Raw genomic sequence first — 280033 nt, 5'->3', positions numbered from 1 at the left:
TTAGTCCAGCCAAAAAATCATAGACACGTATTTGGTCAATGTGTTTGCGATAGGCAGCATGATCGATCAGAGAGAGAGGGTGATAGTCGAGTAATGATCCAATTGCTCGCCACATGCTCTTGAGGGCAGCATAGTATTTGGAGACAGAGAGCTCCTGTTGGGTAGTGACATTAGCCTTCTTTCTAATCTCATAGACTTGTGCATCATTCCCCGTGAGACCATAAGTCTCTTTGGCACCATTCCAGATAGTATGTGCAGTGTCCAGTAGAAGAAAATTGTCTGAGATATCCCCTTGCATAGAATGGATCAAGTAGGACATCACCATCGCATCATTCGATAACCACTTGTTGAGCTGAGAACCCTCTTCCACTGGTTTAGTTATTGTCCCAAGAAGGTGGCCAGTGAGGCCACGGCCAGCTACTGTCAAATAGGTAGACCAAGACCACTTCAGGTAGTTAGAGCCATCAAGTTTGATTGGGGCAGCATGGGGAAGAAAATCAGTCTGGGGCTGGCCATCAATGCCAGAAGAGGCCGAAGAAGAATCTGAACCATCATTGCAAGAGTAACCAATCTTCAATGAAGCAAAAAACAGCCAAAAAATATCCAAAAAATTCTGGAATTGACCCCAATAGAAAAGGGCTGCATTGGAGCAAAAATCTCGAGATATGTAGGCCGAATGATGTCAAATGAAGGCAAAGAGAGTGCCAATCGATGCAAAGCAGAACCAGAATTTCAACCCCAAAATCGATTAATGTCGTGGTTTTGAAAAAACCCGAGAACAGAGATCGATAAGGGGCTGGGGTCTTCAACCAATCTGATGAAGTGAATAGGGGCTGAGAACAATATCAAATAAAGATCCCACAATAGAAGATGCAGCCGAAACAGATGTAGAGGCCTGATCTCTAAAAAAATAGGAATCTTCAAATAGCAGACGGTGCTTTAGCTCCACTCGATCCAAAAAAGAGGCATAAAAAAGGAGGTATATTGGGGCAGCAGCTAGATCATTACGATCACCTCAGTAGTGCTGCCCTAATGGGAGAAGAAGAACCAAAAGAAAGGAAGAAAGAAGAAGGGAAGAAGCTCGATGGAGGGAAGGAGAAAAAAATCGAAGGGGGGGAGGTGGGTTTTGAAAACCTAGATCATAGTGTATTTGGCTCCTATTCAGGGGGAGCGTAGACCAGTCAGTCAAATCCCTGTTGATAAGGTATATACCCAGGAGCGCACATGACAAGTTGAGACTACCACCACCACCATACCACCTCCACAATCGTCTGCACTTGATCAAGATCCAGACCCTACTACATCATCTGGTAAGGATCCTTCCCTTGACTTACCTATCGCTGTTCATAAAGGCATTAGGTCATGCACCCAACACCCCATCTCCAATGTTGTTTCCTATGATGCTTTATCTCCTTCCTATCGTGCATTTGTTTATTCTCTTTCCTCTGTTTCTATTCCTCAGAAATGGCAGGAGGCGATTGCAAATCCAAAGTGGAAAGCAGCCTTGATGGAAGAAATGACGGCCTTACTTAAAAATGAGACATGGGAGCTAGTTGTTCTTCCTTCGGGTAAGAAACCAGTCGGGTGCAAATGGGTATTTGTTATCAAGCAGAAGCCAGATGGAACAGTGGATAGATATAAAGCCAGGCTTGTGGCCAGAGGCTTCACTCAGACTAATGGGATCGACTACCAGGAGACATTTGCCCCTGTTGCGAAGTTGAACACTGTCCGGGTCTTACTGTCTTGTGCTATCAACTTTGGCTGGGATGTACAGCAGTCGGATGTAAAAAATGCATTTCTTCATGGGGAGTTGGAAGAGGAGGTTTATATGGATGTTTCTCCGAATTTTTTCCTCTGACAAGACCCATGGGAAAGTTTGTAGGCTCAAAAGGGCACTTTATGGGTTGAAGCAATCTCCACGGGCATGGTTTGGTAGGTTTCATAAAGCCATGGTCTCTTGTGGATACAAATAGAGTCATGTTGATCACACTCTGTTCATCAAGCGAAAGGGAGAAAAGGTCACTCTTCTCATAGTTTTTGTTGATGACATAGTTGTGGACGTAATGATACTATGAAGTTTCTCACCAAGGCTTTCTTGGGACGGGAATTTGACATAAAAGATCTAGGACAGCTAAGATATTTTCTTGGGATTGAAGTTGCCCGTTCTCCAAAAGGCATCTTTCTCTCCCAGAGAAAGTATGTTCTAGATTTACTATCAGAGACTGGTTTGCTTGGTTGTCATCCTTGTGACACTCCCTTGGAAGCTACTACCCGTCTGCAAGAGAAGGATGGTGAACTCGTTGATAAGGGCGATATCAATGATTGGTGGGCAAGTTGATTTATCTCTCCCACACCGCACCGTATATTGCCATTGTTGTGAGTCTTGTGAGCCGCCATGCATGATCCTTATTTCACTCACATGGTCGTTGTTCTTCGTATTCTCCATTACTTGAAGTCAGCTCCAGGAAAGGGGATTCTTTTGTCTCCTCATGACCATCTTCGCATTGAGGCTTACAAAGATGCTGACTGGGGTGGTAACCCTGACAGAAAATCTACCTCCGGCTATTGTACTTTTGTTGGAGGAAATCTAGTCACATGGCGGAGTAAAAAGCAAAATGTTGTGGCAAGATCTAGTGCTGAAGCTGAATTTCGTGCTATGACCTAAGGCATATGTGAGTTACTGTGGCTTCAGAGTTTACTCCTTGATATCCGTGGTTCTGTTCATCTTCCAATGATGTTGTATTATGACAACAAAGCAGCAATTAGCATTGCCCACAATCCAGTGCAGCATGACCATACCAAACATATGGAGATTGACAGACAGTTCATCAAGGAGAAGTTAGAGAGTGGGCAGATTTGTATTCCTTTTGTGAAGTCTGGAGATCAATTGGCTGATGTCTTCACCAAAGGGTTGAGTGGGAAGTTGTTTTATCCTAGTCTAGTCAAGTTGGGCATGTGTGATATCTATGCCCCAACTTGAGGGGGAGTGTTGAGATGTGTTACCCGATATTACAAGGGTATTTTTGGTTTTTCATTTATGCTTTATTTATGTACTTTTGAACAAGGGTAGGATTGTAATTTGGGCTGTGATACTGTTTACGTGAACAGTATCGTGAACAGTGTCATGAATAGTATCGTGAACAGTATTTCCCTTTGTAATCTCTTTTATTATTATTATTATAAATAGATAGCTTGACTGATCTCATTGATCATTTAAGTCATTCACGAAATTCCTATTTTGTTAACAGTTTTATTTCATAAAGGGGAAGTCTAATAAGTAATGACACCTTGTAGGTGTACTTAGAGCTTGACACCTTTTTTTAATTGTTTATTGTCTTATTCTAAAAAGTTGTTTATTGTCTTATTCTAAAAAGTGACATTGTCATACACATATTTCAAGTAGGGTGCGTCAGCAGGTTACAAACAGACTTTGTAACCGGACTATTTTACCCTTCATATGGTGATATGGCATTACAATAGAGTCTCCATTAATGTAAATTCACAAAATAGTTAAACATTCCCCCTTTTTCTCTCCAAAGATCATCCTCTTACTCCTGATTCAGTCGTCGGCGTTCAAATCTTTGGTTGTCAACCACGGTTGTGTTTCACTCATGATCGGCTGGTGCTGGTGGAATGATGGGGTGATGCAAGGACACCATTCCTAGCGTTGAGCGATTCGTCGACACACCTACAAGATGGATTGCCCCATCCTCAACTACCTCATTATCTCTGGAGTCCTTGCTACCGTTGAACACCGGGCTGCTGCTCCTACATTTTCTCTACCACATAAGTGGCCTGATTATGACACATGGACACTTTAGCGCTACCAATCTAATCTGATCTAGTTTTTCAAATAAGGAAGAAAAAAAAAAAAAGGGTGAGGATCGAAGGAACACTGAACTGGAGGCAATTATTGAATTTGGGGGGTTTTTTTTTGGGGGTAAGGATTGAATTTGGGGTTGATTCAGCTGATTCTATAAAAGGGTTTTCGTCGCTGAGTGTGTGTGGAATTTCATCACCCGAGTCCCTGCTCCTATATCTTCCTCTTATTTTATTTTCAACAAACATCCCTTAAAGAATGAATACCAATGGCTGCAATAGAGCGACAAATATACTAGAAAGTACTAGAAAGGTCTTATACTACGCCATTGCAGAAGTTGCAGAAAAGCATCTTAGAATATAAGAATGCAATGAGATCAATTCCCTCTCTCTTCTCCAAACTCATAATCCCACTCGTCGCTTCTCATCAATGAGACTTGAGAACCACAATATTAGTTACAGAAACTGATGCTAGATTCGGTGGACAGGGAGGAAAGCCTTTCTGTGATTTTCTTCTTCAATATCTTTGTTCTCTCTGGTTTAAGTGATTGTATAGCTCACGGCACCCATGGGAACCAAACCTCCACCATATGAACCCAATTCTTTTAGATATGGGAACCAAAGAGGAGGGTGGAAGGGAGTTACCGGAGTCGGAGACGAATAAGAAAGGGAGCAGAGAAAAAAGTGAAGGGTGGGCAAAATTAAAAAAAATACCCCATTTTTAAAAGTAACAAAGTGATGTGGGGTGGGCAAATAAGTACGGTCACAACAGATTGTTGTAACCGGGTTGGTTACAAACAGCTTTACCCTTTCAAGTATATGTATGAAATGACAATATTTATTTCAACCAACAAAAAAAAAAAACAGAAATGACATATGGAATATTTATTTATCTTTGTTGAAAAATTGTATGAAATACTATAAGGGCAAAAAAATAAGGTCTTCGAGGGGTGTCAATAAGAAGTTTTTATAAAGGACCTAAACTTCCCATGAAAAAATATTGGGGTCCCACAAAAATTGGGAACCCATATAGATACATTGCCATATGGAATAGTAATTGCTCTTCCATCTATCAGAAACTAATGTCAGAGCTCTCTGTAAACTGACTTCTTAGGGTCATATATTAATGTGACTGAAACTTCCCTCTAAATTGTTACCAAAAAAAATGAAATTTCCCTCTAAATAATATGGAAGCTATCATTTAATTCTTGTAGCTGAAAGAACTACAAGAAATCATGTCCTGTCGCTGGGTATTCTCTGTTCTTCTCTTCTTCCCTCTTTTCTTTATTTCTAAGCTTAACAGAGTTTTTGCAAAGAAACAAAATCTTCCACCATCTCCACCAAAGCTTCCAATCATCGGAACTTTCACCAGTTAGGCCCACTTCCACACCGATCTCTTAGAGATCTCTCTCAGAAATATGGAAACCTCATGCACTTACACTTGGGAAATGTCCCATTTCTGGTTGTTTCCTCTCCTAAGATCGCTAAAGAGATCACATTAACTCAAGATCTTGTGTTTGCAAATAGACTCTTTGTGACCATGGCTAAGGGGACTTGTTTTGGTGGCACTAACTAGGGGTTTGCACCCTATGGAGAGTGCTGGCCGGAGACAGGTCAGGAAGATCTGTGTGCATGAGCTCTTGAGCATCACAAAGGTTCAGTCATTCAAATCTGTGAGGGAAGAAGAAGTTGCCATCATGATCCTTGGAGTGATGTTTTAACCAAAAATGTTAAGAAAAGAAGAGGGGAGGGGGTGGAGTTGGTGACTCTCTTGGTATTCATGAAAACACATTTTTAGTAGAACTTTGGATTTAGATCATTTATACCTTATGTTGATCCCAAGTTGACACTGAGAGGGGGGGGGGTGAATCAGTGTTCATAAAAAATAATCCCTAAATTCCAACCCTGTGTTGACATCGATGCAGAAGACTTCAAGCAAACCTGATTGATCGGGGCAATCCCATAATTATCAATTCCACAACAAACATGCATGTCCACCTCGCAACCACTGTGTGGCTAGATCTACCATACAGTGCACCCCACTCTGCAGATCAAACACACTCCAATATATGCAATGGAAAATAAAGTAGACAAGACACCAAATTCACGTGGTTCGGCCAAACTGCCTACATCCACGGAGCAATACCCTACCTAGGGTTTCGTATATTGCTCAATACGCTACTCAAAATTTTGACTGCAACAACAGCCCAGGAACTACAATCCCTGCTTCGATTTGTGCAACAACACAAACGAGGGCAACAACTCCATCTCCAATCAAGCCTCAACTAGAATGGTATTACAATCCATCAATTGAGAGTACAAGAATGCAAAACCCCCCAATACAAGACCCAACATTAGGGCTTTCACACAGTCTAGGGTTCCAACAGAGCAAACAATCTAGAACATAAAAAAAATAGGGTTTTACAGAATTAGATTACCTCTTACAAAGTAATCCCAACGACCATGAAGCCTCTGATGCATAGAAATCGTGTCTGTGTACGCTCCACTGCTCAAACCATCTTCAATACAGAGTCATCGAGCATAAAATAGTGATATCATCAATTTTCTGTGCTCAAATGATGCTCCAACTCCTTCCAATGGCTTCCTCTCGAAAAAATATCCAGTTTCGAAAAAAATTTCGTCCCATTTGGACATCGAATGGCCAAGATACGGCCTTCCAAAGTTGAATGCTCCAAAAATTGGTAACCAGTGGCAAATCTGTAAATAAAGAGATTCTTCGTGACAAACTGTGCACAAAAGGAAAAACGCATCAGAGATTTTCCCACTCTCTTCCTTCATAAGAAATGGGGGTGATGTCATGCCAACATCACACTTCACTAGACCTTAGTTATTTCCTTTATTTCCTCTTTTTTTTCTTTTTCTTTTAATGAACCAAATCTGATGCAAGATACTGATCCGACGCTCGCGGAGATTCTGGAGTTTTAAAAAAACAATGGAGAACGTCTGTCTACAGTATAGCACTTAAAAATAAGCCAAATTTTTTTGGCTAAGTATATAAACTTTTGCCTATTCCAGATTTGCTCCGTTTTTGCGCATCGACACGAAAATATCTGTAACTTTCTCGTACAACACTCAAAAGATGCGAGATCAATTGCGTTTGAACTGCGACTTGACGAAATTAATTTCTCATGATGACTACTTCACCTAGAATTTCTATTAAGCCTTCCAAAAATGACCTTAAAGTCACTGCCATTGCATGAACCTGTGAAATCACAACTTTAATAGTATGAAACCTTCACCTGGTGCTTCTCCCCTTTGTCAAACACTATATAAGGACTTAATATGCTGTTAAATGATGTTCTTCAAGTGTGGGTAGCCTTGTAATCCTGCCAAATGGCCAAAATACCCTTATAGCTGTGTAGGTGACTGTTTGACCATTTCAGCTCTTCCAAACCACCAATAGCTACTGCCACAACACCACTATGACCAAATATGTTGCCAAAAATGACAACAACATTCCACACACTCCAATGGACTAACACCTTTGTAAGTACCGCGGTCCTCCGGGACGAAGGTTTCCTTAGCCCTTCTTGTTGGTGTATTGGCGACATATGGTTTTGGGAGATACACGTGTGTATATGGATGTGGGTATGCATTAAAATATGTTAACATAATGAGAAGTCGCCACCTAGGGTTAGGGCCTAGGACCCATTAAGTGTAGCCCTACCCGTGGTGAGCGGAATCGGGCTACGTGACTTCATATGGTCCGACCAAAGGTTCGGGTAAGGGGTCAGGTTACGAGTGTGGGAAGGTGTTAGGCACCCACCTCGCCCGGCCGAAGCCGGTCTCTCTGTGTTAGATGCTACATAAGGACGAATGTTGTTTCTCTCTTATTACGGGGATGGGGGATAGTATGAACTACATTCAGATGCTATGAATTGAACTAAAGTATAATAAACTACATTATATATGTGAAAAATGAGGACTAAAACGGTAAAATATGAAAGGACTACATTGGATCAACAAAAATGCAATGATTATACCTGTATGGTTGTATGCCCCTGGCTCAGGGGAGATGGACAAATGGACCGACGCTGCTTCTTTCTTGGCAGAGTAACGGCTCTTTCGAGTGATTTGGAAAAGAGTAAACAGACAGAATAACGTCTATACCAAGGGAGTTTCGATGGTTATCCGTGCACAGACGGGATACCAAAGCTAAGGAGCCAAAGCGCTCTATACTCAGAGGGACAATCGAAGGATCTATCCACCTCAAGAAAACTTCAAATACTCACACACTCATGAGAGAAGGAGGAGAAATGAGGGTGAAAAGGGAGACAAAAATACTAGGAATCACTTGGGGAGGGTCTCTCTACCCAAAGTTCCTTGGGAAATGTGGGAGGGGACCCTCCTATTTATAGGGAGGGACATTTTCTCTCTCCTGGCCGAAAAGTCCTCCACGACGCCGTGGGGGGCTTTTCCACGGCGCCGTGGGTGACGTCAGCAGGCTGATGTCACACCCCCTCATGGCGCCGTGGAAATCCGGTACACATCCCCACAGTGCCGTGGGAAGAGTCCACGGCGCCGTGGGCGCGCAGTGCCATTTTTCCTTGTTTTTGGGCCTAAAATGGGCCATTTTGTGCTCAGCATGGTTCTTGGTCCTATGGGCCAGGTATCTTTGGGTCTGAAAAGAGGGGGGGGGGTGCGTCGTCCATCGTCCATGTCCCGTTGTCATCATCGCCAATTAGGGGGTGACAAAAATCAGTGTCTATAATTTGCCCCTCTTTGGCCGAGGCCTGTGCCAACAGCCGAAGGGTAAAGACAAAAGACCAACTAATTTTGTCACCAAGAGCATGTACTGCTGACGCTTTGCTCAAAGGCGGCAGAGTTGCTAAAAACAGGCGGTTAATCGCGATGAAATCTTTCAATAATCCTCAAAAGAAAAACTCGGAAGAACCAAATCTTTGTCGCTCAAACAAATTTTGAGGGTGATAAAGCGCCGCTCGACCAAAGACCTAGGTAAGGCACCACTCGGCCTACCAGATCGAATATGAGGGACTCCACTGGGATAGAATTTTGAGGGTGATAAGGTACCACTCAACCGAAGATCTAAATAAGGCACCACTCGGTCCGAAGATCCAATTTGAGGGTGATAAGGCACCACTCGACCAAAAGTCAGACTTGGATGGTTATAAGATTCCACTCGACCGAAACCATCAAGTCCGGAGGGTGATAAGGCACCACTAAGATAAGGCACCACTCGCCCGAAGATCCAATTTGAGGGTGATAAGGCACCACTCGACCAAAAGTCAAACTTGGATGGTTATAAGGTTCCACTCGACCAAACCATCAAGTCCGGAGGGTGATAAGGCACCACTCGATCAAGATCTAGATAAGACACCACTCAGCCCGAAGATCCAATTTGAGGGTGTTAAGGCACCACTAGACCAAAAGTTAAACTTGGATGGTTATAAGGTTCCACTCGACCGAAACCATCAAGTCTGGAGGGTGATAAGGCACCACTAGACCGAAAATCTAGATAAGGCACCACTCGGCCCGAAGATCCAATTTGAGGGTGATAAGGCACCACTCGACCAAAAGTCAAACTTGGATGGTTATAAGGTTCCACTCGACCGAAACCATCAAGTCTGGAGGGTGATAAGGCACCACTCGACCGAAAGTTAGTATTGAGGGATTTCACTGGGGATATTTTATATATATATATATATATATATTCTTTTTTTTATTATTATTTATTTATTTATTTATTTATTTATTTATTTATTTATTTATTTTTTGGGTCCACGGCGCCGTGTCGGGGTCCGCCCGGCCCCGTGTATGGGCGGCTCCGTGGGCCGCTGTTCCACGGGACCGTGGAGAATTCCACGGCGCCATGGGCGCGATAGAGAATTTATAAATAGAGGGTTCCCTCCGTCATTCCTTCACTCCCATTTCTCCAAGCTCACTGCTTTTTATTTTTGACTTCAAACCCTGTTTATTTGCTCACACCATGTCTTTCCGCCGACGAGGACGCCAGTCTCACCGGGAGCCACTACTCGGTGCCACTGATCGCGATGCACGGGCTGCATGGTATCTTTCAGGGGTCACCCTGGCCGACACGGCCCGCCATGGTTGTCGCTCCATATGGGGCCAGGTCAGTATTCTTACTCTTTCCCTTTCAATTTATGCATTTATTTATATTAGCTTCATACTTCATCGCATAGATTAGAGGTAATGCCCCTAGATTCTGCCCCAAGCTCCTAATGGTACGCAAATGTAGGTAATGCCCCCAGATATCATCTTAGGCACCTAGCAGCACACAAATTTAAGCGAGGCCATCAGACAAATATCCTAAGTGTCTTTTGGCACACAAATCTAGGTAATGCCTCTAGATACCCTCCTAGGTACCCGGTGGCATGCAAATCAAAGCGAGGCCATCAGACACTGCCCTAAGTATCCTTTGGCACGCGAATCTAGGTAATGTCTCTGATACCCTCCTAGGCACCCAGTGGCACACAAATCAAAGCGAGGCCATCAGACACTACTCTAAGTGTCCTTTGGCACGTGAATCTAGGTAACGCCTCTAGATACCCTCTTAGGCACCTAGTGGCACACAAATCCAAACGAGGCCATCAGACACCACCTTAGGTGTCATTTGGCACGCAAATCTAGGTAACGCCTCTAGATACCCTCCTAGGCATCCAGTGGCATGCAAATCAAAGCGAGGCCATCAGACACCACCTTAAGTGTCCTTTGGCACGCAAATCTAGGTAACACCTCTAGATACCCTCCTAGGCATCCAGTGGCACGCAAATCAAAGCGAGGCCGTCAGACACCACCTTAAGTGTCCTTTGGCACGCAAATCTAGGTAATGCCTCTAGATACCCTCCTAGGCACCTAGTGGCACGCAAATCAAAGCGAGGCCATCAGATACTACCCTAAGTGTCCTTTGGCACGTGAATCTAGGTAACGCCTCTAGATACCCTCTTAGGCACCTAGTGGCATGCAAATCAAAGCAAGGCAATCAGACACCACCTTAAGTGGCCTTTGGCACGCAAATCAAGGTAATGCCTCTAGATACCCTCTTGGGCACCTAGTGGCACACAAATCAAAGTGAGGCCATCAGATACTACCCTAAGTGTCCTTTGGTGCGTAAATCTAGGTGACGCCCTCTTTTACATCCTCTCCCCCTTTCTCTCTTTTTTTTTTTGTTTAATTGTTGCCCTCACTATCTCGGCTAACCATTTGCCTTATTTTTCTTTGCAGGGCAGCTCCCTTCCTTCGCCCAAGAAATATTATGGGTTGGAGGCAGTTTCAGAGTGGTACCGCACACTTTGCCCAGCGGTACAGTCGCGGGTTGTTCGGACCGGGTTGGGGCACATTGCCTCGTCCCTGGCTCGCGAGTTGGACAGTCCGACTGTGAGAGCTCTGATGGAGAGGTGGTGGCCGAGCACCCATACATTTCACCTTCCCTTTGGTGAGGCGACGGTCACCCCTTTAGATTTCTACATGATCACGGGACTCCCCTTTGGTGGATTACCCGTGACACTGACTCCGGAGGAGAGGATTATAGCCTTGGCAGAGCCATCAGAGCGCCTGGAGTACTACAGGCAGCAGTTGGGGATTGTTGTTACAGGGAGAGAGATCCCCGCGTCGGTCCTGAGGGGTAGCTGGGATGAGAGGGTTGTTACAGACCACGCCGCGCCGTCCTTCGGATCGCAGGGCTCGATGCTTCCTCCTATTCTTGCCAGCGGAGGTGATCTTCAGCGATATGACGGGTACGGTGACACCAACGCCGCATATAATCGCTTCTTTGAGCATTTTGACGTGGCCGCGGGCTACGATTGGGGGGGCTCGGCGTACGCCTACTTCCTGGATATGTTAGATTATCTAGTTGTGGGGTCACCGAACCTGATCGGATGCTGCTATGTCTTATGGGTGAGTTCTCTCAACTTTGCCTTTTTCTCTTTCCTCTCTTTTTTTTGTTTTTATTTTATTCTTACTTTTTTTTTTGAGCTCATTTATGATTGCCTATTGCAGACGTGGAGCTATGAGATCCTTCGGTTTCGGGTCCCTACTTTCAGACCTGGGGATGACCCCGGAACCACCTTTCCTCGGACTACGCAATGGCGTAAGTCCCACTTGCTCAGGAGCGGTCGCCATAAGGACCTTGGGTCCATTCGCGGCCTCCTGAACGAGCTGCAGCCGACCGAGGTAAATTTAAAGTGATTGTTGATCTTATTTTCTCTTTTCTCCTCTTTCTTTTTATTTTTGCATTGATCTGGTGTCTCTCTTGACATGCTTCTCTCCGTCCTTATTTGGGGGAGGTGATTTTAGAGCCGGATATGTTTGACAGGGCCTCAGCTCTCTCCACTCGCAGGGTCCTTTTTGAGGGCCCATGGGGGTTTGCTTTTTACTTGGGAGAGCGAGTGTCCTTGCAGTGGTCTGAGGCTCGCTTGGTGCCCTGCCCTCCTCCTACTCGGGTCCATCAGCCAGCCTTGATGGATCGGGATGAGATCAGGCACTGGAGGGTTGGTGAGCCCACGATTGGGTTGGTGCTAGCCGGGACGGACTACACCGACTTCCTTCTCCGAGAGACAGTTTGCGTCCCCCTCACCCGCGAGGGTCCTCAGGTAAGATTTCCTCCATTTTCCCCTCTTCTTCTCAGATTGTTAATCCATCTTTTATTCTGATGTGTTTCTTCTCTTGACAGTTTCCAGGTCGCCCCATGATTCCAGGGGTCTATGGTGGTGGGAGTTCTTCTCGCGCCTCCCGAGTAGGGGAGGTGGAGTCAGGTGTTGGGCCTTCTGGAGAGGTTCCAGCCCTGCGGATTGCTGGTCCAGACGACCACATCCCAGGGTACCGTTCGTGGTTCATTCGCCACCACGAGCCTGGGATGGTTGAGGTCATCTTACCACCCCCTCGGGCTGCAGATACGGACCTAGGCCTCCCTCTTCCTTATGACGGGGTAAGCACATCCGACTTTACTAACTTCATCCATTATTTTTCAAACTTTTGACATCTTGGGTGGTTATCATGTTTAGGTGGATGCGAGCCGATACGCCGATATGAGGCGCATGATGGCGAGCATGGATGAGATGATCATCTCGCGTGTGGACGCGGGCCATAGTATGGTAATGCTTCGTCTCTTCCCCCCCCCTTTCTTCTTTCTTTTTTTTCTCTTTTTTTTTTATTTCAATTTTTTATTATTGTTATTTCTTGCTTATCTTTTGATTTTCCTCTCTCTCTCTTCCTCTCTCCTTTTTTAGAGGGTTGAGCTCGACCATTGTCGGAGAGAGATTAAGAGACTCAGGCTTACAAATGACCAGCTGCAGTTCAACCTTACGCGGGCTGAGGTCGAGAGGGATGCCTTGATAGCGTCCCAAAGCGGAGAGGGGGGAGGCTTGGATGTTGACGATTACTCCCCTGAGTCATGACCGCTCCTCTTTTTATTATTTTTTATTTGGAAATATTGTTACACTTATGTACATTTATTTTCCTTCCCTACTCTTTTTTTGTTTATACACTTTGGTATGGATACTGGTGCAATTTTTATGTACACGTTTCTTCTTCTTCTTTTTTTTTTGTACACAAACGAATTGTTTATGAATTCATTGGATATTTCTTTCTTTGAAATGCACATGAGACTCCATCCCTTTCCTTAGAAGCACAAATTACATTGGTAAATGGTTCCATTACATGAGCAAGGACAGAGAAATTGAGAAAAGACAGACAAACAAGTAAAGATAGGAACATCCAATTGATATCACTTATTTGTAACATTTTTCGGATAATAGCATCACCACTTCTTGTGTCACGTCTCTGGGGTTCTAAAATTTTCCATCTTAGGTTGTTCCTGCCTCGGAGATACTAAGGAAGTGATATAAAAATTGATGTGAGTTAAACCCATGAATCTCACATAATTGTTCCCTGATGTTTTCGATTTTTCTCTCTCGGCCTTCATCCAAGGGCAGTTCCACTGGATTTCTTGGACATCTCTCTCCTCCAAATATTTTTTCCAGTCTTGGACCTTGTGGAATTCCGACTTTTCCCTTTGTATTTGATAATGCATGGGCCGGAGGTGAGGACACGGAATTGGTGTGACCAGTTTTAGTTTTTCCATCAACCATATTTGGAATACCGCCGGAGATCCATGAAAGAAATCTGTACCGTATTTCTGAGACTGACTCATGGTATCAAACCCTTTGAATTTTCTGCTAAAACGGTAGGAGCGATGTCGCATCCTTCTTCAATTTGCCTCACCACTTCCGCAATTATTGGGGACATGCCTTTTCCTGGAGATGCTAACAAGTACCTCCCAATCATACAGAATAAGTATGCCCACCTTTTGCGTCGGATCTGTCTTTCTTCTTCAAATCCATTGTTGTTGAAGATCTTCACAACTTTCAACGCATCCACCTTGTCATAATTGAGAACTTGCTTTAACTCCTTCTTATTCATGGCAAAGAAATCTCCCAAATTTTTGAAGAGCTGTTCTTTCTTCATAGTTAGGAGGAACGACTTTTCTCGAGGGGGTGACATCATGCAAGCCCGGAATTCTTCAATGGTCGGAGCCAGCCAGACTTTTTCGAAGTGAAACGCATGCAATTGGGGGTTCCAGCACTTTGACACTTCCCTTAGTAAATCATGATGGAGCTCGAAACAACCGATCCTTCCCAATACTATCAGATGGTGATCCTCTAGGAGTGTAGGCTCGTCCACATTCATCCGGAGAGTCCACTGACGCAACTGCTCGTCGAGTCCTTCTTTCTTTGGTCCTCTCATGCTACCTGTATCAAGGATTGGGTTAGCATTTTGCGACACAGAATGAATAAATCCTTTGTTAATAACCAGCTCTAGATGACTTTTACTCCTAAGCTAGGTCAAGGATGGAAGGCCAAATGGCGAGATTTACCCATATGTGCAAGGGACGCCGGCTGGCAGAATTTATGGGAGGAAACCAATACAATGCCTTCTTTTTTTTTTTTCTTTTTGAGACCGTACCCGAATACATCAAGTTGCCTACGTATCCCTTCGGAGGAATCAGGTCTAACGTAGTTCAAATTGCTTCACATATCTCAGACAAAATACTTCTTTAGTTGGTCCATATTGACCAGACCCCGAAGATCTTCTCCGTCAAGATTAGAGAGTTGGACCACCTGTCCTGGCAATATGGTCTTGACTTTGTAGGGTCCACTCCAATTGGGTCGGAATTTTCCTCTTGGGTCATGGATTGGAGCTCGCTGCTCTCTAAGGACCAAATCTCCTTCCTCAATGCTCCGAGTGCGGACACCTTTATTGAATGCCCTAGCCATTCTTTGCTGATATTTCTTGAGATTATCCATGGCCTTCGTCCTTTTCTCATCCAGGAGATTGAGCTCTTCGTACCTAGCCCTTACCCATTCTCTTCTGGCAATTGACTATCGAGTAAGACCCGAAGAGAAGGGACCTGAATTTCTACCGGTAATACGGCTTCCATCCCATATACCAGGGAATATGGGGTAGCTCCGGTAGAGGTTCGGATAGATGTCCGATATGCCCATAAAGCTAGTGGAAGTTTCTCTGCCCAGTCATTGTGTGTATTTGCCATCTTTTGCAATATGACCTTCATATTCTTGTTGGCTGCTTCTACTGCTCCATTAGTCTGTGGTCGGTAAGTAGTAGACTTATGCCTCTTAATGCCAAATTGGTTGCAGAGTTCTTCCACTTTTCCCCTGAAATGCAGGCCTTGATCTGAAATCACCTGTTGCGGCACCCCATATCTGCAGATGAGATTCTCTTTTATGAACTTTGCCACCTTGGCAGAAGTTAGGACTGCATAAGATTGAGCCTCTACCCATTTTGTGAAATAGTCGATGGCGACTAACACGAATTGATGTCCATTTGAAGCCTTTGGAGTTATTTTTCCAACCACATCAATTCCCCAGGTAGAAAATGGCCAAGGGGCATTTAATGAGTGCAACTCTGTCGGAGGAATATGAATGATGTTGGCAAATATCTGGCATTTATGACATCGCCTTACGAAGGTAGCACATTCAGCTTCCATAGTGGCCCAATAGTATCCCATCCTGAGAATTTTCTTGGCTAGCATCCTTGCATTCATGTGTGGTCCACATATTCCTTAATGGATTTCTTCCATAATGATTTGAGCCTGATCCTCATCCACACATAATAGTTGGATACCATCATAAGACCTCTTATACAACAAGTTTCCTTGGAGGATGAACTGAGTGGCATATTTTCGTAAATGCCTCTTCTCTCTTTCTGAAAACTCTTCCGGATATCTCCTTTCCTTGATGTAGTCGACCACTGGAGCATACCAAGGTCTTCCATCCTCGGTGAGCGTGTTGACTGGTTCTCCATATGCTGGGCAAGTCCTTCTTTCTATTAGGAAGGGCTGGATCTTATCTCGAGTATCACATTCTACCATAGACGCCAAAGTGGCTAGAGCATCGGTGAACCGATTGCTATCCCTGGGCAGATACTCAAAAGAAACTTCCTTGAAGCATTGCGTCAGTTGTTCCAGATAGACTTGGTAGGGCTTCAACTTCTCATCCTTAGTCTTCCACTTTCCTTGTGTTTGACAGATCACTACAGAGGAATCCCCGTAAACTTTAATTTTGTCAACTCCTACAGACAGAGCCATTTCCAACCCAATAGTACAAGCTTCATACTTTGCTATGTTATTGGTACAACTAAATTCCAATCTGAAGGCCATCGGCAAGTAAAAGTCTTCTGGGGTTATCAATAACACCCCTGCGCCAAATCCTTTTTGATTGGCGGCTCCATCAAAGTACAGTTGCCACCCCCTAGTTGGTCCGGCTTCTACGGAGTACAAATCTTCATCTGGGAAGAGGTCCTCTGTTGCTCGGGGATCATGCTCTGAGGGAAATGCTGCTAGATGGTCAGAGATTGCTCGCCCTTTCATAGACTTTTGACTGACATAAGTTATGTCGAATTCTGATAATAGCAACAACCACCTAGCCATCCTTCCTGTCAATGCTGGTTTCTCAATGAGGTACTTAATTGGATCCATACGAGAGATCAACCTGACGGGATGTGACACCATGTAGTGCCTCAGGCGCTTAGTTACCCAAACCAGAGATGTACATGTCTTTTCTACTGGGGTGTATCGAAGTTTCATACTCGATGAATTTCCTGCTCACATAGTAGATTGCATGCTCTTCTCCATCCGCCTTGCCAACTTGGGCCATCATTGATCCGACCGCTGTTTCTCCTACTGACAAATATAGGAGTAAAGGTTCACCGAACACTGGAGGGACAAGTATAGGAGGAGAAAGTAGATACTCTTTGATTTTCATTAAGGCATCTTGACATTTCTCGTTCCATTCTTTCGGCTCTTTCTTCCTTAGGAGTTTGAAGATAGGTTCACAAGTGGATGTCAACCGAGATATGAATCGCTGATGTCTCGATGCGGCCCAAAACCCTCGTACCTCTCTTTCTCGTCCGGGTGGTGGCATTTCCATGATGGCTTTTATCTTGTCGTGGTCCACTTCTATCCCTCTTTCGCGACAAGAAATCCCAGAACTTTCTGCTTTGGCCCCAAACACACACTTCGAGGGTTCACCTCGCTTGTATTCTTTGATTCTTTCAAAGAACTTTCTCGAGAGCTGCAACATGGCCTTGTCGGTCAATAGATTTGACTATCATATCATCGACATATACCTCTACTTCTTTGTGTATCATGTCGTGGAGGATAGCCGTGGCGCTCTTTGATATGTTGCCCCAGATTTTTCAACCCAAAAGGCATTACTTTGTAACAAAACGTGCCCCAGGGTGTGGTGAAAGCGCTTTTCTCCCGTCCTCCGGCACATACTAATTTGGTTATATCCTGAGAAACCATCCATGAAGGACAGAGAGAGCATGGCCTGCAGTGTTGTCTACCAAAATGTCAATGTGGGGTAACGGAAAATCATCCTTCGGGCTGACCCTGTTTAGGTCACGAAAATCCACACACATTCGACCTTCCCATCTTTCTTAGGACTGGGACAATATTGGACAACCATTGAGGGTACTGAGTTACTTGAAGAAATCCCGCATTCCATTGCTTGATTACTTCTTCCCGATCTTCTCACTCCATTCCGGCCGCATCCTTCTTAACTCTCGCTTGATCGGCGAGCCTCCTGGATATGTGGGTAATTCATGTTGCACAATCTTTGGATCGATGCCGGGCATATCCTTGTAGGACCAGGCGAAGACTTCCTCAAATTCCTTGAGGAGAGAGATCATTTGGGATGTTTCGTTATTGTTGAGAGAAGCACCAATTTTGATTATTCGAGGGCATTGATCGGTCCCTATATTTACGGGGTGGGTATCCTCTCGGACGGGTTGAGCTCTTCTTTGCTCCAATTGTTCTAACAGATTACGATGTTCTAAGACATTATCATCATCAGAAGAATAGGAAGAAGAAGAAGAAACATACTCAGAATCAGTAATTTCATTCATGATAAGGGGAAAAGTACAGACAGACCCAATGGACTGGACATTTCCACCGGACTCAGATACAGACTTAGACATGACTATACTAGAGCTGGTTACAACTTCAGATTCATTAATATGGAAATCTTCCATCATTCTGGCCTAATTCGCTATGGATCCTTGGAGAGGTTGTATGAGAAGATGTGGTGCCGGTCCTTCTTCTTCTTCTTCAATGATGACTGCTACTTCGAACAGTTTGCCGATCCCTTGATCCCCTGTGACTTCCTTCTTGCTGGCTTGATCCAATTCCATGGCTATCCAGTCTACTTCGTTCTTAAAGAATATTTCAAGTCCTGGTAGACGTTCGCCCTGTTCTTGATTGAACCATGGTTCTGGATTTCCACAGTAAGGGAAGTCTTCTCCCTCTTTCATGAAGTACCCGTTCAGAGTCTTGAAATATGGCTCACCATTTGCCGTACTATTCTTCTGTCCTGTGGTTTTCTTCCTTGGGTTCTTTGGGTTAAACCCTAATCCACAACGGTTGGCATTGGCTGGTATCTCCGGGAACGCCGGTACCCCCTGTTGGTTTTTACCCAATCCCAATCCAGGGAAATATTTCATCTTTCTCATAATCTTTACAGAGGCCTCGCTCCACATTGTCAGGATTTTCCCTAGACTCTGGTCTTCCTCACTTGCAGAGGTAGTACAAATGTGGCCGATTTCAAACCCACCCAGCTGCACTTCTTGCGAGGATGAACCGCCTACTTCAATGTTGGCCAAAGTGTGTACCATTTCTGGGTCTCCAAAGATGGTAATCACTTTCTGATCATATATGAACTTCAGCTTTTGATGAAGACTTGATGCTAGGGCTCTCGCTGAATGTAACCATGGTCTTCCAAGCAACATATTGAAGGATGCTTGAATGTCGATGACTTGGAAGTCTATGGTAAAGCAGGCTGGTCCAATCTTGACATTGGTGGTAAGAATCCCAATCACCTCCCTTCTGGAATTGTCGTATGCCCTGATGGTTTGACTGGATGACTTCATTTTGTCTAGAGATAAACCCATGCATCTGGCTGCTTTGAGGGGAATCACATTGAGGGCGGACCCATTGTCTATCAGAACCTGGGGGACCTGATTCTTGTTACATTCCACCGTAATGTAAAGTGCCCGGTTGTGATTCTTTCCTCCTGGGGGTAAATCTTCTTCTGAGAAAAAGAGTGACTGAATGGCATAAGTGGCCCCCACTATGTGAGATAACTCTTCAGGCCCCATTTCTATGGGCACTTGAACCTTGGTAAGAGCTTTCAGAATAGCTTCTCGGTGGGTTGGTGATGCCATTAATAAACCCCAGATTGAGATGTTGGCTTGGGCTTTCTTCAATTGGTCTAGTACTCGGTTTTCTGGCTCAACAACTGCTGTGGACTGGCTAGACCGATATTTTTCCACTATCAACTCTTTATTCTTGAAGTTTCGGCCACTCCTGGTTTCCGCCACCTCTGACTCTCTTTCTTTAATGACCAACCGGACTGGGCAAAAGTCCCCATCTTCTTCGTCACTATCAGTGATGATAAGAGGACCCTTGGGAAAAATTCGGGTTTTACCTCCTTCATCAGACAAGGCCACGATAGACTTCCGGGCTTGATTTAGGATTCCCGATAGGGTTTCTCGCCAAAGAACTCTGACTAGTATGGGGTTCTTCCGTATCAATTGGCCAATGGCATGAAAGGCTTCCGAAGCCGCTTGGTACATCTTCCTTGCTTCCGCCAATGACTTATAGAAGCTGTGATCCTTCTTTTCTCCTTGAGAAACTAAAATTTCGGACCTCTTTTCTGGGGTTGAAATAACTGGGTGGATATTCCCTGTTGGGTCATTTACCGCTTCTCCCTCATTGACATGACACATATAGAAATCATCATGTGCTCTTGCCCATGCGCGGTATTCTCTGTCACCCTGATACGGAGATGGGGGAGGAGTCCCACATAGGTCTTGTGTCAAGGCCAAAGTTAACTTTACAGAGTTTTCCAAATGGCGAATTGCTTGAGGGAGTGTCCACTGTTCTTTAACAGATTCCAGCTGTCGAAGCTCCTCCTGGTACTTATCATCCAAGACCACCGTCCTCATGAGTGTTTCCTGGATTTTATCTATATCCCGGTGGATCTTGTTCACCCGGAATGATAATTCCCATGGTGCGGGTCCGCAAATGTTCTCATACTTCTCCAGACGTGTCCTTGGTTGCCAAGGTTCCTCATCCTCCGTTTCTTCTTCCCCTTCGGACACTTCATCATTGGATTCCTCTGATGCAGATTCTTGCTCACTTTCATCTTCTTCAGATGATTGTTCTTCTTCCAACGGTTCTTCCCCTTCATCATCGATGTCCATAGGAAAGATACCTCTGGTGGGGTCATTCTGAAATTCCCCGAGGCTGATATCATTGATCCATGCGTCCCAGGTTTCACTTCTTCGGGGTGGATCTGGATAGGAGAATGAATCTGAATACAAGACCAGGTCTTCTGGAGGAGTTCCGAACAGATCACAGGCCAAAGCATTGACTAACCAAGTCATATTTTTCAGCTCATGGAGGGTTCGAGCGAGTTCATCGCTCTCATTTGGCATCACCAAGCTCTCACAATGTGCTGCGAAGTTACTACACACCAGATCTGGAAATAGAGAAGTAGCCTTATACAGGATCTCTTGAGTATGGGTGGAAACGTCGAGTATATCTGCGACCTGATAGAAGGCGCTCATGTTCCAACGCTCAAAATCTTCTCTGGACACCGTCCAATCGCCTCTGGGAACCTCTGGAGATGATATCTCCTCATCATCTCTGCTTTCATACTCATCTGATGATACAGGTTGAATAAGGCCGGTAGGGTCATTATTATCATCGCTTCCGATGTTATTTACCCAATCCATCTCTTCTACTCCTTCGTCCTCCATCGTCGGACTTTGCTCGGCATACTCTATCCATCCCTCGTGGATATCTTGGTCGTCTTCCTCATCTGAGCTGTTGTCAATATCTCCCCTTATATGGGCAAGAGAGACTTCTTTGGTCAGAGCTTGTCCAATAGCTAATGCTGAGACTGCTTTAAGGAGCTGAGGTGTGACTCTGGTGATTTCAGTCCCTTCTTCTTCTTCAGGAACCAGGTGAGATATTTCGGATGAGGAGAAACCATACTTGCACAATGGTGTCATTATCTCGAGACCCTCTAATCCATACTCCAAGAAATCCAACTTCCGAAGCCGGTTGATGGATGCTATACCTCTACCTTGGCCACATGGTTGCCCGCCTGTTTGGATATTCCCATCACAGTTGGTTCGGGCGCAATAAACGCAAATCTGCATCCTTTCTGCCCGTGCTTGCCGTGACTGCTTGTCTCTTCCTGAATACCACGAGATGGGCTGGATCAATGTGGTAGGATCTTGGAATGGTGTCTCTTCCGCAAGATGTTCACCGATCCGTAGACGACTCTGGGGAATAGGTCCCTTTCACCAATGGTTGTGAGATTTTCCAAGCAGGTATCTGGTATTCTACCCATGTGGCACCTTCTGACTTTGGATGATAGAAAGGGGAATCGGGCCGATCCACTTCCTGAGACACCTCTTGTCGAATCTGTGGTTCTTTTTCCTCCTTGAGTTTCTTGGTCAACATTGCTATATAGACGTGTGCCTTCATTAGCTTCCTCTTCCCGACTGGATGAATCAAGGTAGTAGGATCTGCTTGCTCGGCACCCTCTTGAAGCATATTTACTCCATGGTTAGGTAGAGGATTTGTGGTGACATTTGGCGGCTGCTTCTTCTGAAGTTCAATTTTACCCTCGTCAATCAAGTCCTGGATCGCATGCTTAAGAGCTAGGCATTTATCCGTATGATGGCCTTGTTGGTCGTGGTAATGACAGTACAAATTGGGTTTATACCAGGTAGGTGGATTGTTCAAATCCACAGGCTTAGGAGGGACGGAATTGATCATTCCCTGTTTCTTGAGCTTGGTGAATAACAACAAGGGCATCATTCCTTCAAAGTTGAAATTCCTCCTGGGTGCTTCAGATTCAGTTTGGATCACGAGAGGGGTGGATCATGTGGCTACCACCTGGACTTCTGCCGCCTGGCTGTTTGTCCCTACAGCATTTCCTCCTTTGGCCCTTGGGCTTTTCCTTGCCGAATAGCTTCCTGATGCTTCACGGGTCATACCCTGATTCTGCCTTTCTTTAAAGATCTTATCTTCAATCTTCTTCCCGATTGTCATAAGAGCATCAAATGTTTTGATGTGCTGGTAGTATATCTTCTCACGGTACTCCCCATACAGATTTTCTAACAATATCTCGACCTGCTCCTCCTCAGTAGGGCAATTCAACATTTTCGCGGCCTTCTCCCTGAACCGCATGATGTAGTTTGAGAACTCTTCACTTGGTTCTTACCTCAAGGTTTCCAATTCTCTTCGAGTAATATCCATCTCAATGTTGTATGAATATTGCTTAGTGAAGGCTTTAACCACAGAGGCCCATGACTGGGTTTGGGTGTGATCAAGCTGGGTTAACCACCTCAAAGCAGATCCGGCCAAAGAATATAAGAACACCTGTCCCATTTGGTTTTCAGAAAGTCCCCATGATCTGGCAATGGTGGCAAAAATCTTGAGATGAGCCCTAGGATCTCCCGATCCGTCGAACTTATCCAATTTCCATTTGAAATCTTCTGGGATTTTCCCTTCGGGAAAGAACACCAGGTCTTCTTCATCTTTTTCTTTGACTTTGCCCTTGACAACCACTTCCAACTCGGCTACTTTTTCTCTCATTTTCTTCTCCCTTTCAGTCTCAAGAGGGTCCATAGGGTGGCTATCTTCCCCTTCTTCTACTGGTATGATGATTGGAGTCTTGAGGGTTGCGGGGTTAATTTTCCAGACTTCTTGCTCTGCTGGTCCAGCTATGGATCCGCCCCTAGATAGTTCATTGACTGACTGAACTAGTTGTGCCATGAGTTGCCGCATTTCGGCCATGTCTACTTGCAACCTATCCACTCGATCTTCGACGTGACTTTCAGACAAGTGATCCTCCGGAGGATTCATGTTACTCACAAGTGATATCTCAGAAGATGAACTAGAAGACTGAGAAGGAATTAGGGATCTTGAGGAGAATGGTGGGTTGGCTCGAGTCAACCTTCCGTCGCGTCGGACCCAGATGGATAAGGACGGAATCGTGCTTCTACGAAAGAGAGAAGAATACCTAGTTTAGATCCTAAGAAGGCTAAAGAAGAATTTTATTTTATTTATCTATATTTTTTTTTTTTTTTTTTTTTTATGATCTTTTTTTGGTATTTTATAACATTTGTTTCATTTTATTATTTTATTCGACTCAAGTAATCGGAGTGGTCATCAGAGTTTCAGCAGACTCCTTCTGAGACCAGACTTTGAATGCCGTCATTGCCCAAGCATTTTCGAACACAACAACAAAAAACAAACAAAAGAAAGATCCTAGTTACCGGGTCATTGATGATTATGTCTGGAGTCAAGATGAGATGCCTTCTTTTTTTTTTTTTTCTCGAGGGACATGTAAGGTTCCATTATATGGAAGTGGACTTCCATTTTTCTTTGAGGGACCATCGTGGGACTATGGAATTCCTTATCTTTGGTGGTATCTCATATCAAGACCAGGTTAATCGTCAAATGACCCTAAACTCTGTCTTTCTTACAGCTAACAAAGGTTAGTTTGTGTCGTACCCTAATCATATGTGGTCTATTTTCCTACATGATGCATGTAATGGGTAGGCTTTCATAGGACAGAACAAGGCCACCCTTGACAGAACCGATATACCTATCGCTTGTGGTCGCGAATTGTAGGCACGTGGTTCTTTTGATATACCTGGAGAATAGGTCACACAAACTCAGAGTAATCGAGCTAGTGCCTTTTTTGAGTGGCAGAGCACTCCACAGCACACTAGTGAACACCCTCGCTGGTGATTCTAAACTCGTACAATAAATATCAAGGGTTGTAGCCACCGAATTACCCATGACTACTCATGGGGTCCAACGACTAACTACGGGGGTAAAAGGAATTTCCATGCAGTGTATGTGTGCAAGAAAGTGGTACAGGAAGCGGCTATCATCCGATCTCAGAGTACTTAGCATGACGTGCCTCACCTCCCCGGGGGTAAAGGCACGACAGGGAGTACCCTCGCCGTTTGATTTCACTTCGAGCACTATGCATGATGCGGTTAGTACATACAAGGGTTAGCCAGACAAATATATTATGGTATTTGTTCATTTATTTTTTTTGTATTTTGTTTTGTATATTTTTTGTATTTTTTTATTATCATTATTTTTTTATTTTTTTTATAAAAGTTTAGAGAGAACATTCTGTCATTTATTGATAGCACCTATTTAGAGAGTTTGACCTCGGGTGGACATTTGCCCACCATTTCCCCAGTGAAGTCGCCACTGTAAGTACCGCGGTCCTCCAGGACGAAGGTTTCCTCAGCCCTTCTTGTTGGTGTATTGGCGACATATGGTTTTGGGAGATACATGTGTGTGTGTATGGATGTGGGTAACATTGTCAATGTATGATAAATAGGGGATTGGGATCATGCATTAAAATATGTTAACATAATGAGAAGTCGCCACCTAGGGTTAGGGCCTAGGACCCATTAAGTGTAGCCCTACCCGTGGTGAGCGGAATCGGGCTACGTGACTTCATATGGTCCGACCAAAGGTTCGGGTAAGGGGTCAGGTTACGAGTATGGGAAGGTGTTAGGCACCCACCTCGCCCGGCCGAAGCCGGTCTCTCTGTGTTAGATGCTACATAAGGACGAATGTTGTTTCTCTCTTATTACGGGGATGGGGGATAGTATGAACTACATTCAGATGCTATGAATTGAACTAAAGTATAATAAACTACATTATATATGTGAAAAATGCGGACTAAAACGGTAAAATATGAAAGGACTACATTGGATCAACAAAAATGCAATGATTATACCTGTATGGTTGTATGCCCCTGGCTCAGGGGAGATGGACAAATGGACCGACGCTGCTTCTTTCTTGTCAGAGTAACGACTCTTTCGAGTGATTTGGAAAAGAGTAAACAGACAGAATAACGTCTATACCAAGGGAGTTTCGATGGTTATCCATGCACAGACGGGATACCAAAGCTAAGGAGCCAAAACGCTCTATACTCAGAGGGACAATCGAAGGATCTATCCACCTCAAGAAAACTTCAAATACTCACACACTCATGAGAGAAGGAGGAGAAATGAGGGTGAAAAGGGAGACAAAAATACTAGGAATCACTTGGGGAGGGTCTCTCTACCCAAAGTTCCTTGGGAAATGTGGGAGGGGACCCTCCTATTTATAGGGAGGGATATTTTCTCTCTCCTGGCCGAAAATTCCTCCACGGCGCCGTGGGGGGCTTTTCCACCGTGCCGTGGGGACGTCAGCAGGCTGATGTCACACCCCCTCATGGCGCCATGGAAATCCGGTACACCTCCCCACAGTGCCTTGGGAAGGTACCCACGGTGCCGTGGGAAGGCGTCCACGGCGTCGTGGGCGCGCAGTGCCATTTTTCCTTGTTTTTGGGCCTAAAATGGGCCATTTTGTGCTCAGCATGGTTCTTGGTCCTATGGGCCAGGTATCTTTGGGTCTGAAAAGAGGGGGGGTGCGTCGTCCATCGTCCATGTCCCGTTGTCATCATCGTCAATTAGGGGGTGACAAAAATCAGTGTCTACAACCTTATTAAGTGAGATCTTCTTATTGACACCCCTTAAGGTGTAAAATAATTTACAACCTTACTGTTTTTCCCGAGTTCGATTCCTCTGCAGGTACCAACAGGTGAACGTACATGTGAGAGCCAACCACCTGTCTTATTTTTTCCATTTACAAGGGGAGGAGGGGTTTTTATGGAAACAAAATTAAAATATGATTGGTTTTGAGATGTATGCTCACCTATTGGTACGTGCAGATGATCCATTCTCATTTTTTCCAATAAAGAGTAAAGGGAAATTTATGAAACACCCTCTAAAAATGGAACGATACTCAGATCACCCCCTTTAATTTGAAAATACTCAGATCACCCCCTGCATTAGAGCCCTATACTCAAATTAGACCCTATCGTTAGTTAACTGATGAAGTAAGGTAGTTAAATTTTTTGAAAACCCTAAACTACCCTTGAGAAGAGTATAATTACTATTTTACCCTTAGATCTAAAAACCCAACATGTACTCTTTTTTTTTTCTTAATTAAAATAAGGAATCGGAGAGGGAATATTCCCTCCCCTTCTTCCCCAAATTGCTAAACCGAATGGAGTTAGGGTTTTAACAACCACCACCGTCGGAATTGATGACTGTTATTGAGGGAGGAGAAACAAGGTTCGCCGTTCACGCTGGCCAGGGAGTTGCAGATGCTCCTTGTAGTGAGGATGAATTTGTGCAAGTAATGAAAGAGCAAGTAGCCTTATGCTCCTTCGGTGGTCCAAAGCAATTGGATTATCATTAAGCTGATCCATTTTTTGGCCAGATATAGAACAAGGAACGGATCAGATGCTGGGTCACGTCTATGTTTTCTGTGCAGAAGCAAATCCCCTTGTAGTCCTCAAGGAGTTGATGAAACAGAGGTTCTTCAAAACTGCACTGAAATCGACGAAAAAGAAGAAGGAACAAAGTGCAAGTAGAATGGGGAGTCGCCGGCCGCTATTAAACCGCAACAGAGAAGAAGAATAGAGAGTGGAGAGTGGAGAGTGGAGGGTGGAGAGTCTTGGCAGAGAAGAAGAAGGGGCGGCAGACACAGCAGTTAGGGTAGGGGTGAAGCCGTAAAGGGTGAGGGTTTGGACCTGCAATCACCCCCTGGCCACCCGGTGGCCTCCACCGTGAACAGAGACGGAGATGGCGTTGACCAATGGGGCAGGGGTATCACCGTCGGGCGTCGGCTAGGCATCGAAGAAACATAAGATGAGAAGAATAGGAAAGGGTAGTATTGTAAATTTAATTCTAATGATTTAGTACAAGGGTAGAATAGTCCTTTTACACCAATAACTAACAACAGACTAACACCGTTAGTGTAGAGGGGGTGATCTTAGTATTTTCAAATATGAGGGGGTGATCTGAGTATCGGCCCATTTTTAGGGGGTGTTTTGTAAATTTCCCAAGAATAAATATTGTCATTTCGCACGAGTACTCCCAAATATGTGCATGATAATGATAATGACATAATGATATGTCACTTTTTTAAAAATCCTTTTACACCCTAATTTAAAGAACTTTTGAGAATAATACAAGAGACAATTAAAAGAAGGCGTCAAGTTCTAAATACACCTATAGAGATGTCATTCAAACACTCCCTAATTAAATACCCTTATATATATATATGAAACTGTTGAATGATGCCTCCATATGTAGATTTATTTAGAACATGTTTTTCACAAGAAGCTACAAAATTAAAGGGTGGATCCTTAAATGCCAAATAAAGTTATAGATTTTCCTACAGTTGCTGCCATACATCATATTATTACAAAGCAATCTAACAACATTCTTAGTGGAAAATGATCATGTTCTAGTAAAAGGAAAAACCGAGAACTATTCATATTATAAGAACTCAAAAAATTTTTAAGAATTGCTACAGCCACATCCACAGAGAACAAGGATTGCACAACATTGACATTCCTTGATCCATTAGCTCATTCACATTATTATACAGATGAGACAAGACAACACTGGATGGAAATCATGAATCTTAAAATTAGGAAGAGAAGGTATCCAAGGATCATTCCATATGTCAATTGTCTTAAGAGAGGGGTAACTTTAGCAAGACTATTCCATGTGAACGAGCCCCATTTAATCATAGAAGAAGAGTGAAACAAATCAGTAGAAGGTAAATATTTCTGAAATCTTAACCTACAATAGATTAGGCAGGGTAAGGATGCGTCAAGCCAATTTTAGAAGAAAGGCATAATTATGAATGGATAAAAGTCTAACGCTAAGGCCACACAAGGATCTTGGCATGTACAAAGCTCTCTATAGTTGTTGTGTTGTTGCTAAGGTAGAGATCAACTACATATATAGCTTTAGAGGCCTTCTAACCCATGATCAGAAGGCAATCTTACAAAATCTTTGAATATATTTAGTTTTCAAACCAGGAGACGTTATATATGGATCCCCCAAAAAAACTAGGTTTGTGTGTGTGTGTGTATGCTTATTAAGGGTATGTATGAAAACGTTTCTGTTCTAAATTACTGTTTCTGAGTCAGAAACATATTTTTTTTGTATTTCTCTTATTTTGGAGTACTTCTGTATCAACAAATACTGTATGGTAAAATTGGGAAAAAAAAGTATTTTTGCATATTAACATAAGTATATCATCTATTCGTATTTTGCATATTAACAGAAATATATCATTTATTCTGCAGTGGTGGTGGTGGTGATTAGTGAATATCGAGTCCGTCATCGTGCATGTTTTTGCTTTAAGTTTGTGTTTCTATTTTTTTGAAGCTTCTTTTAATTGTTTCTCAAAACGGTTCCAAATGTGTTTTTTAATCCAATTCATTCTAAAAAAAAATACAAAAACAAACGGGCCGGATGTCACATACAAGTTCTATTCCAAATGTGTTTCAAAAAAGCACAAAAAACACCAAAAGTATTTTTTTAAGAACGTTGCCATATAAAAGTGAGCAACTCGACCATAATAGAAAACATCTCACAACCTTAGCAGAACTCATTTCCTTTTTTGCTCAGGAAGCTATATATCATAATCCTTGTTGGTTTTCCTGTTTCCCCCCCTGAAGTTATGGATAATCATGACATCACTTGTGAGTTATGACTTTGTGATCGAACTCTGTGAGTGACTTGCCAGATCAATCACAAAGATTATATCTGTATATGGTAACGCCTACTGTAACGGAGGATTTCAACTCTCGTTGTTGCCACAACATTTATTACTGGTCACCTTAGAATTTTCCAGAAATAGGATAATTTTCAGCCATTAATGGTAAGATTTAAACATTCAGAGTTAACTGGCTATTCAAAATTTCAAGTTACAATCCAGGGGGCAATGAAAGAAATTACAAACTTTGGAATGTTTTCTATTAAATGGAATGAATTTTAGGAAATGAAGTTTATCTTTATTAGGAGGAAATCACAAATATATAGACCAGCATACAACCCATGCTGTTAGGATAAGGATTACAAAGTAAGTAAAGGAAAAAATAAGGAAAGAAATCAAAAGATATCAATATACTTGAGTATGGAAACTATCATTTAATTCTTCAAAAAATGGAAATTTTATAAATTTTATAAAGGTAATGTACAGCCAAGATACAAGAATACCCTTACAATGGTATAAGAGAAGAACTCTGCAATTGCTATGGGTTAGATCACTACAAGGAATCATTTTACATCCCCTGAATCAAATGGATCTGCAAACTCTGCAACTGCAATGGGTTAGATCACTGCTAGGAATCATTTTGCATCCTTGGTTATTCTTTCTTCTTCTCTTCTTCCCTCTTTTCTTTATTTTTAAGTTTAGTAGAGTTTCTGCAAAGAAAACAAATCTGCCACCATCTCCACCCAAGCTTCCATTTCTTGGAAACTTTCACCAGTTAGGGTCACTCCCCCATCACTCTTTTAGATCTTTCTCTGAAAAATATGGACCCCTCATGCTCTTTCAACTGGGCCATGTCCCAACTCTTGTTGTTTCCTCCTCTGAGATAGCTAAAGAGGTCACAGCAACCCAAGATGTGGTGTTTGCAAATAGGCCTTTTCTACCTCTCTTTAAGGAGATTTACTTTGGAGGCACTGACTTGGCCTTTTCACCCTTTGGTGACTACTGGAAGCAGATGAGAAAAATTTGTGTTCATGATCTTTTAAGTCTCACAAGGGTTCAATCATACAAGTACATAAGAGAAGAAGTGGTCTCCATTATGTTGAAGAAAATATTTTGTGCATGTGAAGAGGGAACTACTATTAATATAACAGATCTACTACTTGCTGTGTCCAACAACTTGATTTGCAGGGTTACTTTGGGTAGGAATTTCCAAGGAGGAGAAAATGAGAAGAACAACAAGCTTTGGCGTTTGACAAGGGAGGTTTCTGCCTTATTTGGTGAGTTTAGTGTGAAAGATTTCTTTCCATTATTGGGATGGATGGATACATTGAATGGGTTCAATGGGCGGTTGAAGAGGATTTCCAAAGAGATGGGTGTGTTTCTTGATCAAGTTGTTGAAGACCATCTCACTAAGACAAGTGATAGTAGTCTTGATACTCAAAAAGATTTCGTGGATCTCTTGCTCCGTGCCCAGAAGGACCCAACGCTTAGCATTCCCCTCACTCGAGCTGATATTAAAGCAATTATTGTGGTATCTCACTCTCTCTCTGGTGTTTGTGTGTGTGTGCATGTGTATGTGCGTGTTGGCCTAAGTCCAGGGAGAGGTCACTTTTTCAATTCTCCTTCCTCCCATCGGATGGATAAACATCCTGTTTTTTTTTATTTTTTTATTTTTTTTTTTATGATAAAAGTGTAATCACACAAACCACACACCAATCCCAAAAGGTTAACTGACTTGATAAACATCCTGTTATTCTCCCCTCCCCCCACCCCTGGCCATCCTTCCTTGAGTTGGGACGGCCAACCCCAAGTGGCCTATATAGCTAGGCCTTTGATAGGATCTGACCCACCCCCTACCCCCACCAAAACAAAAAAAAAAAAAAAAAAAATCATTGGTTGGACCTTCGTTTAGTGTTTTGAAAACATGCATGCATGACAAGTTAGGGTGAGGCTTGAGGTCATGGCAAGCAAGGTTTTAAAAACTAGAATCCAATAGGGGTTGTCTACCATTGATTTTGATCCAAATCGGATCAGAATCAATTGAAACCCTAAAAATGAAATCAGGAAGAAAGAGCAATCAATTTTGACAAAATCTTTAATTTTTTAGGGATTGACCTCCATTGACTCTGATTGAAATTGGATCGGAATTGATCGGGATCGATTGATGCCTTAAAAATGGAATCAAAAAGAAAAAGCAATCATTTTGATAAAATCTTTGATTTTTTAAGTTTTTGTGCAAAAGTATGGTTGATCTAGTTACAAGAGGCAAGTTTCATTGATTTATCTCTCACACTCACACACACACATCCCTCGATCCCCCTCCTCCCCAACACAACTATAATTACTCAAAACTCTAATTATCCTGTTATTTTTAGGACATGATAGTTGGTGGAACTGATACAACTGCTTCCACAATGGAATGGGCAATGGCAGAGCTAGTGAGGAACCCTAATGTGATGGAAAAAGCTCAGAAAGAGGTAAGAACAGCTGTGGGGAAGAAATCCAAGGTTGCTGAAGATGATATCTCTCAGCTAGACTACTTAAACTTTATTGTTAAAGAGACTCTGAGATTACACCCAGCTGCCCCCCTATTGGTTCCTAGGGAATCTAGTAAAGCTACCTACATCAAAGGTTACTATATACCTCCTAAAACAAGAGTTTTTATCAATGCATGGGCAATTCAAAGGGACCCCAAACAATGGGATGATCCAGAGAAGTTTATTCCAGAGAGATTTATTAACAGCCCAGTTGATTTTCAAGGCCAACACTTTCAATTCCTTCCTTTTGGTGCTGGGCGAAGGGGTTGCCCAGGGATGCCTTTTGCAGTGGCATCTTTTAAGTTTGTTCTTGCAAACCTCCTTTACTGGTTTGATTGGAAGTTACCTGGGAATGCAAAAGTGGAGGAAATGGACATGGTTGAAGCTAATGGGACAGCATTATACAAGAAAACTCCTATTGATCTTCTCCCAAAATCTTATTTCTGAAGATCAGACGATCCTTGCTTTTGTTCCCATTTTATGGATATTGTTGTATAGGAAATAAAGTTATGTACTCCAAATAATGCGTGGGCAGCAATCTTTGCTACAGTTGCTTGTCACCCTCCGTCCCTCACTCTATTTTGATTTAAAATGAAAATGGTGATGAGTGCCACCTCCCTTGTTGGGTGGATGCATTCCTAGGAATGTAAACGGATCGAATTCGGTCGGATAGTGACATTATCATATTCGTATCCGATTATATTCGGACAGATTCGGATAATATCTTATCGATTTTTGGACAGATTCGGATAATTTTCTAATAGTGATTTTTTTAATACTGGTTCTCCTAAATGGATATGAATACGGATCGAATACGATTTTTCGACTATCCGTTGACGTATTTACTGTTTTTATGATGAGGGTTAGGGTTGAGACTTGAGAGTTCAGTAACTACCCTTTCTTCTACTCTTCTTAGTCTTTTATTCTCTTACGTTTTTTACTTTTATTTTTTAATAAATATGTAATTCCATGTATCACATTGCATAAAATAATATATATAAACCAATAGCAAATCTAGAAAAAGAATCACATTATCTTAACTTATAAATTTATAAAAATAAGATAACAATATCCAATAAGGTAACTTAAAATCATAGACAAACACAGAGTTATATTTCAGATATTTTATTACCGTCGAACTGCTAAACGAATCGGATAATAATCGATCGGATAAGGGGATTATCATATTTGTATCCGATTAGTTTCGGACGGATTCGGATTCTCCTAAACGGATACGAACGCGGATCGAATATGAATTTACGAATATCCATTTACATCCCTATGCATTCCTTTATTTGTTCAATTTTCTCTTACCTTATAATGCTATTTCTCCCATTGAAAAGTTAGAGATTGTATAAATCTTAAAATAAATTTGTTGCTATTATGTTACCTGCCAATGGCACCAAAGGGGAGGTACCCATTTCAATGATATGTATGCTAGAATTCTTCCCCCCTCCTCCAAATGGAGGGAAAAAAAAGACAGAAAAAAAACAAACATTAAGGGAGTTCCACAACAAAATCAACGGCCTATCTCTATAGTCGAATCAAACTAGAAAGGATATCTGAAGAGGATATAAAGGCCTGAGCCAATCCAGAAAAGCCAAACACCTGACCTGCCCTAAAGAACCTAATCAATTGAGAGGACTGGTCAAAACACCACACCCCTACAAACCTTTACTATTACATCTTTAACAAAAGATAAAGGGGTAAATTACACATCACCCCTAGTTTTCAAACAAAACTCAGATCACCCCTGGGTTTTGAAAAAACTCAAATCACCCCCTGATTTAGGCTCCAATATGACAAATTAGTCCATACCAGTAGTTTTATACTGTTAAGTGATGATGTTAGCCAGTTAAATAAATTTAAATCTCTAAACTACCTTTGACCAATTTTGAAGATGAAGGAAGGGTAGTATTGTAAATTTTAATTTTAATGTTTTAGTATAAGGGTAAAATAGTCTTTTCACACCAATAACTAAAAGCAATAACACCGTTACTATAGAGGGGTTGATTTGAGTTTTTTCAAAAATCAGGGGGTAATCTAAGTTTCGTTTGAAAATCAGGGGGTGATGTATAATGTACCCAAAAAACAAAACAACCCTAAACAAAGAGTCACTTCTATTCCCAGTAACCCTTGCCGTCTCTAGTGGGTGAAAACTTGACAGAACAAATTTGATTTTCTTCCCACTTTGATTTTTGGGAGAAAACACCTAAACCCCATGGCGATTCTTTGAAGCAATAGAAGGACTCGCTCAATCCAAATGTCCTATTTCATATGAAAGATTGACCTTAGAGGAATCCTCAAGCACGAGCTCTCTTGGCAAGGTTGGAGTGGAGTGCCAGCTCCCTGTTGGATGGACGCTTTCCTTTATTTGTTTAATTTTCTCTTACCTCATAAAGCTATTTCTCCCATTATTGATGAGAGATTGTACAAGTCTTATCAATTTTGTTGCTACTATGAATTATCCATTCTAATGCTATATATGCTAAACTCATTCCAATCTTGAGTTTTATTTCTAACGCATGACTTTTCTTCTCTTATAACCCAGACCGAGAGAGAGAGAGAGAGGGGGCAGATCATTTTCTGTTTGGCTTCTTAAACGTCCATAAAGTGTGATTTGGCTTCGTAAACGCCCATAAAGTATGATTCTTTTTGCAACAATTGTGATTAGTGAACACATCAACCAATTAAGGACAATAAATTGGTCCTTAATTGACCTGGTGGGGGTTTTCATCTCCCCCTCCCTCTATTTCCCTTCTATTGTATGTTGAGTCTATCGGAACTTTGTTCTTTCATCAATAAATTTTTTATTATAAAAAAGTAATAAAAACACATCAACCAATTAAGGACAAGTCTAATTAGTAGTAGGGTCTACGCTAAGAGCACTTTAGGGTGTGTCTACTTTTGGAGAGCACTTTTGTGAGATGATAGTGATTTTGATAATTGTTGTTTTTGGATCGCAATAAAGGTCTTTGGTGAAGCCCAAACTAAGCTCTTAGGAAGTCTAGAGAGTCTGGGCTATATTTTTGTGGCTTCACCAGTATAAGGGCTTGTTTCGACGTAAAGTAGTTGGTAAAACAAATTTTACACCATTCACCCAATAAAATAAAAAACAAATTTTACAGTAAAATTAGATTTTCGGTTGTTTGTTTTGTAATTTGAAAATTTTACTAAAACCTATGTATTTATCAGAAATCACCTGGATAAATTTTACGCTAGAAATGGTTGTAAAATAGACCACAAAATAATTCGTGATCTCGGCTATGAAATTGAATGTACTTCCCGATTGCCTCTCTCCCATCAACTTCCATTTCTTGACTCTCTCTTTCGTTCTTCATGTCGCTCGATTGATTAATTCGTCAACCCTAGATTTGATCATCTATTGTTAGAAATCATTGAATCGAACCATTAATTCTCTTTGGTCTATAACTAACAAGGGAGAGAGCGATGATGGTATATGTCCAAAAAAGTTTTAGAATGGCTCAGTTGCCATGATTTCCGTGATGAGAATCAGATAACTCACAATGTGGAACATCCCGATGTAATTAGGATTTCTGGAGCTACGTTTAGTGAGCATGCTTTGCTGCTAATTTGTGTTTTGGTTTTTCACCAAAAAAAAGTTATTGTGTTTTGGTTACAACAACACCAGGATGGATGGGTGCTCGAATGTTTTAATAGTCTTTTATCTATTTACTCTATTTTTAAGTTGATGGTGGTAAATATAGTTCAAAAGGTCATATATATATAGTTTTTTGGTAAAAAGAGCTTTATTGATCTGAGTATGAAGGACTCATGACATCTAAATTACAAATATGGATAAGCCATGGGGAGGAAACATGCCAACTTGACTCACACTCAACAGTCGAGGCCTTCCTGGCCAAGGTATCAGCTACATGGTTGATACACCTTGGATTAAAACCAAAAGAACAACTCTTCAAAAGGCCATATATACAGTTTATGTAACCAGTAGAGTAGCTACTAAGGTTAGGACTACAAAAATGACGAACATTGTAGTAGACGATGTAGTTAGGTTCATTTGCGAGTAAATTGTGTTTTTCTTTTTGCTCTCATCAAAAGAAAAAAAAAAAAGGGGGGGAAGGCTCTCTGGGGCATACATTTTGCCTTCTCAAATGTATTATTATATTATATTTTTAAAGTGACAGAAAGAATGATTAAAAAATTAAATGTGAGAGGATGTAGAGTACCCTGCTTGCTTAGAGAATCCTCTCCAAAAAGAAAAAAAGAAAAGAACAGGTAGTTTAATAATTTCAATCCAAAATCCTTCCCTGGTGACATAAATATCCTTTAGATCTCATGCCAGCCAACCAGTTCCAAAACAAACGCACTACCAAGCCACTAGAGGGCTGGAGTACCAACGGAACCTGACTTAGGTCTGATTTGGTATGATTTCTATTTCAATTTAGGGAAGCAGTTTTCTGCACGGGAGTGTGGCCTATGCCAGCACTCCCATGTGTCTATCTCTCTCCTTTTTAAAACAAGGGGCCAGAGATGTCTTTTCACATGGGAAGGAGAGAGATAGACTAATGGGAGTGCTGGCGTAGGCCACACTCCCACACAAAAATCTTTTTCCCTTCAATTTAATAGGAAGGATTTCTATTTCGAATATTGTTTGATTTGTTTTTTGCACCTTATATAATAGAAATCAAATGGAGTAGAAATACTAAAATAGATGAGGAGCTCTTTCAGAATTTCTATTTCATTTGATTTCACTCTTGCTCTTTAATGAGCATATGGTTAATTTGATGGCCAAAGTAGTAATTTCATGTTAAAAATAAAATATCAGCCTTTGTTTTTTTTATGGTCTCATCACCACCATGCCACCAATTAAGGGCTTTAAAATAAAACCGAAATTGAACCGTTTAAATCGAATTGTGATATTGTTTAATAAGTGGTTCGGTTATGGTTTTAAAATGGAGATCGTTTAATTAAACTGCACCGTTTGACTGAAAATAGATTATTTAAGACTCTTAGATGTACATAACTGTGCCAAAATCAAAAGAAACCGTTTATCGAAATTGAATCAAACTGTAAAACCGTTTAATAAATGGATCAATTATAGTTTCAAAATTGAGACCTTTTAATTTAACGATTTAATCGAAATCAAACCGTATAACACCCTTAGCAACCACCAAGTACCACCCCACCACCACCACCACCACCACCACCACCACCACCACCACCGCCTTCCCTGGCCTGTCCTGTCCCGTCCCGTCCTCACCAGCACCACCTTTGCAAAGAAATATAGAGAATCTAATAATAGAAATTAAACTACCAAGTGAACTTTTTTTCCTCAAATATTTCATATTGATAAACAAATTATTTGTTGACTATCAATCCGAAATTTAGAAACCATTTCATAAACACCAGCGTCTGAAACCGAGAAAGGCTATGAATGCAGGCGGTTATAGTTCGACTATAGCCGATCAGATGTGTATTATACAAAATGATCTTAACCGTCAGGGAGGCATCCAAATACTCCCGATGGTAATACTATACACACGTTAATTAACACACATCGAATCACTACTCCGATTGTAAATCAGGGCTCATAAATTCATGCCAGCCCTTGACTTTTCCGGCTCTCGATTTCCTCAACCTTTTGACAACCTTTCTCGCAAAGGACTGCCAAAGTTAACAAAGTAATAAATAATGTAACGGTCCCCAAGAATTTACCGTGATATGCGGTAGGGACCACGTGCTTTCATTAAATTGATTTCTCCCTCACATGGCCTACGCTTATCTAAGCCGTACATTTTGTGGGTTCATCATACTACTTCAAAAGTTCAAGATCTATGATGGTGTATCCTGATGTCTGATCTACTGTACCAGATTTTCTTTCCGTAAATAGATTCCAATCCAGTGGGATTCCTCTGAACTGACAATAGGAGCGACTACAGTATTACCGGAGCCAAATAAAGACTACGTTACGGACGGTTAGGAATCTAAACTGTAGTTTTGAAGCCACCTGATTGGTGGATACACGTCCGTTTTGTTGCTTACGTGGATGAACTCCTAGGATGACACGTGGCGATCAGTTGGATTAAATCTTTCTGATTTCAGTAAAGGGAATCTTTATTTTCAAATTTTAAATTTCGGAGATATTCGAGTGATTGATGGTGATGGGAACAGCGAAGCATCAAGCATGAATAGAAGGCACATAAAAACTATATAAAGCCGAGACTCCGAATGACTCTCTTCTTCGCTTTCTTTACGCTCTGCTATTTGTGTGGTTCTCTGTATGAAAATGAAAAATGGCTATCTGAAGAACAGAAACGAAACCCTAGAAAATGATGAAGAGGTACGCTTGAAGCTTATCAAATTACTACCAAAAATGTTCATGTTTCTTTTACATTTGCTATGTTTTTGATTCGTTCATCCATATATGAAAGTTTAAATTCATTTGTGCTTCAAGATTTGATGTTCTTTCCTTTTTAAATTCCATTTGGTTTGAATATTGTTTTCCTGGAGAGTTTTCTGTTCTGAGTCGAAATTATTACGCAGTCAGGTATCAATTAAATGCATTTGGAAACGTTGACAATGCTTAAGGCCGAGGCAGTTAATTTGGATCCTCACAGAGAATTCAAGAATATATGAGTAATTTTGGTTTTCAAACGTTTTCGTTGGCTCTTAATTGAGAAAGGTTCACAGAGTCTGTTGGAGTGACTATAACGGAGGCAATGTGTTCTGGTTGCTTCGCTTTCTATGGTGGAGTTTAGTGGAAAGGTTAAATAATTGGAATATTTGAGTTTTAAAAGGATGAGTTGAAGTACATGCAATGGGAACAACGGAAGATGCGGAAACACGAGATGATCAGCAAGTATCTCAATCTGCTGCCTTGCAGCGACTTTCTGAGGAGGCGTTTAGAGCGGCTGGCCAAGTAAATAAGAATATTTATGTGGGCAGTTCGAACATTCCACCACCGGTGCCACCGGTGTCAGGGCATCGTCGTTGTCAAAGTGAAGTAGTAACTAAACGCACTAACAGTTTTCAGAGATGGAAGGCTCAGATGCAGAAGGCTTGGCGATGGGGTGACGATACCACTGAGAAGATTTCTCGTTCCAATTTTAACCCTGAGGTCCTGGCAAGCCAAAAGCGTCAGTGGTATAAGCTCCACACAAAAACTCTGGTATACTGAATTTGGCTCCTCAAAACTATATTTTCCTTTTAATTGCTTATCTGGATCATGAGGCTTTTGGATTTATCACTTTATTTTCTCTTCAATGTTTCACCAAGCAATAGTGCGTTTGTGTTGTTTTCAATAAATGTGTCATTTTCCACTTCAACTGCATCGTAGTGGGAACTGAAACATGATCTGGCAGAGTAACTCTTTTTGCCCTTGCTCTATCTCCTATCTGACGCAGCATACATTCAGATTTTGGGCTTTAGCAATCTCACAGGTTGCTCACTGCCATTCAAGAACATAGCATAGGGGATTCTTGGCATCAGTAATCCCATAATATAGGGGAATGAAAAATATTAATTATTTATCTGATTTAATGATTGAGCTCTAAGGCACATCAACCTCACTGATCCTGTGAGGTTAGCATTTTTGTTGGACTTCTGTTGTTCAAATATAATTTTATGGGCTCTTTAGAATCAAGGACTGTTAAATATTTCAAGATTGATCCATTTAGGGGGGTGAGGGGACTGAGAATACTGTATTAGTTTTCTCACCATTATGGAAAATAAGGGAAGAACAACTAAGCTGTCTTCAAAATCTGAAAATATGTGTTTAATTGTACAGTCTGTCTTTAGGTGGCTTGTCTACTTTAGGAAAAGGTTTAGAGGACCTATTTGATTCACATGGAGAGCTGCTATGGCCATTCCACTTATTGGATAGATAGGTACCCTCTAGAATGTTCGTACCTCATGTTCTACTGGGTGTGCCAGATTCTTTCTTCCCTATTCGGGTGTGTTTTCAGCAGTCAACTTTGGTAAATAGAAAGCCAGGAAACAGTTGCAATGCTAACGCTAGAAAGGTCTAAAAGTATTTCTCTGAAATCAAACCTCTTCGGCCAATTGGTCATGAATAGCATGGACAGTAGCACTTGACAAATTGTGGAACTCCCATTCCTAGAAGGCTTAGATTTCCAAGATCCAGCCTTCACAATTAAGCTACCAATTTTGGCATTCGAGGGGTGGGGGGGGGGGGAGTGGTTGCATTGAGGACTAATTAGGGTTTTGGAACTTGGATGAAAGATTAGGTTTAAGGTTTTAGGGCTGGAATTTTGTGGGGAAAAATAAGATAAAGCTAATGATGAATTCTTTTAACTATGCTGTTGGTTTTTGGATCCAGATGTCCTGATTGTATGATGCTTTCCAGGTCCTCCAGGCGTGATGCTTAGACATATGTTGGTGTGTTTCATTGTTGAATACTGGAGTCTAATCTCTCCTCTACTTTACTATTTTTTTTCTTCTGAAAAGTTCTTTTCGTCTACGTCAGTATTTTCAGCCACTTGTCTACATACTCAGGAATCTCCTTCAAAATTTTCATACTTAGCCTATTTCTTCATCAACCAGCACCAGATTCTTTATATATTTGATGTATATCAAAGTCATATCTAAATTTTTTATGTCCAGCATCATTGCCTGTCCTTTCCCATTTCCCCTTCTTAATTTTAAAAGTTTTTGTTCACCTGATGGCTGATGTGTCAAAGCTTCCTTTACGTCCACATTACTATTCTCCTCAATCTCATTGATAGATGTTATAAGGAGAAACAGGATTAGCATAGCCTGTATTCAAGAGACTAGATGGAAGGGTAAAAAAAGCTAAGGAGTTGGATGGCTTTAAACTTTGGTATACGGGGGATAAAAGTAATAGAAGTGGTTAAAGATTTAAGGAATGATGTTGTGGATGTTAAACGATTCGGAGATAGGATTATGCCCATCAAGCTTGTGTTGGAGGACGAGGTTGTCAGTATAATTAGCGCTTACGCACCTCAAGTAGGATTGGATGGAGTAGGTTACAATTTTGGGAACACATGGATGTATTAGTGCGAGGTTTTAGTCAAGAAGAAAAATTTATTATAGAGGTGATCTAAAAGGACAGATCTCAGTTTAGATTTTGCTGTGGTTATGATTCATCCATTGTAAACAATTACTTTGAAAAGAGAGAGGAGCATTTAGTTACCTTCAAAGCGGACATCATAGTAGCCAAATAGATTTCTTCCTAACTAAAAGGTCCGATAGATTGTTATGTAAGGACTGTAAGGTTACACCGGGGGAGAGCCTAACCACACAACATAGATTAGTGGTCATGGTTATGTGTCTCACTAAGTAGAATCGTTAGAAAGGTGAACTTATTTGCTCTAGGATAAGGTGGTGGAGCTTAAAAGGAGATTACTTTGAAATCATTTACTGATAAAGTGGTCAAACATGGAAAGTGGGACTTCGAGGGAGACACTAATACGATGTGGAACGAGTTGACTATTTGTATTAAGAATGTTGTTAAAGATGCCCTAGGTGAATCAAAAAGAAAACAGCATTCCTCTTGGGAGACTTGGTGGTGGCATGATGAGGTTCAAGCAGCCATTAAGATTAAGAAAGTTAGTCTAAAAAAACATGGCAAATGACAATGGATGTAGAGGATCTACAAAAGTATAAATTTGCTAGAAATGAAGTTAAAAAGATTGTGGGAAAAGCAAGGGCGAAGAAATAGTAAGATCTTTATAACAATCCAAGCACGAAGGAAGGGGAAAAAGCTATCTTTAAGCAGGATTAAAGTAGGCAAGGCACACGGCCCAAGATGAGGTCCCAATGGAAGCGTGGAAGAGTTTAGGAATCTGTGGTTTATCTTGGCTAATCAAGCTGTTTAATATGATTATGAGCACAAGGAAAATGCCAAATGAAAGGAGGAGAAGCATTGTGGTTTCGATTTGCAAAAATAAAGACGATATTCAGAGCTACAATAACTATAGAGGCACAAAACTAATGACTCATACTATGAAATTATGGGAAAGGGTTATTGAAACCCACATGATACAAGAAACTCCTATTACGGAGAACCAATTTGGTTTCATGCCACGAAGATCCACGACAACAGCTATTTACTTACTTAGGAGACTCGTGGAAAGATTTAGAGATTGCAAGAAGGATCTTCATATGGTCTTTATTGACCTAGAAAAACTTGTGACAAAGTCCCTAGAGTTAATCTGACAAGTACTATAGAAGAGAAGTGTTTCAAGTAAATATGTGGACATAATTAAATTTATGTATGATGGTGTGGTGAATAGTGTAAGAATTGTTGGAGGTCAAGGTAGTGATTTCCCAATTACAATTGGGTTACATCAAGGATCAGCTTTAGGTCCTTATTTGTTTGCGCTTATCATAGATGATTTATCCAGAGACATTCAAGATGATGTTCTTCGGTGTATGGTTTTTGCTGATGATATTGTTATGGTGGATGAAAAACAGAGATTAACTCCAAGTTGGAGTTATGTAGATCAACTTTGGAATTAAAAGGTTTTAAGATAAGTAGAATGAAAACGGAGTATATGGTGTGTAACTTTAGTTACACTAGGACGGATAATGAGGGGGTGAAAATTGATGAGACGAAGATTAAAGTAATTATTTTTGGTATCGGGGCTCAATCATAAATAAAGAAGGTGATATAGATGATGATGTTTCGCAGAGAATTAAAATAGGATGGCTGAAGTGGAGAGGTGCGTCCGGAGTGTTGTGTGATCTACGTATTCCTTTAAAACTTGAAGTAAATTTTATAGCGACAGTCGTGTAGAATGTTGGGCAGTTAAGAAGCATCATATGGATAAATTTGGTGTAGCGGAGATGAGGATCTTGAGATGGATGAGTGGCAAAACTAGGTAGGATAAAGTAAGGAATGATCATATTAGAGCTGATTTGGGAGTAGCTTTGATAAATGATAAGCTATGAGAAAGTCGTTTGAGGTGGTATGGCCATGTTTAATGGAGGTCTTTGGATGCTCCAGTATGGAGGAGTGATTTTATTCAGATTGAATGAACTAAAAGGGCTAGGGGCAGACCTAAAATGACCTTAGGAGAAGTGGTGAGGAAAGACATGCATAGCTTGTGCCTTGTATCGAGTATGACCTCAAATAAAGCTGATTGGAGGGCAAGGATACATATAGCTGACCCCATTTAGTTGGGATAAGACCGAGTTATTGTTATAATATTTGTTCATGTTAAAATAATGTATGTTTTTAGGCCCTACCTGATAGGGGTAGTTTTGACCTTTTTCCCCCTTTCCCCCTCCTAGCCGATTCCTAGTTAGTATTACTAATTAGAATCAGCTAGGATGGTTCTCCTAGTTCAAGTCTGATTAGATGTAACTCTTTAATATAAATAAAAGGGCTTGGTGATCTCTGGAATCACTCAAGCATTCAGATCTCAAGGCTGTTCACATGGTATATCAGAGCCTGTTCTGATCTAATAAACAGCTTTCTCAGTTTTTTTGGTTTTTTTTCTTTCCCTCCCCTCCACGGTTTCTAGCTCTCTCTTCTCTATCACTCTCGGCTCTTCTCTCTCATTTAGGGCAACAACTATGAGGTGAACCTGCTAAGGATTTAGATGCTGTCCTGCATACCACCTCATTAAAGATGCAGATCATTGGTGTGCCCTAATTCTGCCGGCAGAACTTCTCCAACCTTGAAGATCGAGTTCTTAATACAATTGAAGATCGATTCTTCCTTTTTTTGGAGTTTTTTTCCTGCTATACTTGGTGCACACCTTCTTTGTTTGAAGACTGCAGGAGTGGATTTCAATCAATTAAAATCCAGCCCTGCAATTTCTCCAAACCCAGGTTTTCTTAATTTTTTTCAAATTAGGGTTTCTAATTGGCTCATCCAACAGTGCTGCTTTTTGGAGGATATATTCCCCACTACCAGAGGAGTACTCGACCTGTTTTTCAGCCTATTCTGATGGCTGAAAGTGCTGCAATTTCAAAACCCATCATCTACCTTCGATTCAGGTATTTCCCAGTTAGGGTTTTCTTAATCTTCTTCTGAAGCTGCTGGTTTTTTTGAGGGACTGCTTCCTTACTATCTCAGAGGGATTCCATCATACTTGTGGCCTCTTTTCCTCAGTTCTAGTCACTTCTTCATCATCTACAGCTCTTGCGATTTGGATTTTCTTCATAGTCCTAATTGGAGTCTACTTTATTATTGGGTTCCTTGTTTTTGAGAACAATCTGATCTTCTTAAGGAGGTGACTCGATTCTGTTTGGAGATCTTATTGCTGATTGGTTTGAGATAACCTTCTTCATCTCAATTGCATATCAAGCACCATGCCTGATTCTGATGTATCTACTGGTTCGGATGATCAAGTCACTTCTGGACCTGATGCACAAACTCGACAAGAGTATCTTCCCTTTGCTGCCTCCATCAAACTTGATGGAATTAACTATCTCATGTGGTCCAGATCAACCTATCTCATCATTGCTGGCTGTGGTCTCACTGGACACATTACTGGTACTTCAGTAAAGCCTTCCACTGCAGGTCCTCTACAGGCTTGATGGATCCTCTAATGACTCTCAGGTCATGGCTTCTCTTCTTAATTCTATGCAACAAGATCTTGCCAATGGCTATTTACTTCTAGAGACTGCTGCCCAGATATAGATGGCTGCCAAAGAAACTTATGGACAGGTTGGTAACGATGCTCAGGTTTATGAATTACGAAAAAAAATTCATGAAACCACTCAGACGGACCTCTCCATTTCCAAGTATTATGCTCTCCTACGAAGTCTATGGCAACACCTGGATCATTACACTGATTACCAGCCCACTAATCCTACTGATATTGCTGCCTATCGCAAGCATGATGACAAAATCAGAGTATATGACTTCCTCGTTGGCTTAAATGTGGAATATGATCAGATTCGGGTCCAGGTACTCAGCAGAATCCCTTTTCCTACTTTGGAACAGTCCTATGCCTTACTGAAGAAAACAGGCGAACTGCTATGTTACACACTCCCACCAGTGATCGATCAGCTCTAAAAACTGCTGCCACTGCTGTTCCTACAACTGATGGGTTTTTTACTACTAGTGACTCTTCTAAAGGAACCGTGAAGTATGAGCATTATAATAGGCCATATCATACCAAGGCCACTTGTTGGAAACTCCATGGTAAACCGGCTGACTTTGAAGCGAAACGTGCTGCCCGGAAGTCGAAAAACAAAGCCAATCATACTGAGGTTGTCACTACTACTCCTACTACTGACACTGGTCTATTCAAGGAAGAACTTCAAGTATTCCGTTGTATGTTACAGGCTTCCGCTGCTTCTACTACATCGACTCTTGCCAGTTCTTCCACCATTCCAGGTTCAAATTTTGCCCATTCAGGTATTTCATTTGCTGGTCATTGTGCATCGGTAGTCTCTTCTCCTTGGATCATAGACTCCGATGCCATTGATCACATGACTGGACACTCCAGTTTATTTCATCGTTATTCTCCTGCCTCTGGGAAAGACAAAGTTCGAGTCGCTGATGGTTCCCTCTCTTCTGTCTCTGGGAAAGGATCTATCAGTTGCTCTCCTTCTCTAACCTTATCCTTTGTTTTACATATACCTAATTTTACCACTAATCTTTTATCCATTAGTAGTCTTACCCGTGACCTAAATTGCAAAGTAACATTTTTTCCTTTACATTGTGTTTTTCAGGATCTGGCAACGGGGGGGACGATTGGATGTGGTAAGCTGCATGGTGGATTATATTTGCTTCATGATGGGAGTCCTCCTCCAACATCACTTCCATCTCCCATTCATCAAAATTCACTAGTCTCTTCTGAACTTCGATAGTGGCATAACCGATTGGGTCATCCCCCTTTAGGAACTTTATCCTTTTTATTTCCAGCATTAGTTAAACAATGTAATAAGGAAGAATTTTTCTGTGAACCTTGTGTTTTGGCTAAACAACATCGTTCCACTTACTCTATTTCTAATAAACGTAGTTCTTCTCCTTTTAACATTGTTCATACTGATGTGTGGGGTCTTAGTCGAAAGCAATTTCTTTCTGGACATCGTTGGTTTGCTTCTTTCATTGACTGTCATTCTAGGAGTACATGGATATATTTAATGCATAACAAAAGTGATGTTTTCTCTTGCGTTCAGAATTTTCACAAGTTGGTTCAGACCCAATACAATGCTACACTCCAAATATTAAGGAGTGACAATGGCAAAGAATATATGGATGGTCGGTTCCAACACTACCTTGCTGCCCATGGGATACTCCATCAAACCAGTTGGGTCGATACCCCCCCAAAATGGTGTAGCGAAAGAAAAACCGCCACCTCCTAGAGGTGGCTCAGGCTCTCATGTTTGCCGTATTGTTCCTCCCCAATATTGGGGCGATGCTGTCCTTATCTTGCTGCCTATCTTATTAATAGGATGCCCACCTGAGTCCTTGACTCCCGCACCCCTGTGGACATTTTACAGGGTTCTTCAGCCTTTGTGGTTCCCCCTAAAATCTTTGGTTGTGTCTGTTATGCTACGGATACTCGTTCCCCAAGCAAACTTGACCATCGTGGCCTTCGTTGCATTTTCTTGGGATATTCTCCATCCCAAAAGGGTTATAAATGTTACCATCCCCCTACCCGTCGTACCCTCATAAGTATGGATGTTGTTTTTCATGAAGCTCTCTCCTATTATCCGACGACTCATCTTCACGGGGAGATTTCCAATGAAGATGTATTAATTGAGCTTCCTGCTTAACTTCCTGTACATAACCAGCCTAACCCCACCCCTCCTGCTCGTCCCACATCTTCTAACGAAGACAACGAGGATCTTACACAGGGGGAGAACTTGGATACTGGTAATGATAAAAATCCTATTTAGGGGGAGCTAACTCCAGTTCAACAAACTATTGGAGAATTTCAGAAGAGAATTAATGAATCCAATCTCAAAACTTACCAGAGAGGATGTCCCAAACAAAGGCAGCCTCAATCCATTGTAGCACCAGTTCCCATCCAGTTGCCGACTCTGGAACCAGATCATTCTCCTATTCCAGGTAATATCTCTTCTCTTGAACTTCCTATTGCTCATCGCAAAGGTATTCGGGCTTGCACTCGACATCCTATTTCTCATGTTGTCTCTTATGAATCTCTTTCTCCATCTTTTCATGCATTTGTTTCTTCTCTTTCTTCTGTTCGTATTCCCCAGAATTGGCAGGAGGCTCTTACAGATGGAAAGTGGAAGGCAACAATGATGGAAGAAATGAAAGCCTTACAAAAAAATGATACATGGGAGCTTGTGGTTCTTCCTCCAGGAAAAAAACTAGTTGGATGTAAATGGGTGTTTGTGGTGAAACAGAAGGTAGATGGCACTGTGGATCGATATAAAGCACAATTGGTGGCAAAGGGATTTACTCAGACTTATGGGATCGACTACCTGGAGACCTTTGCACCTGTTGCCAAACTTAACACTATTAGAGTGCTACTATCCTGTGCTATAAATCTAGGATGGGAATTGCAGCAACTAGATGTGAAGAATGCCTTCCTCCATGGAGTGCTTGAAGAGGAAGTATATATGAATATTCCACCTGGTTTCTTATGTGATAAGACCAGGGGCAAGGTATGTAAATTGAAGCGTGCTTTATACGGGTTGAAGCAGTCACCCCGTGCATGGTTTGGAAGGTTCCATAAAGCTATGGTTTCTGTAGGATATAAACAGAGTAATGCTGACCACACTCTGTTTATCAAAAGGAATGGTGAAAAAATAACCATTCTCATAGTCTATGTGGATGACATTGTTGTAACCGGAAACAAGGTACTAAAACTCGGGTCTCGGTGCCAACTCGACTCTTGGAAAAACCGAGACGAGTCGAGATCTCGCCGAGTTGGTGCATTTTTTTTTTTTTCAACTCAAAGCCTCAACTTTGGGTCAACCCAAGATCTGGACCCGAGATCCGAGATCTCGCCGAGATATGTCGAGTTTTGTCCAATTAGGTAAGGTATTTAAGTGGTAGGTGGGTTAAAATAATGGGTTGAAACCGAGATCCAACCGAGATATTGCACTTTTGAGACTCGCAGGCAATCTCGTCTCGAGATTTCGAAAATCCGAGAAACTCGGCGAGATCTCAAACCTTGACCGGAAATGATAATGATGAGATCAGCAAATTGAAGACTTTCCTTGGCCGTGAATTTGAAATAAAAGATATGGGGAAGTTAAAGTATTTTCTAGGGATAGAAGTTGCTCGATCCTCTAAAGACATATTTCTCTCTCAAAGAAAATATATCCTAGATTTATTGTCTGAGACTGGGATGTTAGGGTGTCAACCTTCTGATACACCTCTGGAAGCTACTACACGGCTCAAGGAAAAGGAAGATGAACCGGTTGACAAAGGCCGTTATCAGAGGCTAGTGGGAAAACTTATTTACCTATCTCATACACGGCCAGATTTAGCCATTGCCGTGAGTATGATAAGCCAGTTCATGCATGATCCTTGTTCCTCTCACATGGATGGTGTTCTTCGAATCCTCCGGTACTTGAAGTCAGCCCCGGGAAAAGGAATTCTCTTGTCTCCTCATGACCATCTTCGAGTTGAAGCTTATACTGATGACTATTGGGCTGGATCCTCTGATAGAAAGTCCATCTCCGGCTATTGCTCATTTGTTGGTGGGAATCTTGTCACATGGCGTAGTAAAAAGCAGAACGTAGTGGCAAGGTCTAGTGTTGAAGCCAAATTTCATGCCATGGCTCAAGGTATTTGCGAATTGTTGTGGCTTAAAGGTTTATTGCAAGATCTTGGTGCTCCTGTCCGTCTTCCCATGATGTTATATTGTGACAAGAAGGTTGCCATTAGCATTGCTCACAATCCCGTTCAACATGATCGTACCAAACATGTGGAGGTCGATAGACACTTTAGCATAGAAAAACTGGAAGAAGGGCTAGTCTGTGTTCCTTTTGTGAAGTCTGCTGACCAATTAGCCGATGTGTTCACTAAGGGGTTAAGTGGGAAAGTCTTTCATCCTATTTTAGTCAAGTTGGGCATGTTTGATATTTATGCTTCAACTTGAGGGGGGGTGTTAAAATAATGTATGTTTTTAGGCCCTACCCGATAGGGGTAGTTTTGACCTTTTTCCCCCTTTCCCCCTCCTAGCCGATTCCTAGTTAGTATTACTAATTAGAATCAGCTAGGGTGGTTCTCCTAGTTCAAGTCTGATTAGATTAGTTGTGTTTTTATTCATAGTTCAAGTCTGATTAGATGTAACTCTTTAATATAAATAAAAGGGCTTGGTGATCTCTGGAATCGCTCAAGCATTCAGATCTCAAGGCTGTTTACAGTTCAATATTTTTAAAAAACTGAACTAGAGATTGGGGCACAGGGCACTACATGGGCATGGAAGTGGTTTGTGATTCCTCTTTTGGTTGAAACAGAATTCTTGATTTCATTGTGTTCAGGGAAACGTCAAGAGATCACCCAGGTGAGTGATATCTTGAAATTGCTCCTAGCAGAAAATGCCCTTCCAGGATGATGCTGGCAATTCTGTCTGTTAGACAGGTCAAGTAGGCGGGTTGGTTCCTCTGTCGTAGCCAGGGAGCTCTTGGAGAGGAGACCTTAGGATAAATTGCTAAAACAAACGGTAGGGGAGGATCGACCCATTCAGTATAATTCCGAAGAAAGACTGTTGGCAGCAGGTGGAGACATTTCTTTGGACGTATGATTGGGCCCTGCAGTGGTAGAACCTGGTGTACCAGGCGTACTCCTTCACATTTCTTCTCTTATGATTTTTGCTACTTTGGGCATTTATTTGCGAAAACTTCTGGAATTAAAATTGCTCAAATAAGCCTCGCTGACTGGTACCTGAGCAATTCTTCCTGTTGCTTTTACAGAACTTCCTGCATCATCAAACCGTTCTAAGTCTGGATTGGCCAGTTGTCAAGTTTCAGCTTCAAATTCAATCTTTTACCCTCCCATATATGTTCATGTACCCCTCTTTGTATTCCTGGATTTTTTTGTCTTGCTACCTAGCCAACTTGGATTGGCTGAAACTTGGCACGTGGGTAGGAGACATTGGGGTCAACATGTCCACAAAATTGGGCGGGCCCCCATTGGAGCTGCCACATGGCAGACATTTTATGTCAGGTGCGATTTCTTAAATCACTTAAATGGAGATGCCACATGATAGACCCTTTTGTTTATTTCAATGATTTTGCCAAAATTTTGTAAATCTATAATGACTTATTTTTCTTTTAAACAGAATCACTGAAATATTTCCAACCTCCATTCCTACAAAATTGGACCAAAATGAAACAGTTCAGTTTATTGTAGAAGACTTTGTCAGAATCTGCTTCCATGTTGAGTGGGATGTTTGAGTTGGAGCTGATTGGATCGATTTGATGGTTTAAGGTAACATGAGAAGAGGGGGGGGGGGGGGAGTGCTTTAGAGTATGAAGATTAAACATACACCAGTCCAATTGTTTAATGGGTCAGGTTGGATGAATTTTCTTCATCAACTGGCGTTGGATGAGCTTATCCAGTTTTATGTGTACACATTCTGGTTTGCCTACTTATGATCCTTGGTCAACTTGTCCGGCAGATGTTTTGTTCTCAGTTATTTGTTAGATATTTTAGATCCTGCTCTCTTATCAGAGAAGAGTGATTAGGAGGAAGGAGGTGATAGAAGTATTCTATATTATTCCTCCACATGGAAAGATCAGATATTGGTGCTCTAAAGAACAGATTTGATTATGGGCTCTAAGGAAGAGTAGATCTATATTTTTGCAAATTGAAAGGTCAGAATAACCTAATGATATAACATGCCTCAATATGCTATCAAAAGGTGGAAGCTTTGAATCTGTGAATTTTTCATAGTGACTTCTATATGTTGCACACTTTTTCCAGTTGTTTGGTGTCTTTACTGATAGTAAGTCAATAATATTACCCAAAATTGGTTTTTCTTCCATAAATTATTATTTTTTTTAAAGAGAGATTGAACTGTTGTTGTTAGAAAGTATTATTACTTACCGATCCTCACTTTTTGGTACTAATGTTGAGCAACTCACATGAGGCTGTTGTTGTTGTAGGATCATAAAAGATACAAGGAGCCCACGTCACTTTTTGAACACTTTCTTGTAGTGGGTCTTCATTCAGATGCTAATCTTGAGGCTGTTGAGGATGCATTTGCCAAAAGGAAGATATGGGAATCAGAGATGGGTAAATCTGAAATAATGGATCTCAAAATGATACAATGTCGCGCCCCTTCAATTCCAACATTTGACCCTCAGGTTGATTATGCTGATGATATCAACTCTAATTTGCTGTATTTTGGTAGAATAGTCAACATCATACCTATTTTCTTGTCCTACATTAAAAAAGTGCAAAGACTGAAATTTTTGGGGGTTCATTTATTTGCATTTTTGGTATGCTTGTGAGTTGTGCAGGTTCTCGGACTCCTCCTTTCTGGTTTTTCATGCTAGTGCTCCCGCTTTGGAAAAAAAATTGATGATACTAGTGATTTTGTATCCTTCTTGGTGTTTAGCATTAGGAAATCCAATTGTTTGCTGGCTTTGAAAGATTGTCCTTCAAGTCTCTCAGTGAAAATGACAAATAGCTGCCTTATTTTTAATTCAAAATCTCAAATTTAACATCTATCAAGGGAAAGCTCAGATTACCCTCATCCAGTATGGTATAATGGATTAGGGTCTAACAAGAAATCTAAAATGTTTGTAATGGGTTTACATGAGTTAAAAAAATTATTAGTTTTTTTGAAAAAAAAAAACTATTCCAAGTAATTTAATAAATTTTATTAGTGACAATGGTGGTGATCATCAATACTTTCCCTCAATAATGTTAAGTTGGAGTTTTTAAATTTAAAAGGCTGTAACTCTGGTGCAAGTGCTGCTATCTCTTACTCGGTTAAATTAAAATTCTTGCAACAGCTTTTAAATTTCTGCACATGCTTCTTAAATCTTTGTAGCTTTTCATGGTTGTGTCATGTCTATGGGTTGCATTCCATGTTTGTTATTGATTGTACTGAAAACTGACTTCATACCTGCAGATTCTTTTTCAATATCCTCGTGGAAGGAAGTTAGCTGTGCAACCGAAGGATTTACTTGCCTTTTGTTTTCCTGGAGGTGTCAAGGTATGGTGATATGGATTCCCTTCATGTCATGCTTTTCATGTTTTAACAAGCTAGTTCCTTCTGAAGGAATTGAGAGAGAGGCAGAATCGTTGAGAGTTATTGCTCACCCCTTGGATCACATATGTAATTGTTAACAAAACAGAAATTTAGGAATGGTTTGAATGATCAATGTGATCACCAAGCAATATATTTATAACTCCAAAGTAGATGACAGAATTACAATTAAACCCCCATGTAGCCGACTCTACTGGCTATGGGAAAACACCCAAAAATACCCAAAATATCCTCTCGGTTTACATAATTCAACACTCCCCCTCAAGTTGGTGCATAGATATCACACATGCCCAACTTGACTAAACTATGATGAAACAATTTTCCACTCAGTCCTTTAGTGAAGATATCAACAAGTTGATCACTGGACTTCAAAAAAAGGATACAAATCTGCCCACTCTCTAACTTCTCCTTAATGAAGTGTTTGTCAATCTCCACATGCTTGGTACGGTCATGCTGCACTGGATTGTGGGCAATGCTGATCGTTGTTTTGTTGTCACAGTACAACATCATTGGACGATGAACAGAAGCACTAATATCTTGGAGTAAACTCTAAAGCCACAATAACTCACATATGCCGTGGGCCATAGCATGGAATTCTACTTCAGCGCTGGATCTTACAACAACATTTTGTTTTTTACTACGCCATGTGACAAGATTACCTCCTACAAATGTACAATACCCTGAGGTTGATTTCCTGTCAGGGTTACCACCCTAGTCAGCACTCAACATCAGTGTAAGCCTCAACGGAGATGATCATGCGGAGATAGGAGAATCCCTTTTCCTGGAGCTGATTTCAACTAATGAAGAATACGAAGAACATCAGTCATATGAGTGGAGTAGGGATCATGCATGAACTGACTGACCAAACTTACTGTAAATTGCAATGTCCGGTCTGGTGTGGGAGAGATAAATAAATTTTCCCACCAACCCTTGGTATTGACCCTTATTAAACGGATCACCATCCTTCTCTTGCAGACAAGTAGTAGCTTCCAAAGGAGTGTCGCAAGGATGACATCCTAACAAACTAGTCCCTGAGAATAGGTTTAGAACATACTTCCTTTGGGAGAGAAAAATGCCTCTGGAAGAATGGGCAACTTCAATCCCAAGGAAGTACCTAAGCTGTCCTAGATCTTTTATTTCAAATTCTTGTCCCAAGAAAGTCTTCAAGTGAGAAACTTCATCTGCATCATTACTAGTCACAACTATGTCATCGACATAGACTATAAAAAGAGTGATGTTATCTCTATTTCGCTTGATGAACAAGGTGTGATCAGCATTACTCTGTTTGTATCCTATAGAGATCATTGCTTTATGGAACCTGCCAAACCAAGCCCGAGGAGATTGCTTCAGCCCATATAATGCTCACTTCAGCCTGCAAACCTTCTGATGAGTTTTGTCACCAGAAAAAACCTGGAGGAATCTCCATATAAACTTCCTCTTCTAGCTCTCTATGGAGAAAGGCATTTTTCAAGTCCAATTGCTGTAAATCCCAGCCTAGATTGACAACATATGACAGTAAAACCCAAACAATATTCAACTTTGCAACTGGGGCAAAAGTCTCCGTATAATCGATCCCATAGGTCTGAGTAAAACCCTTAGCCATAAGTCTGACCTTGTACCCATCTACTGTCCCATCCACCTTTTGCTTGACAATAAACACCCATTTACAACCGACTGGTTTCTTGCCTGGAGGAAGAACCACTAGTTCTCACGTCTCATTTTTGAACAAGGCCTTCATCTCTTCCATCATAGTTGCTTTCCACTTTGGATCTGCAATTGCCTCCTGCTACTTTTGTGGAATAGAAACAGAGGAAAGAGAAGATACAAATGCACGATAGGAAGAAGGTAAGGAATCATAGGAAACAACATTGGATATGGGATGTTGGGTACAAGACCTAATGCCTTTATGAACAACAATAGGTAATTCAAGAGAAGGATCCTTATTAGATGGTGGAGCAGGCTCTAGATCAAGTTCTGACGATTGGAGAAGAGGTACAATAGTGTTGGTAGTATCAACGTGCTCCTTGTGCTTTTGGGTATAGACTTTATCAACATGGATCTAACTTACAGGTTTACGCTCCCCTTGAATAGGGACCAAACTAGATGTTGGAGTGGGGGCTGGAGGAGATGGCTCCCCCTGAATAGGAACCGGTAGTATAGCAAGCACATCTTCAAACCCTGGATCATGCTCCCCCTGAAGAGGTGGCTGAGAGTAATAGGCCAGGGATTCATGGAAGACAATATCCATAGTAACCAGACTGCGCCGAGTAGGAGGATGATAGCACTTGTATCCTTTTTGGGCAGCTGAATAGCCCAAAAAAATACATCGAATGGTAGGAGGGTCAAACTTGCCATGAGGATGATGGTTGCGAGCATAACAAAAACAGCCAAATATTTTTGGTGGCACGACAAAAGAAGAAGGACCCTGGAGGATGTCAATAGGAGCATGGCCAGCAAGAACACGGGTAGGCATGCAGTTGATGAGGTAGGCAGCGGTAAGGACAGCATCACTCCAGTATTGAGAAGGGACCTGCCGGGCAAACATAATAGCCCAAGCAACCTCTAAAAGATGTCGATTCTTCTGTTCAACCACTCCATTCTGGGCAGGAGTGTCAACACAGTTGGTCTGATAAATAATCCCATGTTCAGCCAAATATGCTTGGAATTGACCCTCCATGTACTCTCTACCATTGTCACTTCGCAGAATTTTTAGGGTAGCATACTAGCATTGAACTGGGTCTGAACCATATGATTAAAGAGCTGAAAACAGTGAAAAACCTCACTCTTGTGTTGCATCATGTACACCCATGTAGTACGAGTATAACAGTCGATAAACGAGACAAACCATCTATGACCAGAAATAGAAGCACGACGGGCAGGTCCCCACACATCAGTATGAACTAAAGCAAAAGGGGCTGGAAGCAGCTTGCAAGGCAGATCGCTCAACAGTAAAAGAAGTCAACATAGCAGCCCGACGAGTCTCCTCGGTATGAACCGAAGCAAAGGACTGCTCTAGTGTAGGAAAAGGAGACCGACTAAGAACTTGCACTAGAATAGGATCATACTCTACATTCAGACCTGCCAAGAAGTCATACACATGGATTTTGTCGACGTGTTTGCGATTGGCAGCAATAGCAGAAGCAGTAAAGGGCTGAAAATTGGAGTAATGATTCAATTGCTGCCATAAACTTTTGAGAGCAGTATAGTACCGAGATACGGACAGCTCCTTCTGAGTGGTGCCATGAACCTTCTTGCGAATCTCATACACCTGAGCATCATTCCCTACCTGCCCGTAAGTTTCCTTGGCAGCACTCCAGATTTGATGGGCTGTTTCTAGAAGCAAATAATTGCTAGAGAGGTCCGGTTGCATGGAGTGAAGCAAATAGGACATGACCATAGCATCATGAGACAGCCACCTGTCTTGGAGAGAACTAGGGTCTGCTGGCATGGTGTTAGTCCCAAGAATATGGCTAGTAAGTCTTCGACCAGCAATGGTCAAATATGTAGACCGATACCACGTGAGATAATTAGTGCCATCGAGCTTAATAGGAGCAGCAAGGGGAAGAAAATCTGTCCTGGTCTGTCCATCAATCCCAGAAGTAGCAGAAGAAGTGGAGCCTGTCATGCTTGCATCCAACTAAACACTTGAAGCAGTAATGAATGATGCAGCCAGCACAAAGAGAAAAAAAATCGTGGAATCGATAGAATGGAGAAATCGATCCAAAAAATTGAAGAAACCTGATGGTGGCCAAAAACTCAGAATCAGAGGCTGAAATCAAGGTCGAGTAGCCCCCTTGATGGTAGTACTCCGCTGAAAAAAGCAGCAACAGCAAGCAGCCCTAACCCAAAAATCGATAAATGTCAGGGTTTTATAAAACCCTGGAAGAGAGATCGATTGGGGCTAGGGATCTTCAAAAAAACTGTAGAGGTGGATAGATGCTGTCCTTGGTTGTAGATGAAGCTCCAACAAGGGAAGATCAACCGAAAAAAGGAGTAGAGGCTGGATCTTCAAAAAAAATTGGAGAACCTCCAATACCACAGAGAAGGGGGCAGCACCTATCGGGTAGAAGCAAAAGGTTAGGTCAAGGAAAAAAGGAGGTAGGTTTGAGGACAGCAACTAGATCATATGATCACCCCATTATTGCTGCCCTAAGGTGAAGGAGGGGAACCAAGAAGAAGAGAGAAGATTGTGGGAATGAGAGTGGGATGAAAAAACGATGGGAGGGAGGTGCGTTTTGAAACCCTAGATCAGAGAAAAATTGGCTCTGATGCCATGTTAACAAAACAGAAATTTAGGAATGGCTTGAATGATTAATGTGATCACCAAGCAATATATTTATAACTTCAAAGTAGATGACAAATTTATAATTAAACCCCTATATAGCCGACTATGCTGGCTATGGGAAAAACACCAAAAAATACCCAAAATACCCTCTCGGGTTACATAATTCAACAATAATAAAAAATTACAGCCTAGAATCCTAGATACAAAAGGAAATTGAATTAGACAAGAAATAGGAAACTATTCTATCTAGCATGGAACATGAACTTGCCGAGATCACGGTAATATCTTGTTTTTTTGCACAACCGAGACGAGATTAGAGGCAAAATAGAAGGAATGCATTGTCTCGGCCGAGATCTCGGTTCGACCGATATTGAACCAAACCTTTACATAAAATGGACTTAATTAAACTCAACCGATCCCAGTCGAGATCTTGACTGTTCTCGGTCGTCTCGCTGGTTTCGGCAGGGAAGCTCTAAAAAACACAAAAAACTTAGTTTTGATCCCATTTCGACGGAAAAATCGCCGGATTGTGCGGAGATACTTTAGCAAACATCGAACTTGCAAGATCTTATCCAAAGAACATGCTGATGGTAGTTCGACAGCCTGGTGGCAGTAGTAGTGGACCGATCTCATTAACACCGCCTCTTCTATACCCTAAGATAGAGTACCTTCAGTTTGTTGATGACTCCACTTTTATGTATTGTGTGGAAGAGTACGTGCGATTCTTCAGCAGCACTATGACATGGGAAGCCTATGTGTCACAGACAGAGGCTAATTTGCTTCTGCAGAGTCAATCGAGATCTCGAGGTTTTGATCCTACAGGACACTCGTTTGCATGATAGAATTGGAAATTTGGAATGATGTATTAGTATTTAGTATTGAAATGATCATAGTTGTTAAGGCGCTAGGCGATCCGAGGCATTTGAGATCCTCCCTAAGAGCTTAGGCGGTGCCTAGGCCGCCTAAATCACTTTCCAATATTATTTTTTTAATATATCAGTTTTTTGTGTGAAACAATCAAAACACACATTTGGTTTATATGTTCTTGAAATTAGTCATTTTCAAGTATACCTAGTCTCACATTTGGTTTATGTTGTAATATGGGTTCAAGGGTAGAGTTGTCCTAAGGGTGTTTTTGTCCATGTACCCATTCCAGAATGTTCTTCTTTACATTATAAATAAAGATGGCTGTAGTCACTCTGACTCAAGCGAGTATTCACGGAATTCAACATGGCATCAGAGCCAAAAATACTCCGGGAATATGGGAATTAAATTTTTTTCCTGTTTTTTCCTTTTTTACTCTCTCTCTCTCTTCTTCTTCGTGATTCTGCCCTAAGGACAGCCACCACTGTAGGCTCCTCCACCACCGCAGGCCTCCACCAGCCCTCCTCCACCTTCCGCCAGCCCTCGTAGGCCTTGCCAGCCCTTCCACCACCTTCCGCTACCTCTGCCAGGCCCCGCCATCCCCTCCACCACCTACCGCCACCTCCGCCAAGCTCCGCAGGCCCCTCCACCACCTTCCACCACCTCCTCCAGCCCCGCAGGCCTCTCGCCCTTCTTTTTTCTTCCGCGAGAGGTCCTCTTCCTGGCCGTTATTTTTTACCCACCCTTGATGGTGAGTTGACTCCCACCGAGGGTCCTTTATCTTCCCTCCTTATGTTATGAATTTATGGAGGCTTTATTTCTCCGTTATTTTCTATACCAACCACTATGCCTGATAATTCAAAGATCTCTTCTGCTTCCTCTGGTTCTGATGGTTCGTCGCATAATTCCGTTTCCGTTGAATCCCATCAAGTTAAATGGCAACAATTATCTTTTATGGTCTCGCTCTTGCTTGCTTGCAATTGGTTCCCATGGTCTCTCTGGCTACATCATGGCACTCAGGTCAGGCCTGTTGAGGCTGGTTTCGTACAGGATAGATGGATGAATTCCAATTTCTTGGTCATGTCCTATCTGTTTAATTCCATGGACCAAGAAATTGCCGGGCATTATCTTCCCCTTGATTTGGCTGCGAAAATTTGGAAGACAGCCTAGGACACCTATTCTCAGGTTGGGAATGCCACCCAATGTTATGAACTACGTTAGAAGATCCATTCTACCAAGTAGTTGGAGTTGTCCCTTTCTCGGTATTACAATACCATGTGTACCATGAGGCAGCAATTGGATTTTATGGGGACCTTCACTGCTACCTGTGATGTTGATGCCACGGCCTTCCGGAAGTGGGAGGATGGTTTACGTGTTTTTGATTTTTTGGGCGGACTTAATATTGAGTTTGATCAGATCCGGGCCAACATTTTGAATCAGGACCCACTTCCAACTTTGGAGCAGGCCTATGTGATCCTTTCGGCTGAGGATAGTCAGCGTACACCCATGGTTCATCATTTCATCCTGTTACTAAGGAATAATCGGCCCTTATTTCCGGTTCCCAATCTTCCCATTGAAATTCTTCCCGTTCTGCTACTACTGATTGGACATCTGGTGATCGCCCTCCCATTAAATGCGATCACTGTGGGAAGGAATGGCACACAAAGGACTAATGTTGGAAGCTTCATGGTCGCCTTGTCGATACTCGCGGGCGTGGAAAGGGTGGATCCAATGAGCCAAGTATTACCCGTGCTCATCAGGCAGCTATTGAAGAATAGCTTGATCAATCTCTTTCCCAAGTTGTGGTTGAATTGCAAAATCTACGGGATATGGTGAATTGCTTGGCCCCGCCAGCCCTTCCACCACCTTCCGCCATCTACCGCCAGGCCTCGTTATCCCCTCCACCATCTACCGCCACCTCCGCCAGGCCCCGCATGCCCCTCCACCACCTTCCGCCACCTCCTCCAGTCCCGCAGGCCTCTCGCCCTTCTTTTTTCTCCTACGAGAGGTCCTCTTCCTTGCTGTTATATTTTACCCACCCTTGGTGGTGAGTTGACTCCCACCGAGGGTCCTTTATCTCCCCTCCTTACGTTTTGAATTTATGGAGGCTTTATTTCTCCGTTGTTTTCTATACCAACCACCATGCCTGCCAATTCAGAGATCTCTTCTGCTTCCTCTGGCTCTGATGGTTCATCGCATCATTCCATTTCCGTTGAATCCCATCAAGTTAAATGGCAGTAATTATCTTTTATGGTCTCGCTCTTGCTTGTTTGCAATTGGTTCCTGTGGTCTCTCTGGCTACATCACGGGCACTCAAGTCAGGCTATTTGAGACTGGTTTCGCATAGCATAGATGGATGAATTTCAATTTCTTGGTCCTGTCCTATCCTTAGTTAGTAAGTTCGGGAACGGCAATTGAATGGGAACGGATACGTACGGCAATTAAACGGACTAGACGGTAATAATACTTTTCAAAAATCCGGTTTCATAAAACGCATACGGTAATAATACGGTACGCGTTTAATACGGGTATAATACGGCATAGACGGCAATAATACTTTTAAAAAAACGAACATATATTCATTATATAACATGCATTCATCACCTAATAAACAAAATAATATCATGATTTTATGAACTAAAATAAACACAATAATATAATATGCTATATAACATCTCTAAGATTATCATTTAACATACCAAAATATCAATAATCTACAAGAAATGAATGTAGATTGTCTGAAAATGAGATGAGCAAGTTGATTACCTTATCATTAAATCATTCTTCCAACATTACATTTCTTATTATCTATAATGAGATAACCATATATTTTTAACCAGATGTGTTCTTGTGAAGGGGGATGAGTTCCCACTTCCCAGTTCCCACTAATTAACCAACACAAGACAAGAGGGAGAGTTCCAGATATGGATCTCCACTGTACACGTTAGCTACAAGAGACAGAAAAACAAGAATAAAATAGAATAGAGATTGAGCCGTTCTCGCCAATATCACACCAGATTCATTTGCTTCACTACCACCATCAAAGTTCAAAGACCAGAGAAACAAGAGGAGAGTACAAGACTTAAGTGCCGCTTTGTTGAACGGAGATGGGGAGGATGATTGGAGATGGAGGGCGGCTACTGTTGCCTGCTACGGTTGGATGTTCAACGCAAATCGAAAGGGAAAGTGAAATCATTTCCCTAAATTCTAATCTTTTGGGTATTTTTTTTTATTTAAAAAAAAACGTATAATATGCGTATTATACGAGTATAATACTCGTTTGATTAAAAAATGCATTTTTTATATAAAAATATGGGAAAATACGGGGACGGGAATATTATACATTTAAAAATACGGGGACGCGTATAATACGCGATTTTACTAACTAAGGTCCTATCTGGTTAATTCCATGGACCAAGAAATTGCCAGGCATTATCATCTCCTTCATTCGGCTGCGAAAATTTGGAAGACAGCCTAGGACACCTATTCTCAGGTTGGGAATGTCGCCCAATGTTATGAACTATGTCAGAAGATCCATTCTACCAAGCAATTGGAGTTATCCCTTTCTCAGTATTACAATACCATGCAAGGTTTAAAGTATCGGTATCGGGTATCGTATCGGTCGGGTGATTTTAAGAGACGTATCGTATCGTATCATATCGTTTCGGAGATACGTATCGAACAATACAAATACGCATAGAAATGGTCAAAATACATATGGAAATACACTTCTAGAACAAAAAAATAATATAAATAAGCAATATATAATAAGTGTCATGCATAAAACCTAAAATGATGAATAATGTATAACCAAACAAGTGCATTAAATTGAAATTGTTATAAAAGATGAAGTTTCTCACATGTTGTAATCGTCTATAGCCATGAAGAGTATTGGATAATGCAAAGGATAATGTTGTAGCACTCCTTGATTCGTTTTTTAGTTTAAAAGTGTGAAAAACCAAGATTAAATGCAAGATTTTAGACTCTTGGTTGAGAGTTTTCCTTCATTTTTTCTTTAGATTAGGAATTGTATCGAGTCTGTGAGTGAAAATGGCTTTTTTATGGAATGTATCTGTATGTATCGGTACGTATCGGTATGTATCGGTGATGTATCGAGCCGTATCAGCCGATACGTATCTATACGTATTAAACCACCCACTGAACCCTTTACTGGACGTATCGATGGTATCGGTCGATACATTTTGATACAATTCGAGACAGTTCATTTTTAAAAAAAAGGAGACGTATCGGTATGTATCGTATCGGTATCGGTCCGTATCGTTTCGTATCGGTTGATACTTTAAACCATGATACCATGTGTACCATGTGGCAGTAGTTGGATTTTATGGGGACCTTCACTGCTACCTGTGATGTTGATGCCATGGCCTTCCGGAAGTGGGAGGATGGTTTACATGTTTTTTATTTTTTGGGCGGCCTCAATATTGAGTTTGATCAGATCCGGGCCAACATTTTGAATCAGGACCCACTTCCAACTCTGGAGCAGGCCTATGCGATCCTTTCGGCATAGGATAGTCGGCGTACACCCATGGTTCATCCTGTTACTCAGGAACGATCTACCCTTATTTTCGGTTCTCAGTCTTCCCGTGGAAATTCTTCCCCTTTTGCTACTACTGCTTGGACATCTGGTGATCACCCTCCCATTAAATGCGATCATTGTGGGAAGGAATTGCACCTAAAGGACCGATGCTGGAAGCTTCATGGTCGCCCTGTCGATACTTGTAGGCGTGGAAGGGGGGTGGATCCAATCAGCCAAGTAACACCCGTGCTCATTAGGCAACTACTGAAGAATAGCTTGATCAATCTCTTTCCCAAGTTATGACTGAACTGCAAAAGCTATGGGATATGGTGAATCGCTTGGACACATCTTCTTCGGCATCTGTATCTCCTTCCATGGCTGCCTCGGCTCTCTCTTTGCTTACCAATCCCAATACACCTTCGTCCATAGGTATTTCATTTGGTGGGAACCGCGCCTCAGTCATGCCCGATTCTTGGGTAATTGACTCAGGGGCAACCGACCATATGACAGGTTCTTCATCTCTTTTTTCCAAATATTTTCCTTTATCTGGTCATAATAAAGTTCTTATGGGTCTCTTTCTCCTATCTCGGGGAAGGGACCTGTGCAGTGCACTTCGTCTCTTAGCCTTTCATCTGTGTTACATGTCCCTAAGTTTACTACTAATTTGCTTTCCATTAGTAGCCTAACCAAGGATTTAAACTGCAAAGTAACTTTTTTTCCGAACCATTGTTTGTTTCATGACTTGGCAATGGGCAGTACGATTGCATGTGGTAGAGTGGTTGGTGGTCTGTACGTGCTTGACAGTTCCTCGGCAGCTTTGACATCTCAGTCTACGTCTTTTGATTTTGATTCTGCACTGTTTGAGTTGAATAATTGGCATCGTCGTTTGGGCCATCCACCGATTGGTGTTTTATCTGATTTATTTCCTAGTTTAGTGAAAAGGTGTACTAAACATAATTTTTTTTATGATGCTTGCACTTTGGCAAAGCAAACTAGAAGTATTTTTCCTATTTTTGATAATCGAAGTTTGAGTCCACTTTTTTTGATCCATTATGATGTATGGGGCCTTGCCTGATGTGTTTCTACTTCTGGGTTTCGATGGTTTGTCACTTTCGTTGATTGTTTTAGCCGGACCACTTGGGTCTATTTGATGCATAGTAAAAGGGACGTCTTCACCTGTTTCACTCTATTTCATAAAGTGGTCCAGATCCAGTTCGATGCCAAAGTGAAGATTCTCCGATCAGATAATGGAAAAGAGTACATGGATGGTGCCTTTCGCTCATATTTGGATAGCCATGGAATCATACATCAGACTTCTTGTGTTGACACACCTGTTCAAAATGGAGTGCCTGTACCCAAGAGCCGACATCTATTGGAGGTTACTCGTTCTCTTATGTTTACTATGTCTGTTCCTCCTCGTTTCTGGGGTGATGCTGTCCTTACAACTACTTATCTTATCAATTGGCTTCCCTCACGGGTTTTAGGAAGCTGTTGACCTTTGGAAATTCTGTTTGGGAAATCCACGTTTGTTGTGCCTCCCAAGGTCTTTGGCTGTGTAGTATTTGCCCGGAATCACCATGTACACGGCAAGTTTGATCCCAAAGGGCTACGATGCATTTTTCTCGGCTACTCTGCTACCCAAAAGGGGTATAAATGCTATCATCCTCCTACATGAAAGGTTTTTGTTACTATGGATGTGGTGTTCCGGGAGTCTGAGGCTTACTTTAAACAGCCGGTACCTCTGTAGGGGGAGATTCTAAGTTATGAAGAGGTCTCGCTGATTGTTCTTCTGGACATTGAGATACCTACCATAGATGATGTCTTTGTTGAACTAGAAGATGGAATTACAAGTCAGGAACAAGAAGTGGGACAGACTGAGCAACAACAAATGGTCCACGGGGGAGAATAATGTGAAGACTTATTCTTATGGAACTAATTTTCCTTTTCATGGCCCTCGGTACAAAGAGACCACTACCACTGATCCTACACAATCAACATCTGTTCCTGCTCCAAGTCCTACTCTTAGTCATATCTCTGGTAAGCTTCCTCTTGATCCTAGTCTTGATTTACCCATTGCTATTCGAAAACCAAAGCGGAGTAGTACACAACACCCTATTTCCAACTTTGTGTCATACAACTCTCTAACTCCTGCTTTCCATGCCTTTGTATTTTCTTTATCCTTTGTTACCATCCTTAACAATTGGCAGGATGCAATAGCTGAACCGAAATGGAAGGATGCGATGAACGAAGAAATGCTTGCCCTTGAGAAGAATCAGACCTAGGATTTGGTGAATCCTCCACTAGGAAAGAAACCCATTGGTTGTAAATGGGTCTTTGTTGGGAAGCACAAGGTTGTGATTGCTTATGGGTATACGCAAAGCAATGCTGATCATACTTTGTTTGTTAAAAGGATGGGACAGCAAGTGACAATTTTGATTGTCTATGTTGATTACATAGTAATTACAGGCAATGATGCACAGGAAATCCAGTAGTTAAAGACTTATTTGGCCACCGAATTTGAAGTCAAAGATTTGGGCAGGTTAAGGTATTTCTTAGGGATTGAGGTTTCCTATTGAGCTAAGGGCATCTCTCTCTCAAAGAAAATATACCCTGGATTTATTGAGTGAAACAGGATGCTTTGCTGTAAACCAGTAGATACCCCTCTTGAGCCTAACACACTTGAAGAGTGAGGAAGGTGACCCAGTGGATAAGGGTAGTTATCAGAGGTTAGTTGGCCGATTGATATACCTCTCACATACCCGACTAGATATCACATTTGCTGTGAGTGTCTTAAGTCAATACATGCATGATCCTCACTCCTCTCACTTGGAGGCAGCATATAGAATACTTTGCTACCTCAAGTCATCTCCTGGAAAAGGAGTCTTGTATTCTCTACATAGCCATCTCTGGATATAAGCATACATTGATGCAGATTGGGCTGGTAGTCTTGATGACAGGAAGTCAACATCCGGGTATTGCACATTTGTTGGAGGAAACCTAACTACTTGGAGAAGCAAAAAACAAGCAGTTGTAGCTCGATCGAGTGCTGCAGCTGAATTTAGAGCTATGGCACAGGGTATTTGTGAACTTCTCTGGCTCAAGGGACTTCTTCAAGATTTGGGTATGAATGCTGATCTTCCAATGCGATAGCAAGTTGGCAATCAGCATTGCTCACAACCCGGTCCAACATGATCGTACCAAACATGTTGAGATTGACCGACATTTTATCAAAGAGAAATTGGAACAGGGAATTATTTGTATTCCATTTATCAAGTCTAGTGAGCAGCTGGCTGATATCCTTACCAAAGGAATCAGTAATAAGTTATTTTGTCCTATAATTAGCAAGTTGGGCATGTTTGATATGTATGCTCCAACTTAAGGGGGAGTGTTGTAATATGGGTTCAAGGGTATTTTTGTCCTAGGGGTATTTTTGTCCTTGTTCCCATTCCAGAATGTTCTTCTTTACATTATAAATAAAGATGGCTGTAGTCACTTTGACTCAAGCCAGTATTCACAGAATTCAACAAAAACAAAGTAGGGAAAACTGAGGTCTAAAAAAAGAGAGGAGTCAGCTCTAATACGTTCATTTATTACTTTATCCTTCTTAGTTTTTCCGCACATCCATCTTAACATCCTCATCTCAGCTACACATAGCTTTAGAATTTGACACTTCTTAACTGCCCAACAACCTTCCAAATCATTCATTAAATCTAGGTCAATTTTCCAGTTTAGATGTAATATTTGGCAAAAACAAGAAAGAAAAACCAAGATTCAAGAAAAAAAAAAAGAAAATTTTAACATACTTCAACCCTTAGCTTTGATGAGCTTTAATGCAATATTTTTCTTGTTTAATCGCTCCTCCTGTATAGTTTTTTAGTAGGAAAAAATTTTCTTTCAAAAAAATGGATTTTTTTGGGTTTTGGCAGCTAGTGTATCGGCCCATATCGGTACCATACATATTTTTTTTATGTATCAATTCTGTATCGTATCAACATGGCCAAACTTTACCTGTCCGCTACCTTGGCTTGCCCCTCATACCCGCCAGACTCTCAGCCCATCATTGTAACCCCGTCCTTGACCTCCCCTGCATGCGATTTCAGCTTTGGAAGGCCAAACTTTTATCCTATGCAGGTCGTCTCGAGCTCATCAGATTGGTTCTCCAGTCTTGCTATGTCTATTGGAGTGGTGTTTTTGACCTTCCTAAGGCTACTATCAAGGCTGCCGAGTCCATTATGTGTGCTTTCCTCTGGAAAGGAGTGGACTCTGCCAGGTTCCTCCACCCTAAGAACTGGTCTTCTACTTGCCTCCCCAAATCTGAAGGGGGTCTTGGTCTCAGAAGGATTAAAGATGTCAACCTAGTTGGTTCTATCAAGCTGTTATGGAAGCTCCTCACCAACAAATCTAGTATTTGGACTTCCTGGGTGTATGCTGGGCCTTTCCGTAGACTCTATTTGGACTGTCAGCTCTGCCCCAGACTCTTCCTGGATTTGGCGCCGAATTCTTCAAGTGAGGCATATTGCTAGGGGAGCTATATCTTGCAGGATTGACGATGGGTCGCAAACCTATCTTTGGCTTGACAATTGGCATCTTTCAGGTGTCCTTGCCTCGATTGTCAGCCCCCGTGCCATCTCTGCTTCCGGCTTGGACAGATTTACCCTCGTGGCTTCCATTATTACCAGTGGCTCTTGGTCCCCCCCACCTCCCCCCCCCCCTGCGCAGATCTTTGGAGTTCCCTCCCCCCTATTCCCCCTGGTCACAGAGGCAGAGGTGACACTATCTTATGGCTCCCCTCCACCACTGGCACCTTCAACTCTCATTCCGCTTGGGACATGGTTAGACATAGAGGGACCCCCTGTCCTTGGCATAAAGTGGTTTGGTTCAAAGGTCACATCCCTGGACAGAGCTTCACCGCTTGGCGTGCCCTAGCAAACTGCCTTCCAACCCAAGCCTTCCTCACTCACCGCCACATGCAAGTCTCTCCTACCTGTTGCCTCTGTTGGAATGGGCACGAAGACACAGATCATCTTTTCTTCACTTGCCCCTTTGCTGCCTCCATTTGGAACTGGGTCCTTCGCCATTGCTGGCCTGCTCGTAGAAGGACTCTTCCCCTATCTCATGAATGGGTTTGGATTCATATGACTTTTGGTGGCAATTCGGTCTGTGACACGGTTGGCAAGCTTGCCTTTTGTGCTACTGTCTCTCACATTTGGATGGAGCGTAACCTTAGAAGATGGACGTCCAACTCCCGCTCTTTCGACAAGATTTGGAAGGTCATCTTCTTTGATGTTTCATCTAAAGCTAGTTCCCTTCCCCCGAGTAGTGTTATGGATACCCCAAGGAATAGGCTTATTGTTGTCTCCTGGGGTCTCCCTACCACCATTTTGCGCCCTAGCTAGTCTTTAGCTAGCTTCGGTTTGGTTGGCCCTCGGGCTTGTATATTCCCCCTCCCCTTTTCTTCGTAATTAAATTTTTATTCATCCAAAAAAAAAAAACATGGCCAATTTCCATACTTAGCGACTGTATCGTCCTGTGTGATATCGATAATTGATACCATGGTTAGATGGATTAGTAAATATTTGATTAAAAAAAATTTCATCCTACAAAAATTCATTTGAAATTTATGTTCGCTGAAACAACTTGTTATCATTCTTGAGGTTTTAGCTTCTCAAGATTTCTCTTTGATATTGCTTTTGCATTTGGAAGAAAAGGGAGTGAAAGTTGGTTGTCACTTACTCCTAGTAGTTCGTATAAGATTGGAGAGAAAAACTTGACTGAACCTTATTTAGCTGCAATTTGAAGATCATCCACTTGCCTCCATGAAAAATGTTCACTGATTTTAACATGATTCCAAGCTGAAGGGTGATGATCCCTTCAACCTGCGGTTTTGAGAAACCATGGTTCAAAACTCTTCTCGAGGAGGTGTCTCGACCAGGTCAAGATTCTCGAGATCTCCCTGAGATCTAGGCGAGACAGTGCATTTTTTTTTGGGGTTTTGGTTTGTTGTTTCGGTGGGAAAATGGCCATAGTTGGCTCTGAAACTTTAAGAGAAGCTTGTTTTAGGATTAATAAACATATTTAAATCTTCAAATTGTAAAAAAAAGTACTAAATTTTGTACTTTGGATTTGCACCCTTGGTTGGTAGTAAACGTCGAATCCCTATGTAATATTTGCCTATACACATTGTTTGAGTGCTATGAGACATAATGGGCAAATAAAACAAGTAAATTATGCAATAATGGATGAAGACACATAATATTGAATAGTTATTTAAGAAATAGTTAAGGACTGAAAGTAAAAACTTCAAAGTACAGTGAATAGTGAACAATGCATATTAAATGGATACCTAAGTATAGTGAAAAATCATATGTCATAGACACCATAGTCTTCCATGTCCCAACAATGCAATATTGTGAGTATGTGACTGTCTATTGATATGAACTATGACATGCTGGATCAAGTCCACTCATGGTCCTATGGAACCGATGTGCATTGTCTTCCGTCTGCATGGCATATGAATGCCACATCATAGTTTTCGAGAAAAAACAATAGTAGTTTCTTCTTAAGCAGGTCGAGATATTCGATATTTCACCAAAATTTCGGTTGAGTTTACCAAAACCATGCAGATTTGGGTCTCGTAAGAGAACTCGTCCCGACCAGGTCGAGATTCTTGAGTTAGGCGAGATCAAGGTGAGTTTTAGAACTAAGTGAGAAACATAGAGAATGGAGGCAGTAGTGAAGCATGAGCAGAGGTGTTGAGAATGTGAATATGTGATGCAATTCACATAGGATATGGCCACAGAAGTCATTGCTACTTCCTTAATGAAAAGCCATGAGGTGTTAAGCTGCTGTTTCCTTGATGTTTTCATTTTAATTTTGAATTGTTAGTTTACCTTTGCTTCACATGGTCTTCCTGTTCGTTGTAATTCTTTTTCCTTTTACCTAAAGAATATATTTAGTTGTTTTGTTTTGCAGTCTGATTTCTGTTCAAATGAGCTATAAATTTTTGTTACTCTAGAAAGACAAGAAAAAAGAGAAGGAAGAAAAAATAGATTATAAACTCCTGGTCATGATGTTTTAGTTTGTCATTCTGTATTTATTGATGCTATTAGCAATTGTTGTAGGCTCGCTTGATGGAGAGGACTCCGTCGATGAGTGATCTAAATGAGATTATCTATGGACAGGTATGGTGAACCATTTCTTACAAGGTTGTTATGTTCTGGTTATGTCATTAATATATGTCCAGAAGTTATCAAAAAATATGTCCAGAAAAGCAGTGTACACTCAGGATGTTGAACAATTGGACTTGGCTTACTTGCCCTCTACAAAAGACTCCCTTCCACCTACATAGCACTGATAAAACAGGGTTGAAAAGGCTTGCTGGTTTGTTGATTGCAGTAGTTTGCGATGGAGAAAGAAAGAGAGAGTAAGAGAAGAGATTGGGGCTGTTTTGAGACTGTGTACAAGACTCGTGAACAGTATGCAAACAGTAAATTTAAAATAAAAGAGGAGAGAAAAGAAGAGAGGGAATGAGGGATAGGAGAGAATAGTTCTCACTAGTCATCTTCTTTGTTAACTATTGATTGGGGGTGTTACATGTATTTAAAGAAAAACAAATCCTCCTAATATCAAGTCTCCTAAAATAAGTAAACTAACTTAGAAAATACTGTTAGGACTCTCAATTTGGTACACTATTAAAATTCCCAAAACAGAAAGTAAAGTTGGCACAACTACAAGTATCAGCTGCCATAGGACATAGCTGACCTACTCTAACTTGAATCTGATAAAGGATAGAGTATTATTCAACAGAGGATGAATATTAAATAGTGCTGCGGGTTATAATATTACACTTTGTTAAGCTTTTGTTCTTCTATTTACCTTTTTTTCTGATGCTTCAAGGGAAGGCAAACTCATCTCTTTATATTTTTCTTTCTTTTACAGGAGCACCTTGGTAGAGATGATTTAGCATTTATTTTTTCTTTGAAGGTAAATCTTTTTTGTTTGGTTTTTTTATTTTAATTATCAATAAAAGTATCATATTTTCTTTAATACTTACTAATAAGATGCCTGATGCATCATATCAAACAACTCACTAATAAGATGCCGGAGCAAACAATGCTCATGAATGTAGATACTGGTGCTGTGCACCCAAGCTAGTCTTGTATCCTGACATGATTCACTAATAACGGAAAATGTTACCTAAGTACAAGGAATAAAACATAATAAGCATATACAAAAGGCCCGTCATCAAGTCAGCCAGCATTGTCCATTAAATCCATTCACCATGAGTACCCTTTGGGCAGTTGAAATCCAACTTACTTTGATCAACACCTTGAAATTCCTTTTGGCTATCTGCTCGATCGGATAGGAAGGTTCCATTGTCTGCACAAATCCTTTAGTTAGATCCTCTCATAGCTCCAAAATCCTTTGATTTCTGTTGTACAATCCCACATAATAACTAAAGTAATCACAACAAACAACCAGTAAGCCTTATCCCAACTAAATGGGGTCGGCTACATGGATCCAAACAAAGACAAAGAATTAATAATAATAGTAAAAAGAAAGGAACACAACAACATCAATAACAGCTCAGCAATATCCCACCTAAATGGGGTCGACTACATTGATCCTTGCCCTCCAATCAGCTCTATTCGAGGTCATACTTGAGATAGGACCTAAAACATGCATGTCTTTCCTCACTACTTCTCCTAGGGTCAATTTAGGCCTGCTCCTAGTTCGTTTAGTTCCTTTGATCTGAATCAGATCACTCCTCTGTACTGGTGCATCCCAAGATCTCCGTTGAACATGGCCAAACCACCTCAAACGACTTTCTCGGAGCTTATCATGTATCGGGGCAACTCCCAAATCAGCTCTAATATGATCATTCCTTACTTTAGCCTTCATAGTTTTGCCGTATATCTCTCTCAACATCCTCATCTCTGCTACACTTAGTTTACCTATATGACGCTTTTTAACCAAGGTTCAAGAACTCGGTTTCGGTACAGGTTCCGTCCAGCCAAAAAACTGAGTTGGGCCGAGATCTCGACGAGTTGGTGTAAATTTTTTTTTTGAACTTGAAGGCTGGTTTCGGTGGGTTTTAGACCTAGTTTGGGCCTGAAACTTGGAACACAGCCTATTTTAGGCCATTTAAACACAATGATACTATTAGATTTTGCAAAACAAAGTCCAAATAGGAGTTTCACTTCGGACCCTAGGTTGGTAGGCGACGACGTACTAATAGGCCCTATTCTACACATAATTTAGAAATTGAAAGCAATCAAATCATACAATTAATATAAAACAACTTATATAAACATTACAAATGTACAAGTGTACAATACATTAATCTTAACATATTACACATATCTCTATCATAAACAACCGTAAAAAATCCTAAAAAATCAGGTCAAATGCACATTTCTCTGTCGAGTTCTGGAGAGATCTCGACTGTCTCGGTCGAGATATGTACATTATAAAGGTAAGTTTGGTCCAAATCTCGGTCGAATCGAAATCGCGAATTGAGATCTCGACTCGACCGAGTTGGGGTAATATTTGATTTCGCCTCAAGTCTCGTCTCACTTTTTGAAAAAGAGAGTGTGAAAGCCGGATTGAACTGAGAGGGGGGGTGAATTAGTTCCCGTAAATTTTACGACGTCTTCAGCAAACCACACAGTCGCTTACAATCTCACCTTGCACCACCAGAATGTGGCCAGGTCTACCAAGATTATAAACCCACTCTGCAAAACAGGGATTAGTCTCCAACAAATAAAAGTAGACACAGAGACACGATTTATTCACCTTACAGGATGTGAAGGCTACGTCCACGGAGCAATACCCCTTAGGGTTTCGTATATGCGCAATACTCAACAACAGTACAATTAGCCGCCCCTACGGCCAGGATACCCCTTACCCTGCTTCGACCTCTCACCTCAGTAAGGGCAAGGGCTTCAATCCCCAATATAAAATGGCCTCAGCCTTACAATCAATCAACCCAATAATCAGATTTCAATCACAAACCCAACCCTTAACAGATTACACAGAGACAATGGTTTGTGAACATGATTACCTTCTCAAAGGAAAACTCCCAACTCCAAACGAATGCTGTGAGATCTTCAACAGGATGAATCAAGCACTCGAATCCATCACTAACGACCAAACCGATGTTTTTTGACGATTTCCTTCGCGCCTCTGCTCTCGAATCACGTCGGAATGGTAGAAGACGACTTCTCCTCGATTTCCTTCTTCACTAGGGCTCCAGAGATGCATTTAAGGTCCTTTAACGAGAATATATATCACACCCTGGCCCGGTTCATAAGGGCCAAGTGTGACTGGATGTCTCTGACATGTGAGAAACTTCATCTTTTATAACAATTTCAATTTAATGCACTTGTTTGGTTATACATTATTCATCCTTTTAGGTTTTATGCATGACACTTAATGATATATTGCTTATTTATATTGTTTTTTTGTTCTAGAAGTGTATTTCCATATGTATCTTGACCATTTCTATGCGTATTTGTATTGTTCGATACGTATCTCCGAAACGATACGATACGATACATCTCTTAAAATCACCTGACCGATACGATACCCGATACCGATACTTTAAACCTTGGTCATCAATACATTAATCCATGTTAATGCTTCCACCCTAGTAGTTTGTTGCTTGATTGTTGTTATATGCTGGCTTTCATTTTTATAGAGTTGGATGCTATCTGAATAGCACTGAGTGGCTTCATATTGTATCATTGAGGTTCAGCGGATCTGTGGTGATATACATGAATAAGCTAGATCAAGACAAGAGCATGACACACCCAAAAACTACTCGCAGAGGGAATTCAGCTTGCTAAATCATTAACCATCTACATAGCACTTCTTTGTTTCCATTAAGAGAAGAAGTTGAACCCTGAGACTAGATGCCTAATCGGTCTGATGTAGTGCTCATAATGCCATGGCTCCTTCCAATTACTCTTCATCCTTGATATTTTGTTCCTTCTAATCTTGTTGCGCCTTTTGAACTCATATTCCCCTCATAGCAGTCTTACAACTGTACTCATCTGATAGGTCACTTGGGGACCTTTGAAATGGCACCATAATAAAGCCTAAAGTCACATTCGACACTTAAGTTCAAAAACAAGTCTCAGAGAAATGGGGTGACCCAACACAAGTTCCCTTGGTGTTCCGAAATTCTGCAGTAAACCCTACTAGTTGCTGCATGCTATGCAAGCTGACATATTTGAAAGTCCATTTTCTCTTGCCTGTGGTTAACCCTATTTGCTTTGGATGATATGCTGATTGGGAGGGTGGACCTTGGTGCAACGGTTAGGTTGCTCCATAACTCCATTGTGATCAAGTGGTCACGGGTTCGAGTCTCTGGAAACAGCCTCTCTACGAAGCAGGGGAAAGGCTGCGTATATTATGACCCTCCCCAGACCCCGCAGTGGCAGGAGCCTCGTGCACTGGGTACGCCTGATACGCTGATTGAATTGCATTGAGTTTAGAAGCGTTGATGTAATGTCCATGGGGAGTCCTCCTGAGGCCAAATTGAGGTTGAACTCTTTCGAGTGGGACCGACAGTACATGTAAGGATTGAGTTTTCAAAAATCACTTCTGAATCACTAAGGTAAAGCCGTTGGTAGTTCCTAGAGGAATTCTGTGATGCTTCATTCCAACTTTGAGTATGTACCAATAACAATGTAGTTCATTGCTCATAGTTCCAAGATTCTGTTTCTTTTGGCTTTAGAATTTTAGCAGTTCTAAGAACATCATTAAATTGTTAAATATCACAGTTTTGTATCCATTTAAGATATTTTCTGCTTCTGTTCATTTGTTGGTATTTGTCATATTATGATGATAACGAATTTTTTTAGGTCTAAGAAAATATTTTTATTTGAATTCTAGTTCTTGTCTGAACCAGGTAATAGTATGTGGAAAGCCTTGCAGATTATTGAGAAATATGATGTCTACTGACTTATCTTACTATGCTTCTTTACATATTGAAATTTGATTACTTGGGTTTTTCTTTTTTAAATTCTTAAGTAACTGAAGTGTTGTTTGTGACTTTTATTAGGTGGCAGACAATGCAACTCTTTATGGTGTCTGCTTACATGTACAGGAAATTGTTCAGAGGCTACCTAGTATTTTAAGTGGTGCCTCACATCTTTCTCAATCTTCTGGAGGGTGCAGCCGTTTTTTGGTTTCTGCTCCTCGCTGTTATTGTGTTCTTACAAAGGTTCCTTTTTTTGAGTTACACTACGAGATGCTGAACAGGTTTGCATTAATAAATACATTGGTATATTATTCATGGGATTTTCTTATTGACATCAAATAATTTGTAACCTTACCTTTTTGGACTTTTAGTATTTATACTCTTATTTTTAAGAGGATAAATCTGTCATTTCACATCATAGTTGGAAAATCAGGTTTTCTGACTCGACTCCGTCTTTCAGAAAACCTGGTTACTCGGCCTGGTCAAAACGAGTCACGTGTTTTAATTTTAATTTTTTAATGCAATAAACATTCATAAATTAGTAAAAAATCAGAAAAATATGGAAAACCAGGAAAAAAAAAAAAAAATCAAGGAATCACAGATCATTGCATTTTGAGTTCATACCATTGAACAAGCCAAAGGAGTTGAGGTTTCTTATTGTTTTAGAATATGGTTTTACTATTTTACTCAACTCAATTTCTAAGTGAATCGGCTTTATGGTTTTAAAAAAAATGACGATATTCGTCGAGTTTGTCATGTCTCGAGTAAAATTACTGAGTCTTCACTCTTATTTGACTTAGACGATTTATGACCCGGTCTCGCCATATTTTACCTTGACCTAGTCTTCACCACTCTTGACCAGGTTTTCCAAAATTTTGACTCGACTTAGGCGACTCGCCCTAGTCAAAACCCAGTTTTCCAACTATGTTTCAAATATGTATTTGAAAAATGTGTAAGACACTGACAAATTTTGATAATGACATAATGACAAGTCACTATCAAATTATTTTGAAACCTTTTATTATCCCCGAGTTAAAGTACTTTTGGGAATAAGACAAAGGGCAATCAAAAGGTGTCAAGTGCTAAATACACCTATAGAGGTGTCATTTAGACAGTCCCATTATTTTGTTGACTTTCTCTTACAAAGTATGCTATATATTTTGATACTGAACTATGTTATACTGTTCTCAGAACTCCTATTAATTAACCATTTTGCTTTCATGGATACAGCATTATCGCGCAAGAGCGTTTGGATAGGATAACACAATTTGTTGGTGAAATGGCCCTGACAGATAATGTCTCCCCAGTGGTAAAAACACAGGATAGGATGAATGGCAGTATTTACTCTCCTCACAAGGAATACACTGGTGATTGGATGGCTTCAGCTATACCTGTTGACAGTGCCATAGCCCTTTCTGCAGTTGCCGCGGGACTCATATCAGATGAGGAGATCCCTTCCTTGTCACTCAGGTCATGGGAACCTCAATCTCCTGAAAGTTTTTGTGCTAGCGAAGCTTCAGATTTTGGTCAAATAAGAGAAATAGACAAAGACACTAGAAAAAATGTGCAATATTTTGATGATTCATCTGAAACCTCAGAATGCCATTCAGATAGCTTAGAGAGAATGGCAGGAAGCTATGACAATGGTCAATCTTCCCCTGAAATTTGGACGTTGCCCTCTTCTAGGAGCCTTACATTAGAGCGCCTTGGAAGTTCTGAATCTTTACTCAGGTGGTAGCTTTATAATTCTTCCTTAAGTTGTTTTTACTGTCTTGATTTTAAATGTTAATTAGTTTATAGTTTTATTTTTATAACTTGGAACTAGATAATACTGTCATTTATATTGGATTTGTTTCCCTGGTAATTTTGAGTATATCTTTTGTTGGCTTTCGGCAGTTCAGTAAGAAGCATGGCGTCCGAAGATGAGGATGATGAGAATGTTGGGGATGATGTAATAATGGAATGGGCTAAGGTATTTCAGACTTAAGCTGCTCAAAAAATATGTTCGTAACTTGCATGACCGGTTTCATCAGTAACCATTGTTGTCTACTGCAGGTACATAAAAATGAGTTGCTACAGATAGTTTGTGGTTATCACGCTCTGCCTCTTCCAGCACGTGGAAGTGAAATAATTTTTCAACCTCTTGAGCATCTTCAGCCTATCAAGTACTTGCGACCTGCCATTTCTGTCCTTGACTTTGGTGGAAATTATCCTGATACAAAATTGCAGGATTCACTAGAAGCTGCTGAGGTCTGATAATTGCTTACTTAAATTATTATTATTATTAGGGACTCTGTATTTTTATTATATTATGAGTTTATTTGTCTGGTATTACTGAAGATGGTATGGTTTGATAAGTTTAATGCAAGGTTAGCTGCTGCTGAGGAAGCTTTTGCATTATCAATATGGACTACAGCGACAGTCTGCCGAGTTCTATCCCTTGAAAGTGTAATTTATTTTCTGAAACTATAGGCATGGACTAGGTTCTTGGTGTTGGCTTTTATTTTCTGCTTATCGTAGGCTACTTGTGAGTAGCATGCCGTTAAATCATCTGTATATGTAACCTGTTAGAGTTGATAGTAAATATGTATCAGGGGTAGTTCAGGAACTAGACTTCTAACTAGTTCCCTTATTATGTATTTTTAACTTTTTATGTCTTTTTACCTTTTACCTCCCTAGGGAGGTGATTGTAATACTTTTAGTAATTCTATTTGAGCAATATAGGTGGGTTGGAGAAGTCTCTCTAACACACACAACTTTGAACCGTAACTCTCTCTTCTTCCCTCTCTTGTCTCCTTCTTCTCTAACATCTTCCTTCCTTCTCCATTGTTTCCCTAATCTGAAACTCAACTTGGTATCAGAGCAGGTTGGTTTGAGAGTCATATTTGGTTGCTCTTCTCTATTCTTTTCTTCTCTTTGGAATCCTAGGATTCAAAGGGTTTCAAAGAGAAGCTACCAATGTAAAAAATCTGTGGTATAGAAGTATGAAATAGGTTGGAAATAACCTACTCATCTGTTTGGAGGTGTTCTTTGAGCTTGGTAGAAGCTATTATGAAGTTTGAAGCCATTCCATCACTCCGCAACTATTACCGCCACTTCAAGTTCGAGCCCCGGTTCTCTGTCTCTGGCCTTGGTTTCACCTTGGAATGGCTCCATAGAATCGCCCAAGGGTGTTCTTTTCATCCCATCGGCCTTGGTTTCAATCTTCCACTCTTGAGCAGGAGTACTCTCTTTCGTGGAATCTCCTGTTTACGCCTAGGTAATATCGGGACTGCAATTTCTCTGCTCCTCTTATTTCTGGACTGCTATGTATGCTGCCTCTCTTGAGAAATGTTTAACATCAGCCGTGTGAGGGCCTTAAGATTGTTTCGAGATATGTTATTTCTTGGTGAATGCTAGGGTGAAGCCCCTTTTTCCTCGCTTTTTCCTTTACTTGTGCCTCTACGGGCTGCCTTTACTTGCTGGTTCTGTGTTATCGAGACTGTTTGGAAGTTTTTTTATTATTTGGGTAGAGTGTGTACTCCCGCACTTGAACAATGGCTGATTAAGATTTCGGGACCTGGTATACCTGTCCCTTCTCCTCAATTTGCCTATGAAAGCACGATTTCAGCTTTCCTTTGTGAAACTTGATGAGACAAATTACTTGGACTGGTCACATTCCGTGAAACTTTCCCTTAGGAGCAAAGGGAAGCTTGGGTACATCACGGTGTGCTATCAAGCCTCCGAGCCGAATGCACCTACTTATGAGAAATGGGAGATCGAGAACTCTACATCATGACATGGTTGATCTTCTCCATGAAGCTGAGATTGGGAGAAGATTTATAAGAAAGGAGACTGCCAAGGCCATCCGGGATAGTGTCTCTCGGGCCTATGACGAGTGGGTGACTCACGCCAAAGTGTATCACTGCACCAAAAGATTCATTCCATGCGCGCAAGGGGACGGAACTATCTCTCGAGTACTATCATGCCTTCCTTAGTCTTTTGGAAGAATATGACCACTACGGGACCTCCATTTGATTAACCCGGCGGATGAAGCGAAGGTGTATCGAGACCTTTGAAAGGGAGCGGGTGTTCACTTTACTTGGTGGTCTCAACCCGGACTATGAACCCATCCGGCTCCAACTCTTAGGCCGATCTCCTCTTCCATCTCTTAGTGAGGTCAGTAGTTACCTACAGAGCGAGGAGACTCGCCGTGTCACTATGGACTCCACATCGGCATCATCTCACGACAAGTCGCTCTCAATTCCAGTTTTTTCGAGACACCCTTGGGGGTAGTAGAGGCCAAGGGCCCACTCGTGAGGCAGCCGGTGTAGTAGAGACAATTGGTGCCAAGTGGAGTTGGGAGAGACAGGGTTTAAATGTGATCACCGTGGGAGAACCGGGCACACCAAGGATAGGTGTTGGTCCCTTCATGGTCGCCCCAGCACACGTAGTCGTGGTGGTCGTAGAGGGGAGCTCGAGGCTCACTCCGTGACGATCGCGCGAGATGCTCCACAGATGATCCTATCTTGGTTGACACGACCGCCGGATTATAGCCTGATTGAGCACATCTCCCGCATCTACCGTGGCCAGCTCATCTTCGTCCTCGGCCTTGCGAGTCTCCGCTACGACCTCTCGCAGCCAGTCTTGGGTCATCGACTGCAGTGCCACTCGACCACATGATGTATGTCCTCTACTTATGATACCTATACCATTTGCTCTGGTAAGGATAAAGTCGGGATAGCGATGGATCCCTTTCCTCGATATCCGGTAAAGGTAGTATCCTGTTACCTCCTTTATTTCCCTTACCTCGCTTCTTCATGTTCCTAACCTTCTACTTAACCTTTTATCTGTAAGTCACTGACTAAATCCCTCAACGTTGTGTCACCTTTTTCCTTCTCACCGTCTCTTTCGGGATTTGGTGACGAAGAGGATTATTGGTAGCGGACGTGAGGAGAAAGGCCTTTACCTTTTTTATCCTAGTGTACCCACACTCGTCCTATGTGTGTGGACGTGATGACGATAGTTCAGCGGAGTCTGTTATGTTATGGCATCGGCGTCTAGGCCATCCATCTTTTGTTGTAATGAGGAAACATTTACCTCACTTATTTTCTTCTGTTGCATCTTCCCATGTTTTTGAATGTGAACCATGTATGTTGGCCAAACATTGTCGCTCCTCTTATCTATATCATGGTAATAGAACTGCTGCTCCTTTCCATATTATACATACTTGATGTTTGGGGACCTTCTCCCACTACTTCTTTATTTGGCTTTCGTTACTTTGTCTCTTTTGTTGATGATTTTCTCGTGCCACTTGACTTGTTCTTCAAAAAATAAGAGTGATGTTTGTGAGGCATTTCAGAATTTTTATCAAATGATCCTTACTCGATTTGATACTCGTATCAAAGTTGTCGATTCGATAAAGGGGAGAATATATGTTTAGTGGTCTCCAAGCTTTCTTTACTAAGAATGGCATTCTCCATCGATTAGCGTGTGTTGACACACCCCAACAAAATGGGGTTGCTTGAGAGGAAAAATCGCCATTTATTGGAGGTCACCCGTAGTCTCTTGTTTGGTATGCATGTTCCCAAGACTTTTTGGTCTCTGCTCTTCTCCGCTTCTTTCCTCATCAATCGCATGCCAACCAAACTTCTTGGTTTCAAATCTCCCTTAGACATCTTATCTCCACAGTTTCGCTTTCTCTCTTCCTCCTAAAATCTTTGGTCAGTGTTTGTTATGTGCATGTTAACAAATCACATCGCACAAAACTTGATCCCAAAGCCCTCAAGTGTCTTTTTCTTGGCTACTCTTCTACTTCTAAAGGTTCTTGGTGCTACCATGCTTCTTCTCGCGTGCTTTACCTCTAAAGATGTCACCTTCCTTGAATCTATTCCTTTTTTTGCCCCATCTCAGCATCCTCTTCGAGGGGAGAATTGTGGGAATGAACAGGCTGCTGATTCTCTCCATTACCCACTACCTATCTCTCCCTTTATGTTTGACATTGGGAAGTCCGTGAATCGGATGATGTGCATACTTGATTCGGTGGTTGCGAACGCCAGGGTCCTAGTAAGGAGAAAGATTACCACATTACATACGAGAAAAGGTGAAGGCTTGCATAATGAAAGAAAGAAGACCTACCAAGAGTCCTCTTTGGATCCGGATCCACAACCTCGAGATCCACTCTTCTAACTCGAGTGATCTCCCTTCTCCTTCTTTATGTGATTTAGACCTCCCTATTGCTGTTCGCAAAGGGAAAAGAGCTTGTACTAATCCTATAGCCCAGTTTGTTTCCTATGATGCTCTTTCTCCTACAGTCTTGCCTTTATTCTTGCCCTCTCTCTTTTCTACTCCAAAAATGTTATTGATGCTATGTCGACCCAAAATGGAGACAAGCTATGTCGAGAAATGATGGCACTTGAGAAGAATGGTACTTGGCAACTGGTGGATCTTCCTAAGGGACGTGTCCCGTTGGATGCGAGATGGGTCTACACAATCAAGTACAAATCTAATGGGAGTGTTGAGAGATACAAAGCAAGGTTGGTGGCTAAGGGATACGGTCAAGTCTATGGAATTGACTATCGAGACATTTGCTCCGGTTGCCAAACACAACTCAATTAGAGTTCTTTTGTCATTGGCTGCCAATAAAGAATGGCCATTATACCGCTTGGATGTGAAGAATGCCTTTCTCCATGGGGATTTGGAAGAGGAAGTGTACATGCAAACTCCTCCAGGCTTCAACTGCCATCACCGAAGGGAAGGTGTGTCTCCTCAAGAAGGCATTATATGGTCTCAAACATCACCAAAGGCATGGTTTGAGCGCTTTAAGCCGTTCTAAAGAATGGATATTCCCGAGCTGCTGATCATACTCTCTTTACTAAGAGGGGCCATGGTACCATTACAGCCCTTATTGTTTATGTTGATGATATTGTGGTCACAGGAGATGATATAGTTGAGATAGATAACTGAAGAGTTACTTGCACGGCAGTTTGAAATTAAAGACTTGGGTCCTTGAAGTATTTCTTAGGCATTGAAGTATCAAGGACCAAGAAAGGAATTAATATATGTCAACGGAAGTTTGTTCTTGACTTGTTGACGAGACTGGAATGTTGGGCTGCAAACCAGCCAATTCTCCTATTGAGCAAAATCATAAACTAGGAGAAGATTGTGGTTCTTCTCTAGTGGATGCGGGGAAAGTACCAAAGGCTAGTGGGGAAGCTTATCTATCTTGCCATGACACGTCCGGATATCTCCTATGCAGGGGAGTAGTGAGCCAATTCATGCATGCTCCCAAGAGTGGCCACTTGGATGCCGTTTACCGTATTCTTAGATATTTGAAGTCTTCTCCAGGAAAGGATTGTTGTATGCCGTACATAACCACTTGAAAGTGGAAGGTTTCACCAGATCGATTGGGCTGGCTCCATTACAGACAGGAGATCCACTTCCGTTATTGCACCTTTGTTGGGGGTAATTTGGTTACATGGAGAAGCAAAAAACAGCATGTTGTAGCTAGATCCAGCTAGCAGGCAGGGAATTTAGAGCTATGGCCCATGGAGTTTGTGAACTTATATGGTTGAGAAGACTTGTTCGGAAGGGATTTGACATCAAGGTCCTATGAGACTCTCTGTGATAACAAGGCAGCCATCGATTGCCCACAATCTGTTCAACATGACCGAACCAAGCACATAGAGGTTGATAGACACTTCATCAAGGAGAAGATAGACTCGGCTGCATTTGTACTCCTTTGTGAAGACGGTGATCGGTTGGCGGATATCCTCACCAAAGCTCTTGGCTCTCCTCGTTTAATATCCTTAAGCAAGTCGGAATGCATAATATATATTCTCCACTTGAGGGGAGTGTTAGAGTTGATAGTAAATATGTATCGGGTAGTTCAGAACTAGACTTCTAACTAGTTCCCTTATTATGTATTTTTAACTTTTTATGTCTTTTACCTTTTACCTCCCTAGGGAGGTGATTGTAATACTTTTAGTAATTCTATTTGAGCAATATAGGTGGGTTGGAGAAGTCTCTCTAACACACAACTTTGAACCGTAACTCTCTCTTCTTCCCTCTCTTGTCTCCTTCTTCTCTAACATCTTCCTTCCTTCTCCATTGTTTCCCTAATCTGAAACTCAACTTAACCATGGTTCAAAATCTCGCGATATATTGCGATATTTCGGATATCTCGACCCTGCTGAGACGAGATGACCATACGAAATAAAAAAAGTCCAAATTTCGGTATATTTTGTGAAATTTCGGTATATTACTTAAACAATGTGTATTTAACTATTTATACATCAAGGTCCGACCGTATACTGTCAATCATGGGTGCAAACCCAAAACACCACTTTGAGTTTATTTTTTTGCAATATGAAGGTTTAAATGTGTTTATTTAGCTTAAATAAAGGTGTACATGAAGTATCAGGCCTTAATATGGCCAAAACCCCACCAAGATGGACTACCGAAATATGGCAGAAAAATACCATATTTTAGCGAAATTTCGGATATTTCGGAAATCTCGACCTGCCCGAAATAGCGAGACGAGATGAGATCTTGAACTATGTATGTAACAGCACTTCTACTTGTTCATCATGTTATCCTCTCTTAGATAATTGATTCATAACTTTATCATACAATTAACCATTATTGCCATGTGTACTGGGTTATGGTTTATATATTATGGATTGCAAGCATTTATAATATTGTGGTGGATACTCTACCTTATCCGTGCTATTTGACAAAAACAAAAGATGAAGGTGGCTTCATGGGTTTGATTTCTCTTTATTATTATTTTTTTTTGGGGGGGGGGGGGGGGTTGAATGGAAGTTCATTACCAAAGGAAGAGAAAACAGGGAACCCCCCCAAAATAGGGGGGGGGGGGGGGAAGAAGAATACAAGGAAACAATAAAAAATATAAAGGTCACCCTAGGGAGGGGGGCAAGAAGGAAAGGAGAGGGGCAGGCCCCATAAGACAGCAATATGCCTGTTCCTTGGGGAGTTAACACATCTAGAAGAGATCCTCCATACTTTGCTTTTGACTTCAAAGACTATGGAGTCCCAAATCTGAAGGAAGGTTTTTGAATTAGAAGACCATTTCCTGAGGTTTCGCTCCATCCAAATATGAGAGACAGCTACTTCAAAGTCAAGCTTGCCCACCACATCACTAATGGACTTGCTGGAAAAAGTCATATCCACTAAAACCCATTCTCTCTTAAAGGGGAGAATTCTTCTTTGCCTTGGCCAGCACTTGGCTAGAAGCCCATGCCAAATCAAGGAGAAGGGACACTTGATGAAGAGATGATCAACATCTTCTTCCAATAAAGACAAAAGGCTGTGGAAACTGGAATCTGCTGATGGATGAAAAAAGATTGTGTTGGAAGGCAGTAAGAGAGGGCCCCCATACAGAGAAGCTGTGGTGAGGGATGTGGCCCTTGAAACAGACCAACCTCCACCAAGGAGGGACACAGGTTCTGATGAGACCAAGTCACAAAATCGCCTGAACCCAATGGTCTTCTTGGGATGGTGATGCAGCTCCAAGAAGGTAGAAGAAGAAGAAGAAGCCCTGAACTTAGGGCTTGAAGGAGCCTTAGATTAGGATTATTATTTTCCACACTTAGTTTATTTTCCTGTTTTTAGATTGAACCGGTTTAGAATTGGTTGCATCCAATTGGTTCAATTGGTCTAATTGAAGTGAAGTGTTCCTATTGGTCAATAGGTCCTTATATCCTATTGGCTAGTATGAAATCTTCTTTTAAATTAGTTGTTTTAAGTTAGATTCTTTTATTTTAAGTTAGTAGGGGTATCTTAGTCAATTTACTATTTTAAATTAGTTAAGTTAGATTAAATCTCTCCCTTCCACGATTTTAGAAGGAAGAGACTTTAGTTTGTACTAGGATTTGGCCATTGGCCCTTTAATATAAAAGTAGAAATCGTGGGAGGCTCCCCCACATTGAAATTTGAATTAAAAAGACTGTTTTCTGTTGCTGGCCAACTGCTGCTGCTGTTCTGCTCCTTTGAGTGTGCATCCTTGTGGATTTCAAGGTGGAAAGGGTGGGTGGATTCCTGCGACTCCTTACGCTGTAACGGCTTGGAGGATCTCTCTCTGAAGGTGGCTTCATCCTTCATCATTCAAGCTGCTGCCGGTGGATTCCGGTGGTGAGTGTGAACTTTAAATTCTGTTTTTTCTATTAATTCTCCTTCCCAATCAATTCCCCCTTTATTTTCTATTTTAATTTCATAAACCCTAGTGTTCTAAATTCTGTCCAGCCATATGCTATCACCCAAATCCCTTCAATCTTCAGATACAGCATCACTACATTAACCCGTCCACTCGATCCTGACTGCTGCCCCCATCCCTAGTTCAAAACCCTAGAATCCCCTCATCCCCCATAAACCTAAAAAACCCTAAAATTCCAGAATCAGTACTTCTAACCATCAAAACCCTCCCATATTTGGATCGAATCTTCCCCTCCCTGTTTGGTAAACTCGATCCCCAGACCAGCCCTTAGATCCCACTCAAAACCCTAGTTTTGGTAATTTTTCTTAATTTCTAAAACCCGAAACCCTAACCCTAATTCTGCAGGAATTTTAAACTGATCCAAATCCCAATATCTTTATATCAAAATAACCCCCTAGACCTGCTAATCATTACCATATATTACTTTCATCCATAACCCTAGTCTAAACCGTAGATCTGCCCTAAACAACCCCAAACTGCCTAACCAAACCAGCAGCTGTATTTAGATCCTGTAGCTTGGCCTCTAATAGGATTCTTATCCTATTATGAGCTACATTAACTTGGTATCAGAGCCATGGATGAACATGGCAATCCGGAGCTGCCACAACCAGCCGACCCTATGGCAACAATGTTAGAGTTGTTCAAAAAATTTTGCTGATCAAAAGGCTACAACAGATGCAATCTTGACTAGATTGCAACACTTGGAAGGACTGAGAATCCCTCTTGATAGGGACAGCAACCTGCCCATAGAAGAAGACAGGTACCAACCCCATTCAGTGATACAGAGACTGCCTGACAGAGATGGGAGCCCCAGAGATGACTACAAGGGTTATAGAGATGGACACATAGGTCACAGGGATAGATTTAGGACTGACCGAGATGACAGGGATGATAGAGATTATTATAGAGATCGTCGGGACAGACCTAGATATGCCCGTGAACCTTCTCGGGAACACAGAGATCACCATCGAAGCTACAGAGATAGAGATAGAGAAGATCGGGACAGAGACAGAGGTCACCAACCTACTTTTGAGGAGTACATGAGGTCTTATTTCACTGGAGATCAAGGTCACAATCATCGCTATACGGGCAACCAAAAGGTGAAGCTTGAGCTGAAAGAATTCGATGGTCACTTTGACCCTCAGGTATTTTATGACTGGCTTGCTGCAATAGAAGATTATTTCGACTGGTATGACTTGTTTGAAGAGGGAAAAATGAAGTTAGTCCGTGCTAAACTTGTCGGAGCAGCACGTGAGTGGTGTAAAATTGCGGAAAGAGAGATGGACTTTAATGGTACTGCACCCTGCACTTGGGAAGATATGAAATACGACTTGAGTAAGCAATACTTGCCAAGGCACTTCAGGTCTCAACCATAGTTATCAAGGCGGCAAGGCGACCACGGCGTTTGAGGGCCTTCCTAAGCGCCTTGGCAATAGGGCAGCCATAAGGCATCGCCTTGGCGAACAAGGCGTTCTAGTATTCTTTTTTTTATATAACCATTTTATTTGGCACAAATAGCATATTAAAAATTATATAATTCTACTTTGCTAAATAAATATTAATGAGTCAAACCAATGCAAGATATTCATTAAAAAAACAAATTAACAAACTAAGTTCATCATATTATCATAGAAATATAGCATAGAAATATGGAACAACATTATAAATTATTAAATATAAAGAATAAAGGGTTGCTAAATTATTATACTTACCTCTATGATGCCAAAATGAGTGCCTAGGCTGTAGGCCCTAAGGTAGGAACAACAGCATAAGAATTGTCGATGGGGGTGGAGAAGCCACACTATCATATCGTGATTTCGACAAAATAACAAAATGACATCCATGATATGTATTCATAGGTCCACATTGTCTCAGGATGAGGATATATCATTCAATTTATTATAGGCAAAAGAAATGAGGATGGAAAAATAAAAAAGAAAAGAAAGAAAAGAACATAGTGCGTCACGGGGAAGGAGAAGGAAGAAAAAAAATTGTAAAGAAGGAGGAGGATGAGAATAAAGAGAAAAAAAACCGATTATCAGTAGGCCTAGGTAGTAGGCCCTAAGGTAGGAATTGCCGGTGGGGGTGGAGGCTGGAGGAGCAGCAGCAGTAGCATAAGAAAAAAAAAAGAAAAAATCGAGGGGACAATGGGACATGGAGGCGCAGCAGAATAAGAAAAATAGAAGAGAAGAATAAGAAGAGTAGAAGGTTACTTACCTTGCTAGAGACGTGGTAGCCGGAGGAAGCTTCGTCGGAATCGATGGAGACTTGGACTCTTGGAGACTTGGAGTTGTTCCTTCACTGCAGGTTTTTTCTCCCAAACCCAAATAACAAAGATGAAAAGTCGAGGGTTTCAGTTTTGGACTTTAGTTGAAAAAGAAGAAAAAAAAGTCTTTTATACCCTTGATAACATGTATCACAGTGTAGATAATACATACACCAGCCAATGAAAAGTTAGTAAATAGAATAAAACAATAAAAATAAACAAATGGGGTTTTTATAGTAATGATCCAATGTATCTCAGTGTAGATACTCCATATACACTTTCCAATAATAAGTTAGGAAATAGAATAAAAAAGTAAATACATAAAATAAATTTAACAACAAAAAGCGACCGCCTTGGTCATAAGGCGTCCTAAGGCGTCGCCTTGGTGACCAAGGCGGTCGCCTTTCTTACATACCATTAGGCGCCCCACCGCCTTGCTCCCATATTTCGGCCTGGACGCCATGGCGACGCCTTGATAACTATGGTCTCAACTACAGGATAAATTCAACTCCCTCCGCCAAGGAACCATGACTGTCACTGAGTACATGAGGCAATTCGATGCTCTTTCTTCTCACACTGGCATTAGGGAGGAGAGCATCCAAATGCTTTCCAGGTTCAGATTGGGTCTGTCAAGTGAGATCAACAGGACAATTGGGGTGGTTGACGTTGTAGACGTTCGAGATTGTTTCGAGAAGGCCTTGAAAGCAGAGGAGCTGTTAGCTTCAAGTAAACAGCCGGGTTTTACCTCCAAGCCGGCCTACATCAACAATAGCACCTCAAAACAAGGTTCCTCCATAGGCAACACTTCTCGCCCTGCTGTTCCCCCACGTGTGGATGATAAAGGCAAGGCTCCTATGGGCCGAAATGACCCCTTCACTTGTTATTACTGTCAAGACAAGGGGCATATTGCTAGGGATTGCCTACACAAGAAGCCTATCAACGTGGCTGAAAAAGAAGTTCAAGGTAAAGATGAAGAACCAGGCGTAATTCATATTCATGCACTCCCCCCTGATGATGAATATGATGAGGCTAACTATTTGGATGATGATGATTTACAAGGTGTTTATGTAGTACGTCAAGAGGCTGCTACCCAGCCAGAATTCCAGCCTTCGTCATCCGTCAAAGAGCTGCTGTCCGCATACAAGCTTGAACCATCCGCTGAAGATGAACTCAAGAAACTTGATCCTGATTTGGAAGACCATTCTGTGATCTCCAGCCATTCATCGGGGATGAATGCTGTCAAGACGGGAAGAGTTGATGCAGCTCCATGAAGGAAGAAGAAGAAGAAGAAGTGCCTGAACTTAGGGCTTGAATAGGGAGCCTTAGATTAGGATTATTATTTTCCATACTTAGTTTATTTTCCTGTTTTTAGATTGAACCGGTTTAGAATTGGTTGCATCCAATTGGTTCAATTGGTCTAATTTAAGTGAAGTGTTCCTATTGGTCAATATGTCCTTATATCCTATTGGCTAGTAGGGAATCTTCTTTTAAATTAGTTGTTTTAAGTTAGATTCTTTTATTTTAAGTTAGTAGGGGTATCTTAGTCAATTTACTGTTTTAAATTAGTTAAGTTAGATTAAATCTCTCCCTTCCACGATTTTAGAAGGAAGAGACTTTAGTTTGTACTAGGATTTGGCCATTGGCCTTTTATTATAAAAGTAGAAATTGTGGGAGGCTCCCCCACATTGAAATTTGAATTAAAAAGACTGTTTTCTATTGCTGGCCGACTGCTGCTGCTATTCTGCTCCTTTGAGTGTGCATCCTTGTGGATTTCAAGGTGGAAAGGGTGGGTGGATTCCTGCGACTCCTTACACCGTAACGGCTGGAAGGTTCTCTCTCTGAAGGTGGCTCCATCCTTCATCATTTAAGCTGCTGCCGGTGGATTCCAGTGGTGAGTTTGAACTTTAAATTCTGTTTTTTCTATTCATTCTCCTTCCCAATCAATTCCCCCTTTATTTTCTATTTTGATTTCATAAACCCTAGTGTTCTAAATTCTGCCCAGCCATATCCTATCTCCCAAATCTCTTCAAACTTCATATACAACATCACTACATTAACCCCTCCACTCGATCCTGACTGCTGCCCCCATCCCTAGTTCAAAACCCTAGAATCCCCTCATCCCCCATAAGCCTAAAAACCCTAAAATTCTAGAATCAGTACTTCTAACCATCAAAACCCTCCCATATTTGGATCGAATCTTCCCCTCCGTGTTTGGTAAACTTGATCCCTAGACCAGCCCTTAGATCCCACTCAAAACCCTAGTTTTGGTAATTTTTCTTAATTTCTAAAACCCGACACCCTAACCCTAATTCTGCAGGAATTTTGAACTAATCCAAATCCCAATATCTTTATATCAAAATCACCCCCTAGACCTGCTGATCATTACCATATATTACTTTCATCCATAACCCTAGCCTAAACCCTAGATCTGCCCTAAACAGCCCCAAACTACCTAGCCAAACCAGCAACTGTATTTAGATCCTGTAGCTTGGCCTCTAATAGGATACTTATCCTATTGTGAGCTACATTAGATGGATGACAAGGCACTCCAAATATCGGCTAACTGAGGAGAGGGGAGAGGAGCCCAGCCCTCATGGAAAATAATGTCTGCAACCAAAGACTGCTTGTGGAATCCTGGACTGTAGATGGCTCTGAGACCGCCAACTAAAGTAAGAAGCATGCCCATGGGGTGCTAGTGGTCAAGCTGGATACTAGTGGAGGCACCATCCTCAATCTTAGAGACGACAGCCCCGGGGGCGAGAGGCTGGAGATTGAGGATCTTCCTCTAGACCCAAGAAGCATCAAAACAAGGAGTGATAGTCCAAATGGAGTCATTACGGAACAGGCCAATATATATCTAGTCAACCCAATTACTTTTCTTTTTAGTCACAAGCTTCCAAATCAATTTGAGGATGCCGACAGAGCTGACCTCTTTAATTCTTCTCAGGTCATTACCCCCTCATCTTTGGGGAGACAAACAAAAGCCTAGCTTATAGGCTGGGGGAATCTTGAAGTTTCAGTTCCTTTCCAGACAAAGGCACACATAAGGAGCTTCAAATCCTTGATGGTGGACTGAAGCAGCCCAAAGGTACCAGACCAATATATGTCAGAGGATTGAAGGGTAGATCTCATCAATTTCAGATGACCGGCATAAGAGAGAAGCTTGCCCTTCTAGAGTTGGTGTCTTTTGCGCATGATATCTGAATAGGATTGTAGTGGTGAGCAGCCAACCTAGCAGGGATAAGAGGTAAACCGAAGTATTTGACAGGTGAACGACCCAAAGAGAATCCAATCTTCTCCTACAGAATAGACTTATCAGCATCTGAGATCTCCGCCCAAAAAAGTAAGGACTTTGAGAGATTGATCCAGAGGCTCATTAACCCTTCAAAATTCCTCAGGCACAACATAATAGATTCAATCAAGAGGAGTTTTGCCTTGGAGAAGATCATGAGATCGTCGTCAAAGGCTGAACAGGTGGGAGATCTTGAGGTTCTTGCAGTTGGTATAAGGGAAATGAGCTGCTGGTCATTGCTTGACTAAATGCTTCTAGATAGACAAAGAAATGTTTGTTTGATCCCTTTAATCTGGATGGGATTGTAGAAGCTCTGGAGAGCTTTGATGAGGTCAACCTTGATGATATCCCAGCAGAAGAGGAAAAAACCCATTCTAAAACCATCTGGACCAGGGATCTGTTAGCCTCATAGGAATGGATTGCATAAAAAATCTCTTCCTTAGAAGGAATAGCCTGGAGCATGCTGGCACGGTTCGAGGTCTCGGTATCTCGGCTGGTTTCAGTCAGCCAAAAAACCGAGGTGTCTCGGTTGTTAGAGTTTGTGTAGTAAGGGTATTTCATGAACTAGCTTGTTAACTAGTTGCCTTAAATTGTAAGTTTCCTTTTTTATGTTTTGCCTCCCTAGGGAGGTTTATGTAATTTCTTTCATATTATTAATGAAGTAATTTAGGTGTGGAGGAGTAATCTCTCCAACACACAACATTCCACCATCTTCTCTCCTACTCTCTTCTCTTCTTCTCCTTCATCTTCTTCAACCCTCTTTCTCCATTTTTCTCCTTGTTCTTTACATTTGTTAACTTCCAACTTGGTATCAAAGCACACTTTGTTGGTTTGAGAATCAAGTCTTCTTCTTGTCCCTTCATCTCTCTCTCTTTGGAATCCTAGGTTACAAAGGGGTTCCAAGGAAGAGAATACTATGTGAAAATATTTGAAGAAACCAAGATATGAACATGTTTGAAGCTCATTGGAACATCAAGAGGAGGTCTCACATGAAGAAATAGAGGTTTTGAAGCTCAAACCAAAATCTGGCAGCTTCCTCCTTTTACCGCCAGATTTTTTTTCCGAATGAACATATCTCTCTCATCCGGCTGCCATTGAAGATGGGGTAGGATGCATTTGGATTGCCCTGGGCCCTATTTGGATCTCCTCTTGTCCTCGGTTCATGAAAAGAGGGCTGTTGAGCTACAATTCCTTTCTTTCTTGCTTCTAGGTACCACCTCCTCTGTTTTTTTCTTGTGTGTGAGCTATTTTTTGGACTGCATTGTGTGGAGGCTATACCAGGTCAAGAAACACTCATAGAAGACATTAATGGAGTTTACCTATCACAAAGAAAACCTATGAATGAAGATTGAAGACTATGAAGCTCATTCAAAAGCCAAAGAGACCTTCCCACTATTACCGCCAGCCTATTGGTCATGTTCCTGTTTCTCCCTCATCAAGCATCCTTTGGGAGTAAGGATTAGTCTCTTAGCATCACAAAGGGATAAGTTTCATTCCCTTGTGGTCTTGGTTGTTGAAGTGAGGTGCTGAAAGACCACTACTCATTCTCTCGGAATCTCCATAGTACTGCCAGCTTTATTTTCTTTCTCTGGTTTGCCTGTGATATGGATTTGTGATGCTTCCAGCTTCTTTGTGTTGGTAAGGAAAGCCATTTGAACACATCAGGTTATTGTGTAATGAAGTTATACCTTGAAGAAAGTGGCCGAGTTGATTTTCTTTGAGTTGTATGCTTGTTGGATCTTATTTTTTTCTAGTATTGAGAAGGATCCTTTTTTCATTTGGGTTGAGAATTTACTCCCCATTTGTTTTTTGGATGTTACCTATCTTGTTGGTGTATATCTCTAGCCTGTCTTGGATTAGTGAATCGACAGAGGTTGTTTATAGAAGTCTTCCATGGGAAGAATTGTCTTTGTTGGGTAGAGTGTGTACTCCCCATTTGGCTTGTGTATCATTCCCATTTTTTTGTGTATCCCTACATTATGTCTGCTATTGGAGGAAGAGGCCAGATTCCACCCCAAGGAAATGACAAGGATAGATTCAGCTGTACCCATTGTGGAAAATTTGGACACACTAGAGAGAGATGTTGGATACTTTATGGCTGTCCCCTTGGTATGCAAGGCAGCAGGAGAGGGGGAGACAGAGCATGTACCTTGATGACTGAGGTTATAGCTATGCGATCTACATATGGACTACAGACAGACACTTGTGCCCCCATGTCAGATGAGATTGCAGCATTTCGCAAGGTTTTGTCATATCTGGACAGCTCCTCTACATCTGGCCCTTCCACTACCTCTATGTGGGTCATTGACTCTTGAACCACTGACCATATGACTGGCATATCTTAGTGTTATGACTCTTATTCTATCTGTTTTGGTAGGACAAGGTTAGAGTTGCTGATGGTTCCCTTCCCTCCATTTCAGGTAAAGGTAGTGTCCGTGTTACTTCTTCAGTCTCCCTTGATTCTTTTCTTCTTGTTCCTCAATTTAATACTAATCTCTTATCTGTGATCCACCTAACCAAACCCTTGAATTGTTGGTAAATTAGAATCTAGGGCTTAGAGCTAGGGTTAAGGGAAGGGGTTCTGGTCGAGTTCTCCTAGATGTGTGAGGGCTGCTCGATCCAAGTTTGGTTGGATTCTGATGGCTGGATTGACCTAGGCAGAATTTAGGGTATGGGGAATGAAGATCAAGTATGGGGAATGGCTACCGTTGGGCTTAGAGGATTATGAGAAGAAGGGTTTGGGGATGGGAATATGAACTTACTTGTTAGCTTAGGGTTCCTTGACCTTTAATGCAGAAAACCAACAATTGAATTGAATCTTCAAGCTGTTGGCTGTAGCAGAACTGAATAACTTGAAACTTGAATGCAGAACAATGGAGAGAGAGAGGCAGTGAAGGCTATCTCAGCCTGGGGATCTCATCCTTACAACCTATCTCAGGACATTGGCAATTGCAAAGCAAATTTCTTTTCATTAAATCGTGGGAGGCTCTCAAGAGCTCTTACATATATGTAGCCTTATGGCTTGACAGGATTCAAACTCTAACTATGACTCAAAACTTTACTAGGACTCATAACTGAACTATGAATACTAATTAGGACTTCTAACTAGGATTCAAACTTGCACTAGGAATCCCAATTAGAATTATAATTCAATAAAAGACTGACGAAAAAAATAACAAATTAAAATCCTAACTCAGCCCACGATTTTAACTGCTAGTGTAGGGATTCCCCTACACCTACCTGATGGCTACTCATGCTGCTGTAGGCATAATTTTCAAGGCAGCAAAGCGACTCAAGATGCTAGAGGGGTGCCTAAGCACTTAGGCGACAAGGCGCTCGCCTAGGCAACCAAGGCGCCCCCAAGTGTTACCTTTTATTTCCCCCTTGTCTAACATTTTGTATGCTACAATATTTTAGCATGCTACTATATATACCTTATATCTTATATCATAAAAAATCAACACTAAGCCTTCTTAAGTCATCAAAAATCATTATTAAGCCACATTAAGTCACATCAAGTCTCCATACTTGTTCACCTTGGCCCTGGAAGTCCTCTCTAGGCATTTGCAGTCCTGTACTTATCAGCAGCTCATTACTCCTATGCCCAAGTGCAAAGCTTTAAAGCTTACCCACCTTGCTTTTGCAGACGACTTGATGATTTTCTCCAAAGCCTCCATAGCCTTGCTCGAGTGTATATTGCTTTGTCTTCGTCAATTCCATGCTACTTCAGGGCTCCGCATCAATCCTAACAAATCCCTCATCTTCTTTGCTGGTATTCCAGAATTGGACAAAAGGGAGTTTCTAGACAGTTCGGGATTCCTTGAAGGCCATCTGCTAGTCAAGTATCTGGGCCTCCCTTTGATCCCAGCCAGGCTCTCTGCTCATCACTGCACTCCCATGTTGGATCTCATCAGGAAAAGGCTTCAGTTATGGAAAGCCAAGCTCCTTTCCTATGCCGGTAGACTGGTCCTCATCAGATCTGTCCTAGAAGGTTCCTACATCTACTGGTCCGGCATCTATGGGCTGCCGCAAGCAACCATCAAGTCCCTGGAATCCTTGTTAGCTGCTTACCTCTGGAAAGGCTCTGACACGCCTAAGTTTCTCCACCCTCTCAAATGGGCTTCAGTCTGCCTCCCAAAAAAGGAGGGTGGTCTGGGTATCAGAAGGATCAAAGAAGCCAACCGGGCTGGTATTATCAAGCTCATTTGGAAGATAGCCTCTAAGAAAAAGAGCATTTGGGTTGATCGGGTTTACTCGAGACTCCTCCGGCAAGACTCTATTTGGATCACATCGTCTCCTCCGAGGCTTCTTGGGTTTGGCGCAAGATCCTGGAAGCTCGTCATCTTGTTCAAAGTCACATCCACAATCACATAGGTGATGGGCTCTCCACCTCTCTTTGGCTGGACAACTGGCACCCCAAGGGAATATTACTCCACCTTGTCACCCCAAGGGTTATCTATGCTTCGGGTCTTCATAAGAAGGCTCGGGTGGCTGATATTCTCCATCTTGATGATTGGGCTCCCCCCCCAACCTCCTCTCCGCAGTTAGCTCTTATCCGGAGTGAGCTTTCACCATCGCCAGAAGGTTGCCATCTAGGGTAGATAGTGTCTCTTGAATGCAAACAGCTCTCCTACATTCTCCTCTAAAGGAGCTTGGAACCTTATCCGGCAGAAAGGTCCGATGGCTATTTAGAGGAAGCTTCTGTGGTTTAGGCATCACATCCCTAGGCACTGCTTCACTGCTTGGAGGGTCTTTACCGAATGTCTTCCTACGCAAGCCTTCCTTCACAGGCGGCTCATCCAGGTGTCCAGTTCTTGCTGCCTTTGTTGGAGCAACCCGGAAGACTTGGCTCATCTGTTCTTTGATTGTCCTGTCTCCAAGGCCATATGGAAAGGCATCCTTTCCAAATGCTGGCCTGCCCAAAGAAGGATTCTCAGTTTCTCTCGAGAATGGATTTGGGTTGACATGTCCTATGGAGGAACTTCTTTGTGTGATTCTATGGGAAAGATGGCTTTCTGTGCTGCTCTTAGTCACATTTGGATGGAGAGGAATATTAGGAAATGGACCTCCAAATCGCGTACCTTTCAGCAGATTTGGGATTCCATTTCCTTTAAAATCTCCTCAAAGCTGCTGTCTGCCCCTCCCTCTTTTTGTAAGGACACCCCAAGGAACAGGCTTACTGTTGTCTCCTGGGGTCTCTCTAATGTTTCTCTCTCTTCTTGCTCCTGTTAGCTAATGCTCTCCTAGCCATGGGCTCTTGTATTTCCCCTTTGGGGGCCCCTTTCTTTTTCTCTAGTAATTATATTCTTTATTCACCCAAAAAAAATCACATCAAGTCATCAAAAATCAACATAGAACTAGAAGACAATAGAACTAAAGAAGCAAGCTATTGGAAGTTTGAAACAATCAAACAGACATTTTGTTTATACTGTTCTTAGAAAATATGATCTTAACTATAAGTAATTAAATTGTTCTCGATTTAGAGAAATGTTTTTGTTTTCTAAGAAGTTTGACTAGTTAGATGATTTTATTTTTACATGAGACTTTTAGTATTAGGTAGAGCACAAAACCATCTTTCCAACAAATCCAAAATTGCTTAAATGTGATTTATATTGAAGAAGTTATGTTCCGGTCAATCCTTATTTGGTATGCGCGAATGTTGTCAAAATCGCTCTGAATGAAAATATTTTTTTAGATATCAAAACAAATGAATATTTTGCCACACTTTTGGTTTTTAGCAATGTTTTACCATATTAAGATTTATAGAATTTTTAGATTTGAGAAAAACCTCAGCATCAGAAATTTGACAATTTTACTTAGCGTAAAAAATCGAGTGTTTGTTCTTGAACTGGGGGGTTGACTTTTTATCATTTTGGAATTTGATTTTTTTTAACTATTTTTATTTTATTGGATTCAAATAGGGAGGTTTTTGCTTATTTATGAATAATATCAAAACATTTACTTAAATGATATTTGGCATAAATAAGGGCCAATACCGGGTTCGATACCAATAAAACCCAATGCAAGGCGCCTTGCAATAAGGCAGAGTCGCCTAGGCCCCAACAAAACCGCCTGGATGCCTAGGCGACGCTTTGACAACTATGGCTGTAGGGAAGAATCCCTACACCTATGGCTGGTTTTAGACAGCCAATTTACATCACGAAGTCCCTGGAGAGTTAATCTGGAATATACTGGAGAAGAGAAGGATGCCACGTAAATATGTGGACATAATTAAAGATATGTATGATGGTGTGGTAACTAGTGTAATAACTGTGGGGGGTCAAGGTAGTGAATTCCCAATTACAATTGGGTTAAATCAAGGATCAGCCTTGATCCCTTATTTTTTTCCCTTTATCATGGATGATTGAACAAGAGACATACAAGATGAGGTTCCTTGGTGTATGTTTTTTGTGGTTGATATTGTTTCAGTGGATGAGACAAAAGCAGGGATTAACGCCAAGTTGGAGTTATGGAGATCAACAATGTAATCAAAAGGTCTTAAGATAAGTAAAACTAAGTTGGAGTATATAGTGTAACTTTAGCAATACTAGGATAGATAATGAGGTGGTGAAAATCTATGAGAGAGAGATTCCGCAAAGTGATTATCTTAGATATCTGGACTCTATCGTAAATAAAGATGGTGGAATAGATCATGATGTTGCTCAGAGGATTAAAATAGGATGTGGATGAAGTGGAGAGGTGCATCCCTTGTGTTGTGTGATCAGCATATTCCTTTAAAGCTTAAAGGAAAATTCTATGGGACATTGGGATTGTTATACGACCGGCTATGATGTATGGTGTAGAATGTTCAGCAATTAAGAAGTGTCATATGAAAAAACTAAGTGTAGTGGGGATAAGGATGTTGAGATGGATGACTGGCTAAACTAGGAAGGATAAAGTAAGGAATGACCATATTACAGCTGGACTAGGTGTAGCTCCGATCCAGGATAAGCTTTGAGAGAGTCATTTGAGGTGGTATGGCCATGTACAACGGAGGCCTTCGGATGCCCCAATGCAGAGGAGTGATTATATTCAGATTGAGGGAACCAAAAGAGCTTGTGGCAGGCCTAAAATTACCATAGGTGAAGTGTTGTGGAAAGACATGCTTAACTTAGGCCTAGTATCATGTATGACTTCCAATAGAGCTGTTTGGAGAGTTGAGATCCATGTGGCTGACCCCATTTAGTTGGGACTAGTGTTGTTGTTGTAAACTGATCTTTTTTTTAGGCGTTTTATATTTGTGGCCTCAGGACCATAGGGATATCTGATACTTTTTTAGGGTAGTTATACTTTATATTTAATATTTTATATTGACTTTAAAGTATTAATTAGGTTATTTTCAAGGTTCTTTCAGTAGTTTTCCACATTAAGAGCCCCATTCCTACATACGTGAGGTCTTTGCAGATTACAAGGCTTGTTGCCAGTTATGTATAGATGTAAATGGCTATCTAAAATCCGTGTTTTTGGTGGAGCTTTTCTCCTCTTTGTGCATGTCTCACTTCTGTATTTGTATGTGAGTAACTGAGTGTGATGGTTTTGCATCTTTCAGGTTTTGGCTTTACTATCAGGAGTATTACTGGAGAAACAAGTAGTGGTTGTGTGCCCAAATCTGGTAAGCTTATCATTTTTCTGATTGTTTTCTCTTAAAACTTCAGGTTATTTGACCAATCTTTTGATTCCCTCTTTCATTGAGATCATTGTATGTGAAATTCTGAACATTTCTGATCTGAAAGAGAAATTCTTTTCCCAGCAAATTCTTATCATTGAATTTTAAAATTCTAATTCATGCAGGGTGTCCTATCAGCTACTGTGTTATCACTTATTCCCTTACTTCGTCCATTTGAATGGCAGAGTTTATTGCTTCCAGTAAGTTTTATGCAACTTTGTTTGAGAATTAGTGCTATACTGAAGTTTTTTTTTTTTTTTTATGGAATATAAGTCTCTAGAAATGTTTGAGTTAGCATACTAAACCACAAACCCTTAAGTGTCAACTTTGCAACTGAAACTAAGTTTTTGGAAAAAGCTAGAATATAGATGTTTCTTCAGATCCATGAACGTATGTGTCTAGATCAAGTCTATTAGAGAAGGGGGCGCACGATTAGCTCTGGTGGCGCACGATAAGTCTGCTTTTCCTGTTCACGTGGTGCTTAGGGCATGGCGACGACTCCTTCTCGGGAGGAGCACCCACCAGACCCTGGCCGTGGGGCCAACGCCAGTGGGGCCAGGCGTCCTTCCTTTGCAGAGGTGTTGACTCGATCGATGGCCATCCCTCCTAGAGATGTGGATCTCAGAGTGCCTTCAACCCACTTTGGGATTCTAGCTGTTCAGTTCACGAATGAGGAGATAGCGCGATCGGAGGTGGCCTTCTCGACTTCACTTATCGCGAAATGCAGTGCTGGCTCGCCTCCCCTGTTTGCGATTAAAGAACATCTTCGCAGGAATTTTTTCCTGCAAGGGGAGGTCATGGCGTCTTACTTGGACCCACGACATGTACTTCTGCGATTTGCTTCCCATGGTGACTATGTCAAGGTCTGGCTCAAGCAGCAATCGTATGTCAAGGGGCGTCTGCTTCGATTTATCAAATGGTCGTCGGAGTTCGTATCTGGCTGGGAGTCGCCGTTTGTGCCTGTTTGGGTGGCCCTGCCTGGGCTGCCTGTGAATCTGTCCCAAGGGAACTTTCTGGCCTCGATTGCAGGCGCAATTGGAAGGCTTTTGAAGGTTGATGGTGCCACAGTTAATTGCACGAGAACTGTGGAGGCACACTGTTGTGTGGAAGTGGACCTGAGGGCTTCTCTGCCATCGAGGATCTGGGTTGGCTGCGGGGCTATGGGTTTTTATCAGCGGGTGGTGTATGAAAGGCTGCCTGTGTATTGTGGTAACTGTTCAAAAATTGGGCACGCTGCGGAGGTGTGCAGGGCTGGATTGCGCAAGGCTGCTGCGGCAGGGAATGCTGACTCCAGGGAGCAGGCTGCGGAGGTTGGGATTCAAGGGAATGGAAGGGATAGGGAGGGCGTTTTTATTCTGACAGGTGAGGACTCTTCACGCGGCAGGCTGGGAAGTAATTCGACTTCAAAGACAGCACGAAGAAGGGGTGGGTGCTGGAGCCAGGTGGCGCCTCAGGCTGCTACAGTCGTCGAGCCTGATTCTGCTGTTGTTGGGCAGGATGGCTTGGCTGTAGTCGCAGCCACTGCTGACGGGGGTGCGGTGGTGTCTTCGGGTCTGGTTGCCGGCTCAGGGGAGGGCTGTTTCGACTCGGACCAGCCACTAGAAGAGGGCGAAATTCGTTGTGAAAGCGTTGAGCCAGTCAGGGCAGAGAAGGAGAACGGCAGAGCATTGGTGCTGATTGCGCCAGCAAAGGCTAGAAAGGATGTGCGTGCGAAGGCTTTCGAGGAGGCTGCGGGGGGCAGCGGTGTGTTGTTTGCCTGTTCGCAGGCGTTGGAGGGTCGAGACAGGGCTTTCTTCAATCCCAGGAACGTGACGCGTCGCACCAGGGATGATTCGCATGTAGCTGTTTTCAATGGTCCTTTGTTGGGCAGAAGAGAGCTGCTGGAAAGTTTCAAGGAGTTCAATGCCTCCTTAGAGGGCAGAATACGCTGTATGTTGGAAAGATTGGGGGGTCGTAGCAGGGATTTGGTGCTTGCAGGGAGCCGGGAAGGGAGACGGAGAAGGCAAGGGTCCACTTGTGCAGCATTGCTCAGTGCAGCGCAGGTCTATAAGAAAAGAAAATAAAAAAGGCAAGGCGGGGCAGACCGCCAAGGGAGGGAGCTGCTCAGCGTGTCACGAGATCCATGAGATCGGTAGAGGATCCCCTTTGTGTTTTACTATGAACTGCTTATTCTGGAACGCACGGGGAGTTGGGAACAAGCCAACCTCTAGAAGGTTAAAGGCTCTGGGAGTTCAGCACAAATTAGACATTGTTGCGATTGCAGAACCTAAGGCGAAGGCCACTAAGGCACCTCTGGTTTTATGAAGTATAGGGTTGGACTCGGTGATTGTCCAAGAAAGGCTGTGGGTGTTCTGGAGGTCCACGGTGCAAGTGTCAGTTCAGGAGGAACATCAGCAGTTTGTCACGCTGCGATGTGTGGATTCCAATGGGGGGGGAACTGTTTTATCACTTTTGTTCATGGGCTTTACTCGGTGATGGATAGGCGAGATATGTGGGCCAGGCTGGAAGTGTTCTCCGGGACTGTCACTGGACCTTGGGTAGTTGGAGGGCATTTTAATGCAGTTGTGTCCCCAGCAGAGAAGGTGGGTGGGAGCCCGGCTTTTTCGCAGTCGCTAGAGGAGTTTGGGAGTTTTGTCAATGGGGCAGGACTCATGGACGCGGGGTTCTCTGGAAGCATTTTTACGTGGTCAAATAACCAAGTTGGTTCTAGGAGGGTTATGGCCAGGTTGGATCGGTTCTTGATTAATGCCAAGTGGGCTGGTGCCTACCCCAGGTGTGAGGTCGCTCATCTTAACAGGACCTGCTCTGATCACGCCCCTAGTTGGATGTCTTTTGCGGCGTCCTGCGACCATGATTGGTCGCCTTTCAAATTTCAGCAAATGTGGCTTCTCCACCCGGAGTTTATGGACTTTGTCAGAGGTCAGTGGTGTAAACCGGTGTTCGGGTCGCCGCTTTTGGCGTTGTTCCTAAAGCTTAAAAGCCTGAGGAACGCTCTTCGGGGGTGGAATAAGGAAGTATTCGGGAATATACATCAGAAGGTAAGGGATGCGGAAGATGCTGTGTGCAGGGCATAGGTGAATGCAGATAGGGGGAATAGTGATCAGATCAAGCGGGAGCTGGAGGAGTCCAAACAGGCTTTGCAGGGGGTCTTGTTGCAGGAGGAAATATTTTGGCGACAGAAATCAAGAGCCACCTGGCTCAAGGAGGGGGACCAAAACACAAAGTTCTTTCACGCCATGGTGAATGTTAGAAGGAGGAAGGCTGGCATCAACAAAATCAGGGGTGTTGATGGGGAATGGACTTCGGACCTTGAGGAAATCCAAGCTGAGGCAGTACGGCACTTCTCAGGGATTTTCGAGTCACAGAGATGCGTGGTTGATGAGGAGCTGTTGGGGTTAATTCCCAAGGTGGTGTCAAAGGCGGATAACGTCTTTCTGATGAGGCTACCCTCGGAGGAGGAGGTGAGAGATGCTGTTTTTTCCCTGTCAGGTGACAGTGCTCCGGGTTCGGATGGTTTCTCGGGGATTTTCTTCACAGCTTGTTGGGAGGTGGTAGGAAGTGATGTTTGGGCAGCAGTGAAGGATTTCTTTTTGGGAGGTGGCCTCCCAAGAAGCTTTACATCGGCCAACCTTGTTTTGATCCCAAAGAAGGACAACCCTGAGTCAATGGCAGACTTTAGACTTATCAGCCTCTGCAATTTCTCCTATAAAATTCTTGCAAAAATTTTGACTACCAGGTTGGTAGGGCTGCTTCCTTCGTTAGTGGCAGAGGAACAAGGTGCTTTTGTGCAAGGAAGAAGCATACATGATAATATAGCCATTGTCCAGGAGGTGACTCAAGATCTGAACCGCAAGACAAGGGGGGGCAATGTGATACTCAAATTAGACATGGCTAAGGCTTATGACAGGCTGGAATGGGAGTTTCTGTGGTTGGTTCTCTCTCACTTTGGTTTTGGTGAGGAATGGATTGCTCTTATTAGGAAGACAGTGGAGAACTGCTGGTTCTCCATTATGTTGGGGGGCAGGCAATCGGGATTCTTTAAGTCTTCAAGAGGGGTGCGACAGGGGGACCCACTATCCCTGGCCCTTTTTATTCTAGCAGAAGAGGTGTTAAGCAGGGGCTTGAAAGGGCTCTTTGAGGAGGGCCATGCAGCCTTTTACAGACTCCCGGGGGGGTGTCCAGGGGTCTCGCACAGTCTTTTTGCTGATGACACCATCATCTTTTCCCGAGGGTTGAAGAGGTCGCTTAGGAAAATAATGGGTTTCATTGGAAGATATGAAGGCTTCTCAGGTCAGATGGTCAACAAGCAAAAAAGCTGCTATGTGGTGGGGGACAGGGCTATAGCGGTAGCAGCTCGTATGGTTGGTTTGGGCACTGGCTTCCCTAGGAGGTCTCTACCCATCACATACCTGGGAGCGCCACTCCTTTCGGGCAGGCTCAAAATTTGTTATTTTGATGGGCTAGTGGAGAAGATCAGAAGTAAGGTGGTGGGCTGGAAAAGCAGGTTATTGTTGACCAGGGGGAGAGTAACTTTGCTTAGGCATGTCCTCTCTTCAATGCCCATTCATGTTCTCACCACTTTGGACCCGCCCAAAGCAATCACTCGAAGAATTTATGGGATGTTGGCTAATTAGGAATGGGGCAATCGCAGGCACTGGGTGAATTGGCAAAAGGTTTGCAGACCCCTTGAGGAAGGAGGGCTTGGGATTCGGCTTCTTGAAGAGGTTGGCCTCTCGCTCAGGCTTAAAAGCCTCTGGAAAGCCTTATCTGAGCAGATACAGTGGAGTAGGTTCTTCAGAGCCAAATATTTTAAAAATGTGCATGTGGCATTGGCAGGCACAGAGGGGGAGGCTTCCAAAACCTGGCGTAACACGTTGAAATACAGGGGGTTTATGTTGGAAAGGTCGAGGTGGCTGGTTGGGGAAGGCAAGGTGCTCTTTTGGCTCGATAACTGGGTGGGGGTGGGTCCATTGATTGATTTTGTTGATAATGGCCTACTTGTAGACCCGAAACTGTGTGTGATGGATGCGGTGGATGAGGAAGGAAATTGGAGGGAGAATCTTTTAGACATCATTGATTTAGACACAGTCAGGAACAACATTATTCAGGGGAACTTTGTGCTCTCTGACAGGGAGGATGTCATGGCGTGGTCCCCTGCCAGCGATGGACGTTTCACAACAAGGTCAGCTTGGAATGAGGTCCGACAAGGAGCTTCTAAGGTCCCTTTCGCTAAATGGATCTGGAATCAAACGTTGCCCACAAAAATAGGTTTCTTCACTTGGCAACTGCTTACAGGAAGGATTCCCACTGATGAATCTCTCATGGCTCTTGGTATCCCCTTGGTGTCCAGATGCAATTGTTGTGGACGGCCAAAGATGGAAACAACGGAGCATATCCTTGGCCTGGGTGTGGTGGCTGTTAAGGTTTGGAATTTCTTTGCCAGGCTCTTTGACATCCCTTTCCTGCCCTCTCAGGATGTTAGAAGCCACATTGCGTTGTGGCATGGGTCTGCAGGAAGCGGATGCATGAGTGACTTTATAACAGGAATTATGCCAGACTTAATTTGTTGGGAGATCTGGAAGGAGAGGAACAACAGGAAGCACGGTGAGAGACGGCGAATGGCGGCTGCCCTTATAGAGAGGGTGAAAGGCTGGGTTCAGGAGGTGAGCATGCCCCCCAAGTTAGAAAAACAGGGATCGGCAAGGAACGACTTAATTCTTCAATGGTTCGGTATTTCGGCGCCTCCACCAACGCTGAAACTGCCTCGACCCATATACTGGTGCCCTCCTTTCTGCTCTGTTAAATTGAATGTGGATGGTGCTTGTAAAGGAAATCCCGGTCAGGGTGGGGGTGGTGGAGTGATCAGAGGCGGGAATGGAGTTGTGCTGGCAGCTTTTGCAAACTTTTATGGAGTCTGCACAAACTCTATAGCAGAACTCAGGGCCCTGAGAGATGGTTTGCGTCTGTGCTAGGAACTCCAGTTGAAGGCATGGTACTAAATCTCGTTTCGTTTCGGTGTTTCGGGCTGACCGAAATTTTCGAGATACCGAAATTTCGTCGAAATCTCGGTCGAAATATGGTATTTTTCTGTGGGTGTAAAATGCCAAAAATGTCCGAGATTTCCGAAATTTTCGAAACGAGATGACCGAAATTTCCGAAATTTCATCCAAAATTTCCAAAATATTCGAAATATTGCATTTTTTCATATCGGACTTGCGTTTCATTTCGGACAGGTCGAGATACTTGAAATATTCGATATCTCGACCGAAATTTCGCGAGTTTTAGTACTATGGTTGAAGGGGGTTGTGGTCAACTCTGACTCTGCCTCCACGGGAAGAATGATCAACCAAAAGAAGTGCTTATACTGGAAGGGTTGGTACTGGTTCAACGAAGCGATGGAGCTGATCTCAGCAACACAGGCTAATGTGGCCTTTGCGTTTTGCGAGAGCAATAGAGCTGTGGACTGGCTAGCCAATCACGCTTGTGAAATAGGTGCTTCTGTCACGTACTACCAGGACAGGCTGCCGAGTGGGGGACTTAAAGGTATTATCAGAGAGGACAAGGCAGGAATTCCTGTCTTTAGGTTTTAATGTGCAGTTCATTTTTTGTATAGGGAGTGGGACTTACCCTCTGAGGGCAGTTAGTGATGTGAGCTATGGGCTGAGGTAAGGCGGCATGTCCCCCTCTTGTTTTCATTGATTATTTTTTGGATTTTAATAAAAGCTAGGGGCTGACCCGGGTCCCAGAGAAGTTCGCACCAAAAAAAAAAAAAGAAAAAAAGAAAAAAGTTAGCATACTAAACCATTCTTCAGCTCATTTGTTCACCCAAGTTAATTTTTAAAATTCCAGGCATCGGTATTAATTTGTGCCTGAAAATATTACACTTCTCTTTCTAATAATCCACTGATCTTGTTTATTAATGTCATATATAAGTGTTCCATAAATAACGTCAAATCCATGATACAGAGTATGAACTCTGGCAGCAACTTTGAAAAAGAACAGAGTTTGGGTGTTACTGGGTTTTGGATTTTTGTGACAGCCTATGATGTTTTTGCTAAGCCTATCATTGTCACAATTTATCCAACAAAAGAAAAGGCAATAAAAAGCCTCATCAATCTTACATAAATACGCTGCAAATAAGTAACTTACAACTTTTAATTTCAATGAGACTCAAGGCACAGGTAGCGACGCCATTAAAATGTAGAGAAAGCAGGAATCCTTATGTTAGTTCATCAAGATACATGCATTTGATTGAGAAAGCAAGACCTCTTTAGTCTCAATAGCACTTTTCTTAATCTTGGAGGATGCGTTCAAACTTCAGCCAAATCCATTGTTTATTAATTAAGAGGTGGAGAGGAATTAGGGATTCATTGTATATGAGCTCTTATCCTATTGTTTAGTCCCCTAGTTGAGTCTTCTGGGCTTTGGCCTGCCTCCTGTTGTTGGTGTACACAACTGCCTTAATAAAATCTTTTCATTATCTATAAAAAAAATGCCATTGAAAATGTTAAGATGGTGATGAATTATGAATATTTGCTGCATTAATAGCATTTTTATGGTTTCTGGCGAAGATAGTTTGCCTTCCCTTTGGAACAAGGTTCTAAATCTCGGTTTCAACCATGGTTTCGACCAGCCAGAAACTGAGATTTGATCGAAACTAGGGATTTTTTTTCCAGCCAACTCGAGTTGTTGGTTTCAAGCCAAGAAATGCTTATTTTGCTCTGGTTTTTTCTATATAGCCTATTTTTTGCATTCTAAACACTATGCATGAACTATTTTCCCAAAAAAAAAAAAAAAAAATTTGTACTTGTGGTTATTGACCCAAGTTTACTAGTGTACACACAGTGTACTAAGAATCATAGTTGTCAAGGGCAACACTTATTTATGCCAAATATCATTTGTTTTTTCATTTACTTAAGATATTATTCATAAAGAAGTAAATATCCCCTATTTAAATCAAATAAAAATAGTTAAAATATAAATTCCAAAAGGATAAAAAATCAACCCCCCAGTTCAAGAACAAAAATTGGATTTTCGGCGGTAGGTGCAATTTTCAACTTTTAAATACTAGGGTTTTTCTCAAATATAAAGATTCCATAAATCTTAATGTGGTAAAACATTACTAAAAACCAAAAGTGCAATAAAATATTCATTTGTTTTGATATTTAAAAAATATATATTTTCATTCAGAGCGATTTTAAACAGCATTCGCGCACACCAAATAAGATTTGACTGAAACTTAACTCCTTCAATATAAATCAAATTTAAGCAGTCTTGGTCTTGTTTGAAAGCTTTGTTGGAAAGCTTATAATGCTTCATCTATATGATGCTTCTTAACTACCCAACATTCCGCACCATACATCATAGCCAGTCGTATGACTGTCCTACAAAATTTTCCTTTAAGTTTTAAAGGAATACGTACGCCGATCACACAACACTTCGAACGCATCTCTCCACTTCATCCATCCTAATTTAATTCTCTGTGAAACATCATCCTCTATGGGCCTACATGATAACACTTTTGTTTTTGGCCCATGTTTCTATTCTAGAAATGACTTTTGGTATTTCTATTACTGGGCCAAATTTCTAGGCAAAAAAATGCGTTTGGTAATGCACATTGGAGGAGGAGGTGGTGGTGGAGGTGGAGGTAGTGGTGGTGGCGGTGGCGGAGGTGGAGGTGGAGGTGGTGGTAGTAGAAGTGGTGGGAGTGGCAGTGGTGGAGGTGGTGGCGGCGGCGATGGTGGTGGTTAAAGTTGCATTGGAGGCGGTGTTTTATTTTGAACATGAAATTACTGCTTTGCCCGTCAAATTAACCATGTGCTCATAATGAGCAACTCCCCTCTTATTTCTCCCTTTTATTTATGGGATAGAGAAGCTTCAAATTTGAACCTTTTTTTTTTTTTTTTTTTCAATTTCTTAGCAACTTAGTCTAGGTTCACTCCCAGGAACAAAAAAATGAACCGGTGTTAACAAACGGATTTCTCTTATTTTTTAGTTCCCAGGAACAAAAAAAAGAGAAATAAAGAAACAAAAGTGTTATCATATAGGCCCTATATCACCTTCTTTATTTATGATTGAGCCAAGATATTTAAAATAATTACACTCTCATCAAGTTTCACTACCTCATTATCCGTCCTATTGTAACCAAAGTTACACACCATATACTTCATCTTCTACTTATCTTAAAACCTTTTGATTTCAAGGTTGATCTCCATAACTCTAATTTGGTGTTAATCTCTGCTTTTGTCTCATCCACCAAAACAGTATCATTAGTAAAAAGCATACACCAAGGTACCTCATTTTGAATGTCTTTGGTTAAATCATTATCATCCATGATAAGTGCAAACAAATAAGGGCTTAAAGCTGATCCTTGATGCAATCCAATTGTAATTGGGAATTCACTACTTTGGCCCCCTACAGTTCTTACACTTGTCACCGCTCCTTTATACATATCGTTAATTATGTGCACATATTTACTTGAAACACTTCTCTTCTCTAGTACTTTCCAGATTAACTCTATAGGGACTCTCTCATTACCTTTTTCTAGGTCAATAAAGACCATATGGAGACTCTTCTTGCAACAACAACATCATCCAAGTCTTATCCCAACTTAATGGGGTCGGCTACATGGATCCTATAAGAGGTAATAAAATAATAATAAAGAAATTAAAAGAGGGGGGGCACACAACATCGACACAGACTAAATGGGTGCCGATAGAATAAAATTAAAGAAGTAAAAGGGAGGGGGCATACAACATCGACACAAACTCTATGGCATCAACCCTTCTTAGCTACGTACCGCTTCTTAACTCCCCAACATTCTATTCTAGGTCTCAAAGAGGAGTATAATACAAGCATCACAACAACATAGTCGCACTAAATGGGGGTTGACCACATGGATCTTTGATCTCCAATCAGCTCTATGTGAGGTCATACTAGGAGTTAGGCTTAAGCTAAGCATGTCTTTCTTCACCACTTCTCCTAAGGTTACCTTAGGCCTGCCCCTGGTTCTTTTTGTTCCCTCAATGCGGATCACGTCACTCCTCCGGACTGGGGCGCTTGCAGGCCTTCCTTGAACATTGCCATACCACCTAAAACGACTCTCTCTAAGTTTATCATGTATCAGAGCTACTCCCAACCAAGGTTTAGTATCGGTATCGGTTATCATATCGGTCAGGCGGTTTTAAGAGACGTATCGTATCATATCGTATCGGAGATACGTATCAATTGGTGCAGAAACACATGAAAATGATCAAAATACACATGGAAATACACTTTTGGACACAAAAAACAATATAAACACGCAATATATGTCATATATCATCATATACATTAGGAATTGTGAATAATGTATAACCAGACAAGTGCAGCACTTTGAAATTGTTATAAAAGATGAGATTTCTTACATGTTGTAATCGTCTATAGCCATGAAGAGTATTGGATGATGCAAAGGATGATGTTGTAGCATTCCTTGATTGTCCAAAAGGGAAAAACCAAGATTAAATGCAAGATTTTAGTCTCTTGGTTGAGAGTTTTCTTTCATTTTTCTGTTAGAATAGGAGTTGTATTGAGTCTATGAGTGAAAATGGCTTTTTTAATTCACCAAAAAAATGGCATTTTTTTAATGGATTGTCTCTGTACATATTGGTATGTATCGGTACGTATTGGTATGTATTGAGTCGTATCAGCCGATATGTATCGATACATATCGATACGCATGAAACCACCCACAAAACCCTTTACTGGACAGTCTGGACGTATCGATATGTATCGATACGTATAGGTCGTATCGTATTGTATCGGACCGTATCGTTTGATACATTTCGATACAATCTGAGACAGTTCATTTAAAAAAAAAAAAGAGAGACTTATTGTTATGTATCATATCGGTATCGACCGATGTATTGACCGATACTGATACATATCGGCTGATACGATACGATAGTACTGATACTTTAAACCATGCTCCCAACCCAGCTCTAATATGATCATTCCTTACTTTATCCTTCCTAATTTTCCTACTCATCCATCTCAACATCCTCATCTCTGCAACACCAAGTTTATTTATATGGCACTTCTTCACAGCCCAGCATTTCGACCTGTACATCATAGCTGGTCTAATGACAATCCTATTAAATTTTCCTTAAAACTTTAAAGGGATAATGCCGATTACATAGTATTCTGGTCGCGCCTCTCTACTGCACCCTCTCTATTTTAATCCTTTGGGTAACATTGTCATCTATGTCGCCTTTCTTGTTTACAATTGATCCCAGATATCTAAAGTGGTCACTTTGCGGGATCTCCTTCTCCTCAATATTCACCACTTCATTATCCCTCTCAGAGCTGCTAAAGTTATGCATGTATTCGATTTTAGTTATGCTTATCTTTAGGCCTTTTGATTCCAATGTTGATCTCCATAGTTCCACTTTGGTATTAATCCATGTTTTGTTTCATCTATCAAAACAATATCATCTGCAAAGATTATACACCAAGGGACTTCCCCTTGTATGCTTCTGGTTAAGTCATCCATGATAAGCGCAAACGAAAAAGGGCTTAAGGCTGATCCTTGGCCCCCCGTTGTTCTAACGCTAGTCACCACAGCATCATACATATCTTTAATTATGTCTATGTATTTACATGACACTCTTCTCTTCTCCAAAATATTCCAGATTAGCTCTCTATGAAATCTATTGTAGGGCTTTTCCAGATTTATAAAGACCATATGAAGATCTTTCTTGCCCTCTCTATATCTTTCCATGAGTCTCCTTAATAGGAAAATTGCATCCATTGATGATTCTGGCATAAATCCGAATTGGTTTTCCGATATAGTAGTCTCCTTTCTCAAGTGAGCTTCAAAAACCCTCTCCAATAACTTCATCGTATGGCTCATTAACATTATGCCCCTGTAGTTATTACAATTCTGAATATTTCCTGGGATCACAAAGCTTCTCCTCAATTCATCTGGCATTTTCCTAGTGGTCATAATCTTGTTAACCAACTTGGTTAGCCAGGATGGACCACAAATTCCTACATTCTTCCACACCTCAATTGGGATCTCGTCTGGGCCTGGAGCTTTGCTTACTTTCAATCTTCTTAATACTTCTTTTACTTTGGGCATCCTAATTTTGCATACATATCTACACAAAGAGGAATCCCTATGTATGATCCTTTCTGCAGCTTTGTCACTCAAGGGGCCTTCATAAAGGAGCCCGTAAAAGTATTCTTTCCATCTCTCTTCAATGTCCTCATCCTTTATAGGAACTCTGCCACCCTCGCTTTTAATACATCGAACATGGTCTAAATCTCTGGTCATCCTTTCTCTCACTTTTGCTATTTTAAAAATAGCTTTTTTCCCATCCTTAAATTTAGATTATTGTAGAGATCGTCATATTTCTTTGCTCTTACTTTCCCCATGATTTTCTTGGCTTCGTTTTTGGCAAGCTTGTATCTTGTTAGATCCTCTTCCTCTTTAGACCTTTGTTATAACTTAAAGCAAGCTTTCTTGGTCTTAATGGTAGTTTGGACTTTATCATCCCATCACCAGGTTTCTCTAGGGGCATGCCGAATACCCCTTTCGTTTCCCCCTTACCTCTTTAGCAACCTTCTTTATCCAACACGCTTTCTCGTCCCACATTGTGTTGGGGTCTCCTTTAATATCACACTTTCCTTGTTTGATCAATTTATCTGAAAATGGAAGCATAGTTATCAAGGTGTCCATGCACCTTAGACGCCTTGGTCGCCTAATTGGTGTCACCTTGAATTTGGACCCTTTCCACCGCCTTGGGTCGCCGTGACAACTATGAATGGAAGAAAAAAACTCTCCTTTTAACTTCCTCCACTTAATTTTAGGACAACAAGGCTTACATATCCTACGCTTCTGAGAAGTGAGGCACATGTCCAGGACCACCATTCTATGTTGAGTGGTTAGGCTCTCTCCAGGGATAACCTTACAGTCTTTACAGTGTAGTTTGTCGATCCTTTTTGTTAAGAGGAAATCTATTTGGCTGGCATGATGCCCATTTTTGTAGGTATCTAGGCGTTCCTCTCTCTTTTTGAAAAAAGTGTTCGCAATGGAAAGGCCTGAAGCTACTACGAAGTCAAGACCTAATACTCCCTCTTCATTCCTTTCTCTAAACCCGTAGCCTCCATGGACACCTTCATATCCTCTACGATCTTTCCCAACATGCCCATTTAGATCACTTCCTATAATAATGCCTTGTGTTAATCCATCCATATGTTCCTAGAATAGTAGCTTACTACTTTCATCCCATCCTACTTGGGGTGTGTAGGCACTAATAACATTGAGAACTTCTTTCTCCAACACAAGTTTGATGGCTATAATCCTATCTCCAACTCTTTTAACCTCCACCACATCATCCTTTAGCTCTCAATAAAATGTGGAGATGCTTCTTGCAACCTCTATATTTTTCCATAAGTCTCTTAATTAGGTAAATAGCTTCCGTCATGGGTCTTCCTGGCATAAAACCAAATTAGTTCTCCGTAATGGTAGTTTCTTGTCTCAAGTGGGTTTCAATAACCCTAGGGGTGTCAATGGGTCTGGTTGGGCCGGGCCTGCCCTAAACCCTAACCCAACCCTAAAGGCCTTAACCTAAACCCAAGCCCAACCCAACCCTGCCAGGGCCTAAGATACCCTCAACCCTACCCGACCCTGCCAGGGTTTTCCCTATCCTGACCCGGGCTTGATTGACCCTGATTAGGTCGGACAGGGCCGGGTTGGCCCTGATTGACCCTGACCCTGATTTTTGTTAATAATCCCATCTAGATCAAGTAATTGTCTATATTAAAAAAACAAATGATTTCTTTTAAAGAAGAAGAATAAGAGGGGAAGGAGAGAGAGGGAGAAAGGAAGAGATCATACCAACACACCACAAACCAAATTCAACCTATTCAATTCCAATCCTAAAATTATTATAATTTTCTCCAATCCCTAAATCCCATCACTCTTGAAATTTAGAGAAGTAGCTTATTTCCTAAGAGTTTCAAATGTAAACTATCACTGTATACAAAAGTATCCTTTCAACATCAGTTACAGCTTCAACAAGATCAAATAGCAACCCACATTGATAAAAGAAATGAATTACACAGATAAAGTAGAACCAAAACTAAAGAAGAAAAGACCCACCAACTAACAGTAGAATGAAAAATGTATATAACAGCTCAAGAGAAAGACAGAAGTGTGTGTAACCAACCTTGCACATGATGCTACAATTTCTGTAAATATCTCCATTTTGGCTCTCCAGAATTTTAAACACAAATGTAGCTGACGCAAGAGGCGAGAATGCCGGAGGAGACTCCGAGAAGTTCACAGAGAACTAAGAGCTATCACAGTAAACCTCCAGACAGAGAAGAAGAAAGAACAAAGACATAAAATCCAACAGTAAGAATGCCGTTAGGCCCATTTCAGAAAATTAGGGATTTGAAGCTTTTAGTGGGGATAGCACCCCAACTTATCCGTGAGAATCGAAGCAGCTACAGCCTACAAGGAACTCAGGGAAGGAGATCGAGGGAAGGAGGAAGGCAGCGAGCGGCGCCCTTAGAACGAAAGAGATTAGGTTGAAAACTGAAAATATATTGCTTTAGGGCTTCATTTATCTTGTGACAATACTTGCCGAGTTGCCATAAGTGCGCTTAGGGCTTTTGGTCTTTTACTTTTTAATTGTTTTCAGTTAGGCTATATATATATATATATATATATATTATACATTTATAATTAAGACAGGGCCGGGCTGGGCCGGGTTAAGCTCGGGGTCTAAACCCTAACCCGACCCAACCCTGCTAGGGCCAGACTATAACTAAACCCAAACCTGCCCTCAGGGCTGAAAAATCAGGGTCGGGTCAAGGCCAGGCTCAGGGCGGGTTCGGGCCAGCCGGGCTTTATTGACACCCCTAAATAACCCTATCCCATAATTTCATAGTCTGACTCATTAGTTTTATGCCTCTATAGTTATTGCAGCTCTGAATATCACCTTTGTTTTGTAAATCAGAACCACGATGCTTCTTCTCCATTCATCTGGCATTTTCCGTATGTTCATAATCTTATTAAATAGCTTGGTTAGCCAAGATAAACCACAGATTCCTATGCTCTTCCACACTTCTACTGGGATCTCATTTTGGCCTTGTGCCTTGCCTACTTTCATCCTCCTTAATGCTTCTTTTAGTTCCGGCACCCTAATTCTTCGTTTATATCTACGACATGTGGTGTCTCGATGGATAATGTAATATTCCGGAACACTATTACTCGATGTGTCTTCATTTAGTAGGCTACAAAAATAACCTTCCATCTCTTCTTAATGTCTTCATCCCTTATTAATACTTTACCATCTTCACTTATAATGTGTTGAATTCCGTGAATACAAGCTTGAGTCTGAGTGACTACAACCATCCTTTATTTATAATATGTGAAAAAACATTTTGGAATAGGTACAAGGACAATATTACCCTTATGACAATTTTACCCTTGAACCCATATTACAACACTCCCCCTCAAGTTGGTGCATACATATCAAACATGCCCAACTTGCTAGCAATAGAATAAAACAATTTGCTTCTAGTTCCCTTAGTGAGAACACCGGCTAATTGGTCACTAGACCGAACAAATGGAATACAAATGACTCCTTGCTCCAACTTCTCCTTGATAAAATGTCGGTCAATCTCAACATGATTGGTACGATCATGTTGGACTGGGTTATGGGCAATACTGATTGCGGATTTGCTATCATATTAGAGTCGCATAGGAAGATCAACAACCATTCCCAGATCTTGAAGAAGCCCCTTGTCCAGAGAAGTTCACAGATACCTTATGCCATGGCCCTAAATTGAGCTTCAGCACTGGAGCGAGCAACCATTGCCTGTTTCTTAGTCCTCCAGGTAGTTAAATTTCCTCCAACAAAGGTACAATATCCAGACGTTGATCTTCTATCATCGGGGTTTTCTGCCCAATCTACATCAGTGTAGGCCTCTACCTGGAGATGACTGTGTGGAGAATATAAGATTCCTTTTCCTAGAGAAGACTTCAGGTACCTTAGAATTTTGTATGTTGCCTCTAAGTGAGAAGAGTGAGGGTCATGCATAAACTAACGAAAAACACTAACTGCAAATGCAATATCAGGTCAGGTATGGGATAAGTATATCAACCGCCCAAATAATCTCTGATAACTACCATTATCTACAGGGTCACTGTCCTTACTCTTCAAGTGTGTGTTAGGCTCCAAGGGGTAATCGGCAAGTTTACACCCAAGCATCCTTGTATCACTAAACAAGTCAAGAGTATACTACCTCTATCCCCAAGAAATACCACAATCGATCCAATTCTTTGACTTCAAATTCTGTGCCCAAATAAGTCTTCAACTTCTGAATTTCTTGTGCATCATTCCCATTGATCACTATGTTATCAACATAGACAACCAGAATTGTGATATGCTGTCCCACCCTTTTAACAAACAACGTGTGGTCAGCATTACTTTGCTTATAGCCATTAGCAACCATGGCTTTATGGAAGTGAATGAACCAGGCCCGTGGTGATTGTTTTAGGCCATATAAGGCCTTCTTCAACTTGCACACTTTTCCCTGAGTATCTGAGGAACAAAGCCCGTAGGAATCTCCATGTAAACATCTTCTTCCAATTCTCCATGCAGGAAGGCATTCTTGACATTGAGATATTGGAGATTACAGCCTTGATTTACGGAACAAGAAATAATCACTCTAACTGAGTTCATCTTCGCTACAGGGGCAAAGGTCTCTTGGTAGTCGATTCCCTGGGTTTGGGTAAACCCTTTTGCAACCAGCCTTGCCTTGTATCTGTCAACCGACCCATCTGACTTGTGCTTCACCACAAAGATCCATTTGTAACCAATTGGTTTTTTTCCTGGTAGAAGAACCTCCAAATCCCATGTTTATTTTTCTCCAGGGCATGCATTTCTTCATCCATTGCCTCCTTCCATTTCTGTTGGGCTATTGCTTCCTGCCAGTTGTTAGGAATAGATGCAGAGGATTACGAAGATACAAAGACATGGAATGACGGAGTTAGGGAGTTATAAGAAACAAAAATGGAAATTAGGTGTTGAGTACAACTCTGCTTAGGTTTTCTAATAGCAATAGGTAAATCAAGACTAGGATCAGGAATAGGCATACCAGAGGGATGACTAGAACTTGGAGCAGGTACTGATTGTGTGGGAGAAGTGGTGGTGGTCTCTTTGTGCCAAGTTCCACGAGAGAATTTCTTCAACTCTTTTGATTCTCCAGACTCCCCTTGAATTATATGCTGCCCATTCTGTCCTTGCTCTTGTTCCTGACTGGTAATCCCATCTTTTAGTTCAACAGACACATCCTCTATGGTAGGAACACGTACATCCAAGGGAGCTATCAGAGGTACATCTTCATCACTGGAAATCTCCCCTTGAAGAGGTACCGGCTTTTCAAAATAGGCTTTAGACTCCTGAACGACCATATCCATTGTCACAAATAATTTCCTAGTAGGAGGATGGTAGAACTTATACCCTTTCTGGATGGTGGAATATCCGAGAAAATACACCGAAGACCTTTGGGGTCAAACTTCCTATGAGGATGGTGGTTTCGAGCAAAGACCACACATCCAAAATCTTTTGGAGGAACAACAAAGGTAGATCATCCCAGTAAAACATCCAAGGGGCAGCGACCAGTTAAGACACGTGAAGGCAGCCTATTAATCAGATATGTAGCGGCAAGAATTGCATCGCCCCAAAAAAGGGGAGGAACACTCATGGCAAACATAAGGGAGTGAGCAACTTCCAACAAGTGTCTGTTCTTGTGTTTAGCCATGCCGTTATGAGCTGGAGTATTGGCACAAGAAGTCTGATGAATAATACCATGAGAGTCCAAATAGGTGCAACAAGCTCCATCTATGTATTTATTGCCATTGTCAGACCGTAAAATTTTCACCTTTGCATCAAATTGTCTTTGAACCATCTTATGAAACGGACAGAAACAAGTAAACACAACACTCTTGCTATACATCAAATGTACCCAGATAGTGTGACTATAACAATCAATAAATGTGACAAACCATCTAAAACTAGGTATAGAAACACAACGAGCAGGCCCCCACACATCAGAATGTATTAAACCAAAAGGAGTCACACTGCGATTATCAGTAACAGGATAAATAGTCAAGTGCTTAGCCAGAGTGCAAGCATCACAAGAAAAATTGTTTGGATTACATTGATTGAATAAACTAGGAAATAAAGTAGATAAGACACTCAAAGGTGGATGCCCGAAACGGCGAGGCCACTTATTTAATTCAAGTACTGTAGATGTAGAATCAGAAGATAAGGCTTGAGTTGTTAATGCTGTCGGCGAACTGTCAAGCACGTACAAACCACCAACCACCCTACCACATGCAATCGTACGACCCGTTTCCAAGTCCTGGAACAAACAGTGAGTGGGAAAAAAATTACCTTGCAATTTAAGTCCCTAGTTAAACTACTGATGGATAATAAATTAGTAGAGAACTTAGGAACATGTAATACAAAAGAAAGACTAAGAGAAGAGGTGCACTGAACAGATCCCTTGCTTGAGATTGGAGAGAGGGACCCATCAACAACACAGACTTTGTTATGACCAGATGAAGGAGAATATTTGAAAAAAAGAGAAGAAGAACCTATCACATAGTCGGTTGCACCAGAGTCAATGACCCAAGATTCCGGTACGACCAAGGTACAATTCCCACCAAATGAAATACCTATAAAAGGAGTGGTAGCGGAGTCGGATGGCAGGGAAATAACCGATGCAGACAATGTAGGAGACCCAGATGAAGCAGATGTATCCAAATGTGTTATCATATTTTTGAGATTCTGAAGTTCTTCCACATCCTGGGAAAGAGAGTGATCAGGGGGGTTCTCTTCAATAGATGCTTGATTTGCCCGGGCATTGTTGGAACGATTGGATCCACCCTTCCAACGCCCACGGGTATCTGCAGAGCAACCATGAAGCTTCCAACATCAGTCCTTGGTATGCCATTCCTTCCCACAGTGATCACATTTAATAGGAGGGCGAACACCAGACACACGATCACCACCAATATTGCGGGAAGAGTTCCCACGGGAAGGAGTCGAAGACCCAGAAAGGAGAGCCGGGCTCTCTTGAGTGACGGGAGTAACCATGGCAGTCAGGCGGCTATCTTCTGCTGCAATAATTGCATAAGCTTGCTCAAGAGTGGGTAGAGGATCACGATTCAATATATTCGCCCGGATCTGATCAAACTCTATATTAAGACTGGCCAGAAAATCAAACACCCGTAAGCCATCTTCCCACTTCCGGAAAGCAGTGGCGTCAACATCATAGGTTGCAGTGAAGGTCCCCAAAAAATCCAATTGTTGCCTCATAGTGCACATCTTATTATAATATTGAGAGAGACAACTCCAACTGCTTGGTGAAGTGGATTTTCTGACGGAGTTCATAACACTGGGCGACGTTCCTGACCTGAGAGTAGGTGTCTTGGGCTGTTTTTCAGATCTTGGCAGCTGAATCAAGAAGAAGGTATCATCTAACAATCTCTTGGTCCATGGAATTAACCAGATAAGACATGACCAAGAAATTAAAATTCATCCACCTATCTTGGGTAGGACCAGCATCAGTAGGCCTGATAGAGGTTTCGGTGATGTAGCCAGAGAGACCACGGGAACCTTTAGCAAACAAGCAAGAATGAGACCACAACAGGTAAATTGCTCCCATTTAATTTAGTGGGACTGGCTAGAAAAGGAACAAAATCACATTGCGACGTGCCATCGGAGCCAAAGAAAGCTATTGTAATCTCTAATACCATGTTGAATTCCATGAATACTGGCTTGAGTCAGAGTGACTACAGCCATCCTTTATTTATAATATGTGAAAGAACCCATATTTCAACATCATGCATCTAACATAGTCAAGATATCTACTCATAGTCGAGATATCTACTCTTCCTTTCCCTCACTTTAGCTATCTTATAAATAGCCTTTTCCCCTTCCTTTGTGCTTAGATTGTTATAAAGAACTTCATATAACAGCACTATGTGTTTCCCTAATTTATTGCACCATTCAAAACTGTTGCTAGTGGTATCTCATTGACTACCATTTAGTGCTACCATGGCTGGAGGCATCGACTACCATTTACTCTTTAATCGTTGCTTAAAAAAGTCAAGTATATTTTTTTCCTTTTCGCCAAATTATCTATGCTATTAACTCCAATCAAGTTATGTGCAAATCTCAGTACAAAAGTCCAAAAAATTTAAATTGGTAAGCTTCATGTCCATTTAATATTATAAGTAATCTTCGTCTCATGGTTTATCATGTATTTATGAAATATTTGGTATTCCCAAGTCCCAACCAAATGTTGCATGTATCTATGGAATAACAGTGCATGATTTCATCAGATCTGATCATGATATGTTCTCCCAACTCATAACTCCACGTCTCCACCTGACGTCTGCAAGTGATATACTTCAAGTCCATTGGTAGTCCAACCCACTCAACAAGGCTAGCATAGTTATCACGGGGTCGAGGAGACCTTAGGCGTTGGAGGGGGATAAATCAAGGCAACACCAACAAGGTGCTCTTCCAGCAAAGGGCACCTGGAAGCCTAGGCAATGCCTTGAGTCCTTGACAACTATGAGGGTTAGGATGATGTTCTGCCTTTTGTTCCAGGCTTCCAGCATAGAGGTCAAATGAACCAGGCCAGCTTTGGACCAGGTTGGAACTGATTGTCTCAGAGTGGGAACCATACAGTTGACCAATGGGCCTAGAAGGTTGTATGATTGAATTCCTCCTCCAGCTTGTTTTTGACTTTTACTTTCTTGTAGTCTTATAGATTACTATTACCTTTTCCTTTTCCCCCTTAACCCTTGTCCAAAATAACAGAAAATCTTACATAATCATATTCCCTAAGCTGACTAACTAAACTTTGTCAAATTACAAAATCAGAATTGCCAAATTATGAACATAATCTTTACTCAGAAATTAAATGGCTAAAGTTTAAATACAAAAACTCCATCAGACAAAGGACTCAACGACCTTGCATAAAAAATTAATAAATAAGATGAAGGAACATTTCTGGTGTTAAAGTTGATAACTGTAGCAGAATTACAAGTTGATGAAGTACAATGGTAACTTGAATCTATCTTATGGTGGCTGTGAAATATAAGCAGATAGAGTTCCTTGAATAAATTTTGTTTTTTTTTAAAAAAAAAATTAGCAGCAAAGCTTAGAGTAGTAGTGAGCTTGACGCTGTTAAAAAGAAACAGCTGACCAATCAAGCACCAAAATAATTTAATTAAAAGGGCAGATTAGATGATACATACAATAAATTGCACAAGCAATGCCTACACAGCAGGATATTTGAATGTTTTATTTTACATATTTTAACAGAATAAAAAAGTTTTGTTCATGTTTAGTCTAATTGTATGATTTGGCAAAGTCATGAATTTCTTCAAAGTCATAAGACCTGATGAACAAACTGAATTGGGGAGTTAGAAAGCAATGCTTCTTGTTGAGCTTCATTGTCATTGTTGGTTGTCACAGAGATGGCCAAATTAAGGATGGTACCTTTATTTTATCTATTTATTTATTTTTTGGTGCTTTTATTATTCTAATGCTGTCCATTAATGTAGTGATATGTTGTATAGTGTCTAGTTGCTTTTTGTCAGACTCTATCCAATTAATGGCATTTTTGGTGTCCATGGATGAAATGTTGGTTTGACCGTTCCAATTGTCTCTCTTCTAGCTCTTTTATTCTTTTTCTTTGTCTTCTTTTCAGGTTCTACCCAGGAAAATGCTAGATTTTCTTGATGCTCCGGTACCTTTTATTGTGAGTTTTTGTCCTTTCTATCAGTGAACTGCACAATAGAAATTTTTATATAATGTTACTATCATAGTTGTCAAGGCATCCAGGTGCCTTTCTCTCTCCTTGTTTTCTGTTGTCACCTAGGCAACACCTTGTTGGTGTCGCCTTGGTTTTTTACCCCCTTTGATCACCTTGGTTCGCCTTGGCGCCTTGACAACTATGGTTACTATGGGATACAACACAGGAATCATGTGGTGTATAGTAGTTGAATGTCTCGACTCTTGAGTCCAATAAATTATAGAACTGATATCATTATACTTGCTGTGGTGGTTTGCTACTTGCTAAGAGGAAATGCCTTGATTTTGTGGATTTTTATTTTCTTAATTATCTTAGTATACTCCTTCACCAGGGTGGGGGGAGAGTTACAAGGTCAATGTGCACCTAAACTTGAGAAAACCTGAGCAGACTCACAGATGTCCCCATCACAAAAGCTCATTGCAGAGAACTCTCCTCTTACTAACACAGATCCCAACAAAATCATGCTAGAAAACCTCCTTACGGCATTGCATCTCACATTGCGGCTTCCCTTTTTTTTGTTGGGGGGGTGGGGGGTGGACAGGTGACAAATGGGGCTTTTCATAAGTATTTGTGTCTTAATGTTACCAAGGTATGTCAGGTGTTTGATTTTAATCCATGAGGCAAGATGAAGTGCATGAATTGGGCCTTGCCTTCAATAGGTACTGATCAGGATCATACTATATCCGATGATCCAAGCAAAGATCAGCTAATCCAAAGAGCAAAGCCCAACATACACAGTGGATTGGCCAATGCACTTAATATAATGGATCAGATTAATCCAGTCTGATACTTCTAATCCATATAGCATGAGCCACCCTGATCCCATACCAAGACTTAGAATTATGCTTGGCCTTCTTTGAGGCGCTCTTAACTTAGCAAGTGCTTGGCCACTCTTTAGTGAACCGTGAACCTGAATTTGGGCATGAGGCTGAGCGGATTTTTCCTTTTCTCTTATTAAGTTCTCAAACACATAAGACACACATCTTGGCAGTTTGCAACTTCATTGGAGGAAACTACTTGATTTTTTGATGAGGTTTTTTTTATTTTATTGGGAGTAAAAATTCTGTAAAGTCATTCACAATACAAGATCCAATGAAAACCCAGAAACCCAATACACAATGTCCCCATCCTAATAATTCATGAACTGAACCCTCCACAAACTGACTTATAAACCAACCAAAAATTATGCTAGAAGACCACACACCTTACGACTGGAGCAGCTCCATAAGCATGTGCATCTTAGTGATATTAAGGCTCACTCCCTTGCGCCTTGCCTAGCTGCTGGCCATGCTGATTTGTTTAGGCATCATGTGCACCAGGGGCACATGTGACTGAGTTTGCCTCTTTTTCCTGCTAAACATGCTTTAATACCAAAATACATCAATAAATGCCTACATATATACATACCTCTCACTGTTAAGACAACTGAAATGCATCTCATATTTTTATTTTCCTTCTCATCCTTGCCATGATCCAAGGCCAAGCAGCTTTCAAAGTAAATTTGGTGTTTTATTGATTAAATGCTGGAATTGAGTCGATATTTTGTTTATAATTTTCAGATCATCAGTATATTAATTTTTCAGATGATATTTAGCTATTAGGATTGCTTAGGCTTTGGCACTCATCGACACTTCTTTCTAGGATATTTATCTCACTCTGAAGAAACAGATCCTTTTAATTGAGTGCTGTGTGGAAAAGCTTCAAACTTGGATTTGGTTTAGCATAATTGGTCCAGCATCTGAAAAAATGGAAACACATGGTCAGGAGATTAACTAAATCTACTTTTCATGTGGTGGGGCAGCGTGAACCTGGAGCTGGCTGCATTAGCAAAGTTGGATAGTGGGGATTCGCCTAGCTGGCACTGTTCATTGCTATCTATAACACACCTTAAGTGGATGTCAGAGGTTAAATGCTGATTTCCTTCCGTGTGAACTGTCTGAAACAATATCTAACACAGGAAATCAGTGCTAATAATGTAGAAGAGAGAGAGAGAGAACAGTTTTTTTGTTTGTTTTGGTGAATAAATATATTACCAAACCCCAGGAGGGGGCAGGGAGAAAAGGGGGTGGGATATACAAAGGAGGAGGGAAAAACAAGGGGGGGGGGAGAAAAACAAGCAATCCAACCTACGCAGAGGTGGAGGGAAGTAATATAGACAAATCAAGACCCCAAGAGACAACAATATGCCTGTTCCTTGGGGTATCCAAAAGGCGATGATGGCGAGTAAAACTGAGCTTCAAAGAGACGTCGAAGGAGATGGCTTTCCAAATCAGATCAAAAGATCGAGAGTTGGAAGTCCATCTCCTAAGGTTCCGCTCCATCCAAATATGATAGATAGTAGCACCAAAGACCAGCTTCCCAATAGTGTCGCAAATAGAGATCCCAAAAAAAGTCATGTCCAGCCAAAGCCATTCTCGCTCAAAGGCCAAAGCTCTCCTACAGTGGGGCCATATCGACGAGGATAGGACTTTTTTCCAACTGATGGAAGTAAAAGGGCAAGCAAAGAAAAGGTGGGTTGTGTCCTCAAGGCCATTCCAACAAAAGGCGCAAGCTGGGGGGACAGGGATGTTGCAGTGGAGCAAGAAGGCTTGGGTTGGGAGGCAAAGTCTAAGGGTTCTCCATGCTGTGAAGCTGTGGCGAGGGATATGGGCTTTGAACCAGATAAGTTTGTGCCAGGGGATGATGGGAGCAGGGTCTCGAACAAAGTTCTAGGCTAAGCTAGTGCTAAAAAGGCCATTGGGGGAAGGGAACCAAAGGACCTTGTCCGCATGAGGAGGGGTGGAGGGGTGAAGGGGGGGGGGGGGAGGGACGGCTAAATCTAGGAGACGATAGAGGGGTTAAGATAGTGAGGAGGGGTTCAATAATGCCCAACTTGACTAGATTAGGATGGAACAATTTCCCATACAATCACTTGGTGAAAATATCAGCAACCTGATTAAACTTCACAAAGGAAACACAAATCAATCCGTCTTTCAACTTCTCCTTGATAAAATGCCTGTCCACTTCAACATGCTTGGTGCGATCATGCTATACTGGATTGTGAGCAATGCTGATTGCAGCTTTGTTGTCACAGTACAACATCATAGGAAGATGAATAGGAACACCAAGGTCTTGTAGCAAGCCTTTCAGCCAAAGTAACTCACAAATGCCTTTTGCCATAGCACGAAACTCTGCTTCAGCACTAGAACGAGCCACCACATTCTGCTTCTTGCTACGTTAAGTTACAAGATTGCCCCCTACAAAAGAACAATACCCAGAGATAGATTTTCGATTTACAGAACCGGCCCTGTCAGCATTGGTATATGCCTCTACTCATAGGTGACCATGAGGAGACAGAAGAATACCTTTTCCAGGAGCTGACTTCAAGTAGTGAAGAATCCGAAGAACAACCTCCATATGAGAAGAATAGGGGTCATGCATAAACTGACTCATAGTACTCACAGCAACAGCAATGTCTGGATGTGTGTGTGAGAGATAAATCAGCTTCCCCACTAGTCTTTGGTTCCGGTCTTTATCAACAGGTTCACCCTCAACAGTAGCCTCCATAGGAGTATCTGAAGGGTGACATCCTAACAAACCAGTTTCAGACAATAAGTCTAGGACATACTTCCTTTGGGAGAGAAAGATGCCTTTAGAAGACCTGGCAACCTCAATCCCTAGAAAGTACCGTAGCTTCCCTAGATCTTTAATCTCAAACTCCTGCCCAAGATACTTCTTCAACCGGTTGATCTCTTCACCATCGTTGCTAGTAATCACAATGTCATCCACATAGACTATAAGAACTGTAAGGTTTTTTTTAGCCCTCTTTATAAAGAGAGTGTGATCAACATTACTCAGTTTATAGCCCACAGAAATCATGGTCTTGTGAAACTGACCAAACTAAGCTCTAGGTGACTGCTTCAGCCCATACAGTGCTCGCTTCAATTTGCACACTTTACCTTGATTACTGTCACAAGAAAACCCTAGTGGAATATCCATGTACACCTCACCAAGTTCTCCATTTAGAAAGGCATGCTTCACATCCAGCTGTTGTAGATCCCATCCAAGATTGACTGCACAAGATAGCAAAAACCGAACTGTATTCAACTTTGCAACAGGAGCCAAGGTCTCCTGGTAGTCAATCCCATATGTCTGAGTAAGCCTCTTGCAACCAGACGTGTCTTTTATCGATCCACAGTGCCATCAACCTTCTGTTTGACCATAAACACCCATTTACATCCCACTGGTTTTTTCCCTAGAGGAAGATCTACAAGATCCAAAGTATTATTTTTTTTCAAGGCTTTCATTTCTTCCAACATAGCTGCCTTCCACTTTCCATCTGTATAAGCTTCCTGCCAATTTTTAGGAACAGAAACAGAAGAAAGAGAGGACACAAATGCACGAAAACACGGAGAAAGAGAACTATAAGAAACAAAGCGAGAAATGGGATGCAAGGTGCAAGTCCTAGTACCTTTGTGATGAGCAATAGGTAGTTACGAAGGAGAAGTCTCACCAGGAGGAGGAGGATGAGGATCTGGATCCTGAGCCGGCAATTAGATAGGTATTGGTGCCACAGTGGATTGATATTACCCTCTTTTGGAGCATCTCTTTTGGTAGGTGATAACATTCGATTTGTCAATTCTCTTATAAAATTCACTGATGGTCTTCTGGATTGGAGTCAACTCCTTCTGACTAGGCACATGACCATCATTATTTTCTACAAGCTCCCCTTGTAAAGGAATCCCTGCGGAAGAAGGGGCAGCAGCCAAAGGAGGCTGAGCAGCAGCCAAAGTGGGCTCTAAAGAAGGCTGGATAGCAGTCAAAATAGGCTCCAAAGGAGGTTGGGCAGCAGCCAAAATAGGCTCCAAAGTAGATGGGAGAGGAGCCTCAAGGGGAGGAAGCACAAACACATCTTCACTAGAACCAGAATTCTCCCCCTGAAGATATGGGGATGGATAGTAGGAAAGATTTTCATGAAAAACGACATCCATACTGACCAGAGTATGACGAGAAGGGGGATGGTAACACTTATAACCTTTATGGGTTTGAGAGTAACCCAAGAAAACACACCGCAACCCACGAGGGTCAAGTTTACTATGAGATTTCGTGTCTTTGGCATAGCACACACAACCAAACACCTTGGGAGGAACCACAAAGGTGAAATTCCCATGTAAAAGATCGGCCGGACTGCGGGAGTCAAAAACACAAGAAGGCAACTGATTAATGTGATAGGTTATAGTGAGGATAACATCCCCCCAATATTGGGAGGGAACATGGCGCGAAAACATCAACGCCCTAGTCACTTCCAACAAATGTCGGTTCTTCCTTTCAGCCACACCATTTTAGGTTGGGATATCGACACAACTAGTTTGGTGAATAATCCCATTTTCAGCCAAATACTTCTGAAATTGGTTTTCCTTATACTCGGTGCCATTATCACTTCTGAAAACCTTGAGGTTAGCCTAGAACTGAGAAAGGGAGGTTTTACGACTAGGGTCCCAAACATTAGAATGCACCAATTGAAAAAGTGAAGAACTCCTTTTATTGGAAATCGAATAAGTCGAACGTGTCTGTTTGGCCAGAACACAAGCCTCACAAAAAAAATCGGTCTTATCACATGTTTTCACTAAAGTAGGAAATAAAGATGCTAATATTCCTAATGGAGGATGACCTCATCTAGTGTGCTACTGGTAAATTTCAGAAGAGACTAAGGAGTTCTAATGTGGAGATGGTAACGAGGGTGGAGTGAGACAACCATCATCAAGAAGGCACAAGCCACCATGCACTTTACCCAATCCAATCGTCTTCCCAGAGGCCAGATCCTGAAACACACAAATGAGAAGGAAAAAAAGTCACTTTACAGTTAAGATCACGAGTAAGACTACTAATGGAAAGAAGGTTAGTAGTAAAATTAGGAATATGCAAAACCGAAGACAAAGTAAGTGAGAAAGTGCAGTTGATGATTCCTTTTCCAGATATGGAGGAAAGGGAACCATCAGCCACTTTGACCTTGTCTTTCCCAGAAGTGGGAGAATACCGATGGAACAGGCTTGAGGAACCGGTCATGTGATCCGTAGCCCCAAAATCTATTATCCAAGGATGGGAAGCTACAGAAGCACAATGACCACCAAATGGAATACCTGACCGGGCAAAGTGTGAACCTGAAGGAGCAGAAGAGGTGGTAGAAGTTGATGTAGTAAAGGCAGCAGCAGCGGAAGACCTTAGCATTCGTAGGAAAGCCTTTAGATCATCTTGGGGTAGACCAGTGTCAATAGCCGGGGCTGTAGGAACAGATTCAGAGTGGTTTGCCTTATTTTTTGTCTTCTTCTTGGCAGCCCGTTTAGCCTCAAAGTCTTTTGGTTTCCCGTGAAGCTTTTTGCACTTCTCTTTGGTGTGGTAAGGACTATTGTGGGCAATGCTGATGGCAGATTTATTGTCGCAAAAGAGCATCATAGGAAGTGTAACAGGAATCACCAAGTCTAGTATAAGAGCTCACAAATACCATGTGCCATAGCACGAAACTCTGCTTTAGCACTAGATTGGGCTACAATAGCTCGTTTCTTGCTTCTCCAAGTAACAAGATTAACTCCCCCAAAAGTTCCATAACCAGGTGTAGACCGACGATGATCAGGTGAACCAGCCTAATTTGCATCAATAAAGGCTTCGACTCGAAGATGATTGTGAGGTGAAAAAAGAATCCCGTGGTTTGGAGCAGACTTCAAATAATGGAGAATACGATAAGTAGCCTCCATATGTGGAGAGTATGGGTCATGCATATACTGACTTACTAAGCTAACAACATAGGCAATGTCTGGATGGGTGTGAGCAAGATAAATTAGCCGGCCAACCAATCGCTGATATCTTCCTTTATCTACAAGTTCACCTTCTTTCCTTAGAAGACAAACATTTGCATCAATAGGAGTGTCACCAAGTTTACAACCCAAGTCTTGTCTCCATAGTTGTCAAGACGGCAAGGCGACCTAAGGCGGTGGAGGGGTGCCTAAGTGCTTAGGTAACAAGGCGCCCGCCTAGGCGACCAAGGCGCCTGCCTAGGCGACCAAGGCGCCCGCCTCGGCGACCAAGGCGCCCAAGTGTTATTTTTTATTTCCCCTCTTTTGTAACATTATTTAGTATGCTATAATATGTACCTTATATCATCAAAAATCAACATGAAGCCACATCAAGCCATAAGAAATCAATATTAAGCAACATGATGTCATAAAAAATAAACATTAAGTCGCATCAAGAAATCAAAAATCAATATTAAGCTACATAAAGTCATGAAAAATCAACATAAAACTAGAAGACAGCAGAATTGAAGAAGCTAGCTATTGGAAGTTTGAAACAATCAAACCATTCATTTGGTTTATACTGTTCTTAGAAACTATGATCTTATCAATAAGTAATTAAACTGCTCTCAATTTAGAGAAATGTTCTTGTTCTCTAAGAAGTTTGACTGATCAAATGATACATGAGACTTTTTGTATTAGGTAGAGCACAAAACCGCTTTTCCAACGAATCCAAGATTGCTTAAATCTGATTTATATCGAAGGAGTTATGTTCTCGTTCAAACATTATTTGGTGTGCACAAATGTCTTTAAAAATCGCTTTGAATGAAAATATATTTTTTTAGATATCAAAACAAATGAATATTTTACCGCACTTCGGTTTTTAGAAATGTTTTACCATATTAAGATTTATGAAATTTTTAGATTTGAGAAAAACCCCAGCATTAGAAAGTTGAAAATTTCACCTACCGCTAAATCCAGCTTTTGTTCTTGAACTGAGGGTTGACTTTTTATCCTTTTGGAATTTTGTTTTTTAACTATTTTTATTAGATTCAAATAATGGATATTTGTTTATTTATGAATAATATCTTAAGTAAATGAAATAACAGATATAAAACATTTTCTTAAATGATATTTGGCATAAATAAGTGCCAGAACTTGGTCCGATACCAATTAAACCAGTGCCAAGCACGCTGCACTAAGGCGACAATCAGAGGCCCCTTGAGAATCCGCTTGGACGCCTAGGCGACGCCTTGACAACTATGCCTGTCTTTGATAGAAGATCAAGAGTGTACTTCTGCTAGGACAGAAATATTCCACGGGAAGATCTTGCCACCTCAATGCCAAGATAATAACGAAGCTGTCCCAGGTCTTTGATTTCAATCTCAGTGCCAAGTACTCCTTCAAAAGAGTAATCTCATCAACATCATCACCAGTGACAACAATGTCATCTACATAAACAATCAGAACTTCAATCTTACAACCAGATCGTTTGATAAAAAGAGTGTGGTCAGCATTACTCTGAGTGTAACCAATTGACACCATAGCTTTGTGAAATCTCCCAAAGCAAGCCCGTGATGACTATTTAATCCATACAATGCACGTTTCAGCTTGCACACCTTTCCCTGAGTTTTAGGAGAATCAAATCCTAGAGGAACATCCATATATACTTCTTCTTCAATCTCCTCATGAAGAAAGACATTTTTTTCATCTAACTGCTGTAGGTCCCATCCCATGTTCCCAGCTATGGAGAGAATTACACGGATGGTATTAAGTTTAGCAACTGGATCAAAGGTCTCCTGGTAATCTATTCCATATGTTTGTGTGAAGCCCTTGGCAACAAGCCTTGCTTTATATCTATCAACTGTCCCATTAATCTTCTGCTTGACGGTAAAAACCCATTTACAGCCAACTGTCTTCTTGTGAGGAGGAAGACTAGCAAGGTCCGATGTACCATTTTTCTGCAAAGCCTGCATCTCTTCTACCATAGCTGCCTTCCACTGTGGCTCCTGAAGAGCATCCTACCATTTCTTGGGAATAGAGATGGATGAAAGAGAAGGCACAAAAGTGAAGTAGGATGGAGAAAGAGATTCATAAGAAACAACTTTAGCAATAGCATGAATAGTGCAGGATCGAGTACTTTTACGGACAGCAATAGGTAAGTCAAGTGTGGGATCAAGAGTAGGATCAGCCAAAGAATCAATAACAGGAGAGAGAGAATTATTACCTTCCAAAGTGGGACCCGGATCGGATTTAAGGGGTGCAGGTTGACTCGGTAAGGATGTAATGGGCTGCTGCTTCTGCTGCTTTCGAACATAAACCTGTAATTCTGGTTGCACAATAGTGTCTTGTGGCACAATCTCTTTCTACATATAAGGAACTGAAGTACCTGGAAGAACAGGAGAGGACAAAGGAGGCGACTCATCATCCTGAGAAGTAGTAGTAGAAGGCTCCCCCTTAAGAGGAGTCACAGAGTAATAAGCCACAGACTGATGAAAAATCACATCCATCGTCACAAACCAACGACGACTAGGAGGGTGATAACATTTGTATCCTTCTGGGGGCAGAGTAGCCCAAAAAAATGCAGCGGAGACTACGAGGTTCAAGTTTCCCAGGGGAATGGTGATTATGAGCATAACAAACACAACCAAAAACCTTAGTAGGGACGGGAAAGGTAGAGGGCCCTTGAAGAACATCGAGAGGAGAACAAAAATAAAGCACGCGGGAGGGCATACGATTGATAAGGAATGCCGCGGTGAACACTGCATCACTCCAATATTGGGGAGGATCTTGCATGTCGAACATAAGGGAACGGGCAACCTCTAAAAGATGCCGATTTTTCTGTTCGGCAATACCATTCTGGGCAGGTGTGTCAACACAACTAGTTTGATGTAAGATGCCATGGGCAGCAAGGTAGGACTGAAATGAACTCTTCATGTATTCACGCCCATTATCACTGCGAAGGATTTCAAGAGTGGCAGTGAACTGGGTTTGAACCATACGATGGAAGTGTTAGAAACAAGAAAAAACTTCGCCCTTAGTTTTCATTAAATATGCGAAAGCCATTAATAGATGTAACATGAGCGGATCCCAAAATATTAGTATGGATTAAAGAAAATTAGTGGCACTTTTATTATTTAAAGTAGAAAAAACAGATCAAGTTTGTTTGGCTAAAACACAAGCCTCACAGAAAAAATCACTCGATTTACAATGCTGAAAAGAAGGAAATAAACGAGCTAAAGTCCCTAAGGGAGGATGTCCTAAACGTTTATGCCACTGTAGCAAATCCGAACCAGCAGGAAAAAGTGTCTGAAGAGCTTGACCTGAAATCTGAGAGTAGTCTTCATCAAGTAGATACAAGCCATTGTGCACCCTACAAGAGCCAATCATTGCCCTTGTCACCAGATCTTGAAAGACATAGTGAGAAGGAAAAAATGTGACTTTGCAATTGAGATTGGAAGCAAGGCTACTAATGGATAAGAGGTTAGTTGAAAAATTAGGAACATGTAAAATAGAGGAAAGAGATAAGGAGGGAGAACATTTGATAGAGCCTTTCCCAGAAATAGGAGAGAGAAACCCATTAGCAGCTCGAACCTTCTCTTTTCTGGAACATAGAGAATATTGAAAAAATAAATTAGGGAACCAGTCATGTGGTTAAAGGCGCCGGAATCAATAATCTAAGGAGTGGTGGGAATAGACATACCATGACCGGAAAAATAAATACGTGAATTGGCACTGTGAGGAGCAGCAGGGTAAGCAATAGTAGTAGAAGAAGCAGAAGCTGGCTGATCCATACGCGAAAGAAGTCGACGGAAAGTAGTAAGCTCATCAGAGGACAAAGTGGTGCCAGGTGCAGCAGGAGCAAGAGGAGCAGGTTCGGTGGTTTCGGTGTGGTTGGCCTGGTTTGAGTTCCCCCGGCCACGACCACGACTACGACTGGATGCATCAGCTAGCTTGCCATGTAATTTCCAACAAGATTCCTTGATGTGGCGTTCCTTCCCACAATAGTCACACTTCATAGGGGGTTTTTTAGATGAAGAACCGCTAGTCTGGGGGGGGGGGGGCGGCTTCACCACGAGGCTGATTACCAGAAAAAAGGGCAGATCGTTCAAGGGTTGCCGATGTAGGCTGTGGAAGCATGACATGCCGACGGCTATCCTCCAGTTGGATCATAGAATAAGCCTGCTCAGCGGTAGGAAAGGGCTCACGGCTTAGCACTTGTGCACGGAGCTGATCATATCAACATTGAGACCGGCTAAGAAATCATAAACACACAACTTGTCTTCCCGCTTTTTGAAATTGGTTGCATCAACCATTGTGGTAGCGTGAAACTCTTCATAAAAATCCAGCTCTTGCCACAGACTGCGTAATTCAGCATAATACTGTGACAATGTGAGGTCCTTTTGTTTAAGATCATGTACCTTTTTGCGGAGTTCATAGACTTGAGCATTGTTCCCAACTTGTGAATATGTATCTTGAGCAACTTTCTAAATCTTGGCAGCCGAATCAAGGAGAAGGTAACCATGGGCAATTTGTGGTTGCATAGAATTGATAAGGAACACCATAATTGAATTATTCTCACACTCCCACTTATCAAAAGGTGCTTCAGCAAAAGTAGGCTTTGCAGCATCACTAGTGAGGTACCCATAAAATCCACGGGAGCGAATGGAAATACAACACGAGTGTGAACACATCAAATAATTCGTGCCATCCAACTTAACTGAACAAGCTGGGAAAGAGAAATAATTTCCCTGAGGAGAAGCATCCATCTCAGTGGATGCAAAGTAGATCTCAGAAGTCCTAAGCATACTGGAGTGACGTTAATCACAAGGGAGAGAAAAAATGTTAGAAATCTCCTAAAAAAAAAAAAAAAAGAAAAAAGAAACCAACAGGGAGTGGCCCTAGGAATCACCAATACATAAGAAAAGCAGGCATCAATGCCTAAATCGATTCTAGGTGCAACTCCAAGAAGAAGATCACACAACAAAATTTGCAAGCTCTCTCTACTTCATCATGGTATGGAAGTAGAGCCACTTGGACAAAGGAGGGAAAAAAGGGGGCCCTCGATTGTCTAAAAAGGAGCTATTGAGGGTTGCAATGAGATGGAGGTGCTCCTGCTGGCTCTCGGTGTCGCTAGAAGTGGAGGGTGAGCCGCCGAGAGTATGTGAAGGGAGGCGGTAGGCTTAGATACTGGCGTTAGGGTTTAGATGGTGGCGGAAGGGCTAGGCGATGGTGCCGGTAATGAGAAAAAAAGAGAGAAGAGAGAAAATGGACCGATTAGGGTTGTGGATCCCTAGGATGATCCTGCTTTGATACCATGTTCGAGAATGGGAAAAATCAGACTTGTGTCTAATGTGACACAGTTCCTTTTAATTTATAATGTAAAGGAGAACATTCTAGAATAACAATACGACCAAAATAGCCATATGAACAAATAGGACGATTCTACCCTTGTACCGATTACAACAACAACAAACTAGCTGTTAGGGTCAACAAACTAGTTGTTAGAGTCAAGTTAAGTTTCTCATTCAAATGCTTTGAATCATCTTTACATTTCCAAGGAAAACTAGCTTTTGGAGGTCCACTTTTATTCCAAGTTTGTTGGAAGTATTTTATCTTTTTGGTCTCGAATATTCAACTTGTATTTGATGTAGACAAGTTCTTTGGCAAGCAATATGCTAGCCGCAAGCTTCACAAGAGGGCTGGTTCACTTCATAAATTGGTGGACTAACCCAAGGGGCCATAGGGCCAACCAGCCTAGCTGGGCCAGCCACGTGGGCCGGGAGTTTTTAGGTCATCTCGCCAAGCATTACACCCGTATGCTGGACCGTTTCTACATCCTCGGTGGGATGATCCTAATATGAAACAGGTCTTCCTCAACTCTTTCCCCGAACCTCTCGGGAAAAGAAGCTACAAAGGCTTTGCGGCCAGTTTGGCCTTCGTATTGATCGAGGCCCCTATTGGACGTCTCTACCAAGAGATCCTCAGCGCCCTGCAGAAGCTTTGTGACCAACAGAGTATTCATTGATTTTCTTCGATGATTACAACAGAGCAGAACAACTGCTTATATAGAGATCTTAACTAGAGTAAGATAACTGCGGTTTACATAAATTACAAAAGTCTTCAACTAACTTAACTAGAGTTGGTGCAGAAAGTCTTCATCTAACTTAACTAGAGTTGGTGCAGAAAGTCTTCACCTAACTGTGGTTGGTGCAAGAAAGTCTTCACCTAACTGTGGTTGGTGCAAGAAAGTCTTCACTTAACCATGGCTTCCAGAAGAACTCTGCCGACACTGGACTGACGTTGAGTACAAACTGTAGGTACGTACATACAACCAGAAAAATACATACAACCCAAAATACATACATACAGACATACATTTAAAAATAAAACTTAATCCGTATCAAAGTCGGTATCGCTGGTGTAGGGGATGAAGAGATCCAGAGCATGGTCGACCTCGAACTCCATGTGCTCGCTCAGTATGCGATGGATGAAGGGATGTTGCAGGATGTTGTTGACTTCCCAAGCCGTGTCGGTACTTTGTAGGAGACAAGAGGGCAAAGTGGCTTGATCAACTTGGTTATGGGTGCACATAGTTGTCATGAAAGAGAACCAACGAGCCTTATGCTCATCTGACTGGTCACGATGGATGAAGAGATCCTGGGAGCTGGATTCGTGGAAGGTGAAGGTAGGGTCATAAGCAATGAGGTTATGATCCAAAATGGGGGGAGTAACCAGATGATGGTGAATAAAATCAGGTGGTCGATGGAAGATGTAAGTAACAAAGGGATGCTCATCCAGGGAGGAGAGGATATTGAGCCAAGTGGGAATAGGAGCGAAGAGACGGAGAAAATGAGCTAAGCACTGGGGTCTTTGAAGACGAAAATAGGCTGAGCCTGTTGGGTTTGAGAAGATGGTGGAAACAGTGCTGAGGTAATGCCAGAGGGTATGGCGGTTGAAGGTGAGAACCACCTTATGGACTGCAAGAAGGTGCCAGAAGAAGACTACACATTCACTATCAAACAGAGCTGGATTGATGGCAAATGGGGTAAGGAAAGGATAGTCTGGGTGACAAACAACCCAGTCGAACTGGAGTCCACTGGTGTGAACAATGGAGAGAGGGGCATGCAAAGAACAGGGATGGAAGAAGATAATGGTAATTTCTTCTTAGTGCGAGAGAGGAAGTCTCAAGCACGTGTCTTTGCCTTTGATATGGTGAACCTTGAATGACCATTGGGAAAACCACCGAGCCCATCGAAGGAGCCGAGATTCGTGAAGTCGTCGCTTGAGCTCAGTAACATCTTTGGAAAAGCCGTCATGTCCATTTCTATCGGAAGGAATGTCCGATGAGGAAGAATCGGAACTTTTCAATGCCGCGACGAATCGTAGAAGAATTTCCTTGAATGTGGAGTGATAATGCTGTAGGGCCTTGAATTCGCCATCGCGATAGCCACAGATACGTCGTGTTCCTCAGTCTGGGAGTTCTTCAAGGAGAACAAAGACCCCATTATGTATCACTAGCATCCGTCCCGGAGGATGCGCACCTCGTCAGACGGTATCTGCAGCCAGAGGCGAAGCATCCGAGCCGAGCTTTCAAATCCTCGCGCCTTAGTATGAATAGTGGACCATGGTGGCGCATCCTTCTTCAAGAGGCGAAGATGACTAGTACATGCGGATCTCGATGAGGAAGGAATTCGGCCATATAGTTGATGATGCCAGAACCCATGTGGTAATTCCCTGGCGAAAGTGCAAGGGGGCGTCCTCGAGAATTCTAGCGTGAGTGCGACCAATGTGGGCTGTAGTTGGAATTGTCCATTGGAGATGGTGGCGACACCTCTAGAAAGTCAATTGTGTTGGCGATACAACCATCTTTGTTGGAGAAAGCATGATGCCTTGGGTCACAGTAATGTCCAAGAATTGTTGAAGGAGAAGGGCATGTTCGTCCTCTTCAGGAAAACGAAACTCTGTCTTGGGCCGATCTTCGGGATGGATACCCAGTTGCGAAACTCCGCTTTGAGATCAAACTTACTTTGAAGAACTTGGCTTTAGATAGCCAGGGAGGAGAAGAGTGGCCTGGTTGGTAATGGGAACTTGTCATCAAGCGTAAACATATTCGTAGGCTGATAATTGATCACTGTCCGAGCTTGCCGCGCCGCATTGCTCGCTCTCTTGTGGCATAGAAAGCTTCGCAGTGCCCAAGGAAGATGTCTTCTCGATGAGACCACGGGCTTCCAAGAGGGCGATTTCTTGACGGGGCGGGAGGAGATGATCGGGTTCGCCCCGAATGGTCTGCCTTGGTAGGATTGATATCCTCATTCTTCTTGAAAAAGGAAGACGGATGAAGAACTTAGCATTTTGCGAGGGGGCTGGAACACTTCGTGAGGAAATCGATGATTATGCAACTGCAACGGAGGATTAATTGTCCTCGATATCTCGCAATAGGAGGCCATTAGTAATAATTTGGGAACAGTGGTCCAGGGGATAAAATGCTTCTTATAGAAGAGGCCATGGATACTCCATCGAAGGTGGGGGTAACTGGCATAAGACGTCAAAGCCAATAAGGGCATCCCGACCAGGGAGGGAGGAACCTAACACATTTGTGTGAGAGATGGTAAGAGAGGGAAATAACCTAAGCTAATGGGATGTTTGGAAATGAGGTCAACCGAGAAGGTTTTCGACCATCGGCCCTGATGAAAAACGCGGCGATGAGGCTTCCAATATCCGAGGGGAGAATACATGGGGTGCCAGGATGGTCGTAGAGCATCGATGATCAAAATAGCCAATAACCTTGATAGGGCGATCCCACGTAGTAGGAAGGATGGAAAGAAGGAGCCTCGTGGTAAAGGGGTTTTGGTGCATAAAGGCAAAGACTTAGAGGGCTAGGAGAGGACAAAGATGAAATAATCGGGTAGATGGGGTTCAAATCCATCGGACTCGGGTTCGGAGGAAAGAGTGTCCGATCGTCGTTCCAATTTTCAAGAATGAACAGGAGATCTCGTGTAAAATCGCCGCCTCACGAGTAGAGAGATTCAACATCCGCATCAGGATCATCCGTGATGGAAAAGGGAAACATGTCATGAAGCTTGGCTTAGCTATCAGGCGATTTAAGTGCAAAATGTCCAATCTTGCCTGCAGAATAGCACTTAGTTGATGTCTTTTGCACGAACTATACGTTTGAAGAATTTGTAAGGTCGCTGCTGCGATGTTTCCGTTTGAACCGATGAGGCCGGTCGTGGCTAGAACGGAATTTGCTGGATGGACCTTGGAGAAGTGGGACTTCTTCTTGGAAGGACATGGCGATCCTTATCCTTACATTTGATCTTGAGATATGAGGTGTCACACGCATCCGTGAGCTTATGGGTAGTCTTCTCCCATTGCTTCAAGAAGAGTTGTTGGTCACAAAGCTTCGCAGGCGCCGAGGATCTCTTGGTAGAGACGTCCATAGGGGCCGATCAATACGAAGGCCAAACCGGCCGCAAAGCCTTTGTAGCTTCTTTTCCCAGAGGTTCGGGGAAAGAGTTGAGGAAGACTCTGTTTCATATTAGGATCATCCACCACCGAGGATGTAGAAACGGTCCAAGATATGGTGTAATGCTTGGCGAGATCAGCCTTTTGAAAAGAGCGGCGACTTCATCCTGGAAGTATTCTTCTCGAGCTTTGATGCGGTTGTTCTCAATAGGGCCAATCATTTCATTGTATAATTGGGCAATGAAAACATCAATGGGGATCTGAGTCCATTGGAGCTGTCGATAACCACCAAGGGCCATAAACCATTCTCACGAGAGTGCCAGTAGAACAGGCGAAACTTGGTGAGGACAAGATTGTCCTCGTAGCACCAAGAATCAACATTTCTCGCAGCTGGAGCCAGGCATAAACTCGGAGATGCGTTCGGTGCCACGTGGAAAGGAAGACCGTCAAAGGTAAACAGTGTTTGGGGTCTTGATTGCCAAAAGGGCTTGGAACTCGAACTCGAGGAGGCATCATGGGATGTTTGGGCGAGGTCATTGTTCTTCGCCGTGCGTGTGGGAGCGAGATCCACTTCACTATCACTGCTTGTAAATGATAGGTTCAGATTGCTTGAGGATTATCTGTTGCTTGAGGTGGATTGTCTGGTAGATGGGCAAAGGGCTCGAGGAAGACAGGGCGTCGGAGTCCGCAAAAGTAGTGACGGAGGAAACCTTAGAGAGAGATAAAGCAGGGATGGCTTTAGGGGTTAAGGTTAACTGAGTCAGATAATTGCTAAGGGTATTTGGATGGGTAGGTGCTGGGATGACAGTATAAGCGGAGTCAGGAGTATGATGTTCTTGGTATGAGAGAAGCTTGGTGAGGTACTGGTTCTGTACCAGAGCATTCTCAGCCTGCCAATTGAGTTGGGCTTCAACAGGGGAATTGTGGGCCATCTGGCCATTGTTGTCAAGAACATTAGGGGGAATGACCTTCCATTTGTACGACGGCGATCAGCATCCTCATAATCAATCTAGAGGGAAATTTCTCGCGATGCCTTGAGCTAATCAGCCAGCAGAAACATGGAATGGCTGCCGCCATAGCACGAGCGGAGGTTCGCGGAGAAGGAGGAGCAGCGTGAGTAGTATCGGGCTTGCGTATGGATGGATGGTGGCGGCGGAGACATCGGAGGGTCGAGGAACAACAACCCACCGAACAGGAGTTTCTTGTTGCCATATTCACGATGAAACCGATATCGCCCACGATCTTCGCCAAGAGGGCCAACGTTAGGGCAGCCTCGCTTGATATCTAAGCCGAGAGAGTCCGGGCTGCGCTTCTTCTTTTTGGGTTGAAGAGGCGGCGGCGGAGGTGATCCAAAGTCATCAAGATCATCATCCTGATTAAACCAGTCATCCGAGGATGGAATTGGGAGAATCATACCCATATCAGTTGGGCGTGGATAAGTGACCATGGTAAGTCCGTCCTCGAGTGATTTGTAAACGGGGTTTATTCGTCAGCGGAGGCGTGGCGGCAAGTTGTGGGTAGATTCATATGCCGTGATCCAGGACTCTGGGATAAGCTGATGGCGTTTAGCGATTAATCTGTCGAGGGACATGGTGATTGTCGGGATCTCGTCTTGCGATCCGGGCGAAGAGAGCGCATCATTACTGGAGAATCAGATTGAGATTCATAGCATGATTTGCACCTTGTAAGCGGATCCGAGAATGAAGGCTGTACCATCGCCGCTTTCTTCGAGGAGCACCGGTGGTATGCCGAAAGAATTGCCAGGCATCCGAAAGATGGGATCCTAGAGAAATATTGTAGTTGGGGTATACAAGATGTAGAAGGCGGTGCCGTCGCTCAGGGGTGATCTGAACGTCGTAATAGTGGCGTAGAGGAAATTCGGAATCGAGTGTCCGAAAGTTGAGACGCACGCCACCTGGGAGACCTTTGCGACCATGGAAGGTTGTTGCTATCTTAACCGCACTCCAAATGAAGATGAGTGTAGCAAGATGAATCCACTGGCGGATCAAGTCCGGGGTCGATATTCACCTGGAAATATTGTTCCTTGCGGCTGGCGTGACTGGTTTTGGGAAAACGGGGAGCTTGAACATACTCCTTAAGACCCCGAGTCCTCTTGGGAGTAATAATAGTTCAAGCTTCCTGGTGACGAAGATGCCGTCTGTGGGAAGACAAGATAGGGATTGAGGATTGAAAATTCGTCGGATGGATCTTGCTCGGCCGGAGTGTAATCGAAGTTCGTACAAATAATCCACCTTAGATGCATGGGATTGTTGAAGAGTAACTGGAGCCGGAAGAGTAGTCGGAGGTTGTAAAGCCATGAAATTGGAGAGAGAGAACCACTGTTTGCTAGAGATGCACCTGGAACTTCTGTCTTAAAACTGGGAAGTGATGGTTAATTATAACAGAGAAAGATAAATAATAGGCTTCTTAGACCCAGGTCGGAGGTAACCCGATTGTGCCGGGATTTTATAGCGGCCATGCCTGCATACCCACACCTACCTCAAGGGACGTTACCAACCTGAGATTGGGAAGACCAGTATTTACCATTCACACCTATTTCTGATGCAGAGGATCCGTCAAAGACGGCAACTGCAGAGCATACTTAGGCAACAAAAGAGGAACCATAATAAACCAGAAGAAGAGACAGAAGAGCAAGGAGCAGAGCTCCGACAAACAGTAGCCAAAAATTACTCACAAGGCTCTGATACCATATTCAGAGTATTCATTGATTTTCTTCGATGATTACAACAGAGCAGAACAACTGCTTATATAGAGATCTTAACTAGAGTAAGATAACTACGGTTTACATAAATTACAAAAGTCTTCAACTAACTTAACTAGAGTTGGTGCAGAAAGTCTTCATCTAACTTAACTAGAGTTGGTGTAGAAAGTCTTCACCTAACTGTGGTTGGTGCAAGAAAGTCTTCACCTAATCGTGGTTGGTGCAAGAAAGTCTTCACTTAACCATGGCTTCCAAGAACTCTGGCCATTTGGGTGGACGTTGAGTACAAAATCGTAGGTACGTACATACAACCTGTAGAAAATACATACAACCCAAAATACATACATACGACATACATTCAAAAATAAAACTTAATCCGTATCAAAGTCGGTATCGCTGTGTAGGGGATGAAGAGATCCGAGCATGGTCGACCTCGAACTCCATGTGCTCGCTCGATGCGATGGATGAAGGGATGTTGCAGGATGTTGTTGACTTCCCAAGCCGTGTCGGTACTTTGTAGGAGACAAGAGGGCAAAGTGGCTTGATCAACTTGGTTATGGGTGCACATAGTTGTCATGAAAGAGAACCAACGAGCCTTATGCTCATCCCGACCGGTCACGATGGATGAAGAGATCCCTGGGAGCTGGATTCGTGGAAGGTGAAGGTAGGGGTCATAAGCAATGAGGTTATGATCCAAAATGGGGGAGTAACCGGATGATGGTGAATAAAATCAGGTGGTCGATGGAAGATGTAAGTAACAAAGGGATGCTCATCCAGGGAGGAGAGGATATTGAGCCAAGTGGGAATAGGAGCGATTGTCGGGATCCTGTCTTCGCCGATCTGGACGAAGAGAGCCGCATCATTACTGGAGAATCCAGTTATTGAGATTCATAGCATGATTTTGCAACCTGTAGCGGATCGATAATGAAGGGTGGGCTATGATACATTGTTTCCTTCGAGGAGCACCCGGTGAGTTTATGATCAAGAATTGCCAGGCATCCAAAGATTGGGATCCTGAAGAGAAATATTGTAGTTGGGGTATCGATATAGAAGGTCGGCTGCCGCTCGTGGTGGTCCAACGCCTCAGTAATAGCGGCATGAGGGAAATTCGAATCGAAAGTGTCCCGAGGTTGAGACGATCGCCACCGGGAGACCTTTCGCGACCATGGAAGGTTGTTGCTATCTTAACCGCACTCCAAATGAAGATGAGCGTAGCAGAGATGAATCGCACAGCGATCAAGTCTCGGACCGATATTCACCGGAAATATTGTTCCTGCACATCGCGCACTGTTTTGGAAAACGGGGAGCTTGAACATACTCCTTAAGACCCTAAGTCCTCTTGGGAGCAATAATAGTTCGAAGCTTCCTCGGTGCACCAAGATGCCGTGTGGGAAGACATCATAGGATTGAGGATTGGAAAATTCGTCGGATGGATCTGCTGCTCGGCCGAGCGTAATCGAGTTCGCATAAATAATCCACCTTAGATGCATGGGATTGTTGAAAAGCAATGGAGCCGAAGAGTAGTCGGAGGTTGTAAAGCCATGAATATGGTATCGAGCCGTGAGTAATTTTTGGCTCTCTTTGTCGGAGCTCAGCTCCTTGCTCTTCTCGTCTCTTCTTCTGGTTTATTATGGTTCCTCTTTTGTTGCCTAAGTATGCTCTGCGATTGCCGTCTTTCGACGGATCCTCCGCACTGTCGAAATAGGTGTGAATGGTAAATCTTGGTCTTCCCAATCTCGGAGTTGGTAACATCCCTCGAGGTAGGTGTGGGTATGCGGCATGGCGCTATAAAATCCCTTGCAATCGGGTTACCTCCGACTGGTCTAAGAAGCCTATTATTTATCTTTCTCCTTTGTTATAATTAACCATCACTTCCTCGGTTTTAAGACGAGTTCCAGTGCATCTCTATGGCAAAAGTGGTTCTCTCTCTCAATTTCAGCATGGCTTTACAACCTCCGACTACTCTTCCGGCTCCAGTTACTCTTCAACAATCCCATGCATCTAAGGTGGATTATTTGGTAGATGGGCAAAGGGCTCGAGGAAGACAGGGAGTCGGAGTCCGCAAAAGTAGTGACGGAGGAAACCTTAGAGAGAGATAAAGCAGGGATGGCTTTAGGGGTTAAGGTTAACTGAGTCAGATAATTGCTAAGGGTATTTGGATGGGTAGGTGCTGGGATGACAGTATAAGCGGAGTCAGGAGGCAATGGTTTGGACTGGGGAGGAACCCAGGGAACAAAACCAGGGGGTCCTGAAGGTTGCTCGGATAAAGGTTGGAAAGTGGGTTGCACCATAGGCTTAGCAAGGTTTATAGGAGAAGGTTGAAAAACTGGCTGTGGTGCTGCTGGGTAAAAAGAGACATGAGATCGCTTGGGTTTAGCAGATCGTGCCTTATGTGCAGCCAGCTGTCTCTGCTGATCCTGGAGTTCCTTGAACATAGCTGTAGGAAAGCTATGTGGAGCTAAATAGTCCTGATAACCAGGAGTCATGACAGGGTCAGGGAACAGTGTTGGACTAGCCGGATAAGACTGAGTTTGGGCTAGGCGGAGCTGTTCTTCGAGAAGATGCTTTTCTTTTTCCCGGCCAGAAATGAGATAAGAGGCCTGAGCAGAATCGGGTGGGGGGGGACAGTTTTGTCCTTTTTCTTCAACACTTCTAGCTGCCCGTTGGAGTTGTTTAAAGAGTGGGGTCCACAGTTTTGAAGAGTCTTCAAGACTAAGTTAATTTGTTTCTATTTTTTTTGAGTATTTGTTTCTAATTTAGACTTCAGCTTTCTTCTCCTTTCCATTGCCTACAAACTCATCAACAACCCTCACCTAGTCCGACTGCACCCTTCTTCACCTCCTTTTGTGACTTTAGCTTTCCCTTCCAGTTTCCATTACCTTGCTCTCTCCAGCTGCCCTTTATGCCCTCTGCCGACATCATTCCCTAAAACATCAGTGAATATGTTTAGGAATCCCACACAAGTGGTTAGAGTCCAACATAGTTATCAAGGCAGGAAGGTGGCCATGGCGTTTTAGAGGGTGAAAAATCAAGGCGACACCGCCATGGCAGCAAGGCGCTCGCCATGGCGCCCAAGGCGGCCAAGGCAACCAAGGAGCTTGGACGCCAAGGCGACGCCTTGATAACTATGGAGTCCAAGTGGTTCAGTAATGATCAGTCAAAGTTCAGCTAAAGCTTAACTGCACAACATTAATTTCTACACACGGAAGACCACGGCTGCAGGGACTCGATATTATTACCATCGTGTTCAGACAGAAGATGGGCACGGAAGACCGTGTGATCGTCCGTCCTGAGGTGACTTAGTTTAATTGCTCTCTGACATAGACGGAAGTTCCTCACGGAAGACCGTCAGGTCTTTCCGTGGACATACTCTTTTAAGCACGGTTGTCTGTTCAAGGTGACTTAGAATTATTCTCATTTTCTCATTCAAGCACGGTCATCCATCAATTCTCACGGAAAATCGTGATATATAACTTAGACATTTTTTTTAAAGTCAAAACGACATAGTTTCTTTTTTTTTTTTTGGTGAATAAAAAAATATATTACCAAAGCCCAGGAGGGGCGAGAGGGAAAGAGGGAGGGATATACAAAGGGGAGAGAGGGGGAAGGGGAAAGGGACAAGCCCCAAACCCAACTAAGGGGGGAAGGGGACTTCAAAAGCGCACTATCTAATCCCCAGGAATCAATAATATGCTTGTTCCTCGGGTAGTCCAAAAACCTCTTGTGAGGAAGAAACTGGAGTTTTAAGGAGACATCCGAAGAGATGGCTTTCCAAATCAAGTCAAAGGACCTAGAGTTGGAGGTCCATCTCTTGAAGTTGCTCTCCATCCAGATGTTATAAAGGGCAGCACCAAACACAAGCTTGCCAATAGTGTCACAGATAGACTTTTTAGAGAAAGTCATGACCAGCCAGAGCCACTCTCTGGCAAAGGGGAGGGGGGTTCTACTGCGAGGCCAAATGGACGAGAGGGATTTTTTCCAGATGGTAGAGGTGAAGGGACAATCAAAGAAAAGATGGTCAATGTCTTCGGAACCACTCCAACAAAGGATGCAAGAGGGAGGGACATGGATTTTCCGGTGTAGGAGAAAAGATTGGGTCGGGAGGCAAAGGTTAAGGGCTCTCCAGGCTAGGAAGCTATGGCAAGGGATGTGGCCTTTGAACCAGACAAGCTGATGCCAAATAGCGGTAGGGGCGTGAGGCCTTACAAAGTTCTAGGTGGATCTAAAGCTAAAAAGACCATTCGAGGAGGGGAGCCAAATGACCTTGTCTACATGAGGTGATGGGGGGGAGGGGGGAGGGAATGCCAGATCTGGGAGAGTTTGAGAGGGAAGGGGGAGGGGGGGGGACTAAGAATCAAGGAAGATAATGGATGAGAGGGGGGCAGACTTGGGGATGCCAGATGAGTAGATAGATCAAGCCCCAAAGGAATTATAGAGGACCCCCATGGGGTGCCAGGGGTTAAGCCAAAGGGAGATGGATGAGCCATCAGCGACAGAGGAGGAAGTAGCGCTGAGAGCTAAGGGGCGGAGGGAGAGGATCTTGCGCCAGACCCAAGAACAGTCTGAAGGGGTGGGACAGTCCAGATGGAGTCAGATTTGAGAAGATGGGAACCCATTGAACCTAAATGGAGTCTTGTTTGGAAGAGATCTTCCAAATGAGCTTCAGAATACCCACAGTATTGGAGTCGCGAATACGGCGGATTCCAATCCCGCCTTCTGATTTGGGAAGGCAGATGGTTTTCCAGCTGATGGGGTGGAGGAATTTGGAGGTTTCCTTCCCTTTCCACACAGAAGAGGGTTTCCATAGCCTTGATGGTGGCTTTAGGGAGACAGAAGATGCCAGACAAGTAGATGTAAGAAGATTGGTGGACCGATCTGATGCATTTGAGCTTGCCCGCATAGGAAAGGAGCTTGCCTTTCTAGAGCTACAGCTGCTTGCGGATGATATCAAGCATTGGAGTGCAGTGATGGCTGAAGAGCCTAGCGGGGATGAGGGGGAGGCCAAGGTTTTCACTGGAAGGGAGCCAAGAGAAAGACCCATGAGGCGAAGGAGGGTGTCTCTGTCAGAATCAGAGACACCAGAGAGAAAGATCTTGGATTTGAGAAGGTTGATGCGGAGGCCAGAGAGACTCTCGAAAAGGTGAAGGGAGGACATGATAGCCGAAAAGGAGGAAGGAGAGGCTTTGGAGAAGATCATAGGATCATTGGCAAAGGCAAGGTGGGTGAGATTTAGCTGCTTGCATTTGGGGATAGGGGAGATGAGGTGGAGGCCAGATTTGGCTTGAATGCTCCTAGAGAGGACTTCCAAGGCCAGAGAGAAGAGGAAGGGGGAGAGGGGGCAGCCTTTGCGAATCCCAACTTTGGAGTTGAAGAAGCCAATAGGGGAGCCATTCACGATGACGGAATAAGAGGGGGAGGAAATGCAAGCAAAAATCCAGGGGATGAAAGCGGAGGGGGGGGAGGGAAGCCCAAATGAGATAACACATCACAGATGAAGTCCCACCTGAGGGAGTCAAAAGCTTTGTGAAGGTCAACCTTCATTAGAGCTGCGGGTGAGTGGGATTTTCTGTCAAATCCACGCACAATTTCAAAGCAAAGAATGATGTTGTCCGCAATGCTTTTGCCGGAGATTAAGGCAGATTGATTGGGGTTGACCAAGGAAGGGACGACAAACTGGATTCTATTAGTTAGGATCTTCACAATGAACTTGTAGAGGAGATTGCAAAGAGAGATTGGTATGAAGTCAGACAAAGAGGAGGCTCCATCTTTCTTAGGGATGAGGCAAAGGAAAGTCTGATTGACCTGAACAAGCTGCCTAGGGCTGAAGAAGAAGCTGCGAACAGCTTTAATGAGTTCCTCTTTAATATGGTCCCAACAGATAAGGAAAAATCCCATACTGAAGCCATCGGGGCCAGGGGCCTTGTTGGATTTGTGGGACAGGATGGCTTTAGAAATCTCATCATCAGAAGGGATGGCTAGGAGGGAGCTAGCCACAGAAGAGGGGACAAATTTGTTGATGAGGTGAGGGGGAAGGGGGTTTGAAGAGGGAGGAGAAATAAGAGACAGCCGCAGACTTGATATCATGGACAGAGGTGAGAGGGGATCCATCCTGAGCAATGAGTAAGGTGATGGAGTTGGAGCTTAGCCTGGCTTTAAGAGCGCGGTGGAAGAAAGCGGTGTTAGAGTCACCAAGCTCCAGCCACTTAATGCGAGATTTCTGGCGGAAAAAGCTTTCTTTATTAGAGGCCAGGGAGGAGAACACCTTGGAAAGTTTTCTCTCTTCCTCAACCAACAAAGGGTTGAGCGAATCTGATTGGAGGCGAGATTGCATGCTGGCAAGATCAGACCTGCAGGCAGAGATACTAGAGGAGATATTGCCAAAGGTGGAGGAGTTCTAAGATTTGAGGGCTGATTTGGTGAGGCGGAGCTTTTTGGCGAAAGCAATGAGAGGAAGGGAGGGGCAGAAGACGGGAGAGCTCCAAGATTTGAGAATGGTTGGGAGGTAAAGATGTTGAGAAGTCCACATGTCAAAGAATTTGAAAGGTTTTGGCCCGAAGGAAGAATATTGCTGAATAAGAAGGTGGCAAGGGCTGTGGTCAGAAAGACTCTGGGTAAGGAAGTTGGCTACGGAGTGGGGGAAGGAGGTGAACCAAGTTTCATTAATAAGGAATTGGTCGAGCTTGCAAGCAATCCTATCAATTCCCCCTCTACGGTTGTACCAAGTAAGGGGGCAGCTTGACCAACGAAGATCGTCAATGCCAATATCTTCAATGCAATTATTAAACGCATTAACGGATTGGGAGTCTAGAGGGCGGCCACCAAATTTCTCAGATTGAATCTGACAACGTTGAAATCACCACCTACTCCCCAAGGAAGGGATCCAGTCCCGGCTTTAAGGAGAGCAAGATCATCCAAAAGAGAGAAACGGTTGGCAGGCCGGTTAAAGGCATAGACAACAGTAAGGTAGAAGGCAAGGGAGGAGTTGGGAATAGAAAGGAGGAGATGAATGAACCGGGGGGAGGAGTGAGATAAGGAGACATGGAGTTTGGAGGGGTCCCAAAGGAACCAAATCCTCCCATTCGGGGAATGGGAGTAGTTGGAGATGAAGGACCAGGAAGGGGCAATGGAAGACGCAATGCAAGAGGCGTTCTCAGGGAGGACACGGGTTTCCAAGGGAGCGTAAAAGGAGGAATGGGAGGACTTAATGAGGGCTCGAATATCGTGGTGCTTGTCCAGGGAATTGAGTCCCCTGACATTCCAGATGAGGCCCGTAGACATGGAGAACTAGAGGGTGAAGGGCAACGAGGTCCTAGGGGGGACACTCTTGTATCTCCTATGGCAGTAGTGCAAGGTAGGGCGAAAGTGGGCAATAAGAGTTGTGAAAACCGCAATAAATTTAAACTTTTGGAACTTGTGTGATTTCAGGTTCCAGCTCTGAGTCTATGGTGGCATCGATGCTATGGGCTGCATCGGTCGAGGATACAGATGAATCTCTCGACACTCCTATGGAGGATTCCAGGGATTCTTCCCAACTTGCCCTTCTGGAGTTAGAGGACCCCTGTGGAACCCCGCACCGGAGTTACCTATGTCGGATCTGCTGCCTGGAGGCTATGCAAAACCTCTCCCTTAATTAAACTCGATGCAAGTATAATTTAAATGTATTTTTATAGTGTTATGTACGACCAATTAGAGTTATAGGGGTAGTTTGGTCAATTGCCTCTGTGGGACCCACGTCCCCAGTGGAGAATCCTGTTCCTAACATTTACCCGTATTCGGATTACCCCTGATGTCATATGACATCATTCTATGGTTAGAATAGAATAATAAGTACGAAATTCTGGTTAAAAACAATTTTAGGAATTAGTTTTAAAACTGATTTTTACTTAAATAGACCAAACAACCCTTAATGATTAAACCACTATAAATGCAATTCCCATTTCACTATTCACTCATTCCTAAACTAAGAGAACCAAATTCAGACTTAGAAATTTGGAGAGAAAATAGAGAAAAGAGAAGGAAAGAAGGGAGAAGAGAGCTTACCTTGGGAAATTCGATCCTGGCCTTGATTTGGAAGCTTGGAAACCTCCATTGGAGATCTTGGAGCAGAAATTCAAGGCTGCATCTTCTATCTCTGCTACTGCGCATATAGGTAAGCTTCAATCCTTGCTGCTCCCATCTATCTCTTCCCTAATCTCTTCTCTAAATTCACTCTAACTGCAGCCTAAGCTGTTGGCTGCCATTATTGCTTGCAAACCAAGCTTGGATGATCAAATTGGACCTAATTAATTACTGTTTTGAGCCCAACTATGGTTCAGCCATGGCTGCAACCCATGGAGACCCTCAATTCCTAGCTGAATTGGTTAATTTAGAACCCTAATTTGATTAATTTGGGGTTAATTGTTCAAATCCCTAATTTAAATTAAACCTTGAAATTAACAACCAAATTAGATTGACCCACCTTAGAATAGGTCTAAAAAGTGAAATTGGATGCTTGCATGTGAAGATACATGAAGTAGAAAGAAAACCCCAATTATGGAATTTCAACCGGATGCAAAACCAGAGATTGAACCGGTCGACCGGTTCAGCTTGGGTCTGAATCCGGTTCACCCTTTTTATGCCCGTTTTGCCCTCCAACGGTTGGATACTGACCTAGACCTATTCCAGACCTTAGTGCTTGCTGTTTGTCTACTGTTTTAGGTCTATCTCTGCTGTTTTTCTCCTGTTGTTATCTGACCTGCTGGGATCTTGTTGCCTAGGCTAGCATAACACTTCAGGTAAGGGAATTTGACTTTAATTTTGGTGTGTTTATGACCTTAATTTGCTGTTATTCTGATTACAATGTCATGCATCATAAAAACTACTCTGATACATCTAGTTTCTTAGCTTGTATTTATTACATTAGAATTTGCATATGAACTAGACTGCATTGGCATCTTGCACTGCATGATATTTACTGTTATTATGAATTTATTGATGGTGAGGTACTGTACTTTTTACAATGAAGTTATCCATGCATGTGTCATCATGAATAGATTGCACTGGGCTAGGTTGTATATCATCACCCAGTACTACGTCCCTTACTAACAAGGGAAGAGGTGCTGGACAACCCGTGGTACAGTCGAAGGGTATGCCGGGGTACCATTTACTATCCCATGTTAGCGTGTGTATTCCGCTGTGGGAATAAACAGTAGGGTTGGTCTTTGGGGGTCTGCTGGTTAAGCTGCCTGGTGACATGCCTGAACTGGCGAGTCTTCACCGTGGTAGAATGGTTTCGCTTGGGTGACCGATGTATGTGTTTCCAGGACCGAGGATAGCATCTATCACTGTAGTACTTATACCTCATGAGACTTAGTATCCATGTTAGGAGCATGCTAGATTAGAACATGCATCATAAATTATTGTGCTCTGTTTTGCATGCATTTCCTTACTGGGCTCAGTGGAGAGCTCACCCCGGTGGATATCCTTATTTTCTTACAGATGAAGCTACTCTCGTTGTTGCTAATGGTTCTGTGGGGATTCCTTCTACTTAGGACTCTCCTGCTGCTCATGGAACTGATACTCCTATCCTGGTTGAGCACGATGCTTCGTGTTCCTGTGATGCCTGCGCGTTCTCTTGATCCTCCAAAATGATCAGGCTCTTTCTTCCTCTTTTTGTTATAACACTTTTGTAGTAGTTATTGTATATAGTCTTTTTGAGTTTTGAGTTATATCTTTTGTGAACAACCTTTGTAACTCAGTTGTAATGAAATGTTCATATATATAAATAGTTGTTATCACTAGATCTTCCTTATTACTGTTTACTGCCTTATTTAATTGCTTCCGCTGCATTTAATTCTCATATTTGTGAATAAGACTTGCGAATAGAGTACTGCACTTGCGATCCTGGTGGGTTGGTTGGGTGTCTGAGACATCTAGTCACACTTGGCCCTTATAAATAGGGCCGGGGTGTGACAAGAGTGGTGGGCAGAGGGTTGGGGGGGAGGGGGGATTTGACAAATCCCGAGGGAGGGAGGGGGGAGGGGAGGCTTTGAGGACAAGGAGGGGGGGCAACAATGAGGTCCGAGGGAGGTTGAGAGGGGTTGGTGGAGTGGTTGAGAGAAGTGGTTTGGCAAAGGATGGAGGTGTGTCGGGTAAGGGAGGTGGGTCGGGTAATGGAAAAGGAGTTTGATGGGTCAAGATTGAGGGTGTGGTTGTGGTAAAGGTGAGGTTACGGGGGTAAAATGGGAAGATTGTAGGTGAAAAAGGAGGGGGTGACTGTGGGAAGGGGTTGGGCTCGGTTAGAAGACTGGGGTGGTTGGTTGACAGAGGTGGGGCCAGGTGCAGAAGAGGTAGGTAAAAGAGGGGGGGCCAGGTGGTAAGGGGGGATCCCGAGGTGAGAGGGATTAGGTAAGAGAGGTGGGAGGTTGGATCTTTGAGAGGTTAAAAGTGGGGAAACAAGAAATGGGGTAACGTCCATCGAGCCTCGCACAGAGGAGGTACTGTGAACCAGAGAGGGGCTGCTGGGCGCTAGCCGAGACTGATCCATGGCTGGATCTGTGACATCGGAGGCCTGAAATGGCAGGGCCGTAATGATCGAAGCATCCAAGCATGGAGAGGAGCTGTCAGGAGCGTCAGTAGCCAAAACGGTGAAAGTCTCTCTTCGGCAAGGAGAATCAAGCTGCTGGGGGTTTCTGCCAAAAGTCGCTGCAGTCTCCTGGGAATCAGAAGAACCAATTGGAGCAAAAGGAAGGTCCAAAGACGAGCAGCTTTGTTGGATCAGACTGCAGGAACCAGGAGCGAGATCTCGTTGGGGTTGGCAGTGCTGTGGGTTGTCATTGCTTCAGCTTCGCAGGTTGTCAGCAGAGTATCTGGGCCAGAAGTCAAAGGATCTTCCCGGCGAGGCGGAGAACCAGACGGTGGAGAATCTCTGCGGCGGTGGCGCCCCCTCATCCTACCCCTGCTGGGAGTTCTGGAGAAGCCAATCGGCTGAGGAGCAGGGTGGTTCACCAAGCCAGGGGGCGACCAGTAGAAGAAGGGCCAACTGTCGAGGGGCCTGCTGGTTCCATCGGAAGAATTGCTGGAGTCGACGATGGAACCGACTGAGTAGCCAGAGAAGTTGAAGTCGTCGAGGGAGCCAGATCATCTTCAGGTGCAACGAAGGGAGCTTTGCCGGAGCAGTCTTTGGAGATGTGGCCAAAGACCTTGCAATGGATGCAGTGGGGGGGGGGGGGGAGCCAATCGTACTTAACTGGCTGTTCAAAAGAGAATCCATCTTCTTCCACAATGGTGATGGAGGAAGGAGGAGGGTGGTCAGCAGAGATATCAATGCACAGCCTAGCAAACGAGAGCCTGTCCAAGCGCCGGGTGCGGGCATCAGAGTAGAGGGGATGACCCAAGACAGAACCGATTCTTGGGTTTATGCATTTAGGTCCTTTTGATGTCCTTTTATTTAGGCTTTTCTCGTCTTTTGGATTATGTACATTAAAGGATTACATAGATAAACCAATTATGCTCAATCCTAATTCTTTGTCTTGAAAGATTCTCCAACTTGATGTGGCTTTTAGCTCTTCAATCTTTCAACACCACGAACGACCGTCTTCAGTTCGTGGAAGTCCATCCTGAACAGTTCTTCTTCCAATCAATGCCACCCTTGTCTTCAATGATTCCACCTCAAATGCTTGGGTAACATCAAACTCTTAGCACATTAACACATGTTAGTTTACCCAAGCACACATCACACAATCTTTTTCATATCCAAAACTCATATCATATAATTAGAACCTTCTAGGTCCAACATAACATAAAGTGTTAGATTATTAGTTTGGTCTAATTACACCTTATACATTTTCAGGAGCTATGTTTATTATTTAACTTCTTTGCTAATTTAGTTTTGCTTTTAATGCTTTTAAATAACTGTTGTATTTTAAAATCATGGGTTTACTGGAATGTTTCTCTACAGTAGCCTTAATTATGTTTCTTATGTCTTGTGTGAGTTTTACTTTTGTGGTACTTGTATTTCCATGTAAAAGATTTCTCTTAACATTGGACTAGCATTGTCACATTGGTGTATTTTTCACCGGAAGAAAGCTAAACTGGTTGTAGAAACATGGGATAAATTGTTCAACTCTTACCAGAAAGAGCAACGTGTTTCTTTTCTATATTTGGCAAATGACATCCTTCAAAATAGTAGACGCAAAGGAAGTGAATTTGTGAATGAATTCTGGAAAGTCCTTCCAGCAGCTCTCAAGGATGTCTATGAGAATGGTGATGACTATGGGAAGAAAGCAGTCTCAAGGCTGGTAAGTTCTTTTATCTTCTTTTGGATGGGGCTTCCTGCTTTGTGCTTTAGAATAAAATCCTAGAAAGTTAGTTGGAAGCAAGGTATTTAGTCTTGACCGATATGTATCGGAAAAATGGTTGTTGAAACGATACAGTCAAGGTTTAAAGTATTGGATTATTGGTACTGGGTATCATATTGGAAGGGAGATTTTTAAGAGATGTGTTTTATCGTATCAGAGAGACACAAGATACGTATGGAAATGGTCAAAAAACATATGGAAATGCTTAGGATATATGCAAAATACAGTTTTGAAGCATAAAACACTATAATTAAGTAGTATGTAAAATATATCATGTATAAAAAGGAGAATAAACTACGATGAGACAAGTGCATTTAATTGATTATATTTACAAGATGAAATTTCTTACGTGTACTAATACCAATTTTTTTTTTAACGTATCGTATCAGTAGACTCAGTACCTTAAAGATACAATACATATCGGTTAGTATCAGCGGATATGGAAGGATACTTAAACCTTGGGTACAGTTACAATATGTTACAGAAAAATTAAAAAAAGTATTGAGCCGATACACAATGAGACTCTAAATCAGCCTCAACGACTGCCACGGAGCCACCACCCCAACAGCCGCAGCCACCGACACCATTACCACCACCAGCAGCAGCAACAGCAACCATCGCCACCGTCACCACCCAGCAGCAGTAGCCGCTGTCAGCAGCCAGCAGCCAGCAACAGAGCCACTGCCACCGGCCAGCATCAAAGCCATCGCCCAATAGTAGCAGACCACCCAACTGGCCATCTTGATGAGCCCCTAGATAGAAAAAGTATTCAACAAAGGAATCTGCTGCAGTTTTTTTTCTTCAATAAGGGAGATTGGTTCCTTACACTTGAGGTGGAATCAATCAAATATGTGAAGCTTCAAATATTGCAGCCAAGGTGTTGTTGATATCGAAAAAATTTATTTAACCATGGAATGAGGTGAGAAAGGGCAGCAGCTGGATCTATGGATCACCTCACCACTGCTGCACTATTGAAGAATAGAAAACAAAAGAAGAAAAGAGAGAAGAGAAAGAAGGAGCTGAAATTAGAAGGTAGAGGACCCTAATTCAAAACCTGCTCTGATACCATGTTAACAGATTTAGAATTAGAGTAAGGCTTGGATGATTAATGATCACCCCAAGCTCTTTATTTATTTCCTTGAGAATAGAGGACAGTAATACAATTAGGCAATGTGGGACGAAAGCCCACATAACAGAAAAATAAAAGAAACAAAAAGAGGGTCCAAAATACCCCTACGGTTCTAACAGGTTGAGATACCACGGATGGCAAGGGGGCGGAGGACAAGGATCTTGTGCCAGATCCAGGAAGAGTCGGAGGGAATAGAGATAGTCCAGAAGGAGTCCGTCTTGAGAAGTAGGCAGCACGTCCTTCAGCAAACAGGTTCTTGATGCCTCTGCTAAGCACTTCTTCAGCTAGGATGAAAAGAGCAGGGGATAGGGGTCCCCTTGGCGCACACCCCTAGTGGATTTGAAGAAGCCGGTTGCCCTGCAAAAGTAGAGGAACTTCCACTCCAGCCGGTCATAAACCTTAGCCATAACCAACTTCAGTACGACATTCCCACCACTCACTTTCCTGTTCATGTCTTGGGTGACCTCTTGGACAATTGAGATGTTATCCTGAATGCTCCTCCCCTGTACAAAACATTCTGCTCCTCCGCAATCAAGGCGGAAGTAAACTGGCCAATCTGGACGACACAAAGAGTTTGGTAATAATCTTATAGGAAAAATTGCACAGCCTAATGGGGCAAAGATCCGACATTACCTCAGGGCTGTCCTTCTTGGGGATGAGCACAAGGTTAGCAGATGTATAGCTTCTCGGGAGCTCCCCGCCCCCCCTTCAAAAAAGTCTCTAACCGCTGTCCAGACATCATGACCAATCACATCCCAACAGGTCGTAAAAAAATGCCCTAAGAATCCATCCGGGCCCATGGCACTGTTGCACGATAGTGAAAAAACTGCCATTTTCACCTCCTCCAGAGACGGCGGCACAAGCAAAGAGATATTGTCCTCCTCCCTCAGGACCTGGGGGATAAAAGAGAGCAGCTCCTCATCCACAGCACAACCCTGGGAAGTAAAGATCTCCGAGAAGTGACTCACCGCGACCGCCTGCACCCCTTTCTGACCACTGACCTAGGAACCATCACTAGATTAATTTTATGGATCTCCCCATGCTTTCTCCGGACGTTGACCATAGAGTGGAAAAATTTGGTGTTCCTGTCTCCTTCCTTTAACCACGAAATTCTAGACTTTTGCCTCTAGAAGATCTTGTCCTGCAAAAGAACCCCCTCCAAGGTTTTCCTCGCCTCCTCAAGGGCCTCAAAAGACTAAGGGTCATCATTCTGGTCCGAAGCCACTTCTGCCCTGCTAACTGCGTCCTCAGCATCCCTAACCTTTTGGTGGACATTACCAAACACTTCCCTGTTCTAAGTACGGAGAGAGCCCCGAAGGCGTTTAAGCTTTAACAACAAAACCACGAGAGGAGAGCCAATAGCAGGAACCTCCCATTGAGACTTCACAAACTCCTGAAAGCTCGGATGATGCAACCACATCTGCTGGAATTTAAAGCCAAAAGAGGAGCGGTTCCGGGAAGCAGAGCAAGAAAGCCATAGTGGCACATGATTAAAGCAAGCCCTGTTTAGATGAGTCACCTCACACCTGGGAAAAGCTGCCAACCAGGCCGAGTTAACCAGAAAGCGGTCTAGCATGGCCAGAACCCTACCCGCGCCCCCATGGTTGTTGGACCAGGTGGACATGTTACCCACATACCCCACATCAATGAGGCCGGCATTACTGACGAAGTCACCAAACTCATCCATAGACATCGAGCAGGCAGGTCTCCCACCTACCTTCTCCTGAGGCAACAGAACCGCATTAAAATCTCCTCCAACCGCCCATAGAAGGCCAGAAGCAACAGAAAACTAAAAAGGTGCTTCCCACAATTCCCTTCTTTCCACCACTGAGCACAAGCCATGAGCAAAAGTGATATGGCATTGCAGAGAACTGGCCACCTGACACTCAAGAGTAACAAATTGACAGTTCTCCATCACAACCTGCACCTGTGCCGAAGCCCTCCAGAAAATCCAGATCCTCTCGGTGAGATGTATTGAGTCCAACCCAATCCTCCTTAGGATCGAGCTCGCCTTGGAAGGTTGCGCCTTTGGTTCAACAATAGCTACACTGTCTGCCTTATGCAAATTGATTAAGGTCTTTAGGCGCCTAGAAGTAGGCTTGTTCCCAACCCCTCTAGCATTTCAAAATAAGCAGTTCATGAGGAGGATGTAGATTGTGAGTCCACTGGTCCTATAGACCTTGTAATGCGCCGCTGGTTTACATTGTGCACTGGCCGAGCACCCTTTTTCCTTTTAATTTTTTTATAGCCCAAGAGCTCCCACCGAGCACCCTTTGGCAAGCGGGCGTCCTTTTGCAGCTTCCTTTTATAGACCTGGGCAGTGCTGCCCATAGCAGGCTGGGGCCCCCCTTCACTAGGGGGAGGTCCAATGGGGAAAAAGACCATTCCCCTCTCCTAGCCTCTCAAGGGTTCTACAAACTCTCCCCCTTAGCAAGGCCTAAAAAACCTTGAAGCTGTCCAACAAGGCAACACGATCCGCTTGGGCAACCTGTACCTTGTCCACTTGTGAGTCATCCCTGCAAATAAGGGCCCCAGACCTCCCTTCGAAGTAAGGCCGAGGACCACAGTCCACAGACCGAGAGCAGCCTTTCAAAGGAAAGCAGGCTGCCACTCGGACCTCGACACTGTCCACAGCTCCAGCATCCTCATGAGAGGGTTCCAAAACCACCTGTGAAGCCACCATACCTGACATGTCGACCACACCAACCAAACAAGGAGCCGTAGCCTTCTCGGTTACCAAATCAGCTTGTGCAGGCGTACCCGCCTCAACAGCCAACGCATGAGGCACCGCAGGGGGCACCCCCACCTCCCTAGACAGAACACCCGTAGCACCACCATGCTCACGAACACTGACAGCCTCCACCGTGGGGGCAGCCCCGCCTGGCGGCCTACTTTGAGCATCGTCAAAACCCAGCCCAGCTGGTCTCCACCTTCCATCCCTTCTGCGGGAACCACGGCCAGTCGCGACACTCCCACGACGCAAGCCATCCCCAAGCTGCGAAGGTCCTTCTCCCGTAGGGATAAAAACCCCCAACGAATTTCACTCATCTTCCTTGGCCGTAGTAGCCTCCCCCTTGCCAAGAACAGCGCTCTGAACAACCTCATTGGCACCCTGCGGGAGAGGGCCATGGTGCTTCGACGCGACCTTCAATGCCTTCCTGCACGCATCCTTAGCATAACCAATTTTCGAGCAGAAGCTGCAATATGATGGGAGTTACTCATAAGCAATCTTCTGATGGAAACCATCCGAGCCGCAGCCAACCCAAACTTGCGAAGGGAGGGAAGTCCTCAAGTCCACCTCAACACAGACTCGCGCCGCCACTGTGCGAGTGCAGTTCACAGTCGTGCCATCCACTTTTAGCACCCTTCCGATCGAGCCAGTAATCGAGACGAGGAAGTTGCCCTGGTAAAAATTTACAGGTAAGCCGGGCAGAGAGACCTACACCGGAGCAAACGGAGACTCCCAGCCAGGAACAAAGTCCGACTTCCACCTCATGAACTGCAACAGGTAGCCCTGGACATGTACCTGCTCCTTCATCCAAGTCTTTACAAAATCTGCCCAGACCGAGAACCTCAACAACACATGTCTAGGGTCCAAAGCCGAGACCACGACCTCTCCTTGTAGGAAGAGATTCTTCTGCAGAAATACCTTTATCGCGAACAGAGAGGGACAACCAAAGCTGCATTTGGCAATTAAAGAGGAGGAGAAAGCTCGCTCCGATTGCGCCACTTCATCCTTGGAGAAGAACAACGTCGGAACTCCAAAGAATGTCGATGGCTTCTTCACTTCTACCTGAACCGGCGACAGAGCAAGGGAACATGAGACGATTGCAGCAAAAGATGTAGGTCTCGACCTCGCAGGGGCCCCCCCCAAGACCAGGATCAGGGGGGCGATCCTCCCGAGAGGGAGACAACACCATTCCAAAACCCCACGAAACCCCAAATCTTAACCTGCGCCACCAGAGCCTATCCCCCCCCCCTGACTGGACTGACACTATAGTAGTAGATCATCTTTTTCCATTCAGCTCTATTCAAAGCCATACTCGTTACTAGTCCTAAACTATGCATGTCTTTCCGCACCACTTTTCCTAGAGTCATTTTAGGCCTACCCCTGGCTCTTTTAGCTCCTTTAATCTAAATTAGTTCACCCTACCATACGGGAACATTCAAAGGCCTTTGTTCCACATGTCCATGCCTCCTCAAACGACTTTCTCATAACTTATCATGTATTTTTTTTTTTTGGTGACTAAAGTATATTACCAAGCCCAGGAGGGGCGAGAGGAAAAGAGGGGGGGATATACAAAGGGGAGAGAGAGGGGGAGGGGAAAGGAACAAGTCCCAAACCCAACTAAGGGGGGGAAGGGGACTTCAAAAGAGCACTATCTAATCCCCAGGAATCAACAATATGCCTGTTCCTTGGGGAGTCCAAAAACCTCTTGTGAGGAAGAAACTGGAGTTTTAAGGAGACATCCGAAGGGATGGCTTTCCAAATCAAGTCAAAGGACCTAGAGTTGGAGGTCCATCTTCTGAAGTTCCTCTTCATCCAGATGTGATAAAGGCCAGCACCAAACACAAGCTTGCCAATATCGTCACGGATAGAGCCTCTGGAGAAAGTCATGACCAGCCAGATCCACTCTCTGGCAAAGGGGAGGGGGTTTCTGCTACGAGGCCAGATGGACGAGAGGGCTTTTTTCCAGATGGTAGAAGTAAAGGGGCAAGCAAAGAAGAGGTGGTCAATGTCTTCGGAACCACTTCAACAAAAGATGCAAGAGGGAGAGACGTGGATTCTTCGGTGCAGGAGAAAAGCTTGGGTCGGGAGTCAAAGGTTAAGGGCTCTCCAGGCAAGGAAGCTATGGCAAGGGATGTGGCCTTTGAACCAAACAAGCTGATGCCAAATAGTGGTAGGGACGTGAGGCCTTACAAAGTTCTAGGCGGATCTAAAGCTGAATAGACCATTTGAGGAGGGGAGCCAAATGACCTTGTCCGCATAAGAAGAGGGGAGGGGGAGGGGGGGAGGGAATGCCAGATCTGGGAGAGGATGGGAGGGAAGGGGGAGGGGGGACCAAGAACCAAGGGAGATAATGGAGGAGAGGGGGCAGACTTGGAGATGCCAGACGAGTAGATAGATCGAGCCCCAAAGGAATTATAGAGGATCCCCATGGGTTGCCAGGGGTCAAGCCAAAGGGAGATGGACGAGCCAAATGAGCCATCAGCAATAGAAGAGGAAGTAGCTCTGAGAGTTAAGGGGCGGAGGGAGAGGATCTTGCGCCAGACCCAAGAGCAGTCTGAAGGGGTGGGGACGATCCAGATGGAGCAAAAGCTGCAATATTAGAGCTACTTTAAATTGGCTCTAACTTGTTCATTCCTTATTTTATCGTTTCTAGTTTTACTACTCATCCATCACAACATCCTCATTTCTGCTACACTAGGTTTGTTTATCTATTGTTTCTTCACTACTCAACACTCAGCTCCATACATGACACAACGTTGTTGGTCATATAACTAAAAAAAAGGGTGTACCCAGGGCACGAGGCTCCCGCCACTACGGGGTCTGAGGAGCGCCATAATGTACGCAGTCTTATCCCTGCTTTTGTAAAGAGGTTGTTTCCAGACTCGAACTCGTGACCACTTGGTCACAATGGAGCAACCATACCATTGTTGGTCATATAACTGTCCTATAAAATTTTCCTTTTGAGTTTTGAATTTATACCGGTGTTTTATACTGCCAGTCCCAAGCCCGGATAAAGGAGGAGGGTTGGTGTGTCAAGTTGGCAGCTGGCATTATACAAACTTTTAACCAAACTCCTGGGGGACTGGGAAGAGAAGAGGGGAAATCTGAGAAGAATCAGAATTGCAGGGGCGGGAAAGAAGAAATCGTAAGAAGAAGAAGGGGGGGGGGAGAAGAGGAGTGTGCACGCACACAACTCAAAATCAATTCATTCTTCCATAATCTCCTCAATACATTGGTTACAACCATATAAATAGGAAAAATAAAGACTTAAAAAAAAGGAAACAACTATCCCATTAAAATAAATAATAAAATCTTAAATATCTACCAGAATAAAACCATATTTGGATCTGGTTCATCTCCATTTGGATACGCAACTGGATTTGGTTTGGTCCAAGGTAGTGTACCAATTGGGTGGACCCAGTCCAAGATTCTCTTGCATCAATTCTCCCAGAGTTCAAAAAAACTCGTCCACGAGTTTTGTAGAACGAGAGAATCAAAATCGTACGGTCGACATCAACTATCAGTCCACATCCAACTTGTATAAAATCCACGAGCCGAAATTCTTGATTGAAGTAACCATGGGAAAGCACGTAATCAAATGGATCAACTACATCATCAACCGTCACGATTTCTTGATGTTCATCGGCCAACTGCATTGCCTGGATTGAAATCTGATCATGGAATTTCAATTCTTCATTCGGATCGTTGATTTCTTTGTGATCTTCAACTGCCTGGATCGAAATCTGATCATGGAGATTTAACTCAGCCTTCAACAATTAATGGTTTGCTTGAAGGGCTCTTATGGCTTGTCATTTTGTTGAAGTATTCTGGCCCACTCTTCAGGACTCATTGGGGGTAGTGGATTTAAAGATAACAATAGCAGATTTGTAATGAAGTAAAAGCTGAAATGGTTATTTAGGGATGAAGACTGGAAGGATATGAAAGGAATTATAATTAAAGAGGGAGGTGATCTTGGAAGTGGAACAGAATAAAAATAAGGTGTAAGGGGATGGGTTCTCCTCCTATCTCTGGCTGGATCACTGGCATCCTAAAGGAATTCTGCTGCCCTTGGTTACTCCCCGTGCTATTTATGCCTCTGGCTTCCACAGACTGTCTCTGGTTGCTGAAATCAAGGATCACAACGGCTGGGCTCCTCCCCTCTAGACCTTGTTTGGACTGATCTCCACTCCATTACTAGCAGGCCGATGGCCAGAGGAGACCTTGTTGCTTGGTCTAATGGCAGCTCCTTCTCCTCCAAAGCAGCTTGGAATCTCATCCGTCTTAATGGCTCCAAGGTTCCTTTGAGGAAGCTCCTATGGTTCAAGCATCACATTCCTAGGCACTGCTTCACAGCCTGGTGAGTCTTCACCAAGTGTCTTCCCACGCAGGATTTTCTTCCCAGCCGCAGCATCCCTGCTCCTTTTGCTTCTTGCCTTTGCTGGAACAGTGATGAAGACCTCAATCATCTCTTTTTTGATTGCCCTTTTGCTGCTGCAATTTGAAAAGGTGTCCTCAAGAAATGCTGGCCTGTTCGAAGAAGAATTCTCCCCTTTGATAGAAAGTTGATTTGGATCGACATGACTTTCGCAGGCTCTTCCATTTGTGACTCTGTGGGCAAGATGGCTTTTTGTGCAGTCATTAATCATATTTGGATGGAGCGCAGTATTAGGAAATGGACCTCCAAATCTCGATCTTACCGTATGATTTGGGATTCCATCTCCTTTGAAATCAATGCAAAGTTAGTGATAGCTACTCCCTCCTTTTGTACCTCTAATGTTTCTTTCGCTGCTACTGCCCCTTAGCCTTTGCTCTGGCTGGTGGTTTTTCTTCTTTTTCCCTTCGGGGCTCTTTGTTCTCTTCTCTCTTTTGGTAATATATTTTTTATTCACCCAAAAAAAAGGGAGGTAAACAAGGGGCATTGTTGGAACCTTAAAAAAAGAAACAGGGAGATGTTAGAGGGAGGGTAATTCTGGAAATAAGGTAGAATAAGACTTAAATAAGCTAAAAGAATAATGTGGGGGTAAGATGGGGAATGGGGTTTTAAAGATGAAATTGTGGGTTACCAACTCTCCTATTTGGAGTCTGTTACCATAGAGCGGGAAGCAGAAGTTGCGACTTTGAAGGAGGATGACAAAGGAGTTGTTGAACTCTTCTTCCAGTGGAGATCCTGCAGAGATAAAGCGCGGAAATCTTGTCTTCGACAAAGGAGTTGATCTTCGACTTCAACAAGGATTCTCCCATTACAAAGAAGAACGCTGGCGGAGGAGTTAATTGCGGTGAGAAACCAGGTATGGAGGCGATGGGAAGGGTGTTGCTAGCTTGAAGAGGAGTATGGGTAATCAAGGTTCTAAAACTTGGATCTCGGTTCCAACTCAGTTCTGGGAAAAACCGAGTCTAGTCAAGATCTCGGCAAGACCTCGCCAAGTTGGTGCATTTTTTTTTTCCGACTCGACGCCTCATCTCGGTGGGTTTTAGACTTAGTTTGGATCTGAAAATTGGTATTCAGCCCATTTTAGGCCATTTAGACACAATGGCACTATCTGATTTTGCAAAAACAAAGTCCAAATATGAGTTTCACTTCGGACCATAGGTTGGTAGGCATCGAGGGCGACGACGTACTAAAATACCCTACTCTACACATAGTTTAAACTGATAGATGGGCATTAAGGTAGATGGGCCATTAAAAGGGTAGATGGACATTAAAATGGTAGATGGGCCATTAAAAGGGTAGATGGGCATTAAAAATGGATCAAACCAAGATATCGACCCGAGATCCGAGATCTTGGCGAGATATGGACAAGATGCCTCATAAAAATGGTTCAAAACGAGATCTCAAACCGAGATCCATGATCTCGGCGAGATCTCACACTTTTGGGACTCGCCTTAGGTCTCGTCTCGTTTTTTCCAAAAACCGAGAAACTCGCGTGTTCTCCAACTATGTGGGTAATAGCGCAGGTTCAAGAAAAAAAAAAAGAAACAAACGGAGGCGGTGGAAAGGGGTTCTGTGAAAGTGGATTTTTTTTTTCCGACTTTGTTTTGTCAACAGAGTCGTCTGTTTTTTTTTTTTTTTTTTGTGGGAATGGCAGGGGTTGCTGCTTGGGTTTCAGAGGAGTCGAAGGACTGGGAAAGGGGTAGGGTTTCAGCGGGAGATGGGAGAGAGAGAGAGAGGGTTTCTGTGGGAAGGGGACAGAAACGATAATTTGTTTTTCTCACTGTCACAGCAGAATAAACAAAACGGGTGGGGTGTTGTTGCAGTGGGAATCAATGGGGAGGGGTTTCCGGGAATCAAAGGTAAGGTGGGGGGTTGTTGCTGGTGTTGTTCGGTCACAGCTGCAGAGAAAAGAAATTAGGCAAGAAAAAAGGAGGAAGAATAATAGAATGGGGAAAAGAGAGACTGAGAAGATGAAAAATTCGCGAAAGAGAGATTCACCCAGGTTTGGGCTCTGATACCAGAAAATGGGGGACTGGGAAGAGAAGAGGGGAATTCTGAGAAGAATTAGAATTGCAGGGGGGAAAAGAAGAAACAGTAGAAGAAGAGGGGGGGAGAAGAGGTGTGCACATGCACACAACTCAAAATCAATTCATTCTTCCATAATCTTGTCAATACCTTGGTTACTACCATATAAATAGGAAAAATAAATGACTTTTAAAAAAAAAGAAACAACTATCCCAATGAAATAAATAATAAAATCCTAAATATCTACCAAAATAAAACCATATTTGGATCCGGTTCATCTCCATTTGGATACGCAACTGGATTTGAGTCGGTCCCAAGGTAGTGTACCAGTTTGGTGGGCCCAGTCCAAGATTCTCTTGCATCACAAACCCTTTTGCATGGATCCCTGCAGTTATACTAAATAGAATAAATACAACGTTAATACTGTCAACCAGCTTTTTTGCACATGCAATAGTTCTATACCAGCTTCATTTCATGCGAATGGTGATCTTATGCATACAATAGCTTCTGCAAAAGGAGCTTTTTTGAAATACTCAATCAAATTAAGATTAATACTGAATGTGCTTTTTTTTTTTTTTTTTTTGGATGAATGAAAAATATATTAACAAAGCACAGAAACTTTCCCCCAAAAAAAATAAAAGGGGAAAGAACAAGTACTCAAGGCGAAAGCTCCACAACATAGCAACGGACTAGCCTATAGCATAATCAGGCTGATGGGAGACCACCCAAAGAGGGACAAAGGACATATTCAGACATCATTTGTATATAAAGTTGACCGCCTTCCCATTAGGATTATAGGGAGGAATGGAAGGAATCACTCAATTCTGTTGGAACCGCTTCCTCTAAAAGGCCGACCTTGTAGGAAATGGAAGAAACAATATGTATATCATACAGGAGCTCTAACACGGCGGACTATCCAAAGGGGGACACGGGTGGATAAATAATTTCAACACCTGCTCGCTCTCATGGGGACTCGATACCATGACCCCTGCTTACTCTGATACCATGTTGGAACTGCTTCCTTTAAAAGGCCGACCTTATAGGAAGGGGAGGAAACAATATGTATATCATACAGGAGCTCTAACACGGCAGACTATCCAAAGGGGGACACAGGTGGATAAATAATTTCAACAAATTCCCACTTTGATTCTTAGAAGCTAAGGAAAGAGCCTATTGGAGAGCAAGGATTCATGTTGCAGACCCCATTTAGCTGAGTTGCTCTTGACATGCTGGGCTGTGCCTACTTCTTCTTACCATCTTTCATTTTTTTTTTAACTTTGTTTTCCCTACTTTGTACTGTTTGGATCCATGTAGTCGACCCCAATAAGTTGGGATAAGGCTGAGTTTGTTGTTGTTGTAAGGAAAGACACTCCCGATCCAAAAAGGCACCATTAGAACCAATTACTCCCATGCCATTGACGTCAAAAGCACTATCATCCACAGTAGGTGGAGAGGTCACCACATCCCCATTCGGATTATCAATCGGCACATCATGCACCAGCTCGGACTGAGAATGTGTGCTTTTACAGATGCAGTACATAAAATTATAATCAAAGAGAGACAGTTGAAGTACAGATAAAGATGAGAAAGATGCAATCTGATACTTCTAATCCCAGTGACATGGTTTCCCTTTTTCCCCTCTGTTCGGAAAAATACTTCTGTCAGAATTTTTCTTATCTATGCATCCATGGGAACAGGGTGTCCAAAATAAGCTAAGACTCGAGCTGTCCTGCTGAGATGAGATGAAGCCACCTCCTTAACCATCGAATTACTATATCTGAGTCCCCTCCACTAACTCTAATTGTGAGAGTTAGCCATCTCAAGGCCTAACCCTCTGATTTTGTATAGCCCTAACTGAAAGTACCAATAGATCATGTTAAGTGAAAACATTGTTTAGTTTTGTGGAAATGTAGCTTCCTAATATTTGCATCAGCATCTGACATTGACACTTACTTTTTAATTTCCTTCCCGTCCTTTAAAACTTTTATTTCTAGGGCATGGTTACTATTATGGAGTATTATTTTATGGTGCATTTTCTATTATCTAGTGAAATATGAGAACTTTAACTTGAAATTGTTCTAGGTTTCTCCCACCTATTTCTTGTCATTTACTGATATTCTTATCTCTGATTTGTCAGGTTGGTATACAACACAAGCCATCAGAGCTGAAGTTGAAAACATCAAATCTTGTTCACGTTAACATCTTTAAGGACCAGGTTTTTATAATTTTATGTGATTGTTGATATCATCTTCTCGCATTGGCAAAGTTGTAACTTGTAATGGAACAGTTAGCCCAAAGGCCTGCTGAAAGATATGGCCTAATGAAGGCATGGACCTGAATTCTGGTCCAGGTATGAGTGTGGGCTGGGCTTGGTGCAAATTTTGTGGACGCATAGCCCACAACTCCTACTAGCTTGGTAAGCTTAGACAAATTGAGAGGTGCTATGAGGCATAATATAATTTTAAAAAATGGTTGATATCCTCTCAGTAAAACATTGGCTGGACTGGCCTACCATCTAGCTTGGCTGGGCAGCCACCTAGTTGAACCACTTGGAAGGATTGTGTCGCAATTCCAAACCATTGGATGTCTACAGAATGCTTTGGATTGGCCATGTATCAAGTTGGGGGCTCAAATTTAATCATATACCCTTCCATGTATATCCATGTATCCTTTTGGTAGTTCCACTCTGCAAAATTCTTTTGGCTGAAACTTTACATATGAGCAGGGGTCTATCTGACATGCCACATGGCACAATTAGCTGTCACCCAGCCAAGCTAGGTGGGCAGCCTGTCCAGCCAACCTTTTCCCATTCAATATATTTTAACAGATTGACAGAAAGTCTCCCAGCTAATAATACAGTGGGAAATGTCCTATACATGGTATGTCCATCAAATTTGACATGTAACCAATTGAGCAGGCCTTCTCTATCCAATGGTCTGAATGGTCAAATTATCCCACAATGGATTTAGATTTGATTTCCATTTCATTGTAATAGATTTTTTGGGTTGTTTGTACTCATCCCAAAAGTGCAGCACAGACACGCATGCACAATTAATTGAGCCCATGTTTGGGCCTAATATGACTTGAAAAACTTAAAAAACTGTATGCTCCCCCTAGCATGTAATATTTGGAACTCATATTTGAGCCCATGACCATCAGAACCAGCAAAAATAAAGCCCACACCCTACTAATAACTAAACAACCATTGTTCTTGCTTTTTGATTGTGACATTACCAATCTGGTCTTTTAGATACAGCAGACATTGCATATCAGGCTTTGGGTTTTGGCTTGCCAAATCCTTTGTTTTGGGTCGTCCAATCCAGACTCCAGAGTGATGCAGATTGGTATCACCTGGCTCTTAAATCCTTGAGCTACCCACTACTGAGTCCTCCTTTCACAAGCAACCATTCTATATTGGGGGCTCATTGTTCACAATATGACAATTTCAATTGAGCATAAACTTCTTTTAATCATGCAGGTGAAGATGTGTTACTTGCCTCCGCTTCCTCGACATAGAGAGCTAGTATCTGAATTAGGACCTATCCACGCTAGATTATCATGTGAAAACTCTATAGCTAAAAGGCATCCTGTATATAAATGCAATGAAGTGCAGGTATTTACAGATTCTTCCACATTTCTTCAGCTGAGACATCCACTACTTATGTGCCTGTTGCATGGTTATAGATTTTATGTAATCACTGGCTAGGCTGGTACAAAGACGATAATCCATTATTTTTAATGAAGCTGATGATCTATTACCCCCTTGTGTTGTTCGATTTGGTAATATAGTTTAAAATGATGGAAGTGGTTAATTTTTGCTTTGAATAGAGCTCAATGGACAAATATGATAATCTTAGCTGATTCATATATGGCAGACAAGGCTGGGATGACTATGAATTTCTCCCACAGATGTATCTGTTGGCCTTGTGGATTTCCAAATTTATATCAGCATCTGTTGCCCGATCATGATCTCCTCTCTTTAGCCAATTGGTTGCTTGTTCTCTTGTAAAGCATAAGAGTATTTCTGCTTTGCAGTGCATTTCCTGTCTCGCTTAATTGGCCGCCAGAATAATTTAATTATTCCGTCAAAGACCATGTACAAGTAGTCTATTCTATGAGAGACTTCATAAAACAAACTAGGCATAGAAAAACAAAATTTATAATATGAAGAATCATATCCTCACTCCACCAATACCTGCATGCTACATCCAAAGTTACCTGTGTAATTATTTTGTGATATTTACTAATTCTGAATGGAAAGGAACTGTTGGATTGTATGGGCCAGAATACTGTGGGGGTATTCTGGACCTTTTACCTTTTATTATGCCTTCTATTATAGTCGGCTGTGTTAGGGGCAATTCTGTCCTTGTAAAGTTTATTCTTTATTATAACTAAAGAGCTTGGGATCAGTCTTTGATCATCCAAGCAATATTCTCTAATTCAGATCTGCTAACATGGTATCAGAACAGGTTTCGAATTAGGGCCCTCCCTTCTCTTCCATTCTCGATTTCTCCTTCCTCTCTCTTTCATTCTCGATTTCTTCTTCCCTACTCTTTCTTCTTTTGTTCTTCATTCTCCCACAAGGGCAGCACTGATGAGGTGAGCTAAAGATCCAGATGCTGCCCTCCATCACCTCATTCAAGATACAAAAATAAAAATTCTGCTCGATAGAAGATTGCTCCCTATCTGCAATATTTGCAGACTTCAAGGTTTTTTCTGGATTGATCCTCTCTACAGTACAAGGACTCGATCACCTTCTTGAAGTGCAAGAACTGCAGAAGATTATTGCGCAAGATTCTATCCTTCCTCATTGATCAATTTTTTTTCTAATTCTGGTTTTTCCAAAACCTGAAAAATATCGATCCTTGGGTTACTGGTCTCTGTTGAAGCTGATTTTTGGAAGGGTCAGTCTCCAGTACTACAGGCACACTCAATCTCAGTTTCAGCTCCATCCATCAAGTTTTTGGCACCATTCCCCCCTATATCGATCTCACCAAAAACAGGTTTTTTTTTCAAAACCCTGATAAAATCAATCTAGGGGATTGCCTTGTCCTCTACTGCTGTTTTTTGAAGACATATATTCTCAACTGTAAAGGAATCTTTTCTTCAATTTCTGGAGTTTTTCTTGGACTTGTTACATAGTTATCAAGGCGTCGCCATGGTGTCTAGGCTCCTTGGTCGCCTTGGACGCCTTGCCGCCATGGCGGTGTCGCCTTGATTTTTTGCCCTCTAAAACTCCATGGCCGCCTTCCCGCCTTGATAACTATGACTTGTTATTGGGTTTCTCATCACAATAGCTTCTCTGCGATTATGGGTGACTCAGAAAATTCCACTACCACTTCTATTACTGATGGCCAGGGAAAATTAGAATATCATAATTTCCCTCCTAATCCCATCAAACTGGATGGCTCCAATTACCTGCTATGGTCTCGATTTGCTGGTCATTGCCTTACTTGGCCATATTAATGGCACTAGTGTTATGCCGATTGAACCTGGTCCTCTTCAAGAAAGGTGGCTTACCAACAATGGGGTTCTCATGTCATACCTAATTGGTTCCATGCATTCAGACCTTGCCAATGGGTTTCTCCTCCTTGATACAGCTTATCAGATTTGGACTGTTTGCAAAGAAACATACGGGCAGTTTGGCAATGATGCCCAGGTTATGAACTCAGGAAGAAGGTCTTTCACACTACTCAGGGAGAATTATCTGTCTCCAAATACTATCCTACTCTTCGTAGACTCTAGCAACAATTGGACCACTTTTCTGATTTCCACCCTACTACAGCTGTTGACATTGCTGCCTATTAAAAACATGTGGACAAGATTAGGGTGTATAAATTTTTGGCAGGGTTGAATGTGGAGTATGACTAGATTCATGTTCAAGTGTTGGGTCATTCTCCTTTTCCCACACTTGAATAGTCCTATGCCTTGGTCTCCTCTGAAGAAAACCGTAGGGCTGTTATGTTACATCCTACAACTACTAAGAGATCAGCTCTCCAAATTGCTTCCACGGCTATTCATGTCACTGTTGGGAACTCCTCTTCTGGTGATTCTATTAAGGGCATTAGTGCTTGTGAGCACTGTAACAAGCCCTACCACACCAAAGAGAAATGTTGGAAGCTTCATGGGAAACCAGCGGACTTTGAAGCCAAACGTGCTGCCAACAAGAAAACAAAAAACAAGGAGAATCACTCTGAGACTGTTACCATAGCCCCGACTACTGAATTTGGTCTATACCAGGTTGATCTACAGGCATTCCTACGTGTGCTAAAGTCTTCAGCTGCTACTGCCTCTACTACATCAGCTACTGCCAATTCCTCTGCTCCTTCAGGTTCAAACTTTGCCTAGTCAGGTTTTCATTTGGTGGTCATTGTGCTTCGGTAGCTTCCCATCCTTGGACTAGTTCCTCTAGCCTTTTCCATCGCTATTCTCCCATGTCTGGGAAAGACAAGGTCAAGGTAACCGATGGTTCCCTTGCCTCCATCTTTGGAAAAGGAATCATCAACTGCACTTCCTCTCTTACTTTGTTGTCTGTTTTGCACATTCCAAATTTTACTACTAACCTCCTTTCCATTAGTAGTATTACTCGTGATCTCAAATGCAAAGTTACATTTTTTCCTTCCCATTGTGTTTTTCAGGATCTGGTGACAGAGCAAACAATTGGATGTGGTAAATTGCACGGTGGATTGTACCTGTTTGATGATGGTCGTCCTTCTCCACCAACAGCACCTCCTCCACTCCATCAGAACTCCTTAGTCTCTTCGGAACTTTACCAATGGCACTCTAGATTAGGTCACTCCCAATTAGGCACTTTATGTCATTTATTTCCTGCTTTAGTTAAGGGTTGTAATACAGATGATTTTTTTTGTGAGGCTTGTGTTCTGGCCAAACAGGCACATTCTAACTATTCTATGTCAAATAAAAAGAGTTCTTCTTTTTCCATTTGGTGCATTCTGATGTTTGGGGCCCTACTCGTAAAACTTCTCTTTCTGGTTATCGTTGGTTTGTTTCATATATTAACTGTCACTTTAGAAACACATGGGTATATCTTATGCACACAAAAAATTAGGTTTTTTCATATTTTCAGCATTTTCATAAAATGGTCCAAACTCAGTTCCAGGCTAGTCTCTAAATTTTGAGAAGTGATAATGGAACCGAGTATAAGGAATCTCATTTTCAAAAATATCTTGCTGACCATGGCATTATCTACCAAACTAATTGTGTCGATACCCCCGCCCAAAACGGTGTGGCTGAAAGCATGGTACTAAATCTCGTTTCGTTTCAGTGTTTCGGTTTGACCGAAATTTCCGAGATACCGAAATTTCGTCGAAATATGGTATTTTTTTGTGGGTGTAAAATGCCAAAATGACCGAGATTTCCGAAATTTTCGAAACAAGATTACCGAAATTACCGAGATTTCCAAAATTTCCGAAACGAGATGACCGAAATTTCCAAAAATATTGCACGTGATACTTTTAGTGACTTTTTCAATATCTCGCGATATATCGTGAGTCCACGATATTTCATCGATATCTCACGAGATATTGTCGAAATATGGTATTTTTCCATTTCGGATTGGTATCGTATCTCGGATAGCTCGAGATATACGAAATTTGGTGAAATATCGCCGAAATTTCGCGAGATTTTGAACTATGGCTGAAAGGAAGAACCACCACTTGTTAGAAGTGGCCAGCGCATTGATGTTTGCTCGCCATGTTCCCTCTCAATATTGGGGGAATGTTGTTCTCACTTTAGCCTATCTCATTAATCAGTTGCCTACTCGGGTTCTTGACTCCCGTAGTCCAACTAAGGTTTTACTTGGGACTTCCTCCTTGTGGTTTCACCCAAGGTATTTGGCTGTGTGTGTTATGCTAGACATACAAAATCTCCTAGCAAACTTGAACCCCGTGGATTACGGTATATTTTTTTGGGTTGTTCTCCAACCCAGAAGGGTTAAGTGTTACCATCCCCCTTCTTGTCGTACTCTGGTCAGTATGGATGTCATTTTTCATGAAAACCTTCTCTATTATTCTTCACCACCTTTTCAGGGAAGAGTTCTAGTGAAGTTGTGTTGACCTTTGAGGTTCCTCCTCTTTTATCTCCTCCTTGTGAAGAGGGTACTGCTGCCCAACCTCCTTTAGCTACTCCCCAGCCTCCTTTAACTGCTGCCCAACACCCTTTAGCTGCTTCCCCTTCATCCGAAGGGAATCCTATACAGGGGGAGATTATGGAAAATAGTGATGCTGATGTTCCTAGTCAGGGCGAGCCGACTCCTATCCAGAGAACCACTGGTGAATTTAAGAAGAGAATTCAAAATTCCAACATTATCACCTATCATAGAGGATGTTCCAAAAAAGGGCAACTTCAATCCACTGTAGCATCAATACCTATCCGGTTGCCGACTCAGGATCCAAATCCTACTTCTCTAGGTAAGACTTCTTCTTCCGACCTACCTATTGCTCATCGCAAAGGTACTAGGACATGCACTCAGCATCCCATATCTCGTTTTGTTTCTTATAGTTCTCTTTCTCCTTCCTTTCATGTATTTGTATCTTCTCTTTCTTCTGTTTCTATTCCTAAAAATTTGCAGGAAGCATCTACAAATGGAAAGTGGAAGGTAGCAATGTTGGAAGAGATGAAAGCATTGAAAAAAAAACGTGGGGATCTTGCGGCTCTTCCTCCAAGGAAAAAACCAGTAGGATGTAAATGAGTGTTTGTGGTCAAACAGAAGGCAGATGGGACAGTGGATCGATATAAGCCACGTCTGGTTGTAAAGGCCTTCACTTAAACATATAGAGTTGACTATCAGGAGACCTTCTCACCAGTGGAGAAACTCAATATTGTAAGAGTATTATTGTCCTATGCTGTAAATCTTAGCTGGGATCTTCAACAGTTGGATGTGAAGAATAGTTGGGTTTTAGGTTAGAGATGTAAGTAAGAGAAAAAGGAGAAGTTGCAGGAGAAGGAGATGAGGAAGAGAGGAACAAGAGAATGGAGAGAGATATTTCGGTTGTAAATCACTTATGTGTGAGAGAGATCTCTCCACACCTATATCACTTCATTAATAGAAAAAGAGAATATTACATACTCCTCCCTAGGGAGGTAAAAGATAAAAAGGTAAAACATAGAAAGTACAAAATGGGGCAACTAGACAAAAGGCTAGTTCCCAAACTACCCTTATCACATCACTTCTAACAAATCTAACACTCCCCCCCAAGCTGGAGAATAAATGTCATTCATTCCCAGCTTGCATAGAAGAGTATCAAACTAGATAGAGATAAGAGCCTTAGTGAAGATATCCGCCAGTTGATCACCAGTCTTGACAAAAGGAGTACAAATACAACCAAAGTCTATTTTTTCCTTGATAAAGTGTCGATCCACTTCAATGTGCTTGGTCCTATCATGTTGCATTGGATTATAAGCAATACTGATGGCAGCCTCATAGGACCTTCATTGTCAATTCCCAGTTCCTGAACAAGTCTTTTCAACCATATGAGTTCACACACTCCATGAGCCATAGCTCTAAATTCTGCCTCCGCACTGGATCTAGCTACAACATGCTGTTTTTTGCTTCTCCATGTCACCAAATTACCTCCCACAAAGGTACAATAGCCGGAGGTAGATCTCCTGTCTGTAATGGATCCAGCCCAATCGGCATCAATGAAACCTTCCACTCTTAAGTGATTGTGTCTCTTGCATACAACAGTTCTTTCCCTGGAGAAGACTTCAAATATGTGAGAATGCGATACACAGCATCCAAGTGGCCACTCTTGGGGGCATGCATGAATTGGCTCACTACTGCCACTGCATTAGAGATGTCTGAGCGTGTCATAGAGAGATAGATAAGCTTCCCCACTAGCCTTTGGTACTTTCCTGCATCAACAAGAGAAGGACAACAATCTTCTCCTAGTTTGTTGTGATGCTACTTAATAGGAGAATTTGCTGGTTTGCAGCCTAACATCCCTATCTCTATCAACAAATCAAGAACAAACTTCCGTTGACATATGTTGATTCCTCTCTTGGTCCTTGATTCTTCAATTCCTAAGAAATACTTTAAGGGATCCAAATCTTTGATTTCAAACTGTTGAGCCAAGTAGATTTTCAGTTTGTCTATCTCAGTTGGATCATCTCCAGTGACCACAATATCAACATAGACAATGAGGGCAATGATGGTACCATTGCCCCGCTTGGTAAAGAGAGTGTGGTCAGCTTAGCTCTAGGAATATCCATTCTTCAGAATAGTCTGTCGGAAGCGTTCAAACCATGCCTTTGGTGACTGTTTGAGGCCATACAGTGCCTTCTTGAGGAGGCACACTTTCCCTTCAACTGAAGCCATTTTGAAGCCTGGTGGAGTTTGCATGTACACTTCCTCTTTCAAATCGCCATAAAGAATGCATTCTTCACATCTAACTGATATAATGGCTAATCTTTATTAGCAGCCATTGATAAAAGAACTCTTATAGAGTTATGCTTAGCCACAGGAGCAAATATCTCCTGATAGTCAATTCCATAGACTGGACTGTACCCCTTGGCCACCAACCTTGCTTTGTATCTCTCAACAGTACCATCAGATTTATACTTGATTGTGTAGACCCATTTGCACCCAACTGGGACACATCCCTTGGGAAGATCCACCAATTGCCAAGTATTATTCTTCTCAAGTGCCATCATTTCCTCAGACATAGCTTGTCTCCACTTTGGCTCAAACATAGCATCAGTAACATTCTTGAGATAGAAGCAGAAGAGATAGCAGCAATAAAGGCAAGATTTGTAGGAGAAAGAGCATCATAGGAAACAAACTAAGCTATAGGATTAGTGCTAGCTCTTTTTCCTTTTCTAACAACAATGGGAAGGTCTAAATCAGATGGAGGAGAAAGAATGTCACCTGGTTGAGGAGAATGAATCTCAGGATGTGGATCCAAAGAGGACTCTTGGTAGGTCTTCTTTCCTTTACTCTTCAAGCTTTCACCTTTTTTGTAATGAATGTGGTAATCCTTCTCATTATCAGAACCCCTTTCAACAACCAATTCTTTTTCATTGGTAGTATTCACACCTGATTGATCATCAGTATCAACCACATCCACAGTCCTGTGTTTTCCAATGTCAAGCATAAAAGGAGAGATAGGTAGAGAGGAATGAAGTAAATCAGCAGCTTGTTCACTTCCACAATTCTCCCTCTGAAGAGGATGCTGAGAAGGGGCAATAATGTAGTCCTAGGTAGGAGTAATCCCACTAGGAGCCAGGGTAATGGGGTCACACACAAGGGCTGGCCGATTGGGTTAGGGTTTACTAATTTAGGGCAAAACTAGGATTAGGGTTGGATATTGGGAAAGGGGTTTATAGGGTATTAATGGGCAGGTCTATGAGATTAATATGGTATGAAGAAGTTAGGGTTTGGATGAGTTTTGAAATTCTGCAATATTGGGAAGAATTGAATTTTAGGGTTTTGGGTTTTATGGGAGATGAGGGGGATTAGGGTTTGAGTGGTCTGATTGGGCTGAAAGTAGAATCGAGTGTAGGGGGGAGTGGGGGATGTATGCTGGAAGTTTGGGACAGATCTGATGGTGGGATGATGGCTGCTTAGAAACTAAGCTATGGTTCGAAGGTAGAAGTTGCAGGTTTAATGGAGGGGATGTAAAACTGGCTTTGAGATCTGGTTGGATCGATGGGGGAAAGGATGGCTTAGGTTGGAGGATGAAGAAGAGAAGGATGTATGCAGGAATTGAGAGTAAACTTACTGATTTGAAGAACCAGCAATGGCAGCAGCTAGAAACTTGAAGAAACCTCCCGATCTTCACGATGCAAGGAGTCGTAGGAGTCCACCCACCCTGTACCACCTTGATATCCACAAGAATGCCAGCTCAGAGAGCAATCGGCTATGGCAGCAGCAAGCTAGAAGCAAAAATCTTTTAATTGAACTGTGGGGGAGCCTCCCACGAATTGCTTTATTTATAATGGAGGATGATCCGCCAATCAGTCCTACTCAGAATATAATCTGATTTAAAAAAAAAAACAAATCCTCCTTTAGAAATCGTGGAGGGGGAGAGATAAAACAATAACTAATTAAAAAGGTCAAATGACCATTATACCCTTAACTAAAGTACTGAAAAACAACCAAGTATGGAAGTTCCAACGAAAAATAAAAACAGCAACAAATCAACAGCCCTTTCAAGGCTTCTTAGTCCTCTTCCTAGTGCTTGGACCTGCATCAGGCAAAGAAAGGGACAAACTCAAGGAAGGTGACATCTTTGGAGATAAGGCACCGGCGAGAAGATGGGTGATAGCACTTGTAACCTTTGGTAGTAGAAGAGTATCCAAGAAAGAGGCACTTGAGAGCTTTGGGATTAAGTTTAGTGTAAGTGGATTTGTTGACATGCACATAACAAACACAGCCAAAGACTTGAGGAGGAAGAGAGAAAGTAGAAACCTGTGGAGATAAGATTTCTAAGGGGGAATTGAAATCAAGAAGTTTGGTAGGCATACGATTGATGAGAAAGGAAGCAGTGAAAAGAACTGCAGACCAGAAGGTCTTGAGAACATGCATGCCAAACAAGAGACTATGGGTGACCTCCAATAAATGGCGATTTTTCCTCTCAGCAACCCCATTTTGTTGGGGTGTGTCAACACAAGCTAGCTGGTGGATAATGCCATTATTAGTAAAGAAGGTTTGGAGGCCACCAAACATGTATTCTCCCCCTTTATCATATCGAACAATTTTGATTTGATTATCAAATTGAGTAAGAATCATTTGATAAAAATTCTGAAATGCATCACAAACTTCACTTTTATGTTTCATAAGAACAGTCCAAGTAGCACGAGAAAAATCATCAACAAATGACACAAAGTAACGATAGCCAAATAAAGAAGTAGTAGGGGAAGGTCCCCAAACATTAGTATGCACAATATGGAAAGGAGCAGCAGTTCTATTGCCACGATATGGATAAGAAGAACGACAGTGTTTTGCAAACATACATGGTTCACATTGAAAAACATGAGAAGAAGCAATAGAAGAAAATAAGTGAGGTAATTGTTTCCTCATTACAACAAAAGATGAATGGCCAAGACAACGATGCCATAATATAACAGACTCCACAGAACTACTAGCATTACGTCCACACACATAGGACTGAGTTGTGGACAAAAAAGGTTCAAAAAGGTAAAGGCCTTGCTCCTCACGTCCACTATCAATAATCCTCTTCGTCGCCAAATTTTGAAAAAGACTGTGAGAAAAAAAAAAGTAACACAATAGTCCAGGGATTTAGTTAAATGACTTACAGATAGAAGATTAAGAGTAAGGTTAGGGACATGAAGAACAAAAGTTGGAGAAATAGATGATGTAACAGGGATACTGCCCTTACCAGAGATGGAGGAAAGGGAGCCATCAGCTACCCTAAACATATCCTTACTAGAACAAATGGTATTGAAATCATAATAATGAGACGTACCAGTCATGTGGTCAGTGGCACCCGAATCAATGACCCAAGACTGGGCTGTAGTAGAAGCTGAGGTGGAGACCTGCAAAGCTGAGGAGGAAGATGAACTGGCCATTGTAGGTGTAGGAGATGTTGTCAGCTGTGACATGACCCGGCGAAACACTGCATCCGCCAAAGTGGAGTCATCATGTGTGCTAGGTGGGTACTCCCCAGCATCAGCCTCAGTCACCCACAGAGTGTGCTCGAGCTCCCCCTCTACGGCCACCACGAGTACTACTAGCACCACCTCGTGTACCAGGAGGATGGCCATGAATAGTCCAACACCTATCCTTAGTATGTCCAGATCTCCCACAATGATCACATTTAAACCTGTCTCTACCACCTCCACTAGTACCACCAGTCTCAGCTACTCTGTCTTCCCCACGGTTAGGCCCTTGGCCTCTACCACCTCCACGGGTGTCCCTGAAAGAACTAGCGTTGAGAGCAAATCTCTCAAGGGATGGTGCTGGTGTTGGTTCCATTGCAATACACCAAGTCTCCTCACTTTGTAAATAGCTGCAGACCTCATCAAGAGATGGAAGAGGGGACCGGCCTAAAATCTAGAGCCTGAGGGGTTCATAATCAAGGTTCAGGCCACCAAGTAAAGTGAAGACATGCTCCTTTTCAAGAACACGATACACCTTAGCTTCATCCGCTGGGTTGGTCAATTGGAGGTCCCTGTAGTGATCATACTCCTCCAAAAGACTGATATAGGCATTGTAGTACTCAGAAATGGTCTTGTCACCCTGCCTCATTGCATTAATTTTTTGGTGAAGCTGATAAACCTTGGCGGAGTCACCCACCCTGTCAAATGTCTGGGAGACACTGTCCCAAATTGCCTTGGCAGTTTCTTTTCTCATAAATCTTCTCCCAATCTTGGGTTTCATGGAGAAGATGAGCCATGTCATGACTGTGGAATTTTCGGTCTCATTTCTCATAGGTAGGGGAACCAGGTGTTGGAGCAGTATTGGTACCTGTAATATACCCAAGTTTCCCTTTGCTCCTAAGGGAAAGCTTCACTGAGTGGGACCAATCCAAATAATTGGTGTTATCTAATTTCACAATGGAGATCTGTGGGTGTGAGTTCTCAAAGACAAACTGAGGGGCTGTCGGAGTAGGTTGTGAATCAGCCGAGCCAAGCCCCGAGACATCAGATTCAGCCATATTGTAGGGATAAAAAAGGCACTTAACCATACACAAGAATCTCCAAACAAAGTGGGGAGTACACACTCAACCCAAATAAGGATTCCAAACGCAAGAAATAAATTCCAGCAGAAAAACACAGGTAAAATCTAGACAAAATTTCACCCAACACCTTCCAAGGAGCAATACCCACTCAAACAAACTCTAGGACCTCAAACAAAGGTATCCTTAATCACTTCTCAACCAAAAAAGAAGTCCATGGTACACAAATGCAAGAAAAAAAAGAGGTTGCAGCAGTCACGGTTTTACTTGGGCAGAAAAGATGCCCCACGAAAGTGAGCTATGCTCAACCAAGAGAACCCTTCATCAAAGAGGCATACATAGGGCATAAAGAGTACCCTTGTACCATCTTAATGAGCTGTTCCAAGCTCCAAACCCATGCCGAGAAGAAAAGAGACAGGAGCTGCAACTTTGAGCTGGCAGAAACCCTAGGTGCAGCTTGGTTAGCTTCAAAAACTTCAATGGAGCTTCAATACAGCTCAAGGATCATCTTCAAACATTTAAATAGATTGTATAGAACCTATTTCATCTCTCTACAGCAAGTTGTTTACATAGGGGCCTCTTCTTTGAAATCCCTTGTGTCCTAGGATTCCATAGAGAGGGAAAGAATAGGGAAAGAGGGTTGATACGACTCTCAAACCTAAAGCCCTGATACCAAGTTGGGTTTTAGGTTAGAGATGTAAGTAAGAGAAGGAGGAGAAGTTGAAGGAGAAGGAGATGAGGAAGAGAGGAAGAAGAGCTTGGAGAGAGAGATATTTCGGTTGTGAATCACTTGTGTGAGAGAGATCTCTCCACACCTATATTACTTCATTAATAGAAAAAGAGAATATTACATACTCCTCCCTAGGGAGGTAAAACATAGAAAATACAAAATGGGGCAACTAGACAAAAGGCTAGTTCCCAAACTACCCTTATCACATCACTCCTAACCTCTATCAAGAATGCCTTCCTCCATGGGGAGCTAGAGGAAGAGGTATATATGAATATTCCACCAGGCTTCTCTGATGATCAGACCAGGGGCAAGGTCTGTACATTAAAGCGTGCTCTTTATGGATTGAAGCAGTCACCTAAAGCTTGGTTCGGCAGGTTTCACAAGGCTATGATTTCAGTGGGATACTAGCAAAGCAATATTGATCATACACTGTTCATCAAACGAGTTGGTGATAAGGTAACCATTCTCATAGTCTATGTTGATGATATTGTGGTAACCGGAAATGATGGTGATGAGATCAAGAAATTGAAGCACTCCCTTGGCTGTGAGTTTGAAATAAAGGATCTGGGAGCTCTAAAATATTTTCTAGGGATAGAGGTTGCTCGATCTTCAAAGGGCATCTTTCTTTCTCAAAGGAAATATATCCTAGATATATTGTCTGAGGCTGGGCTGTTAGGGTGTCATCCTTCAGATACCCCCATGGAAGCTACTGCAAAACTCAAGGAGAAAGAGAGTGAACCAGTTGACAAAGGTCGTTATCAGCGATTGGTGGGAAAACTAATGTACCTCTCTCATACTAGACCAGACATAGCTATTGTTGTGAGTTTGGTAAGCCAGTTTATGCATTATCCTTATTCCTCTCATATGAAGGCAGTCCTTCGCATCCTGCGGTACTTGAAGTCTGTTCTAAGAAAAGGAATACTCTTATCTCCCAGTGGTCATCTGAAAGTTGAAGCTTACACTGATGCTGACTGGGCTGGTTCTACCGATAGAAAATCTATTTCTAGATATTGCTCCTTTGTGGGTGGAAACCTTGTCACATGGCGTAGCAAGAAGCAGAATGTTGTGGCAAGATCCAGTGCTGAAGCAGAGTTCTGTGCGATGGCACAAGGAATCTGTGAATTATTATGGCTTAGAGGATTGTTGCAAGATATTGGTGTTGTTGTCCATCTTCCCATGATGTTGTATTGTGATAATAAGGCTGCCATTAGCATTGCTTATAACCCTGTCCAGCATGATCGTACTAAGCATGTGGAGGTCGACAGACATTTCATCAAGGAGAAGCGTGAAGCCGGACTCATTTGTGTTCCCTTTGTGAAGTCTATTGATCAGTTAGCTAATGTGTTCACTAAGGGGCTAAGTGGCAAAGTGTTTCATTCTATTCTAGTCAAGTTGGGCATGTGTGACATTTATGCACCAACTTGAGGGGGAGTGTTGGATTGTATGGGCCAGAATACCGTGGGGGTATTCTGGACTTTTTATCTTTTATTATGCCTTCTATTATAGTCGGCTGTGTTAGTGGCAATTCTGTCCTTATAAAGTTTATTCTTTATTATAAATAAAGAGATTGGGATCAGTCTTTGATCATCCAAACAATATTCTCTAATTCAGATCTGCTAATAGGAACCACTAGATGAACAGATTTGAGGAGTTTCTCTTTGTCATCCAGAACTCTTCTGTTTCTTTCTTTTTCGCAGGTCCCATTTGACTGCAAAAGAAATTAGTCTCTGTAAGGCTCTCCCTCTTGTATTGAACTTTCCCTTGGCTAGGCTGTAAACATCATTTTCAGATCCATAAAATTCACTAGTACACTGTATTCCATAAGGAAATTTTCAGTTATGTAATAGCTCCCAATTCAATGTGTCTTTTGGTTTCATACCCTGCCTAGTGGCAAACTTTCTCTTGTTATTAACCGTCGGAATCGATGTCGTGGTTCGAAGATTTGCTAGAAAAACAAGTATTTAATTGGCGTATTTGTGTCCAGTTTTTGTGAACATTGAGACTCAAATTTGAGTCATATTTAAGGAAGTTGCTTTATAAAAGAGTGTATATGAATAGTATTTTAAAATAGTGTATATGAATAATAGTATTTTAACGTTTTCTCAACAAAAAATATAATTCATGCCCCACCTCTTATTACCAGAGTAACACTTGTTAAGACCTTTGATCTGTTATGTAAGTATTAAGCTTCAATTTGACTTCAGTCATTCAAGTAGCAGTTGGTTTCATACAAATTTATAGGTGCATGTTACTTTAGCAATTTTAACTTATAGTAACAGTTTACTATATAGTTCATGTCAAAGAAGTTTTGCTAGTAGTTTGATTTATATTTACTTCTATCGTTTAGCACATTCTTCGCTGGATCTGATCATTCTTATTTTTGTTGAATTATTTGAATCTATAGAAAACCTAGGACCTGTAACCAATAACTTGAGAGAAGAGAAAAAAGAGAATGAGAGAATAATAACTTGTTGTCTTTATTGATAGGAAAGCCTCTCTATTTATAATAGAGGGGAAATTACAAATAGAAAGGGGAACTCCTAATCAGATTAGGAATTCCTAATCATGATAGGATTCCAAGTTACAATAGGAAAAGAACTAGAACTAACAACTCAAACTGAATCTAAGACTAACAACTCACAGTAGAATTAGGACTTGACATAATTAGAAACTAGGACTAGGAAAATAGAAGATACACATATCAACCAAATCACTGTTCATGTGAACAGTGTCACGTGAACAATACTTCTCAACACTCCCCCTCAAGCTGGATTATACAAATAAGTAAAGAAAGAAGATCCAGCTTGAACTAAAGAAAAAAGAACTCCTAATAATGCTAACACTCCCCCTCAAGTTGGCGCATACAAGATACTAATGCCCAACTTGAACAAAATGAAAAAAACTAAGTTGTAGTAGAATCTAGCTTGACATATGAATGCAGCTCCTAAATAAACCTTCAAGAACTTGAAAAAATAGATCTTCAAAACTTGGACAGACATGATCAGCAAACCGGGACTGGAATGTCTTCCAAAAAAGGCAGCTTTCAACGATCTTCAATAGCTATCCAGTGATGAATCTTAGATTGTCATAGTGACTTAGAATCTTGAAGTGAAATAACTAAAGCAGCAAGTAGCGAAAACAAGCTGAATCAGGCAGCGGAAAAAAACTGTATCAACCCAATCGAAAGTCCTCAAATAGGCAACAACCAATATCTTCAATATTTCAATACTTCAATCTCCCCTTACGGCAAACTCAACCCAATAACAAAGTAGATACCCATTGGCAATGGTGAAAACTCTGATCGTCTATGCTTTGCACCAAGTGTTCCTGCAAGTTCTGCTTCTACAATGTCTACAGGTGTACTGTACATAATCCCCCCCTCACGTGTAGTACACATGGACATAACAGAGATAATGTAAAAGATAGGGCAAAAACATAATATTCCAGAATTTTCTAAAAGTGCTATGGGTAATTAAAAAGGAAGGAATGGCAAAATTGTAATTTACCAGAAGTTTCCAAAGGTGTTATGGGTAAATGCCAAAGGTATGTTTTGGGATATGAAGGGAATTAGAATTATTGAAAGGGAACGGTGTTGGAAAAAAAAAGGATGGCATGACTGTAATTTGGTGGAAATCCACTATTAAATACAATCCAAGCCTAAGGGCAAACTAGTAATAAACCAGAATTTTCAAGGGTCAATTGGGTAGTCAAATAGGGGAATGTATTAAAAGGTAATGGCAGTTCCGTAAATAACCAGAATTTTGCACGGGCCTTTTTTGGTAAACAAAAAGCAATGGGATGCAATAAGTAAAATAATGGCTATGGAGAGTGGCAATCTTGTAAATAACCAGAATTGTCAAGGGGCTCTTGGGTAGATAATTTAGATAAAATCTACTTACTAATACCACCCAAGGCAAAAGTGTAATGTTGGAATGAGCAGTAAAATAAGGACAAAGGTAGATAAGAAAAGATGATAAGGGCATAAAAGGGAACTTAAAGAATAAAATAAAACGCTAGGAATAAAGTAGAGTAACCAAAAAGGAAACCCACTTTGAGATATTGGATGTCTTCCTCACGCAACCAGCCAAAAACAATATAACGCTGTCTTCAACAGTTCAACCTCACGATGGGAGAAAGAACCAACCACAAGAGGAAAACGAGAACCAGCAGCCAACTGATTCTTCGATCAGAAACAGCAGCAGCTCATGGAGAAAATTAATGTAATCTCCAAAAACTCAGATCAGAAAGCAGGGAAAGGAGGAGGTGGAACAAAAGCTGCAACTTCAACCTGCAACTCCAATCTGGCGGTAGGGGAACAGCAGCGATAAATATTTGACTCCGTGGAAGAACAGCTTCAATCGAACCAGCAGCAACAAAATACCAGCAAAGAATCGATACCACCAGAAATCAATAGCCAACATCAGAGAACAAGAGCCCATCCAACAACTAAGCCAAGCAACACTCAGCAAGACGAAAACCAGAAAATCAGAGATCTTCCTCAAGATAAGCAAAGAGAAACTGAGCAAAAATAGGGCAGGTCCTGAACTCTAGCCCCTCGATCACAGTCAAAAAAGGGATTGCACCTTCAACGAAAGCAGGTTCTTCAAAAGCATCTATAGCCCGGAACCAGGTTCTTCATTAATCGATCAACAAATCAGTATTTAATCTGCAACTCATCTGAAGAGCAGAAATCAGATTCGAAATCTGATGTAGAGTTTTCAGAATCGAATAAATGAATTGAGTACATGAAACCCTAGTTCTTCTTTTTCTATGAACTAGGGTTTTCTTCTTCAAACCAGAAATTAAAATCGACTCTCAAAACAGCAATCTTGGAGAGAATCAGTCACTGCTTGCCTAGCTCTGATACCATGTAGAAAACCTAGGACCTGTAACCAGTAACTTGAGAGAAGAGAAAAAAGAGAGAATGAGAGAATAATAGCTTGTTGTCTTTATTGATAGGAAAGCCCCGAGGGGAAATTACAAATAGAAAGGGGAACTCCTAATCAGATTAGGAATTCCTAATCATGATAGGATTCCAAGTTACAATAGGAAAAGAACTAGAACTAACAACTCAAACTGAAACTAAGACTAACAACTCACAGTAGAATTAGGACTTGACATAATTAGAAACTAGGACTCCAACTAGGACTAGGAAAATCGAAGATACACATATCAACCAAATCACTGTTCACGTGAACAGTACTTCTCAACAGAACATATATGTTACACTCTTGGTTTGAATCATGGATAGTCGAAGCCTTGCCAAGATATCAATGAATGGATTTGTGCTTAGTTTCTTTATCATTTTTGGGCAGGTTTGAAATCAAATATTGAAATAATTTATATTTCTTTCAGAGCTGTTAACTAGGAAATCTTCTGTTACCATTCCATGAAGGAACAATTTGATATGCAGACTTCATAGTTGTACTTGAAATAGTCTGGGATCTTTTTTCTTTTTTAATTACCTCTCACCAGAATATTGTATGCACTGCATGGATTTGTTGTATTTTGAGACATTTGGTTGTGTTTGATATATTGTAACCAACTTTCAGGCTGAAGCTGCTGCTATGTTTTTGAATGTCATGAGACGCTACTTCGAGTCCCTTTGTTCAGATTTGAGGTCACATACCATAACTTGTGTAGAATCAAACAATGACAAGGTTGGCTATTTCATGTCACTGACTACATTAAAGCATCAGGACATTAAAAGATAACAGACTACAACAACTAGTTAAAAAATGAATGTTTCTATTTCTATTGAATGCCATCAAATTTTCACCACTCATTAGTTGTCTGGCTACTTTCTCAGGTTTCATTACTTCTTAAAGATAGCTTTATTGACTCCTTTCCCCCAAGGGACCAACCCTTCATCAAGGTATTCTGCATTCCCTATTTCTGTTTGTCAAAATTTGCATCTATATTTTCTTTATTGTTGCTCATTCAAAACATGTCTTCATTATGAATTGTTGCACCAGTAAATATGTAACTTTATGGTCATTTAAGGCTTTTGTACTCCTGTTTTTTTTTAAATCAATTTTAATGATCATTAAGTAAGATTAACAAATTGTTTTCAAGGAATCATGACAGCTTACTGGGACATTGGAAAACCATGAAAGAACTACAAAATGACTATATCCTTGCTTACTAATGGGCAAACACTAAAAAGTTTTTCCTTTTTTCAAAGGACAATCATGCAGTCATACATGCTTTCAGGTTCTGAACCTGTTTTCTTAGGTGTATGCCACTTTCAAACAGTTGTCTGTTTACATCCACTCCCAAATTCTACTGTGAAACCAGAGATTTTGGAGCTGAGACAATTAGTGGAGATGTTATTGAGATTTAGTAGTCCTAAGGCCTGCATCTCTAACACAAAAATATTATTGTGGCTGCAGCATTTTGTAGACACACAACTTTTCTCTGTCCTATCAGATTCTCGCCTCTCAAGATATGAGCATGAGTAGTTCTTAGTCCACCCTATTAGAGGTTCCATATATTCTTTTGGAGCTCCAAGGTGAGAAACAAGAATGCCACTGCCAAAGCCTGCAAAGAAGTGTGAAGCCTGAGGTTTGCAGTTGTGCTGATGGATCAAGATTTTGGGAGATAGAGAGCGAGAGAGAGATGAGATCGACCTGGTTTACCTTCTTCGCCTGCTACTTCTCTTCCCTCCTCTTCCCCAGATCTATCGCAAGCCTTTGCCTTCTAACCCAAAATCACGGGTTTTGACGATTGATCGCGACAACTTTTCGTTCTTGTTCTTTACATGAAAGATTCCTCCGGTTCGTTCTAAAAGAACGAAAAAACGAACCGCACAACCAAACACATTTTGATGTTTTTTTTGTTCTTTTGGAACAAAAGAACTGTTTTGAACGACGTTCTGAACGTTACCAAATGCGCCCTAGCATATGAGAAACTTGGTAAATGAAACATTTTTCCTAGTGTAATAATTTAATGCATAATTTGGTTTTCTTCAGCGATCTGAGATGTCAAAATGAGATTTCCAGGAGCTGATTTGAGTTTTCTGGAGTTTGATTGTGTTACTGCAGAATTATGTGTGAATTCGTTCAGTTTTCCTCTGTTTCTTTCTCTTTTTTTCCTAATCTGAATCAAGAACCCGTCACTAAAAAATCAACCTCAAAAATTTCAGAGATGCGTTCTATTTTATTGTTCTTTTGATGATACATGTTTCCCAAAGGAGATTTGTTTGATTAATGGGGCGGAAGGGGATTTTCAGTGGCTGGAGGCGATTATGGAATTGGGTGGGGGCAGTGGTTACTGGAGGGTGGGAGTTTTGCATGGGTGATGGTGGAGATATGTAGCAAGTGTTGCAGTGAGAGAGAGAGGGGGCAGTGATATAGGGCAGTAGGGTGGGCGGTGATATTGAGCGAAGAATGATTGGTGTTATGTCTGCCAAGGGATTGGAGGGCCGTCAATTCTGGCACTGCTGCCTAATCGTCATGGAGATGGGGCAGGGTTGCAGAGGGGTTGTGCAGAGAGGAAAGGGGGTGGGGCGGGGTTGCAGATGAGAAGGGGCGGCAGGTTGCAGGTGGGGGTTGCGGAAGGGGTTGGGGATGATTTTGGGTTTGTTCCTACCACAGGAATCTACTGACTTTTTATTCTGCTGCTGTTTAAGATCTGTGAAGAAGTATAAAGGGAACACATCACGCTTAATAAACCATTCTGGAAGTCAACCAGAACTGATTACTGAGAATATAGTTGTTTGTACGTTACTATTGCTTTATTTTTTCTTCTTCACTACGTATTGATTTTGTTCCTTCCCATAACCAGCATTTAGTGTTTGGTTTATTGGTTAAGACATTCATCATTTTGAGGAACTGAACCTTAAGTCTGGTGTGGAATTTTTCTTATGGGTGCCTACAGTATGGTTAAGAAGAAAAAGAAAAAATATCTGTAGGGAAGAAAATGTTACAATGACGTCCATGCATGACAAGTAGATATGACTATCGACTCTAAGTCGATTAATTTAGATGAGGTCATCATCTTAGTGTGAGTTAGTGATTATAATAATTTTTCGTGTATATTTAAATAACGCATCTAGGTTCTCAGGTGAGGTGTATCAAGGATGATGAAGGAAGAGTGTTAGTAAGGGATGAGGACATTGTGAAGAGATGGGACGAGTATATCTGTGACCTACTAAATGGAGATAGGTCAAGTAGAAGTGACCCAGACGATTACCCTGTTCATCATGATACCACACATCATAGATATGTTCGAAAGATCAATGTGGCTGAAGTTAAAGAAGCCCTAAGAAAGATGAAACCAGGTAAGACAACAGGCCTTGATGAGATCCCAATAGAAGTGTGGAAATCATTATGAGGGGGTGGTGTGTTGGCTAACGAAGTTGTTTAACAGGATTATGAATACTAGGAAGATGCCAGATGAATGGAGGAGAGGCATTGTAGTCCCGGTATACAAAAATAAAGGTGATATTCAAAGCTGCTGTAACTATAGAAGCATAAAGCTAATGAGTCACACAATGAAACTTTGGGAGAAGGTTATTAAAGCCCGATTGAGAAGAGAGACTCTTATCTCGGTGAACCAATTTGGGTTTATGCCAGGTAGATCCACGACAGAAGCCATCTACTTATTGAGGAGGCTAATGGAAAGATATAGAGATAGCAAGAAGGACCTACATATGGTCTTTATTGACTTGGAAAAAGCCTATGACCGAGTCCCTAGAGATATAATCCAAAATGTCTTAGTGAAGAGGGGGGTGTCAAGTAAATATGTGGATGTCATTAAAGATATGTATGAGGGTGTGGTGACTAGAGTGAGATCTGTGGGAGGTCAGGGCAAGGAATTCCCAATTACGATTGGATTACATCAGGGGTCAGCCTTAAGCTCTTATCTCTTTGCGCTTATCATGGACGATATAACCAAGAACATTCAAGACGAGGTCCCATGGTCTATGCTCTTTGCTGATGATATTGTTTTGGTGGATGAGACAAAAGAAGGGATTAACTCTAAGTTAGAGCTGTGGAGGTCAACTTTGGAAGGAAGAGGTTTTAAGATTAGTAGAACGAAGACGGAGTATATAATGTGTAATTTTGGATACTGAGATTGTGCGAATTGAGGAAAGAGAGATACCTCAAAGTGACTATTTTAGATACCTGGGATCAATCATAAATAAAGAAGGTGACATAGAGGATGATGTTTCACAGAGAATTAAAATGGGTTGGATGAAGTGGAGAGGTGCGTCCGGAGTGATGTGTGACCGACGTATTCCTTTAAAACTTAAAAGGAAAGTTCTATAGGACTGTTGTTCGCTCGGCCATGATGTATGGGGCAGAATGTTGGGCAGTTAAGAAGTGTCATATTGATAAGCTTTGTGTAGCAGAGATGAGGATGTTACAGAGGATGTGTGGAAAAACAAGGAAGGATACTGAATGAACATATAAGAGCAGACTTGGGAGTTGCACCAATCAATGACAAGCTCCGAGAGAGTCGCTTAAGGTGGTAAGGGTCATATTCAAAGGAGACCTAGGGAAGCCCCAGTAAGGAGGAGTGATATGATTCCGATTGAAGGAGCTAAAAGAGCTAGGGGGAGACCTAAAATGACTCTAGGAGAAGTGGTAAGGAAGGACATGCATAGTCTAGGTCTGGTCCCAAGTATGACCTCGGACAGAGCCTATTGGAGGGCAAGGATCCGTGTCACAGACCCCATTTAGCTGAGATTATCCTGAACGTGTTGGGCTATGCCTCTTACCTCTCACAAGTTTTCATCTTTCTATTTATTTGCAATCTTCCACTTGTCATTTTCTTTGTCTTTTCTCATCTCTTTCCCCACCCCTCATCTCCAATCTTTTCATCCCTTTTTTTTGGAATATCTATGTTTTCTCTATTCTGTTTGTTTGGATCCATGTAGCCGACCCCATTAAGTTGGATAAGGCTGTGTTTGTTGTTGTTGTTGTTGTTTATCTAGTTTCTCATGTTAAGATCACATATAATCACAAAGATTGTGTGGGTAGTCATGTTGTCAACTGGTGGAAGTTGTGATTATACAATGGTGAATGTTCCAACACTATGAAATAGTGCTGGACATACATTTAAGTATGAAGGTGTAAGCTATTAATTTAGATTTTAGAAACATAATAAAATGTTAAGCACAAATACATACTAAATATCAAGAGTGTTAGATGGTGTAATGCCTTATCTTTAATTCTTAATTTATATCTTGTAGATTTTTAATTTTAGTTTAATTGAAATCCATAAATTTTGTATTACCTTGAACCATTCTGTTAAAAAATTAAATTATAACAATGAAATTTAGTAATTTACCCATTGAATATGTCTAGCTTTAGCTTATCTCTTTTGATTGTTTTATAGTCATGGTTTAAAGTATCGGTACGTATCGTAGTACTGATACGATACATACTGATACGTCTTTTTTTTTATTTTTTAAAATGGACTGTCTTGGATTGTATCGACTGATACGGGTCGATACGATACGACCGATACATATCGATACATCCAATAAAGGGTTTTGTGGGTGGTTTAATACGTATTGATACATATCGATACGTAAAGGCCGATACAATTTGATACATACCGATACCATCAATACAGTCCATAATAAAGCCATTTTCACTCACATACTCAATACGACTCCTATTCTAACCGAAAAATGAAGGAAAACTCTCAACAAAGAGACTAAAATTTTGCATTTAATCTTGGTTTTTCACACTTTTAGACTAAAAAATGAATCAAGGAGTGCTACAGCATCATCCTTTGCATCGTCCAATACTCTTCATTGCTATAGATGATTACAACATGTAAGAAACCTCATCTTTTATAACAATTTCAATTTAATGCACTTGTTTAGTTATACATTATTCTCCATTGTTGTGTTTATGCATGACACTTGTTAAATATTGCTTATTTATATTATTCTTTGTTCCAAAAGTGTGTTTCCATGTGTATCTTGACCATTTCTATGCATATTTGTTGTGTTCGATACGTATCTCTGATATGATACTGTAGAAAACCTAGGACCTGTAAACAGTAACTTGAGAGAAGAGAAAAAAGAGAGAATGAGAGAATAATAACTTGTTGTTTTCATTGATAGGAAAGCCCCTCTATTTATAGTAGAGGGGAAATTACAAATAGAAAGAGGAACTCCTAATCAGATTAGGAATTCCTAATCATGATAGGATTCCAAATTACAATAGGAAAAGAACTAGAACTAACAACTCAAACTGAAACTAAGACTAACAACTCACAGTAGAATTAGAACTTGACATAATTAGAAACTAGGACTCCAACTAGGACTAGGAAAATAGAAGATACACATATCAACCAAATCACTGTTCATGTGAACAGTGTCACATGAACAGTACTTCAACACTCCCCCTCAAACTGGATTATACAAATAAGTAAAGAAAGAAGATCCAGTTTGAACTAAATAAAAAAGAACTCCTAATAATGCTAACACTCCCCCTCAAATTGGCGCATACAAGGTACTAATGCCCAACTTGAACAAAATGAAAAAAAAAAAAAAAAACGAAGTTGTAGTAGAATCCAGCTTGACATATGAATGCAGCTCCCAAATAAACCTTCAAGAACTTGAAAAAATAGATCTTCAAAACTTGGACAGACATGATCAGCAAACCGGGACTGGAATGTCTTCCAAAAAAGGCAGCTTTCAACGATCTTCAATAGCTATCCAGTGATGAATCTCAGATTATCATAGTGACTTAGAATCTTGAAGTGAAATAACTAGAGCAGCAAGTAGCGAAAACAAACTGAATCAGGCAGCGGAAAAAAACTGTATCAACCCAATCGAAAGTCCTCAAATAGGCAACAACCAAATATCTTCAATATTTCAATTCTTCAATCTCCCCTTTACGGCAGACTTAACCCAATAACAAAGTAGATACCCATTGGCAATGGTAAAAACTCTGATCGTCTATGCTTTGCACTAAGTGTTCCTGCAAGTTCTGCTTCTACAATGTCTGTAGGTGTACTATACATAATCCCCCCCACGTGTAGTACACGTGGACATAACAGAGATAATGTAAAAGATAGGGCAAAGACATAATATTTCAGAATTTTCTAAAAGTGCTATGGGTAATTAAAAAGGAAGGAATGGCAAAATTGTAATTTACTAGAAGTTTCCAAAGGTGTTATGGGTAAATGCCAAAGGTATGTTTTGGGATATGAAGGGAATTAGAATTATTGAAAGGGAACGGTGTTGGAAAAAAGGATGGCATGACTGTAATTTGGTGGAAATCCACTTTTAAATACAATCCAAGCTAAAGGGTAAACTGGTAATAAACCAGAATTTTCAAGGGTCAATTGGGTAGTCAAATAGGGGAATGTATTAAAAGGTAATGGCAGTTCCGTAAATACCTAAATTTTGCAAGGGCCTTTTTGTTAAACAAAAAGCAATTGGATGCAATAAGTAAAATAATGGCTATGGAGAGTGGCAATCTTGTAAATAACCAGAATTGTTAAGGGGCTCTTGGGTAGATAATTTAGATGAAATCCACTTACAAATACCACCCAAGACAAAAGGGTAATGTTGGAATGAGCAGTAAAATAAGGACAAAGGTAGATAAGAAAAGATGATAAGGGCATAAAAGGGAACTTAAAGAATAAAATAAAACGCTAGGAATAAAGTAGAGTAACCAAAAAGGAAACCAACTCATAAAAGGAAACCCACTTTGAGATATTGGATGTCTTCCTCATGGAACCAGCCAAAACAATATAACGCTGTCTTCAACAGTTCAACCTCACGATGGGAGAAAGAACCAACCACAAGAGGAAAACGAGCCACAGAGGAAAACGAGAACCAGCAGCCAACTGATTCTTCGATCAGAAACAGCAGCAGCTCATGGAGAAAATTAATGTAATCTCCAAAAACTCAGATCAGAAAGCAGGGAAAGGAGGAGGCGGAACAAAAGCTGCAACTTCAACCTCACAGTAAAACCAGAAAAGATATGATTCCAGCAAAGGAAGATTTCCACGCAACTCCAAATAGAAGGTCGAAGATTAAACAAAAAACCTGCAACTCCAATATGGCGGTGGGGGAACAGCAGCGATAAATATTTGACTCTGTGGTAGAACAGCTTCAATCGAACCAGCAGCAACAAAATACCAGCAAAGAATCGATACCACCAGAAATCAATAGCCAACATCAGAGAACAAGAGCCCATCCAACAACTAAGCCAAGCAACACTCAGCAAGACGAAAACCAGAAAATCAGAGATCTTCCTCACGATAAGCAAAGAGAAACTGAGCAAAAATAGGGCAGGTCCTGAACTCCAGCCCCTCGATCACCGTCAAATCGAGAAAAGGGATTGCACCTTCAACGAAAGCAGGTTCTTCAGAAGCAACTACAGCCCAGAACCAGGTTCTTCATTAATCGATCAACAAATCAGTATTTAATCTGCAACTCATCTGAAGAGCAGAAATCAGATTCGAAATCTGATGTAGCGTTTTCAGAATCGAATAAATGAATTGAGTACATGAAACCCTAGTTCTTCTTTTTCTATGAACTAAGGTTTTCTTCTTCAAACCAGAAACCCGAACCGACTCTCAAAATGGCAATCTTGGAGAGAATCAGTCATTGATTGCCTAGCTCTGATACCATGTAGAAAACCTAGAACCTATTTCCAGTAACTTGAGAGAAGAGAAAAAAGAGAGAATGAGAGAATAATAACTTGTTGTTTTCATTGATTGGAAAGCCCCTCTATTTATAATAGAGGGGAAATTACAAATAGAAAGGGGAACTCCTAATCAGATTAGGAATTCCTAATCATGATAGGATTCCAAGTTACAATAGGAAAATAACTAGAACTAACAACTCAAACTGAAACTGAGACTAACAACTCACAGTAGAATTAGGACTTGACATAATTAGAAACTAGGACTCCAACTTGGACTAGGAAAATAGAAGATACACATATCAACCAAATCACTGTTCACGTGAACAGTGTCACATGAACAGTACTTCAACAGATACAATACGATATGTCTCTTATGATCACCCAACCGATACAATACCCGATGCTGATACTTTAAACCTTATTAACAGTTAAATTTTAATTATTATATCATTTGCACATTTTTGAATTATGTAATATTGATATTTAGTAGTTTGCCCATCACATATTTCTAGCATTTGCATTTTGATGGCTATAATAAAAACTATGTTTTTCCTATAAAATAAACAACAGAAAAAGTGTTGGCTGGAAAACTTGGAGTTGTTGCTGATTTTAGCTCAGCGAAAAATTTGTCTAACAACAGTATGATTTCTCCCAAAATTTTGTGCACATTTGGATCCAACAGGGCGAGAAATGATTTTTAGTAAAGGTTCTTAATGCAGACCAAGGTGGTGATCTGCTATGGTGGGCTTTACAGAGAGAACAATTGAAGAATGAGGAGGGGGAAGAGGGAACTCACGTTCACACACACACACTCACGCAGAGCTTTACTAATAAAATCTTATTAATCAAATCTGAGTTCTCATAGCATGGTTACGTCTATTTAAATAAAAGAAACCCATCAAGAAAGGAAACTAACTCTAACTTGGAAACTCAAATGAATAAGGAAACTAAATCCTAGTAGCTTTCTAAAACTGAAATAAGAATCTTATGTAGCTGATCCAAGCAATTAAAAGACATAAAATGAATAACTAAATACTAAACTAATTCCAACCCTTGTTGGACCAAAAACCCTTGGACCGCGTCTGTTTTGTTTTGGGTCTCCATATCCTATCATTCTGGTCCAACCAGCGAAGTGATATTGCATCAGTTCTGAAATTTTATCCCCTAATTTTGTCCCTGTATTGGTGTCCTTAAAAGGAAGAAGTTTGTAGAAAATTTCAGTAAAATTTTGAATACTTTTAGCCTCCGTATGGCTGCAAGGAAAATGCATTTTTTAAAAATGTAAAGTGAAATTTATTTCCCAGGGGTAATTATTTTAATTGTTTGGTTGTTGGAGAAGTACATTTTACAGGTAAAATAAATTTCGCTTTGTATTTAACATTTGCCCTTTTATTTCCCGACTTGAAACACACGTAGAACCAAAACCCACGGAAATTCTCGACCTTGCAGCGCTCCCTGGGAAGCTCGACAACTCTGCTCCCATTACAGCTCTCTTCTTCCTCGCAAACTCAAACAGTGCATACCAAGCTTATCTCCAGAGACCAAACTTCTGGGCCTTTGCAAAGCTAAGTTGCCCTTTCAGGAGCTCTTCATCTTCTTAATTCCACATGTTCCTGCGAAATATTCAGAAAACCTATCGTTTACGCTTTTATGTAACAGACTTGCACCCTAACCCTCTTGTTCAGCGGGCTCCAAATCCATTCCCACGTAATTAAGTCTGGCTATGAGCATCTCTGAGCTGCCAAACCTGCTTCTGGAGCCTCCATATACCATCCAAACTTTTCTCTATTAAAAGAACCAATCTGTGTACATACTGCTACATTACTCACGAAGCAACCCTACGCTGTGCTCATTCGCCCCATAGTTGTCACGACGTCTCGGCGACCCTAGGCGGTGGAGAGGATCCAAATGCATGGCGACACCAATTAGGCGACCAAGGCTCCCAAGTCGGCCAAGGCGCCTGGACGCCTAGGCAACGCCTTGACAACTATGATTTGCCCCCAAAAGCAGATCTCAGACCTCCAGTCTCTACCAAACTCGCACCTAAAAACCAACTTCCCTGTACATATCCCCTCCGGCGCTGTGCACTCCATAGTTCCCAACACCTAAGTCAAGGGGACTGGAGCCTTGAGCGGTGAGAGAAGGGTAAGGGGCCATAGACGACTTGCCGCCCACATATTTAGCAGCAATGCCTGAATTCCTATCAATCTGCAACAACGTATAGAGAAGACCGAAATTGAATTCTAGATTTCAACTTTCACATCCTAAAAAATGTTTGATAAAAGTAAGCAAAACTAAAACAGACCCCGGAAAGTGTTCGATAATTTATTTTTGTTAAAGATATAAATCTTGGACTTATATAATTTCATTGTATTGGAAAACCTTTGGAATTGCTTGAAATGTTTTGGAAAATGTCTGAACTCGGCGTCGAACCCAATGAGTTCTCCCTTTCTGCTTCAATTAAGGCATGTTCAAAGCTCGGTGCTCTGAAACTTGGTTGGTGCTTTCACGGGATGGTCCAAAGATGTGGGTTTGGTACAAATTGCATCATTGCCAAAGCTCCTATAAATATTTATGGGAGAAATTCTAGTTTAGAAGATGCCCTCCTCTTGTTTGATGAGATGCGGCAACTGGATGCGTTGGACTTTGTTATTTCGGCATGCAGACGGACTGGTTGCTTTGAGGAAACTCATGGCTATTTTACTTAATGCAGAGGAAGTATAGATTGTTGGCTGATGGTTTACATTTAGGACTGTTCTAACAGCATTTGCTAATCTAGAATAGGTGAAACAATGTAAAGAGGTTCATGCTAAGGCCGGTACAGTTGGGATTTGTGGTAATGTGGTTGTTGAAAGCAACCTTGTAGATATGTATGGGAAATGTGGTTTGGTTCAGGAATTTCGTCAAGTTTTTTGACTTCAAATCTGTTGTTGAGCTTTCATTTTGGTGTCCATGTAGATTGCCTGATTAGCCCTCCTTTTTGACCCAAGTAAGCGGTCACTTGCTTGGTTTGACGTTTCACTTAGAAACCTTGTGATTTGGGAGTGAGGAACACAAGGGATGAGTCAGGTTCAAATTTGTTCAAATTTATCAATGGTGGGGACCGTTGGACAATGTTGGCCAGATTCACGCCCCTTGTAGTAGGTAATGGTGGGCCATTCGTTAAACAGACAGCTTAATAAGTGGGGTAGAGCAGATGGAGATGGGTCTAGTCGGTTACAATTTAGTAAAGTGGGCTGGATTACAGATTTTTAAAATTCTATATTAATTTTACGTCCAACCAAACCGCTCTGCTAAATTATTATCAGTACATTTCCCTTGAAACCAAATGACTCGAAGGAGAAAAAAATTTCTCTTCACTTCCCTTTCCCACTTCCCTTGCAACCAAACGGAGCCTCAAGGAGATTTGGAATGTTGGTCTGTATTTGGCAGGTACCAACTAACGAAGTTTCCATTTCAATATTCCACAGGGACATTCTTATTCCGTTCATTTATATGTTTTTTGATTTGGTATTTGTAGGTGCCGCGGGGGTGGATTTTCGCACCTTCGTTCCCTCTGGGTCTCTTTCATGTTGGGGGAGGGGGATTTGATTGGGTTTCTATTTATGTTAAGGAGTCACCACCTAGACAAGGGTCTAGGACTTATACATGTCTCCCCTCTCAGGGAGAGATTTGACTCACGATGGATAAGGCAGGGGTCTTCCTAGATCTTTGTGTAGGTTCAAAGTTATATGCTGGGAAGCTTTTACACACCTAGCCCCGCTCAGCTAGAGGCCGGTTTCTTTCTATTTAGACCATTCACACTTATACTACTTATTTACTAACATGCATATTAAAACAATAAATCTAATCCTAGTCTAGGTAACTAGGCTGAGTGTTATATATGTAAAGGGGGGGGGGGAGAGATGACTGAGCCACGACTTATAGTATAGTTACCTAGACTACTTACGTACCCTTACTGGGGATCAAGCTAAATGTAGTTCAAGAGCAATTTGAAAACAGTTATATGTTATACTACGCATAACAATCAAGGTACTAAAAATCGGAACTCGGTGGGATCTCGGTCCTTTGGAAAAACCGAGTCGAGTCGAGATCTCGGCGAGATCTCACTGAGTTGGTGCATTTTTTATTCCCGATTCGAAGGCTCAACTCAGTGGGTTTTAGACCTAGTTTGGGTCTGAAACTTGGTATTCAGCCTATTTAAGGCCATTTAAACACAATGACAATATCAGATTTCCCAAAAACAATGTCCAAATATGAGTTTCACTTGGTGGGAAAGCAGGACAGATAGTTACTTATGCTAGAAACCAGGACAGACACAGGACAAACACACTTATTTATGCCTAATATCATTGAAGTAAATGCTTTTCTATTTGAATCCAATAAAAATAGTTAAAAAATCAAATTCCAGTTCCAAAAGGAAAAAAGGTCAACCCCCCAGTTCAAGAACAAAAACTGGATTTTCGGCGGTAGGTGCAATTTTCAATTTTCTAATGCTGGGGTTTTTCTTAAATCTAAAAATTCCATAAATCTTAATATGGTAAAACATTGCTAAAACCAAAAGTGCGGTAAAATATTCATTTGTTTTGATGTCCAAAAAAATATTTTCATTTAGAGCGATTTTGACAGCATTCACGCACACCGAATTAAGTTTGACCAGTACATAACTCCTTCAATATAAATCAGATTTAAGCAATCTTGAACTTGTTGGAAAGCTTTGAAGTTGCGTATGTCGGTCGAATCTACGGTCCTCGTGTTACGTTTTCTTTTTGTGCTTGCTCTAACCGGGTTCAGATTGAAGTGGACAAGCATCAATCAACTATCGTCCTCGACCTGTATGCCAAGCGTTCCCCAGTTTCTGTCCTTTAATTTGGAGCTATCTGTTTGGCTCATTTGGGATCAACAGGTGCTTTAAGTATTCCATAACCTTTAGCGGAAAGCTTTCCAACAAGTCCAAGATTGCTTAAATCTGATTTATATTGAAGGAGTTATGTACTGGTCAAACTTAATTCGGTGTGCTCGAATGTTATCAAAATCGCTCTGAATGAAAATATTTGTTTGGACATCAAAACAAATGAATATTTTATGGCTCTTTTGGTTTTTAGCAATGTTTTACCATATTAAGATTTATGGAATTTTTAGATTTGAGAAAAACCCCAGCATTAGAAAGTTGAAAATTGCACCTACCGCCGAAAATCCAGCTTTTGTTCTTGAATTGGGGGGTTGACTTTTTTTCCTTTTGGAATTTGATTTTTTAACTATTTTTATTGGATTCAAATAGGGGGGTATTTGCTTATTTATGAATAATATCTTAATTAAATGTTACAAAAACATTTACTTAAATGATATTAGACAGAAATAAGTGTGTCTTATCTGTCTTGGTTGCTGGCATAGATAGGTGTCTGTATACCAAGATATCTTCCACTCATATAAAGGACTTTGGATCGAGTTGTTGTATTTTTACAACTCGTATTCCATCTCGTCTCGGGTTTTCAAAAAACCGAGAAACTCGGCGAGATCTCGCGAGTTCTCGAACTATGATAACAATCAACTGGAAATAAATAACATAAACCTACATGCCTCGTTTGAAAAGCCTGGAAATGTAGGACATACCTTGATCATGAACTAGTGACAAAAAATATCCTTTTTGGCTTTGTGGTAAAGTGAAGCATGCCGGAAACTGGGCATGGCTTCGGACATTTCAAGAGTTATCTCACTTACTATGGTGATTGGGGGAATTCGTTGACGATGACCGTGTGGCTAACGGGATTCCGCAAAAAGATTCCTTTTGGGACCAGAGATAGTAACTAGGATATGTATTTTCATTTGGACAGCACAATGACAAATATAAGATAGTTATGCAAATGTTTTGGAAATCATTTGGGTAACTTTTCGGCGTATGTAAGCATATGTTATTTTGAAAACCCTAAATTGGCGTTATAACAGCATAAATGAGGGACTTTAAACAAATTCCTATTCATGGGATTTTAAGTAATTAAATTAGGGAGGATGAGGAGACTTATCTGTTTGGCCCAAAAGGGCCTAACCTAGGTGGTTGGGCGGAGTTTTGGCGCTTCTACGACGATTCTTGCAGAATTTTGACTCCATGGGGTATTTTGGGGATTTTAGGAAATCTCCCTAGAACTTTCTCTCTCTCTCTCTCTCTTTTCTTCTTTTCCTTTCTTTCCTTTTTTTTCCCTCTTTTTTTCCCTTTGGTTTGCTATTTATAGGCGCAAAGGGGGAGGAGATTTTCTGGCGAATGGGGCATTTAGCAGCGAAAAAGAGGGCATTTCGCTAGCGAAACCCCTTTCTGCTGGTGAAAGCTGACAGGTTTATGTCCCCTGTCAGAAATTGTATTTGAGTGCATTTTTGTGCACTTTTTTGGTTTATAGGAAAACTTTTGGGAGCGATATCTCCCAATCCGGTCATCTGAATTTGACGATCCAAGTATTGCGGGAAAGGTTTTTGTGCATACTATTAGATGACACTAATATCTAAGGTAAATTGGAGATTAGGTCGGAAATGTCCTGGAAGCGGGAGACCAGTAATTGGATTGTTTGGAAAGGGTATTCTTTGGCTGTACTTCTCTCCCAATCTTTTTTGCGAGGGTTGGTTGAGAGTGACAAAATTCAATGTCTACAGGTGTATAAATTGATGGGCTTATTTATTATAGTGTTGATAAATTGAGATTATTAATATTTACTCTGCATCTAAGAAAACTTAACTGCTTTGTATAGGCTGGGACGTTGATGATAGTTGGTTTACTGGCAAGTAAAGCAGTGTTAAGTCCTGAGCTTATAAAACATTTGATTGTATCCATGGCTGAGGTAGCTCAAGAGGATGCAAAAGAATCAGCCGACTTGGCATGGCTTCGTATGTCTCTCATGGCTATTATCAACATTGTTCAGGTATTTTCATAATTATCACACATGCATTTCTTGCAATAATCAGTATTGAATATTTATGTTCAAGTTCTGCAAATTCTTTCCCAGTAGTTGGTACCTATAAATTTTTAGTTTTAGCAGAGTAAGTCATGTTTCTTTCCATGTTTAGCTTATATTTGCTAGATTTGACCTGTTAACTTGTAATCTTGTGTAGATAATTCTCAATAGAGGCATAGAGCTATATACCTTATGTACGGAGGCAATGGAAGTCTCTGGAAGGGATCTTTTCTATACATGCACCTGATGGGGGGTAGGTAGAATACACACCTCCTTTTAACCAGATCCCAAGCAAAACCCAAATAAGAAAAAGTCAACCATAAGGTCAAAAGTTGACCTTATCAGATGGGGAACAAATTCTGTTCAAAGGTAGGATGATGTTAGATTAACAAAACCGCACAAGACTGCGATGATTCAACGGTCATAATTAATTCAAATTATAAAATAGTGAAATCTGGAAATTAAATCAGAATACATGAGAACTCTAATTACAGCCAGTAGGGAACTCAGATGGATATTAGATTCTAGGGGATTGTAATAGCTCAATAGTAGAACAAGTTCCCAAAAGATGATGGTAATCTAAGGGTCGGATAAAGACTAATTAACGAAAGAACAAATCTGGTAAGTTAAAAGACGGATGTGGGAGATTTTAAATTAATCCAGATCAGAGGTGTTCTGATCAGGCTCATACCCTTGTTGAAGGTCAACTGAAACAAGGTCATTAATACCCCAAAAGATCACCCAGATCCCACGGCTAGATTAGGATTAATTTCTGATTGCAGGTTTCAGGTATTAACCCAGAAAACAGAGCATCCGCAGGAGGGTTTCGAATAGGGAATTATTATGCAAACATGCAACCAATGATAGACCAGTGTTTGAAGATGATGAGTTAAGGAATAACCACCCAGATTCTGAGACTAAATCCACAGTACAACAGTGCTAACAAAAAAAAAAACAGAAAATAAACAGCAACTTACTTGTAAACAGAGAATAACATATTAACAATGGAGATAGAACTTGAATTCTCACCAAGGAATCCCTCCAATCGAACCAGAGTTTCCCACTCTCCTACTGTTTCTCACAGCCAATTGATTCTCGCAGCCATTAGACAAACGCCAAACTTCATTCTTCAATTATTAGATTGTTGGGAGCCTTGGCTCTTAGTCTTAAAATAAAAAGCAAAGCAAACTCAGTTGTACAGAACATAGTTGTCAAGGCGTCGCCTAGGCGCCGCTTAGGAGTCCAGGCGGATTTCTAGGTGGCTAGGTGGCTGCTGCCTTATTGTAGGGTGCCTTGCGTTGTTTTAATTCGTATTGAACCAGGTTCTGGCACTTATTTATGCCAAATATCATTTAAGTAAAACAATAAGGCGTGTTTGGTTTTCTACCTTATTCGGAAGTAAGTTAAAAACTTCCCTGCATCAGCACCTGTGCTAGAACATGGTCCGTCAAATAACTAATAGCGGCTTGAGCCTTAAAGCAACCAAATAAAATAACTAATTTTAGGGTTCTTATTTATCTGCTGCCATGCCAGTCTATTTCTCCCCTTTTCTTGATGTAAGCCTTTATTTGGAATCCTCAATATATATCCTCCATGTGAAAAATTTGTTGCATCTTCTGCATAACATTATTCCTGATGGGGAAAACTTGACCTTGAGATTTGGTATGACATTCATCATCTTGTGGCTATATTACTTGTGTATAATTTCTTACGAGTGGACAATGCATGCTAACCCTGGCTCACTTTGTTTGGTTCCATTTTTATTTTCAAATGGGTAGTGAATATTCTATCTCTGCTAAGTTTGTTGTTCTTTGTATTCTTAGAAACTACCAGCCACAAGCCCACAATAGCACATTGTTGATTAATTAAAATGACGCTGACTTGGTCAGTTGTCTGTAATTGTTGACTGATGGTTATAGATGGGCAGTTTCAATGCTTTCAATGAAAATTTTTTAGTTTCTGATCATTGTGGATTATTAGGAAATTTCGTTTTTTTAGATTGACAAGGGAAAAAGGAATACAAAACTAGAGTACATCAAGAACACCATCAACTAACAAAGATTGGGAACTCTCAACAGGATCATTGGGACTTTATTGACTGACATTATTAGATTGGCCACAATTTGTTTTTGGGTGAATAAAAAATTAATTACCAAAAGAAGAGGAAAACAGGGACTCCCCAAGAAAGAGGGGGGGGGGAGAATAAACAATACAACTTACAAGGCCCTGCTTTTACAGCTGGGGGGTGGGGGAGACATTGCCCACCAGTTTATTGGTGCCATGAATATGGTTGGAGCTTTTTCTGTTAAATGCCCATCCTTTAAGAATCTACCCCTTTTTCAGTCATTAAAGAGGGGAAAGGCGGGGGGGGGGGGGGGGGAGAGGGGAATAGGGATGCATTGTTTGTGTTTGACTGGAGGTCTGCCATTTTCCAGTCTTTTGACAACCAGTGCTGCCTCAGAATTGATCGATATTTTCACTGTTTTCTAACACAACTGTGGTCTTGTACTCATTTGACATAACTAATCATGGTACCAACACCTTACCCCTGGAATGTGCATGTTTCTGAGCTCAATATTTCCATCATCAAGGAGCTCAAGCTTAAATTGGTTTTTGAGTTTTGATATTCCTTTGGCAGTGAGTTGGTTCCCATGTACCAAGAATGCCATGGAGTTCTTTAATCACCTTAGAAGCTGGGGATGCATTTGGTAGGAAGTCCTTAGTATTAAAATTTCATTTTGTTTTGGCTGGAAAATCAGAAAATATTTCATCTCGGTGGCCAATATAAAACTTTTTTATTGAGATTTTTTTTTAATATTCTTTGGCCAAGTTGGTTAATTTGGGTTAGAATGAAATCCCATTAGAAATAAACTTGAACAGACCCACCTTTTAGTCCATTTCAGGGGTTTCCCACTGTGCACTGTGCAACCCAGTATATATATATATATATATATAAATGTTTTGTATTCATATCTGATAATTTTATTCATCTTAAATCAATCTTTATTTACTTGGTTGTATATTTTAAAATATTTATATTAGTGAATATTAGCATTATAATATTTCACCAAAACTATAAAAGTGCCAAAAAGTGTTCTTTTTGAACCAAACCAAACAGCCATCAAAAAGAAATTTATAATGTAAGAGAAGCTCTGACATTGTAGAGTAATACTTCAGGAAGGCACTTAGTTGATTCTTACAAGTGATTCCCATAGTAAACAAATACTTACTGCAAATGAATCCTTTTTTTCCGCTTGGGAACATCAGTGGGAAAGAATGAAATATCATGGAGTTACTCTAGATAATCAATTCTATATTGAATGCAATTGTCAATAGAATTTCTCTGAGTATCAAAAAGCCCTTGGACCCACTCCTGACTCCTGAGAAGGGATACGAAATGTGCTCTTGGTTTCTTCAGGGAATAACAAGGTAATCCTCTTGCAAGATGCTAACCTAGGTAAACCAAAAGTTCTAAAATGCATTACGGCCTACAAAGAATTTGTTCATTCAATTGTTTATATCAAGGTCTCATGAATCTTGCAACTCTGGTGTGACATTTTTTATGCATGTATTTCAGTTATGTTTCAGTAATAATTGATTAAGTAGAATCTATATACAGTTATATGTTTGGCTAATAATAGGATTGGAGCTTTGTATGAAATTAATGTTCTTAGTATAGTTATTCTATCTTGTAGTAGGGGTGGAAAGCCATGATGATTATTTCGAACAAGGAGTGCAAATTAACAAAACTAAAGCAGCATCACCAGAGGATCCAGAATAGGCCACTCGGCAAATCCACCAAAAACATAGATTTTTAAACTTTGGAAACCCAAAATTATTTAATTCTGCTAGCAACTTTATAAAATTGACTTTGATTAAGCAGGTAGTTTAAATTCTGAAGAAATTAATTGAAAAATCTATGAAGGCTCTTGTATGATTATATATGCACAGCAGTTGATGTTTTCAAACATGAACACTGTTAAGCCCTGTTTTTGTGGCTTTAGAGTTCTTTATTCAGCCCACTCAGCATGACTTTGGAGCATATACCCATCTTGGGTAGTCTTGCACATGTCCCAGGGAAACCCTTGATGTCTATCATTGTTTGCATATCTTGGATGTGTATTAGTGGGCTGGGCCCAATAACTAACTGGGAGGTTGGTCTCATGTATTAGTTTGGGAACAAGAGAGGTTTTTTCTTCCCCTCCCCTTTCTAAAGAAAAGCTAACCTTTATCAAAATCTCAAATATCATGCAGATTAGTTTATTGCAGCCAAGGTACATGTGAATAAATCAAGGTAATGAGAAAAGTAACCATCCATGCGTTTTCCCCTTTAATCAAGTTGGGGGACTTAATGGTCCACAAATTGATGCGTTTGATAAAGGCGAGACAAAGTGTTTGGGGGGTGGGGGGGTGTGTGTGCTCAAGCTTAGATTAGCAAATCCAGGAAACTTGGCCAAAACATTGCGTTTGGGCAGTTTTCAGTTTCATGTGGATTGTGAAAACTTGCTTAATAGATTTTAATACTGAAAAAGTTGGACATAGATAATTTTGCCAAGGCAGAGAATTGAATGATTGTATAGTGTGCTTTTCAGTAGCTATGACTTATGAGTTGCCTATGTTTACTAACAGAAATCATAGAACTTGAGAAAGGCTTATTGTATGGGAAACTGTGCAGTGCTGTAGGTTTGTCACCAGCTAGGGCTAACTTGTAGAAATAAAATGAAATCATAAAAGACTTCTAATGTAGTCCTAGATTGGAAGAAGACCAACTAGGAGCTAATTAACCAGGATCTGTTATAAACAGGTGAATTGGCTAGGTCAAAATAGGGTTGTTTTGGTGAAATTAGGGCTAGGGTTTAATGGGACCTAGGGTTTGATGGTAGGGTTAGGTCAAGTTGATGTAGGGGAGTCTATCAATGAAGGTCACGTTAAGTTTTAACAAGTCTAGGCCTTTTAATTAGAATTGGCAGCAAGGTTAGGGTTTCAGGTTATTGAAAAGAGGAAAAAATGGATTTTTAGGGTTTATAATGGTTATATGAGGGGACCACTTGGATCGAGTTTTCCTTAGTAGGAGAGGAGAATTCGATCAAAGTTTGGTGTGATTTGGCTGGCTGGTTTGGTCTGGGCAGAATTTAGGTATTGGGAAAAATTGATAACAAAGGGGGAATCTTAGGGTTTGGGTGTATAGAAGGTTAGAACAAGAATGGTAGGGGATCGGGATTGCTTAAAACGCACTGTTGTTGCAGAATTTCCTTGGCAGCAGTGATGCAGATTTATCACCAAACTGGGCTTCTTTTATTAGGAATAAGTCTAGGGTTGGGTTACATACATGTTGGGTCTTTGTTCCCAAGGGTTTTCTATGTATTAGGCCACTTTAATGAGCCTAAACTAGGGGTATATAGGTTGCATACGGGATTAGCCCAATACTTAGTTTATTTTTATGTTTTTTAATTGAACCGGTTCAAATTGGTTGCATCCAATTGATTCAATTTAAGTGATCATGTGACTTGGTTAAGTGGTCATGTGATGTAAGTTGGGCTGGATTAGGACTCTATAAGTCCAGCTATGTTTTGAGTCTATTTCTTTTAGTATTTTAGTTCCCTAGTTAGTTTAAGTTGCCTAATAGGTTAGGGATAGGGTTAAGCCATTCATTTTTAGTGTCTAAGTCTATTTTTGAGTCTTCTATATAAGTTTGTAAGGGAGGCCAGCATTACATACGAATTTGATTAATAAAAATTAGCTTTATGCTTGCTGCCATTGCTGCTGCTGCTCTTTGTGAGTGTATATCCTTGTGGATCTCAAGGTGGAAGGGATTGGTGGATCTCCAATCGACTCCTTGCATCGTGAAGATCGGGAGGGCTGCTACTTATCTCCTTGCATCGTGAAGATTGGGAGACCCCATTGTTCATCTTCAAAGCTGCTGCCATTGAAGACCTGCAATAAGTAAGAAATTCTGCAACTATTCTTCTTCCTTCTAGAAGGTCACATACAAGGTGATTTTCGTGAGAATTCTGCCCAGCCAAATCTAACCATTAGAACCTGCTACAAATTTGATCGAGTCTTCCTCAAACCCTAAGAGAGACTCGATTCAAATTTCAGCCCATCCATCCAGCCGATTGTCTGAAATTACAGTTTTACCCCTCTCTCCTACTTCTACTAGGAAACCTCCATAACTTCGAATCTGTCCATCAGTTTCAAACCAAACTTTCAGCATACATCCCTTACATCATTGTTGACACTCGATCCAAGTTTCAGCCCCAAACTCCCACTCTAACCCCTTCATCTCCTCGCTCCATTAAAACCCAAACCCAAAACCCTAAAATTCAATTCTGCCCAAAATTACAGAATTTCAAAACTCATCCAAATCCTAACCTTTTTATACCGTATTGACCCCTTAGACCTGCCCATTAATGCCCTATAAACCCCTTTCCCAATATCCAACCAAACCCTAGGAATTGACCTAAATCCTAGTGCTGTCCATTCGAACCAGCAGCCCCTTTTGTTATTTGATCCTATTGTTTGGCTCCTAGTAAGTCTCCTACCTATCTAGGACTACATTAAGCAGCTTGTTTGATTGTAGATCTTGAATAAAAATTAGAACTTGAAAGTAGATTTTCAAAGAACCACCCGGGCTTCACACTGCAAGGTGTCGATTGGATCAAACACCAATCCCACCAGTCTTGATCAAACACAAGACAAAAATCTTCAATGGAGAAGAAGAGCAGCACAAGCTTTTCATTAATCAAAATTCGTATTCAATACTTGCCCCCCTTACAACCTTATATAAGAAAACTCAAAAATAGACTCCTATACTAAAAAGGAAAGGCTTAATCAAATCCTTAACCTATTAGGTAACTTAAAATGACTAGGAAACGGAAATAGACTCAAAATAGAGTACTAATTGAGGCCCACTAAACACTTAAAAGAAAACTACTAAAATCACTCTGTGCGTGTCCTTGTATGAGTGGAAGTGCATGTGATGTGGAAAGTGGAACCCTCACAAGAGTCCAAACAAAGCTAGGTCCGTTAATCTCTCTTTCCCTAAAATCTATGCATGCATGTGGGCATTATATTATTCCCAAAGTTATGGGAAAAAGGTTTCATCGACTTGTCCTTTTCGGGGTTGTTGACAGCGAATTGACAACCTAGAGCGGATCTGGCTCTCTTTCAATCATGGCGAAAGTAGGAGATGCAGGAGATGCAGCCCAACAACAACAGGGGGTTTAGTCATTTCACATAAGGGGAGAGAGTTGGAGGATCCAGCCTAACACAAAATAGGGGTTTTAGTCATTTCAGAGAGGAGGTCCAACTCTTGCCACGGCAGGAAGAGGGATGTAACGATGATTTGACGAGGACGAGCGGATATTCCCGGCGATTACCTCAACGGATTCCTTTTCGATCATCCGTTAGGCAATTCTCTCTCATCCATATCTCTGATCTGATTCTCTTTCATCATATTCTAGAACTTGTTTAATCTTCAAAACCCTAAAATCATTATTTACTTAATTTTTATTATTAAGTTTGATTTTTCGACGATTTTAATCGAGTATTCGGATTATTTTCGGATATCTCAACGATCGGATGCCCATTACTTTCGTTATCATTTACATCCTAGCAGGAAGAGAGCCAAATTGACCTAAAGGCGGGTGCTTCTGACTATTACTACTTCTTCTCTCTCTCTCTCTCTCTCTCTCTCTCTCTCTCTCTCTCTCTCTCTTTATATAACGTTCAGTCAATCTGCAAAATCTCAGTTCTCCATTTTCTTCCTTAAATACATATCTTAAACAAACTGGATCAAATCTTAAGCTAAAACCATGATTTACACATCCTTTTCCAATAGAAACAGATTCATCTCAGTGACCCCAGGAATCCAAAGGGCACCATCAATTGAACCTCTTCTTCACTCCAATCTCATTTTCAACTTTCACCACCAAAACCCAATTAGAGTATCATCTTCCTTAAAGAGCAGCAAGAACTCCATAAAACCCATAATCCATATTCTGAAACCCATCATAGTAACCCCTGAAGAAGTCCCACAAAAGAACAGCAATACCAAGAGAAATGACAGGAAAACAGAGTCACCCCAAGTAGGTCATCAACAGATGTTGGTCCTGTGTGGGTTTGGGTGTTGGGTTCAAGGTTTCAGGTGCTTTCCATGGTTGGCTCTCAACTTCTACATGGCTCACACTCTTAACTTGAATCCTTCAGTATTGCAGCTTGTGCAGAACTCTGCTAACCTACCCATGGTGGCCAAACCACTGTTTGGGGTAATTTCTGAAGCTGTATACATTGGTGGTGCTCATCGAATACCTTATATCTCCATTGGAGGTTCGTTGCTTCTCCTTTCATATTCTTCTCCTATTCATTTGTTGTTTTTATTTATTTTTTTCTTTTCTTTTATTTTCTTAGTTACACACTTACACATTAGTGAGTTTAAATTATTTTTTTTTTGGGTAAGAATTAATGGTTTCAATTTTTTTTTTGGGTAAAGATTAATGAGTTCAAATGAGACGAAGGATAAAGTAAAGAATGATCATATTAGAGTTGATTTGAGAGTACCTTCAATACATGATAAGTTATGAGAAAGTAGGTTGAAATGATATGGTCATGATCGACACAAGTTTTTGGATGCTTCAGTACGGAAGAGTGATTTGATTCAGATTGAAGTAACTAAAAGAGCAAGTGGTAGACCCTAGGAGAAGTGGTGAGGAAAGACATGTATAGTTTAGGGGATCTTTATCCCCTCGAGCTCCCTGCCCGGCCCAGTTCCCCAGTGCCTCTAACAAGGGGGCGCAATGACCACCCTACCTCTGCCCAGGTAGGGTCCACCCCCCTCTTATTAGAGGCACTAGGGAATTGGAGGAGATAATTTTCCATAGTTTAGGACTTGTATCAAGTATGACTTCGAATAGAGCTGATTGGAAAACAAGGATCCATATAACTGATCTCATTTAGTTAAGGTAAGATTGAGTATGTTGTGTTGTTGTAATTAATGTTATTGAACTTTTAGTGACGTTGTGTAACACCATTTCTACCACCATATACATTATAGTACATAGAAGACCGCCCCTTATATTTATTGAGTGCAATTCCGCCTCTCGATGTAACCAATGGTGGAGTAGAACACATTTTTATGAAAGAATAGCTGCAACTTTTATCAAATAGAAGTTTTTAAATCCTTCTTAGCAGACAAGCTAGCATAGAGAATGGATCATCTGCACGTACGTGTAGGTGAATGTACATGTGAGAGGAAACCAGTTGTCCTTTTTGTTTCTATTAATACCCCTCCTCTTCTTGTAAATGGAAAAATGGGACAGGTGGTAACCTCTTAAACCTGCACGTACGTGGAGAGGAACTGGACTCGCTAACAAATCCTTTAGCAATTGCTCCTTGTTTCTCTTTCAAGGCTCATATGTATGGGTTTTCATTTTATTTTTGTTCCAAAGAAGAAAAAAAACAAATATTTTTAGGGCCCTACACATATCAGGCCCCACCACCTTCCTTCCTAACTTGTTTTTTTTTCCTCCTCCTTCCCATTTCCCCTCCTGAGTATGAAATTTGAACCATGTACTTACATGTTTCACAAGTTATTTTAAAGTTCATACATGAAATTATGAATTCTTTCTTCTTCTTTTTCAGGTTCAATTTCTTTGGTGGATTGACATTAGTTGCAAGTTAATTAGCAATAATCTATTAGCTAAGGAAATTATCAGTATATGGTTGTGAATAAATTTTAGGATTTATTTTTTTTATTTTTTTTATTTTTTAAGTTGAGCCTTTTGAACTTGCACCATGGATTTGGCTAGGTGACAATAATATATTTTTTGGGTCCTTCTAAGCATCACAAGACCTAGCAAAGTATAACGATTCAGTATTTGCCACTTGGTAGTAAATGGATTAGTCCATGTGATAGAGAACCAAACAAGCATCTTTCGGAGACGTATGTAGGGTCCTCTATCACATGGACTAACCCATGTACTGTCATATGGCAAATAGTGAGAAGCGTTATCTTTCACTAGGCATAGTGATAGGGAAGAAAACCCATATTTCTTTCTTTATTTATGTTTTTTAGATTAGATGACATATATCCAAGCTTAGAAAGTTATCTATATAATCAATTTGATCTTGAGTTTAACTAAGATGATAGATTTTCTAAACACGGAATGACCGGGGATAGATTATGATATGGAAAGTTGGGCTGTTAGAAGCGTCATATAGATAAACTAAGAGTTGGGATTTTAGAAGCGTCATATAGATAAATTAAGTGTTACAGAGATGAGCATATTAAAATGGATGTGTGGCAAAACCTTGAAGGATAAAGTGAGGAATGATCATATTAGAGTTGACTTGGGAGAAGCTCTAATTCAGGTTAAGCTATGAGAAATGTAGTTTGGCGTGCACAGCCATGTTCAATAGAGGCCGTTGGCAGCTCCAGTTCGGAGAAGTGATTTAATTCTGATTGAGGGAGTTAAAAGAGCCAAGGGCAGGCCTAAATTAACTAGTGAGGAAGACATGCTTAGCGTAGGCCTTCTATCAAGTATGGCATCGAATAGAACAGTTTGGAGGGCAAGGATCCACGTAGCCAACCCCATTTAGTTGGGATAAGACTGTCGTTATTGTTTTTGTTGTTATAATGGTCCCTCCATTCCCCTTTGGCCCTATTTGTTTCGTAGTAAATTTTTTTATGCAAATGTCATTTTACATGAAAATTGCCTTCCATGTAAAATTTTCCTACTTTTCAATGCCTTTTTAACATTTTACATTAAACAAACAATTGAAATCCTATTTTACAGGAAAATTTTTCCATATTTTACATGGAAACAAATGGAGCTCAATTCATGAATTCAATTTGTTTTTTGTATTTTGTTTCTATAGGAAAACGATTGATAATAGTTCTACTATAACATGTCAATTGTGTTGTAGACAGAGTGTGATTGCCTTCTACAAAAATGATACTATAATAGATGTATAAAAGAAAGGGCAGAGGTTAGGCACACCACTAGCTTTCCTAGAGCTAATGACTCAACTAATGAGAAGATGGGAGGGGAGGGGCAAGGGGGGACATTTTCATGGGGGAGTAGAGAGGCAGACACAGTGTTGGGCACAGCACTAGCGTGCCAAGCATTTACCCAAAAAGAAATTCTTATTCATACTTTCATCACTACTTCAACTTTACTTTGGTTACAATGCATAATCAAATCCGAATTGTTAGATTAATTTGATCCGAATAGGGATAAAACCCTAAAAACCAGGATCTTCATTGGGCGTTCAAGAACACAATCAAATAAATAATAGAAAATAGGGATAGAACCACTAACCTTGTTTCGTATCCATAGTGATGAGGATCGCAGCGGAAAAATAAAGACCAAGATCTAGGTGTTTTCCCTCTATTCCCAAAGTAACTGACTTGATGAGAATACCAAATGCACAGAGACGACCAACAGTGAATATCTCCCTCTCTTTCTAGAATGCACTCTTCAACAAAGATTGAGAATAATTAGTTGTCATGGGTAGAAGGGGGACCTAGCTCTCTTTATATAGTAATTCCTATAGGGCTTGACTCATCACAGTCCCAATAGGAATCTATCTGCCCACACTAAAGTCAGTCCACATAGGATTTCTAATATAACCCAATGACCCCCTTAATTAGACCAATACCATAATTAGCCTGAGTTTTAGGTTATTTAATATTAATTCATAATAGGAATATCAATTCTATTCTACATAGAATTCTAACACGAATAACTAAGCGGAATCTAATCATTATTTATTGTAATTATTACCTTTAAGTTGCTGATATGGATCATATTGTTCAGTCATTTTGCAGATTCTGTCATGGGGAGCCATAGCATTAGTCCCAGTTGGGGGTGAAGTTCTTCCTATGCTAATGCCATGCATTCTGCTAAGCAACATTGGTGCATCAATCACAGAAGTTGCAGGAGATGCTCTTGTAGCAGAGTACAGTCAAAAGCACAAATTGGGTGGTCTTCAATCTTATGCTTTCATGGCAATAGCTACAGGAGGAATATTAGGCAATCTATTGGGTGGCATTTTACTATTGAAAACACAACAAACAAGAACCATGTTCTTGTTATTTTCTCTCTTGTTGGCATTTCAACTTGCAATTTCCTTAAATGCAAGGGAGGCTTCCCTCAGTTTGCCACAACCATCAAGGCACCATCTCACAGGGAATTCTATCTCAGGGAACCTATGGAAAAAATTCTCCAATCTTCTTACTGTAATAAGTAAGGAGAGCATTTCTCGTCCTCTCTTCTGGGTTATAGCTTCCATTGTTGTTGTACCAATTTTTTCAGGAACCATCTTCTGCTACCAAACACAACGTCTAAAGCTTGATCCTTCAATCATTGGGATGTCTAAAGTGATTGGTCAATTGATGCTTTTATCTGCAACTGTACTATATATTCGATATTGGAAAACAATCCCCATGAGGAAATTGATAGGTATAGTTCAGATTGTTTATGCAATCTCTCTTCTCCTGGACTTGGTGTTAGTGAAGCAGATCAATCTGAAGCTGGGAATTTCAAATGATGCTTATGTTCTATGCATGTCGGGTTTAGCAGAAACAATTGCTCAATTTAAGATCCTTCCTTTCTCTGTTCTGTTTACAAATTTATGCCCACCAGGTTGTGAAGGATTGCTCACATCATTTTTAGCTTCAGTTTTTTGTTTATCATCCATTATCAGTGGTTTTATAGGTGTTTGGTTGGCATCTTTAGTAGGAATTTCATCTGGTGATTATACAAGCTTGCCTGTGGGCATTCTGCTACAATTTCTTGCAGCTTTGGTACCACTGGTTTGGATATCTTTTGTACCTATGTCACTATCAGTAAGAAAGGAAAGGAGAAGAGGTGTGAGTAAAAGAAGTAGGAGGAGAAGCAAGTTGGTGGGAAGAAGAAGAAGAATGAGTGAGAAGCAAGTGGAGGAATCATGTCATATTAGTGCCTTATGCTGAATCAATATAAATTGGAGATATCTCTCTATGTTTCCAATCCTGAAAATTCCATTGCAGAAACTACAAGCTCAGAGTGGATCTTGATACAGATTACTGTAGATATAACCAACCATTTTGGCTGTTTCAGTATAGATTTGACTGAGATTGTCCTGAAGAAGGCACTGGAATTGAAGTTATCAGCTTACCATTGGTGATCTCCATACTTATTGTTATTGGTGAAGCCTGATTTTGGTCCAGAATGTGCAGTGGAGATCTTTGAAGGGCCATTTCGGTCTCTAAAAGATCTCGGTGCCGAAAAATGACGAACGTGCCCGCCAAAGGCTGGGGATTGTGTTGGGCTCGTCAAGATCTTCGACACGATATATTATGGGTTATATGTTATGTTTTGGTCCGACCCTGTCTGGTTTGGCAATTTCTGGGTGCAGAGGCATTCTTGTACTTCCTCAAGTTAGGGCTTCTCTATATAATGTTCTTATCTCTGAGAGAGCTGTAAGAAAGAGGTTTAGTAACATTTTCAGAGAATAGTAAAATCCGTTATGTTGCTCGACCGTGGATGTAGCTTCAATTTTGGGGATGAGCCACGTAAATCCTATGTGTTTGTGTGCGTTTGTTCTTCTCTGTTTTTCATTTTTCTTCTACAAATCGCCATTCTGGGCGTTGTTTTCTTAACACTTATTGCAATTGCGGATGCAACCCAATTTATCCAAACCAAAGTGTCAGAACTTAGCAGCTTAATTGGAATGCTACAAAGTACAAAGTGATGCCGTATTGCAACAGGTGACCCAAATTTTGGGATGCAAACAATAACAACAATAAATTTCTATCTTGGGGACTGAGAATACTAAAATTTAGCAATTGAAAGCTGCAAAAAATACTTTTCAAGTGTTAAAAAAAATTTCAACAAAAAAAAAAGTGTTAAAAAAAATTGTTCTTGGACATGGTCTTTGACAATCTCCTTGTGGCAACTTCAGTGCTTAACAATAATCAAATTGATTTTGTTAATTGAAAATCAATTTTGAGTAATCATGCAATTTTCCAAGTCAAATTTTAGACAGTAACCAATTCAACATGGGTCCCATTTATCGCCGGTAACGCCCAAATGATCCCAACAAGCCCTCTCCTCTGTTAGTATGTGTCAGAGATTTTTTTTTTTTTTTTTTTTTTTTTTTTTTTTAAATGATATCTGTCAAAGAGGATGTTACAAGTCAGATGTAAAATTCATTGTTAAACAGCTACAACTTCATATGATTTCCTTGTGTGCGTGTCCTTGTCTGAGTGGAATCCCAGAACAGATGGTGGGTCCCACATCCTTCTGGTATTGACACGTGTACATCTGGCCATCTCTATGACCCCACAAAATCGGAAATCTCCTCTATCGAGTCTTGACTTCTTGACTTCGTCCCCCCCCCCCCCAACCTTCTTCTCTTTCTTCCTGTGTATTCTGTATTCAGTCCAAAACTCCAACCTGCAAAATCTCAAATCTCCATTTTCTTTCTCATAAGAATCAAATTTAAGCTAAAACCATGATTTACACATCCTTTTCCAATAGAAACAGATTCATCTCAGTGACCCCAGGAATTCAAAGGGCACCACCAAATGAACCTCTTCTTCACTCCAATCTTATTCTCAATTTTCACCACCAAAGCCCAAGAGTGAAATCTTCCTCAAAAATCAGCAAGAATTCCATAAAACCTAGAACCCATATTCTGAAACCTATTATAGTAAACCCTGACCAATTCCCACAAAAGAACAGCAATACCAAGAGAAAGGACAGCATAACAGAGTCACCCCAAGTGGGTCATCAACAAATGTCGGTCTTGTGTGGATTTGGGTATTGTGTCCAAGGTTTCAGGTGCTTTCCATGGTTGGCACTCTACTTCCACATGGCTTACACTCTTAACTTGAATCCTTCAGTATTGCAGCTTGTGCAGAACTCTGCCAACCTACCCATGGTGGCCAAACCACTGTATGGGGTAATTTCTGATGCTGTATACATCGGTGATGCTCATAGAATACCTTATATCTCCATTGGAGGTTCGTTGCTTGTCTTTGTATTCTTCTCCTATTCTTTTTTGTTTTCTTTCTCTTTTATCTATTAGTTACACATTTAACCAGTTCAAAATCAGATATGTTTTAGTGTTCTGTATTGGGTATTCGAACTTAAAGTTGTTACCTTGTTCATATCGATGGACTCTTTTTTTTTTTGGGGTGCAATTTCTTTGGTTGATTGACATTAGTTGTAAATTAGCAATAACTATCATCTGAGGGTATTATCAGTGTCTGTGAATAAATTTTAAGATTTCTGCTGTGATTAGCCTTATTTTCCAGGTAAGCCTTTGAATTTGTACCCTGGATTTGGGTAGGTGACCTATCATTTTTTTTTTCAATTAGCTTGCATATTCAAGCTTAGAAAATTAATTACATAAATCAATTTGACCTTGAGTTTAACTAAGAGGATAGTTTTCTGAACTCATAACATTTTCCTGTATGTGTCATGTTTTAAGAATTAAGATAAACCAATGGATGCAAATGGCTTCATAGTCTTGAATTTATTAACTGATAGAACATTGCTTGGCTATGATTTACTGAGTTTCTGTCTTTCACAGTTATTTAGGACAATGGTCCTCTGTTTACCTTCATGAATTCAATTTATTTTCGTATTCTTGTTTCAATAGGAAAAAGATTGATGATACTACTAGCAACATGTCATTAGTAGAGTCACAATGTGATTGCCTAATACATCATGATACTATAATAGATGTATAAAAAGAAACTTGTAGAGAGAAAGATTACCATATCACCAGATCCTCTACCATTGGAAAGAGATTTGATAAGTTGGTATGATTAGTAGGTGATTGTTGTATTACTGTCTTGGTCCATATCTACTATCTTCGTGCTGTATCTCAATCCATAAATAGTGAACCTTCATGGTACCCTAGACAATTATGGGTATTACATTCGTGGATGTACGCATTCAGGCTGGACCATGTAAACCCTTTATCTCTTTTCTTTTTTGTGTGCATTACAACATGGTATTAGAACAAGAGGTAGTTCTTCTTTGAAGATCAAGATCAACTTTTTTTTAATCGTTTTCATATGTTAGCTGCCTCAATTTGAGCACCAGACGCTGGCAGCCCTCAGCCTATGATCCTGGTTTCTTCTCAACCAGAAGGAAAAAAAAAATCGATTTCTGGCCAGTATCCAACCAGAATTTAAAGATTTGAGAAGACAAATTTCCATGAGTCCTACTCTTCCAGCCTTATCTAGCATATGTGCTACTATACAACAAGAAGAAACCAGAAGGAAGGTAATGAACTCTCAGCATGAAGTGGGTGGAGATTAGAATGGAAAATAGTATTCTTACCACAAAAAGTGAGAATAGAAGCCTTGCTGATAATTTAGGAAGAGGGCGAGGGAGGGGATCCCGTCCTCAATTTTACTGTGCTCATTGCTTTAAACTCAGACACACTAAGATTGGTGTTGGGTTTTTCACCCTCAGTTGTGTGGTAACAAGGAGAAGAGTTCCAAGAATCAACTGGCGGCTCAAGCAAGTACGTCAAACTTGCAAATCTCTTTGGAAAAGCTCTCTAGTCAGTTACAACAACTCATGTGATCCAATAGTGCTAATCCTAGCACTCAAGATGGCTCTACTTCTCTTGCTCATACCTCTAGTTCTCACACATCTGGTACTGCTCTAACTCTCTATCGTACTTCGAAAACCACTTAGATAATAGACTCAGGTGCCACTGATCACATGAGTAGTTTTCCCAATTGCTTGACTGATATTAACACCAGTTATTACAAACTGTCCATTGCTGTTGCTAATGGAGCTCAGGTTCCAATTCAAGGTGTTAGATAAACTAAACTGCTTTCATCCAGGTCTGATGCTTTACTAGTTCCATCACTTCATTCAATTTATTATCAGTTAGTAAACCCACTACTGACTTAAATTGTAATGCAATTTTCTCTCCTCATACTGTGACTTAAATTGTAATTTAATTTTCTCTCCTCATAATGTGACTTTCAGTTGAGAGAGAGAGAGAAGGTTTTGGCTTGTCAAATATGATAGAGGCCGATCTTTATTTATAATGAGAATAACAGTTACATATATGGAATAATGGCTACGGCCGTAGTTCAAAATCTAGCCGAGAATTTTGGAAATTTCGGCTAGGCCGAGACGAGATGCTATGTTGAAATGAAAAAATGCAAAATTTTGGTCATCTCGTTTTGGATATTTTGGAAATTTCGGTCTAAAAAATGTGTTGTTTCGTCGAAATTTCGGCTTTTTTGATCATTTTAGCATTTTACACCCCGAAATGGCCAAACAAAATTCATTGAAAAAATTCAATATTTCAACGAAATTTCAACAATCTAGGAAATTTTGGTCTGGCCAAAATGACCTTCCGAGACAAGATTTAATACTATGGCTAGGGCTGAGTCATAACACAATCACAACTCTTAGCCTACATACAACAAATCTGAACACAGTTATCTCAACACTCCCCCTCAACTTGGTGCATAGATATATTGCATGCCCAACATGAATACAACAAGATGGAATGACTTAGAAGTCAAACCCTGGGTGAATACATCAATTGATTGGTTCTCAGTAGTGACAAAAGGTATGCAGATCAGGCCTTCTTCAATCCTCTCCTTAATGAAGTGTCAATCCAGCTCAATATGTTTAGTCCAATCATGTTGAACTGGATTATGAGTAATGCTGATTGCAGCCATATTGTCACAGTAGAATCTTATAGGGTCTTCAGAGGTAACACCTCCATCTTTGAGTAGCATTTTCAACCAGATTTGTTCATAGACTCCTTGTGTCATAGCTCGATACTTAGCTTCTGCACTCGATCTGGATACAACAGACTGTTTCTTGCTATGCCAGGTAACTAGATTTCCACCCAAGAAGGTACATTATCCAGAGGTGGAACAACGATCATCAATGGATCCTGCCCAGCCGGCATCAATGAAGGATTCTAACGTCAGGCTGTTGTTACTAGAGAATAGGAGACATTTCCTTGGTGCAGATTTTAAGTATCGAAGAATTCGGTACATAGCTTCAAGGTGAGGAGTCTTCGGATCATGAAGAATTTGGCTAAACATTCCACTGCATAGGCAATATCTGGCCTAGTGTAAGAAAGGTATATCAATCTACCCACAAGTCATTGATATCTTTCCTTAACAACCGGGTCGCCTCCTGTATAACTAAGTTGGTGGTTTACCTCAATAGGAGAAATCAACAGGCTAACAACCAAGCATACCCATTTCTTCAAGAAGATCCAAAACATACTGCCTTAGGGAAATGAAAATGTCTTTGGTAGAACAGGTAACTCCAATCCCTAAGAAGTATCTGAGTTATCCAAGATACTTAGTCTCAAATTCTACTGCTAACTGAGTCTATAATGAGGAGATCTTTGCATCATCATTACCCGTTATAACAATATCATCTACATAAACAATCAAGGCAATAATTTTCCTTCTTTATGTTTAACAAACAAGGTGTGATCTGCTTGACTCTTTTTGTACCCAAACTTCAGCATAACTTTTTGGAAACTACCAAACCAAGCTCAAGAAGACTGCTTAAGGCCATAAAGAAATTTGCGGAGTCTTCATACTTTACCAACTGTGGTGTCTAATGTGAAACCAGGAGGGATGTCCATGTAAAACTCTTCTTGCAAATCCCTGTTGAGAAAGGCATTTTTGGCATCAAGTTGTTGAAGATTCCACCCAAGGTTTGTAGCACAGAATAATAATGGTCAAACAGAGTTCAATTTAGCAACAGGAGCAAAGGTGTCTTGATAGTCAATACCGTAGGTCTGTGTGAATCTCCTGGCAACTAATCTGGCTTTATTCCTCTTAATAGTACCATCTACCTTCTATTTGACGGTAAAAACCCATTTGCATCCTACTAATTTTTTTCCTGCAGGACAAGGAACTAGCTCCCAAGTATCATTCTTCTTCAAGGCATGCATTTCTTCTACCATAACATCTTTGCATTTTGGGCCTAAGATGGCTTCTTTCCAGCCTTGTGGAATAGGTACAGAGGATAACAAAGAAACAAAGGCACGATAGGAAGGAGATAATGACTTATAGGACAAAAAATTGGAAATGGGGTGCAAAGCATGATCTGACACCTTTCCTAACAGCAATAAGAAGATCAGCATCAGAAAGAGGAAGACATATTGTTGTTTAGGCTAGGTGGATGACATATTTGTTACAAGTGATAATTTAGGCTATGTTTGGAAACCAAGAAAAAGAAAAGAAAAGAAAAAATTCAAAAAAAAATTGAATTTGAGGAGAGAGATACACATAAAGCAATGATTGTGTCATCATATTCTTTGTCTTATTATGTTTTTCCTTTTCTTTTCTTGGCTTCTAAACATAGCTTTAATAGGCATTTCTGATATGAAGGATTGTCTTAGTAAGAAATTTGATATGAAGGATCTTGGTAAGATGAGTTATTTTTTGGGAATTGAGATTGTTAAGTTTAACAATGGTTTGTTAATGTGCCGGAGGAAATACACCCTAGATTTGTTTAAAGAAACAAACAACTAGGAGTGAAGCGAGCCGATACTCCTATGAATTACAACAAGTTCATTTCAAATGAAGTACCTCTAGAAGATCCTGGTAGATTTCAGAGATTGGTAAGACACTTGATATGTTTGACTATAACAAGGCTCGATATTGCCCATACTATGAGTTACGTCAGAATTTATGCATTCACCTACAGCAAAACAAATGCAGGTTGTTGATCGCATTCTTAGATTTCATTTCAAATGAAAAACCTCTAGAAGATCCTGGTAGATTTCAGAGATTGGTAGGACACTTGATATGTTTGACTATAATAAGGCAATATCGAGTATAATGGACGTTCTTGATCATATACTTAGATATCCGAACTCATGCCCAAGAAGGGGAATTTGGATGAGACCAAATGGACATACTGAAAGCATCGAGTATATGGATGCTGACTGGGCTGGAAGTCCATTAGATAGAAAGTCAACCACATGATATTGTACTTTTATTGGAAGAAATGTTGTAACTTGGAAAAGTGAGACGCAAAATGTGGTTGCTCGTTCAAGTGCTGAGGCTGAGTATAGGGCTATGGCCTCTACAACTAGTGAGCTAATATGGCTTCATTCTCTACTTCATGACTCTCAACTTCCAATGAAACTGTCCTGTGACAATCAGGCAGCGACACATATTGCACCAAATCCATATTTCATTAAAGAACCATAAACAGAGAAGTTCACTGTCATTTTGTAAGAGAAAAAGTTCAAGCCAAATTGATGGAGAGTCCTCATGTTCGAAGTGAACAGCAACTTGCAGATATTTTTACTAAAGCCTTGTCAAGAGATCTATTTCAACAAATATTTTTCAAGTTGGACTCACTATATATCTTCACCCCTGAGGGGGAGTGTTAAGAATGATTACCATATCACCAGATCCTTACAATTGGAAAGAGATCATTTGGCATGATTAGTAGGTGATTGTTGATTACTATCTTAGGTTGTATCTCAATCTATAAATAGTCAACCTCCGTAGTACCCTAGACAAAATTGTGGGTATTACATTTGTGGATATAGGCATTCAACCTGAACCACGTAAACCCTTTGTCTCTTTTCTTGTTTGTGTGCATTGCAACAAAACTATTATTCATATTTTCAGCACTTCAACTTAATTTTAAAACTAGAGTTAAACTTAAAGTTGGATACCATGCATAATCAAATCCAAATAACTATGTGGAATCTAATCATTGTGTATTGTAATTATTTGGAGCGACGTAAGTAAATGTTGGAACTTTCTTTCAAGTTTCTGATATGGAATATACTGTGCAGTGATTTTGCAGATTCTATCCTGGGGAACCATGGCATTTGTCCCAGTTGGCAGAGATGTTCTTCCTATGCTAATGGCATGCATTCTACTGAGCAACATTGGTGCATCAATCACAGAAGTTGCAAAAGATGCTCTTATTACAGAGTACAGCCAAAAGCACAGATTAGGCGGTATCCAATCTTACGCTTTCATAGCATTAGCTGTTGGGGGAATATTGGGCAATCTGTTGGGTGGTTTTTTGTTATTGAAGACACAGCAAACCAGGACCATGTTCCTCTTATTTGCTCTCCTACTGTCCATTCAACTTGCAATTTCATCAAAGACAAGGGAGGCTTCCCTCAGTTTGCCAGAACCATCAGAGCACTATCTCATAAGGAATTCTATTTCAAAGAACCTACACAAACAATTCTCCAATCTCCTTACTGCAATAAGTGAAAAGAGCATTTCTTGTCCCCTCGTCTGGGCTGTAGCTTCCATTGCCGTGGTTCCAATTTTTTCAGGCACCATCTTCTGCTACCAAACACAATATCTAAAGCTTGATCCTTCAGTCATTGGGATGTCTAAAGTGATTGGTCAGTCGATGCTTCTGTCTGCAACTGTACTTTATGTTCGGTACTGGAAAACAGTCCCCGTGAGGAAATTGATAGGCACAGTTCAGATTGTATATGCAACCTCTCTTCTCCTTGACTTGGTGCTAGTGAAGCAGATCAATCTTAAGCTGGGAATTCCAAATGAAGCCTATGTCCTATGCATGTCAGGTTTAGCAGAAGCCATTGCTCAATTTAAGCTCCTTCCTATCTCAGTGTTGTTTGCAAATTTATGCCCTCCAGGTTGTGAAGGATTGCTCATGTCATTTCTAGCTGCAGCACTTTGTTTATCATCCATTATCAGCGGATTTTTGGGTGTTTGGTTGGCGTCTTTCGTAGGAATTTCATCTAGTGATTACACAAGCTTGCCTGTGGGCATTCTGCTACAAGTTTTTGCAGCATTGGTACCTCTGGTTTGGATATCTTCTGTACCTATGTCACAATCAGTAGGAATGAAAAGGAAAAGAGGTGTGAGTAGGAGAAATAGAAGAGCGGGAAGATTGATATATAATTATGTTTATGCAGACCGCCACGAGAGAGAATATGAGGTGGAGTGTGGAGAGGTGAAGCAATCTGGTGGGCTGAAGAAGAAGATTGAGTGAGAAGCAAGTGGAGGAATCATGTCATTTTAGTGCCTTATGCTGAATCAATATAAATTGGAGATCTCTCTCTTTGTTACCTATTCAGACAATTGCACTGCAGAACCTGCAAGCTCACAGTGGATCCTGATACACATTACTGCAGATACAACCAACCTTTTTGGCTATTTCAGTTCAGCTTTTTCTGAGATTGTCTGGGAGAAGGTACGGGAATTGTAATTACCAGCTGATCGTTCGAGATCTTCCTACTCACTGCCAACAAGCAATGCCCTGACTACAACACAAAGGGCTTGCTAGCTGATTGTAGACCAAGCAGGCAACAGAATGAGTGCCTAGCATGGTTTCAGATTCATCCCGGTTTATGGAGTGCCAGAAGTCCACAGCTTGATTACTTCTACAAGCTGATGCCATAGTCATTACAACAGGTGATCCAAATTTTGTAATACAAACGATAATAATAAATTTCTATTCTCTTGATGACAAGTGTATAAATTTCTTTAACAATCTCCTGGTGGCAACTCCAGTGATATCAATTTGATCATGCAAGAGGAAGGTGAGAAGCCTCAAGGGCTTTGTTTTTCTTTTCTTTTTTGGGTAGTCAGTTCAAAGGCCTTTCCTAAGCTAAGTGCCTAAGAACATGTTCAGGTTTTTTCAAGAAAAAATTATAACCAATATACAGGGGATAGTTTCCCTCAGAAAAACATACTGTGGTAGGTTGCATAAACTCCATAACATGAACTTAAGGGTCGGAAACAATGCCAAACTTAAATTGAAATGAATGCATTAAAGATGGATTTCCTCTTACCTTCATCTTGGTTTGGTTCCATACCAAATGAATTTTCGTACTTGCCATGGTTGAAACGGACAAATAAGTTACTCAGTTGGTTTGGGCATGTCTTACCGAAGCATGCCCGAGCTTTTGTCACTTAATCGAGCCCTCTGAACCGCATTTCAGTGCTAGTAAGCATTACACATCCAACCCCCTATCCGGCTCTCCCCCACCCCTCCTCTTGGTGCCCACCTAGTGGCCTATGGGTCCTCGTTAGGTTGAGCCCGAAAATATTGGTTGAAAACAAATAAACAATTGAATGCAAGGAATTGCCATTACTCTTCAATGATATTGTATCGAATTTGGCTTCAAAATTTGACATGTTGAAGTTCAAATAATGCCTTCCAAGCTTCCTGCTGTCTGGATTGCCACATCATCCTTCCACATGGCACAATCAAGTGAATCGCATAGGAAAAGCTTTCCTATGTGGGCTATGCAATAGATCTTTTATTTTTTTCTACAAAATTTTAATACTATAAAAAATTCTATATAGCATTTTTCCGTTTCCAAAGTTTGATATCAGAACACAGCAAATATAAAAACTTGCAACCCTGGATTGCAACATCCCTTTACACCCAATGTTGTGACTTTGATTAAAGGATACTAGGATTGCAGTTTATGTTTTCACTGGAGCGGCTTCCATTTCAATGGTCCTTTGATACACCACTTCCCAAGCACTTATCCCAAACCTTCTGCCCTGCGGCGTCTAATAAGCGCGTTATTTTCCACACTCTGAGGTTTTCTTGGACTTCTCAGAGCAACAGTTCTAAAATAATGAGGGAAGGTCGTAAATCACTTCTTTAAATGCAGCATCTTGATGGATTCCTGTTTGCCCTTCGCTTGCCGAATTATGAACTAACATGCAGCACTTCTGGTTAGCCTGTACTCGAGGGCAAGTCGTTCGAAAGATACATTTCGATGTTGCTATTAGGACATAGGTGATTGCAACTATTAAAGTAGAAGATTACGTGAAAATTTGACAAATAAAGCACCTACAATAAGCTGGGAATACGAAGGAAATGGTTTTGAGAAACTTCTTTTTCAATCATTCAGATCCTGTCTTCGCACCACCACCTGCAGCTGCAAAAGCCGACCGTCTGAAGCATTTTTTCCTCAATGGTGATCCCAAAGACTTCAGGACTGATCAACCAATTGCCACCCATTTTTTGTGGGAAAAAATAATTAGATTCACTTTTGCACCATTCAATTTTATCCTAAAAGTTGGTTTTTTCACAATAATTTTTTTACCATTTAGGCTATATTTATTTTAAAGTCAAATATTTTACGGAATTTTTTTGAAAATCAATAAAGAAATTTTGTATAAAATTTAAGGGAAAAGCTAGGCACACCACCAGTGTACTACAAGCTAGTGTCTATCTCTTCCCCATTTTGGAATGATTCCCCTGCCCCTCTTATATGATTCCCTGTCCTGCAACCCCATTGGTGCTTCCCGCTAACTTACCACACAAAGGCGGTGTGCCTATCCCTCTTTCAAAATTTAAAAAGAGAAACATTTTACCAAGTTATTTTAACTTGATCATTGGTACTCGAGACACCCAGGGAAGACTTCACCTGTATTTTTTTTTTGGGTTGATTAAAAAAAAAAAATACAGGTGAAGTCTTCACCTGTATCATATAGCTGGATTCTTTATCTCAGTCAATTATGTTCCCATATGTTTATTGGTCATGCCTAATAAAAAATGACAAAAATATAAAATAATAATTTACTTTCTCATAATTTTATGGCAAAACAAATGCAACAGTAAAGTCAGTTTCTTCTGTAATAATTCTGTGTCCAATAGAATTGTACAATATAAATAAGGGTACACGATATTTAACAACCTTAATTCAGGCATCTTCAATGTTAGTTCCATATCATGAAAGATTTATCAATTAATTTTGGATTACACAAGTGATCCTCAGATGCAAATGAATGAACCAATTGACAACCTTACTTGAACAAGATCTAAATTCAAATAGTTGAACAACAGGGCATTACTCGAAAATGGCTGACAATCAGTAACTACTGTACAGGGCTACGATTCGTACAACTGTTTAGCATTATTTTGTCAGAAACTTATGAAAAATTGTTAATAAGACTTGCCTCATGCAGGATGATACCCACACTATCCAATTCTACAAACCCCTCATTTTTCTTCATCCTCGGAATCTGACTTGGCAAAAACTGTTTTTGGTTGGGTTGCTGCATATGCTGGTGCAATGAACTTCGGTTCTTTGGCTGCAACGTCAGCATATTTCAAGATAGCCTCTCTTGGGTCTTCTTCCATCCACGTCTCCTTGATCATACCTCCTTGCTGCAAATTTAGTTGAATGGGTTAGCCACAGTCATGCTTCATCTTTTATAAGGAAAGCAGTAAACAACACAGTTACCTTGAGCAAGTACTGCGTCAATAAACTCCCATTAGTTGTACCAACTCTTCCACCAAATCCTGGGCCTGTCATTGGAAGTTCGGGCTTATGGGACTTGAGGGGATCCTTCAAGGCTTTCTCTCGCTGACGCTTACGGCTTGGCTGATCTCTGAATAACGGTAATGCATGAGGGTTGTGAATAACAGGGCTTGGTTGAAAATCATCAACAGACTTCTTCCTTGGTGCTCGTGCAACACATACTAGAGCTCCTCTCTCACTAAAAGATGGATCATAAAGTATGTGTGTTTCTCCCTGCCTTTTGTCACCAACTGTGGCAAAGACCTGTGGACGAGATGGTAAGCAGCATTAGCAGGGTTAATATTCCCAAGACCAACTAAAAGAAATCAAAAGAGAGGAAAGCAGAGTAAATAACGAGGAAACTGGAGAAATCTTCATATGAACGAAGCTTACTTAAATATTTAAGAACAGAAATGGAATAAAAGCAATGCACTTCTGATCAAACTTGTCAAGTAAATGCATAGCACAAGATGCAACAAGTAGCATTAAGGACCAGAAACATACAAAGGTTAGGTATTGACCTGATTTAGCCTCGGATTCCAAGCACATTGCACAACACTGCAAGTTGGAGAAATACCCACTTTTGACACTAGTTCAAGTTTCGTTCGGTCAAAGAAGCACAGCAAACCTCCAGTAGTGCTCTCTCTCTCAACCGATGTTCCAGTGAGGATGAGTTGTTCATCAGGACTTAATGCAACATTTGTTTGGGCATAATGATTTGGGAGCTCATCAAAGACTTGAAGAGGCTTCTTTATATTCCGCAAGTCCCAAACCTAACCATAAAATTTACAAAACAATGCTAGTGAACATATCATCATAGAGGTCCTCCACGGACAATTCTAAATAAGAGGGGGAAAAAAAAAAAGGAATTACGCCAAGAGAAAATGCATATGTATCACCTTCAGTGAATCATCCATACTTCTTGAAAGTAAAATTCGACCATCACTGGAGAAGTGAAGTCCAGTGATATCATCTTCATGTCCTTTCTCAATGTGCACATCTGGTCTGCTTCCCCATCCTGGTTTGATGTTCCATATCTGTAAATTAAAACAAGAAAAACACGGCAATAAGAAGAAACAAAATTTAGGTGCTTTATCAGTTGCCAACAAACTCATGATAAATCAACTATTAGGGGCTAAACCAGTACAAATGCAGGAAATCTCTGCCCAGCTTAGAGTACCTGAATAGAACCATCTCCAATGCCACCTGCAATGCATTTTCCCTCACGATCCCATGTACATGTGGTGACTGGTACTCTTCCTGGCCTTGGAAGCTTGGGTTTGATAACCTATTCATGAGATAGTAATACATTCAATATTAGATCAACTCTCTTCTTGCATACAAAGCACGTAATAATCTCCCCCCCCCCCCCGCCCTAAAAAAGATTCCGACAGATAATATTCCAGGCATGCATGCTGTTTGTAACTTCCCGAATTCCCCCTGCTCTCTTTCCATTATACATCACAGAAAAGAATTTGTACCACAGTAATGCTGAACAGATTAAATAATCAGACAGGAACCTATTATAAAAGTAAGCTAATGAGATCCTCAGGACATCTATAATTACATGCACACTAAGTAACAACAGCATATTGCAAGTGTTAAGTGTGTTTCGGTTTATGTTGCTGTTAGTCTATGACTCTGTGTGTTAGTGTTGGTTTGGGTTTATACTGTGGAGGTGGTTTAGGTAGTTTGTGGTTATGTTACTTCAAGTCGGTGGACATTTGCTTAAGTTGTATTCTGTTATTATAAATACAAGTTATAGCCCCACTGTTTGATCAGTTGGCCTACTTTTCAAACCGTGGGCTACATTCTCCTGATGCAGAAGCCAAGCTGTTTGGCAAGAAGTACACAAAGGGGACTCATGGGAGAAGGGCTGATTCACTTCACCAACTGGTGGGCTAACCAACTTTAAGTTAGGCTGTGCTGGGAGTTGCTGGGTCTCTCAAACCCAGAATCGTGGGGTATAATTATCAAGTTATTGACAAAATTTTGTAACTTCAAGTGTGGGCCGATATCACTTATGGTGGGGACCACTTGAAGGAGTGAAGAATCGATTATGTTTCTAAATTAGTTCAGTCAAGTTAATTAGATTAGTTTCTAATTTTTACATTGAAGTTATTAAGTCAAGTTTCTTTTCTTTTTTTTTTACTTGAGGTGCAAGTTCTGCCCTCTATTTGTTGTAAGGCTGTTTTAGCTACTCCCCACGATTTTACAAAGTTGAATGAAAGTTTGCTTGCTGCAATTATGATTGCAATTATGATTGTTTCTCAAGTTGTGTGTGACTTGAGGGACTGAAGGAGCCTGGCTGTGAGAGCCAAATCCATCTATCCCAACCCTTCCACTATCACCTTCTCCAATCTCTTTCTTCTCCATCGAACCAAGGCTGCTGTGGTCATTCTTCTGTCCAGAAAACCAATCGGGTGTTGTTGCTGCTGTTGCTGGAGATCATCACTCAAGGCTGAAGACATCTCTTTATCATTGTGGTTGCTACTACTGAGAATACCATCGACTGGAGCTGCTGCTGCACCTCTGCAACTCCTTTAGCTGTAACCTTCTAATTCCATGACACCCCCAAATCTTCTCCAACATTGCTGGGTTTTGAAACACAGCTTTCCCCTGCCATTCCCTCCACTAGATTTTCACTTCCACCCCATTCCACTTACTTTCTATTTTCATTCTCCTTCTCCCATCTTCACTTTTATCCATGAGAATTGACCCAAAATTGCAGATCAAGCTCCATTCACCAAGTCCAACACTCGACTACTGTTGGAGTTCTAGAACAGCACTGTTTTGGAGGTTTTCTCTTAACCTTCTATTTTGGTGTTTCAATGATATCTCCACATCAGGCCATCAAAACTGAACCAAATTTGGAGTCAAGCATTCCCTTAACATCATCTACACTCGATCCAAGTTGGGTGACCATCACTTGGCTGGTTTGGCTAGAAAGTAGAAACCCTAACTTTCTAATTCTGAGTCTGTTCTCTTTTCAAAATTTTGTGGGTTTTTGGGACTAATATCCTAGTCTTACATTATCTCTTCTCTTCTTTTGTTTCTCTCTAGGGTTGCTAGTTTATTAATGCACTGGTATTGCTTCAGCAAGAAACTAATAAAAACTTTGAATTCTTATTCGGTTACATTGGTTGAATAAAGTATTGACTAGGGGATTGCACCAAGTCAGAGTCCTAGAGCCTGCATCAAGGTGCAAAGGCAATTGGGAAGAAATCAACCAAAAACCACAAACAAAGGCTTTTATTCTCATAATTTTCAAAAGCACAAAAAAAGAAAACTTAGAAAATAAAAAAGCAATGTTGTTTTACAACGGTCCAGAAAGATCTTGTTCATTTCCTGGTCTGCATTTTTTCCATCCGTCAATCCTAGTTTCCAAGTTGTGCATTTATCTCTGCTGTAACTTGGATGCAAACATTTCTCTTTCAGCCAATAACTCATAATCAGGAATGTACTTGTAGGGTCTTCCCATTCATATTCACCACAACGAGAAAGTTTTATCTATGACCTGAAAATACTAGGTTAGGTGCAAACAGTATTTAAGTATCTTTTCAGAAATTTAATCACCAAAATTAAAGTTTAATTAGCAATCCACAGCTAACGCATCACCAAGGAAGGCCAAATTGCCTATATACACCTTCACAGCCAATTTGTGGATAGAATATTACAAGAAAATGGAAAAGACAATAACACATTTAAGAGTTAAATAATCTCATACTAGCAGTAAAGTAGATAAGAGCATGCAGACCTGCTTTTGACTTGTGAAATCATTAACATCCCATATACGTAGTGATCCATCTTCTGAAGAAGTTAAAATTGTCTCCTTAGTCTTTGGGTGCCACTCTCCACAAGTCAATCCAGAGATATGTCCCTTGGTATTCTTCAAATCACGAATATACATGTCCCCCTTTACAAACTCACCCAGAGTAAGTCCATCACGGTCATAAATCTGAAACAATGAAAAACACACTGATAATTAATATTTGTTCAGATGAACAAACCCAAGCAAATGATAACAAATTGGAAACTCCACCATATATGAACCTTGGCCTGGGCAGAGCCTGTTACGCACAAAAATCGGTCCGAGGTAGGACTCCAACTTAAAGTACGGACTTGGTGTCCTTCAAATGGTTCCAGCTGTCTAAATGATTGCAGACGGGAGTTCATTCCTTGAAAATCATACATACGGACTGTGTAGTCATAGCTACCAGAAAGGACCCTGGATCCCGTATGATCAACTGCAAGAGCTGAAACAACCTGCCAAGAGCATCAACATCAAGTCCAATCAGAAAAAGAGAAGGGGGCTCCAGAACATAGCCTTAGAAAATTTAGATTCTTTGCCATACAGTTCAAGATATAGGTAAAGGCTTAAAGCAAAGTTTTTTCAAACAGAGAGATGAATTTTCTTTTAACAAGCAAAACCACAGGAAATTTCACATCTTTCACTCGAGTGGTTTTTATCGTCCAGTTCTACCACCTAATTATGAACTTGGTAAAATTTTACTCTCCAGTGACCTCACTGAGATTGACTATGCCTGGTTCTTATTGTCTCATCCTGATTCATGACAAAGCAATGTTTAACAATTTAAAGGTTGAAAATAGTGAGCATAATTTTACACATGAATTTCAGATGATTGTGGGAACTTAATCCGTTTAATATTATGAGTCACCATGAAATACAAAAATATCTAAACACACCAGATAGGCCCCTCATTACCACCCTGAACTAGGGTCTGGAAACATCTTTACCAACTTACCTATTAAATACTAACACCCCAGACCCCAAAAGAAGAGAAGAGCAAAACAGTTTTTTGCATCCATTAAAACCTATAAGCTCCAAATCTCCAAAATTGAAACAGAAACTATAAACTGTAGAAATTAACTATTACAAAGCATAAATTAAAGCAAAACCAGAAAGGGCAAATTTACAAGGAAATGCAGGAAGTAATTTGACATAAACTAAAAATTCTACCTTAGTATGTCCCTTCAAGACAATCTCATTACTGAGAGGGATCCGGTACTGATCTTCTGCTTCGGCATCCTCATCGTCACCAGAATCCGAGTCTGTCGAATTGGTAGGCGGCCGTGGAGGTCCAATCAAAACATCATCACCATCCTCATCTCCATCCGCAGAACTCGATGTTGGTGGAGGCCGAGGAGGTCCAATCATCATTTCCTCATCTTCATCCGCCAAATTGGATGGAGGCGGCGGCCGTGGAGGTCCAATCATTGCACTATCATCGTCCTCTCGACCTTCATCTTCTTCAGCCGTGGAATTGGGTTTTCTGGACTCCACAATCCCATTATTGGACTCAGGTTTTCGGCCACTGGAGCCTTTGTTTCTGAATTCATTTAACAAGGCCTTAGAGGAGGAGGAGAGAGAAGGGAAGCCTTTGCTAGAGAGAGAAGAAGAGGATGAGGGTTCCGTGTTTCTGCGAGTGGCGTTGTGCATGGCTTCAAGAGGGGCTTGCGATTTCGTTTGTTTACCGAAGGATAGAGGGAACTGCCCTCTGATTCCATCATAGATGTCTGCTTCGTCTTCCATTTTTCTCCGATGACACCTTCTCCTTAGACTCCTTCCAGCTCGCCAACACCAACGTTAACTAAATCCACAACGAACACGAAACAGTCCAAGCTCAGCAAATTTATCACTTCTCCTACGAAATTCAACCAGTGAAGCTGTTACTGCGATCGAATTGCAAAACCAATACGGAGAGGATCGAATCAAACTAGGGCTGCAACAGGATCAGGCTGGGCCGGGCTTTTTAAAACCCCAACCCAACCCTAAATCCTCAAAACTTTGCCCAGGACGGACCCGCCCGCCCTGATTGGGTGTTGATTAATAGCAGAATCACAGAGAGTTGATTAACAAATACTATTTCAGTATTGTGTGTAATCTGAGCACAAACTCAATATAACATCGCAGGATCTCGCAACCCAGCAACAAACAAAAAACTAAGTTAACTAACTTAAAATAGAGTAGCCGCAGGGTTTAGAAATTCTTACCGGAATCAGAAGGTGTCGCCTGAAGAGGAGATGCGCCGCAGCAAATGGTTCACTTGGCTACTAGGTTTAGAGAAGAAGAGGGAGAATCAGGGGGATAAAAAAAAATAACTTCAAAAAAATTTACCGACATAAGAGGAGAAGGTGACGCCAGAGGAGATGTTGCCGGAAGATGAAGTGACAATGTAGATGCGCCTAAGGCCCTGAGCCTGAAGAGAAGGTACTTGTTTTTTTTTTGTTTTTTTTTCTTCGTTTGAAACAAAATGTAGCAGGAGATGAGAAGAAGAAGAAGAAAGAAAAACCAAAGAAACAAACCGAGAAGTAAAAAGAAGGATGAGCCAGTTGCCGTACCGAATTGAAAAAAATTAAACCCTTTCTCTCGAATTTTTTTTAGTGAGATTTACGATTCGTTAATACTTAATTATCCCATGTAGCACAAGTGTATTCAAACCTGTACACCATGGTTCTAAGTATTGGTATCGTATCGCCCGTATTGGGCGATACATATCAATTTGCTAGTCACCGGTACCAATATCGTGCTGATACCGATCGATAGCACAGTACGGACAAGGGGTAAAATGGTCAGAAAACTCATTTTTTAAATAAATTCAAGGGTAATTTTGTTTGATATAGTTGATAACATATCGGTATCGTATCGATTTTGCTTGTTGTCGATACCCATTCCGATACCGTGCACTAAAACCATGTTGTACACAATCAAGGTCAAAATCAGGGTCGGGCTTAGCCTGAGGCCTCAACCATGTCCCGGCCCGACCCTGATTCAGGGTCAAAAATATTTGGCCCTAAGTCCTTGACCCGTCCTTAGGGTCAGAAAGCTTTAACCCAGGCCCTGTTTGGGCTCAGGGCAGGTTCGGGTCAACAAGGCCAAACTTGCACCCCTAAATCAAACTAATCCTTAACGAACTAATTTTGGACGGATCAGTTGAAAACCAGACCGCACCAACCAATCAATATCCAAATTGAAAATCGAACCAAATGAAACTGATAAAAAATCATAAAGTATGTGGTTATGAATAAGTGGCTTCGATTATCCATTGATATTTGAACCAATCAATACAGGGGTGAGAGTTTGTGATGAGAAACGAGTCTCTTTGCATAATCACATCATCAATAGTGAGCATGGTTCGTAATCTCATGATGTGTTGACCGAGATCGATCCCAAATATTTAAAGATATGATATCAATCCAAAAAAAAAATAGGGGTAATCCCATCCGATCCAGACCGATTCAAAGTGATCTAGATCGATATTGGTCGAGACTGATCCCAATCCTGATCCGATTTCCGATACCTTAAACCTTTGTTTTTTTTTTTATGAGAAAAAAAATGACAAACTAAAAGGAGGAATATACAAGAAAGTTAGAGTCCAAGCCCTTTTGGCCAAATTAGAAACTACTGCAGAACACAAAGGATCTTCTATCATACTAAACTTTAAATTCAAGTTTTGGGCTACAGAGTTGATGTACAAAAAGGTACTGAAGGAGATGCCACAGCTGAACCACATACTTATAGACAGGTTGCCAAGGATTTACGATGGGTCACTGCAATGAAGGATGAATTTTGGGCTCTTCTTGCCAATAATACATGGGTACTTGTTCTTGCCTCTCAAGCCACAAACCTTGTCAGCTGCAAGTGGGTTTATAGGATAAAGACCAACAGTGATGGTTGTGTTCAACGATGCAAAGCATGGTTGGTTGCCAAAGGATACCTTCAACAACCTAGCATCGATTTTACTAATACCTTTAGTCCGGTTGTGAAGGCAGCAACCATCCGAATAGTACTTACTCTTGCTGTTGGCAACAAATGGAAGATCAAGCATTTAGATGTGAAGAACACCTTTCTCCATGGCACCCTTCATGAAGAGGTCTATATGGAACAAGCCCCTGATTTTCTTGACTCTACCGTCCCAAAGCATGTTTGCAAGTTGAAAAAAGCAATATATGCCCTCCGCCAATCTCCTTGGGTCTGGTTTCATGCTTTTAGCTCTTTTCTTTTACAACATGGTTTCCAACAAAGCTCGGTCGACAGCTCCATGTTTGTTCAGAATTCAGAGTATGGTTTGCTTGTGCATCTATTATATGTTGATGATATAATCCTTACTGGTGCAAATTCTTCTCATCTCCAACAGTTCATTCACCTTCTTGGTACATCATTTGCGATGACAGACCTTGGTGATTTGCATTATTTTCTCAGCATTGAGGCTACCACTACCCCCACAGGTCTTCACGTTACATAGGCTAAATATAATCTTGATTTACTGCAGAAAACTGGCGTGACCGGGTGCAAACCTTACAATTCCCCAGCGGTTGTTGGTTGTAAGCTCTCTCTCTCCAATGGCTCCCCTCTACCTGATCCCCATGAATATAGGCAGATCGTGGGTGCTCTCTAGTATCTAACAATCACAAGGCCTAATCTCTGTTATGCGGTGAATCAGGTATGCCAATTCATGCATACCCCAATCTCAGATCATCTCCTTACACTCAAGAGGATTTTAAGATACCTCAAGCACACATTAGGTGCTGGAATTACCATCACTCCCAGCTCTTTGCATAGCATTCGGGCCTTCATCGACGCTGATTGGGCAGGCTGCCCAGACACCAGAAGATCCACCTTTGGTTTTTGTGTTTTCCTTGGTGACACATTAATCTCGTGGTGCTCCAAGAAGCAACCCCACAGTGTCTCGGAGCAGCTCTGAAGCTGAGTATAAGGCCCTCGCAGCCATAGCCTCTGAAATACTTTGGATCTCTTATTTGTTACAAGATCTTCATGTCCCACTCCAACTACCTCTTCTATTCTATTGTAACAATTTATCTGCTACACACATGGCTGCAAATCTAGTGCTCCATGCATGAACTAAACAAATTGAAGTGGATTACCATTTTGTCTGTGATCATGTCCTCAATCATAAATTGAAGGTTCAGTTTGTACGATCCACTCATCAACTGGATGATATATTCACGAAGGGCCTACCATCAGCTGTGTTTACATTTCATCGATCCAAACTGCTTTGGCTTCCACCCATCAGTTTGTAGGGGGATGATAAGACAAAAGAATATCACATCAGCACCACATCATCACAGCTCCCACCAATCACAATAGATCTCTGACACACAAATGCCAAGTCATTCTCCATGTAGATTGATTCTCTTTATTTTTAGTGTTTGTTATACGATACAGTAGGGTTCCTCCTCTGTAAAAGACATGTAAAGGTTCTTTATAAATACATCACTGTACAAAGAATATTAGTGAGACAGAATTACAAAATCAATACATCTCCTTTTAGTGTGAAGTGTGAACAGAGAAAATTTTCATTTTTTATTCTCATTCAAAATAATTCCCTGCTGAGAGAAAAGTCAAAAATAAACATTTGACTATGCGAGTGAACAAAACGTTTCCTTGGCTGTGAAGTCGTAAAGTGTGTTTCACTGTGTTGCGTTCTCTGAGTGTACCTCCTTCCGGCTTTTCGTGTTTGATGATACATCAGTAGTTGTAAATTAGCTTTAGTGTTCGATGACATTGTTTGATGTTACGGGTTTTAATTTCAGGGAAAAGGGTTTGAAGCCGATGGACTGTGTGAAGCTCAGTGACAATTCTCATTAGATGGTGAATTTCATTGCTGATTACTATAAAGAACATCGAGAGCTTCCCTGTTCTCAGTCAAGTTATGGTGCGACTTGCCACCCTTTTAATTTGGAAACAAGAAATTGATGGGTAATGTTCTTTTTATTGGTTTGTGGGTTTCAGTTCTATTATTTTTCAAGTTCTCAACTCCACAGTTGATTCTGGAATGAAGTTACTCAACTTTCTAATAATCATTTAAAGCTAAAGATTCAGTGGATGATGCTCATTTTCAATCTTATCGTTCACTCTCTCTCTCTCTCTCCCTCTTAATAACATTAGTTTACCATTGGAATTTATCTACCAGTGGAGTGTTTCAGTTTTTGAACTTTTGAGTTTGTTGACGAGGATATATCTCAATTAAGTAATATTTTTGAGAGTGCAGATATTCAAGAGAAGATATTACTTGGGATATCCCATTGCAAAGCCCTGATTACTTTGCATATTTTCCTTCTAATAGCAGTACTAATGGGTTCTTAGGAGAAATGCTCATCGCTGGTATTAACATTGTTGGTTTCAGTTGAGTGACTTCTCCTACTTAAACCAAACTGGAAGTCATTGAAATGGATTGGCTTTGTAAATTGCTGAAGCTACCTGAAGATTTCCTTTCACAGGGTAAGGTTAAAAGTGGTTATATTTGCATTGCTTTAATGATTTTTCGCATATAAATGGAGAACAAGAACATAATGTGACTTCATACAAAAAGAACATAGTGTGACTCAAAGATGTTAACAAGTTTAGGTGTTTTATGCCATGACACCAACTCTAGGCCTTCATCACCATGATTTTAATTTATTTTCTAATAATGTTGGTTGTTTGAGAATGATTCCATTTCTGGCATGTTGTTTGTTGCTGGCCATCATGTAATACCTTAGGATCCATGTAGCCGACCCCATTTAGTTGGGATAACGCTGAGTTGTTGTTGTTGGTTGTTGAGAATGATTCCATCGCTGGCATGTTGTATGTTGCTGGCCATCATGTAATACTTTCTTGGACAAACCCAAAGGCACATTTCACTTTCCCTGCGGCCATGTGGGATTTAGGTTCAATATCAGATCAGTGTCTTCCCCTCCTGGAGCCTGCAGTAGCGGGAGCCTCATGCACTGGGACGCTCTTTTTTTATCAGATTGTTAGAAGTTCTATAGAACTGAATGCTTGAGTGATCAATATGGATCACCAAGCCTTTTATTTATATTCGAAAGAGTTACATTGATTCAAACTAGAAATAGGAAAGCAACCTTTGCCGATTCTAATTAATTCCCAATAAGAATCGGCTAAGGGAAGAAGAACATAAAAAAGGACAATTATACCCCTATCGGGTAATACACTGTTTTAACACAGATCAATGTCTTCCCTGGCTGAAATATTAGAGATACCCACTTAAAACAGAGACAAACTATTTGCTGAAGAAAGTGAACTCATAATATGTACAATCTCGTTCATTCAAAGATAAACTTAGGTCAGTGTTGCATGAAGCTTAAAACTTGGAATAAGGTGTTTTCTTTGTGCCCTAGGGATAAGCTTTGTTACCTAGACACTTCAAAGTAGGTTCATACCCCAGTCTATCATTTCACTTTTATGGACTCTTGCATGTTAATCATACCCTTGCACTGTAAACATTGGAATAATAGAAGTCTAGGTTTAATGCCAACAGCATGAAGGTACATAACCCCAAAGGGGTAGGCGGGTAGCTCAGTTGGTAAAGATCAACACCTCATAATTTAGAGGTCATGAGTTCAAACCTCCTTGGGGCCTACTTATCAAAAAAAGAAAAAGAAAACATGTAGGTACATTGCATAGTGGCTGATAATTGGAGTTTCGCTTGAGGTTGAAGGAGATTATTCAAGTTTGTTCCTGTGAACTGCTGGAAGTATGGGGAAACTTGGAAATGGTTATATTTTGGGTTAAGCTAAAGGGCATGTATGTTTTTCCTTTCCAACTCTTATAGTGGAAATTAGTAATATGCGAAAATATTATATTTCTAATCCTTCTTACTCATAGGAAATTGATAAGTATACAACAACAACAAACTCAGCCTTATCCCAACTAAATCGGATCGGCTACATGGTAGGCCTTAAGCCTTGTGAAACCTCGGAACCAAAGCCCAAGACATGTAGAGAAGGGCAGGCGGATGGACCGTTGGTCATTGCAGAAGGGAGGACTGCTGGAGGATGCAGATGACTGCCGGAATGACCATTGGGAGAACCTGAGGCAGGCTGCTCCCTATGGCGAAGGGGACGCCGACAACGGCTCTTTCGACAACCACACATAGGGGAGTGGGATGGGTTAGCCAAAGGAAAGGGGGTGGGGGGAGCAGGGTAAAGAGTATGAGGTTGAATATTGGAGACAGAGGCAAAGGCAATGGGGACAAGGGTACCACCAGCGGAATAGGCATAGAAGGATGAAACATCAGGTGTTGTTCATCAGGGGCTAGGGTTTTGGGGAGGCATTGGTTGGAGTCATGCCCAAAGACTGTGCACACAACACAGTGCGGTGGTTCTAGTCGTAGAAGACATCTTGCTCAAACATGAAACCCTCCCCATCAGAGATAGTAATCGAGGCAGGTAGGGGCTCTTCAGCTGGTATGTCCACACAGATACATGCAAAAGTGAGACAATCTTTCTTTTTGGTTCTATCATCTGAATAGAGTGGGGTAGTAATGAGAGGGGGAAAGATAGGCATTACCCTCGAGAGAAAATAGTAACAATGTAATGCAAAGGCCTCCGTTAAACATGGCAATGCTAGCTCAAACAACTTTCTTAGAGCTACTCCCAAACCAGCTCTAATATGATCCAGTCCTTACTTTATCCTTCCTAGTTTTGCCACTCATCCATCTCAACATCCACATCTCCGCTACACTGAGTTTTTCTATATGATGCTTCGTAACTGCCCAACATTCTGCACCATACATCATAGCCAGTCATATGACTATCCTATAAAAATTTTCTTCAAGTTTTAAAGGAATATGCCGATCACACAATACTCCAGATGCACCTCTCCACTTCAGCCATCCTATTTTAATTCTCTGTGAAACATATCCTCTATATCATCTTTTTTATTTATGATTGAGCCAAGATACCTAAAATAATCACTTTGTGGAATTTCCCTCTCATCAATTTTCACCACCTCATTGTGCATCTTATTGTAACCAAAGTTACACACCATATACTCCGTCTTCATTCTACTTATCTTAAAACCTTTTGCTTCCAAGGTTGATCTCCATAACTCTAACTTGGTGTTAATCCCTGCTTTTGTCTCATCGACCAAAACAACATCATCAGCAAAAAGCGTACACTAAGGAACCTCATCTTGAATGTCTCTGGTTAAATCATCCATTATAAGTGCAAACAAATAAGGCCTAAAGCTGATCTCTAATGTAACCCAATTGTAATTGGGAATTCACTACCTTGGCCCCCCATAGTTCTTACACTTGTCACCACACCATCATACATATCTATAATTTTGTCCACTTATTTACTTGAAACACTTCTCTTCTCTAGTATTTGTCTGATTAACTCTCTAGGGATTTTTTCATAACTCATACGCTTTTTTTAGGTCAATAAAGACCGTATGGAGATCTTTCTTGCAATCTCTAAATTTTTCCATGAGTCTCCTAATTAGGTAAATAGCTTCCGTCATGGATCACCTTGGCATAAAACCAAATTGGTTCTCCATAATAGTAGTTTCTTGTCTCAATTTATGGGAGCCTCTCCCATAAATCTTCATGTTGACAATCAAATCAAATTATAATAAGTGGGCCAGTCTCCAGCAGACCAGCACTGCTATGTAGCAGTTAAGTTTGCACTCAAACTTTTGGGACATGTTATCCACATTATTCTCTAGTCACATGCTAATTTTCAGTCCAATCTGACTTCACCAAATGTCGAAATTGTGTTCAAAATTGTTTGAGAAGTCTTTTTTTTTTGGAGATATTTGGACCATTGAAGAAACTAGGGAAGTTCCTATTTACATCGCAATATAGTTGAAATGGGCCACTTTTGACATGTGGTCAATCCAGAGAATACCCATCCCTCTAGAGGTCGGAATGACCTTGCTGGAAGCCTTTTTAATAATAATAATAACAAATATTATTATTCTCCTAGGAGAGAGTGGTCGTAGATCAGCTCAGCCCATCCTCCCCCCGGCTCAGTCAGTCGAGCTATATATCGTGAAGTTCGTACTTTCCGTGGTCTAGCTACTTTCTATTGGTGATTTCTACAGGGCCAAGCCCAGATTGTATGCGTGACAGATCGGTCCAATCTCTGGTGGTCACAATCCCCTAACCTGATCTCCCAGCACAATATCCATTTGTAGAAGTCTGAATTATAATTATTATCGTGGTAATAATAATAATAACAAATTAACAATAATTATAACTTTTAGCATACTCAAGGCTGTACATAAGGTATCATGCTTGAACAAAATTAAATAAATTTCAGGTGAATGAATAGAACCGGAAGAAATGATATATTTAATTCTTGTTCCCTGTGGTTGTTGCTGTTGTTTCAGATAATGCAAAAAGATAGTTGAAATGAATGCCAAATACTAATACAAATTTATGTGCAAAATTTCAAAACTATGGTGCTAGACTGTGGAGTGGTAGACATTTCCATATCTAATAAGAGTTTCTCTGTAGATCATTGAAGCTATGGATTGTTTTGTGACTATATGGTTTGGTGAATCTACAACATTACATAAGAAATCATATTGAATTGGCTAAAAAATTTAGCAACATGTTGCTGTTGACCAACGATTTGAGGTAATGATATCTCCATGTTTGTGGTCATTACCTCAAATATCAGTAGTTGTGCACAAGGCTCCCACTACTGCAGGGTCTGGGAGGGGCAAATGTACGCAGCCTTGCCCCCTGCTTCGCAGGACTGGCTGTTTCCATATGTTTGGAGAATCTACAACATTACATAAGAAATCATATTGAATTGGCTAAAGAATTGAGCAACATGTTGCTGTTGACCAACGATTTGAGGTAATGATATCTCCATGTTTGTGGTCATTACCTCAAATATCAGTAGTTGTGCACAAGGCTCCTGCTACTGCAGGGTCTGGGAGGGGCAAATGTACACAGCCTTGCCCCCTGCTTCGCAGAACTGGCTGTTTCCATATGTTTGTGGTCATTACCTCAAATATCAGTAGTTGTGCACAAGGCTCCCGCTACTACAGAGTCTGGCAGGGGCAAATGTACGCAGCCTTGCCCCCTGCTTCGCAGGACTGGCTGTTTCTATATGTTTGTGGTCATTACACTGTTACTATTTTCTCTCAAGGGTAATGCCTGTCTTTCCACTGTAGTCATCAGGTTATAACTTGTATCTGAGAGGATGATATAGCCATTTTGTTTTCCTTAATGATGATTCAACTGTTTTCATATGGATTCAAATGTACGCAGCCTTGCCCCCTGCTTCGCAGGACTGGCTGTTTCCATATGTTTGTAGTCATTACACTGTTACTATTTTCTCTTGAGGGTAATGCCTGTCTTCCACTGTAGTCATCAGGTTATAACTTGTATCTGAGAGGATGATATAGCCATTTTGTTTTCCTTATTGATGATTCAACTGTTTTCATATGGATTTCAGTTGTTCTCATCTGCTCTCGTACAATCTTTCTTTATCTTTGTATCTCAAACTAATGCTTTCTCTTGGTTACCACTGGATTTATCTGAATGGGCATCTATTGACATCTCTAGTTTTGTAAATTATGGGTGTGGGAAGTTAGCAACATGAAGTTCTAATGGTTTTCCTTCACCTAAAAGATTTAAATTTTGGAGAAAAAAATTCTGATTTCCCAACTACTGGTATTTCCAGGGCAGCCTACGGATTCAAATGTTAGCCAAAAGATGGACTTCACACAATTACTGATAGTTGTCTCGAAATTTTGTGTTGACCAAAAAGGAGATCATTGGCCATTGAGGTGGTTTGATCTTGAAGAACTTCTGGATATTTGTTCTATATCAGTATTTTTCGCTAAGTCCTGGTAACAGCCTCTTTGGAAACAGGGGTAAGGCTGCGTATATTTGACCCTCCCCAGACCCTGCTAAACACGGGAGCCTTGTGCACTGGGTACGGCCTTTTATCAGTATTTTGCTAAGACGGGAACACTTTGAAATTCATTGCTGTTAATCATCCTTGCATCAAATTGCTACCTTAGTCAATGATGCTGGTAACCTGGGTTAGAGTATTTTATTTGTTAGATCTAAAACTGATTCCAGTAGTGTGTTTCTTCTTAAACAAAGAAGCAAAACAAGAGAGTTCTTTTGGAATTCTGTTTGCCATGAGGAGGGAAGTTAGATCTATCATCTTTCCTGAATGAAAGATGCCTTCATTTCTTCCTAGAAAGCGACGGTAAAAAAAAATGATGGCTTCCCTTGACCTTTCTTACATGGTTGTTGGGATATGGGGAAGGACAGTTACATCCTGATTGTTCCAGGAATTTTATGACGATGGATACAAGGAGCAATCCTACATTTATCATTTGTTGTCAAGAAAGAAGGGACAGCAGAACTGAAGGACGAAGATTACCACCCAATCAGCCTTATGTACAAAGTCTTCACCTTGCAAATGAGAGAAAGGCTGGAGGAAGTCATCTTGCTGTAAGGGTCAGTTATGAGGGGAGAAAAAATCTGGATTAGTGGATGGGTTCTTATAATAAATGAGTTATTGATTAAAGAGAGGCACCTCTCTAGGGAAGCCTATAATATTGAAGTGATTGGTCTTTCTGAGCTATATGCTGAGGGGAAAAGATTTGATGTCAAGTGGGGAAACTGTATAAAAGGGTTCCAAGCCTCTCTTGTCTAAAGACTCTAAATTACATGTCCTCTCTCTCTCTCAACCACTAGTCTAACCTGAATCTGCCTTGGGGTACTGGGTTTACGGTTCAGGCCCAAGGGACCCCAGTTACACGAAGCTTTCCCCATACCCCATGTGACGTTTCACTCGTCGGGACTCGAACCTGGGACCCTGTGACCGAAGCACATCGTCCTAAACCATCCGAGCAAACTCAATGGGGGGGGGGGGAGGGGTCACATTTTGAATTGTACTTGTTTATTTCTTCATTTAAGTTTTTTTATTAATCGCGTTTGCTGATGTCATTGGGCCTTCCTCCCTGGGTCTTTCTGCTGGATTGAACCAACCTCCTTCAGTTGGCTCAACTTCTGGATCAGCTCTTAAACCGTTATTTTGTAGTTAATGAAAAAGAATCTGTTATTTGTTACCAGGCCAGACTCTTGTAACTACTCAACTTGTTCATCATTTTGACATTAATCCACTTACATAATTTATACCTTTCATGCCCATCAGAAAAAAGAAAAAAGAAAAAGATAGTCCATATCCTTCATGGTAAGTTGTGGATTTGATCAATTGAAACAGGAAGTTTCTTGTTTCATCATTCATAAGGTGGCTCTACTGTTGCAGGGAAAAACCAAAATTTTTAAAAAAATAAAAAAAAACACCTTCGTGTGAAAGTAAGTCACTTCCAGGTAACTTGATGTCATCCAGAGTAAAACTAGTTTCATTCATTTTAGTTTTCCCCTTGTCAGTGGCAAAGTTATTTATAAATTTAAGCAAAAGAGAGTAGTCTGAACTCTGAACATGATCATTTCATATACTAAGTCTTATTTTCATTATGAAAAAAATTTATTTTGTAATCAATTTCAGAGCTTCTCCATTATCTTTTCCATCCATGCAGATTGCTGTGCCTTGGATTTTTGCATTTGATCCATATCCTGTGTGATGATCAAGAACACAACGATAAACTGAACTGTAAATTACTTGCTTGTTTATCGTGAACTGTTTCATCTAGTTTACATTTGCATGATATTTGTGGGTAAATGACTCTTTTTCTTTATTTAAACCATTTCAAACAGGTCCTCTCTGGAAAATACATTCTACGTTTTGGTGTGAGAGCTCCATTAACAGACGAGAACCAAGTAAAAGCAGCAATGAAAGTGTTGCAAGATGAGGCCATCAGCTTGTCAGGGAAGTTCTAGAATGAGTTAGGGAATTTTTCTTTCTTCATTCATTTTTTTCTTGTTGAAGTCTATCGTTTTTTCAGCCATTAACTTGCAACAAAGCTTCTAGTTTGCTATTTCATCTATTTCACTGGCCAAATTTTTTTCTACAATAAGCTGCAACAGAGACCAACAGCTATTCAATTTTAATATTGACAAGGAGTAGTGGTGATTTACTGGGTCTAATGGTGATCCCTGGACCAGTAGGATCCTTGATATTTATTGGTCAGGGAATATTTGGTGGGGAAGAACTTTTTGCCAAGAATATTGCACCAATAACCTAATTAATAAAAGAAGTAAAATAGAAAAAAGGGAAATTACCTTTGATTTCAATCTAATTATGAAATGCATCTTTCTCTTAAAACAAAATCTCTATCTAGAGCCTCATCATATCCTTGTTGCTAAATGATTCACTTGACTATGGAAGAGAGAGGTGTCTTGTTGTTTCAAAATACAGTAACTCATAAACTAAGGCCAACAGAATAGAGGTTCATCATATTACCCAGCATAAATCTCTTTTATGGAAATTCAATTTTCTTTTTGAAGCTGAAAAGAGGTAATATATAGAATAAACAGTAATAGTTTCTGAAGACATGGATCCAACATAATTTAAGACCTGGGACTATATGAGCCTTATCCATATCAGATTCATGTACCTATGATTATTTTGACCTGGATCTTGATCTAAACTTTATCTTTTTTCATCAGACTCTTGCATTCAGGCTCCGTCAAGACCAGGAGGGCTTCGATCCATTGTGATTCGGTTCCTTGGTATAGAGATCTCTGCCATAAAACAGAGAGCTCGACCTTTAACCCGATGATTATAGGAAAGAGGCAACTAACAATCCTTATTTAGATAGCTGAACTGATGTAGAATTTTTTTTTAACCAGCAATTGACATGGCCAAGGTTTCCAAGAAATATTTACTCATTACCTAGGCCACATCCCAGGTTGGCCCCTCAATTCTATATAGTCAGCGCATCAATGTAAGCCCCGAATACAGTTGAGTTTCTGAGCCAGCTGCTCACCTATTATGGGCTTAAGAGGTTTTGGCTTGGGCCTCGGCCAATAGACCTTCAGAGTTTGGCTGGAAGGTATTTTCATCAACCTGATTAACAACATCAATTTCAGGCCTGGACTTGCTGGGTGGTTATTTGGGCATGAAATCTAAGCTTAGGAGGCCCACCGGCCAATTTTTTGTCCAACTGTCATGTAATTGGCCTGGTCTAGAAGTACACAGTATTATCTGGCTCATTGGCAGCCTCATTGCAGAATAATGTGGCTCACAATGTTTTATTGGTATATTTGATGTTTTTCTCCCATTATAGTGGGGAAATGGATCAATATCAGATGGCTTGGCCCAAATAATGCAGAATTCGGATAGATTGTTATAAATCCAGAGAGCTTTATTACTACCACTGCTTGAATAAGTCACAACCTGAAATTAAATTCATTGAAAACAGCCCTAACCTTTTTACCTAAAGAACACTTATTCATTTGAACAAGCCAATTATGGCTACAGGTTTGATTTGCCGATGAGTTTGTGGACAAAATGGCAAATTGAGGTTTGTTCACTGAGAAAGCAAAGACTTGTTAAGTAACTCAAAACTGGCTCAATAGAAGGAGGTCAGAAGACTTGGGAAACTTGGTTTGCTGGTTGCAAATGCTGCATCTATGTTGGCATGGTTTTCATCTAAGTTCCACAGGCCTCCCCACAGAATGTCATCATTCAATGTCTCTGGTGCAGAGGCATCACTATTGAACATGAAAGAGAGTAGGCATTGCTCCTCAGAGGAGTTGGAATACATGGAATCCATCTCCTGCCTCACTTGAGCCCTCTGCTCACTCTCATCAAGTAGAGACATGATCCTTTTCATGTCAAATTGGTTTTGTTGCTGTTGTTGCTGCTGTTGTTGTAGCTGCTGCTTTTGCAGCTGAAGCTGTTGTCGTCTAAGGAGTCGAGTTTTTGACTTCTCAGAGTGTTCTGATGCAGATTTTCCCTTCTTCTTGAAATGGGTCCTCCAGTAGTTCTTAATCTCATTGTCTGTTCTCCCAGGCAAGCTCCGGGCAATTGTTGACCACCTGAAGATATCATATTCTTCTTCAGCTATGTGATCTATTTATTTATTTAGTTGTTCAAACAAGTGTAGAGACTCCAGTAAAAGAAACCATCCTATAATGGACCAGTTTCTTACTTTAAAAACTTGAAATATGACACAATTGTCTCACCTGTTTCCCCACCGGGCATGAAGCTCTAGAATGATATTCTCTTCATGTGGTGTTATCTGCCCTCTCTTGAGGTCAGGCCTCAAATAATTCACCCACCTCAGCCTACAACTCTTGCCATTCCTTTTCAGCCCTGAACCCAACAGATAAAAACAAGAAATTAGTGAATTTATATTCTAATTCTTCTACAAATATTTCACTCAAAACCAATGTTCAAATATGGTACAGCACAACGAGTTAGGAAATTATACAAAATTGTGCTAAAATAACTTAAAAGGAAGAAGATAGTTTGTTCACTTGCAATTTGATTGAGTTGACAATTGAGGTTGGGAAACTAAAGATGTTTTCAGTAGTTAGAAGATGGGTACCTGCAAATCTTGCCACAGAGTTCCATCTTCCCTCTCCATGTAACTTGACATATTCAATTAGCAATTTATCCTCTTCAGCAGTCCAAGGTCCTTTCCTCCAGCCTTCTTCTATGATTCCCCAGCCCAAGTGTCCTGCCATCACTCTCCCAACCATGTACTAAGCTAACCTTCCTTCTCTTTTACAGAGAAATATTTGGCTTCCTAGTTTTATGACATTAGTTTGTGATGCTCCCGCTTATATATATATCTCCATAATCTCCACCTCATCCCATCAGTCAATTAACTGTCTCTGTCAAATGATCCCTAGCAATCTCTAACCAAAGAAAAAAAATCACATAAGTAAATAAATAAAAACACAACCAAAATCCATGTCGATCTCCTCTATGAGTAGATAGGTGGTGATCTTCAGAAATACCACTTCCACCACCTCATCAAGTTACCAAAATACCCCTATACTTTTTTCTTTCTTCTGAGGAATGTTCAGGTGTTAATTGCATGGATCAGCACTTTCTGTTGGTGACCCACTTTGCAGTAAGGGTAAAGTTACATTAGAACAAAACACATTCCAGAAATTTGATTATTTTATAACTAGAGAGAATGTTCTGTACTGGTTCACTAGTATACCTATACTATCAATGGATCCAGACCCTAAACTGGTGGTTTTTGATCTATATATATGAATTTATTTGAAGACAATTACTAATGTATTAAGATTTGGGAATCTTTATGACTACTTAATGATGCCAGCACATTGGGTGACATACCTTATAGAGATGAAATCACTTACGTTAGACTGTACTGGATCTAAGATTAGACAAAAGGGAAAAGTATAGGTTAGGGCTTATGTCATCAAGATACTGTGAAACTAGTAGAGCCCTTTGAAGCCACGTATAGCTTTAAAAGGTATAGCATATAGGCCAAAAAAAACCCTAGTGGACGGTTGATTGTTTTCTTGAAAACTACTATAAGACCAATGGATATCTCACATCTGTTTGATAAAATAACATTTCTTATTGAATGCTTAGGTGATTGATTCTGGGTTATCCCCATTAAATCTTTTCTTTATTAGTTACTGTGCTTTATTAAGAATGCTATTTTGGGTTATTGGGGTATTAAAATATTCTGAATGAGATGCCACGGGAGGGACACGTGTTGCTTATTTCCTAACTAGAACATTACACGCATGGATTTGTTTATTAATCTGATTCTATCCATGGAGATCTTGTACGGATTGATTAATAAGAACAAAACCATTAGAAAAAGAACGGTTTAGCATCACAGACAATGTTCATGAAGCTGAGTTGTCTTTAGTTAAATGTTGATGGTTTTGTAGTGAGTCTACAAAAGGGGCTAAAAGGAGATCTGATGGAGCTGTGCTTCTTACAATTTCTTTTTAAACTTAGTGAGTGACCCTTTCTTTCTCTCTTCTCAATTTTAAAAAGCCAATGCCAATGACATACCACTAGGTTCCAGAAACTTAAACAATTGAAGCTTTTAAACCTTAAAAAAATCATGTAGGGTGTGAGTTTCTCTTAAACCCATTTGTTTTTTATTAGGGTAGGCACAGGCAATCTGATATTGAACTTGCTATCATCTGTGTGTTGCGTTACAGAACATAAACCATTTAAAAAAAGTTCTATAGACTTGACTGTGTTTGCTTCTAATTTGACTTTGACCATACCTGTCGTCGACAAATGCTCACGCTTGCACCACCGGCCGGTAAATGATGTTTGATCCAATTGCAAAACACATCTGTTTGTCCAATTGAGATACAGAGTCAAACTTAAGTTCTTGATTATCACATTAATTTAAAATTTTAAACCATACACATCACTTAAAGATAAGAGATTAGTGGAAAACCAGTGTGGATTTTCTTTCTTTTTGCCTTTTTTTGGGATCTATGGTTAGTCCTAGTTTCAAATTCTTCAGTTTGACCTTACCTGTCATGATACATGAAAAAGGGCTGAAAGATGATAATGGTTGTGATTTGTGAATGCTTGATACAGACCAGTTTGAGCTAAAAAAAAAAAAAGGATCAAGAAACAAAGTTCTAATCCTTTTAAGGTGATCATGAATGGCTTGAAATGCCCATCAATAGAGGTGTACAGGGGTCAACCAAAGTCTCTCTTGTTGACCAGTCTGGTCATGCTATAATGCACTTGAGAAAAACAAATGGAACTTCCCACTAAACCAAAATATCTTTCCCCAACCAAACATTAGAGATGTTTGTGTTTGTGTTTCTTTAACTATACCCAATTGTTATGGATGTAATCTTTAGTGGGTAGGCTCCATGGATATGCATTGTGCAGTGCTTGGTGAGTTGACTTGGGGAATTGATTCTAATCTCTGAGTTGGTTACATGAGAACCCTGAAATTCAGCAAAGATGAATGTGTTTTAACTTGAAGATTCAGCTTCAGTTCTTCTGTTCTTTTCTCGGCTATTCTGTGCTTCAAAATCCTTCTAACAAGGCACTTGATAAGTTAGACAAAAAAGAAAAAATCAAGACATGCTTCAGGGACTGCTTACAGATTTAATGGTAATTGGGTTTACTTGGAGACTTTTTAAGCTTCAAATAGGAGACATGGTTTGACGAATCGGTATCGGATCAGCCGGATAACTGATTCCTGGTCGATCCCATGTTGGTGGATTGGTACAGACCAATTTTTGAAGAAAAATAAGGATAAATCTGTCTGATGAAGACCGATATGGGTCGATCCGGATTGTATCAGCCGAGACCGATACGGACCATGATATTGATTACTACTTAATCCCTAATAGGAGGTGCTTCATTTTTCTTTTTCTTTTTTTTTCTTTTTTTTGATGAGAAAGAAAATTTCATTAAAATTAAAGGGTAGAATTTGTACAATCCATGCACAAGGGGTAGGGGAGGCATATGTAACACAAGATTTAAGCCAAGAGACAATAGAGGGGTTAGCCAGTTCTTTAAAAACCACCCCACATGTTTGATCCAAAATCTTCAAAAAATAGGGCAGGACTTCGTAAGGCCAAGGGAAAAGGGATGGAGTTGGAAGAAGTCCAGGTAGTACCCTATTAGAGCACCAAACTTCTTTCAACTTCAAACCTCTCACGGCAGCAGACTCAAGACCATTAAGAATGGCAGTTAACTCATGTTCCAAAAAATGATTGTTTTTACATCGCCCGAGAAAACGATTTTTTCCTTGTTCCTTTTTATTTTTTGGAGACAAGAGGGGTATCCGACTTTAGGCCAACTAAATCCCCCTAGGCTCGTACATGACCCCCGCACCACGCACGAATCGGGAGCTTCTGGGCCTTAGTGAGCCTCAGGCGGGTGGCCCCAAGAAATTATGTAGCGACGAAGATTTGATCACGAGACCTCGCTTCCTGAGGCGGAGTCTCATGTCCCCTCCAAGCCAACTGCGCTAACCCCTTGGGGTTCTGTTCCTTGTTCTTTATCCTTAGATATTTTCCATAATGAATGTACACCGTGTATATCCACAAAGACTGTGGGGTTAATCTCAAATTTAGAATATATTTTCCTTTTGGTGCTTTTTGTGCTATCACTATCACTAACGCTTTCTTGCTACAGTTTGGGTTTGGGCATTTAAGTTTGGGCCCTTTAGTCAAAGAATCAATGGGCCTTAACTGGAGCCGAAAAGTGTAGGTGTTTTGCGAAATCACCTTTGTCCACGTGGCAAATAAAGGTTTTATGATTTACTAGGCTGGTTTGTTAGAAGCCACAGTCCTCTCAATTTATGGGGCCATATGTCTAAAATGAAGGACACAAACCTACCCCACATAGACTGGGAGAAGAAGGCTGAGATATGGACTTGGGCACCCACAACTCCATCCAGATTTTAGATGATTACCCAACAGATGGAGGGTCAGAATTTGCCACACCAAATCCCTTTCATAATCGATGTAGGATCAGCCCATCATATGACTGATATGAATATGAAATTGTTACATATTATCATGTTTCCAAATCGACGTCCACAGTGGCACATTCTGGAATTCCGGATAAAATAGCCCCTTTCCTAGCAGGGTTAAATCTGGCACCAGGTCGTCCTTTTCGTGAGGATTGGGATCAAGGATCGGTTGCTTTGATACCACAGATACGAGCCACCGATGTGGGATAGGCCCCCATAAGATTGATATAGGATTGTAACAGGGCAATAGGCAGCCCTTTCCTAGTAGATTCACTAGATCCCTCTTCTGGGCGAGGATTGGGTCCAAGGATTCATTGTTTTGATATCATTGATACGAATCTTCGAAGAACTCAACCTGATAAACTAGCTTACAAGGTGAAGAATCCAAGATCTTATCAATCCACACCAAATCTATTTCGGGATTAACCCCCCATATAACTGACATGGGAGCTTAACATTTAAGACTAAGTAGGGGAAAGAGAAGGGGAAAAAGAAGACTATATGCAAGTATTAAGATTGGATACCCTTCCAAGGAGATTTCAATAGTCTTGGTTGCGAACAAGTCAAAATCACATGCCAGTTGCATGTTTCATGCCTTCGTAGCTATTAAGGGTTCATTAAATTAGTTTTGGATTAGCAGAATAATTAACTCACTTTACTACCTTCTTATGATTCTTCTACCATACGAAATCCGACACTGTTCCATGAATTCCATCCAATCAGTAGTACCTATTAATTAAGAGATTCTTTCTTCACCATAGGTAAAAAAAAAAAATTTAACTCAATATATCTTCTATATGTAAGTTTGGATAAATTTCTTCTATCCATAATCCATGTTTAGAATTGGGTTTTGTCCCTAATTGTCTAAGTCAATTGGTTGTTGAAGTTAAAGAGTTGAGCTTTAGTTTGGTTGGCTTTTGGGATACAAATCCACACTTCTAACTAATAATAATTTTAGGCGGTGGGGTTCTGTCACGCTATCATCCAATACTCATCACTTTGCCGAGGGACAAAGAGAGATCAATTGTAGGGGTTGAACAAAACCACCAAGAAAGAAATTATTATTTTTTTTTTTTGGTGAATCCAAGAAAGAAATTATCAAAAATCATGACTCCCCCCCCCCCATTAATAAATTTGGATTAATGAATCTTTAAAACCTCAAACTTTAAATCTTGAATCTAAAAACAAAAAACCTAGATTTCAAAACTTGGAATCGAATCCTCTCGATTCTGAGTCAAATGTCTGGTTATGATTTTGTGTCATATAGTTGAAATGGACTACCTAATTTACCTAAGGTCATATTTTCAGGTCATCGATAGTATGAAATAGTTAAATTTATGTTCTAGATAAACAAGTCAAATACTAATCACCTAAATTGGATTAAGGTAGAACATGGATATAAGTATGAATGCTAAGTTGTACAATGATTTCAGTCATAAAAATACGATAGAAGTTTCCCTTCTGCTACAATTCCTTCTCCATGGGTGAAGTGAGCATGTGATTGAACTATTCACAGATCATTTACACTCTTACCCTATATTTACGAGGTTGAAACTACTTTCTCCTTTGAAAATTTAACATTATCGATGCCCATGCTGAAGAAAAACTCGATTCTAAAAAAGTTTGTAACCATCCACATTTAGAACTTGTGAGAAAAATTGAAAAATTCTATGGAAAAGCATAGATAATAAAAGGAAAAAGCTCACTAGATGATCATTACATTACTTTAATTATGTAAATTTTTATTCCCCATTAAAGAACCTGTCCTTTAGAGTAACCAATGAAAAATAATTAATTTTAGGGCAAAGATTCCTCATGATGTTAATGTAAAGATAAATCTTTCATGCCATATCAATAGACGCGGAAAATAGTTTCACATACGAAGAGTCAATTTAGCGTAAGAAGAAAGAGAATGTCAGTGTGAAATCCACTAATAAAAGTATCAAAATATAAAAAGACGTGAGAAAAAATCCTCACACTGACATCGTCAGAATTTTTTTCCTTTAATCTTATTTATGTCATAAATCTCTTGGATATCACATAATATATTCAAAAGTAATTATCTTTTTTGGTAAAATCCAAAAGTAACTATATCACATGACCTATTTTATTTTTTGGAAACATTTTCAGCATTTTTCATAAGAAACAAATAAATGTGTCATTTATTATGTTTCTTTAATTAACATGAGATAAATATGTCATTAACATTTGTTTAGCAATTTATAGAGAAGTATAGGATTTGAAGGGTACATAATTATCAATATAATTAGGTAATTAGGCATACATAAGGTGGTACGTGTCAACTTTATAATGTCTATGCTTACGTTCCTTTTAAATAATAAATATTATCTTTTTTTTCTTGGAAAGAATATGGGAATATTTATCCTTTCGAAGACTTCTACGTAAAGGTCTGATGTGACATGTCAGCTGTACATCAAGGCATTATAAATCAGCCGCGTGTCTAATTGATAAGGTAGACAGATTTATATGACTCATTTATTATGTTTGGGCTTTCTACTTCAACTTTCTGTTTTTCTAATAAAAGAATTTGACTTTTTAGCCATTTTTAGAGGACTTTATCTTCTCATAATCTCATGTCTATGAAGTGATTTGAACTATATATCCCACTAAGTTACCCTATGATAATTTCAATGACTAAAAATTTGTATTTTGAAATGGGAAAAATCTTCTTGATACCAATAAATTTGTAATTTTTCTTCTTTGTTTGTAACCTGATATGATATTTGTGTCTCAAAATATTGAAGAAGAAAGGGATTTGTTGCGTGGCCCCTACACTAATGCGAGGGTCAGTGGGAGCAAGCTCATGGGCATCCAAGGAGAGGGGTTCGGTGGTTATTTCAATGCCCCAAGTGAGAAAGTGTGGGGGTGTTGTAGGGCAACATTCTTGGATTCGGCTCCTCTCTAGGGAGCCTAGTGCCCAGGGAGTGTCTAGGAGGCATCCAAGGGTTGGGTTGTGCCGCACACATCTCGGCGCATGCCTAGGGATGTGTGCGGCACAACCTAACGGCTGGATGCCCCTTGGGCTCTCTTGGCTCTCTGGAGAGGAGCTCAATCCAACATTCTTTATCCCATTAGGAATATAATAACTTTTTGAAGTTCAATCTAAGGTTGAAAGGAAGACATTCTCTGTTTGAGAGCGTGGTTACCGTGGACATGAAAACATAATATGAAAGAGAGTCTAAGAACCTTAAAGAACCATAGGCATAGAGGGCGCTAATTGGGAATAGATTCTGACTTAGGTTTAGTTGTCTTAGGCTATAAGTCTAGGTGGCACTTCCATCTTTTATGGGGACGGCCGGATGGTCATTTTGCCTTCCTTTGTGTGTAGGTGCATGGCGCACACACCCAAGCAGAGTTCTTTTTCCCCCTAAAAAAATTTGGTGGCAGAGGCAAGGAGAAGAATAGGATTGGAGGAAAAAGAAGAAATCATGGGGATGGAAGTAGAGGAGGAGGATGGTTGAGTTTGGGATATGGTGGGTAGACATACTCCAATGGATGGAGACACAAAAGGAACAACAATAGCATCATCAAGGGGTCACAATCACTTGGAGAGTATAAGTAATGGAAACAAGGAGTGGGCGATGTTGGGTCCTGGTGAGCTACCCAAAAGACACATGTTTACATCAAATCATATTCCAATTTTACCATTATTTTTATATTAAAAATTATGCCAATGCCTTCCTATTTATGTCAATTTTAAATTGGGTAAAAAATACCCACATACGACATTTCAATTTGGGAGAATATTCTCTGTACCGCAATGTAGGTTGCGCCCAGGCACAAGGGCCTGCCACTCAAGGGGCAGGGTGATCATTACAACCACCCTCATGTGCCTGGGCGTAGCCTGCATTGCGGCATAGAAAACAACGCCCCTTTCAATTTTACCGCTGCCTTTATCTACACTAGCGGAACAGTACAAGAGACTTCAATCCAGTAAAATTTGGTTTACAACAACATAAGAAACCAACAAAAGTGTTGATCAACCACCCATTAGAAAATTTTTGACAAAGTATTGATGGAATGATAAATATAGACAGACATCCTCTAAGTAGGAAGGAGACTTCCTGTATTATATGTTTCCATATATATTATGAGAATGTTGCTCTAACAAAGTGTATTTCAATCACCAAAGTTATCATATTGATTGCATAGTTGGAAAATCAGATTTTCTGACTTGACTGGTCTTTAAAAAAAACTTGGTGACTCGACTCGGCCTTGTGAAATCCGATTAAGGTGAATCACTTTTTTTTTTTTTTTTTTTTAATACAATAAATATGTATAAATTAATAATAAAAAAAAAAAATACAGAAAAAATATGGGAAAAAACTAAATAAAATTATGAATCACATTCAATACATTTTGAGTTTATACCATTGAACAAGAGAAGGGAGTCGAAGAGTTTAGGGTTCCTTACTGTTTTAGCTAGAATACAGATTTACTATTTTACTCAACTCAAATTTTAAGTGAACCGACTTTATGATTTTTTAAAAATGACTACACTCGTCGAGTTTTTCATGATTTATTTTGGGTAAAAATACCGAGTCTTATTTGACTCAGACGATTTATGACCCAGTTTTGTCATTTTTTACGGGCCTAGTCTATACAATTCTTGACCAGATTTTCCAAAATTTTGACTTGAGACTCAGGCGATTTGCCCTAGTCAAAACCGGGTTTTCCAACTATGATTGATTGTCCTAAAATAGTCTTTTATATATTGAGTTGAAATTTAATTAAGCCTAGGAAATTTCTAATAGTCTCCCTACTTAGAACATCATATGGTAAAAGTTTTCATGGCATTAAGTGCAGTCAGATTGGTATAATTGTTTATCCAAAATGACAAAAGCACCCCTGCATGCCCACCATATTTGATGAAATTTATAGGAGAATCTCCCGTGTATGAATTCCTTCCCCTATTGTTATTGGAAAGAATTTATCGAATCCATTATTTAAGTTCATAACAAATTAAAAGTAATTCCTACATTTCAGCTTAGAGCCTCGAGAATTGTACAAGAACATGTCATAGGAATCACTCATTAGCTTTTTAGATGAAATTAATTACCATAACATGAGCATTCTTCTTAATATGAATTATTTTTAAGGAGGAGAGTTTTCTTTCTAGAAACGCTTGCAACAACATCAACAGAGACGGAATTTCTGCTTTTCATTAGGGATAGAGTGATCATTTTTACGTGGACACATGTCTGGGCTCACGAGCTAAGCTTCCAGACATGTTCCTTTTTCCTTATTTTTAATGTCTCCCTTGTTAATTGAAATTAAATTAACTAATTAATCACCTAAACTTTATCCATTCCTTAATTTTTACTTTAAAAACATATTTGAGCTTTGAGCACCCTTTCATGAATTGAGTAGATTCTAAATTCTCAAAGTGATAGAGAAAGAGTTTTATTTTGGGCCAGTCAAGACCTTCCCTTAATGAAGTAACAAATTACATCAATCCTTTTTATTATTGAATGAAACAAAAGGTTTCCCTTGCAACCAACCAAACACCAAACTAAAAAAAAACCCAAAGATAGAAAAATTAAAAATCCCCCAAAACCACAACACGACAAAAAGAATGAAGATTGTCACTAATACCATATATAATACATTCATAATCATCATCATTAAGGAATAGAAACAAAGTAAATCTTTGTTTAAAAAAGTTACAAACAAAGACATCCACTATATATATATACAAGTCATATATAAAACCAACCACTAATATATCTATTACCACCCCTTCCACCACTTGCAAAAGCAAGCAAGCTAAAAGGGAAAAGAAAAAAAGAAACAGAAAGAGACTTGAAAGCAGCATAAAAACACTTTCAATTACAACAATCCATCATGAATCTTCTTATTACAAGAGACAAGTTACACAACCCTATTACCCAAACTACCCTTGTGAATCGGGTTTGTGCCGGGTGCCCCGAATGCAAAGTCGGTGTCACGATACCCGGGTCCATATTTGATGCTAAAGATTCCAGCATGGACCAATAGAAGGTAGACAAGCTGGGTGAAGGTGAGTATTATTATGAAGGCTTCTAATGCCCTCAATCTCCATCCTCTGTACCCTCCTATGTGTATCTCTTTCCATGCAAACCTGAATTATAAATATATTTTTTTACAATTCAAGAACCTTCCAAAATAAAGAAATTACTTAAAATTACATTTTTAATTGGCCATGCAAAAAAATTTCTTACGTACCCAAATGCAAGTGCAGTGATGGCCCAAGTTATGAGTGCTGAGGAAGCTGCAGCTGCAAGGCTTTCATTCCTCCAAGCCCTTATATGGTTACCGCCGGCCAACTTCGATGCCACACCCACAACGCCGGCAAGAATCACGAATATCAGGAAGAACATGGTAGCACCAATGCCTCCAAACCCTAAAAGGTAACCATCATTTATGGATGGCGAAAATCCTACCCCTATGATGTCAATGTTTGTGCTCTCAAGCCTCTCATTGGCTCCCGTGCACGTAGGAGCTACACTCCTCTATAGAGAATACTGACCTTTAACTAATATGGACTAATGGAGATAAGATGGTTAGACCTTCCGATTTGGTGTGGGTGCCCTTGGGTCTCAATTCTATCAGCATTTCTATCTCTAGGTACCTAGTTTGTGTCAAAAGTTGGCCACAACGGTTGACGCTAGCCTGAATCGATCAATTGAAGTCCAAGATTGGCCCAATTGATTACTAAACATGTCGAGCTCAAACACTGACAGATTAATAATCAGACGACCTCGGTACAAGGTAATATAGCCCAACAATCTCACCAGTACTGATGATGATTGAATGTTGTGACCGATCAATTTCTGTTTATAACCCAATTAGCCCGTTTAAGTATATATTTAGTCCCATTTAGCCCATTTAAGAGCCGTTTATTACATAATTAATCAATATAAATCCCAATTATAATCGGATTAGCCCAATTACTTGAGCCCAATTATGAATTGGACGACTGATCCAATAAACACATGCCCATGCCATGAACTACAAGACTGCAAGACTCGATTACCTAAATTAATAGAAACGGTACGAAGACCCTAAATTGGTAGGAACCAGTGAGCCCAATCGAAACAGTGCAGGGCCAATTATCCGAATCGTAAGTGATCGGATCCAAGTGGTTGACACCTGGCCAAGGTCAGGCGTTGGGCTCCTTTGTAGTGCGACAGCAGTGTAACACACATCCAACGGCCTATAGTGCTTGGGCATACAGTCCAATACCCCGTCTCTGTGTTGGGCTGCGTACCCAAAGACTGTGGGCCGTCTGATGATGCGCTACACTCCCTGTCGCGCTACAAAGGACCCAAATCCTAAGGTCAGGTGTCCAGATTTGCCCAAGAAAGGATACTCTTAGACATGACACGTGGCAATCCTTAACCTTTTGCATGCTCACCACATGTACTTGCTAATGACCCATAGTTAACTATACTTTGCTGGCTGGAGAATCTCCACGGCATTCTCTCCTGTGGTTCCAATGCCTCATAGACAATTCAGAACTGAATTGTTATCGTGTCTAAAGTGGGGTGCAGTGGGATCTTTGTTCCCTCCAATTTTCTATCCGGCCCAATTCCCCAGTGTATGTAATAAGAGGGATGCAATGATCACCGTACCCCTATCCGAACACTCTACTGAGTGAATCCACCCCCTTATTACAGACATTGGGGAACTAGAGGAGATAATATTTGCATCGGGATTCTCTACTTCTGCCTTGCCCGTACCGTTTTGTGCACCCCAAACAACAAGGCAGCGAAAAACCCACCTTACCCTGCCTGAGCGACTTGTCCAAGCGGAGGTAAAGCGGTCTTTTCCGCCTTACTGGGGGCGTACGACAATACGGGCAGGGTAAAAATAAAGGATCCGGAACCGATAATTTTTCGGGTATATTGTCTTGTCTAGTGTACCTTTAAAGTGCATCGGATCGCACTTGAAACTTGAATTTTTATATTTTCAAAGAAAGTGATCACCGCCTAATGCATTTTAAAGGTGAAGTAATGCACCGCACTTATGACGATGAAAATCCAAATTATTTGTTGCCGCACCGGAACCGCAAGAAGGAAAACCACACAGCATAGTACGACACCTTTCTCTGCCATTATTAATTCTAAGATTTGAAAGGAGAAGGCAAGTCTGGGACAAACAGAGAAGAAATTACAAATATATAAAGAAGGTGAGGGGCTAGGGTTGCTTACTAGGATCGTTAGTTTGGCCATTGATGAACCTGTTGAGGACACCAACTCGCAAAGCCCACTACAAAGCTATACATAAATAAGTTGAGAAACAACAATGGAGCTACCATATTTTTTCCTACTATGAGAGCCATCACTGAAACCCCACCTTTAGAGGTCCTCGATCAGAAATATTAATGAGAGACGAACTTAACAGAGGAATTTGACTACACTTGGGAGGGTGTACACACTAACTAATATTCTTCTGCAACTCTCTAGAAGAGGACCGAATTGGTGCAGTTAAGTAAGTAGAGAAACAGAGGACACAAAGACACCTTACGTGTCTTATAGTTGGATTGTTGTTAAAAAATTAACAACTTCATCTGCTTACAGGTGTGTTCTAATGGTTTCTTATACGGTTCCACATAAATTGATATTAAATCATGAGACCTCTTTCTCTCTCTCTCTCTCACTCCTGTGCCACTGGATTTGTTGCGGAATAAAAATGTCTTTATTATTTCATAAACATTTTGATCCGATCCTGACTCATGTGATCATGGTTCTGAATCTTGGATCGGATCGGTATCGGTGGAGGCCGGTCCAGAGATTAGATTGATACAACAAGGTTTGATTGGATCGTTCTTTGGATTAGCCAACTCGGTTGAATCGGCTGATTCGATTAAATATTTTTCTATTTTTTCAGAGTTTTTAGGTTTTATTTTTTTATTTTTTATATTTTCTTGACCGATATTGATCGATACTGACCAATACCAACCGATAATGACTAATCCGATCCGGATAATATCGGCTGATCCGATCCCGAGATCAAAAATCCACCAACTTTGGCCGATACATGACCCGATCCATGAAAAAAAAAACGATTTTGGGGGTGTTTGACCGATCCTGACCAATTTGTATTGATTTGATCCTGATCCGGAAAGGTTTTGGCAATGACCGATATCGAGTCCGATACCTAGATTTTGAACCTTACATGTGATATTAGAATGTTAGAACAAAAACCAACCAAAACACAAACAGAAATGGTCCTAAAAGTTGGTTAATCTTTTGGGATTGATGTGTGGTTTGTGTGATTACACTTTCAGAAAAAAAAACATGAACAGAAATAAAAGAAAAAGCAAGATGATACGAAGATTTAACGTGGTTCACACATCAGTATGGTATGCTATGTCTACGGGCGAAGGCGAAGATGTTTCAATATGTGAATTGGAAAAAGTTAAAATGGAGATCTCTTAAGAACACCCAAAACGGTGCTGCTTCACCCTCCCAGAAACCCTGAATCACAAAATTCCAAAATCTCACAGACTAACAAAACGGGTAAAAAATATAAATACTCCTCCATGGGATCGGGTCAGATCGAACTGGACCCGATGGATAAGGGTGCAACTCATTGGCTGGCTGGGTTGTTAGGTTGATAGAAACACTAACAGAATCTAGCCCAGCCCAATGGTGTGAAACCCACCATCCCAAACCAGCCCTGCCTAACCGGGGATGGAGGTTGCTGAGTCTAGGCCAGCTGATGGAGCCCAACTCAACTCGGCCCAAATAACCCAACTTTCTAAAAGTATATAATTTGGAGTCTTTGGACCAATAAAATTTACTATGTACCCAATTGTTCTATTTGCAAATGGTTATTTAGCAATTCTATATTTAGGGATATGGGCTAGCCCAACTGAATCCTTTTTCTACATTATATTTGAAGCAAAGTATCCATATCCACTTATCAAAAAAAAAACAAAAAAGTATCCATATCCAAGTCCATAAGTGTATTTTACCATGTTTTATTCATCTATGTTAAGAGATAAAAGTATAAACAGTTGATGAGAATAAAAGGGTGTATTCAGTGCACAAGGCTCCCATCACTATGGGGATTTGGAAAGGGTCATAATGTATGTAGCCTACCCCTGTTTCGTAGAGAAGCTTTTTTCTAAGACTCGGACCTGTGATCAGAATAAGAAATAAAATTATCGTCAAGGGCATATTCATAAATACAGTGGCATTCAAGAATAGGATATTAAGATGTTGGTTTATATATGGCATCGTTTCAATCCTAATTAAATTCCGTACTTGTTAAATGAGAAGTGGCTTGGATATAAGAGTATCCAGTCCATGAAGTAAGGGTATCAATCGGTCTAGTTTCAGTTAGGTTTACATTTCGACAAGGTGTAAATTAAAATCGAATCGGATATGAATCAGCCAAAATCATAATCAATTTGCATTCGATCTGGTTTTATCGATTTCTATTCGGTTTTCATTATTCGATTTATATGCGGTTTGTACTGCTGGTTTTGAAAATCAGTTTGCAATTTTGATTTGTAATGAGTTTAATTTCAGTTCATATTTGATTAAAATGTGATTTATAGTGTTGGTTCATATTTGGTTTCACCTTTGTACACTTTAATTCGATTCCGTTTACACCTAATTTGAGATCATAAATAAATAACTTTAGAATAACTAAACTGATCCTTTCAATATATATTGTGGATTCTCTTACTATACATTCTAACATCATAAAAAGTCATCTTATAAATACACTCCCTTAGAAACACTGAACCGAACCAGCATTAACTGTTCCTATTTGGTTTAGAACCATTGGTTTTCCGCTGCAAATGAAAACCAAACCGGAAAAAGAACCTATGAAATCAAAAATGAATCTTTTCTCTACAGTCAGATTTGGTTTAATCGTAAACGGTCGGTTCAGTGTCATAAGGTAAGGGGTTTATATGCAAGAAAATATGAAACATAGGAGATAAATGTAAAAAGGCCAAAACAGAAGGATGCAAGTGTAAAAGCGGCAAAATTTTAATTTCAGGAGGGAAAACATTGACGTGTCAAAACCATGGTTTCTTACACTCCCAATTCCACGGCTAACAAGACGTTCTTCTGTTAGAACTTTCACCATCAACACTCTTGTGGACCATAATTCAACCACCTTAATTTCCATGAAAATTAGACCCAACCATCTGCAAATTTTTCTTTTTTGTTTTCTGAAGAAAAATCTCTAATCAGTTCATGACCCATTTGATCAGTTTGAATGTTTTTGTTTCAATTCTCACCTGCAATTTAACAGTCACATCATGGGCAGCTTCCATTTCTTGGCACTCCTCCATGATCATCATCATCCATTAATGTTTCTTCAAGTACTTCTTCCTTTTCTCTGTATAATCTCAAGCATCCCCTTCTCTGCATCAGAGATTCAAAACACTCAAATTGTGGATGATTCAAGGCCCATGATCTTATTCGAGCAATTCGGGTTTGTTCGATTCGGTCATGTTTCCATTTCAATCAAAGATGTTTCTTGGAGATCAAAACATCCACATGCAGAATTAAACCCATCTTTAATGGGATTTTTCCTCTTAAGAGAATCATCTTATGGTAAGATCTTGAATGAATCAGAATATACAGAACATTTCTGTGTTGTATCAAGTCATTATGTGAAATTACTCTTCAAATTTGATCAACTCAATCTGAATTCTACCTATAATGGTACAATCATTGTTGATGATCCAGATGAATACAGTTTGGTTTTTGGAAATTGTTTACCTGAATTTGAAATATCCATGGATGTTCATACAGAGATGTATAATATGAATTTTGGAAGAAAAGATTTCCTTCCTGCTGGACAAACCCAATTGCCAACAATCTATTTCATCTTCTTTATCATTTATTCAATCTTTTTTGTGATCTGGGTTCTTCTCTGTGTCAAGCAAAGACCAATTGTAGATAAGATTCATCTAATAATGGGTGCTCTGCTCATTGTGAAAGCTCTGAAGATGCTCTGTGCTTCTGAAGACAAATCATTTGTAAGAAGAACAGGTACTCCTCATGGTTGGGATGTGGCTTTCTATATCTTTAGTTTTCTTAAAGGTATAATGTTGTTCACTGTGATTATCTTAATTGGTACTGGATGGTCATTCTTGAAACCTTACCTGCAAGAGAGGGAAAAGAAGGTTCTTATGATTGTGATACCATTGCAAGTTCTTGAGAACATAGCTACAGTTGTGATCGGCGAAACCGGTCCAGCGACAAAAGATTGGTTAACATGGAACCAATTGTTCTTATTGATTGATATTGTGTGTTGTTGTGCTGTATTTTTTCCGATTATCTGGTCGATTCGGAGTCTCAGAGAGGCGTCGAAGACCGATGGAAAGGCGGCGAGAAATTTGGCTAAGCTTACATTATTCAAGCAGTTCTACATTGTTGTTGTTGGGTATTTATACTTCACAAGGGTTGTGGCTTCTGCAATAGGTGCTGTTATTGATTACAAACTTGATTGGTTTATTACAGCAGCAGTAGAGGGTGCAAGCTTTGGTTTCTATACATTTATCTTTTCTAACTTTCAGCCTAAAGAGAAGAATCCATATTTTGTGATAGATGATGAAGAAGAAGCTGCTGCAGCACAAGAATTGGAAGATGATGATTCCTTTGAATTATGATCAATTTCAAATTTATTATGATCAGGTAATAATTTCCTCTCTCCGGAGCAAAATTTTGTACAGTACTGATGATATATCAGAGGCAGTCACCATGGATGAGATCAGTTTCAAATTCAGAAATGAGTAATGAAATTCTTTGTAGAAATAATTTTTATATCTCAACTCTCAAGATCAATGTTGTTATAATTTCATGTTTCCTTTTCACCATTTTGTTGTTTTTTGTTGTAATCATCAAATGTAATGCAACCATGCAGTGATTAATTAAGATTAGTTTTCTTCTTATGAATGTATTGGTCATTAAAGATGGATTATTGGACAGCCCCATGAATAAATTCAGGATCTGATTTTGATATCAAATAGTAAATGGGACGGGATGGTTGTAGGATGGGATTCCCAATGGTACCGGTACCAAAGTACAGGTTGTTGGGGGTACGACGATGTCTTGTATTATGTTGCTTTGTTTGGGTGTTGATTCCGAATGGTTGCATTAGGACTATATGGGTATTTCAATAGAATTCCTGTGCAGGGTTTTGCTATAAATATGTAGCAAGGGTTCTTTCTCTATAACGAAATCTGAGAGGGGTGTGAGGACGAACGGTTGTAACCCTATTCTCCATTGATAGTGAAATAGATCTTATGTTGTCAACTGGCCTGGTTCTCTAGCAGTTTCGGCTCTAAGGTGTCAAGACCAGATGCGGACCAATAAGCTCACCAGTTCCAAATCTGAGATCCAGGACCATTAACTAATGGGTGGTCCGGTTTCGGTTCCTAATCGGGTCCAAACATGCCCTTGTTGAGTAGTCAAATGTAAAGCATTTTTCCCATTGGAACTAGAAATCTCAAGCAAGCTAGAATCTTTCAAAAGCAATTCATTAACTACTGGTGTATGTCCTCTATGTGCAACAGATATGAGAGGAGTAGAATACTAGAATTTGAGGGGCCAAGTGTCTCGCTTAGTCTTAGGTCATGTTCTAATAGCAATTGGACAACATCTGTATAATAAAAGTCACTTTAACTGTATGTTAAAATAGCAAAGATCATCTTTTAACATTTTAAAACAGAAAAAATTGTGCAAGACAAGTTCAAGTGTATGCATTTCTTCCGGTTCCAACAGTTCCTTAATGGTTCTAGGGACCAGACCAGATCCGAACCAATAACCTATCACTAAGACTAGATCCAAACCAATAAGCTATTGGTTGGGTCGGTTTCAATTCATAATGGGACGGTTTCGATCCGGTTACCGGTTCCGGTCCAAAAATGACACCCTATAGGCATGGACATAGGCAATCTTGCCAAACCATGTAAATCCTTCTATTCTGATTGTTGTTTACAATTTCCATTCATTTCTGCATCGTATTAGGATTCATTTTCAACATCGGTTAGGTACCAGATGAAATCATAATTGCCTATACAAAAGGTATTTCATGGTTTTGTGTTCAAGTTTTATTATGTATTTAGGTGTTATTTTCTCTTATGGAGGTTTCAATTGATGGATTTTGGTTCTGTTTCTATAAACTTGTTTAGTGATGAAACTAAAACCATATATGAGTTTGTTTATTTGGTCATCATTAATTCTTATTTGTCAACTTAAGAAGATTAATTACTTGTAATCATAGGGAGTTTGAAGAAGTTAAATCATGAAATTCGTCATAGTTTCGCATTCTAAATTGCTTTATAAAGTATGGGACACCTTAGATCTCTATGGGAAGGGAGGGGGGGACAGGCCACGCCCAGACACAATGGGGGGGGTGAAATGGCCATCCCGCCACCCATGAAAAGTGGAAATCCAACCCCCCGAAATGTCAGCGTGCATGAGTGGCCCCTGTGCTCCCTTTTCTACAGTGCCTAGAACCGATTTAGGAAATTAAAAGCATTGACACTTGAAGGCTATTTTGGTTCGACACAATGACGGGGATGGGCCTAGATATTAACGGAGCCCAACTTAATTTACTCAATTCTGGCCCCAACTACTACATGGGCTACAGCTTATTAAATTAAGTAGGTAATAAAAGTATCACCGAATTGTGTTTATTATTTGTACTTGCTCCGGCTCCACATGAAGGTTGTGAGTCTCCTTTTGTTCTCGATTCCATGTGGCTGGCATTGTTCAGGTTTGGGCCAGATTTTAAATCTTAAGCTCAGTTTGGTCCTAAAATTGAATCTTGAACAAGGCTGGCCTGGCCCAGCCAAGCTGAAACCTTGGTCCAATTATTAGAGACCAGTGACACAAATCTTATTCTCACCTTCTCAATGTAGAACCTAAAGAAAAAAAACTAGAATTTTGGGTTCAGGAAACAAAGTAATCCTTCAATTTTGCTCATTTTCCACGTGTCATAATGGGCGAGAAAAACACAAGCCAGAGGTTCCATCTCACACAAAGTGGGTTCCTGCCATGCCAAGCCAAATGATGGACCTGTAAAGCCTTACATGGGCCCAACCCATAAGGCCTCTCCCAAGCCTAATCACACCTTAATGAGCCCGGACCCAACCATGGCACCTCTAGTGGCCTAATATAATACTTACCATCATTCGATAATGTAGAGGATTAGTAAGTCAATTACAGACAAAAATAAATAATTTCAATAATATTATCAAAATACATACAAAGGGCATAATTATTTTACCTCAAAAAGATAATTAACCACCCCCCTCCTTCAAAAAAAAAATATGGATAACAATTTGAAAGTTCAAGCTATTAGTTATAATATGCTTACGGAAAAGGGCCTTTGAACCTATGACATACACTGTGCCTCCTCATATTCATTATTATATTAATTGTTTTAAGGAGAGAGAAACAATGAAAAAAATAATGTGAGAGAGTGTAGTGTACCCTGCTTGCTTAGAGAACCCTCTCCGATATTCTTATTCTCTATAATGTTGTCTTTTTATATACATGAAACCTCCACTTGTTATTCTTACCCATCGTATACAGTGTGCTAGCTTTGTTGTGCTCTTTTATAATTTCAAATTATGCCCATGATGCTTGTTTGAGATCATAAAGAACACGATGAAGGCGAAACACTGTATGTGGTGGATGAGAATAACCAAAGAAAGTTTCATGTATACCTCTTCTTGAAAATTTTTATTGAGAAAGACAATTTTTTTTATATTCATTTAATGAAGTGATTAAATAATTATGGACAAACGTAACTACAATGAGTAGGCAAACAGTAGTCATTTGGGCAATTAGAGTAAAAGTTTCTTCACAGTCAAGATCATATTCTTGGCTATAGTCCTTTGTAACTCACACTTGTTTTTTTCTTCAAACTCACATGATTCCTCCCTCTTCACTCGATAGATGAATCATGACATTGAATTGTCGCATTTATATGTGGATGATATGATTATTATTGGTGATGATCATGAAGAATTTCAAAATCGTACTATTTTTTTTCTCCAACAATTTGAGAAGAAAGATCTTGGTCATCTACGTTCTTTCCTAGGTATTGAAGTCACTTCGACTTCTGTTAGTTATGTGTTTTTTGTCAAGCTAAGTATGCCTCTGATGTTCTCTTCAAGATTGGACTTTTTGATAGCAAGATAGTTGATTTTCCATTAGAATTCAATCTCAAGCTTCTTCCCACTAATGGAGAGCCTATTTCTGATCTTGAGCTCTATCAAACACTGGTGGGGTATTTAGTTTGTCTCACAGTCACCTATCCTGATATCATATATGAAGCTCATGCAATCAGTCAATTCATGGCTATTCCTCGGTCTATACATTATGTTGTTGTGCTCGCATTTTTAGTTATTAATTTAAAAGGATTTTCTTATTGACACTCCTCAAGGTGTCAAATAATTGTCCTTTTAAAATAATACACAACTTTTTCAATAAGGGTAAATACTGTCATTTCACATGTATACTTGAATAATGTGCAATAAAATGACATCAATTGATAATGATATAATGATAAGTCGCTTTCATATTATTTTTGAAAACCTTTTTCTACTCCCAACATAAATAGTTATTGAAAATAAAACAAAGGGCAATTAAAATGTGACAAGTCTTAAATACACCTATAGTGATTTCTCTTTCCTACCACTTCATCTCTCAAATTTTGGGCATATTTTGATGTTGACTAAACTGGTGACATTAGTAATTTTCGGACTACTACAAGTTTATGCCTATTTTTTTTTTGTAGATTCTCTCATCTCATGGCATACAAAAAAGCATTTTGTTGTGTCTCCTTTAGAAGTGGAACTGAGTATCGTGCCCTTGTTGATATTGCATCTGAGATTATTTGGCTATAATGGCTCCTTCATTATATGGTTGTGTCATAGATTACTTTATGAAATTAAAAGTGACATTCAAATAAATCACATTGAAATCTTCCATGAAAGGACTAAGCATATCGAAATTGATTGTCACTTTGTCCATCACCATTTTTGTCAAGGAACACTTCTCTTAACGCATATCTACTTTGAATATCAATTGAATGATCTTTTTATCAAGGCTCACACTTTTGTACGTCTTCGATTTCTATTATCCATACTCCAAATGGTTTCTCATTCACCATCTTGAGTTTGAAGGAAGGTGTAAGCTATAATATGCTGAAAATTTTCTTATTCTTTGAGATATTGTCTTTCCATGTAACGCTACTTCCTTGTTTATTCCTGCCATGTATATCCTTTATAATGGATTAAGTCAAGAAACTTCACTAGTTTTCACAATCAAGGATATTTACTTTAGATTTTTTCTCCCCCTCTTCTCAATTAAGATCTCATAGAACCAAACCACCAGAATTATTTCAGATTATTCCAAATCATTTTCAGCTTTTTAACAATGAAATAGAACACCTTGACGATAGACCGCTGTCGCGAATATATGAAAGAATTATACCAATATGATACTTAATTTGGAATATATTTCAATTTTAAGAACAAATATCAATATGACATGAAGATTAAGGATAAGGTATTGTACTATTTAACCCAAATAGTGTAGAATATGTGCCATTGAGACCAGGCCAGCCCTTGATACTCCTTCAAAAGCTGGTAAATACAAATACTTTAGCCAAATTAAAGAATCTTTTTTTTGGTAAAAGATTAGAGAAGAGAATCAAATTCCATATCAATAGGTAAATGTCTTTAAGTACCAAAGAATGAAACCAAATCCTCTTATAGAAAGGAGAGGTTTAAACTGTTAGAATATCTCCAACCTGTCTAAGGATATATATATATATTAGTTATTCCATGGTCTCCACCTTTACAATCTACTCTCACCAATTGGGGTGTTTATGTAGTAGAGATTCCATGGCTAGCTCTTAGGATATCCAAGAATGGTAGTGTTGTCCTTCTATCCCACATTCCCTCCACCACTTCCATGATTGAAGATATCAGTGACCAAGGGAAGTAGTTTGTCCTTTACAAGAGACATATTTTTAATGAATAATAGTTTAAATATATTATAAAACAAGCGTCACTGGCTATACACTACAAGAAAAGTGATTTTCGGCTATCGATTTTGGTGACGGATGTTTTATATATGTCACAAAAAATAATATATAACGACAAAAGTATAATCCACCATCACCTAATGTGTATTTTATGCGACGGATGATTTTTGCTATTGCCATAAATGATTTATCATGACGGTAATTATTAATCTATAGTCCTTATTGATTTACCATCATTCTTATTTTTTGTGACAGTAAATAAATTTTTTACAATGATAAAATTTCTTACCATCGTCAAAAATCACTTTTCTTTTAGTGATAGTTAACATATTCTTCCTCCTTGAAAGCATGACAATATTGCTTCCAAATTCCCACCAGAGGAAAGTGAGAAAGGGAACCAAACAAGAGGCATTAAAGTTTCTTTATTTCTTTTCCTTTTGGGAGGAGGGGTGGAAAAGGTATTGATCGAAGTAGCTTCTCCCATATATATCATAACTATTCCTTCACATTTTTTACTTTCTTTCTTTCCAATTTCCATAGGAATCTGAGAACATTCTTTCTTTCTTTCCAAAGGAATCTGAGAACATTCTCCAACAACATAGCCAATGAATAAATATGATTTGTACTTATCACTCCACCTGATAAATTCCTAACCATTAAACCAAAAGCCAACGAAGGTCCGATTGGGCCAACCCAATAAATCTAAGTTTCTTACCAAAAAAAAATAACCCAAAGTGTAAAAATATAGGTTCTTAACCTAATACCCCAAGTAGGGAGTGTCAAATGGTCGGTTCGGTCTGATTTGGTACTTGGTTTTTGACATGCATCAGCCCAAATCGAAGCCAAACTGCAAAAGGGAGTTTCAGTTTCAGTTTTTTTTTTTTTTTTGTTTGTTTTATCTGGTTTGATTTCGGGTTTCTGTCAGGTTCGCTTAACAAGCTCTTTTTGGGTTTGTACCAGTTTGGTTTCGATTTTCATATACATACATAAACAAATAATTAAAAAAAAAATGGTTTTTATTGGTTTTCTATTCACATTTGGTTCAGTTCAATTTTACCCGATCCAAACCGGTGAACTGACCCAAAGCAAAATGACCCGGACCGAGTCGAACTGGTGTCTTATTGGGCCAGTTTGGATTTGGGTATTTCTATCCCCAAAAAAACGGTTCAAAACCCAGGGCCAAAATCAACCCGATATAACTTGATTTAAAAAAAAAAAACCCCCGATAACAGCCTAAAATTAACTTAAAAAAAAAATTTCCCGTAATTTTGTATAAATATGTATATTAATTAAACCGAACCTAAACTGGGCTGAAATCGAAACCGACCCCATTATAAACTAATACAAAAACCAATACGATCCTAAAATCAAACCGAAACTAAACTTTCCTTATGTTTGGTTTAGTATTCATCATTCTTACATCGAAACCGGCCTGAACCGAACCGACCGGTTGACCCCTACCCATAACCCAATTGTGCAACCTATGGGCTTGGGTGGCTGTACATATGTATGTAAGCTAAAACCAAATGTGACATTAATTAAAGGTGAGGTTGGGATAACTGTGACCTAAGTGAAAGAAGTCTGGGTGGGTCCCCCAATGCCCCAACCAGGCTATGCTCCCCAAATTCTGGACAGAAGCTTATCCAATAAAATCAGTTATTACATCATAAAAGTAGAAAATGTGGTACAACACGAAATCCTACTCCAACCTGACCACCTCAACATCCTTCTCGATCTTACTCTGGCTAGACTCTAGAGCCTAATGGCCTTTGCCCTTTGTGGTCCACCTATATAAGTGGCCTCCACCCATGCATCTACTCACTGAACCACTCACTGGACCACCCACCAAGTGTGGTTGTGTGAAACCTCGAGAATGGTAACCATATTGGAAAGAGAATATATCCCTTTTATTATTGTAGCCCATCTTCATCATCACACTGTGTTATATCCCTTGTGCCCTTAGAGCTTGAGAATCCTATGGTAACAAAGGAAAAAAAAAATCAGAATAAAGCAATTCCAACCTGAGAGCAACAAACCAATACCATGTGGGTCACTTTTAAGCTATTACTCAAATGGGTTTTGGGTTTTGGTTTTTGTTATGTATGTCTCGAATGTTTGAACTCGTTTCGAAGAATGATCCATTCCGATGTTTTGAAAGAATGATTCGATAGATTAACCCGGATTCAATGGAGGAGTATTTATGTTCTTTACCCGCTTTATTGTAAAAATGGGTAAGATTTGGGGTTTTGTTTTAGGGTTTTTGGGAGAGAGTAGCAGCGCCGTTTTGGGTATTCTTTAGAGATCTCCATTGTAATTTTTCTTCGATTTGCATGGTGAATCATCTTCGCTTTCCCCCGTGAATGTAGTACACCATTCTGATATGTGAACCACATTAAATCTTTGTGTCATCTTACTCTGTTTTGTTTTTTTTCGTGATTTTGATTGGTGTTTGGTGTAACAATTTTGTACTTTGGCTCTATGTGCATGCATGGATGGGGTCATTTTATTCATCAATTCCACCAAGGACAAGGAAGGTGGGTCCACTTACACAAAGCAACCCAAAAGAGAAAAAAAAAAAAAAACAAAGGCAGAAGAGATCCAAATGATGATGAGAAGCTGAATGAATGAAAGAAGAAAGTGATAACACAGTGCCTCCTTAGGTTTTCTTTTGGCTGATCTGTGGATACAAAAAACAGACAAAATGTCAGAGGGGCTTTTTGGTGTGTGTGTGTGTGTGTGTAAGTGATGTGTTTGTTGTGTTCACTTCACTTGCATTTATTTCAGCTTTACAAAAAATCCACTAATAAAACCATGTGGCCATGAGGGTGGTGGGATTTGGCCACACTGGTCAAGCAGGTCAGGGCCTAATGCCCATGCATTTTAAACACATTAGAAAGCAGTGAAAAAGGACAAATATGAAAAGCTTTGGTTCCACTGCATGCATTAGAACAAGTGGTGCAACCCTTTAATCTTATTCCCTCTCATGGCCCCACTTTTTGGATCAGTGTTTTTAGCCGTACAATCAATCAATAGCCCCCTTGGTATCTTTACAGTCAACTAAGGGCAAGATTCCCTATTCCCCTCCCCCAAAAGACTAAAAGATTCTCTCTCTCTCTCTCTCTCTCTCTCTCTCTCTCTCGGATGATTGTAGAGATTTGGGGACCAATTTGACTAAGAGAGAAATGAAGACTAATTTCATACATTAATGCTCAAAGCATTTTCTATGAGGAAAATCAACTTAATCATGATGTGATCTTGATCATTTATCTATTACTCTATTTATTGGACAATGAGGCTAGAGTGTAGTAAAGCATAAAAATTGGCTAAAGTGTAGTAAAGCATAAAAATTAAAATGCAGATCATAGGATGGATAAACACTTCAGCATGCTTAACTCTTTATCAATTTAGTCTTCTAATTTTGATCTTATTATGAGGTGACAAACTAATGAACCTTATTTGAGGTGCTTTTATATATAATGGAGTAAGTAATATGAAATTGTAGCAAATCATCAACCAAATCGAAACATTACTATGCCACTGTAGAGATCAGAGACAGATGATCAGTATTGTTGAGTCAGTCCCTTAAGCAGTATTTCTTGACGCAGTAGGAAGTATGGGGGCTAGATCTCATTCTAGCGCTCATGACCCTCAAATCCTCAAGGTAAAGAGTACCCTAATTCCAACGAGGAAGAAGAGCAAACAAGTAATTTCGTTCATAGACTTCAAGATGATTTATTTCGTTCAAAACAACCTTTATATAAGTAGGTCGGATTAAAAAGGAAAAGGAAACCTAAATAAACCAGGAAACAAACTAATATAGAAAAAAAAAAAAAAAAAAAAAAGGAACTAATATCATCAAACCGTGCATAAAAATTCTGAGGCTGGATAGACCCCTTAAAAACGTGAATTTGACTCCGAAAAATAAAGCCAATGAATTTATTCATTGGACAACCAGACGAGCACTGACTGTCTTTTTCGAAAAGGTATTATGACTCCCATAACTCCATCCTAACGAAAAATTATGACCGTCGAAAGTTAAACTGAAAAATTAATATCTTTGACCTGATCGTGTAGACTTTTGCCGATCCAATTGATCCAGGAATTCTTCGAGAACATTTTCTACATCATTTCTCTTCTTCTGGTGCTTTACTGTTCCAAGGCTTAGAAGTTGTTGATCAGTTCTACATGCACAATAGGGGTTTCATAAGTGCTCTAACCAATAATGCTCATATTTGTGTTGGCTGGATATCTTAGGGCAGGTTTTGTTGGTAAAAGAGAGATGACCCACCAAGTGAATGCCATAAGAAAGGCCTACAGATCTAATTCTATGGTTGTATTGTAACACATGGATCAATGAAGCAAGCTTTAACACATTTAAAGTGTTTTGGAAGTACCAAAAGTGTACTAACATCTCAAAAATTTCTTTAATAGTTTAACCAAGTCCTAATCCTTCAGGTTTGCTACTTAAAACCATGCCTTTTCTTTATCTGCATTCTATATATGCTTCACTATAAAGAGAGTCTCATAGTAACACCTCATGCCTCATGGTACTATTTGTTCTTGATAAACAAACAATATTTCAATAAAGAGAACCTTTTGTTTATATGGTGATCAATCCATTCTTTTGTCCATATTTCTATCTTAGAACTTGTTACTTTGAAAATGGAGTTACCAAATATGGATGGTAGAAAAAGGAAATTTCACTAGAAATCCTTCAAATTAATGCTTTCTTGAAACAAAATCATTATAGATTTATAGCTTACAAAGTATCCTTAAATTGATTAAATAGATATCTTTCCTCTATATATTTGTTTTCTTGTTTGTTGTGTTTTGTTTGCTTGTGAGAGTGTGGGGGAGTTAACCTTGGCTGAGAGATTTCATCAAATGGCCAATTGCACCGGCCAAAAAGATAGGATCTTCTTAAGACTTCCAGTCATCCTGCACATCATGAAAGTGAAGCATTATAGCTTTTGGAGCAACTTTTATCCATTGAACCAATTGTATGTAAGTATCACATGTTTCTCCTTATATTTGTTATGATCATGACTAAAAAGGGTTTTGCATCACTACCATGAATCCATGATGGCCACTAAAGAGTTCTCACTAAAGTGAAGGATAGTGATTACATTGTCTAAGCATTTAGGAGTTGTTTGGTAGTGATCTCTCAACAACCAGTAGAAAGACTCTTTTTATGTGTAATGGAATGCCAGCCTAGGATGGTATATGTAGACATATCATGTGGGCTGTGGAAGATATAATTACCAGCCAACTCCCTCAACTTTTGAACATGTTTCAGAGATTCTAGGTAAGTGGTCAGGTTACGAGAGTGGGAAGGTGTTAGACACCCACCTTGCCTGGGTAAACCGATTTTTCTATTAGATACTAGTTTTTGAATATTTTCCCTTTATAAATGTCTTATTTTCACATGTATAACTAAAATAATACACAAATGGCTTGAAGTTAAACTAATTTAAATTCTCATTCCCTGTGCGTAGAGCTCTCAAAGATGAAAATTTTGCAAATTGGACCGTCTCAAATGGAGGTCGGATGGGGGAGATATCATCATTTGAAATTTTGATGGTGCACGAGCACACACAAAATGCCTTTAATTTTGAGATGTCAGTCATTTCCCCCTAGTAATCTGGACATGTTTCAACAAATTTTCTTAGCTTTTGTTGTAATGTTGGGGGTTATAATCTCATATCGGTTTGTGCATGTCCGTGATAAATATATTTTCATATATTTGAGGAATTCGATACACTTAATACCTTAAGGTTTTGAGTTAGACCTTCCAATATGGTGTGTATATCAAAGCATCAAACGAAGTATGTTAATTAAACATTTGTGTACGATCACCCTAATAGGGGTCTTACATGCCACGTGTATTATCGCCCAAAAGAAGCACGACATGTGAAGGAGAGTTTTGGAAATAATCCCTTTTTTTTTTGCTTTTTCTACCTTTGTGAGGTTGCATAAACATTATAAAGGGATATTCAACATATCAGTGTTCATGTTTTTTTTTTTTTGGGGGTAAGAAACTAGCTTATTTATTGAAACATGACCAACACAAGGAATCTGAATTACATAACTCAGAGAGCCAAGGAGTGGATATGGGCCAATTTATCTTGCACGTCACGGACAAAGCCCTCCGGGCCAGGGAGTCAGCAACACTGTTAATCTCCCTGGAAATATAAAGAAAAGAGCAACTTGCAAAATACGCGGTCAACTGCTTTATATCCTCAATGATAATAGCCACCTCCACCGGGACTGCAGTACCAGGAGATGAAAGAGAGGATATGAGAACCGTGCAGTCAGATTCTACTAGAACACACTCAATTCCTTCCGAGATACCCTGTAGGAGAGCACTGCGGACTGCCAGTGCCTCGCCTTGCAGAATGGAGGTGAAGGGGATCGGGTCTGAGATTGCCGAAATAGGAATGCCATGGGCATCGCGAATGATGAAGCCAATCCCCTGCTGTGCATCATGCCTCAAGGCGTCAGTATTAATCTTGTAAAAATAGGGGGGCGGAGGGGTCCAAGGAACTAAGGCCTGAGTACTGGGGATGGGATCCGATATGGGATGGTCCATGGCTGGGCCCTTGGTCTGCTCTGTGAATTCTTGAAACGCTCGTTCAGCACCCCTGATGACTTCACCTGGGGAGAGGGTCTGGCCATGAATAACTGTCTCATTGCGAGCAAGCCATAAATGCCATAGGATGAAAGAAGATAGGCAGGCTAGTTGTCTCCCCTTTCGTTTGTCCTCCTTAAAAAACTCATCCCAGCTATGAATGACCTTTGAGAGTTGAGGATCCAAATGGGGAGGGTCGAAGGAGAGACGAGACCCGAACCACACGGCCCTAGCAAAGGGGCAATCTAGCAAAATGTGATCTGAGGTTTCCTTGTCTAGACCGCACCTGCTGCAAGTGGGATCAACAGGTATCTTCCTTCTATGTAAGCCATCCGCAGTAGCGAGCCCATTCGCACAAGCACGCCACAGAAAAGTTTGGAGCTTTGGGAGAGTGGGAATCGACCAGATTCATTGCACACTCTATCCGGTATCGTACTGTGGGATGAGTGGGTAGACGAGGATGACGCTAAGTCTGACGACGCCACTTCCTTCGCCATATAGTCCCCAAGGCTCACTAGATGATGGTAGGCTGTTTTAACAGAGTAACTACCAGACCGGGAAGGTCCCCACACTTGGTAATCATCCTGTTCGAACAAACCCAACTGAATGCTCTTAATGGAGGCTGCATCAATAGGATGAAAAAGATCATCAATCAAGTGAGTGCGCCAACATCTATTCTCGCTATCGATGAGGTCCGAGACAAGAGCAATGGATTGAACCCTGAAGGTGGAAATATTGGAGCTTGAAATTAGGTGTAGAAGGGATCCATTGATCGTTCCAGATGCTGATGGATGAGCCATTTCCAGTGATCCACAGTAGACCAGATTGTAGCACTTGTCGTCCTTCGAGTATGCTTCGCCAGGCCCAAGTAGGAGCATTCCCTGCATTGGCAGTAAGAAAGTTCCCAGTTGGGAAGTAGATTTGCTTGAACAGAGTAGCCCAATAAGAGGTGGGTTCAGTCCATAGCCGCCAGGCCAGCTTCCCTAACAGAGCTTTATTTTGGATACTGGGATCACGAAATCCTAGCCCGCCTTTAGCCTTCGATCTGCATAGTGGATCCCATGCTATCCATTTAATTTTTGCTTTCCCGTCTTTGTCTCCCCAGTAGAAATTGCTAGCAGCTTGTCTGATTTTAGCATGGTGTTTAGCAGGAAGTCTGAAATGGGACGCCGCAAAATTATTCATCGAGAGAGCTACAGACTTTAGCATCACTTCCTTACCAGCATGGGAGAGAAGCCTCTGCTTCCAGCCTTGAATCTTGGACGTTGTCTTCTCCGAGATGCTATGAAAGAGATCGGCCTTGGAAACTCCAAACTGAGCTGGTAGGCCTAGATATTTCTTAGGAGCATCTCCGTAGGGGATCTTTAAAATTCTAGAAAATCACCTGCAAAACTTAGGAGTGGTGTTTAGCGAGAAAGTGAGAGAAGACTTGTGCAGATTGATTTTTTGACCGCTAGCTCTACAATAGGTGTCAAGGCAACCTTTCAAATTGTGAATTTCCTGGAGAGTGACTTCAGCAAACAAGAGACTGTCGTCTGCGAACAGAAGATACGAAAGAGGACTAGCTCTAGTGCGGATTCGCATGCCATGGATAGGCCCTGTAGATTCCACCTGGGAGAGTAACGCACTCAAAGCCTAAGAGCATAGCACGAAGATAGTTGGTGATAGAGGGTCTCCCTGCCTTATACCCCTGGTGGGGATCACAGATCCTCTAGTTGCCCCGTTAATCAGCAAGTTGTAGGATATGGAAGTGATACAGGACATGACCAAGTCTACCCATTGCCGACAGAAGCCAAACCGCAGTAGAATTGCTTCGATAAAGGGCCACTCTAATCGATCATAAGCCTTCTGCATGTCCAATTTCAAGGCTAGAAATTTCTTTTTTCCCTTCTTCTTCTGCTTGATATAATGGAAGGCTTCATGGGCGAGGAGAATGTTGTCCGAAATTAACCTGTGAGGCACAAAGGCTGATTGGGAGGGGGAGATTAAACCATCCAAGTAGCAGCTCAAACGGTTAGCAATTATTTTAGTAGCTATTTTAACCGATACATTACATAGGCTTATAGGCCGATATTGGTCCACCGTCTCAGGCTGAGAGGTTTTTGGAATTAAACACAAAAGGGTGGGATTAGCAGTGGTGGGGAGGTTGCCAGAGCTGAGAATTTCCTGAACAAAAGAGACAATATCATCACTTACCAAAGGCCAGAAGCGCTGGTAGAAAGCTGGGGGGAGGCCCTCAGGGCCAAGCGATTTAAGGGGCGCCATCGAGTACAGAGCAGATTGAATCTCATCTATCTCTGGTCTCTGACAGAGAGAGTCATTTGCATGTTGATCCACCATGGGTGTAATTGATTGAAGAACCTGCTGAAGCGCCTCACTATCCAACCCTTCGGACTAAAAAATGGCATTGTATCTGTTTTGAATTTCCTGGAATATTTCATATTCATTCTGTGACCAGCTGCCGTCAGAGAGTCTGAGTCGTAAGATCTTGTTGCGATGGCGTCGTTGAATAGTAGAAGTGTGAAAAAACTTTGTGTTTTGATCCCCACTTGTCAACCACATGACTCTTGACTTCTGTTGCCACAAAAGTTCCTCTCTTTTATATTCAACTTCAAGCTGCTGATGGATCTCTAATTCCCTATGTTGATTGTCTGAAGAAGGATCGCCTTGAATATGATCTAGTTCTTTGAGAAGGGTCTCAATCTTCTTGTACACATGACCAAAAACATCACGATTCCATTCTCGAAAAACCACTTTACAATTCTCTGTCTTCATCTTCAGTTTCTCATATGCTTGTGACCCAGTAGGGATGGACCAGGCCTTCGCCGCAGCATTTTTGCAATCCTGATGTGTGAACCACATGTTCTCAAATCGAAAAGGACGTATGCCCGAGGATCTTCCCCCTTCAGAGTCCAGGCATAGAGGTAAATGATCAGACCCAGTGCAAGCTTGGACCGTGACAATGGCTTCCAAATAGGCACTTCTCCAAGCTTGATTGGCCAAACTCTGTCCAGCCTGATTCTAATATTGTCCTTCCCCATGCGATGATTGTTCCAGGTGTAAGTAGGTCCATGGGCTCCAATATCCATTAAGTGGCAGGTGTCCAGCACAGCTCTGAATTAGGAGATGTCTCTGGTGATCTTACTATTGCCCCCTTTCTTCTCGTGCCACGCAAGGTAAGAGTTGAAGTCCCCCAGACAGATCCAACTCTCTGTTCTAGTGTGCCCAAACTCTACTATGGTATCCCACACTTGTTGGCGAGCTACTTTGTCGGGGTCGCCATAGACGCAAGTGAGATAAAACGAAGGGCTAGTGTGGGTAGTAACCTAGGCATCAATGAAATGAGTACTGGCAGTGAGTATAGAGATGTCCACCTGATGGTTCCACAGTAAGCAAAGACCCTCGGCAGTGCCTATTGGATCTACCATAAAAGAATACGGGAGTCGCAGCCGTCGGCCCAGTTTTTCCAACTTTGTTCTGTTACTTCTGGTTTCCATTACAAAGATTATATCAGGGTGGAAGGTGGAGGAGAGGTGGGAAAGTGATTGCCGAGTGAGGGGGCTCCCAATCCCCTTGCAATTCCAACTTAGGAGCTTCATGACTCCACTTGGGGTTGATATCCCCCAACCTCCAAGGGGCCATCCGATAAAAAAATGATCAGGAGAGGATTGTGACTCCATTTGGTGTGACAATGGTAACTTCACAGTAGCCCCTTTGGTCCTTCGGGAGCTTGCCGCAGGAATTTTCATCTCTGAAACTTTGACCCTGAAATTAGCTTTCCTCATGTGGTCTCTTGCTTGTCGCTTCAGGCCTCCAGTTGCATCTTTGATTCACCGAGAGATAGGAGACGCATTGGTGGGGAAAGAAGGCTGGGATGGTTGGGTGGGGTTGTTGATTGGGTGAGCTGGGGAGGGTGATGACGTGAGTATGTGGGTTGAATTATTGCTGGACTCAGGAGAAAAAGGCAGTAGAGGGTAATGGGTTTGCGTGATGGGTTGATGGGTCCGTTGAGTATCGTGGGGATGGGGTTGTGTGGGTTGGGTGTCTAGAATGATGGTGGGGTCCAGGCTTTGGGTCGAGGGGGTGGATAGAGTGATCCCCTCTAGGCTAGGAAAAGTTGAGAGTCCAGGTTCTAGAAGGGTACGGTTATGGGGGAGATGGAGTGGTAGGGTTTCGGTGATGGGCTGAGGTGATGGGGTATTGAGAGCAGGGAATGTTGGATGGATATGATTGAGGGGTACGTGATCCGAGGAGGCAGGGTGTGTATCATTGGGTTGGCAGGGTATGTGATGAGGTGAGGCGACAGGTAGCTGGGGGGACAGTGAGAGGGTACGAAAAGCTGTTGTGGGGTGCAGTGGCTGGGCCAATGGGCGAATGTTAGCTGGCGCTGAAGACAGTTGTATTGGCATGCGTGCTCACAGTGGCTGTGAGAGTGGGGCACCGTTCATGTTCTCTTCTCCGGGACCGGTATGAGTGGGCCGGTAGTGCTGGGCACTGGGAGCAGTTGATGGCCCCCGGGGGTGGCTCTGCTGTATCCCAGTAGTAGAAGAGTTCATGTTTCAACTCAAGACAAATATAGGAAATAATACTTTGAGGTGTGTGCAAAAATCAGCCAGTCAAGGTATAGTACTATAAGCTAAGTTTGTCAAGCTAGAGTCTAGCTGGTTTAGCTTGATTCACACTATTAAACAAGGATAGCTCTTTTTGGAAGTGTTTGTGTTGATGGAAAATTCAACAAAGTGTGTTGTTTAGTCTCCAATTGTCTTGGAAAGCATCAGTACTTGAAGTTCCAGTGATGACTACCAAATTTCAACACAACTTTTCAATAGAAAGATTTAAATCAAATTTCTTTCTCCTAGCATACGCAAGTATGACATCATTCATATAGTGGTATATACATTAATTAGTAAGTACCTTATAATCAACTATTTATGAACCACTAATATATAGCCTATTTTATCTTTTAAGTAATAGTGTTGTTGGTGAAGTCTGATCTCAGCTTAATTCAAGAAGTATCGATGATTCTTTCCTTATATTGGTAATTATGTTCGTCGCTAATTGGGTTGGGGGTAAGGGGGTAAGAGCCCCCCTGATCGAAAGTTTGAGAGTGAGAGCTCCCAAGCCGAATTTTGTGAGTCATTTATATTGGGGGTACTTTTGTACTTTGGGAAATTAGAGTTTCTCTATATTGTACTGCGACAGACACTATATATAGAGGTTTTCTCGTATGGAGATGTATTTGAGGGTTTTGCAATTTCTTATCAGAATAGTGGAAGCCCTAATTATCGTTTAGTCATAGATGTAATCCATCTTGGGTGAACCATGTAAATCTATGTTCTGTGCATGTGTGATCTCTTTTTATTTTGTTTTCCTTTTTGTTCTGCTGCATTATTAGTTCTTAACATTTAGATAGAAAGTACACTTAGGAAAGTCTTTGAAGGTAATTTTTTGAAGGAGTTTAAAAAATGTTCATATCCAAGCCTCGGGGATGATTTCCAATCTCTGATTTTCTAAAGTATTAATTTCAAGTTTATATTTTCTTTCGTGGCTTAGTCAATACTCATAGATGGCCCTTATGTGACTGCAGCTTTTTATGCTATTCCCTATTAACAAAAAGGGAAAAAGAACTCTGTCCGGGAGTGTGGCCTACGCCAATACTCCCATGAGTCTATCTCTCTCCTCCCTATTTGAAAAGATAGTTCTGCCCCCTTGTTTTAAGTAATGTTCTTTTCTATATATAGATTTGAAGAACTTAAGAAAACTTTATCTACTAAGTTACGAAAAGGTAGTTTTGAAAAGGGTCCTTTTAAGCGTCACTATATCTAGTGAAGTATAATGTTTCACTATTTGCCACTTGACAATACATGGGTTATTCAATGTGATAGAAGACCCCACATACATCTCAATGGCCAAAATTTAGTCCAAATTAAGCAAGGGAAGTTGTTCAAACTATGATTCAAAGTTTTAATAAAATTACCAAAATGCCATCAATTTTCGATAATTTTACCATTTTAACCACACCAATTCTACACATGTTCATTAATGGTACCTGCATAAATAATTATTAACAATTTATGATGATAAATCATAAACAACGCTTGAGTTATTTATGAATTTATTCTTATATTGATTTATTTTATTGAGATATAGGGATCATAAATCATACCAAAGACATCTATTTATGTTTATGTGTTAGATAAATATAAATTAGTTTATCTATTGGATCAGTATCGGCCTAGACTGATCACGATTAATGACCGATCATGCCTGGTTTTAGTGGATTTCTCCCTAGATCAGTCATCAACCTAGTCGAATCACCCGATCCGATACACGTGACTTCTTTGGGGCTTTGAACCTTTTTTGAATTTTTTTTTTATAACTTTTTAAATATTTTTTACCAATACTGACCGATACCAAAACAAATCATGTAAAACCCGGTTTTTCGCCACTTGACCGATCCTATCAGTATCAGATCGATCCCGAGACTGATCTTAGGATTACAAACCATAACTCGATCCACTAATGTATGATCAATTAATAAAAATAGATTGTAATCTCGTCTATGTAAGATAAATGGACCCAAATCCTTTGGAGTTCGGTTCCTCCAACAGTGAAAGTACATGTGAGAGTCAATCACATTTTAATTTTGTTTCCATAAAAACCCCTCCTCCTCTTGTAAATGGCAAAAATAGGACAGGTGGCTCTCACATGTACATTCACCAGTTGATACGTGCTATTGATCCATTCTCGATCCATTGTATCGCAAAATAGTGTCCAGCGTACATCTGACAGCTGGGAGCATCTTGGGGTGCAGAGGAGCCCATTCAAGATAAATGCAATAAATTTTTGTTTTCGGTAAAATAAATGCAATAAATTGACATGTATAGCAACTGTCACATATTTGTACAATGGCAATGTTCACCAGGTCACCCATCAAAATCTTCCGTTATTTGTGAATTTTTATCAGCAGTTGATATTTAAAATGATCAATCGCTTTATAGCAAGATTCTCCAAAGGATTCAAAACCATACAATATTTGTAAGTACTCTCAGGTAAGGACATGGTTTGAGGTATGGGTATCGTGGGCGATACGAACCGGTTTTGCTAGTCATCGATATCGATACCATGCCAATATCGTATCGATAGCATAGTACGGATAAGGGGTAAAAGTGTCAAAATACTCATTTTTAAAGGAGAATCAGGGGAAAAGTTGTCTTATATAGTTGATCCAGGCCGATATCGTGCATTAAAACCATCGGTAAGGGTGTCAATTGGTCCGGTTCTAGGCTATCAGTCGGGTTCTTTAACGGTCGGTCCTAAGAGGTTAGAATTAGAGCTGGACCAAGAAGCTAATTGGTTCCAAACCTGAGATCTAGGACCATTAACTAATGGGTGGGCCGGTTCAACTCCAAACAATCTAAATTTCAAAAAAAAAAAAAAAAAAATCCCTAACACATGCTACATATATTCAATAATATTATAATAAGACTAATTCAATCACATGAGATATGCAATCTACCATCAATATTTTCTCAAATCGCAAAACTAATCCATATATTATCACTGTTTTTTTATTCAATTAATAAGTAGGAACACCACCACCCTCCTAAACTGAACTTATTTTAAAGCATGTTCATAAGTTAGCATTCCCAAATGGACCTATAAATTAATAGTTGAATCTTTAGTAAAATAATATATAGGACAAGAGGTACTAGTCAAAATTAAATGACAATAATAATAATAATAATAATAAAGGGTTTGACCTTGAGGGTGGACCTTGGTGCAACGGTAAGGTTGCTCCATTGTGACCAAGTGGTCACGGGTTTGAGTCTTTGGAAACAGCCGCCTCTCCGTGAAGCGGGGGTAAGGCTGCATACAGCCGTATATTATGACCCTCCCCAGACTCTGCAGTGACTGGAGCCTCGTGCACTGGGTTCACTCTTTAAAGGGCTTGACCTTAGCTATCATAACCTTAAGTCTTAAGAATTAGGACTGTAACAGGGTCGGGTTGGCCAGGCTTTTTAAAACCTCAACCCAACCCTAAGTCCCATTAGTTGGGCCCGGGCCTAGGCCCAGCCCGACCTGACTCAGGGCCTGGAAAATCAAACCCTGATCTGCCCTCAAGGTCTGGCCGGGCTGACCCTGATCGTGGAGTGGGGGAAGGGAGAGATGCAAAGACTGGACTGAGTTGGGGAGAAAATAATCAATTTTACATAAAATAACACTATACTAAAATATACTATCACTTATTATCTTCATATATAATATATTATATAACAAAATATGTGTGGCATTTAAAGTTTCTATATATATAGTAAATCAATATATATTTTATAGTATAACTTAAAACAAGGTCGGGTTGGGCTAGGACAGGCTCAGTCTGAGGCCTCAACCCTAGCCCGACTTGACCCTGACTCAGGGTCAAAAATTTTCACCCCTGACCCGCCCTTAGGGCCAAGGTATCTTAGCCCAGGCCCTGTTCAGGCTCAAAATGGGCCAGGGCGGGTTCGGGCCAATAGGGCCAAACTTACACCTCTATTAAGAACTATATAATATATAGGGCTAGGATGTGGATTTGTACCGGTTCCACCGTTTACTAATTGGTCTATCAGTATCAGTTCTAGAACCATTGGGAGACCAATAACTTAATCGGTAGATCCAGAACCAGACCAATAAGCTATTGGATGGGTCAGTTCCGGTTCCTAGCAGGACGATTCTAGTCTGATTCTCAATTCCGGTCCAAAATGGACACCCTTGCTTTCAAGTATGGTTTCCAATTATGAATTACACTTTGGACTTAGCACATAATGAAATCCCTCCATCAATACTTAGGGAGTGTCTGAATGAGGTGTATTTAGAATTTGACATCTTCTTTTAATTGTCCATATTTTATTCATAAAAGTTCTTAGAATTAAGGGTACAAAAGTTCACCAAAAAAGAGGGGAAAAAAAAGGTATAAAAGGGTTTTTTTAAATAATTTGAAATTGACATATCATTATGTTATTATCAAAATGAGTCATTGTCATGCACATTTTTTGAGTATACATATAAAATGACAATATTTAGCCTTATTGGGAAAACTTGTATATTGTTTAACAACAAAAAAGGCAAAAGGTTTCGTACACGGTCGTGCTTTAACTGCCAAATGGACATGATCATGTATATTGCACGGCCTCTCATTCCCATCCAACGGTTACAGACACGATCGTGCATCATGCATAATTGTGTATGAAAACTCTTCCAAAAAAATAAGAGAAAACTTTTATTTTATATTAAGAGTAAAGTTGTTTGTATCAACCGATTAGAACAATGTGTTGTAACCATAATTATTTGGCCATCCCATTCTACTTGTCAACTTCTTAAGATATGGTGTTTTGTAACCGAGAGCTTGTATTAATATAAGGATAAAATTAAGTAACTTACATTATGTATTATTTCTTTCCATTAACATCATTCCACAATAGCACAGAAAGGGCCATTGGAAGACTATCTATACAAGAGGAAATCTCATGAACAAAGTGCATGAAGCCCGCCAAGTAGTCCGCACTGCAGGTAATTTCACATACGTGATAGGAGAAAACACAGCTATAGAATGAGTCCATTGTTGGGATATCCACGCTTAAGGCAAAAAGAATATTCCCATATTGGATATGAAAAGGGATATGGGTACGTGG

At 41.0% G+C, this 280033-nt stretch overlaps 6 protein-coding genes across 11 annotated transcripts; 4 read left to right on the top strand and 2 right to left on the bottom strand.

Annotated features, from left to right (window-relative positions):
• The first annotated feature begins 29587 nt into the window (after nt 1-29587).
• On the top strand, nt 29588-32077 carry LOC122655828 (cytochrome P450 71A1-like). The gene is made up of 2 exons (XM_043850189.1): nt 29588-30545; nt 31390-32077. The coding sequence occupies exons 1-2, from the start codon at nt 29601-29603 to the stop codon at nt 31996-31998; spliced, it is 1554 nt and encodes a 517-aa protein (XP_043706124.1). The 5' UTR covers nt 29588-29600; the 3' UTR covers nt 31999-32077.
• Nucleotides 32078-37755: 5678 nt separating this feature from the next.
• LOC122655827 lies at nt 37756-182144 on the top strand. 4 transcript variants are annotated; one of them, XM_043850185.1, is made up of 19 exons: nt 37757-37873; nt 38081-38701; nt 50569-50769; nt 51543-51626; nt 68488-68547; nt 69305-69349; nt 73434-73633; nt 74583-75083; nt 75249-75324; nt 75408-75602; nt 75711-75800; nt 96673-96735; nt 96915-96989; nt 118576-118626; nt 162430-162507; nt 163771-163905; nt 181226-181339; nt 181489-181554; nt 182072-182144. In XM_043850185.1, the coding sequence occupies exons 2-19, from the start codon at nt 38351-38353 to the stop codon at nt 182138-182140; spliced, it is 2454 nt and encodes an 817-aa protein (XP_043706120.1). In that variant the 5' UTR covers nt 37757-37873; nt 38081-38350; the 3' UTR covers nt 182141-182144. The 4 variants fall into 4 exon arrangements, with proteins under 4 accessions (XP_043706123.1, XP_043706120.1, XP_043706122.1 ...); XM_043850186.1 differs by having other exon boundaries at nt 37760-37873; nt 181232-181339; XM_043850188.1 differs by lacking the exon at nt 162430-162507 and having other exon boundaries at nt 37756-37873.
• Nucleotides 182145-204007: 21863 nt separating this feature from the next.
• Nucleotides 204008-218302, top strand: LOC122653558 (probable folate-biopterin transporter 9, chloroplastic). Of its 2 annotated transcripts, XM_043847425.1 has the most exons (4): nt 204008-204573; nt 208062-209129; nt 214362-214365; nt 218126-218302. In XM_043847425.1, exons 1-4 carry the CDS (start codon nt 204060-204062, stop codon nt 218247-218249), a joined length of 1710 nt encoding a protein of 569 aa, XP_043703360.1. In that variant the 5' UTR covers nt 204008-204059; the 3' UTR covers nt 218250-218302. The 2 variants fall into 2 exon arrangements, with proteins under 2 accessions (XP_043703360.1, XP_043703361.1); XM_043847426.1 differs by lacking the exons at nt 204008-204573; nt 208062-209129; nt 214362-214365 and adding an exon at nt 210694-211252 and having other exon boundaries at nt 217063-218302.
• Nucleotides 218303-221049: 2747 nt separating this feature from the next.
• LOC122656348 (WD repeat-containing protein 70) lies at nt 221050-227210 on the bottom strand. The gene is made up of 8 exons (XM_043850824.1): nt 226505-227210; nt 225577-225789; nt 225281-225481; nt 222704-222811; nt 222423-222560; nt 222045-222296; nt 221467-221787; nt 221050-221390 (listed from the first exon to the last, which is right to left on the bottom strand). Exons 1-8 carry the CDS (start codon nt 227075-227077, stop codon nt 221223-221225), a joined length of 1974 nt encoding a protein of 657 aa, XP_043706759.1. The 5' UTR covers nt 227078-227210; the 3' UTR covers nt 221050-221222.
• An 11804-nt stretch (nt 227211-239014) lies between these two features.
• On the bottom strand, nt 239015-241975 carry LOC122653502 (myb-related protein 305-like). Of its 2 annotated transcripts, XR_006331821.1 has the most exons (4): nt 241784-241975; nt 241419-241548; nt 240709-241271; nt 239015-239167 (listed from the first exon to the last, which is right to left on the bottom strand). XR_006331821.1 is itself a non-coding variant. In XM_043847354.1 (3 exons), the coding sequence occupies exons 1-3, from the start codon at nt 241935-241937 to the stop codon at nt 240803-240805; spliced, it is 753 nt and encodes a 250-aa protein (XP_043703289.1). In that variant the 5' UTR covers nt 241938-241975; the 3' UTR covers nt 240577-240802. The 2 variants fall into 2 exon arrangements, 1 of the variants encoding a protein (XP_043703289.1); XM_043847354.1 differs by lacking the exon at nt 239015-239167 and having other exon boundaries at nt 240577-241271.
• Nucleotides 241976-256990: 15015 nt separating this feature from the next.
• Nucleotides 256991-258364, top strand: LOC122656624 (protein CANDIDATE G-PROTEIN COUPLED RECEPTOR 7-like). Its single transcript, XM_043851231.1, has one exon. It carries the CDS (start codon nt 257028-257030, stop codon nt 258333-258335), a length of 1308 nt encoding a protein of 435 aa, XP_043707166.1. The 5' UTR covers nt 256991-257027; the 3' UTR covers nt 258336-258364.
• The last annotated feature ends 21669 nt before the right edge of the window (nt 258365-280033 follow it).

Source organism: Telopea speciosissima, chromosome 3 (assembly GCF_018873765.1).
Source record: "Telopea speciosissima isolate NSW1024214 ecotype Mountain lineage chromosome 3, Tspe_v1, whole genome shotgun sequence".
Classification (NCBI taxonomy): Eukaryota; Viridiplantae; Streptophyta; class Magnoliopsida; order Proteales; family Proteaceae; genus Telopea; species Telopea speciosissima.
The sequence above is the reverse complement of the archived record's forward strand: the minus strand, read 5'-3'. Positions and strand labels throughout refer to the sequence as shown.

Excerpts from the sequence above, each read along its gene's own strand:
- LOC122655828 (XM_043850189.1), top strand. The coding sequence starts at position 29,601 with ATGGATCTGCAAACTCTGCAACTGCAATGGGTTAGATCACTGCTAGGA. Across the intron at positions 30,546-31,389 it reads ATATTAAAGCAATTATTGTG|GACATGATAGTTGGTGGAAC; the intron begins GTATCTCACTCT and ends TGTTATTTTTAG.
- LOC122655827 (XM_043850185.1), top strand. The coding sequence starts at position 38,351 with ATGGGAACAACGGAAGATGCGGAAACACGAGATGATCAGCAAGTATCT. Across the intron at positions 51,627-68,487 it reads GTTTTCCTGGAGGTGTCAAG|GCTCGCTTGATGGAGAGGAC; the intron begins GTATGGTGATAT and ends CAATTGTTGTAG. Across the intron at positions 96,990-118,575 it reads GGCAGAGTTTATTGCTTCCA|GTTCTACCCAGGAAAATGCT; the intron begins GTAAGTTTTATG and ends TCTTCTTTTCAG.
- LOC122653558 (XM_043847425.1), top strand. The coding sequence starts at position 204,060 with ATGATTTACACATCCTTTTCCAATAGAAACAGATTCATCTCAGTGACC. Across the intron at positions 204,574-208,061 it reads ACCTTATATCTCCATTGGAG|TCATTTTGCAGATTCTGTCA; the intron begins GTTCGTTGCTTC and ends CATATTGTTCAG.
- LOC122656348 (XM_043850824.1), bottom strand. The coding sequence starts at position 227,077 with ATGGAAGACGAAGCAGACATCTATGATGGAATCAGAGGGCAGTTCCCT. Across the intron at positions 221,788-222,044 it reads GGAATCCGAGGCTAAATCAG|GTCTTTGCCACAGTTGGTGA; the intron begins GTCAATACCTAA and ends TCTCGTCCACAG. Across the intron at positions 221,391-221,466 it reads TGACGCAGTACTTGCTCAAG|CAAGGAGGTATGATCAAGGA; the intron begins GTAACTGTGTTG and ends CTAAATTTGCAG.
- LOC122653502 (XM_043847354.1), bottom strand. The coding sequence starts at position 241,937 with ATGGTTGGGAGAGTGATGGCAGGACACTTGGGCTGGGGAATCATAGAA. Across the intron at positions 241,549-241,783 it reads CTCTGTGGCAAGATTTGCAG|GGCTGAAAAGGAATGGCAAG; the intron begins GTACCCATCTTC and ends TGTTGGGTTCAG. Across the intron at positions 241,272-241,418 it reads CATGCCCGGTGGGGAAACAG|GTGGTCAACAATTGCCCGGA; the intron begins GTGAGACAATTG and ends TGATATCTTCAG.
- LOC122656624 (XM_043851231.1), top strand. The coding sequence starts at position 257,028 with ATGTTTCTTCAAGTACTTCTTCCTTTTCTCTGTATAATCTCAAGCATC.